At 43.6% G+C, this 288,358-nt stretch overlaps 1 protein-coding gene, 1 long non-coding RNA gene and 1 pseudogene across 3 annotated transcripts; 2 read left to right on the forward strand and 1 right to left on the reverse strand.

Annotated features, from left to right (window-relative positions):
- Positions 1-24,644: 24,644 nt before the first annotated feature.
- Positions 24,645-140,767, reverse strand: LOC141572118 (uncharacterized). Its single transcript, XR_012497282.2, has 4 exons — positions 140,282-140,767; positions 47,739-47,800; positions 26,144-26,235; positions 24,645-25,414 (listed from the first exon to the last, which is right to left on the reverse strand). It is a non-coding gene; the product is annotated as an uncharacterized LOC141572118 (long non-coding RNA).
- GYPC (glycophorin C (Gerbich blood group)) lies at positions 73,768-118,437 on the forward strand. 2 transcript variants are annotated; one of them, XM_074334953.2, is made up of 4 exons: positions 73,768-74,279; positions 115,122-115,309; positions 115,938-115,988; positions 117,687-118,437. In XM_074334953.2, exons 3-4 carry the CDS (start codon positions 115,952-115,954, stop codon positions 117,881-117,883), a joined length of 234 nt encoding a protein of 77 aa, XP_074191054.1. In that variant the 5' UTR covers positions 73,768-74,279; positions 115,122-115,309; positions 115,938-115,951; the 3' UTR covers positions 117,884-118,437. The 2 variants fall into 2 exon arrangements, with proteins under 2 accessions (XP_074191054.1, XP_019604653.2); XM_019749094.3 differs by lacking the exon at positions 115,122-115,309 and having other exon boundaries at positions 73,778-74,279.
- Positions 140,768-174,771: 34,004 nt separating the features above from the next.
- Positions 174,772-175,793, forward strand: LOC148754843 (histone-lysine N-methyltransferase SETMAR pseudogene; annotated as a pseudogene).
- Positions 175,794-288,358: the final 112,565 nt, after the last annotated feature.

Here is a 288,358-nt window from a genome sequence, read left to right on the forward strand (position 1 = left end):
GTTATGGAGAGCTGAGCAGCATGCTTGGGGGACTGTACACAATTCCATAAGGCAGGAACAAAGTGTGCCTCTGGGGCAGGAGAAGAAGCCAGGAAGTCAGCCAGGTCCAGATCACCGAAGGCTGTAAGACGTGAGGGGAGGCTTTCGAATGATATCCAGCAAGACCAGGAGCCACTGAATCACATCAACAAAGAAGTGATGTGATCAAATTTGCTTTTCAACAAGCCCGTGCAGTTCTGTGGAGGAGAGAGGAGAGGAAGCTGGTGTGAAAGCAAGCAGGCCAGGAAAACATCAGGCGAGGACTCCTAGAAAAACCAAGGGAGAAGTGGTGAGATGAGAAGGAGTCAGATAACTGTGAGAGGCATCTATAGGCCTGTGTGATCTGGGGAAAACGCTTCACTGTGCTGAGCCTCAATTCCTTTATCAGCACCATAGAAATAATACAGTCTAATTCAGAGGTATGTTTATATCAGACCCACTAACCCATAGCCATGTTTCTCTTTCTTGTATTACACGAAAGCAAAATTTCTTAAAATGAACCATATGTAGATAGGAATCTTTCAGTGCATGAAAAATAACAAGAAACAAGGTGATTAAGCATCAAGTATGTACTCTGTGATGCATGTTCAGATGTTGGAGTAAACCCACAGACAGAGATCTGGAGGTGGCAAAACAAAGTGTGAAGAGTGCTGCTTTGGGCGTCCCCAGGGCCTGGGACTGCACTCTCCCAGGCGCTACACCTTACAAAGGGTGCCACCTTTTCCAAGTTACAACCCCTCAAGCATTAGTTGCCTATTTTTAAAGGAGGACATTTTCCTTGGAATTAAATAAAGCAGAGGAGGTGGTAGATGACAGTAAGAGAGATCAAATATATGGTGATGGAAGGAGAACTGACTCTGGGTGGTGAACACACAATGGGATTTATAGATGATGTAATACAGAATTGTACAACTGAAATCTATGTAATTTTACTAACAATTGTCACCCCAATAAATAAAAAAATAAAAATTAAAAATAACGCAGAGGAACTATGACCCTTAATACCAGATAGGCCCCCGACCCATCCAACAGCAAAGTCTTCCCTCTCAGCTAGTTCCTCTACCAGCCAGACCAGCTGTGCTCCCCCCAGTCCTCGACCTAACTGAGTTCAGTTTCCTGCCAGCCCACAGAGCCATTCAAACAAGGCAATCAATCCTCCCAAGAGAATCAGGGGACACCTCACCCTCTTGTTACCACAAAGCCTGCCTCCCACAAGCCCTGTTGTTCATTCTATTCCTTAGTGAGACCCCCATGTGGCCACATACCATACGTGATATCTTCCTTTCCCAGGCTGAGAACATATGTGAATAATAAACTGCTGTAAATCTCATCTGTCCAGTCCCAGGTGTCATGTGTTCAACCATTTCATACAACTTAGAACAGAGGATCCCTCCCTTACCAATGAAGTGAATAGGAGATGAGCAGAACACAGAACACAGGGCCTCTGGCTTCCGGTTGGATACTGCAGTGGAGAAAACAGCCAGCAATCAGAGGGAGGGAGGAGAGAGATCAGGATATTTCTTTACTCACCCCCTCCCTGCATCTTATTCAGAGCACAGCACCTGCCGGGAGCCATTCTACACAGATCAGCACTCAGCCTCTGGCTCTGCTGCTCACTCCTTGTGCCCCTCCAGGCTCTGGGGTGATGTTGGCCTTCATGACAGGCCCCTGGGGCCGCAGCATCCTGTGTCAGTTCCTCTAACTCCCACACCTCTTTATAGAGTCTCCTTATGTAAAATTGTCTTCAAAATGTCAACTCTTTTCAGCCAGGCTCTGTCTTTTAAATTTGTTTGTTATTGTCATTTATATGACATTATAAGCCCTGATACAAGTTGAAGTCCCATGGGTAGCAAGTGTAGAAAAAGAAAAGCTCCATACACTGAGCCCCAAAGTGGACAGACCTTCAGAAATCAGGAATGAGAGGAGGAACCAACAAGGGAGACGGGAAGGAGAAAAGCACGTAGACAAGAGGCACTCAGGACCCTAAGGCCCCAGGTGAGAACCAGCCCTCTCCATTTTGGAAATTCCAAGATTTCCATGTGGGTGAAGCTGGTGTGTGAGAATCAGGGTGGGGTGAGGGAGAGGCAGGCAAGAACCACATCAGGGATGGCCTTATGCACAAGGAGGGAAACAAAAGACCGGAAGCTTTCTCCCATAATTTTCTATAACTTATGAAATTTCCTAAACTTCTCATCTGGTACGTTATTACAACAATGTGATCATTTGAAGTAATCATTCAGGGATTGACCCTACTCCAGTCCAAAAACGAATCATCTTTTCCAACAATTTTGTTATGCTCATGGATCTGTGGGTTTAGAATTCAATAGGGCATAGAGAGAATAAGTTGTTTTTGTACAACAATATCTGAGGTTTTAGCTTGGATCACTCAACAGATGGGGGCTTGAATCATCTGGAGGCATCTTTACTAAGATATCTGGCAGTTGATGCTGTGTGTTGGCTGGGACCTCAGCTGGGCTTGTGGGATGAAACACCTACATTAAGCAACTCCATGTGACCTCTGTTTTCTCACATCATGGTGGCCTAAGAGTAATAGCATATTTCTTATATGGAAGCTCAGTACTCCAAGCACTAATGTTCTAGCTAAGAATGCAGAAGCCTCAAATGTCATACAATATCAATTCTACCACATTCCATTGGTTACAAGTCCATCCACATTTAAGAGAAGGAGATACAGATTTCATTCCTTGATGGGGCAGTAAAAAGTTTTATACAGGTATATGGACAGAAAATTGTAGGTCCTTTAGAAAATGCAATCTACCACACTGAGGATTGCTGGAATTCTTCCAAAATTCTTTTTCTTTAATTTGATAATCCATTTATTGTCACTAGTTCATTGGGTCAGTAAGGAATCTAAGGTCTATATAAGTTAAATGTCATCCCTGAGAACTAGTGAGAAGCAGAAATACTAGACCTTGAACCTAGTTTTATCTCACTCCAGAAAACATAAGCTCCTCCATGAACCATGCTGAAAGTATTAGACCTAATAGTGAAATATTTAATAAGACCAAGTATTTGTAATCTAGAAAATTACAAAAGAAAACAATACTAACAAAGGAGATGACTTAGATTAAATGTACAAATTCCTAGAAAGACATAAACTACTCAAATTGACAAGAACAAATAAAAATTTTGAACAGATTTAGTAATAAAACAGATTAAATAAACAATTTAAAAAATTTCCACCAGGAAATTAAAAAATCAGGCCTGGAATGATTCTACCAAATATTTAATAATAAATACCATTTCTCACAAACTCTTCCAAGAAATAGACTAGGAAAGAACTCTTTCCAACTCATTTTTAGAAACTACTATCACCTTAATATAAGGCCAGAAAAGAGACATTACAAGAAAATAAACCTACAGATTAATACCTCTTGTGAATATAGACAGAAAAATTCTCAACAAACTACAGCAAACTGAATCCAGCAACATATGAGAAAGATTATATACCATAACTAAGTAGGATTTATCCCCAGGAATGTGAAGTTGGTTTAACATCTAAAAATCAATCAATATAACATACCTTATCAATAGAATAAAAGACAAAAATCACAGGCACATCTTAATACCATAGATGCAGAAAAACCACTTGACAAAATCAAACGCCCTTTTATGATAAAAATACTCAACTAACTATTAATAGAAGAGAACTTCCTCAAACTAATAAAGGGCACATATGAAAAACACATAGCTAACATTATACTTAATGGTGAAAAATTGAATTCTTTCATTTCACCCAAAGATGAACAAGGAACAAGACAAAGATATTTGCTTTTTCTACTTCCATGCAGTATTGAACTGGAGGGTCTAGTCAAGGCAATTAGTCAAATATATATGGAATCCAGATTTGAAAGGAGGAAGTAAAACTATGCTTGTAGATGACCTGATTATGTACATAGAAAATCCTAAGGAATCCAATAAAAAAAACTATTAGAACTAATAAATACAACAAGGCTACAGGGTACAATATCAACATATATAATCAATTATATTTCTATACACCAGTAATGAACAATTTGAAAATTAAATAAGGAAATAATCTATATACAACAGCCTCAAAAAAGATTTAAATATTTAGAAATAAATTTAGTTAAAAAGTGCACTATTTGTACATTTAAATCTACAAAATATTGTTGAAAGAAACCAAAGAAGACCTACATGGTTTCTTTGGAAAGGCATCCCATGTTTGTGGAAGATTTAATATTGTTAAAATGGCAATACTCTTCAAATTGATCTATACATTCAGTTACATCTCTATCAAAATACCAGCTTACTTCTTTGCAGAAATGGATAAACTAATCCTAAAATTCATATGGAAATGCAAGGGACTCAGATTAGCCAAACTAGTCTTAAACAAGAACAAATTAAGAGGTATCAAATTTCCCAATTTTAAAATTAACTGTAAAGTTATGATAATCAAAACAATGTGGTACTGACATTAGAATAGATATAGAGATAAATGGAATAAAAATTAAGAGTTGTGAGATAAACCCTCAAATTAATGTTCAACTAATTTTCAACAAGGTGCCCAGACAATCACTGGGGAAAGAGTACTCTTTTCAACAAGAGGTGCTAATACAATTGGCTATCTACAGGCAAAATGATGAACTGGAAACTTTTCTTCACACAATACTCCAAAATCAACTCAAACGGGATCACAGAATAAAACAACATCTTTATGACCTTAGGTTAGGCAAAGCCTTATTAAATTTAGCATCATAATCTCAAGTGATGAAAGATAAAATAGGTAAATTAGACTTTACAAAAATTAAAAACCTTGAGCTTTAGAGGATGCCATCAAGAAACTGAAAAGATGACATATAGAATGGTAGAAAATATTTGCAAATATTATATACAATAAAAAACTTGTATATAGACTATATAAAGAACTTTTATAACTCAATAATAGACAAAAAACCACATTTAAAAATGGACAAAGGATTTGAATGATAATTTATCCAAAAAAGAAATTCAAATGTCCAATAAGTATGTGAAAAGATGTTCAACATCATTGGCAAATACAGAAATGGAAATCAAAACCACAATGAGATACCATTTCACACCCACTAGGATGATTATAATCAAAAATAAATAATAACATACATTGGCAAGGATGTGAAAACACCATTGCTGGTGGGAATATAAAATAGCGCAGCTGCTCAGGAAATAAGTTTGACAGTTCCTTAAAAAGTTAAACAAAGAGGTATTATTTGACCCAGCAAATATAGACATTAGCCAAGAGATATGAAAACATATGTCCACACAAAAACTGGTATACAGATATTCATAGGAGCGTTATTCGCATTAACCAAAATCAAAAACAATTGATGAATGGATAAATAAAATGTTGTATATCCGTGCAGTGGAATGTGTGTTTGGCAATAAAAATGCATGAAGTAGTAACGTGTGCTACTACAAGGATAAACATTGAAAATATTTTGCTAAGTAAAAGGTCAAATATGAAAGGGGACACATTATATAATTCCAATTATAAAGGAAATGTCCATAATATGCAAATCTATAGAGACAGAATTTAGATTAGTAATTGCCTAAGGCTGGTAGGAAGGAGGAAGTTTGAGAGGAAATGCAAGTGATAGCAGCTACAAGAATTGTTTTGGGCTGATGAAAATGTTCTAACTTTGATTGTGGGTGTTTACACAACAGAGACGTTTGCACAACACTGTGACTATACTAAAAGCTGTTAAATTATATATTTTAAATGAGTCAATTGTATGGTATGTGAATTACATCTCAATAATACTCTTATATTAAAAACAACAGAAAAATCCAAAAGTGTTGACTAAATTAAATGATTTTTATTTTTGGAAATTTTGTCTGACTTTGATCTTGACTGAGAAAGCCCTTGCCCCATGAGAAGCAACTGTCCCTTCTGAGGGATGCAAATTTTGGTGATTGTGAACATTAGAAACTTAGAGAAAATAAGCCCTGTTTTAAAATTAAAATTTCATATTATTTTATTAAAATTCTCACTCGCTGCCTTTCCTTCTAGTCCTGCCTTAATCTCCTCTGGTCCTGTCTAGAAAGAGTCTGCACTATACAATTTAGCCTCCAGGTCAGAGGCTGAGGGACCCCTGATACCACTGTGTGTGAAACCCTTCTGGCACAACATGCGTCGGGGGTCTCCAGAGCTCCACATGGCAGCAGTGGGTGGAGACCCTGCTTGGGCCATGCTACTCAGAGCATGTCTTAGAACTTCTCTGGATTTCTTATTCCCTTTTTTATTACTACAAATGCTGCATCATGATCTAGCTATTAGGATGGTGCAAAAGTCATCGCGGTTTTTGCAATTGTTTCTAACCTTTTAAACTGCAATAACTTTTGCACCAACCGAATACTTCACAGGATCACTGTGATAAAACCACAGTGTGTGAAAGCAATTAGAACACTTTAAAACTGCTTTGTAATGTATACAAAGCTGAAGGTAATGGTGCCAAAGTCCTCACTTACAGGTGAAACACCAGGGCCCCAAGCTGAGTTACTGGACAACAGAGTGGCAGAGTAGGATCTGGAATCTGGGTCTTCTTTGTATCCCTCTTCCTCCAGGCAAGACTCCTGGTCATCCACAGGCTGTTCTCAGAAGATCGTATCCCTCTCCCAGAAAATTATAGGAATTGATTTCTTTGGCAATTCATTCATGTGGTTTTATAAATCAATTAGGTTTCAAAATATACTGTAAGTGTCCACATCTGCTACTTTACAATATCGATCGTATCTGTCAAAGATTTATTCTGGGTCAGAAATCTTGTTGGATGTTGGTTAACTGCAAAAGATTAAGAAAGTATCTGAAGTAGCCATTAAATTGACTGTCCAATTATCAATCAGCAGATTTTAAAAAGTACTTTTTCTATTTTTTTCATTACCCTCAGAAGAAGAAAAAAAAAGAAGTCAGGATCAAAAAAGGTAATTTATATGCAAAGTGCTTTGTGATTATCAAATTTGTAAGGATAAATATGTACTTAAAAGGAGGTCATTTGCTATCTTTCTCTCTGTGGGAAATGTATGTACTGTGCAGGCATTGCCTAAAATAAGAATTTCAGTTAAAAAAAAGAAAGTATAAATTGATGGAGTTCCTTGACCGTGAGCATTGTGTTTTTAGTGTGGGTACTTATGAGGGTCCAAAACATGTCTCGTCAATGTTGTTGAACTCCAATATGGTCTAACCAGTCTAAGTCAGGCCAAAAGAAAGTAGATCAACATTTCCATCCTTCTTCTTTGTTGGAACAATGTAAATAAACAAGTGAGCTCAATGTGCAACATACACTGTTGCCTAATTCCTCAGTGCGCACACACACACATACTCACACACACACATACTCACACACACACACACACACACACACATACACACACACACACATACACACTCCCTGAATGCACTGTGCCCTCCCTTCTTCTGCATGTGCCTTCTGCCAGAAGCACACTTATTTCATTCACTTCTTCATTGGTTTGTTCTTTATGTGTCAGGAACTATGTTAAATGTCAGACCCCAATTATACTCCCACAACTCAGTGTGTGGTTCTTTCTTTGGGAAGCCATCCCTGACCCCTCTCTTCATGGGTCCCCACCCAGCTGCAGCCACACAAGTAAAATAAGAACCAACCCCTGAATCTCCCTTAACACTACACATTTCACACTGTATTTATCGCTTTGTCTCCATCGCCACCCCCAACTGTGAGCCTCTTGAGAACTAGGGATGGAATGACTACCTTTGTACTCCATGTATGTTCCACTCTTTGACAGGGCCTGACAGAGCAGAGGCTCCATGGATATTTGCTGACTGAATAAAATTGAAGAACTGAATGAGAAAGCCTCATGCTGAGGATAATGATACACAGACCCTTCACTTAGGGAATCAGTTCTCGTTGGCAGAATGGAGTACAGACTTCCCAGGGGCCCTCTGCCAGGTTCTGTCCCAGAAGCAGGACCATCGTGTTCCCAGGTTCCCGTCCCTCCATGAGCTGCAAGCTCCTCCAGGCCAGAGGCCATGTCTTAATCCTCACGTAGCTGGGTCCACCCCAGACACTTGGGCAGGGTGAGAACCTGACTACTCAGTATGAATTCCAACCCTAAAAAGGGTCACTCTGACACTTCCCAGTGTCAGCCAATAAAGATCTGAGGCTGTGTAATAGTTTAAAAGTTTATTTTAGGTTGAAAGGATTCAAATGTAGGAGACACAGATTCAGAGGAAAACCTGAAATGTGTTCCAGGGAAGACAAAGTGAGTTGGAGTATATAAAGGCAAAAACCAAAAGCTGGAACATAGTAAACTTTTCCTACTGGCTACTTAACATGGTGTGATGGCAAGTTCAAAAGGGATTGGTCAGGTCCAGGTGATGAAACTCTGAGGAAAGTGTTGGCATGGAAACAAGGAAGGAGGGACAAATTCCAGGATCTACTTCTATGGAAAGCACAAAAGGCCAAATGTCCAAACCTCATCTGGGTGCTACTGTGCCTAAGTCTGACTTCCCCAATGACCTCCCAATCCCATTTTAGGGCCCCCCAATGTTAGTGGTCCAGTTTAGATATTTCAGTTCACACAGGAGCATATTTGAGTTGGGTTAATGGCCTGAGTCAGTTTTAGAGCCTGAGGGATTAATAATTTTTATTTTATTCTTATTACTGCTGATTCGCAAATTGTATACCTTTTACCACGTGATTTGTGGGAATAGAAGAACCTTTCCCTCTCTAGCCCCCTGAGAAGCCACAGGGGAGATAGGCCTCCAAACCACTCAGCCATAAACCTGCGCGATCCCAGAGCTCTGGTGAGCACATGAAGACCCGTCTCTAGGTCCCTGATTTCTCTATCTGGTCACTACCCTCTTCTTCCTCCTTCCCTTCTATCATGTTTTCTTCTTTGCTCACCTGACAAAGTCTCTCACCCCCTCCAGTCTCAGCCCATTTTCAACAGCCTTCCCTCTCCACTTAGCCTCCCAGCTCCCATCCTCACCTGGGTGTGAATCTGTCTGTTACAGAAGATTATCCTACAGCCAATGAGGGAGTGAGCAGCCCCAGAGACCACGCCCTCTCCACAGCCGCCTGCCTTCTATGCCTCTTCCCTGGGGCACAGTCTTCAGGTTAGTCTGTAGAAATGACCCAAATTGTAGTTATATTTTCAAAACATGCATGGGTCTGCTTTTTAACATGGCTTCAAGTCTCTAGTAAGTCCATATTTATCAGATATGGACAAAAAGACCTGAAAAACCCTTCCCCATACTACACAAATTCCACCTCTTACAATCCACCCTATGGAAAGTTTATAAAATAAAAAGTTCCTTTTGTTCAAACATGTTCATTACAGTTTCATTTGCTGTAAAGAAAAATAATATAAGCAGTGTAAGCACCTAACTATATAGCCTATTTTACGTATGAAGAGTTTGTAATAACATAAAAATCATGTACATTATAATATTATCTTTAAAAGCAGGATGCAAAATTTTCTGTTCACTACATTCAAAAGTGTGTATAAATGCACGGGAAAAAAGGAAAATATAAAAGATCCTCTCCATTGCCCCTGTCAAAAGCCTCATGTTTGCCTCTGATAAGCTGCCTCCCCTCCCCCAGGAGCAGGCCTGAGGGCTGCTGAGGTGCTGGGCAGAGTGTGGAGAAGGCCTGACCCATGTGGCGTGCCCCAGGGAGCCTGTCCTCCATGCTTCCCTGGATGATTTGGAAAACAATCTCCTTACCTTGCTGCCTGCACACATATCTGGTGTCCATGTGGCCGTGCTGACCTTGTCCAAACCCATTTTCAAAAACAGAATTTGCTCTGGGTTGGATTTAACGTGCCTGGAACTGTTGCCTCTCTTGGGGTGAGTCCATCCACTCCGAAGACATTCAGTAAGGAGCAGTCCTGTTTTCATGGAGCTCTCAGCTTGACGGGACAGAGATGCACAAACTACTCAGGTTGTGGTGTCCCCCAGTTCCAGGAACAAACACATCCATGTATGTGCAGACTGCTCAGCAGTTGGACCTACAGCGGGGTCCACAGTTTGCTTTCTTCTCTTGACAGCACGTCTTGACACTCTTTCCATCCCACCATGGAGGTGATGCTTCATGACTTTTCACAGGTGCACAAGACGCCAGTATTTGGTCATATCTATTTTATCACTCTTTAATCAATGGCTATTTGAGTTTGTCCAGTCCTTACAAACAAGGCTCTAATGTCCTTGTGTGCAACGGGCATGATTTTTTATCAATACATCATACCAGAGTGTTTTCCAGAAATAGTAAACTGACATTTCTACCAGGAAGAGCAAGTGGACCCATTTCCCCAACGTTAGCAGCACTAAGTGATGTTTTTGGCAATAGGAAACTGGTCTTTATTTGCATTTCGGTACTATCAGTAAAGTTGAACATCCTTTGATGCAACTTTTAAGACTTGGAGTTTTCTCTGTAAGTCACATATTTATCATATGTTCCCACTATTCTATTGGAGCGTAATTTTTCCATTTGTCGGAGCTTTGGGTATGTTATATAAAGCTTGCCAAATGGTGCACGGTGGGTATTTGCCACATCTGGACCATAAAGCATGCTGAAATGTGTATAACTTTGGTCCTCAAGCAACCTGGTGGGACCTGAGGCACCATCACCCCGGGCCTTGTTGCTCAGGCCACATGCAGCCCCATTCACTTACCCCAGGATGCTGAACTCACGTGATGCACTTTTATATGTGCTATGATCTGCAACCAGCTGGCAAGTGTATATTACACATAAATCTTTGGCATATGGATTGCAATTTGTGTTTACTCAGTCTGTTGTTTAGTGTTTGCCTTTGTTCATTCTATCACTTAACAGCAGCATTTTTATATAATTATTTCTATCTTATGGCTTTTAATATTCCTGTCAAATTGTTCCGTTGAATACAGTTTCCACAAGAGCAGGGATTTTTGTTTGTTTTGTTCACTGTTATATCCTTAGTGCCTAGAACAGCATCTGGCCTGTAGTAGATGTGCAATAAACATTAATTAAACTAACAAATTAATTACAAGGTAGTGTGGCACGTGCAATGTAATGGACGTATATTAATTGTGTCTGTGTGTGTTTCCTTTAAGAAGTAAAGTTTAACGTAATTAGAATGTCGAGTGGTGTGTGTCCTTCTCAGTCACTTTAATTGCAGCTTCTCTTTCTCTTTGCACCTCACATGGCAGCCTACTCAGCACTTCCTTTTTCTGTGCTAACGGCTCAGGGACAAAGCCAGGCTGCAGTGGGGCTCACCAGGGTCCCAAGAGCCAGTTCCCAGTGGTCACTCTCTCCAGGTCCCTTTGCAGCTATGAGCCTCTTCTGGACCTAGCTGTCCCTGATTGCCACAGCTAATCATCTGGGCCCTGATTTCCTCTGCTACTTCAGTATCAGGACCCCTAATGCTACAGGGAAAGTATCAGCAAGCAAGACTCAGAGAGGGGCTGGTGTGGGTAGTGGTGCAGAGCGTCAAGAGGGATGGTGAGGCAGGTGTGAGCTCCAGTCCTGCCTCTGCCCATTACTGGTGCGTGATCCTGTGCTTTACTGTAATTTCTTTAGACTCAGGGATCTGGTACGTGAAAAGGTAATAACAATACCTACCATGGCGTTGTGATAATTACAGACCGTTAAGTGTCTGAAAGATTTAAGCAATCAATAATAGTTGTTATTGCAACAACAGCATTTCCAGAGAAGCTACTTCTGCACAAAGCATGCTTTGACAAGACTACACATTTGCAAACAGCCTCCTGCCGGGTTTCCATTGCAGGTGCAAAGCTACTGATAACACCAGATGTGTTATCACAAGTTATCATTGGATTTCCTCCCCACATTTAGAGTGTGCTTTGTCAATTCCGCTTACAGGGCATTTTCAGGGTTGAGGAAGCTGTCATGTGAGGGACACTTCAGGCGGCAATTGCTGGGACTCAGCCATCAAGGACCCTGCTCCAGATTGAAGGTTGTGCCTGCCCTCAGAAGAAGCTAAATCAGAATCACAGAGTACTCAATAGAGAAAATGTGTGTGGGGACAAAGATCATTGCTGCTCATTCTTCTCCTGTTCATCGGCCTGTGTTGGTGTCCCAGCGTCATCCACAGTGCCCCTGGAAGTCCCCAGCCCACCCGTTTCAACGTACTCCCTCCCTTCACAGTATTAGTCACCCTGCAGGCCCCAGCTCTCATGCCACTTTTCCACCTTCACTATTCCATACCCCATCACTGACCTCTGCCTCCCTTATATTTTTACAACACAGTTAGTAATTTATCTCACAGCGACGCTTTGTATTCCAGATGGTTGATTAAGTAAACACATTGGTCTTGTTTTCTCTAAGACCCTAAAATGACAGCAGAAGCATAAACAGGAATAAATCTATACTAAAACATGGAACCATGAGAACGCTGCCCTGGGGGACAAAAGATATCGAACACATTTCTGGAAGATAGACAAAGAAGAATGGAAGCGTATAACATTTGCTCAGAGTGATGAGAGCTATGGCTCAGATTCTGGAGAGGAGTAAGGTCAGAGTTAGCAGGGTAGGAAGGTCAGAGTTAGCAGGGTAGGAAGGCAGAATAAGGGGGAGCAAAACCAGGGAACTAATGGGAGGCAGGCAACATTCAGCCTGACGTTGAATCTCTGGAAAAAACTAAGGTATGGACAATTGATGGAGGCTGAGGCTTCTGTTGTGGTTGCTGGAGCCAGGGATGAAGCCCACCTGATTCTAGCAATAGGGTAGGGACTGAGGTCATGGGAGGAGGTGACAAATGTCTCTCTCCATTCACCTTAAATCAAATCCTGCCAGGAACAGGCACAATGATATACAAACCATCTACCTCACCAGAAAAAAATGTACCCACCATTGCAGTTGGTTCAGGAGACAGGAGAAAACTTGAAAATTCCAATTTTTATTCTTTTTAGTTAATAAAATATTAGATTAATGTTTAAAAGAATTGGATGCTATTTTTAAAAGGAAGAGAGGAGAAGAACAAGCTGTTGGCTAAAGAAAAATATAACAATTACCAAAAATGTTTAGTTAGAATGCCTAGAAAATAACATTGAAGAAATTTTCCAGATCATGGAGTTAAAGGAGATGAGAAAAAAAAAAGAGACATCGAGTTTCAAAGCAAGTGCTCTAAGAAAGAAAGCATAAAATGGAGGTGGCAAAATTTTAAAGAAATTATAGAAGAATAACTTCCCAAAGCTAGACAGGCATAAGTCATCAAATTGAGAAGTTGCATAAGAAAAATAAATGAAAAATAATTCCTACCTGAACACATTTTTATGAAACTACAGAATACCAAGAATAATAGAAGATTAAAAAGTCTTGAGAGAAAAGGGGGAAAAGTTCCTTAAAAACACTTGAGTTTTAGTGTTTCACACTTCAGTGATATCATACTTCTCTTTAGCAAAAAGTACAATAGTACAATAGCATCAGATTCTAAGGGAAATAATTTAGATTTCAAGAGTTGATATCGAGCCAAAAACCAAATTATTGATCAAATAGGAAGGCAAAATATATTTTCAGACATAGATTCAGAAAATTTATGTCATATATTTTTTATGTCATATATTTTTACCTTTCTGGATAAATTACCAAACCTCCTCCAACAAAAAGAAGAATGAAACTCAAGATAAAGGAAAACTTGGGGTTCAATAACAAAAGTTCAATGGAAAGAGATTGTAGGATTCCAGCAGTACAACAGGTCCATGTTGAAATATGGTGTGACGGGCTCTCAGAAAAAAAATCACCAAGAAAATAGAATGTGCCCCACTCAAGAAATACATGAAGAAGCTATAAGTTCTTAGCAAAATTATGAAAGGAGTATAGGTTTCTCCTTTATGAATACATACCAACCCTATGCACTTAAAAATTTTTGAACAAACCAAATCAACTCAAGAAGAGGAGAATGGAAATGGACTAAGCAAAAAAAAAAAAAAAAAAAACAGACTTAAGCTAAAACTCTAAAGTGTCCTTTCTCTTTTTTTTTTTATCCAAAGCCAAAGAAAAGGTACAGTTGCTTCTGATGAGTTAGGACTGAGAGTGAGAAATGATGCAGCAGGATAGGAGGGGGGTTGTTCCTTTCCATTAGAAGACCTAATGCACCACTGGTTTCCTTCCTATGCCCATGTTATGCAGATTAAAGATTTGAAATTAAATTATTTTATTTTATTAAGAGTCCAGCTATTCCAATTCTGTTGCTCTGGGTGGGATTTAGGAAATTTCTTTTCAAACCCACCCCACCCCTATGCCCTGGTGATATAGTCAGCCAGTCCCAGAACTGTCATTGAATTCCCTGCACTAGTGTTGGAGCGCCTGTTGACTCAACCCCTTGCATATGGATGGATAGCTGGTATCCCTCCTCTTCCTCAGCACTGGTTTTATGGGTGCGGATCACATCCACAGAGATCTCTAAGAGAACCTAAGCTAAGCCTAAATTTCTGTTTTCTCACAGCACTTTGGACTGAACACACAAGAACACTTAATTAGTCCTCTAGCTCAAAAGGTTAGGTAGTAGTTAAAAGATTATCAAATTTTTAAATCCCACTCTGATCAACAGGGAATTAACAAAGGATGTGAGAGTAGCCCTCTAAATAATTTCCTTGGAGACTACTAATCTAGGCATATTTCTCAATTCTACTCTTACTCAGGAAAGCCAATACCCAAGGAGGCAATGGGACAGAGGAGCCACCACACATGAAGTCTTCATTTCCTCTCCCTGCCCAGAACTCCCATTCATTCTTCAAAACCTAAGATATAGGTGGCTGTTGGTGCATCCAATTCTCATTCCATTTAACACACTTTTGTGTGTAACTTAAACTACAATAAAACATATACACTGAAATATATAATAAAATTATGCATAAGAAAGTCTGCAACATGGGCAGCTGGGTTAACCTCAGGTTAAAATTCCTCTCTTATCATCTCTCAGCAACCAGGAAGGCAGCCGTTCTCTGGTGATAGTCACCTGAAGTCTGAGCTGCGTGTCTACTGACATGAGCTGTAGAAGTGAGGATGCTTCAGCACACGCACATACTCCGCGATGGCCTGAGAGTTCCGTGTGCAACAGCAAGTGAAAAGTGGCAACACTGCCCTCTACAGGCAGGAAGTGCAAGGTCACGGCATAACTAGCCTTACTGCCTCAAATAAAGTGATGGAAGAACTCAAAAATCAAGGTTTATAATCCACATGGAGCATAGAACAGAAAGATGGAACATTTTTATTTTTGTGATGCTATTTGGGAAAGGAGCAGTGAGAAATCAGAGTGTTCATATAACTGTATTATTGAACTTTATACAATATTTAAATTATGTCCTACTAACTAATGAAAAATCAGATAAACTGAGAAATTATTAGAAGTATAAGAGAGACATTTTTCAAAGCAAATATCATTAGGATGTCAACTTTGAAACTGAACATTTCTGTTACTCCTCTTCCAATTTCCAAGCTTTGAGATTGGGTTAAATGACCTGAGACCAAAAAGGGAGTTACTAAAAACAACTTAGTATTTTCAACTGATTATATTTAAATTTTAAATTTTTCACATAATATAAAACAGAAATAAATTGGATGCTGAAGCTGATGTAAAACTATCTGTCATATTAAATTTTTTTCCTAATGTTTGCAATTGTCAAGATACCCTAATTGTTCTCACTGATTAATTTTACAATACCGATTCATAAAATGAGCATATAGCTATGCTGCTTTTATTTATTTTTCTACATATTGACGTTCTGTGACAGATTTTGCCTGAAGACAAAGCTTGCTTTACTTGGCATCAGTCAGGTGAAATCCAGGCCCTGTTTCACTCCAGAAAAAGAAATCAACTTAAAGAAATTGGATGACTTTATTAACTTCTGTAAACCTCACTGTAAAAGTGGAATAGTGAGGCTTCCTTGAGTGTTGCTGTGAAAGTTATGAGCCCTGCCTCAGGGCACTGAGAGAGCAAGGCTTCCAGGGCAGCTCAGCGCTCACTCTCTGCCTGACCTCTGCCTGACTGTGGGCTCCCGCTCACCTGTCTCCATCTCCATCTCAGTCATCTCCACTGTAAGGGATCCGTGGCTGCCCTGCAGCCTCACAGCATTGTTGTGGGAATAAAAGACACAGGCCCCACAATATGCAACCCCGTTGCCTTGTTCTGAGTAGGTACGCCCAAATACTACTCTGTGTTACCCCATGTGTGGGCATCTACTTTCTCTTATTTCCTTCTCAGTATGTTCCCATGAAAAGAAATTTCAGACCTCAATTCTCACTGCTGTGTGAGCATACTTGCTGTGGGCCTCTGAAATCACCACATTTAGATTCCTTCCCCCACAGCATACGGTATATACCCACGGAAGTTTCAGTATGGAGCGACCGTCCACCTCTTGGCACCTCTTAAGCAAAAAAGAGTGACACAGAATATTATTTTCTATTATTATTATTATTATTCAACCTCAAGCGTAATGATTAATGAAATACAAATAAGCCTCACTGGTGTCCAAATAGAGGTACTTTGAGAACCAAAAGAGTAGTTTCCACTTAGGCAGAAAAGTTCTTCTGATCCTCACTGAGAAATTATAGGCTTTCCAAGACATAGTTCACAACCACAGAAAAATGGAACTCCACATTTTAAAAAACAAGTGAATAATATGTAATTTAAGGCATACTTAGCAGAAAAAAATGTCTTCCACTCACTCATTATGTAATTCACTCTTTGGCGCCAACCCCTTGACATATGATATGTGAGTGACAGATTAAAAGGAGCTGGAAATTCACATGCTTGCTTTATTCCAAAAGGAATAAAAAAATTTGCATGACCCCATTGGATAAAAAGGCATTTATTATTTTTAGAATTTCTTTGGTTGAAGGGAATTTTGCTGCCTTCGCTCAATAAACTTTAAAAAAATAGGTCAGGTCCCCAAACTCTTTTAACCCCTGCCCATTCTGGAACAAGAGTCCCAAAAAGCTTTCTGTGTTCTGTTCCCTTTCCCTGGTCATATCAGAATGATCACATAGGGTGGGAAGCAACCACACTTTCTTACCATTTTGTATAGGCATGGAGAAGTTAGGTCACGATGCTGCTGGTTAACTTATTGGGGTGAAAGAAGCCACAGCCAGGTCTCAGGACTGCACCCGCCAGAGAGAGGGCTGAGGCTCGGCTGAGCAAAGGCGGCACCCACCTTGAACATCCCATGAGAAAATGACCTTGAAGACACCAGCCAAGCAAGAGCAAATGCCCGCAATCGAGTCAGTTGCCAAACGGGCAAGAGCTGGTTAGCACAAAGAACAGTCCATGAGCTCCCTCTCCCAACACAATTCACAGTAAGCTTTGCTCACGCGCAGACCCCCACCTTAGAGTCTTAGCAGTGATGTAAAGGAATACATTTAAACTAAAAAGACATCAAGCCAAAAGAAACTAAGATTATGTTTTTATAATTGGCAAATTTAGGTTTTCCCGCTAGCAGGCCAGGTAGGAGTTCTTAGGGAAACAGGTAGGTTTTGGATAAAAAACGGACAATCGCTTTGTCCTTCTGGGCAGTGGCATGTGTGAATATGCCATCTCCCTAAATGGATATAATACAAATGTATCCATTTACATGCATACACACATGTGTATTCGCCATATAGTAATTGGCCAATAAACTGTGGACTAAAAGATCACCATTCCTACATTTAGGAAGCAGCCACTTGTACCAGAGACTGCTGCCTTTCTACACAGTCTTACCTACGGCTAGGTAAATATGACTCCCCAATTTCATAGATGTGGAGACTGAGGCTAGAAAACTGAAGTGGCTCTTGCAAGGTCACTCATCTGCTAAGTAACAAGGTTTCAACCCAAAGCTGTCTGACCCTGAAGTGTGTGTCTTTTCCCTGTGCCCTGAAGCAAAGTCACATAGTGGGAAGAAAACGGGTCAATATCCGTGATATAAAGGTGGAAGGAGGGTTCTGCTTCAGATAAGCAAAACAGGACTCCCTGGAAATGCTGGAGACAAACTTAGGGGGGAAAGGGAATGGGCTGGAGGAGGCCTGCTAGTCCCAGCATGACCAAGTATGGAGGACACATGAGGGGGTTTGCAGGCAGTGAGGCTACAGAAGGCGGAGCCTGCAAGCCTGCTCAGGAGGTTGAGCACGTAGGTAGGCGGTGGGAAGCCCAGGAGGCCCTTCTCCTCCAGGTTAGGAAAGTGTTCTGCCTGACATGATGACAGCAGGACTTGGCAGCCATCGACTTGGGAGGTAGAAGTATGTGTCTTCGCAGCTAGGTCTTCCCACAACATAACTCCCCTGCTTTGTACCTGTAACATATACACTGGCCTTGGAGGAGGGGTCTCTGTCTGTCAAAAATGACTGCTGAGAGGTTTCAGTCCAGGCCTCCCCCCAGAACAGTTCATCTTTCTTTATCCCTAACAAGCCTGTAAGAGTGGCCCATTTTACAGGCCAGTCTTAAAGCATTCAGTAGGTTTGAGATAGGAGATGGACCTCAACAGCTAACATGTCCAGATTGGAAAAGCACATCATGGCTGAATTATCAGAAGTACAATGAGTGGGGGTGACATACCCAGCCCCGAGCCCCTGCTCCCCCTCCCTTTGTTGTGTGGCCTGAAAGCAAGTACTCACTTCTTAGTGCTCAGTTCTCACTCTATATGTGAATAACAGTAACAGCTATTCCATAGTGCTGTTTCCAAGGATCAAGTGTGCTAATTCCAGAGATGTGAGCTGTTGCTAATAACTTACTCTTTCCTGTAAAACTTGATGTTCCCAGGAGATGATAATGATTCCTTCACAGGCAGGAATGAGACTTCCAGGCATTGATGGTGGGATGTGATGGGAGGTGTGGGCTTTGATGCCAGGCAGAGCTCCAGGTAAGCGTTATCTTACCTTGAGAACAATGTAGCCCTAGACAATTGCCCTAGCCTGGCTGAGCCTTAGTTCTCACATGCATAAGACAGTGATAGGAAAATACCTATGGACTCAGAACCCAAATCCACCACTTACTTCAGCCTCTGATGCCTTAGTTTCTCACCTGGAAAATGGAATAGTAAGAGCACCTATTTCGCTTTCTGGGTAGAACCTTTCAGAGAAGACAATGTGCAATTAACCACATTGCTTTTCACAGCTGATGTGACAGTGGGAACTCTGTCAACATAATGATTCCAACAATGAGGGAAAATGCTTGCTCATATATTTTGGATCTGCAGCATGAGAAGGAATAAACCTTAGTTATATTAAGCTAGTGAAATTTGAACTTGTTCGTTAGTACCGCAGAATCTATGCTATCCTAACTTCAGGCATCATAAGGGTGTGGGTGTTATTTAAAGCCATGGCCGTCTATTAAATCAGCTAGGACATTAGTGTAAGTAGGAAAGAGAAGAAAGATAAAGAAAAGGAAGGGAACAGAGGGAAGGAAAGGGAAAGGAAGGGGAGGAGAGGGGAAAAGTGAAGATATGAGGAGGAAAGAGACAGAGATCTTGGAACATCCCATACTGAGAGGTCTAGAAGAGAATAAGCTAGCAGTAAATGCTGAAAGTGAGCATATATATATATTTGAGTGTATATATATATATATATATATATATATATATAGAGAGAGAGAGAGAGAGAGAGAGAGAGAGAGAGAAGAATCTAAAGTAGCAAGATCGACTGGATGGGATTCTGTTAGAAGTTAAATAAGCTGAGTAAAAAAAAAGTTCTTTAAATTTGGGAAGTAGAATATGGAGATGATTATTGACCTTGACATTTTTGATGGGCAATTTATAGAAACTGTTTTAAAACGTGAAATGTTTCTGTCATTAGCAAGCAATTCAATTATTTTGAATCTACTCCAGAAGAATTCCCTCCAAACTTTACAGAGATTTATAGACAAGCTAGTTTATTGCTGCATTGTTTTAGATAGGAATTTTCCATTGGAGTATGGGGATAGAGCCCTACTAACATAACCTGGAGAAACAATCCGGGAGGTGATAAAGGGCAGGGCACTCCCCAGGTGATTGTCATGTGTGGCCAAGGTTGAGAACCATCAGCCTAAATGGTGACTTTTCTTGTTAACTATTCATGTTTACCTCCTTCTTTAATCCACTTTCATAGGTTTCTAGGCTTCCATCTGTTTTCCTGGTCCTTGTTTTCCCACCTGGATTCTAGCCCTCACCTGTCTCATCTTCCTGGATGTATAATCCCAGCTTCCACCCTCTGCCACCACTGCCCCTTTTGACTTGAAACTAAGTGTTCACGTTTGGCTCCAGTTGGTCCCAATGGTTCCTGGCCAAACCATAACCAGTGCCATCCAAGGCTGAGAAGATGTTTGACAGTGTCTGGTGGTCAGCCAAATTAGGCAAGAAAAAATTTAAATGCATCCAAATTGGAAAACAAGGAATAAAATTGTCTCTGTTTGCAGAGGATATTATACATAGAAAACCCTAAGGGCTACATCAAAAAAGTGTGAAAACTACTGTCATGTACCAAATAACGATGTTTTGGTCAATGACAGACCACATATATGACAGTGATCCGATAAGATTATAATGGAGCTTCAGACATGGAGCAACTTCTAATGACCTGGACTGAAGACCAACACAGAAGAATGTCCCTCTCAGCACAATGAGCATCATGGCCAAAGCAAAAATTTGTTTGCAATGTTGAGAGAAAAGCCTGGATCCAACTACAGTGTTGAGTTCACTGTTATTTCTGGGTGGTATAAATAGGTGAGGAGGCTAAGCATGCTCTTCACCTGCCTTTCACGGAGCCAGAGGAGTGGACTGGGGAGCAGGGGAGCCCAGAAGCCAGGCCCCCCACTCGTGCCCACACCTACACACATGCACAAGTGTCATGCAGGGTCTCAGCTCCCACTCCCCGCACAAGAACACAGGGTATGGTGAGGCCAAAAAGGAACACCCACAGAGCCATGGATAGGGGTGTCATACCACTATATTCTTGATGGTGGCTGGTCAAGACACAGGAAGTAGGACCCACACGATCCGCAATCTGCCATTTACGCTTGATAACCCCACTTGCTAGCCACAATCTGCGCTTGCTAGCTTAGCCTTGGCAGTTATATTAGTGGCTAATGGCTAACCGGTAACAGCTGATGGCCACCCAGCCACAGCGGACGGCCATCTGATTACAGCTGACGGCCATCTCATAACTGAGCCAGCACCTTTCCACGTGAAGCCAAGAGCCTGGAAACTGCTCTCTGGGACTCTGTCCCCACAACAAGCATGTACACTCATGTGCACAAACTCCTTTCCCTTCATTTCTCTTTATCTTTTTTCTTAGTCCCACTCCCCTCCTTCTCGCTTCTGCCTACCCTCTCTCTTTTCCCTCTCTCCCTTTTATTATTTCTCATCTCTAGCTCTCTTTCGGTTTCTGCTCTTCCTTTCTTTTCCCTTCTCTCCCTTTCTTCTCTCCCTTCCTTTCTCCCATCTCCTGATATCTACTCTCCCTCTGATGGCACTTCCTTTCAGAGCTTTCCCCCTGCCTCCCCTTTAAGCACATGGTGCATTCGAGCACACACACACACACACACACACTATCTTTTATACACTGTATTTTTACTGTACCTTTTCCTTGTTTGAATAAGTTTAGATACACAAATACCATTGTGTTGCAATAGCCTACAGTTTTCAGTACAGTAACATGCTGTACAGGCTTATAGCCTAGGAGCAAGAGGCTGTAACCTATAGTGTAGTGGGCTTTTCCATCTAGGTTTGTGTAAGTGCACTCTACAATGTTTGCACAATGATGAAATTGTCCAATGACACATTTCTCAGAATGTGTCCCAGTCGTTAAGTGACACATAACCATAACAGATAAATTCAGTACAGTTCAGGATACCAAGTCAATGTACAAAAATCAGTTGCGTGTCTACGCACCCACAATGAACTATCCAAAAAGACATTAAGACATAACCTCATTTGCAATAGCACCAAAAGAATGAAATACTTGAAATAAATTTAACCAAGGCAGTAAAAAATTTGAACATTAAAAATTATACAATATTAACGAAGGAAATTGAAGGTGATACAAATAAATAAAACATACCATATTTCATGGATTGGAAGAAATAGTATGGCTAAAATGTCCATTCTACCCAAAGCGATATACAGATTCAATGCAATCCCTATCAAGATTCCAATGACATTATTCACAGAAATGGAAAAAACATACCTAAAATGTCTAGGGAACCACAAAAGACCCCAAATAGCTAAAGCAATATTGAGGAAGAAGAGCAAAACTGGAGGCATAACACTTCCTGACTTTGGAACCCTGTCTTATGCCAAGCAACTCAAAATAATTTTAAAAATCAACTCAAAATGAATTAAAGACTTGATTATGACACCTGAAACCATAAAACTTCCAGAAGAAAACATAAGGGCAAAGCTCCTTCACATTAGTCTTGAAAATATTTTTTTTTAATTGCCACCAAATACACAGGTAATAAAAGCAAAAATAAGGAAGTGGAATTACATCAAACCAAAAAGTCTCTGCACAGCAAAGGAAATAATCAACATGAAAAGTGACAGATAGAAAGGGAGAAAATATTTGCAAACCATACATCTGATAAGGGGTTGATTCCCAAAATACATAAATAACTCACACTACTCAATACCAATAATAATAATAATGACAATAATAATAATAGTAAATATATTGGCAAAGGACCTGAATAGATATTTATCTAAAGAGATATACATGTGGCCAAAAGGTACATGAAAAGCTACTCAACATCATTAATCATCAGGGAAATGCAAATCAAAACCGCAATGAGATATCACCTCACACTTGTTGGGATAGCATTATCATAAAGTCAACAGATAAATGCTTGTGAGAATGTAGAGAAAAGGGAAGCTTTGTGCACTATAAATTGTTCCAGCCATTATGAAAAACAGTATGGAAGTTCCTCAAAAAAATAAAAATAGAACTAACCTATGGTTCAGCAATTCCACTTCTGGGTATTTATCCATAGGAAATTAAAACAGGCTCTTGAAGAGAAATCTGTACTCCCAGGTTCATTACAACATTATTCACAACAGCCCAGAGATGAAAGCAACCTGTCTATCAACAAATAAATGGATAAAGAAAACATAGTATATAAATATACAATGGAATATTATTCAACATTAAAAAAGAAAGAAATCTTGTCATTTATGACAACATAGATGAACTTGGAGGACATTATGCTAAGTGAAATAAGCCAGACAAAGAAAGACAAATATCACATGATCTATTTATATGTGGAATCTAAAATATAGCAATGTTTTAAAAAGTAAAATTCATAGTAACAAAAAGTAGAATAGCGGTGGGGGGTAATGGAAAAGGAGAAATATGGGTGAAAGGGTATAAACTTTCTGTTGTAAGATGAAAAAGTGCTGGTGACCTAAGGTAGAGCATGGTGAATATAGTTAACAATAACATAATATATACTTGAAATTTTCTGAGAGTAAATCTCAAGTATTGTTAACACACACACACACACACACACACACACACAAGGTGACTATGTGAAATGATAAATATGTTAATTAGTTTTACTGTGGTTATCATTTCACAATGTATACATATACCAAAACATCACATTGTACCCCTTAAATATATACAATTATTATCAAAATTAAATATTGAAAAATGGACAAAAAAATCAAACAGAAAATGGACAAACAATAGAAAAAATAATGTAACTTTTTAAAGGTACTTTAAATAACTAATAAAGCTAATAAAACCCTTACAAGAATTAGTCAGAAAAAAACACAAATTATAAATTACAGGAATAAAAGAATGGATATCACTACTTTTCCCAAATGATTAATTCTATTCCAATAAATCTGACATTTTTTGAAGCCACAGTTTACCTGACAAAAGAAGAAGTAATATATTTCAATTGACATATTTATTAAGACATTTGTAACATATATGCATACATATAGATATAACATATATGACATATTTATGTACAGATACATATTTATTAAAATATAGGCATGCGTATTGAGAAATTAAATCCATAATCAAAATTTCCAGGCCCAGATTATTTCATTGGTGAATTAGATCAAGCATTTATGAAAGAACTAATAGCAATTTTACACAGGTACTTTGAGAAAGCAAAGGAGGCAGGAATATATCCCAAATCTACTAGGTCAACATAAACCCACAACACCTGTCACAGATATTACACCACCAAAAACAACATTGAAAAATGATGACCAATTACATTTATATACATAAATACAAAATATTTAATAAAATAATAGCAAATAAAATCCAACAATATTAAAAGCATAACGGTATGATTAAATTGGGGTTATTCAAAGAATGTAAGATTGATTGAACATTTTAAAATCAATCAATGTCATTCTTTACATTAGCAGAATATGAGAAAAGATAATTATTTAATAAATGAAAGAAATTATTTGATAAAATTCAATAATTTTCCACGATACATACTATAATGGAAAATGGTAGAAATGGAGAAATTCCTTTCTTAATTTCTCATTAGTAGAAATGTAGAAATTAAGAAATACCCTTTCTTAATCTGATAAAGGATATCAATGCTTGGTGGTAAAACACCAAATGATGTCTCTATACATTCAGGAACAAGTAAAGACATCTGTTCTCACCATTTCTATTCAGCATTGTACTGGGGGTTCCTATCTAGTACAATATGGCAAGAAAAATAAATAAAGGGCATATTGATTGAAAAGAAAAGGTGAAACTTTATTGACAGACAAGATGGTCATGCATGTAAAGTCCAAAAGAATAAAAAAAAAAAAATTCAAAGAAGTCAATTTATAAAAGTCATAAGATAAAGGGTCAATATAAAAAAAACTAAATTGTATTTCTACCTATTAACAGCAAACAATATGTGTTGTCTTTATGCTATGTCAAATTATTTAAGCTAACTAGAGTGGCCACAGAGAGTTTTTTATGTTGTTTTGAAGGTGGAAGTGAAAGGGACTTTTACACTGAGAAATATAAGGTAGAGCAGGGACTGGTACAGTCGCACATATTGCTGTTTATCTACTAGCCCATCTCATTGGAGGGAGCTGCAGCCCTGCAATGTCTCCAGCGCTTGCCCAGTATGTTCATTATGCTTCTAGAAATCCTGGGCCAGTTGGGTGAGCAGCTGCGTGCTGAAGGACCAGCTTATCCTGCATGTCACTGGCATCATAAAGATTGAAGGTTGTCTTAGTCAGCTCAGGTTGCCGTAACAAAACACCATAGACTGAGTGGCTTAAGCAACAGAAATTTATTTCTCACAGTGCTAGAGGCTGGAAGTCCAAGATCAAGATGCTAGCATGATGGGTTCCTGGTGCAGAGTCTCTTCCTGCTTTGCAGATAGATGGCCGCCTTCTCATTGTGTCCTCACATGGCAGGGAGAAAGTGCTCTCTCTCTTACTCTTTTGATAAGGCCACCAATCCTGTTGGATTAGGACCCCATATTTATGACCTCATTTAACCTTAATTATCTTGTAGAAGCCCTGCCTCCAAATATAGTCATGTTGGAGGTTAGGGCTTCAACATACACTTGGGGGGGGGGGGGCGAGGGAGGGGCACAATTCAATCCATAGCAGAAGTGGTGAGAGACAGACACAATTCCAGACACAATTCCATTCATTTTGTTTTTACAGGTTCTGGTTTGTCTTAGGTTTCTCCCACTCAATGTATATCTTCCTTTTCTAACCACCAGCCCTCCATACCTGAAACTCTGTACCAGACACAGAGGTAATAGCTCTACAGACTGCTTAACAACCTCCCTAAATTGCATAATATTTAATAGCTATAATTAATCCCTTATTCTGCGTTACTTTCTGTATATTGATGCTGCCCCTCTGATTGAACCCTGTTACATACAAGTACTGTTGCATGATAGAAAATAAAATTTTAAAATATAACATATAAACTTGCATAAGAAACACAAAATACTTAGGAATAAATTTAGTAAAACAAGTACAGGAGCTCTACACTGAAAAACATACAACATTGGTGGGGAATATTAAAAAAGACCTAAATAAATAGAGAAGCTTCAGGCTTTTAACAAAATTGTTGTAAAAATTAGAAAAGATTAACTTTGTGCAGAGCTCAAGGCTGTGATTTGCAATCAGTAGGTGTTCAATAAACACAAACTCCCTTCCTCTTCCCATCCTTACCAGTGATTCATCCATCCATCATTCCACAAAATAAATATATAAACAAACACTGAGGTGGAGATCTTGCTTCTGTGGATTTCCTGGGACTGTCACTATGAAAAAGTGAAAGTATGGTTATTGCAAACAGCTAATTAGGAACTCCTTTAACATTCGCACTCACAATTAAAGACATTTGTTCTTTGTGAAATGTGTCCCATAAGCTGCAGTATAGCCCAGTCAAGAGGCTTTTCCTGGGCTCCCAGATAACACATTCATAAATCAGAAGAGTCTCCAAATTTTTAAAAAGTCAATTGAAGTGATTAGTTCTCTATTAAATATAGTTCATTTTCATTAGTGCCTTTCACTCTTCTCCCTCTTCTCCAAGGACAATGTTTTGAAAGGTAAGCACCCATATTTCAAAGTGTGCCCACATAGCTCCAAGGAAAACTGCATTTCAAAAACGAGAGGAAAGAGCAATATTTTAGTACCTGGGGCACTTCTCCCATTAACAAAAAGAAAAAAAGACTCAATCATGCTTCATCGCAAGCAAGCCAAAGTATCAAACAATTTTTCAAGTGCTGAGTTTGGTCTGCAGACCTCTTGGGAAGCAGGGTGGGGAAGGGAAAAGAAGAAGAGTTTGGGGTCAGAGAAGTCCCACCTAGATGGGCTGTGCATGCAGAGTCCGGCCCAGGTCCCAGGTCCCTTGTCTGTCAAACAGCCTGACAGCAACAGTGACCCCGAGGCCTGTGGCACAGATGAAATGAAACACGAGCTCCCGAGCTCCCTTCCTGCCCTCCCCTTTAGAAACACTTTCCCTGATAGACAGGGATCATTTCTGCCATTCCTGTTGGGATGAAGGGAGGCCCCTCTGTGAATGATTAATTTCAAAATACTGCCACAGGAAGTTTGCAAAGTGGAGAACAACTTCACCCCAACCCTGCTTTCCTAATATGAGTTCCTTATCCAGACTTGTGACACCTTCCAGAGACGAGCCTCCTGTAATTGTGCACTCTTTCACCTTTTACGGAAATTGTCCGCTCAACACTTCCCAGAATCCCCCTTCCCCAGGTTTCCCACCTCCTAAGCACATGTAGGTGGCTCTTTCCTCTAATCCACTTCCTGAGAAGTCCAGTGGTGAGGTACAAGGAGGCTCTGGAGGGGGATCACCCCCTCTGGCCTATGCACCTGGAGGTGAGCGCTGTCTGCTGACAGGCCCTGCAAGGGGGACAATTTCATCCCATCTGCTGGCAAATCGTCATTTGTGTTCACCAGCCACTAGTGCTTCTGTCTTATCTCCAGGGCAGACACCGCTCTTACATGGTTCTGAGGCCACATCTGAAGGACCAACTCAACCCTTTTTGCCCCACTGTTTCCAGTTCTTCACCTTCTCACTCAGGAGGAGCCAGTGCAAAGCAGACTTTTTTCTAGAACCACATTTTAAAGTGTAATCTTTAGACCTACATACTTTTTTTCTGATAAACTAATAGGAATAGTCTTCTTCACTTGGGTGAGGAAACATGTTCTATCCCCCTTTTTTTGAAACATGCGCTATCTCAGTCTGCCTTCCATCTTCACACTTTTAATAGAGATATGCACATAAAAATATTTTACATTTCCACATTTTTATAAGAACAAGAGCCATAAAAATACCTGGAAGCTAACACTTGCCCAACAATCATCAGGGAGTGATGGGAGGAATGCCCGCCCCACGCAGAGAGGCAGATATTGCTCACAAAACCTCAGTCCTGGGTCCAACAACTCAAGAGAAGATGGCACCTGGGTCTTTAATGTGAAAGTTGCAGATTGTTAAATGGACAAGTAACCCAATGTTTTAAGTAGTCTATGGTCTAACACTTGCCGGACACCTATTGCCTCAATTTGACTCGTGGGCCACCGGGGTGTGCACTCAGCTTTGGTGCACCCTTCATGTGGCTTTTCTACTCCAGAGCTCCTCCCAGTGGCCTGTAAGACAGACCAAATTCTTCCGCCTGAGTGTCACCTGTATCCACAGCCCCACTCTGACCTTATATCTGAGCTTATATCAATCAGCAACTTATATTCAGCATTTACTACTGAACAATTCACTACCATAGCCAGGCTGTCGCATGGACTTTCCTCACTAATGCCTTCCATGTTGTCTTTGCCCAAACCAGGAATATTCTCTCTCGTCTTGCCATTCTGCTTGTAGAGATCTTCCAGTTTAGTCTTTGAAGAAACTCCTGTGCCCTCCAAAACCTCCACTGCTCATGTTCATGTGCAAACTTTGGAAACCTATCTCACCCTGTCTTACATTGTTCTGTGCTGTTCTCTAACTGCTTCAGGTATGCTTCCTGTCACTTATCAGCTAGACTCTAAGTTCTCGGAGGTCAGATATTATGTGTTATTTAGAGTCATCATTGTGATTTTCATAGTGTCTTAACATGGTGAGGGTTCAGCTAACACCCATTTGAAAATTTATGTTTCCGATACTGTGACAGAATAGAGGCACTGATTACCCCTCCAAATGGGGAGGAAAAATACCACTGGAAATGCTGGACAAAATATTGAAAGTTTATATTCTAAAATGCTGACTATCTGGCACAGAACTAGGAATACTGCAAATGCCAAAGGCAAGTGAAATCTGGAACCTAAAGAGTTAGGTCAAGCACAAAAGCAGCCTTTCTCTTTAAGGACACTGAGCATCCATTCGTGACATTGCAGGACTCAGGGATCAAAATGCAAAGCCTCCAATGTTCATTGCAGCTTTATTTATGGTGGCCAAGACATGGAAACAATCTAAATGTCCTTTGATAGATAATTAAATAAAGAAGATATGGTATATATACACAATGGAATACTATTCTGCCATAAGATGAAATCATGCCATTTGCAACAACATGGATGGATCTTGAGATTATTATGCTTAGTAAAATAAGTGAGGTAGAAAAAGTCAAGAACCATATGATTTCATTGATATGTGGTATATAAAACTGAAAACAACAAAGGAACAAAACAAACAAATAAATAAAAACTCATAGACACAGACAATAGTTTAGTGGTTACCAGACAGTAAGGGGACAGGGGGGTGGTAGATGAGGGTAAAAGGGATAAAATATATGGTGATGGAAGGAGAATTAACTCTGGGTGGTGAACATACAATGTGATAAGTAGATGATGTATCACAGAACTGTACACCTGAAACCTATGTAACTTTACTAACAATTGTCACCCCAATAAACTTTAATTAAAAAAAAATGAAAGCCTGGGGTCTGCCAAGATGAGAGTCTAATTCCATGAAGCTGGAACCTGAATGTATCTGAATAATTCAGTATTTGTATACAAAACCCGAGCAACATAACTAGCATACTTAATTAAACATGCATAGCTAGTATATTAACATAACCAGTGGAGAATACAAATCTTTCTTAGGCACATATGCAATACTTACAAACATTGATTATTTTTTAGCTTAAGGGTGAACAAGAACAAAACCTACATCCCACACTCATTCCTCCTTACACATATCTACACCTACTGGACAGGAAACTGTGAAACACATCTATTAGGAATTATGGCACTGAATGAAGGGGAAAAAAATATAACCTGAGAATTGATTTTAAAACTCTGTTCTTACTCATATTACAGCATAAACTCACAATACCTGGAAGGTCTGAAAAATCACAAGCTGAAAGTTCAGTTTAAAATACCAATCCCAGATAATCCATAGAAGCAAATATTCAACACAAGCTTTACAGAATATCCACAGATGAACTGATTTTGTAGACAAGTATCAAACAAATACACAAGGAGAAGAGGCATCCTGAAGAAGTATTAGCAGTAATAACAGGAGGCAACCTATTCTCACCAACTTCATATCTAGAATTACCATCAAGAATATAAAATATGCATATTTAATAGGTCTTCGGGAAAAAAACAGGGTACTGATAAGATGAACAAATGATGAAAGATGATTAAAATGTCCAAACCATTTTGACAAAAACGTCAGGGTGCCCCAAAAAATATAACAGTTTAAATAAAGAGTCCAATGGGTGCATTTAATAGGGAAAAAATCAAAACTAAAGGACTATTTAATAAAGTGAAAACTAGATCTAAAGATATTTTCTATAATGCAGTGTAGAAACACAATGAATCAGGAAATAACAAAGGAAGGTTAGAAGACATAAAGGATAAAATGAAGACTTCAAATATTTGTCTAATCAGAGGCCCAGAAGAGTGAAATGAGATATGGGAAAAGATGATATTTAAAGAAATAATGAATGAAAAACTTTGAAACTGATAAAAGACATTGCCACCTATAAACTCAAGTGTATCTCAAGTAGGATAAAAATAAAGTCAACACTTAGAGACATCATTGTGAAACTGCACAATACCTAAGAGAAAAAGAGACTATCTTAAATATCTTCAGAGAGAAAAGACAGATAATTAATAAGGGAATGACAAATAGCAAGTGGAAGTCAGAAGATAGTGGAATAATACCTTAAATATGCTGAGAGTAAATAACTGTTTATCCAGTAAAAATATTTTTCTGAAAGGAGATAAAATAAAAAACAAAAATAAAAAAAGGAAAAACAATTAAGCTAACAAAAACTCAGCACTCTGCCCAAGACACCATCAGTTAATGGTATTATAAAGATTGTCCTATAGGCAAATGAAATCAATCAGATGGGAGGTCCTAGATGTAAAAATAAATAAAAAGAAAGAAAATGGTAAATATGAAGGTAAATCTATTCAAATATTGACTTTGCAAGACAATAATAATATTGTTTATCAAGACTTGGGTGGGATACAAAATAAATCTAGAACACTTAACCACAATAATATATCAAAAAGGAGTGAGATTGCAATTAGTTTATGTGCAGTTATTGTACTGTTCAGGAGAAGGGCAAAGATAGTAAACATCTTAAATTTTCTAAGGTAATCATTAACAGAACAAAAACACAGACTTAATCTGTTCCAAAATAGCAGAAAGGAATAGATGCAATGAGGAAATATGCTCAAACAATCAAAAATAAGGAAAAAAGAAGAGGAAAGAAAAGCACAAGAAAATATATAATACACAAAAAGTACAAATACACAGAAAGGTGATAGAAATAAATGTAAATATATTGACAATTAAATGTAAAATAACTACATTTAATAATTAGAGGACAAAGATTGTCAGACTAGACAAAACATGTGAGCAAAAGCTAGCCTTATGCTATTCAGAAAAACCATTTCTAAGTCATAAGTATTAGAAAAATAATAGTGAAAGAATGAGAAAATTATACCAGGCAAGTTCTAACCAAAACAAATTCATAGCTATATTAATAATCGACAAAATAGACAAAATGAGTCATGAAGCATTAACAGAGAATACCTATTAAACAATTCAAGGTTTAAATATCAAGGAAGATAATAACAATCATAAAGTCTGTATAAACATAAAAACATAACCTAAAATATAATAAGCAGAAATTGAAAGGACTAGAAAAAGAAAATCACCATCATCAACATCAAGTGGGAAATTTAAACACAATTTTTATAGTAAATGATAGATAAATCAGGAAAAATAAACAGTATTCACACAAAGGTTGAACAATGCAACTAGCTAATTTAAACACACATATCTAGCATATTAACACAATCAGTAAGGAATACAAATCTTTCTTATGCAAATATGTAACACAAAAATTGATCAAGAGAGCCATAATTCAAATATCAAGAAGTCCTGCAATCAATTAGATATTAATAATAATAAGATAAATTTAAAATTTGATATTCTTAGAAATTAGAATGCTCATATATTCTTACACATTACAAATCAATAGCTAAAAGATAAAGAAAAATTTTTACAATACAGTTGAAATAATTTATACATCAAATAAATCACAATTATGTTAAAAATATAGAGTGGAGCAATAATGAAATTACAGCAATAATGGAATTACAACAAAATTGTGGGATTCAGCTAAATCAATATTTAGAGGTAAATGTGTAAAATAATGTATATTAGAAAACCAAATGACAAATTTAATGAACAAAGAACCCAACTTGAGAGGTCATAACATAAATCGAAGGAAGAAAATATAAAGTAGAAAATAACCCAATAAAAATGGACAAATCCTTTGTAAGACTAGTGAGAGGATATAATCAGTATTAGAAATAATAAATGGAACTTCCAGTCAAGATGGCAGAGCAGGTAAATGCTTTACTCCACTTCTCCCATGACCACATCAAAATTAAAACTAAACTACAGAACAACCGTCATTGAGAATAATCTGAAGACTACCTGAACAGAAGTCCTATAATTAAGGATATAAAGAAGAAACCACGTTGAGACCAGTAGGAAGAGCTGAGACAAGGAATGAGCAGACTCCAAACCCACATGTAGAGGTTAAGAAACTATAGGCAAATCTTGGCTGTGGAGGTTCTCCCTGAGGAGCAAGGGGTCCCAGCCCCACACCAGGTTGCCCAGCGCAGGGTTCCAGTGCTGGAAAGAGCAATCCCCATAACTTCTGGCTATGAAAACCAGCAGGGATTATGGCTGAGTGAGACCGAGGGTAGCTACATTCCCAGGCTGTTCTCTTAAAGAATTCACACATGGACTTACTCACTGATGGACTCAATCATTCTGAGCTCCTGTGGTGGGACAGCAGCTCAAAAGGTGCCAGGGGTATATGGGCAGGAACTGAATTGTCTGGGTGTTCTGCATTTGTATACACCAATAATAAACTATCAGAAGGAGAAATTAAGAAATCAATCCCATTTACAATTGCTTCAAAAACAATAAAATACCTAGGAATAAATTTCACCAAAGAAGTAAAAGGCCTGTACTCAGAAAATTATAAGCCATTGAAGAGAGAAATCAAAGAAGATACAAATAAATGGAAACACACACCATGTTCATGGATAGGAATCATTAATATAGTTAAAATGTCCATACTGCCTAAGGCAATATATAGATTCAATGCAATTCCTATCAAACTACCAAAGACATTTTTCTCAGAAATAGAACACATAATCCTAAAATTTATATGGAATTATAAAAGACCCCAAATAGCCACGGCAATCTTGAGAAATAAGAACAAAGTGGGAGGTATCACACTACCTGACATCAAATCATATTACAAGGCTATAGTAATCAAAACAGCATGGTACTGGCATAAAAATAGACATATAGATCAATGGAACAGAATAGAGAGCCCAGGAATTAATCCATTCATATATGATCATTTAATCTATTACAATGGAAGCAAGCATTTACATTGGGGTAAAGACAGCCTATTTAATAAATGGCACTGGGAAAATTGGACTGACACATGCAAAAAAATGAAACTCGACCTCCTTACACCATACATGAGAACAAATTCAAAATGGATTAAAGACTTAAATGTAAGACCCAAAACCATAAAACTCCTAGAAGAAAATATAGGGAGTAAATTCACAGACATTACCCTGAGTAATATTTTTACTGATATATCCCCTCGGGCAAGGGAGGTAAAAGAAAGAATAAAAATATAGGATTACATCAAACTTAAAAGTCTTTTCCCAGCAAAGGAAACCATCAATAAAACAAAAAAGCATCCTACTGAATGGGAGAACATATTTGTTAATGATACATCTGATAAGGGGTTAATATCCAAAATTTATAAAACACTCATTCAGTTCAATACCAAAACAAAACAAGCAACCCAATTAAAAAATGGGAAGAGGACATAAAGAGACATTTCTCTAAAGAGGACATACAGATGGCCAATAGACATATGAATATATGCTCAACCTCACTAATCATTAGGGAAATGCAAATAAAAACCACAATGAGATACCACCTCACTCTAGACAGAATGGCTATCATCAATAAATCAACAACCAACAAGTGCTGGTGAGGTTTTGGAGAAAAGGGACCCCTGGTGCACTGTTGGTGGGATTGCAGATTGGTGCAGCAACTATGGAAATCAGTATGGAGGTATCTCAAAAAACTGAAAATGGAACTACCTTATGACCCAGCAATTCCACTCTTAGGTATCTATCAAGAGAAATCCAAGATGCTAATTAGAAAAATGTATATGCACCCCTATGTTTATTACAGCACTATTTACAATAGCCAAAACTTGGAAACAACCGAAATGCCCATTGGTGGACGATTGGATTAAGAAACTGGTACATTTATACAACGAAGTATTACTCGGCTATAAAGAAGAATGAAATCTTACCATTTGCAATGATATGGATGGACCTAGAGAACATTATGTTTAGTGAAATAAGTCAGTCGGAGAAAGACAAATACCTATGATCTCACTTATATATGAAATCTAAAGACCTGAATAAATGAGCAAAGTAAACAGAAATAGTTTCACAGATATAGAGTAAAAACTGATGGTTGCTAGAAGGGAGGGGGTGGGCATGAGAGAGAAGGGGAAGGGATTAGACAACATAAATTGGTAATTACAATATTGTCACGAGGATATGAAAGACAGTTTGGGGAATATAATCAATAATGTTCTAAAGATTTTGTAGGATGTCAGATGGGCACATGTCTTATTAGGGAGACCACTTCATGGATGGTGTAGATGCCTGACCACTGTGCTGTACCCCTGGGGCTGAAGCTGAATAGTAATGAATATCAACTATAATCAAATATATATATATATAGTCATGGGATATGGAGTACAGCATAGGGAACAGAGACAATGGAATTGTAATAGATATATACAATGTCAGAGGGGCAATAGATTGGAGGAGGGGCTTCTCACTTTGTGAGGGGTGAAATGTCTATTACATTGTTTTGTACACCTAAAACTTTAAAAAAAAAAAATCAATTCCAGGTGGTTTAAGGATTTAAATGTGTAACATAAAACTATAAACATTTTCGAATACCATATGGCAGAATATCTTCGTGACTACAGAATAAGAACGGATTTCTTAAGATTCCAAAAAGGCAAATCATAAAGAAAAAAAGTAAATGTAAACATATTAAAACTAAAAACTTCTTTTCGTCAAAGAAACTATTGTTTAAATGAATATAAGCCACAAATTGGGAAAACACATTTGCTGTGTATGTAACTGGCAAAGAATTGGGATGCAAAATACTGAAAGAACTACTAAAAATCAATAAGAAAAAGATAACTCTAAAGAAAAATGTGCAAGAGACTTGAAGGAATACCTCACAAAGAAACACCAACGACTAATGAAAGTATGAAAAGATGCTCAACTCATTTTTAATCAGGAAAATTCAAAGTCAGACCACAATTTGACACCAGTTTACACACATCAGATAAGCAGAATTCTCAAACTCTGACAAAACCAAGTTTTGGAAGGATGTTCAGAAAAATCCATGCACTGCTGTGGAGTAACAGTCTGGCATTATGCAATAAAACTGAAGCTGTGCGTGTTCGATACTGCATCCCTGCCCTAGGATTGCACGGAAACACTCGTGCACATGTGCTCCGGGGAATATCTACAAAGTATTCTCAGCAGCACTCCTTAGAACAGCGAAGCCTCAGAAATAAGCCAAACGCCCGACGACGGAAGAATGCATAAAGACTGGGGCGTTGGTACCAGGCAATGCTGTACAGCAGTGAAAATAAATGAACTACAGCCACAGCATATGGTAACTCCCCTCAGGAGAGTATGGTGAGCAATATAAGCAAATTGCAGATGAGTACATATGGTGCGATTCCATTTAAATAAAGTTTAAAATTCGCAACGCTAAGCACTATATGCTTTCGGGGCGCTGCAAGTCAGAGCCCTGCTGCCCCTGTGCTTCGTGTGTGCGCGTTGTCTCAAGCATTATGCGGTGACCCTGCTGTAGACTCGGCTGTCCTTGCTAACACCAGGAAGAAAAGCAAGCAAATGATAAGCACAAATTCGGTAGAGTGGGTACCTCTGCGGCAGGGAAGAGGATGAGATGAGGGAGAGGCACTCTCAGCTTTTAAAGACTGCGGTAATGTTTTGTTTCTTAAATTGTGAGGGGATATATTGGCATTTATTGCATTGTTATTTTATTTTTATTATACGTGTTTCATAAATATTATTTTACATCTAATATTTAATTTTGAAAAAAAGGCTTGTCTAGGTGTGGCCTTATTTGCACTCCCTGATGTTACTGTTTCAGGCCTATGCGTTTTCTCCAAGATCCCTGCTGCTTTCTCTCATCCCATCATGAATGAGCCCTCACTTCCATAGGCCATGGAAACCAGGGAACCCAGAGAGGAACTGAATCACACAGACAGTGAAACAAACACAAGTTGACCTTCATTAAATCTCTGCTGGATTATTTAATACTTGGGTGACATTGGGAAATTTACCTAACGTTTGATTCTGGCTCCTCATCTTTAAACACGCATGGTAATGTGTAACTTGCAATGCTGTGGGAAATTGAACTAGATCAGCAGAAGAAGCATAAACTAGATATAGCATTTTTGGTGGACAATTTGTAGAAACTGTTAAAACATTAAATGTGTCTGTCATTTAACCAGCAATTCAATTACTTCAAATCTATTCCTGAAAAATGCTCTCCAACTTTACAAAGATTTATAGACAAGCTAGTTCATTGCAGCATTATTTTGGATAGGGGGAGAAAATGAGAAATAGCCATCAATATGAGAATTGTTAAATAAATTATGATACATCAATACTTGGAAATACATTGCATAGTCTTTAAAATGAGTAAGGTAGATAAAGTATTGACATAGAAAAATGTCTATAGCCTAGGGTTAGGTGAAAAGTATCCTCATTCCTACTCATATGTGGAGTGTGAAACCCAGAAAAGTTAGGAGATGTCTAGTTTTCCCAGCTAGGAGAAGGTAGGGCAGGGACTGCCATCCCCATGACAGCATTCCCATTATAGAGTTATTCCTGCTCCAACACACAACCATGCTTAAGAAACCTGCTGACAGCTGATTCTCTCCTAAAGGTTTTGTTTTTTTAAGTTATTCATAGTCATAACTGCAGCAACGAAAACTTGAAATCTAAAAATGCCACTTGTAAGACACAAGTTCTGTGAGCTGAGGGCCTCTGTGTTTCAAGGGACTCGGAGGAGGAGCTGCTGTGTTGGGGGCATGTAGTTTATCCTCACTCACATGGTACTGTCTGTGGTACTATTTTTGCCTGAAAAACTGGGTCACAATGTCACATCGAGGCATCTCCAAGGTGCTCAGATGAATAATTTAGTAATTCTCAGGTTGTTTCGGCGGTACTGAACCTGTCTCTAAAGTAGAGGCTACCCTGACCCTTGCCTTTTTCTATCACAGCTCATATCACATTGTCTGTCTCTCTTTGGAGACCATCACACCCTTGAAGGCAGTTTCAAAGAATGATGAGAATTCCTGGGAAAAACAGAGGCTCATAAAGGGGCTTCCTGAACTAGGAGAGGTGGGTGAGGGCATGACAACCATCCATGCTGGGTCCCAAAGGCCAAGATGCTCTCAAAACTAAGAGGGTCACTAGGTTTTTATGTTTTGGTTTTGAGTTTTCTTTTTATTTCTTGCAGTGAAATGGCCTAACCATTTTCAAAACTAACAGTGATGTTGTTTGAAAACTTGCCCCTTGTTAACAACACCTTTCTACTGAAAGAGACCACACAAGCCCAAAGGTGTTGGCTTATGTACGTCTGGACAGCCAGGAGCACTTATGGAGTCCAGCTCCCTGGTCCGCGTGGAGGAGACTGACAGGGATTGCAAAGCAAGGCACAGACTCCCTCTCCATGCCCTCACCGCAGCTCCGGATCACAGCACGTCGAGATGTCTGAGAGAAGACCTGGCCCAGGACAGGCTCCTCAAGGTCCTAGGTTAGTCAGACTGTGGATGGGCTAATTGTTAATGGTTCAAATAAATGACAAGCTTCAGAAGAGGCGAGCTCGGTCTGCACCAGCTTGCCCTGAGACTTTCATGTGAGGACACAGGAGGTGGAGCCATGAGTTTTACTAGCCAAGAGTACACATGATCTCATGTCTGATAATTAAGGTCATGAACTTGTTGCAACAATGTTGCTAACCTTTTTTGATATCAGAGGGATTATTCATTATGAATTTGTACCAACTGGACAAACAGTTAACCAAGTTTACTATTTGAAAATGTGAAAAGGTTGTGGGAAAAAGTTAGACAAAAATGACCTGAAATTTTCACCAACAATTCATGGCTCTTGCATCACGACAATGCACCAGCTCACACAGCACTGTCTGTGAGGGAGTTTTTAGCCAGTAAACAAATAACTGTATTGGAACACCCTCCCTACTCACCTGATCTGACACCCCCCCCCCAATGACTTCTTTCTTTACCTGAAGATAAAGGAAATATTGAAAGGAAGACATTTTGATGACATTCAGGACATCAAGGGTAATACGACAACAGCTGTGATGGCCATTCCAGAAAAAGAGTTCCAAAATTGTTTTGAAAGGTGGACCAGGTACTGGTGTTGGTGCATAGCTTCCCAAGGGGAGTACTTCAAAGGTGACCATAGTGATATTCAGGAATGAGGTATATAGCCCTTTTTCTAGGGTGAGTTCGTGAACCTAATTGTCCAATCTCATATACTCCTCACAATGATTAAACAGACGGTGTTTTCATCTTAGTTTTCTAGGTGAGTGGTCTGAGACTCAAAGGTTAAGGAATTGCCCCAGACCTTTCTATTTCTGTGTCATGAGGTTAGAATTTGAGCCCATGCCTATAGGATACAAAAACCCATGGTTTCCCACAACTTGTCCTTGCACAGACATTGATGTGGTCAGAGCTAGTCGGGGCCATCATGAAATAGATCTTGTACGCAGCATTTTCTCCAAATTGCAGCTAAATTTGAGAGTTCACTGGATTGAAATCTCATTTTAGATCCATCTCCACAGAGTCAGAAAGCACAACGGGGATTAATCACACCCGGTCCCACAAGCAGGATTCATTGTCCCCTAGGAGGACGGAGGCTGCTCTTGCATCTCCTCTGTGCTGGGTGACAACAGGGGCAGCCTATATGGGCAGTTCCTCACCATGCTGCTGCCATTGGTCCAGGACAGCTCTTTGAGAATGGTACCACACTTGTTATTTCTTGAAAGGAAAAGAAAAATGTTGTTTCAAGAGCCCTGTCAGGAAATACAGGATTGGGGCAAAGCACCTAACAGAATGCCAATTGCCTTTAAATGCTGTTACACTTGCAACAGTGCCTGACATAAAACGAGCACACAAAATGCTCAGCTTCTCTATGTCAAGAGCTTTCTAGGAGCTAGGCATAATTAAATTCCCAATGACCCTTCAGGTAAGCATGGTCATCTCCAGTTCATATACAACGAGAATGGAGCTCAAACTCCCGTTCTAATGATGATGCATCCCTCTTGTGCACCTAGGGGTTTATGACCCTTAGATGTGTATTGAAGACCCAAATGTGTATAAGGGGAGGTAGTGTTCTACTCCTCAAGACACAGGCAATCAAACCAAGGAGAGGAGCAACACACTATGAAAGAAAAGCAGCAGTTCAAAACAATGAGCTGCCCATGTCACACCAGGAATGCTCTCTTGATCAGGCAACACCTCTTCCAGGAAGCCTTCCCCAATAGACACAGATAGCAACCACTCTTATGAACATTTCTGCCCCTCAACTCTATTCACATTTCTGTCTTTGCACACGGCATTGGTTTGAGAGATAATTTCCCCAACAGACTCTGAACTCACTGAGAGAGGAGAAATATGACTTGTGCTTTCTGTGTTCTCGGAAGATCCAGTGAAAAGTAGGTGCCAGAAGAAAAAGTGTTTATTGGTGTGGGATTTGGGTAGTGAGAGCAGGTTTTCTGGGTCTGGACCAGGCGGGGAGTTCCTTGCAGAGGGAGAGAAGAAGACACAGTGAAAATGGTTAAAATCTCAACTCATTGGGGTCTTGGTCTCTCCTTGTGTCTCCCACCTGTCACCTAACCTTTGTCTCTGTTTAAATGCTCACTCACAGTGGTGTGTGGATACAATTTTTGCTTAACCTTAAAAAGTGTTCCAAACTGATAGGAAAAGGGACACGAGGCTATGAGCCATGGGATCTCAGTGTGAATATTGTTTCTGTCACTAACACATTCAATGACGGTGAGGAGGCTCCAACACCTGTCAGAGTCTCAGCTTCCCCAACCATGAAATGACAGGGTTGAACTAGCTGAACTGCGACCCTCCCAATATTCAAATTCTGTTAACCTGAGAAGAACAGTATGGAGAAGCCAGCTAGCCCCTCTAAAGCCGGCAGAGGATGACATTAAGCCTGGACATCAGGGAAAACAGGCGACTTTGAATAATGACTTTACGGAGAGGGATTGGGGCGTCCTAAACCTCCCTTGCCATTCTCCAAGTTATAATTCCACCTCATTGTCACGAACACCCTAGTTTCTGCAGTAATTTCATTTAATTTTATGGCCTGACTCCTCCAGCCTTCCTCATCAGATACGCAGGTTTGACAGCACCAAGGACAACGCTGGGCAATGATTTGAGAGGTTGGGAGCAGTGTAGAAAGCAGGCAGATCAACAGTGTAGGGGAAGAGAATCGATTTACCTCTGGAGATAAGGCCCGTACCTCCTTGCAAGCAAAACCACCATGCCAGCATGGGCAAGGCCGGTGGGGTGCGGGTGGGGTGCTCAGACTGGCCAGCATAAGGATGGGATCACAGGTTGTCACTGGGCACAGAAAAAGACAGGCAGGGTCTGGTTACTAGCCCAAGAAAGCAAACATGGACCCATTCCTCCAGGGTGGGCCCAGCAACCCAAGCACAAGAGCTGGAAAGGGTAGAGCAGCGAGGTGGCAGTCACTCATCACTGTCATGTGTGGAACGAGGCAGGCACTCCTCGTCCCACCTCCTTGCGCAAGTTACTGAACCTCCCTGAGCCCTACTTTCCCGAGTGGTGAAGAGGGAACAATAACTACGCCCAGGGTTGCCGTGAGTGTGACATTTATGTGAAAGGTCAGTGGTGCACACAACACAGCATTTAAGCTCAAATCCGCTTGTCCAGACAGATCTTCTTTGGCCGCAGAATCTCAGACCCAGATTCTACAAGTTTGATCAGCTGAGGTGCGTCTTGTTGGGAGTACTGATACCTACTTGGTGTGTTCAGCTTACGTGTGAGTTTCCTCCTGGCAAAGTTGCGTATGTTGTACTTGACCTTGTATCTCCAGGGCGTAGCGAAAGGCCTGACCAGGAAGGTATCTGGGCTCATTTGAAGGAGCCTGAGGGCACCCATGGCACCCGGAAGTCATAGAAAAACTGCCTCCAGAAGGGCCTGATGCGGAAAACAGTTGTCTTAAGGGGAAAGATCCATCCCTTCTCCTAAATAATCCAGCCCCACTGAGGCTTGACGTGATTACCTGCCTACCTGCCTCGCTCCCATTGGGCAGGCTTTCTGGAGAGGAGTTAACCAGTGAGTCCAGGTTAAACCTACAGAGGGCCAACCTTAATGCGTAGGTAGGTCTGAAATAGCAATGTGGGATGAAGGACAGCGGGTCCTCACCAGGCGGAGTGGGCCCTGGCCAGGAGGCCAGGAGGCAGGACTTGTACTACTGGGCACAGAGGCTGTTGCCGTGGCTCCTTGTCCTAAACTCCACCTGGGAATGAGGCTGTGGATCCAGCATCACTGACCCCTGCCTACCAGGCCCTGTTCTAGGCACACTGCGTGTGCTAACTCATGTCATCTTCAAGACAGCTGTAAGGCAGATGCTCTCAGCAAACCCATTTTATAGACAAAGTTGCAAGGCACAGAGAAGGTAGGAACACCTGTCCACCTGCTCAGTGTAACATAGAGAAGGGATTTGGTCTTCAGACTTCTCCACCAAAGCACTCTTGAGATTTGGGGCCAGGTCATTCTTTCTTGTGGGGCTTTCCTGTGCATTATAAGATGTTTAGCAATATCCCCGGCCTCCACCTACTGGACACCAGTTAATGTTCCTTTCCCAGTTGTGACAGCCAATACTGTCTCCAGACATTGTCAAATGTCCCCTGGGAGTAGAATCACCCCTAATGGAGAACCACTGTCCTAGAAAGTAGCAACAGATGATTTCAAGTTGCAGTGTATCTCCTGCTGAGTTGGAAACTGTAATTTGAGGTGGGGCCACTAACAGGGTACAGGGAACGGGGCACTGAGCTCCATCTGGTGGGTCAGGTGGGAGAAGGGGCTGGCCTCGGGACAGGGAGGAGTCGGCTGGGGAAAGGTGGAGAGAGATGTCCCACACAAAGGGAAAAGGGTGTGACGAGGAGCTGGTAGCCTACCAGAACCATCTGAGAGCTCTGCATAGATTTGGTTGTCTGGAGGCACCCTATCTCCAAGCCCATCAGGTCAGAAGCTCCAGGGCAGGGTCTGGAATCTCTGTTTTAACAGGCGCCCCAAGTAACTTATGTGCAGCCAGTCAGCACTGAGGGTTGAAAATCGCAGGGATTTGTTATGGCTGATGCTTAGAGTGTGAGCAGAAGCTTTGAGGAGCCTCAGATGACTCTGAGTGGCTCTCAGGCTCAGGATGAAGAGGACTGGGTATGTGGGTGTGACTGTGTCTTAGTTCTGTCACCCTGGGGAACAGGCTGGGCTGCTCCTTACCTGAAACTTAGTTATACCAGGGCTTCCTCACCTAACCAGACAGCATTATCACAGCCTTTGTATGGGGGTGGGGGGGAGGAAGCATACATTTTGGAGTCAAACAAAACTGAGTTTGAATCCACTATTTACAGTTTATCACCACTAACCTTTTTGAGAGTCAATTTTCTTATCTGTAATATGAGTACAAAAATGTCTACCTCTGAGGCATTTTAAGGTTGCAATTACATATGTGAAGCATGCTGATGCAGTTGTCATCAAAGGCTTCTGCTGTCTGAATCCAGCATTAAGTAGCTGTTCAATACATAGGCCTCCCAAGTTCATGATGCTTCAAGATTCATGTGGACCTAGAAAGAGCACCTGACAGAGCCCCCAGGCAAGCTTATTAAAAACACATATGTCCAGATTAGAACCAGGCTCCTGCTGAATGGGGCTTTTCCTCCCAAATGGCTTGTAGCCTTAACATTACAACTGTGATTTGTAAATCGCACCCGGATTTGCCCATGCCTGAGTGGAATGTGATGGATGAGCCCTGATGTCCAGGGTCAGGCACCTACCAAGGCCCTGAAGCCATTTGTAGGCAAGCTGGCCGGTGTTCCCGTGCCTCTGCACCACGGCAGCTCTGATCCCCACGTGCTATTCACTTCTCAGGGTGCCCTCCATTCCATCACTCCTCAGCATGGATCTTCCACCACCGCTATTGAAAACCAGGACTGATGTCTGTGTCCAGACATTTAGCTTTCATTTTCCCTGCTTCATGGGGCCTGAATTTCCATCCGGAGCTCTGAAATCCTTCTGCGCTGGGCCCTTTGTTCCACACTCAGCAATCAGTGGCCCTACACTGGCTCACTTTTCTCTGTAATACACCTTAAATCTGCTGGTTGCACCCAAAACCCACACTTTTAAACCTGCATTTGCTTCTGAGTTCCAAAAAATCAGTGCCTTTCCCCACAAATAAAATCATAGCTATCAAGCATATTACATGTTATTTTTTAGCTGAGCCTACAATTTGTGGATGAGTCCATTGAAAAGGTGAAAGAAAATGCAGTATTTGGAGTATTTGGAGCAGCTTTCAAAATGATACCATTGAGTTTGCTTTCCAATTTAAACCCATTTGGGTGAACAAGAAGCAGAATCAAAGAGCTGATCCATTGTCTGTTCCAAATGCAGCAAATGTCTCCAAATGAAGGAGTGATGGCAGATGGAATTGATCCTGGGGGTGGAGTGGGCGGGGTGGGGGGTAGCAATACAATACCATAGAACCGTTGTTCTGAGTCAGGCACTAGTGAAGACTTCGAGCACGCATTAGTTAATGCTTACTGCAGTAGTTCTCAACCGGGGTGATATTAGACTCCAGGGAACATTTGGCAATGCCTGGAGACATTTTTGGTTGTCACAAGTAGGGGGCAGAGTGCTCTTGGCACCTAGTGAGTAAAGACCAGGCAGGGTGCTGGTAAACATCCTACACAGGACACCCTCATTAACAACACAGAATTATCCAGACCAAAATGCCAATAATGTCAAGATTGAGAAAACTTGGCTTAAAAAGTATCTTTGCTTTCCAGATGGGGAAACTGAGGCTCAGAGAGTCTAAATCACTTACCATAAATCAGTAAGCGAAGGAAGCAGGATTCAAATTGAGATATATCTGATGTCATAGATCCATAGCAAACTTTAAGTCATTGTTTTAGCCACAAGGAGTTCCCTGCACCTATCATAAAGATGTTTTTAGCACTTTATCAAGCTATGAAATTAACCATATACCTAAAGGAAAAAATAAATGAACAAATACAGATAGAGAGAACTTGAAGTTAAGAAGCACTGGTTACATAGCTCTGTTATCCAATTGTGAAGTGTCATTAACCAAATCTCACTTAACTTCACTAAATTCCACTTTCCTCATTTAAGGAAAATGCATTACACGGAGGTTATAATTACTGAGAATTACCTAATATTGCTTGTCTGCAAATCCTCCAACTAATTAATCCATGTGAAGATTTATCAGTGCAATCTAAATTTTGATTTGCATGTTAGAAATGAGATATGCCTTAATCCAAAAGAATGAAAGGTGAATGATAGCATTTCAAGAAACATGGCAAAATGGCAAAAGAAATATTGTTGAGTGGAGGGTCTCCTATCTGTCCTGGAACTGCTGCATCCATCCTGGGATCAAGTGGAAAACAGCCTGAGGGCAAAGCTGATGTGCTGCAGAAGGCAGAACCTGCAAACAGATGTGAAACCTCAAGACCTAGATCCTGATCAGTAGCCAAGTTCACTGATGCCTTGTGAGGTCTTTGCACCTGCTCTTGGGATAACACAATGTCACAAGGTGCCTTGCTCTGTGCATTCTTCTCCTTCTGATATGGAGACCACTGATAGCAAGCCAAAGGGTTTGGGCTAACTTAGATAGGCAACAGAGGGCTCTGGGATCTTGCAAGTGGTGGACTGGCACCATCACTTGTTTTAGAATAAAATTATATAAAACCTATTTGATATAAATAACACAAAACTCTCTTATGTCCATGCTGCAAAATTCTGAAAAATTGGGAGAAGCCTACCCAAAGGGCAAACTTCATTTTTAGAACTTCGTAAGGAGGAATTCAGCTGCTTTGGTCATTAATGAGTTTCACATCACTGGAAAGATTCAAAGAGAAGTTGGATGATTTCTTGCCTCCTATCCACCAGCATCTGCTCTCCCTTCCTGTGTACTAACTGAATTATAATTGGAGATACGGCCATATAGCAAGGGACCACTTTTCTCAGACCCCCTTGCTGCTGCGTGAGGGCATACGATCAAGTGATCACCAACAGAAAGAGGGTGTTTGCCATTTCATTGCAAGCAACCTCCATGTGCTCATATTTGGTCCCCTTCCTGTGAGCAGGAACCTGGAGGTACCCAGATAGCCACGAGGACAAGAATAACAGAATAAAGTGGGAAAATCTATATGATTGTTTCAACAGAAAAGCAATTGACCAAACACACCTTTCATTGCTGAGAAAAACTCAGAAAACTATAAATAGAAGGGAACTTCTAAACCTAATTAAGGAGTACTAAAAACTTAGAGCTAACACCATTGTGAAAGGCTCAATGCTTTCTACCTAACATCAGGAATAAAGCAACAATGTTAGCTTTCATCACTTCATTTAACATTTTACTGTAGACTAGTCAGTGCAATAAGGCAATAAAAAGAAATAAAAGCCATGTAATTGGAAAGGAGAAAAGTAAAAGTGCCCTTATTTACAGACAATGTGATTGCTTATGTAGAAAACCCAATTGAAACCACAAACACACACACACACACACACACACACAACTTTAATGAGTTTACACACATACTAAATAAATTTATCAACACTGCAGGATAAAAGTCATACACAAAAGTAATTTGATTTTCTACAATTAGCAATAAAACTGTCATTATTTTAGATGACATGATACTATATAGAGAGAAACTAAAGAGTCCACCAAAAAACTATTACAATTGATAAATGAATTCAGTAAAGTAGCAGCATACAAAATTAATATTCAGAAATCAGTTGCATTTTTATACACCAATAACAAACTATCAGAAAGAGAAATTAAGAAAATAGTCCCTTTACAATTGCATCAAATAAAATACTTAAGAAATAAATTTAACAGAGGAAGTAATAGACCTGTACTCAGAAAATTATAAGGCATTGAAAACAGAAATCAAAGAAGATACAAATAAATGGAAACATCTACCATGTTCATAGGTAGGAAGAGTTAATATAGTTAAAATGTCCATACTACCAAATGCAATCCTTATCAAAATACCAATGGCATTTTTCACAGAACTAGAATAACCCTAAAATTTATATGGAACCATAAAAGACCCCAAATAGCCACAGCAATTCTGAGAAAGAAGAACAAAGTATGAAGTATCACACTACAAGATATCAAATTATACTACAAGGCCATAGTAATCAAAACAGCATGGTATTAGCATAAAAACAGACACATAGCTCAATAGAACAGGATAGAAAGCCCAGAAATAAATTTATGTCTATATGATTATTTAATCTATGACAAAGGAAGCAAGAATTTGTATTGGGGTAAAGACAGTCTATTCAATAAACGGTGATGAGAAAACTGGACAGATACATGCAAAAAAAAAACAAAAAAAAACAAACAAAAAAAAAAAAACGAAACCGGACCGCTTTCTTATGCTATATACAAAAATAAACTCAAAATGAATTAAAGACTTAAATGTAAGACCCAAAACCATAAAACTCCTAGAAGAAAATATAGAAAGTAAAAACTCAGACATTACCCTTACTAATATTTTCATTGATATATCTCCTTGGGCAAAAGAAAAATTAAACAAACAAAAAAAATTAAATAAATTGGACTATATCAAACTAAAAAGTTTTTTCACAGCAAAGGAAACCATAAACAAAACAAAAAGATATCCTACTGAATGGGAGAAGATATTTGCCAATGATACATCTGATAAGGGGTTAATATCCAAAATTTATTAAAAAAAAGACTCATACAACTCAACACCAAAAAAACCCACAAACAATACAATTGAAAAATGGGCAGGGGACCTGCATAGACATTTCTCCAAAAAGGACATACAGATGGCCAATAAACCTATGGCAATAAGCGTGAAAACAAAAAGCAAATATGTCAAGTACAGTGGACAAAAAGAAAAAAAAGAGCCTGGCTTTTTAAATATCATTATGAGATTCTTACACTCTCACCTGACTGCCTGGAGACCTCTTGTTAAATAATAAACATCTATGTGAGTTAGCTGTGTATTGTTACTTTCAACTAAGAACATTTAGAGTACATATAGTCTTGAAAACACAACATACACATGCAACCATGAGAAAACAATCTCAAAGTGTATTAATTGAGGTTATTTTCTCTACTACAATTCTGCCAGTGACTTTATAAGAACAGTTTGTTGTCACCTGGAGTCATAAGGAAAAACTTTACAAGCAGGAGGAACTTGACTAAGGCTCTGAGGGAACAGATGAATTTCACAGGATGGAGAAGTCAGAAATGAAGAATGCCCTAAAAAGGGGTCCAGATGTCAAGATTTAAAGCTCAAGTGGCCAGCTGAAATCTTCTGTCTTACCTTTACTTCAGAGATAACCCAAAGTGGTTTCTCAGGATAGAAGAAATCTCCCCACTAAGTGTCTGGAAGAAAAAAAAATGCTTTCACTCAATAAAATGTTCACATAGAATGAAAATTACTCTCTTTGCATATTATCAGTTATGCTACAGTCTCTAACTAATGGGAAAACCCAACTAAAAATATCTTATTGAATAAAGAAACTTATTAGTTTATAAAACAGGAAGTCCATTGATAAGGATAAGCTTCAGGATGAATAGGCTGTCTCAGAGGTATCTATCAGGAATCAACAAAATTTTTCCATCTTTCTATTCTTTATTCTTAGTGTGCTGATTTTGTCATCAGGCTGTATCCCCCTCATGATTGCAAGATGGTTGTAGTAGTCTTGGTATTTAATTATTTTCTTTCTCTGCCTCCTTCTGAGTCTTTACAGCAGCCTCAGTCTCCCTTTCTGCACACAGGTACCCTGTGCTGCCAATTTGTCTGGTGAGATGCAATGGAATGGCATTTCCAATTTCCACATTACCAATTCTGCATTGCCTATTATCTCATGGTCCCAACACAACATTTCCTAAAAAGAAAACTCCAATTGAGACAGTTTGGATGTTGTGACCAGTAGACTTCACAGGACTGAGGAAAGAATCAGTGAACTTGAAGATATGTCAATGGGACTTCTCAAACTTATATGCAAAGATATAAAAATGAAAAAGAAAAACAAACACAATCAGAATATCCAAGAACAGTGAGACAATCACAAAAGATGTGATATATGTGTAATAGGGATACAAGAAGCAGAAGAAAGAGAGAAAGCAGCAAAAGAGATGTTTGAAGTAATACTGGCAGAGTATTTTCCAAAATTAATAACAGACAGGGAACTATATATCCAAGAAGCTCAGTAAACAAACAAACATATCTAGGCCATAATATTCCAGTGGCAGAGAACCAACACAAAAAGAAAATCTTAAAAGAAGCCAGGGTACTTGGGGGCAAAAACATTACCTTTAGAGGACCAAGAATAAGAATTACATCACATTTATCTTCAGAAACCATGCAAGCAAGAAGAGAATGGAATGAAATATTTAAACTGTTAAAAGAAAAAGAAAAAAAACTACCAACCTAGAATTCTGAATCCAGTAAAATTATCCTTCAAATATGAAGAAGAAATAAATATTCCCTCAGAAAAACAAAAACTGAGACAATATGTCACCAGTCCTGCCTTGCAAAAAAATGTTAAAAGAAGTTATTCAGAGAGAAAGAAAATTGTGTAGGTCAGAAATGTGGAACTATATATAGAAAAGAAGAATATTAAAGAAGAAATAAAGGAAGGAATAAAATATTTTGTTTTTCTTATTCTTAAATGATCTAATAGATAACTTTGTTCAAAATAATAGCTTATGAAGAAGTGAAGTGAAGGGAATGACAGCAATGTTATAAAGGAAAGGAGGGAGGAATTGGGAATACTCCATTATAAGCTACCTGTGTTACCCATGAAGCAGTATAGTATTATTTGAAAGTAGGCTTGGATTAGTTGTACTTCTAATTACAAACATTAGAGAAACCACTAAAAAAATTTAAAGAAATATAATTGGTATGGTAAAGGAAGAAAAAAATAGAATAACATCAATACTCAATTAAAACCAGGTAAGGTAGAAAAACAGTAGAAGACAAAAATAGAAACAACGAACAAGGGCAATGACTAGGAAGCACTTATAAACTGGTAGGTGGTAGATAAAATCCAAATACATCAATAGTCACTTTAAATTTCAATGGTCTGAATACACAAATTAAAAGACAGAGAATTTCAGAGAGAATTTCTAAAAAAAAAAAAACTCAACTATATGTAGTCCACAAGAAACACACTTTAAATATAAAAACATAGATTAAAAGTAAAAGGGTGGAGACAGATATACCAAGCTAACACTAATCAAAAGAATGCTACAATAGCTATATTAATTTCAGACAAAGCAGACTTATGGAAAAGTGACATGGATAAAGAGAAGAATCATATAATGATAAGAAGGTAAATTTTCTAAGAATACATAACAATCCTTAGCAGATATACACCTGATAACACAGAATCAAATATGTGAGGCAAAAACTGATAGAATGGCAAGATAAACAGAAAAGTTCACTATTATATTTCAAAACTTCAAGATCCCTCTATCATTAATTGACAGATCCAACAGGCAGAAAATCAGTAAGAACATAGTTGAACTGAACAGCATCATCCATCTACTAGATTTAATTGATGTTTATACAATATTTCATCCAACAACAGCAGTATATACATTCTTCTAAAGCTCAAATAGAACATTCTTTCACCAAGATAGATCACATTTTGGGCCATAAAACAGACCTCAACAAATTTAAAAGAAGAGAAATAATGCAATGTCTGCTCTCAGACTATAATGGAATTAAACAAGAAATAAGTAACACAATAGACAGGTGAAAATTTTCAAAATACATAGAGATTAAGAAACACCTCTCTAAATAATGCATGAATTAAAGAAATCTCCAGAGAAGTTAAACATTTTGAACTAAATGGAAATTAAAATATGCATACAACTTATCAAAATTTGTGGAAAGCAGTGCTTAGGCAGAAATTTATAGCATTGAATGCATATATTAGAAAAGAAGTACCTAAAGTCAATAATCTAATCTTCCACATTAGGAAACTAGAGAAAAATAAGAACAATATAAACCTAAAACAACAAGAAGAAAAACAAATAATAAAATTGAGGCAGAAATCAATGAAAATGAGAACAAGAAATAATAGAGCAAATCAAAGGAATAAAAGTGTTTTTCAATAAAATTAATAAACCTCTAACGAAGCTAAGAAAAAAAGAGAGGAACACACAAATTAGTAATTTCAGAAAAAAGAAGGACTATCACTACTGATTCCATAGACATTAAAAGGATAATAAAGGAATATTATACTCTTGACCACAAATGTTGAATAAAATGAACCAATTCCTTGAAAGATACAACCTATCCGTACTTAGTGCACAAAAATTATGCAATCAGAATAAGCTTATATCTATTAAAGAAATTGAATCAATACTTAAAAAAAAAAAAAAAAAAAAAAAAAAGTACCAAGCCCAAATGGTTTCACTGGTGAATTTTACCAAAGATTTAAGGAAAAAATATTACAAATTCTCTACAATATCTTCCAGAAAATAGAAGATATGCGGTCATCATTATCCTCATGCTTAAATCAGATAGAGACTTAACAAGAAAGGAAAACTTAGGCCAGTATCTTCTGTACACATAGCTTCAAAAAAAAAAAAAAAAAGAAAGAAAAGCCTCAACAAAGTATTAGCAAATCAAATTTAACAATATATAGACAAAATTATATACCCCAACCAAGTGAAATATACTATGCATGGAAGAATGGTTAAGCATTCAAAAAAATAAATTAATGTAATCCATCACATAAATAGGCTAAAGAAGGAAAATCTTATGATCATAGAACTAGAGGCAGAAAAATATTTTAAATTTTTTAAATATTCAACACCCTTTCATGATAAAAAAGAAACAAAAACCTCTTCGCATACTAAGAATAGAGGGGATTTCTTCAACCTAATAAAGAAGTCTACAAACAACCAACTCATAACATCATGCTTAATATTGAGAAACTAGCCACTTTCCCCAAAAAACTGGGAATAACATAAGGATATCCCCTCTCACCACTTCTATTAAATATTGTACTGGTAGCTAATGCAATAAGACAAGAAAAGGAAATAAAATGTATACAGATTGAGAAAGAAGAAACAAAACGGTCTTTGTTTGCAGATGACATCACAGTTTAAGTACAAAAATCTCAAAAATCAACTAAAAACTCCTGAAATTAATAAGTGAATATAGCAAGTTTGCAGGATACATTGTTGGTATTTAAGTCAATTGTTTCCCTATATGTCAACATTGAATAATTGGCATTTGAAATTAAAAACACGATGCCATTTATATTAGCCTCTAAAAATAAAATATTTAGGTATAAGTGTAAAAGAAAAGTCTATATGAAAAATACTACAAAACTCTGATGAAAGAAATCAAATAAAGTCTAAATAAATGGAGAGATATTCCATGTTCATTGCTAGAAAGACTTGATATTGTTAGGATGCTATTTCTTCCCAATTTTATCTATAAATTCAATACATACCCAATAAATATCCCAGCAGTTATTTTATAGATATTGGCACTGATTCTAAAGTTTATATGGAGAGAAAAAAGATGCAGAATAGCTGACAATACTAACTGAAGGAGAACAAAGTTGGAGAACTGACACTGCCCAACTTAAGGATTTACTATAAAGTTACAGTAAGCAAGGCAGTGTGTACTGTTGAAAAATGGACAAATAGATCAATGGAACGGAATGGGGAGCCCAGAAATAGAGCCACACAAACATAGTCAACTGGTCTTTGACAAAGGACCAAAGACAATTCAATGTAGCAAGCATAGTCTATATAACAATTGGTGCTGCAACAAATGAACGTGCATATTTTAAAAAGAAAAATCTAGATCCAGGCCTTACACCTTTCACAAATGTTAACTCAGAATGGATTACAGACCTAATTCAAAATGCAGAACCATAAGACTTCTAGAAGATAACATAGGTGAAATTCAAAGTGCCCTCGGTGTGGCGATGAGTTTTTAGATACAACACCAAAGTCATGACAGAAAACATTGTTAAGTTGTACTTTATTATTAATAAAATTGAAAACTTCTGCTCTGTGAAAGACATTGTCAAAAGAACAAAAAGATAAGACACAAACTGGGAGAAAATCTTTGCAAAACATGTCTGATAAAGGAGTTGGATCCAAAATACGAAGAACTCTTAAAACTCACCCATAACAAACAACTCGATTGTTAACAACAACAAAAAACTAGGCAAATAACCTGGACAGACCTCTGAGCAAAGAAAGTTTACATATAGCAGATATGCATATGAAAAGATGCTCAACATCATGTGTCATTCGTGAATTGTAAGTTAAAAAGACAATGAAATACTGCACACATTTTAGAATTACTAAAATAAAAAAATAAAATATATGACAATACCAAATGCTGGCAAAAATGTAGCATAAAGAAATTTTCATTCATCGCTATTGGCAATGCAAAATCGTAAAACCAATTTGGAAGACGGTATGTCAGTTTCTCACAAAACTAAACATAGTCTTACCATATAATACAGCTCTCCTCTATGTTTACAATTTGAGTTGAAAACTCATGCCCACACGGATTCTGCACACAAATGTTTATAGCAACTTTATTCATAATTGCCAAAAACTGTAAGTAACTAAGATATTCTTTAATAGGTGAATGAATAAACAAACTCTGATACATCCAGACAATGGAATATTATTGAACAATAAAAAGAAATGAGATATCAACCCATGAAAAGATATGGTGGAAACTTAAATGCATATTGCTAAGTGAAAACAGCCAACCTGAAAAGACTACATACTATTAGGTTGGTGCAAAAGTAATTGTGGTTTTGCAATTATTTTTAACCTTTAAACTGCAATTACTTTTTCACCAACCTAATATACGATTCCATGTACGTGCATATTACATTCTGGAAAAGGAAAACTACAGAGACAAAATAGATCTGTGGTTGTCAGAAGTTCAGGGGTAATAAATAGGTGGACCACGGGGGATTTTTAGGGCAGTGAAACTATTCTTTGTGGTAATGGATACATAACGTTATTCATTTGTCAAAACCTGTAAAACTCTACAACAGAAAGTCAACTTTGATGTAAACTATGAACTTGAATTAATAATGTACCAATGTTGGTTAATCAATTGGAAAATATGTACCTCACTAACGCAAAATGTTAGCAACAGGGGAAACTGCACGTGCAGGGGCAGGGGTACATAGAACTAATTTTATTATTTGCTAAATTTTTCTGTAAATCTTTAACTGCTCTTTAAAAAGTAACCTACTAATTTTTTAAAGATCACTTTTTTCATTTCACTTTATAATGTATACATTATAACGTCTAACAATTAAGTTCACGAGCCTGTTGCAACCATTTTGCTAACCTTTTTTTGATATCAGAGGGATTATTCATTATGAATTTGTACCAACTGGACAAATAGTTAACCAAGTTTACTATTTGGAAGTGCTGAAAAGGTTGAGTAAAAAATTAGACGAAAACGACCTGAACTTTTTGCCAACAATTCATGACTCTTGCATTACGACAATGCACCAGCTCACATGGCACTGTCTATGAGGGAGTTTTTAGCCAGTAAACAAATAACTGTATTGGAACACCCTCCCTACTCACCTGAGTTGGCCCCCAATTACTTCTTTCTTACCCGAAGATAAAGGAAATATTGAAAGGAAGACATTTTGATGACATTCAGGACATCAAGAGTAATACGACAGCTCTGATGGCCATTCCAGAAAAAGAGTTCGAAAATTGCTTTGAAAGGTGGACTAGGCGCTGGCATCAGTGCACAGCTTCCCAAGGGGAGTGCTTTGAAGGTGACCATAGTGATATTCAGCAATGAGGGATGTAGCACTTTTTCTAGGATGGGTTCGCGAACTTAATTGTCATACCTTATGTACAAGTAAGCTTTTTTTGTCCCTTAAAATAATGCCTTTGAAGCTTGACTCTTATTCTAGTTGAGCTGCTGTCAGACTTACACGGCGTCTTTGGACGCCTCCCAGCATTAGCACGTCTCCTTGTGAGTGTCTTTGACTTTGAAGAGCAGCTTCCAGTTTATCTGAACCAAAACTAACAAATATCATCGCTGGTTATATTTATATCTATATATCAATATAGATATAGACATATCTATACATATTTCTCTACATCTCTCTATATAGATATATAATAAAAAGAAGACCTATAAATGTGGCCTATAAATTAAATCTACAAACAATATGCCAAGTTGAGATGAGATGGAAAATCATTTCAAAAAGGGCCATGTCACTACAATATAGTTGTAGCCTCTATATCTGGATTTCCCCCTAAATAGAAATAGCTTTGTATTATTTTTCTGATTGTCATTTAAAATATATTCAGGGGGAAAGAAATCAGTTTAATCCTACTGCCAAAATAAAAAAAGGCACTTTTCAGTCTAATCACTGCTCCTTTGAAGGTGACACGTACTCTTTCTCTAGCTGCCTTTAGGATTCGCTCTGTTTTCTTACCAGTTTTCCTGTGATGTGTTTAGGCATAGGTTATTTATAGCATTTGTTTTGTTTAAGGTTTATAGCACTTACTCAAACTGTGACGATATCTTTTTTCACTGGGGGAAAATTACTGGCCATGATTTTTTCAAGTATGTCTTTTACCCCATTGAAGTCTCTTCTCCCTCTGGGACTCCAATTATAACTCTTTATCTATTTTCACCATGCCTCATATATTTCATATGCTTTTTTCTGTATTTTGCATCCTTTTTACTCTCCATGCTTCAATCTATCCATTTTCTACTGACCTGATTTCCAGCTTAATTCTGATGTAAGTTTGTCTGCTGTGAAACTCATCTATTCAGTTCTTAATAGGCTATTGTATTTTTATTTCTAGAATGTTCATACAATATTTTTTATAGTTTCCTGATAAAATTCTCCAGTTATCAGCTAATTCCTTTGATATATTGTTATAGTGTTCATTATTAAAGAGTTCATAGAGTCTAATAAATCCAATACCTGAATTTTCTGTGGGTCTGTTTGTTTCTGCAGGTCTGATTTGTCATTTTGGAAATGTTTAACTGGATTATAACTAGCATACGGTAAACTGCACAAATCTTAAATGTGCAACCCTTCTGGGTATATTGATTAATAGTTATCAACAGTATTTAAAAAGTCTTAACAAATTAGTAAGAATAGAGAGAATCCCCACAAAGGATTCTAGACAAAGGATCTAAATAGACAAAGGATCTAAACACGTGATTCACAAAGAGGACACATACATGCTATACAAGAATAGATCTGATAGATGTGCAGGCTCACAGTTAATCAAGAAAATGCAAATCAAAATAGTGATAAGATGCCATTTTTCATACAGAACAATAAAAGTTACAAATTAATACAATATATCATTGATCTAGGCTGGTGAAACTGAGACTTTCATATCGGTGAGAGCGGGAATGAAAATTGTTAATTGGCGGGTATCTCTCTCTGTGTTTCAAATTTATCTGCACTTTGACTTGACTCAGCAATTCCATTGTTAAGACTCTGTCATTCAGAAATTTTCAAAAAAGCAAACAAAGATATATTAGCTAATAATATCAACATTTGTTGACAACTCACAATTTGCCAAAACTGTTCTTAGTGCCTTATGCATATTAACTCAGATAATTTTCGAAATAACATTGAATTGATGGATATATCCCAGTCTGAATGGTAACTGAAGTAGGAAACTAAAGTTAAAAAAGGAAAATAGTGCTTGTTTTTGCCTCAAACACTAGGTAGAAGAGGCATTTTGAAAATGGCTGAATGGAGGAGACCAGGCATAGGTCAGAAAGTGTTGCCCAGGTATGTCGAGGGGCTATAACATGGAACCAGGTGGATAAAGCCACAGGCATGGGCAGTCGAGGCCCCTAAAAATTTGATCCCCATGGGAGAAGATTTGGCTACCTCCACACCATTATTTTCAATCATCACCATGTCTGTATGCTCCACTCTACCAACTGCTATGGGCTGAGGGAGGACTCTAAGACTTAGACATACTCTCTGTCAGGGTCTGGACATCTTGTGGGAACACTGTGCACTGAGCCCCAGCCTCTCAGAGAAGGAGCCCTGCCCAGACATCAGGTAGCACCTACAGTACAGCACTATGGAGAGATTTCCTGTCAAGTGTTTCTCCCCACTGCTTGTCTCTGCCCTTCTTGAGGGCAATTCTATATCCAATTGATGTGTGTATCCTGCATGCCTAGCACAGTGTCTTGCTCACAGTGGACAACTAGTGAGCAGCTACTGAATAAATGAATGATTGGCTCCATGGGTGGGTAAATGAAAAGGTGAGTGGGTGGATGGATGGGAGGGCAAGTGAATAGCTCACATCTGTAATAGTATTAACCCTTTCCTTATTAAATGTGGATAAAAGAGTTGCACTGGATTATGTCTAAATGTTACTCCCCTCCCTGCAAATATTTCTACATTCTGATGCAGCGTATTTCTACCCTTCAAGATTGCAATTTTGGAAATTTATGTCCACCCTTTAAGCTTCACCAGTGCAGGGTAAACTATAATTAAAATGGTGCTGTTCTCTTTAACTGCTTTTTCTTTTTTTCAAAGCAGAAAGATCTTTCACACTGATTGTTTCATGTTTCTGAGAAAAACACTAACAGCTTCAGGAATGAATACAGAGTATCCATCCACTGTCATATTACGTCATACCTGCAAATAAAATATATGTCATGGTTATTATTTTTTATTGTTGCCATATTCAATGAAATCCTGATGTTTCAGACTTTCATTGCCAGCAATTCTCAGCACAGTCATATACAGCTGAATCAAGGCATCGAGATGGAATAGGAAGAGCCAGTGAGGCTTCCAGCAGCGTGGCTTAGCTAAAGAAGCAGCAGCTCCCTGGGGTGAGCATTTCTCATAGTGGAGGACTGGAGGCCAAGAGGCCAAGCCAAATCATGCAAGCACATTCCAAGTCTCTGTTGGGATGAGGCTGAGGTCATGTCCACTCACATTCCATTGGCCAAAACAAATTTCAGGCTAAGCCCAGAATCCACAGGGCAGGCCTGTACACTGGTCTCCTGCTGGGGAAGGGAAGAGTAAGCATTTGTTGGATGATAATACAAGTTATCACAGGGGGTCATTCAAAAGTTAACCCCTGATGGGTAAAAAGAATAAGAAAAATGAGTCACTACTTTTTGAGTACCTCCTATGTCCCAGCTGCTTTACATATACTATTTTTAATTTTCACCACACATCTGTAAGGTGAGAGCTGTCATGCTCACATTATGTATGCGAAAGCTACAGATGAAAGAGAGACGATAACTAGTGCAATGTCACTAAGTCCACACCAAACATAGATGTCAAGCTAGTTCTAGCAGCCAATCTAATTGCCGGTGAGCGCTTTCAGTTTATTAGGGTACTCAGCCTCACTGGTCATCTTCTCTGATTTTGTACTTATTTATGTATGCGAATTAAGGCCACACTGAAATATTCCTACACAACAAACAGAGTAACGATATTTAAAAGACTCAAAATTACCAAGTGTTTGGAACTCCATACACTGCTGGTAGCAATGGAAATTGGCACTTTGGAAAACAATGTGACATCATCTAATAGAGCCAAATGCATGCTCTGTGATAACCCAGCAAGTCCATTCCTCCTGAATAGTGTGTGTGATGGCGATATCTGGTCTGACAATTAAGTGCGCGAACTTGTTGCAACGATGTTGCTAAACTTTTTTGATATCAGAGGGATTATTTATTATGAATTTCTATTAACTGGACAAACATTTGATCAAATTTACTATTTGGAAGTGCTGAAAAGGCTGAGTAAAAAAGTTACACGAAAACAACCTGAACTTTTCACCAACAATTCATGGCTCTTGCATCATGACAATGCACCAGCTCACATGGCACTGTCTATGAGGGAGTTTTTAGTCAGTGAGCAAACAGCTGTATTGAAACACCCTCCCTACTCACCTGATCTGGCCCCCAATGACTTCTTTCTTTACCCAAAGATAAAGGAAATATTGAAAGGAAGACATTTTGATGACATTCAGGACATCAAGGGTAATACGACGACAGCTCTGATGGCCATTCCAGAAAAAGAGTTCGAAAATTGCTTTGAAGGGTGGACTAGGCACTGGCATCAGTGCATAGCTTCCCAAAGGGAGTACTTCAAAGGTGACCATAGTGATATTCAGCAGTGAGGTATGTAGCACTTTTTCTAGGATGAGTTCACGAACTTAATTGTCTGAGTTTCATAGTGTCAATGTCAATGTAGACATAAACATAGATACAGATAGAGAAACAAAGAGCAATTAAAACAAAACATTTTCCACTTGAGGGGACTAAAGAGAAAGGAATGTTATTAGTGTAAGCCAGGCTTCTAAAAGAGCAAAGATATGAAGGTGACATTTAACAAAAAGTTATAGAATCCAGAGAAATTCGCTGGTAGGGCTGTGAGTTTTGCAGCACCTGTGGAAGGGTTTGGAGAGTCGGAAGGTAAGGGCGATAGACTCCCACAAGGGACTTAAGAGCTGCGTGGGTGAAAGGACTAGGAAGCTTGCATGCTGGGTGGTGACTCAAGTGAAAGGAATGTATTTTCTATGGTATATTGGAAAAAGATGGGGTAACATTTCTATTTAGAACCTCAGCTGGAATTGCCTGTGGGGTGGTGCTCAGGGCCACAGGGTACAAGGAGATCACAGAGATGGAGACGCCTCCCTGACACACACCCTTAAATCATGCTGTGGGCACAGCTGAGGCTGGGAGACTGAGCTTGTGTGTGTCTCTTTGGTACTGTCCATGTGCATTTTTTGGAAACAAAGTCAGAGACTTAAATAAATTGCTGCGAAATTTCATCTTGCTAAGTCAAGCCCATTTTCTCAGCCAGCTGAGGTCTTTTTAACGTTTTAGTTTTTGACTTGCCAACTTCAGACAATGTGTATTGACGTCCCCTATTGGTTACTCTTTATTTACCCCACGTAGTAAGGGCTTCAGCAGCACAGCATCCAGTTAGGTTAGGCCAAAGAAGGCCTCAGCATGAGACAGGTGGAGAAAGAAGTGGAGTAACCACTCCACAGCCTACCCTGCTGCCACCTTACCTCTGTGGCTCTGTGGAGCTGTGTTTCTCGAAAGCAACAGCTCTCAGGAGGTCCCCACAAAAGGCCCAGGCCCAGCTCTCAGAACATTGTCCCTACCCTGCTCTTTGAGACCTGACCACAGAGGCCATCCTAGGATGCAAGGGCCCAACCCCTCAAAACTTTCTGTACCTTCATTCCTTTTAATCATGTCACCACTGTCACCCCAGGACCCTAAATGATTCACCCTTGAAAGAAATGATGGTGTGTTAGCACTTGACATGACCACTTCCTTTCCCAGTGTTCTCCAAATGTGGGCGAGTCGTATTATATTTGGTTCTTCTCTCAGTTGATTGTCTGTGTAACTTCTAGCAAGGCACTTAGAGCAGACAACCTTGATGCCATCTACATCTCAATGCCCTCTGTGTGAAGAGAGAATATCAACATTCTTCCCCTTCCCTCCACATTTCTCCTCCTCCCACTCCCCCCGTCACCCATGGACCTGGACTTGCAAAATGTCAATGTCATCAATACCTGTAGTCAGTTCAGTGACTTTAATGGTCTATGTGTGTTTGTTTTCTATAGGCTTATTCTGAACCTCAATACCAATTAATAGTGATTGTGTGTGGTTGCTGTGGAGCTATTTCCACTGAAGGAAGAGCCCAGTGGTGTGGGAGGCTTGTATCTCCTGTTCTTAGGGTCTCCATTTCCCAAAGGAAAATGCCCCCATACACGTGGTGAAATGAATGATCTTTTCTCAAACTCCATCAGTGGCCCAAAATAAATGCCATATTTCAGTTAGCTTCATGTTCGGACCATGACTTGTTGTGTAGTTTTTTGCTTGTTTTTCTGGGGTTTTAGCCAACTTTTTTTTTTTCCCTTGTGGGGAAGCAGTGTATGCAGTCTCACCACATTTTCAGGTGTATCCAGTAGCTCAATTATCTTGTCTCCTGCAGCATATTATCCCTCCTGGAGTTCACCATCCTCCAGAACTAAAAGAAAGCCATGGAACCTCCCGGCCCTGCCCTCCAGCCACACCCACTGTCCCTGAGTCCTGGGGCTCTGCTGGCTAGGCATTCTCCCTTGTTCTGACAGATTTTATTCTCCAACAGCTTTCTTCTGTGTAAGAAGTAAACTTTTTGGGTCTTTACATTTCCAAAGACATCTTGATTCTTCTTTCACAGACAATTGATCTTTTAGCGAGGCATGATTTCAGGTTCAAAGTCAAAACTCCCTGGATTACATCACTCTCGTCTCCACATTCTGCATTTATGATGCGAGTTCTGATGCCCGTCTGACTTTCTCCTGTAGAGGGCACCTTGCCACCCTCCGCCACCCACCAGTCTCTGAAATCTTTATTATTGTTCTGAAATTACATAATATAGAGATAAACATTTTTAAAGTCATCCCTTTCAGTCTGAAGACCTGCATTCTTGATCTCTGACTGTTTCCTCCTCTTCCTCCTCTTTGTTTTTCTTTGTCTTCTGTATAACTTATATGTAACTTTTTTACCTTCTACTTTTTCTGTTTATTCTTTGAGGAATTCATACTAGTTGGACCTCCTATATCATCTCTCATTTTTTCTCTCTATTTTCTCTTGTTTTGTTCTCAGTCTAGGGGAATTTCTTAAGCTTTAACTTTGAACACTTTAATTAAATTTTCATTTCAGCCACTGCACTGTTTCAGGAATTCTTTCTTTTTATTTGCTTTTCTTTATCATAGCACACTACTCTTATTTTATAGTTTTAATATTTTCTCACATCTCTGAGCATATTAAAGTTCTGCCTCATTTCTTTGTTTAAGATCCCTTCTTAATTACTTCTGTTTCTTTCACTGAGGTTAGTTTTTCCTTTTGTTCACCTTGGTCCTTTTCTTCCATTTTCTGGTTCTTGTGCATCGCCTGGTTGTCATATATCATTGTCTATCAATGTTTAAAAATGAAAGACCAGGCTGAATATTCTAAAGGATTAGGAGGGATTTCCTCTTCTGTTGTCTGACTCCATCTGTTTCCTGATCAGCCTTTCCTCTGGGAGGAAAAACTCCAGCTGAGAGATCTATGTTTCTGGATTATGTGGTCTCTGCTTTAGGGTGCGTGGAAGAGGAGTTTCCTGACAGGCTATGGGCCCCCAATCCCAGAAAGAGGAGGGTTTTACTGACAGGCTCCTTCTGGCACTAGCACCCTCCGTTTTCTTAGAGTTTCTTAATTTTCTTAAAGGTTTCCACACGTTTTTGTCCCTAAGGACAAACTTCTGTGGCCAGCCTGACATTTTGTACCAAAGGTGGGGAAGGAGGGAGAAGTTGCCCTCATTTCACACAGCTAATTCCTTATCTTCATCGCTACTGCCAACCCCCGCCCTCCAACCTGCCTTCTCTGATCCCAGACCCCTGTGGCTCTGATAGTCTTAGTACCTACCCCCTACACACACACACACACACACACACACACACACACACACACACACACACACCAGTAGCCTCCCCTGGGCTTCCTCTGGCCTGCTGCCTCCATCTCTATGTTTCCTCCTCTCAACATACTCCACAGCCCACTCAGCTTCTCAGAATTCTTGAAATCTCAGACATTTTGAAGGACACGCTTAGAGCCTCTTCACTTTGTGAGCTTATTCCTTCCATTATCTACCCCTTTAATATAACTGTAATGGGCTATTGAAGGCAGAGAGTACAAAATATGTGAAGTCTATTGTCTTCAGCTATACACTTGAGGGAACTTATACATGAAAGAAATAGGTAAGCAGTCACCCATGTCCCTGTGGCCTTGGCATGACCATTCCCATCTGTAGGTGGACATAGTCACATCTAGTTGTGATCATGGCACACTATGTCTTTGTGTGTGTGTATTTCACATCATATTTTTACATTTTTTCCCCACAGTGCCATGAAGACTTTGCTTTATCATCTGAATGAATATGAGACTCCCAAGGGAACCTACACCATCCCCTGCATAGCACATAAGATGTAGGTGTCATTAACCCCATTTTGCACATGAGAAAATTTGAAAGCAAAGTCACAAGTGGTGAGCCAGGAGGGAGAAGCCATGTCAGCCACATTCCAAATCCTGCTTTCCTTGCTCATGAGATTGTTCTGAGGACTAAATGAGATCAAATATATGGAGCTCATAGCAAAAGTTTGCCAAATGTAATTACCATTCCAGGTCCCCCTCCTTCATCACAGAGCTACATACCCCAACTTCCTCCTTCCTCTTACAAAAAGGATAAAAGCCACAATGAAAGGTCTAAGAAAAAAGCCACCTCCTTCCCTTAGAGGGCTCAGAGCTCAGTTGGAGGCAGCTGGAGATGCAAATTTTAGTTCAGTTTCACACCAGCAACTTATTCCCAAAAGAAAAGGGCTGTAACCTAGACAAGGCCACCTGATAGTTCACTCTCTAATTGCTGAAAGACTTCCATTTCTACATTTTCTGATGGAAATGTTTCCTTGTGTCTTGGAGCGTCCAGCATGAAGAGCCCCACCACACTGAGCAGTAACACCAGGGCATCTACCAGGGACACTGGATCCGGCAGGGACACCAGGTTGCACAGGAGAGGTACCAAGGAGAATGAACTGGTAGCATTCCCCACAGTAGAGTTTTAGGGTTGGACAAACATCGTTCAAATTCTAGCTGTCACTAAGTACCTGTATGAGCATAAGCAATTACTTTACCTCTCTGTTCCTCAGTTTCCTTTTTTGTAAAATGAGGAACAGGGAAAAGGAAAACAAAACAAAACAAAGCAACACCTACCCTGTCATGTAATGCTGTGATGACAATAACCACATGTGGCAGGGACTAGCATAGCACCAGGCCTGGCACATTCCAAGTGCTCAAGAAACTGTCACTATCTGTATAATCCAACACCTGCTGTGATCCGTTTCTCTGGAAAATCACACATCTCCTAAAATATTGGAACCACCCAGGCTGACTAATATGCTGTGTTCTTTTTCTTGACTGATTCTTCTCTGCCTGAGATTCAAGCCGTCCCTTGCCCTGACATTTCTCTGCTGTCTCTCTCTTTCTCTCTCTCTCTTTCCTTCTTTCCTTTTTTGTGGTCGGAATCTTCCTCACTCTATTCCATGACAGGTTGGATTTTAGAGCTGTCAACAACACATAAGATTTTGCCTGTGGTCACTTCAAACTATTACAGACCACCTGGTGTTCCTGCTGGGTCTATATGCTATTCCTCTACCCTTAGGGATACCGTTGGTTAGGAAGCTTTCAGAGGCAGACCATTCTGGGTTCTTAAAGATCTGCCCCTGGAGGAGATGTGATCGTGAGTTAGAGGCCCAAGGCTGTAGCTCTGGCTCTCACAGTGTCATCAACCTTGGGCACCCTCCTCTGTGCCTGGCATGCTAAGAGCCAGCCAGCCTTTAACAAAATCTACAGGGAAGAGAGATCCAAGATGGTGGACTAGCTAAACACTGTGTCTGTGTCCTTCCATAAACACATTAAAATTACAACTAAACTGTATAATAACCAACCTGGAGAACCATCTAAAGTCTAGCTAAACAGAAGCCCTATGACTGAAAACATAAAGAAGAAGCTATGCCGAAACTGGTAGGAGGGGCTGAGTGGAATGGGCCCCAACCACCGTGTGGCAGCTGGGAATCAGGAGGGCTATCTTGGCCATAGAGGATTCCCCCCTCCTTGGAAGAGCAAAGATCCTCAGCCCCCCACATGAGGCTCCCCAGTCCAGAGTACCAGTGACAGGAAGAGGAGCCCCCACAACATCTGGCAGTGAAAAACAGTGGGGATTCCAACAATCCCGGTGGGATGAAAGGTTTCAGGAAACCCAGACATCCTCTTAAACACCCTGAGCACAGACTCAGTCACTCGCAGGCACTCACCTTGGACTCTGGCAGAGGGACAGTGACTCAGGAGGCATTGGAGACATAAAAGGGTACAGACTGAGGTATGTGGCTTCAGGGGAGGACTGGAGAACAGTCGCCATTTTCATTGTGTGAGCTTTTCCTCCCAAGCAGCTGGCACACAGTCGCCACATTTCCTATGTTGAGTCCATCCCTATAGGTCAAATCTGAATCTGATTGGTCTGGTGAGCAACACAGCTCTGCCCTGCTGACTCACGGGGACCCCACCCCACCCAACTCCCCCAATACCAGAGCCACTTTCTCTGTGAGCAGCCAACACTCTTTCTTGGAAAACAATCAGAGTCTGGCAGGCCCTCCACGGTCAGCAGCTGGCCTCTGTGTGCTCTGGGACTGTTGCTGAGTAGCTCCAGGCTCAGCACTGTCATCAACCAGAATTCACATTAACCTGGTGACCACAACTCTTCTCACTCTAGTGAGTCCCTGAGACCCTGCAATTTGCATACCACTCAAGGCTTTCTCAGTGGTTGAACCTCAACAGAGCCAGCATGTGGCAGCAAGCCTGGGGTGTCCTGGCTTTTTGTAGAGCTATCCCAAGCCCAGTAGTGGTGACAGCTGACTTCAGTTCACGGCAATGACTCTCCCACATGCCTCCAAGTTTAGCACAGGCAACTAACAACTGCAGAGAGCTTTGTAGCTCCTACCAGGTAGTCCCCATATAGTCACAGGCAGTGGCTGACCTGGACCAGCACCAGAGACCCTCCCAAGGCGGCCCAGAACCAACATACTTGAAGGTTGGCTTCAGACCACAGCAGAACATTGTCTAATTTGCCGCACAAGCTATATACACAAAGGATGATTTCAACAGGCACTAGAGCCCACTGGGGCAGATCTCAGTCAGTGGGGTAAGGCCGCCACACAGCATCCCATAAGCTGGCCAAACCCCACGACAAGTCAGTCTAAGGGTCAATCCCACCCACTGATGTGCCAAAAGCAATCAAGACTCAACTACAACAGAAGGGCACACACAACCCACACAAGGAACACTCCTGGAGCACCTAGAGCAGGTGACCAGGGAGATTGTGCCACTGGGCCGCTCAGGACACCTACTACATAAGGCTACCTGGGAGCCTGGGAGACATAGAAGATGTACCTACTATGTAGAAACAAACACAGAGAGGCAGTCAAAATGAGGACACAAAGAAATTTGTCCCAAATGAAAGAACAGGAGAAAAATCCAGAAAAAGAACTAAATGAAATGGAAGTAAGCAACCTACCAGATACAGAATTCAAAACAATGGTTATGAGGATGCTTAAGGAACTTAGTGAGAACTTCAACAAAGAGATAGCAAGTATAAACAGGACATAGAAACAATGAAAAATAACCAGTCAGAAGTGAAGAATACAGTAACTGAAATGAAGAATGCACTAGAAGGAATCAACAGCAGAGTAGCTAAAGCAAAGGATCAAATTAAAAATTTGGACAACAAGGTAGCAGAAAATACCCAATCAGAACAGCAAAAAGAAAAAGAGAATCAAAAAAATAAAATAAAATAAAGAGAGAGAAGGACTTAAGAGACCTCTGGGACAACATCAAGCATAAAAACATTCACATCATAGGGGTACCAGAAGGAGAAGAGAAAGAGCAAAAGATTGAGAATCTATTTGAAGAAACAATGACTGAAAACATTCCTAACGTGGCAAAGGAAATAGACATAAAAGTCCAGGAAGCTCAAAGAGTCCCAAACAGGCCCGCAGCTAGACACATTATAATTAAAATGGCAAAGGTTGAAGACAAAGAGAGAATCTTAAAAGCAGCTACAGAAAGGCAACTAGTCACTTATAAGGGACTTCCCATAAGACTGTCAGCTGATTTCTCAACAGACACTTTACAGGTCAGAAGGGATTGGCACAAAATATTCAACGTGATGAAAAACAAGGACCTACAACCAAGACTACTCTACCCAGCAACGTTATCATATAGAATTGAAGGACAGGTAGAGCTTCCCAAACAACAAAAAGCTAAAGGAAGGAGTCAATCTCAAACAAACCAGTATTACAAGGACTGTTAGAGGGACTTCTTTAAGATGGAAAATAATCAAAATTATGAATAATAAAATGGTAATAGCTACATATCTATCAACAATTACTTCCAGTGTAAGTGGATTAAATGCTCCAATCAAAAGATATAGGGTGCCTGAATGGCTAAGAAAACAAAACCCTTACATATGCTGCCAACAAAAGACTCACTTCAGATTGAAAGACACACAGACGAAAAGTAAAGGGATGGAAAAAGAGAGTTCATGAAAATAGAAACAAAAATTAAAAATCTGGGTAGCAATGCTTACACTAAACAAAATAGGCTTTAAAACAAAGGCTATAAGAAGAGACAATGAAGGACCCAGTTATTCCACTTTAGAGTATTCATCCGAACAAACCCAAATGCTACTTCAAGGGGACCTGTGCATCCATATGTTCATTGCAGCATTGTTTACAATGGCCAAGATGTGGAGGCAACCTGGGTGTCCATCAATGGATGAATGGATAAAAAAGAGGTGGTACATATATACACTGGAATATTGTTCTGCCATGGAAGGGAATGGGTTCTTGTCATCTGCAGTGGCATGGATGGACCTGAAGGGAATTGTGCTGAGTGGACCAAGTCAGACAGAGAAAGACAGATACAATGTGATTTTGCTTATGTATGGAGTCTAAGTACAAAATTAACAGACAAAACAGAAATAAACTCAGAGATACAGAGAACATTTAGAGAATTGCCAGATGGGAGGAGGACTGGAGTGAATAAAAGGGAAGGGATTAAGAAGTACAAATTAGTTGTTACAAAGTAGTCATGTAGGGTACAGCATAAGGGATATAGTCAATAATATTCTAATAACTATGTGTGGTATCAGATGGGTACTAGATTTTTTGGGGTAATAGATGGGAGGGGATTGGGCGACAGGGTGAAAAAGGTGAAGGCATTAAAAAGTACAAATTGGTAGTTACAAAATAGTCATTGGGATGTAAAGTAAAGCATAGGTAATATAGTCAATAATACAGTAATAACTACGCATAGTGCCAGGTAGGTACTAGGCTAGTCAGGGGGATCACTTCTTAAATTATATAAATGTCTAACCGCTATGCTATAACACCAGAAATTAATATAAAATAATACTGAATGTCAAAAAAAAAAAAAAAAAAAAAAAGACTGGTCGGTGAGATCTATAATAAACATAAAACACTTCTTTTACAGATTTTGTTACCAATTTAAAGCAAAACATCAGAAATGGAATTCGTACCGTGTTTCCCCAAAAATAAGACCAGGTCTTATATTAATTTTTGCTCCAAAAGACGCATTAGGGCATATTTTCAGGAGATGTCTTATTTTTTCATGTACAACAATCTACATTTATTCAAATACAGTCATGTCATCGTCTTCTGGAACATCGTCATAAGGTACTAAATGCATCCGTTTGGCTAACGATCTTAACTGGGGCTTATTTTCAGGCTAGGTCTTATTATCAGCGAAACACAGTAAATGGTAAATTCAATATATGAAATATATTGAATTCATATGTATATATATATATATATATATATATATATATATATATATATATATATATGAAACAATGTGAAAAGTAATCTCAAGTTCTAATCCACAGAGAATCAACGGGATTCCAGGTCTGGGTCCAAAAATATGTAAGAGGAACTGGATCATCTCAATTAACAAAAAAGCAAGGCAACTACTGAGGTCAATCAAAAGGACTTAAGAATCAACTACAGGAGCTTTTACTAACCATATTAACTTAAGCATAGTGGTACTCAACAAGCAATCAAATCAACCAATAAAAAACTCAGTGATTAGGTTTTGAGGTTACCAGGCAACCAAAGTATTTTGAAAACTTGAAAGGAAATAATTCAAGCATCTATCCTACTTTTCCTCTACAGGAATTGTAATTAAGTGTAGAAGATAGTAGATCAATGCCTTGTGATAAATGTGTGTGGGGAGAGGAGGTGGGGTGGGGGGACGATGGTTGATGAGAGTAAGTTTTACTTTCGAGAAGATTTTCAGCTGGTAGATAAAGTATGATAAACCTAGAATACCACCACTTTGTAAACCCTAATGAAATAATGGATCTCAATAATGATCAATAAATCATGATTAGAGGAAGCCAGTCATGAAAAGAATGTTCTGAAGCAAATATAGAAAATTGAATACTGATTAGATATTTGATATATAAAGAAATTAATGCTATTTTTTTAGATGGGATAATAGTAATGGTGATTTGTCAAAACAAAATGTCCTTAACCTTTAACAATGCATACTCAAACATTTACAAGTGAAATAATATGATGCAGAGGTTTGTTTTTAAATAATTTGAGATAGTAGAAAGAGATTAGGCAAGTGAATGAAACAAGATTAACCATTTTGGTGATAATTACTGAGGGTGGGTAATGTGTACTGAGGGGTTTATTATACAGTTCTTTCTATTTTATAAAATGTATGTTTGAAGTTTCCTGTAATAAAGATAACAAAATAAAAAAGCAAAATCTAGAGGGAAGAGGGCCCAGCCGCTCAGTCCTAGCAAGAAACATTAGGTCTGCTGCCCCTCAGCTCTCAAACAACCTCACTTTTAGATTCTCCTCAGAAAGATCTGCATGCTGCTGGGAAAGGGCAGAGGTTTCTGCCCAAGGCTTTCAGAGCCCATGCCACGGTTCTCTCCTTGCTTCCTTGGACCCCATCTTCCCCCTCCTCACCCACAGCTTGTGACTGCCTATTTCCTCTCTCTACTCCTCTTAAAATATGCATAGCCACAGTTTGGTTTTCTTAAAAGCTGCCAACTTGCCAAACAGATAAGTCAAACTATGTTTCTGTGCTAATGCACAAGAATGGGGAAAAGGCCCAAGAAGAATATATTTGCAATACACGTGAAAAGGTGTTGTTGTCTTTTGTGTATAAAGAGTTCAAATAAATCAATTAGGAAAATATTAACCACCCCTCTGAATGAGGAAAGAGCATGAACAAAATATTTACCTAAAAGAACATGCAGTTTATAAATAAGCATGTGACAGTGTATTCAGCCTCACTAGTAACCAAGAAAATGCAAACTCGAATAAATACAAGTGTTTGTCATCAACAGAATTATTACTGAATTAAAATCTAATTCTTAATTCTGGCAAGCGGCTCCGAGATGAGCACTGGTACATCTCATCACTGATTGGAGAGAATATAAATTGTTGCAGCCACAACCTGTGAATGCACTCACGCCTTAAACACACTCCTAACCTTTGATCTAGTAATTCCATTGTTGGAAGATGAGCTAAGAAAAAAATATGAAATGCAGATATGTATGTTCACATGGCTTATCACAGCACTATTTAACTAGCAAAGAGAAGGAAACAACTTAGTAATTAAAACAAATTAAAGAGCTTTTATACTTTCATATGGGAAAATGGTTGTGAAATGAAGTTTAGTAGCAAAACCTCAACACTTAAAATCATACATTTGGTTAAATCTCAGTAGTATAAAGCAAATGTCCAAAATGCACAAAACAGACTAGAAATAAACATACCTTAATTTACTAGAAATCATAACCAGTTGTTAGGGTTTGGAGTTTTTCTTCTCTCCAGCCTAATTTTTTTACACAAAGAGCATCAATTACTTTGACGAAGGTCAAGACTTTTAATTAGAAATTTTAGAGGACCCAAGTGAAATGTACCCGCATCAACCTGCAAGAACTCACAGCCAGGAGACAGAAACTGCAACAGGGACTCCAAGCCTCCTCCCCAGAAGGGGGCAGCACTGAGTGTGTTAGTTTGGGGAGAGATAAAAGGGGGTAAGGGCACCCTCCCATGGGCAGCTCCTGCCCTATATAGTGCTGGAAAGGAGGAGGAAGTTCCCCTCCCAGACTCCATCACACCCACTCACACCTTGGAGGGCTCCGCAGCTTACATCTGCAGTGACCTACAGGCAACACACAGCCTTCCAGAGCACAGTCCCAATCCTGGCTGCACTGCCTTGGACAAGTTCTGTCACTGCTCCCAACCTCAGTTTCCTCACCTTTAAAATGGGCCTTTGACAATATCCTCTCTGAGAGTATTTATGGGAATTAAATGAGATAACAGTTTTATTATTACAAGATATACAAGGTCTGAAAATGAAGTTCGCGAACTCGCCATCATGTGCTTCATTGGCAGCACTGTACAAACAGCTCGGCAAGGTTTCCTAACCTTGGTCTATTAGTGTCTCACAGATGTGTTCACGTCGACGTGTGGCGGTGTCTTGCTGAGTGGCGTTCATTATTGTTGTTGCATGTTATTGTGTGCCGTCGCGAGAATGTCTGAGCTTAAATTAGAGCAACGAACAAACATTAAATTCCTTGTTAAATTTGGCAAGAGTGTAAGTGAAATCAGAGACATGCTAGTCCCAGTTAATGGGGATAATGCCATGAATAAAACGGCAGCGTACAAATGGATTAAAAGTTTTTCTGAGGGGAGAGAACGAGTCACTGATGAAGAGATCAGAGCGGTCAGTAACAAGCAGAACTGACAAAAACACTGCAAAAATTCATCGAAATGCACGTGAAAATCATCGGCTGACTGTGAGAAGCATAGCAGACCAAGTAAACATCAATAGAGAAACAGGAAATCTTAACTGAAAATACTGGCATGAGAAAGGTGTGTGCAAAAATGGTCCTGAAGGAGCTAACGAATGAACAAATGCAAAGGAGAATCGAAGTTTGCCAAGACTTTTTGGAGAGGCAAGACGATGTTTTGGGCCATGTTTTCACTGTTGATGAAAAATGGGTGTACCAATACGACCCTGAAACAAAGCATCAAAGTGCACAATGGAAGTCAATCAATTCTCTATGACAAAAAACATTCCATCAGTCCAAATCAAGAGTCAAAACAATGTTGTTAACCTTTTTTGATACCAGAGGGATTATTCATTATGAATTTGTACTCACTGGACAAACAGTTAACCAAGTTTACTATTTGGAAGTGCTGAAAAGGCTGAATGAAAAAGTTAGATGAAATGACCTGAACTTTTCTCCAACAATTCATGGCTCTTGCATCATGACAATACACTAGCTCATAGGACACTGTCTGTGAGGAAGTTTTTAGCCAATAAACAAGTAACTGTATTGGAACACCCTCCCTACTCACCTGATCTGGCCCCCGATGACTTCCTTCTTTACCTGAAGATAAAGGAAATATTGAAAGGAAGACATTTTGATGTCATTCAGGACATCAAGGGTAATACGATGACAGCTCTAATGGCCATTCCAGAGAAAGAGTTCCAAAATTGCTTTGAAGGGTGGACTAGGTGCTGGAGTTGGAGCATAGCTTCCCAAGGGGAGTACTTCCAAGGTGATTGTAGTGATACTCAGCGATGAATTATGTAGCACTTTTTCTAGGATGAGTTCACTAACTTAATTGGCAAACCTGGTTGTTGAATTCTTTCTACTCCATTAATAAATATCCAACATGTAAACACACTAATAGTACATTTCTGTGACTTAATAACAGAATCTAATTTTTCATGTAATTATTTTACCTTCTTAAAATAGCCCTCATTTCTTTAAAATTAGACATTTCTTCCATGGTCAATCTTCTAAACTACATCAAATGTTTCCCTGCTAGCTAAATGACTACTCATTATTAAACATTATTTACCTTCCTTTCAGAATGGCCTGGGGCTCTTACTGTAAACCAGGGGTGCCCCTGTGGAGGGAGAGGACCAATATTATGATATCATTAAGTCCAATGTGCTGGGTAAGACATCGTATTATCTCATTAATTATTAGCTATCTAATGTGTTACTAACAACAATCTAATTTTGCAGATTGCTCCAATTTCATAGATGAAAAAATGGAGCCTCAGAGAAGTTAAGTAAAATGCTGAAAGCTACCCAGCTGGAACACAGTGAAGACGCAAACCCAGACGGAACTCCAACACCTTGGCTCCTTGACTGCCCTGGTACCGTCACACCCTCCTCTCATGGCCAGAGCCCAAATGCTTTGGTGTATAATAAATGCTACTTTGCTCTTATATCTGACCTTTATAGTTTGTCAAGCTTTCTACCCTGGCTGTTTAGTTAGTTCGTTAATGTGTTTTTTGGCTTGCTCTCTATAAGGAATTCTTATTATGTTGTAGTGCTTTTAACCTGTCCTAGTCCGAGAAATTAAATAAGCGAATGTCTTATGATTATGTCTAAAGGCCAGTGGGCTATAATTGAGTCTCTGAGAAGTCCTCCTATAAGTGAGGTATGACGACCTGTGGACTTGTTCTTTGGTCACCTGGAGGGTCTTTCAGCTTCCTTCCAGCTCCCAACTGCATTGCAGATAACTGAAGTTGTTTAATTTATGAACTCTGACACAACCGATACAGACCTATATGTATTACAGGCCTATGTGTATTATGTATTTGTATATGTGTTTGTACTCGTAGACGTATTTGTAATACAGACCTATATGTATTACAAAACAAAACATTAAACTCTTAGAGTAACTATTACTGGCGTCTATTAAATGGCTTTCCTGCCCACTGTTTAAAATTTTAGAGATGTTGCCTCTGTAAAACTCTGGAATGTATTCTTGTCTCCATGTTATAGACAAGGAAATCAAGACTCAAAAGTGTCCACACCTAGCCAAAGACATTCTGCAAGTAGTTTACTTGAAGTCAACATGTACTGGCCAGTATGAAAGTTTTACTGAAGACTTCCAAGCAATGTGAGGTTCTTCATCATTGAACTAAAGAGAATTATGAAACTTTTTCCTGTGTCACACAGGCAGCCCTAATAAAGAATGATGCCTGGAATGGGTCCAGCCCCTGTGGAGCCAGCAGGGCGCCTGCATCACACACCTCCAGGGGGCAGCCTCTTACTCTATTCAGTGTGGATTCTACTACCATCTGTATACACTATGTGCAGACAGCTAGCAAGGTGCCCTGGGACTGCAACAAAGCAGCCTTATTGGGAGAAAGGAAGGGGGTTGTGTGGTTCGGCAATGAACTGAGGACTGTCAGGTAAACCACAATGGAAAGCCCCACAGGGAGAATCAGTCATCAGATTTGGCAAGTAAGGGGTGTCTCCTGGGGCTGCGATTTAATACAAGGGTGAAATGGTCTCAGCTCCCTGCCTTTCTGGGGTGGGGGTTATAATGCTACATTTAACACAACATTCCTTGTGGGGGATGTGGGTAGACTCCATTTAAATAACCAGAGTGTCAAAATAAAAGTCCAGTGTTTAGTTGTCTAAGTAAAGTGAATTCTCCAGAAACTCCACTACGTCTGGAAGCCTCAGACAAAAGTGATCCAAATAAATCGCATGGCCTTTGTCCAGAAATCCTTTTTTCTAAGAATCTTTCCCAAACATTAGCCTGTGAATTTGGACAGCGCCCCTGAGGGGCCAGCAAGGGAGGAACTCTTCTCAGGCCACAAATGCCCTGGACTCTGAGAGGCCACACCACTTGAGTGGCAGAGCAGCCAGCCAAGACTCAAACGCAGGTCTGTCCCTACTTGGTGACCGTCCCAGACACTGCCTGTGCAGGCCTTCATGTCACATCTGGGAGTTTTTCAGTCTTATACACAGGGGAATTCTCAACCACAACCTCTGTATCTGGTAACTGCAGATGGATGCAGAAACATTAGTTAGAAAAATGTGATTCTTGCGCAGGAAAGTTGGAGCACGGAAGAGTTCAGATGTGGGCGGGTGTGTGTTTAAAAAAAAAAGGGTGGAACCCCCACCACCACCAGCCAAGTCTGCAGAAAAAAATACATGAAGTCTGCCTATCTGGGGCCGGAGCCCCTCCCCTAGGCCCGCGCGGAGGAGTGTGACCCAGGGGCCGTTTCCTCCCGCCGGTGAGGATCAGGAGCAGGCCCGTGTGACCCTCGCACAGATCCGCCGGCCCCTCGGCCCCTGCTGGGCCGCGCCCGGCACCGTTGGCGATGAGCAGCCCCGACGCAACGTCGCCAACCACCCACCGTGAGTACCAGGCGCGGGGAGGGATCCGCGGGGCCGGGTCCAACTCCAGGCCCCGACAGACAGGGATGCAGGGGCCGAGCCGCGGCCAAGGACACGGGGCTGTGGCCGTGTCCTGCCTCTGTGGATGAAGTGCCCGCGGGGCTCAGGCCATGATACTGGTGCTGTCCCAGGGCCCGCGGTGCCTCGGTTGGGCGGGGTTCCCTTCTGGCGGCGGGAGGCACCCTGCGCCCCCTCCGCTGACCCTGGTGCGCGGGGCTCCCCGCCCTGCGCCAGACCCTGGAGCGCAGTTTGTGCCTGGAGAGGCCTGAAGGCACCCCCGCCCTCGCGTCTGCTCGCTGTTTATTTGCGTGCTGGTCGAGAAGTATCTGTGGCAAGAACTTTCTCTTAGAATAAATAAAGGACCTACAACTCGGAGGAGAGGCAGAGCGTTAAGCAGCCCGGAAAGAACTTCACAAGCTGTTTCCAGGCCGCCTGGGCAGGGAGGACGGGGCGCATTCGGAGAAAACTCCGGGTCCACTCCACACTCCCTGTACTTGCTCTCACGTCCTGTCTGGTGTGGGACGGGAGACACCGATGGTGAAGGCAGCGCTCGCCTTCACCATTGGGGGTTTGTAATTCCTCAAGGCCTGTTTTCTTTCTTTTCGAAAGTTTTATTGCTGACAGGAAATCCCACACCCTGAGAGAGTCGTTGCAAGGATGTTCAGAAATATTGCTGCCCTCCTTCCACCACCCTTTTTCTGCCATTGGGCTTTGCAATGAAAACCTAAACTTTTACTTTAAAAAAGTAAGGAATATATATCCCTCTTTCCCCCAGCCTAGGCCAAGTCACTAGAAACCGGGAGAGAGGAGACAGGTTAAGTCTATAATGTAATCCTGTTAAGTAATTAATATGGTAATAATATGGGTATGGGAGACACCCACTGGTTTTAAAATCTAGGTGGTCGTGAGGCCTTGGGGGTGAGCATGGATGAGCACGGCGAGGTCTCTGTGTACCGTGTGCCTCTGTGTGCGCTGGGCTCAGCTGGGTCTGGGTATGCAGAGGCTGGCGTCACAGAGTGAGGACCTCCCTGCCTGCACTGAGCTCATGGGTGCCACTTACTAGCCAAGGACCTGAGGCGAGCCAGCCTCGCTTAGCTGCAGTTTCATCATCCACAAACTGGGAACAATAGGATATTCTCTCTGGTTGTGAAAATTCAGTGTGTATAAATGGTTCAGCACAGACGTGGACACATACTAAGTGCTAGATAAATGTCAGACATCTTTGTTCGTTTTCCATGAGATTGTGGATCTGTGAGCTCATGTGTGTTAATGTTTTTACATGTGTGTATCTGTGTGTGTGAGTCGACACACTAGTGAGCTCGTGTGTGGTGTGTGTATAGGGCCAGGGTTGAGGGGACAGAGCCGCTGCAGTCACTCTAATTCAGGCACTGAGGAGGGGCAGACCTGCAGCCATTCTCAGTCCAGAGAGGCTTGCTTGCCAGCCCCAGAGCCTGGCCACTGCCCCCTCCCCCAGCAGGATTCAAGTTTCAGACCTTGACCAATGACTACAAGCACCGCCCTTCCGGAACTAATGGGGATGCAGCCCTTATTTGCATACCATTCCAGATGACCCTTAGGACTTGATTTATGGCAGGATCTCTGCTGCGGGAGAACCATGGGGCCTGTTTGTGGCTGCTAACTCAGGCAGGATGTGTCAGTTTACATAGGTGTTCCTCAGAACCAGAGGGTAGAGAGGAGAGGACCTGGTTCTCCCTTGAGGCCAGGCCTGCCCTACCCTGCTGGGCTCAGCCGACTTCCATAAGCCCTAATGCCACAGTTTTTGCGAATGAGTCGTGCAGAAATCCATTGCCTTGCCCTTGGATAGAAGAGGTCAATGCTCAGTGAGGAGATGGCTAAGTTTGGGAGCTTTATATAGAATTTGCCACCTCTGACAGAGCAGATAGGATCGCATCAAGTGCCAGATGAAATTCCATCTCAGCCATTGCCCAGCCTCTTCAGATATCAGTGGAGTAGGGAATCATAGCATCTGGGCTTTCCAAGGTTGCCATGCTGCACAGTTATTTCTGGGCACTTGCAGTACGCCCTGGGAAAGAGGCCTGTGTATTGGCAGTGGGAGCACATCAGCCCATCTACCACGTGTAGGAAGAGGACCCTCACCAGCCTGGGCGGGGTGAGGAGAGGCTGGCAAATCAAGTCTGTTTGCCTCTTTGGGTGGCAGATGGCCTTCTGAAGCCCCAACCAAAACACCTTCTTAGAGACTGTGTCTAAGAAGTCACACAATGGGCCCAACAAGCACAGGCTAAAAACAAATTTTAACAATGAATGAAGAGTTAATAATCGGAAAGAGGAAGACACCTTCTGCCCATGTCAAGGGCAGTTACTTTATTGATGTATGAGAACCCTTCTAGAAATATTGTATGCATATACAATTACTTTTATTTTACAAAATGAAACTTATTCTATGTATTCTGCTTCATCTTGTTTTTTTCTTAAGAATATATCTTAAAGAGTATAACCTATCACTATATGTAGAGTAACTCCCCTTTCTCAGAGCTCCATACCTGAGATAAGACCTAACCAGAAGATAAGCCCAGGCATGATTTTTCAGGATGACATACCCTGAACATAAGCTCTAATGCATCTTTTGGAGCAAAAATTATTATGAGACCCGGTCTTATTTTCGGGACTTATTTTTGGTAGTATGGATTATGTGAATACGTGAATGAATTGGTTGTTTTCTTTAACCAATGCCTTCCTCGAATGGACATTTAGGTTGTATACAGTCTTTATTTGATTTTTTTCTAACCAGACACAGTGCTGCCTTGACAATCCTTGTACGTAGAGTTTTTACATGCATGTATTGTATACTTTTAGGATAAATCCCCCCTTTCCCCAGAATTTAACTTCTGGGACAGAGTGTGTGCATTTGAAATGTTAATAGATACTGAAAAATTGCCCACTAAAAGGTCACATGATTTCTAACACTCACCAACGAAAGTTGCCATTTTCCCACATCCTCACACTGTGCAGGGGTGAAGGGGTGTTGTTTTCATCTTGGCCACTCTGATGAGTAAAACACGTTGCAACTTTTGAGTGTGTCTCTGTTATTACAAATGAGGTTGTGCTGGTTTTCAGACCTCCAGAAGATAGTATTTCTATTTCTGGAAGAACCTCCTTCGGGCCTTTGCCGATTTCCGTCAGGTCCCTGCCCCCTATGAGGAAACATGCCCCAGAAATGAATGCCCATCCGTCCCTCATGACATGCTAGAGGCAGAGCCGGGACCAGAGTCCTGCACGTGTGGTGAAGTCAGCTCTGGGTCTGGTCCCGCCTCCGACACTTACAGGCCTTGGGGAGTACACAATGCCTCAGGGCCTCGGTTTTCTCATCTGTACGTGGGAGTAATAACAGCTAGTTCACAGGAATCACGTGATGAACAAGAGAATAAAGGTTTGGCACCATGCCCAGCAGTAGTGGTATCTGTGGCTGTTATTAACAGACTTTATCAGCCCAAACCTGGCCTGCAGGTGCTGGCAATCCCCTAGTCTCCCTTGCAGACAGCTGCTATTCTGTTTTTGATAATGTAACAACAGTGACAGCAGCAGCTCCTATGTGGCAAGCCTGTGGTGGGCCCTGAATGGGCCGTTGTTCATAGCCTGGTCTCACAAGCAGTTTCTTACCTGCTCTGCAGATGAACTGCTGGATGCTCAGGGGTGTGCCCTACCGGTAGTAAGTATGCCCAAGTAGTAAGGCCACAGCCAGGCTGCAGACTCCAGAGCCACAAAGGCCAAGCTGAGAGGGGCTTTAGGGTGCATGTGGGCCTGCTGTCCCTGTGTGCCAGGTGTCGCATTATGCGGCCCTCCCACCATGGGAGCTGTGCCTGGGAAATCACGGCTATAGCTTTGCACACAGAGGGACTGCGTGTGACACAGACCCTCAGAACCTGCCAGACAACCCCATGGCTTTTCAGCCAGGCCTGTGGTCCAGCCTTGGTCTGCCACTGCCTGCCATCACTCCCTTTTCTGTGGGCAGCCCAAACCCACGCTGGGCCAGCTGCACCCTGCCTTCCGCAGCCAGCCCCTCCTCACGTCCCACCACTGTCCAGCTTCACTTTCACGACCGCCTGCTTCACAACCCTGGACTCTCTGGATACTCCTCCCCCACTTACACACATGCACACACGTGCACTGTCTGTCTGGTTCATGCTTATCACTTTAGGCTTAGTTTATGCACTCCCACCTCCTTGCGCCCTCCCGACACTAGAAAACCACCCATTGGGGCCCTTGGAACACTTTCCAGCCCTGACAGATTCCTGGATCTGGCCCCTTCTCAGAATTCTGACCTCTCAAGGGGCTCCATGACCACCACCACCCCCATCCCCCCAGACCCCCCGCTTGGGGGCTGGCACAGAGAGATGCTCAGGGAGTAACTCAGAAATAAAGGGATGGCTGCACCGATGACCCCAAGTCCGATGCTCCCAGACCTGTATCCATTCCAAATGCCAAAAGTGCCATTAAAAATCATGTGCTCAATAGCTCTTCATCCAGAACTTGGCATAGATAGATAGATAGATAGATAGATAGATAGATAGATAGATAGATAGATAGATAGATATGGATGTCAGTAAATAATAAATTGAAATACACAGAAAGTTCAAACCAAAACAGATTCTAGGAACACAACTGATGGGCCCTGGCAGTCAGCACCTAGCTCTCCTTCCCACTCAACGTTGAGTCCTGTTTCATATTCTCCCTCCCTCCCCTTCTCTCCCTGCCTCCCTCACCACCCCCATCTTTGCCTAGGGTTTTCTTCAGATCCTTATGTAATCTGAACTTCGAAGGGACTGCTGGCTCCTGCCCTTAGTTATTATAAATTATAACTGTAATGCATTCTTCCAGAACAAATGTTAGTGTGCAAATCTTAACCTGGCAGATACTGACAAGAGCCTGTTTCCTCTTGTGCCCAGGGAGCTGCGTCCAGCCCAGCACAGGTGGCAGGTTCAGCAGGGGCCCTACAGGACTCCCCCTCACCCACCCTTGCAGCAACAGAGAGCCTGTGTGGTTATCACTACCTCACTGATGAGCGACTGGGTTTGGGTGGACAGGCCTGCCCTACATGGTGGACAGAGGGTGAGCAGGTCTTGCTGCCCCCTGCCCGGCTCTGAAGCCCTGCCCTTCCTCTGGCCGGACGTCTTCCTCACCTCTCATTAATGACTCTTGAAGATGGACAAATTGCGGGAGGCTCAATGTGGACAACTCTGAGAGGTGAAACTCCAGAGGATCCAGTCATGGGTTTGAGGGGGCTCCTCAGTATTGTGAGATTTACCTCTTGGAGCTCGACCATGTTCCCACAATACATATCAGAGAGACCAGCTTTCAGCAGGAGCTGGGGAAAGGAACCATTTGCACTTACACCAGAGCAGCTGTTCCTAACAAGTGCTGCACTCCGGGAAACTAGTTAGCCAGAGCCTAAGCTGCTGGGGTATGGTATTATCAGAGCCTAACAGACCTGGGGAAAAGAGAAACACCCAACTCCAGTTCCCTCTAGCCATCTGACCTACCTAAGGGGAGAGACAAAAACTGAGAAGCACCTGTGAAGCGCACAGTCCAGAGGCACGTGCTCACTAAAGACAGAGAGAGAACTAGCTGATCACGGGGCTGTCGAGTGCGTCCCCTGCCCCACCCTCCACCACATCACAGCAGCGCCTTTCACCCAAGGCATCATCTCTGGCTGTCAGAAAACTTTCAAGGCATACCTAAGGCAAACAGCACGCTGTGAAGAGACAGAACAAGCCTCAGCACCAGACATGGCAGGGATGTTGGGATTATGGGACAGAATTTAAAACAAGTACGATGAGTAACCCTTTGTGACACTGTTATATTCTCTCTTGTTTCTGCTTCTCTAGCAAACTCCTTCTAGAAGTTAAAGAGCCACACTTCCCTTCTCTTACTGTCAGAACATTGTGGCCAATTACTGTATGGGGCTCATAGGACACACCCCCGGACCCCTGCCAGGTGTCTGAAGGAAGCTGGAACTTTTGGGGCATTTGAGAGGGGTGAGCCCCTGGGCAAGGCTGCCCCGTGAGCTCACTGCGCCTGTCACATCCTGATGAGGCGTTTTATTTCAACTTTGAGTGTGGCCTACTGACTGGCACATGACTTGCAGAGAGCACAGCTAGGACCCCTCACACCCCTTCTCCTGCCTGCAGTGCACGTTTTTTTGTTTGTTTGTTTGTTTTTTATTATTAAATTTATTGGGGTGACAATTGTTAGTAAAATTACATAGATTTCAGGTGTACAATTCTGTATTACATCATCTATAAATCCCATTGTGTGTTCATCACCCAGAGTCAGTTCTCCTTCCATCACCATATATTTGATCCCCCTTACCTTCGTCTCCCACCCCCCAACCCCCCACCCCCCTTACCCTCTGGTAACCACTAAACTATTGTCTGTGTCTATGAGTTTCTGTTTCTCATTTATTTGTCTTGTTCTTTTGTTGTTTTTGGTTTATATACCACATATCAGTGAAATCACTTGGTTCTCTGCTTTTTCTGACTTATTTCGCTCAGCATTACACTCTCAAGATCCATCCATGTTGTCACAAGTGTTCCTATATCATCTTTTCTTACCGCTGAATAGTATTCCATTGTGTATATATACCACAACTTCTTTGTCCATTCATCTATCGAAGGACATTTTGGTTGTTTCCATGTCTTGGCCACCGTAAACAAAGCTGCAATGAACATTGGAGCACACGTGTCTTTATCTCTAAATGTTTTCAGATTTTTTGGGTAGATACCCAGGAGAGGGATTGCTGGGTCATATGGCAATTCTATTCGTAATTTTTTGAGGAACCTCCACACTGCCTTCCATAATGGCTGCACCAGTTGCAGTGCACGTTTTTATGCGGCTTTAAACTGTGCAGCTGCCTGCTGACCCCAGCGCTGCCATGTTTCCCCCTCGGACCCTGGAAAGGAGAATCTTCACATTTTATCAGTAGCTGTGGGCACATGCATTCTCAGCAGAGCCTTAAAGAGAAGGAAATTATGGTTTGCCAGATCTAAACCAGATGAAGCACCCGTGTCTGCCTTTTGTGTTGGGCCCCAGTCTGTGGCTTCTGTGTTCACTGGGCAGCAAAGTCTACTGGCTCTGAAATGGTGCTTTCTCTTGAGATGCTTGTCCAACACTCTCTTTAGGACCTTACACTCAGCCTATAGCAAGTAGAGACTTCAAGTTCAGGTTCCTCTTTCTGTATTTTTTGAGCCATTTAGCCCAGATACACTTTGCATCAATTTGCTAGTAATAAGGAGATTAGAATACAGCTTTCAAGTTCAAGGATTTGGGTTTGCATGTGGACCCGCTCTGACGTGGCTGTGGCCTTGAACACATTGCCTGGCCTCTCTGCAGCTCAGGTCATCATCCAGGGCGGGGCTGGCTCCAAGGTGGTGCAACTTCTGCCATCACACCGAGCCCCACCCGCAGAGGGCCCCACATTCATTAGGTTTAATGCTCTGCTGTTGCCATCTTAAATTTCTTAAATTTTGGACAAGGGGCCCCACATTTCCATTTTGCACTGGGCCCCACAAATTCTATAGCTAGTCATGGCTGGGTCACTGGGGATAATAATTATTTCTCCCTCAGGCTTTGCTCTCAGGGTTAAATGTATTATGATAGATAAAGTTCTTAGCAGAGTCCTGGCACATACTCATCACTGCTGCTCACTGAGTCTTGAGTGTGTCCTAAATTAGTGCCAGCTCCCTGCCGCTGCCCAGCTCCTCCTGTTCCAAGGTCTTATCTCTACCCATTTGCCGCCAAAAATAGTACCCAAGGACAGGATGGCACAGTCTGCCCAGGTCCTGGAGCCCTGTCAAGGCCCTCTGACCCAGTAGGGGAGCCATCGTGCAATAGCTGGGAAGCTGTTCCCTCCTGAGCTACAAGAGCTGCCTCCAACACACCTGCCCCTTCATGTTTCTATCAAAGAGTGTGTGCAATATGTGGAGAGCAGCCTAGGAAACACAGTTTCCTTACATAACACGCTGGGAAGGCCATCTTTGCTTCCCTAGCCTCACCTGAATGAACACCAGCCCCATAGCAAAAGGGGTTTCACTGTCTCATTCTCCATGGGGAAGACAAGGCTTTTTAAAAACACTGAATGAATGAATGAATGAATGAATGAATGAATGAATGAATGAATGAATGAATGAATGAGAAGTTCCAACCTGCAGACAAAGCCTGATCTACACAGAGAGCGCTGTGGGTCTCAGACTCACCTGCATCCCCCCTATTCCAGTGTGAGACCGCCCTGCCTCTGAGTTCCCCTTGGCCCAGCCCACTGATGTCTCCCCACCCAGTGCCCCTTATGTACCCTAACCTGTGCATTTGTGGGGCCCCCTTCCCTTCCCACCTGGCCCTCACATGCTCGACCTTTCAACGTCTTCTCTCACAGTCACGTCTTTCTTTTCCTTGGTGCTGCCATTGACCGAGTTCACTGCCGGGAACTCAGGGCTCTGTAATGCTGAGCCCTCTCTCTCCTGGAAGGGTTCCTTCCCCCTCTTCCTGGCCTGCACCCCATGCCTGAGCTCCTTTCGGGAACTTGGGCCATGCCTCCTATGACTATGCCCTGGGACTGACTTGTCATTTGTATTGCTGTCCTTAAGTTCGTCTGTTAGTGAATTAATTTCAGCTATGACTGGAAAACTGGAGTACTTCTTTTTCTTTTCTTTTTTTGTTAATTTCACAATCTCCTTTTTTTCCCTCCTTTTCTACAAATTCTCTAAATTACCCTGACCCACTCTCCTCTTGGTGATTCTGTCGCTGACTCAAAGCTTCATTTTGAATCAGTTATCTCATTTCACCCCTAGCAGCCCTGAGGGAGGTATTTTTATCTCCATTTTGCATGTGATGATACTGAAACTTGAGAGGCAACATGACTTGCTGAGAGCCACAGCTGACCCCTCATGCTCATGTCACAGACTGTGGGTTTTTCTAGGAAGGGCTCAGCCAAGCTCGACTTGCACATTGGGCACAATGCTTTTAGGGACCCACAAAAATGTTTGCTTCTTTTAAACACCAAAGGAAAAAAATGAACTTTTAAGACTAAGCATTACATTTGCCTTTACACCAATGCCACTATAAAAAGCAATTTGTAGAGGAGAAGGGACCCATGAAGGCCCCACTGTAGCCCTGTCTCAGCCCGTCCAAGGCCAAGGGCTGGTCCCTGCTGGTCCCTGCACTGCCAGCCTCCCACCCGACTGCTGTGTTCCTGGTGCTCTGACACGGCTCCCTCTGCTTGGCTGCCCTACCTCACATCCTCACCCTCCTCCCCTGGCAGGACCCTGGGCTGGGCAGCTGCAGTGGCTGCCTCTGTGCCTGCCTTCACATCTGCTCGCGGGAGATGTACAGAATCAAAAGTAAATCCTCGAGGATACCAGCACTCACTCTGCCTGTCTCTACCTCTATTTCTGTCTCTCGCACTTTCGTACTCGCTTAGCTTTTTACGCCAGGACATTAGGCTGCGCTTTACTTGAAAGTAAGTTTTCTTTGCCCCGTTTTATTACTAGCAAAGCAATTCTTAGTCCTTGCAGAATTATACAGAAAGACGAGCAGAAAGGATGTAGGAAGAGTCTCTCTAGAGCAGGGTGACTTCCTGATACTCGTGGGACAGCCAGGTGACAGCTGAAAGGTCACTCAGGGAAAGACCTGGGCAGAGAGAAAGATGGGGGCCTCAGTGTAAAGAGGGCCACGGGGGAGGCGCCCACAAGGAGCCGTGAAGAGCCTGCTGGGGTCGCACTGCTCGCTCAGGACTGGGGCAGGGCCTGTGCGGGTTTGTGCACAGATACAAAGGGGCAGGTGGTGAATAGAACTCGGAGGGCCCGCTCTGTGCTACTCCACAGCCGGGGGCTGTACATGGTACCTCGCTTAATCCTGAAGACATCACATGGATGTGATTATTGATGCCAGTTTAGAAATACGGACAGTGAGGATCAAAGCGGACATTTCCTAGGCCTCACTGTGTATCACTGGCACTGTCCAGCCTTGAGCCAGGTATGTCCCTGTACCTGAGACTCGGCAGCTGTCGTGTTGAGAAGGGCTTGCCCATGTCCCTTTGCCTGTGTGCCCAGCTCCATGCAGCCCTGAGGTCACTCCCCTCCCGCCCCCGCCTCAGAAGAAAAGGCCCTTCTTTATCCACCGCACCCCAGGCCACTTGTGCTGGCTCTGCCTTCTCTGCCAGCCCCCACTTGGTGGCCTAGCAGCTGCTAATAAAATGCTCGTGGTGGCCCACAGGGGCACAGCTGTGACTGTGTGAGTTCTGCCAGCTGTGGCCAACCCACACATAGGTCCCACTCTCCCTGGCCAGGCAGTGGGCAGCTGCCTTCAGGTTCACCGCAAGGGCACTGGGAGAGAATAATGCCCCCACACGTTCCTGGAATGCCTCCACCACAGGGCCTCCCCTGAGCTGAAAGCCTTGTCTTTTGTTGAAATATCACAAGCTGTGGGACCATCACTGTGTTGTGTGTTATACTTTACTAGGCACTTTCAAATTGGTTTCTTTCCTTCATTCAAGGGGTCTTACTCTCCCTCTTTGACAGGGAAGTAAAGTGAAGTTCAGAGAAGTACAGGACTTGTAAGAATTCACACAGCCAGGTGTAAGAGATGGAGCAAGACTGGGACGCAGGTCTGCTACCTATTGGAGTGCACTGCGTGTGTCACAGAAACTCATTCATCAGATTCTTAAGTAGGGGCAGGATGGGGGGTGATGCTGAGGTGGTGGGACTGCGTAGTCACTGAAAGGAAGGAACTGATGCTGAGCCTACTTTACCCTGTACCTTGCCCTCCCTCCCTGCCCTGCATACACACACACACACACACACACACACACACACACACACACACATGCTTCTTAGCACCTCCTTGCATTTCTCAGTGACAGGCTGGTGTCACCCCATGTTCACACAGAGCAGCGTTCTCTGGGGCGTCCAGTCCTACGGACCAGAGATAACAGGAAACACAAGGAGGAGCTGCTGCCTACGGCATCTCTGGCCTTGGGCTTTTACAACTTGCTTCTACACCATCATGTTTCAGGCACCGGTCCCATCTGTGCCGTAGTGTAGAATGTCTGCAGTGTGCCTGGCTATTGGCACTGTGTTCTGCTTCCTAAAGCCTCTCTGTCTGTGATCTTACCCGATCTCAGTGTGTTGTTCAGGCCAGACCCCTTTAACCCCACGTGGCAGACAGGGGCACACAGTTTGGGATCATTCAGTAAGGTCGTTTGGGTTATTTGGGGGTTGTGTTCAGCATCGCCTCTCCCGTGCCTTCCCTACTGAACCCACCCCAAGTTTTTAACAAAGACATCAATCTAGTAACAAGTCTGTTAGTAAAGGCAGCCTTCCCTCTGGCAGGTTATCTGTGCAGCACAATCATGTCCCAGGAGTTAAGTTCTGCGCCAGTTTCCAGATGTGACCCTTATACATGCCCCTCTTCACACCCAGCTTGTTATTACATGACCTGGGGTCCTCTATAAGTCCTAAGTCTTCAGGGATCCCTTGGGCAGCAGGTGACACAAGCCATTTCTGTCCATTTCTGGTCCTCTGGATCTCCACGACCCAGCCTGATGCACTTTAATTTTAATCCAGTGAGCACCTTCTTTGTGCCAGGCCACACAGTAGACACGGGGACACACCTCATCTTCAAAGGGTCTTCAGCCTCAAGGGGCGGCGGGGTAAAACCCAAGAACATCAGTGGGCAAAGGTAGTCAATGCAGGTAACGGTGCTGGTCCCCTCTGCAATGAAGGCCATGTATCCCTGAACCTCCGAAAGAAGTGTCTTCCCACCTGGGGTCCCCACCCCGAAAAGCATACACAAGAAACGGTCACAGCCACAAATTTCCACTGCAATTATCTTCATCATAAATGACGTTTCTACAAAATAAATTTGTAGATGAGGTCTGAAAATACGAAAGATAAAACCTTCTGTGATACAGTTGTGCTGGAAGTGAGAAGTCTGGTGACCACACCCCAAGTGCCCCTTTGGATGGTTCACTCTTAAGTCATCTCTGGACACCGAAGGCTTCATGTAACCAAGTTTGCAAACTTCTGGCGCCTTCCAGAATGGTTAGCTGATGCCCAATCACTATTTGTTTTATTGTCACTGATGGTACTCTGGGGCTTGGATCGCAGAGGATCCTTCCATACTAGACATTTCCATCACATGAAGCCATCAAATGCTCTCACTATGGTGAAATGTTTGCCTATAACCAGACCGCAGTGTACATATAGCTGTGAATCACTTTACCAATTAATTCCATAAGAAAAGTTCTTATCAAACTTAGAGAATACTCAGACTCCGTGAAGAAATTCTGAAATGTTGGAAAGGAAACTGAAAGGAAAATTCTATTGTGAAGCCAGTTTATCCACAAGTGTTTCCTAACCACCATACACACCCTGGTTCATCAATAGAAACACATAGTGTTACAGTGCACCCATCCTGTCTGCTGTCCTAGGGACTGAGAAGCAAAGTATACAAGATCCTGCCCTCAGAGCGTTATTGGGCTCATGGGGCAGCAGGATACACACTGTGACAGCAACAAAAGAAAGCATCCAGGCCTCCTAGTGAGAAATTTCTTATCCAGTGATTTCAGGTTTCACACTGAACCGCCTGTGTGTTGTTGTGACGATTCACTGAAATAGCTAAATGGATATCCAGATGTTTAAAGAATAACTTCAGGTAATATCACCTGCCAAATGGAAACTGATAACTAATATTAGCTAACATTGATAGCTAACATTAAATTATGGTAATTTCTCCTCAACCAGGTATAGTTTTATCTTGTGGAACTAAGATTTTGTGCTGAAGAAGTTATCTATGAGTGATAGGTGCTGCTTGCCAAGAATGTCCTAGCTCTGGAGAATGACCTAATTAGAGACAAGATGCAAGGGTGTAAAAATAAAAGTGCGCTGTTACATGGGTTCCCGCTATGTACTGGAATGGTCTGGCCTGTCACTTGTGCCAAGGAAACGTTATCCAGTAGCAGTCATTCACCATTACCCATCCTCCCTGCCTGTGAGGTGGGTCTGCAGGTCTTACCTTCCATCTTCAGGACACAGGACTCAGTTGTGAGCGGCAGGGCTAGGATTTGAACTCGGGTGGTCCAACCCCTTAGCCATCTGTGAACCCCTGCACACCCCCACCTTTCATACACATAGGAGATGGGAAGATTCGAAGGAAAACGTTTTCTTTCATAGGAGCATTGAGAGAAAAATTGGTTCAAATGGGCTTTTTAACTACATTTATTTATTTATGCCAGGCTTTGGTAGTTACCCCTAGGTTATTTCCTATTTAAGAATGGTGGCGCTTCTGAAAAGACCTTGTGGAGCATGCTATTTTAAAACAACTCATTTGAGTGAAGTAATGTTTGTTACTCACTAAGAAAACAAACAATGCTGGAGAAAGTCAAAATATATCTTTGAGGATGCTAGTGAAAGGCAGGTAAAACCCATGGTTTTCCTTCACAGCTCAGACACCCTGTGAGGCTGTGTTTCCCAGTCAGGGGCACTTCTGGACCATGTATTTCCTCCGCCTTGGTCTCCGCCACCCAATTCTTCACTGTCCTTGAATCCCTCTGTTTCTAGGGTGGTGCTTTTAGTAAAAGCTGCCTCTGAGGCTGTATATCCCGGAGGCACAATTATCTGAGTTCCTGGCCGTTTTCTGGCCCTCCTTGTCCCGTGGCTGTGAGAACAGAGGCTTACTGTCTGGGAGGATAAAAGGCGCACCTCTCACTGCCCGGCCTCCTGCCCCCAGGTCCTGGTGGTTCTTTGAGCTCCCATGAGTGGGGCCCGCCCTCAGGAGAAATGAGCAGAGGGTGGCGTTCTCCTCAGCCTCAGTTCATGATGTCTTTTCTGAGCCAACAGCCTTCACTCAGGGACCTTCGTCTTCTGCAGAATGCTGCCCAGATCTCCTCCAGCCTCCTTGGACCAAACCCATAGGATAGCCGGGCGGTAGCCATATGGATAGGCCATTTGTCCTGTTTGGGACCTGGCATCCTGGAGTTCGGGATTCCCTGGAGAATCCCTGTGACAGGGCCTTACCCATCAGTGTGGTCGGCCACAGAAGTCAAAGGGGCCCAGGCCACAGCCCTCAGCAGCAGAGATGGCCTCCACCCTGCACAGGGTATAAGTCAGAGGCAAGACTCACCCAGGCCACCTCACCAGCTACTGCGTTGCTTCTGCCAGCGAGGGTGACCTTGAGATAGGGATTTCACCCACGTCGGCCTCCACAACCTGGTACCTGTGTCCTCATACCTCACTGTCAGGTGTTCAAAGCACAGTGAGCCCCGGGTGCAGCCAGGCTCTGTGATCCATAGCCAATGGCCACGGCCGTGGAGAGTGTGCCTGCGTTGTAACACCTGAGCACCACGTGGGTTGGAAGTATAGGCTTCAGGTATGACAGACCTGTACTGAAAGTGCATATAGGCCACTCAGTGGCTCTGACTCCTTGGGCACCTTAAATGAGGAAGGTGTAGGTGAAGGCCAAGGCTTAGCATGGGGCAAGCACACAGCAAATATTAGCCTGAAAGGGAAGAGAGAGACTCAGTGACACAGAGACTTAAACCAGGGCCTGCAAACTAAGGCCCATGGGTCCAATTCAGCCTGTGGCCTGCTTTTATAAATAAAGTTTTACTGGAGCACAGATGCACCCATTTGTTTACATGTGTCCGTGGCTATTTTCATGCAATAACCTCCGAGTTATAACAGAGACCATATGGCGAATAAAGCCTAAACTATTTGCTATGTTGCCTTTTACCAAAAAATCTTTGCCAGACTTCTGACTGAAACCAACAAAAGAATCTCTCGTGGCTTAACTTCTGGGCCTAGAGCCCACCTGGCTCCCACTGTACCTCTCTTTGGGGACACCACAGCTGCAGGATGGACAAGCCATGGAAGAAAGAACTTAGCTGAGGTCAGGAACCAAACAGCGGCCAGTGAGGCCCACTCAGCCAGTCCTGGCTAACTGGGGCATGCGTGAAGCGCCTTGCTTTCCGTTACCTGATCTGCCCAGGCGGCCACAGGAAGGGTCCCTCTTGCAGTCTCTTCTCTTGCCTTCACATCACTCCTTATATAAATACAGTCTGCTTCCCTGCAGATAATCTGCACCTCAACAGGGCAGGTGCAGGAAGCACAGCCACACACACACCAGACAGGCTCTCCCTGGACCTGCAGCTGGAGAGCCAGCCCGCTCACCCCCGCCTTCAGAGAGCAGCGCTTCTCACCCAGGTCCCCGGCCAGGAGGTGTGCACTGTACCTCACCTACTGAGACCTCCCTCTCTTCTGAGGTTTGGAAATGGAGATTCCAGGAAGGAAGTGTGTCCACAGTTGACCAGTTATAAAATGGTGGGTTCTGAGTTCAACTGTGATCTCCCTGCATCTACACCCTGTTCTTTGCCTCTGCCACTGGCACCAGCAAGCTTGTAGCCCAGGAGTCACATTCCATGCACATATATTGAGCATCTACTGTGCGTCAGGCCGTGGCTGAGGCCCTGGGAATGTGACATGGACAAACCCGCAGCAGTCCAAAGTGGAGTTTACATTCTAGTGGGGATGGACAGAGGGACACAAGATGCATGGATAGAATGCTCCCTTGTCAGATGGTGCTAAGTGCTGTGGAAGATAGTTGAGCCAGGAAAGGAGATAGAGAAGGCCAAGGGGTGAGAGGGGGTGTCATTTAAAGAGCATGGCCAGAGAAGTCCCTACTGGGGGAGGTGATATTTGAGAAAGACCTAAATGAAACCAGGGAGCAAACACGGGGATATCTGGGAGAAGAGTGAGGAGGCAGAGCATAGCAAGTGTAAAGACCCTGAGGCGGGAGCAGGCGTGGCCTAATCAGGAATACCCAGGAGGCCAGTGTGGCTGGGAGAGAAGGGCGGGGAGTGGAAATTAGGAGGTGAAATCAGACAGGTGAGGTAACAGAGACAATGGGACGGTCTGCCAGCACCTGCTGTAGCTGCTGGAAGTCCACCATGCTCCTGAGTCCTGGGGCCTCCATACCCCCTGCTAGAACTAGGCTCATGACCCTGAGAGAAGAGCCCTTTGGTATCTTAGCTAATTCTCTAGCAAGGGGCTGAGAGCAGGGCCCTGGGACACAGTTTGTCTGTGTCTTGTGGTGGGAGCTGAGAGGGAAGGAAGAGGATGGTGGAAGATGCCTGAGGAGTGCCTGCAATGCAGGGGTAGGGGCAGGAGGGACTTCGTCAAGGGCCCAGTTTGTTCTCAGTGGTGTGAGAACTAAAAGCAGCCTTAGTTGTGTGTACACACACATGCATGCACCACCAGCTTTCACAAGCCTCTGACGTTGTTATTTGTACCATCTGGGTGAAGCTTTTCTGCAGGACAGGGCTGGGCTCTCCAGGGAATGAGTGTGAGTGCAGGACCCAGTCTCCAACACCTTCAGTCCACAGGACCCGCAAGGAGCAGCTAGGAGTGTGACTGAGGACACATAAGAAGCCCTCCGAGGGCCAGAGGGATGTGCACTGATGCTGCACTGGCATTCTGGGCCCATGTGAGGCGGGGTGCCAGCCCCGCAGAGAGCCCGGAGCAGTATCCTTCCCCACCAGGGTGCAGAGGTTGGTGCAGTGGTGTGGAGAAGAGAACATGGAAAGGGTGTGGAGAAGATTGGTCTTGGGATCCAAGCTGCCACCTGCCAGAGAAGGGATGTCCCCACACCACGCTCAGCTTCACCCAGTCTTCCCTGGCAGAAGAAAGCACAGCACAGAAATACAGGCTCCCCGCAAAATTAGAGAGGTGAAGAGACCAGCGCAGGCTCCTACAGCTCAGGTTAGACCCCAGGATGCCACCACCTCAGTCTGTCCCCCACCCACCCCTGTCAGAGGTGACAATTGACAGGACTTGCCCCGCCCTGGGGGAAGTTCAGTGAGCAGTCAGGTTCATCAGACTGAGGGTGTTGGGAGGGTGTTTTCACCTGCTCTCCAGGGATTTGCATGTCATTCTGCTGAGTGTGATGGGCAGCCTTGGGGAAGACCAGTTAGGAGACCAAAAGCGCTTAAGCATGGCATAGCCGGTCATACTGAGGCCTCCTCCCCTTAGGTAATGTGACCCCAGGGTGAGAATCCTTGCTACTTGAGTGACTGACTTCTCACCACCTCTTGATGGCGCTGCGGGAAGCTTGGCCACCTGCCCATCTGTGTGTATGTGGAGTCACTCACATTCACAGTTCTTATCTCCCTCTGTCCTCACCACAGGCTGGTGCAGGGGAGAGCAGAGGGGTGGAGAGGGCGTTGGCATTTACTGAGCTCTCTCTGTGCCACGGCGTCAGGGGGACTCCCGGGCCCCCCAGAAGGAGTGTGCTATTTTACACCTGCTGAGAAGAGAGTCTGGGCCCTCATACAGCTGGGTGTCCTCAGTGTTCCCGGGAAAGGTATGACTAATCGTCCCTAGGCCACACCAACAGTAAATGGCAGCACCAGCTCTTTAATTCAGGTGTCACCTGTAGGCAGACAGTGTCCTCTCAATGGTGCCGTGTGTTTTGTGTGCTACAGCTTGAAGGTGACAAATGGCTTCATGCTTAAGCACTGCCTGCCCCCATCCCCAACACACACACACACACACACACACACACACACACACCCACGCATGTCGAGCAGACCTGAGTGTCAGTGCCCTTAGAGAACCAGCCATTGATTTCAGCTCAAGTCTCTGTGAGCTTCAACCCCATATATGTGGGTCCCACTCCCCCAGGGGGTGCGTGGGGTGCCGTGTCCTGGGCCCTGTCTGCAGCAGCTGCATACAGATCTTTGCCTCAGGCGGGTGGCCAGTTTGTCTGTGTCTAAGTGCAAGGGCATTATTCTGCAGGGGGCCTCTTTCCCTCCCTTTCATTCACACTGGGAAATGGCTCCTTCACCTGGCTTGCCTCTGATAAGACTCCCAGCGGTAGAGAAAACAGAGCTCAGCCGCTTATCAGGCAGTTACAGGGGGGCCTGGGGCCCACACTGGGCCGGCCTGGTGCTGATAACGTGGGCCTGGGCCCAGCCACTCCCCAGCTGCTTTCTCAGACCTGTCTCCAGGGCCCACCCCTAGAAATAGAGGCAGTGAGATCCAGGGAGCTTCTTTGCTTTGTTAGACACCAAAGCAGACTTCCGGTGGCCACAGGCAATAGCACCTTATGGGGACCAACTGGGGACAAAGATTTGACAAGGAGGGTGGGTGGAGACAACAACTCTAGAGAGGCCTTCGGGATCCAAACATGGCGGTGGGAGCTGTGCCTCCCACATGTGTCAGGACTAGGTATGTGGTTTGAGCCCGCTCAAAATTTCCTGTGAGACATGTACTACTGCTCCCATCTTATGTGCAGGACACTGAGACTAGGAAAGAGAAGGTGCTGGGTGTTTTGTCTAATGTGATCAGGTTTGAATCCAGGTTTGCTGGCCTCAAAAGCTCAGCTGCCTTCCTCCCTCCTGGGAGCTTTGATTGGAAGGAGATCAAAGAGCTCACCACTGCCCCACCTGTACCCCCACACCACACATACCCCATTTGAAAACAGAAATTCTACCTTCAAAAGTTAACTTCTTTTCCTTTAAGCTTGGGTCACTGTTAAACTTCCTGTCTTTATGGTAGGACAGATTGGATTAGTAGACTGTGTTTGAGCAAGTGTCTTAGCCTCTCTGACCTTAGCTGTCAAGTCTGTAAAGCGGGCTGGCCGTCTCTGCCTCACAGAGCCGCTGTGCCCAGTGCCCCTGGGAACCACCGGACTCCACAGGTGGAGAGCCCATCACCACTGCCTGCCACTGGGACTCCATCACCAGTTCATCCCCACCCTGGGAGGCAGGGAAGGGCCACACACGGCAGTGGGGCATCAGTAGACCCTTGGGTCCTGGTCTGGATATGAATCCTGGCTCTGTCCTTGGCAAGCCATGTTATCTCTGAGTCTGAATCTTTTCCTATATAAAGAGGGGATGGAAGTGACTGCTGGCAAGGCTGTTTAGGGATTTCAACCAATGAGAGGTATGACGAACTTGTAGCTGTCCCACAAAAGCAGGTTTTGGTGAGAAGCATCATCAGTGTGATAAGATTCAGGGGAAGCCCCAGACAGAGCGACCCATAAAAAGAAGCCAGCGTGAGCCCAGTGACTTCCTGGAGGCCCTCTGCCCAATGTCTCATGCACATAGATTCATGCAGAGCCCAAGGGCCCTCTAGACAAGGCCAAGACAGCAGCCTTCCACACAGGGCAGGGCAGGCAGGGTCTCAGGGCACCGGGGCCCAGTGACTGAAACCTGCCCTGGAAGGTGCTGCCGCACAGGAGGTGGCCTGCAGGCTGGGTGCAGAGGAGTGAGGCCTGCCTTCAGAAGACCTGCGGAAGACCAAGGTGCGCCTCAGAGCAGATAGACATTATAGGGAAGGCTGGCAGCGTGGCAGGAGGAGCAGCTCCTCACTCAAATACCCAGCAGGGCTGTGCAGGTGGTCTGCCCTGGGATGGAGACTGAGCTCCAGGCCTGATTTCAACTGAAATATTGAGAAATGAGCCTCTCCCACACCTCAAGGCTGACAAACGCCAGAGAAAGGGCAGTCTGAGGGGGCGGACAGGAGGGCCAGCCGGGATGGCTGCCCAGGTCAGCTGGTGTCAGGTAGGCAGGAGGGAAGCTTCTCAAATCCCTTCCCTGGAATCAGTCAGAGCATCACTGGTCATCATTAGCGTCACAAGACTAGTGTATGTAACAGTTCTCTGAAGTGTGGGGAGATAAATGCAGGAGCTGGTTTTTACTGCCTAGCATCTGGTAGGTGCTCAAGCCAGTGGGGTTTAGCAATGCCCGTTTTCATAACTACTGGTCTGGATTTTTCCTGCTGCATTTCACTGAACTGCTGAGAGGAGCTTTCGTGCAGTAAGTTTTGATGACCACCTACTGTGTGCTGGCCAACTTGCAAAATGCTGGGACATCAGGAGGAAGATGCCACCTCCTTCCCTGCATCCTGATATGTTTGATGAGTCTGTACACAGTGACAGGAGGTCACTCCTCCTGGGAGGTCAGAACAGACATGCCCTGTGGGTGGAGCTGGACCAGTGTGGATTGGTGTGTGGACATTGACCAGGCAGGCCGGGAGTGGGCATTTCAGCAGAAGGAATGAGCCAGCACCCAGGCATGTGAAATAGAATCAGAGCCCGTGTGACCGTCAAGGGGCTCCCGTGGGACAGGCGGGATGTGGCTGTGCGAGATGATAACGTGGGATCTGGCTGCTGTGCCTGTGGCTTTGGTTCAGGCCCCGAAGAGCCCAGTGCTGTCCTCTGGGTGTGTCCCCTCCAGCAAACTCTCAGTTTATCTTGTGAGTTGACAAAAGAACTGAACAGACTGTGGAGCTGGCATGCAATTTTTGGGACATAATTATACTTTTAAAAAAAAAATGGTGCTTATCTGAAATTGAATTCTAACTAGAGTCCTGCATTTTATCTGGCTCCCCTAGGAGGATGGGACCTGGGCATGTGTGATTTTGAAAGGGTACCATGTGATTCTAATGTGCAGTCAGAGCTGAGAGTCATGAGCTAGAGGCTCCTCTGCTGCTATGAGCGAGTCCCCCCACCAAGCCCACACCGGGCCCCAGCTGCAAAGACTTCTACAGAGATGGAGCTTTCCTAGTCTTAGAAAGCCTTCCCAGGGACGCTTTTGAGATTTCCTTCTCACTCATCCTTTCTATCCATCTCACGAATGCCTCCCCCAATGGTTAAAAACCTACTTTTTTAATGTAAATTTTAAAATCTGAAACACATCTTAATTTTTAAATAATTTAAAAATTACTTTAAATAATTGTGTAATTGTGGAAGTAATTCAATATCCGGACATATTTAAATACAAAATAATAAATCATTGTTCATAACCCTCCTGTCACTCCCATCACACCGATGGCTCCTTCATCAACTTGAACTTCAAATTCTCTAACCCTGAAGACTCCCAGCCTTCCTGGAGGCCACCCGTGCCTCCATGTCCATGTCCGTTCCTCTCAGCCCTGTTGGTCTCTCTGTGTCGTGCTGACCCTTTCTTGGGAGCTCCCAAGTGCTTTTACGAACGTGGAGGAGAGAAGCCTCTCCTTTACTTCATCCCCATGTCATTTCAGAATTTCTAGAGAATCCCTCTTTCTATAATCTCTCACTGCTCCTTGGTCACAAGGAAAGACCCGGCTTCTCTAACCTGATCTTGAAGACTCTTCATTGCCCATCACTCACCAAGCAGATGAATAATAAAGCTTACTAGTGATATTGCATGTCGTAGTGTTAGTAGAAGAAGTCATAAGACAAGGAAAAGGAAGAGAGGAGAATAAACTCAAGATATGTACTGGATTTAGTCATTCACTTGTTTTTGTTGTTCTTCCTTCTAAAAATGTAGCTTTTACACTTCCCAAAACACAATTCAAAATAGTTATTTGAAAGGTGTGAAATAAAAAAAAAAAGCTGCATTTGTTTCAATATAAAATCATTCATATTAAAAAGAAAATTATTTGAAATCTGTTAGACCATCTGGCTTATCCAGAAGTCCTTAATCCCAATCATTCAAACAGACCCAACCCTACAGCTGGCAAGTGTCTTTTTTGCTAACTGTTTTCCCTGTTACTTGGTTTGCTTAAGAAGTTAGCACACCAGTCTGACAGAATAGAAAATCGTGTTTGTACTTCCCCTTCTGCCCCTAAGGCTATGAGTTAGATTTCAAACCCACTTATGAAGTGCTGAGATCACTGAGCAGATGGGCAAAGCCTCGGTTTGCACTGAGTGCATTAAGAGCAGGGGGAGCCGTTTCACCATTGCTGTGGTCACTAAACACTAACCAGTTGTCAGGCTTGAGCCATGCCACCTACAGAATCCTGAGCTGAAAAAGTCTAAATTTGTTGGCTTTCTTTGATTAGTCTCCAGGGCATTTATCACTTTCTATGAAAGAAACATTTAATTTAGATGACAGTTGATTTGTGTCATGGGATTTCAACCAATGGAAGGAAGAGTTATGTATGTGTTTATAGTTTCTTTGCTTTTGAAATATTAATGTTGGGGAAGATTCAATCACAAGACCTGAACTGGGGGGCTGAGGAGACGGAGCAGCAGCAGCCAGGGTGATGGATTGGGACATGCTATGGAGTATCTCCATGGGCCAGGACAGTAGGGGAGGCTGGGGGGGAGCGGTGGTGGGGCGGAGGGCGTGAAGAGAAACAGCTTTTCCTCCCTAAGCGCAAAGACAGCACAGGGGCTTGAACCGGGAGCAGGCAACTTCCTGGCTCTGCTGCCTGATGCAAAACTAGGTGAAGCAGTGACTTCCTGAAGCCCCTTTCCTGTCCTGATACCCAGAGGACAGAGGAGGTCTAACAACACAGAGGGAAGTACGCAGGAAGCCCAGCTGTTCCAGAAGATAAACAAATACTCCCTGTCCCGCAGTCACAGGAACTGGCCCCCTGCACCTCTGCACCAGGAATCCTGCATCCAGGGGCCGTGCGTGCGTGTGTGTGTGTGTGTGTGTTTGTGTGTGTGTGTGTGAAGGAGAGCTGCTCTCAAGTCCATGAGGATGCTCAGAAGAGTTTTTGTGTGTTGAGCACTGCCCGCTGGGAGCCATACGGGTGCAGCCTTCTGTACAGATGAGTGAGCTGAGGGTTAGAGGGTCGCAGGGAGCCAGGACTCGCACTGGAGCCTCTGGCGTCACACCCACGTGCCTGATGCCGTGCCTCTGGATGTCCCTGGGAGCACTTGAAGACGATTTCTGGAAAGAGCAGCCTGTTGATGTGCATCTGCCCTACCCGTCCCACTGCCCCAAGCAATACGCTCCCAGTGTTTAGGTCAAAATGCGCCCTCTCTTTCTTAGCACGCTTTTCAAACATGGCTCCAGGAGAAAGAAACAAATCACGATAGTATCCCTCGTAACATCAGCTAACATGTTGTGTCTACACTCATCCCACACTGTCTGAAGGCACATCTCATGCCATCCTCAGCCTCACTGGGAGATGGGCCGCCCAGCGCCCTGCCCACGAGGGGGGAAGGCAGCGTTCCTACGGTGGCCCCTCACTGGCTTGGGAGGAGGACAGAGGACACATGCTTCCTGCTCCTGTGGTGTTCCTTCCCACAGGAGGACAGAGGACACGTGCGTCCTGCTCCTGTGGTGTTCCTTCCCACAGGAGGACAGGACACGTGCGTCCTGCTCCTGTGGTGTTCCTTCCCACAGGAGGACAGAGGACACGTGCGTCCTGCTCCTGTGGTGTTCCTTCCCATAGGAATCCTTCACTGCACCTGTACCTCTTTGCTCATAAACCAGAGATCATGCTATCTCTGGGTCCATCCGGCCTCCCTTCGCTGTCCTGTGGGGAAGTGTTACTGTCTGTCTTTAGAATGCAAGCACTGAATGCTGCCATCTGGCAGGCTCTACCTGAGGCTTCGAACGGGTGTCTGAGGCAGCACAGGGCCCCTGCCACCTCCTGCTGCCCCGCCATCCTGCTGGCTTTCCCAGCACAACACAGGGCTCTGCGGATCCTCCCTGTCAAACCCGGGGAAGGAACGAGAAAAACCTTTTCCGCCTCCTGTTCACCAAATGATGAGCCTTCTGGAAATCCAATAACAAAGTGTGGTTAACTGAATCCTCATTATTTACACATGCAGCCTGATCGAGGACATTTAGTCGTGTAATTAGGTACCTAATTATGCTGAAAATGCAATTATATGATTGTTTAAGTGAATTAAGTCCTCCAGAGAGGTGGTAGGATTAACGCGCGCGATCCAGCTGGAGAGCAGGGACCACAGAGGGCATGTCAGTGTGACCCTGGCTGCACAAAGGCCGAGTGGCGTGTGCTTGAGCCACATGTGTGAGCACACGTGCACACGCATGCATGCACAGTCAGGCAAGCACGCACACACACAACACACACACAGGATGTTGGCTTTACCTCTGTGTCCCCAGGACTCTGCAAAGGCCTGCTGCATACCGGGGACTTAATGAATGACAGCCATTAATATCATTGGAAGCTCAGCGTACATCTGTGGGGTGACTTTAATGGATGAGTTGAGTCTTAGGGAGGTTATTTATTTAACATGTGAGATGCAGGTGTCTAGAATAAAATGATAAAAGAGTCAGTTGGGACATGTCAGAGGATTTTTTAATTCGACATCACTTATTCACTCACCCAGCATTGTGTCAACTGTTGAGACATAAAATTCAGTCCTTGCCCTCTAGTAGCTCAAAAATTAGTGTGCAAAGCGTTTTAAGGGTGAGTTGAACAAGTTGTTCAGCAAACTACAGCCTGCGGACTCCATCCAGCCTGGAGCCTGTTTGGGTACAGTCAGCTAGCTAAGAATGGCTTTTATATTTTTAAAGGGTTGTGAAAACAGACACACCAACAAACAAATAACAAGGAAGAATATACAACAGAGACCATGCATGGTCTGCAAAGCCTAAAATATCTGTGAGAAAGCTTGCTGCTCCTGCAGGTATATTGAAAGGAGCCCCCAGCCCTGTGCATGAGTCAGGGAAGGCTGCTTGGAGAAGATAACGTCACCTAACTCCAAGGCCGAGCAGGAGTGTGCAAAACCCAGAGTCTCTACTGCAGGGTGCAGCACCTCCGCCTCCCAGGAGCTTCCTTCCCTCCAGCCGGCCAACACACGAGAAACAACAAAAGACCAATTTAGAGGAGACCTGAAATGAGGGCTATGAGATTGCTGAGGTTCTGAAATGTCAGGCAGTGGAACTTAGACTAGATCATTAGCAGAGGAACCAACTACCATCTGCCAGATGCAGCTGGCCTGCCCCCAAACACCGAGGCAGTGGGTAGGACAGACGACAACGCCTCAGGGCCCTGTGACCTCGATGCCAGTAACTTTAGCCCTTGAATCACCAGAGAGTCTGTTCTGGGGACAGAATAACAAGGGAGAGAAGAGCACACAGACAATTCGAAGAATGCCCCAAACCTCTGACACACAGACACCACGGATGCCTGGACACCCAAGACTTCCAGTCATTCCCCCCACCCCCACCCTGGCCTCCCCTGTACAGCTCAGCTCAGCCCCACTCTCCCAGTCCCTTGGCTCCCTAAAAGCTCTGTCCACTGGGACTGTAGCCCATGCCACCCCCCTTACCTCAGCCTCTTAGAACACCTTCACCCGCTGCTGGCAGTGGAAGCCTGGCTCCCTGAGGTCACTGCTGACCCTCTCAGATGGTGGCCATTCCTCTCCGCCACTCTGGTACCATTGGGTGCCGAGTGGAGGTGGTGGCCACTTCCAACACCCTGTTACTCCATCACCCTAAAGCCACTTCCTTGTAGAAGCACACGTCATCTTCTCTTCCTGCCGTCTCAAGTATTGCCTCCATCACCATCCTGTGCTGTCAACACACACGGGCGACTTATCTCAGTTGCTCCATTTGCCACCAGCCACCAGCTCTTGCAGTCACACACTAGAGCGGGACATTACTCGTGACTTCCACAGTGTCCATTTCAACCATCCTGCTCTCTGACCACTTCTGGCATTTCTAGCTCATGCCCTGTTGATTCCACATCTCCACTCCAGCAATTCCTTAGCCCCCTGGATACTCCACATCGAGTGACCTCATCACTTCCCACTGTCCCCCACCCTACATTTCCTCACTTCCTCCCCTGTGCATCTTAGATTCCATAGTCCATCATTATAATCCCTCTTATGTCCTCAACTCCTGTCAGCAATCCCTAGATAATATATTCAAATCCTGCCACTTCTCATCTCTTCCACTGAAGTCCGTCCTCTCTCCTCTGGATTTTACCATGACCCCCACCCCACCCCACCTGGTCTCCTTCCTCTACACAGCAGTCAGTCAGTTGATGTCACACTGCTCAGAATCCTCCCATGGCTCCTGTCTACCTCAGCGGAAGAGCTGAGCTTGGACAGCGCACTCAAGGCCCTCACTATCTGGCTTCCGTGAATGCTCTGACTGTATCTTCTACACCTCACCCACACTCCCGTCACTCCACCACACAGCCTCTGGCTACTCCATGAATCCACTGGGCTGCTCCATCCTAGGACCTTTGCATTTGCTGTCCCCTCTGTCAGAAACACTCTTCCAGACACCCAGTACTTCTCTCCATTGCCTTCGTCATGACTGCAATTCCCACACGGTCCCTGGCCTCTTTCCTGCTTCACTGTTTCTTAGCACTGTCTAGCATACTACATAGCTTATTTATTTCTCCTTTTAACTGTCTGTATCTCTTCTTTAGACCATAAATTCCAGGAGGACCAGAACTCTCAGCACTTTTCTATTGTATCCCCCAGGTGGTTTGCTGTTGAATGGATAGGTATATCCTCTTAACCATTTCTCCTTCTCTCCTAATGGCCCAGGCTTAGGTAAATAAATACAGACTGCTCCTGTGTACCTGAACTCAGACAGCTGACCATGGCTGGAAACACCCCACTCACACATGCACACACCCAGGCACACTCACAGACTGGTCCCACCCCAGTGCCATGATCACAAACACAAATTCTCTGTCCAGCAAACCACTACCTGCCTCTGCTCAGTTCCTTCTCCCTCTCTCCTCTCTCCAAGCGCTGGCAGTCTGAGGAGGGCTTCCCTTCAGCTTATTTTAATGAAGAAGTAGCATTTGGGACAATAGCAAGTATGGGAATCCTTTTGAGGAGCTTTGCTGTAAAGGGGAGCAGAGGAAAGTGCCAGCGGTTGGAGGGAGACAGGGCATCAAGGGAGGTTTTACTTCTAAGTTTGGAGAATAACATGCTGCCAGGGGGGATCTGGAGGGGGACAATTTGATGACACAGGAGGGAGAGGAGACCTCAGCAGTGAGGTCTATGATTGTGTGAGAGGTGATGGAATCTAGTGAACACAGAGGTCCCCGGGGCCACAGGGCAGCTGCAGACAGTGGGAAACCTATGACTGGGCCACCCAGTGCTGTGGGGTATACAGCACGATCCCCCAGACACCGCTGTGTCTGCTGTCCTCCTGCCTTACTGTTTCTTCTCGATCTCGGATGCCCAGCCCTCCTCCTCTCCAGGCCCCACCCATCAAGACCCGGGCTCAGCTCTCACTCCTCTTCTCCATTCATGCTCCCTGGGGTCTTGTCACCACCCATGGCTGTGAAAGCCATCAAGATGCTGGAGAACCCCAGCCAGGTCTCCATGCCTCACCTCTCCCCCAGACGCTATGTCCAGTGGCCTACACTGCACCTGTCCTTCACATCTAATAGGCTCCCAAGCATGACATGTCCTGCACCCAGCAGTGACTCCCACCTGCACCAGACGTCCTCCCCCAGGCTCCCCTTCCTAGTGAATGGCAACCCCATCCTTCTTGCTCAGGCCAAAACCCTGACACTTATCTTTGCACGCTCCACATCCAATCCATCAGTAAATCCTGTTATCCCCACATTTCAGGTACACCCAGAATCTTACTGTTCCTCGTTACCTGCACCACCATGGTCCTGGTCCAGGTGCTTGCCTGGACCATGGCTGTAGTGTCTCCCATCCTTATGCAGAGTCTGTCCTCCGTGCAGCAGCCACAGTGATGCACCTCAAACATTCACCGCCCATACGGCTTCTGCTGGAGGTCCGCCCTGGCCTTCCAGCCCTCTCAGAGTAAAAGCTCACTGCTCACTGTGGCTCAAGGCCACACCTTACAGCCTGTCGTGCTCTCATGCACCTCCCAGCACTTGGCCCTTTGTTTGCTCTGTTCTGGCCCCATGGTCACAACAAGACTGCCCGACCCAGCCTTCCCCTGGCTAATGTCTTCCCAGAACCCTCCTCTTCCAGGTCCCCAGAGCCCATTCCTTCCCTTATTTTCAGCCTGTGTTAGTCCTTTCTGGCTGCTATGACAGAATACTGTAGTCTGGGCAATTTCAATGACAGACATTTATTTCTCACAGTTCCAGATGCTGGGAAGACCCAGACCAAAGCACCAGCAGATTCAGTATTGGGTGAGGGCCTCTTTCCGGTGCATAGATAGCCATCTTCTCACTATGTCCTCATGTGGTGGAGGGGTGAGTGAGTTCTCTGGAGTCTCTTTTATAAGGTCACCAATTCCATTCATGAGGACTCCACCCTCATGGCATAATCATCTCGCAGTGGTCTCCTAATTCCATCACATTGGGGACTAGGTTTCAACACGTGAACTTTGGGAGGACACAGACATTCAGTCCACACCACAGCCCAGAAAGTGCCTCTGAGAGGTCCCCTGATCACCCTCTCTGAGAAAGCATGCCTCTCCTGCCCTTCTCCTTTCTTAATGTCTTTATAGCATTTATCACCACCTGGCCTTACATCATGGAGCCACGTTTTTAACTCACTGTCGCCAGCTCATTCCTCTAAAATGGAAGCCCCTGAGGGCAGGGCTTTGCTTGTCCACTGTTAGATTTCCGTCTTTAAAACAAGCAACACGAGGCCATTGGTGAACTTTTGTTGAATGGATAATTCTGGAATGAGCTTTGGAATCAAACCCCATTCCAATCCCCCACGTAACCACTGCGTGACCTCTGGCAAGTTCCCAACCTCTCTAGGCCTCAGTTTCCTCAACTGTAAAGTAAGTCATTACAACATCCACCTCAATGATTCTTGTGAGAAATTGAAACAATGCATGCAATTATGAAGACAGCCCCAAAATGGTGGCAATTACATCATTATCCAGACCAGGAAAATGGGATTTCAGTGCAAAGAGAGAGCCTCAGGAATAGGGGTCACAAGGGAAGTGGAGGCCAGAGGGGTGACCCAGGCCTCTGGTATGAATGGGAGAGCAAACAAAGTCCACACAGATGACCCATGGGCAGGGGCCATGCTTTCATGGGATTCTGGGAAAGGTGACATTCTCTTCAGATAAAGCTTCAGAGGCAGCCAGATGTCCAGGGTCACCCCCAGGAAGAGGCTTTACAAACCTGGCCACTGTTCTATTCTAGGCTAGAGAGATGGTCCTTGGTCCCCCCGTGCCTCCCCACCCTGAACTCAGTATTGGGGAGAGCACCACTAGCTCATCTCCAGGTCGGGCATTCTATCTGGGCCTACACGTCTCACTAAGAGCACAGCCTCTCCTTACAGACGTATCTTCCTGTCACACCTGGATGTTGCCCACCATGTACGTGCTGTGACACAACAAACCTGAGAAGCTCACAGTCCTGCCAAGTGTGCCAGGGCTGTGCCTTAGAGAAGCACAGGGTGGTCATTGCCAAGGCTGCACGACACAGAAGGCTGTGTGTGTGTGTGTGTGTGTGTGTGTGTGTGTGTGTGTGTGTGTGTTCATGGACATGTGTGTGTACGTGCATGCATACGTGTGTGTCTATGCGTGCGTGACAGAGAGAGAGAGAGATGGGGAATGGGTCTTTTCTAATGTAGGAATTCAGTGAAAGACTCAAAGCTAAGGAAAATGAGCAGTAAATACCCTCACATTCAAAACACACCCTAGACACATCCTAAGTGGAGTTCATGCTGGCACAAGTGTGGTCACCCACAAGCTGTCATCTCAGGGAGCCAGACAGATGCCACCCAGGGCATCCCTGAGGGCAGTTGTGGGAGAAGACAGTGTTGCATTGTTCCTGCCTCTCCAAGTTTCTCTGGGCCTCTTTACACCTGAAGCTGAGTGAGAAGGGCCTGAGGGAGCCCCCAGAGCAATCAGGGCTGGTGCCCAAGAGACCCTGGCCCCCCATTCAAGGGGAGCTGTGCTGCATGGGAATTCCTGGGAGCAGGTGGCGTGGGTTCTCAGGCACTTGCCAGAAAACCGGGTCAGGGCAGCAGCTGCACACCCTAAACAGTTCCAATTGCTCAGGGCCAGGCCTGGAGGAGTCGGGCATGAACCATCTTCAGAGCACCCCCCTCGAGAGATCCCCATCCAGGCTGGGCAGGGAGCCGGTGAGGGATTGAGCAGCTGGAGGCCCTCCTGGGTTGGGGACAGTGCAGGGTGGGCATTCCTGTGCCAGTTCTTCCCTGAGCTATCACTGTGCCCTCAGAAGGAGCCTGTACACCAAAAGCCTTCCTGCCTAGATGAAACAGCCATGTCACAATTTCAGCAGAAAAAAAGATTCCCCCTCTCTTGGCATCCCCTTCCCACTGCAGCTCAAGAGGGGCCTGAGCTCAGAGCTGGCCAGGAGGGAAAAGTGAGGAGAGGAGAGCTGGCTGGGAGTGGGCCCTTTCCCTGCAGGGCGGGCTGAGCACAAGGGGGGAGGCTTTTTCTTCAATTTCATTTTATTGTGGTAAGAACACAACATGAGATCTGTCCTCTTGACGACTGTTTCAGTGTACAATACATTATATTTTACTATGGGTACGACGTTGTACAGCAGAACTCCAGGGCTATTTGTCTTGCTTAACAGAAACTCTGTACACTTCGATTAACAACTCTCCTTACCCCTTACCCCTGACCACCCCCGTCCCACTCTTTGATTCTATGAATTTGACTATTATAGATTCCTCCTATGAGTAGAATCATGCAACATTTGTCTTTCTATGACTAGTTTATTTCACTTAGGAGCTATAAAATATATGTGAGGTCAAAGCTTTTCTTTTGACTAGGCTTTTGTCTTCCCGAAAGAAACTGGAAAGTGATAGAATTCACCCACCAAGCAGCCCCTGCCAAGGGCAAACACACGGAACGTGTTTAACAGCATGGAGGAGAGGAGAGAAGCAGTGCCCATTGTAGGGCCTCTTCCTCTTCCTCAGCTGCCTCCCCTGCCACAGAGCCCTCCTCTCCACCCCTGCTCGTCTTGGTGCCTCCCTGATGCAGGCATGAGTGTAGGAGACCAGGACGGAAATGAAACTGTGAACGAGTAGTTGCTCTGAATATCTATGTGCTTAACGTGATGAGGGGGGGGTGTAAAATTAACTTGCTAACAAAGCCGTGCTATAATCCATTTGTATCTCACTTTCCTCCAAAACAACATGAAAAGTAGTGGTGGCCACCCCAGGCCAGTGTGTGGAGCTCTGGTAGACAGATAACGTTACTAAGACAAGGGCCAGATGGAAAGCTGGGTCCCCGGGATGTGGGGAAAAGAGCGAGACTCAAGGCTGGATTGCTACCCCCAGGGAAGCTGTGGACATGGTGTACGGCTGTGATCAGGGAGGCTGTAGTGCAGTGGCAGAGCCAGGCCAGGATGGCCAGGATGAATGTTCAAGGTCATTTCCAACTCACAGCTGTTATGAACCCAGCCACTGATAAGCACATGCTCACTACAATGTTAGCAATAGATTATCTTAACTCCTCTAACCCTACCCCACAGTCATTTTGGAAGAGAAGACATTCGCTTCCTTGAGGTGCAATCCCGACACTCCTGAGGTTACAGCGGTTGGCTTTACCAGAGAATAAGGATCTTTCCAGCCTGAGCTCTCTGACACCCACTCAGCTTAGTGCACCTCTCTGCAAGGCACACCCAGAGATCATTGCTTCAAGAGACCAAACCCAGCCACTTCTTTATAAATACGGAAATAGACACAGATTCCAAAAGTGCAGGGCAAAATCATTGATGGGAAATTCATTATACCTTGGAAAAAAAGAAAGAAGCAAGGGATATGTATATGGGGGCAGAAGAAACTTTTCTTTTGGCTGGTCTAATAATTAAATCTATATGAGACAAATTAACACGAGAAAGTAACCAAATTTAATTACAGATGTATGTATGGGAACCCTACATACATGAGAGAGTCAGCGGCACCATGTACATGAGAGGTTCAGAGACAGAAAGGGAAAATGAGGTATATGAGCATATACGTGACACTGAGCTCAGGATGAGAGAAGGCACCTTGGGATTTCAGAGGGGAGGAAGTCATTGCAATTAAGGGAAAAGCCCCTAATTTAAATGTTTCTAGGTAGTTAAGGGGGGGCAGAAGTTTCTCTTGAGCCTGCAGGGTCTCGATTGTCTTTAGCTCAGAAATAATCTGCAGAGCACAAAGGCACATCTTGGAGTGACTCGTTCTAAACCCCTACATGGATGGGGATGAAAAAATCAAAGATGGCTACAGGGATAAAGAAGGAAGAGATGAGGGAAATGAGGAAACAGGAGGCCAAGGGGAGAAACTGAGTCTGCGCATTTCCATCATAAGGATCTTGCCCCTGAGACTGAAGTCAGATGGACAACTGAGGCCCCCCCTTTAGAGAATTCTGGCCAGAGGACCCTCACCCCGTCTAGGAAGAGAGAGGGACCTTTCCAGTGTCTGTAGGAAGACACTGAAACCCAGCTGAGAAGCCAGCCGAGCAGGACACCATGATGACCTGAAGGAGCTCCAGAGAAGCAAAACTGAAGCCAGCAGCCCAGTGTTCTCTCACAGGCACCTCGGGCCTGGTCCCCGAGAGGCCAGATCCTCCCTTGATCTCCACCTGCAGAAACAAGCGCCTCAGTGAGGACTTCTAGAGTCAGGCCACAGCTACTTCCTCATCCGCAAGGGTAGCCCCGGAGACGGGCGAGAGGAGCTCTGGTCACGGAGGGCACCAACTCTTTCCCCACTGTGAACTTCATTTCTGGAATTGAAAACATCTGCTTGGAGTGTCTCTTTACCAGGTCAAGCGAAGCGTGTGGGAACACGAGATTCAGGTCATTCAGAGAATGTGGCTACAGTCCCGCTGTCCAGCGACGGCCCAGGTGACTTGTGGGGGGCAGGAGGATCATAGACACCCGATGGGGTGGGCTGTGGGGCAGGCAAGGCAGGCAGGGAGGGACCTGCACAGACTTCTAGTCTCAGGTCAGTTCTGAGAGCCGGTTCTGGAGACCCACTCCCACTCCTTGTCCTTAAAAGTGACACGTTTATTGTAGATGGTTTGGAAAGTACATAAAACTGTACCTTACAAGAAAATAATGCCACCATGACCCCTATTCCCCACCCACAGGCCACCACCCCGACATCTTAAGTGTAATTCCTTTCATTTTTCTAAGACTTCAAAATAATTAACATAATTTGTATTTACAGGGTCCTATTCCTTTCCCTGAAATCACACTGTAAGCGTTTCCTCTCATCACTAAGAATCGTCATGCGTCACTTCAATAACTGCATAATGTTTTATCATATGGGCATATCATAATTTACATAATCAATTCCCTAACGTGGAACATTTAGATTGTTCACTTTCGTTTATTTTCCATTTTAACCCGTATTGCAATACACTTTTCTAAGCGTGAATTTTTGTTTCCATTTCAGATTATTTCTCTAGGATCAATTACGAGAAATGGAGTTTTTGACACATTTGCCAAATGTATAGGAGCATTAAAGGTGCCCGTTTTTGAGAATCCCACTTTAATGGAGCCCATGCCAACACTGCCACCAATGACAATAAGTAATACCCAAATAGCAACCGTGCAGGCACCAGGTGCTCACGCATACAAGGAACCCACACACTGGCAATGCCACAAAGCCGAGGTGCTAGGGCTGCAGCACTCCCCAAGATGGTCCAGGTGGGGTGCGGAGCTTGGTCTCTCTGCCCCTCACTCCTTCTTCTCTGTCCACTCCACACCTGGCCAACAGAGAATGCACATGTGTTCTCACCTCACAGGTATTCAGGCAGGCACCCCACTCTGAGCCCGGAAGGTGGGGCTCCCTGTGTGCCCTCATTTTCTGCACATTTAGATGGAGCTGGGGCTGGAAACTGGAGTGCCCAGGGCCTTTTGTGTTCCAGCCACTTTTGGTGGAGCTCGGAGTTGGAAAGCCAAGAAAACGCTGATAGGGATACACAGCCCCACTCTTGACTCCTCAAAATATCTCCAAGTATCCATTTACTTTGCCATTTGGGTGCCCTAGATACCTTCCTTTGGAAAAGTACCTCCCTGGGGCACCATCAGAGCCCAGGGACACTTAAATACATCAGCAGTGATTGTCCTTCTTTCTGTAGACTCACTGAAATCACTCAGCATATAAATGGTCGTCCCTGAACAGCTCAGAACACATTCAGAATTTCCAAAGCACCAGGATGAGGAAATTGTGTTACTGACCCTTGTGAGTCAGAGACCCATACCAAGGTCTTTCTGCCCAATGCCATTCACGTCAGTAGAAAGAGACTGAGTTCAGTAAAGCAGAACAGAAACTTTATTCTTTGGTCAAAAAATGGAGAAGCATGAGTTCATGGTCAAATAGCATGTTCTCCTCAACCGGGAGGAGCCTTTTGCACTTACAGGCTGTTGCGTGGAACGATTGCGTTCTCTTGGGCATGCACAGCTATCCTTCTGCTGCTCTCGGCCCCTTTGTTCACATCCCTTTTGCACGTAATGCCCCGTCAGCATCTTGGTTTTTGCACTTGGCACCTTGGTCTTTGCAGTTGGAACCCTTTTCAGTTCCTGTAAGCAAGTGTAGCTCGTGACATAGTTTAGGTGTTGAGAAATGTTAGGGTCTTTTAGATGATAAGCCAGGGACACCTGCAATCCCTGATCAGTCACTGATCACAGGGCATGTGCTCCTTCAAGATCCTGTCACAGGGCCCCTTGTCCCCTCACCCAGCTCTTCCTGGGGCCAGGCAGTCAGCAGAGGTGAAAAATGCTCAGAGTTCACTATGCCAGCTTTCCAACTATATCCGCTGGCCTCTGAAGAAAGGACACTGAGCTCAGAGTTGTGGAGGCGGCAGCTGTGACTGTCACTGCTTAGTGGCATTGCTGAGGGGGTACCGGGTCCCCAGTTCTTGCAAAGGAGTGCTGGGTAACAGCACTTGAACTGAGTGATGTGGTCTATAGCCACTCTTACGGTCACAAGCTCAGTGGTTCTCTGAGGAGAGCTCCTGGACCAGCAGTATCACTAGGAATGTGTTAGAAATACACACACTCCAGCCCACTCAGACCTGCTGACTCAGAATCTGGCGTGGTGGGGACAGTGGTCCAGTGATCTGTGCTATGACAAATCCCCAGGCAATGCTGATGTACACCCAAGTTTGAGAACCAGAGCCTTAGATGTCAGCCCACAGGAACCCTATTAAATAGGGGTTTTTCTGTCTCTATTTTGCAGATGCGAAAAAGGGGACTCCAAAGTTGAGGTTATTAGCCTGAGAAATTCCACCTGACACCATAGGTGTAATCCCACCTCAAGATGGGGAAGGTGGAACACGGTTCCACTTGAGAAGACTAATCAGATTCCTGAGGGCATTGACCTCCTTATTCCATAGGGCCTTTTGTGTACTCAGTGCTGATAAACACAGCAATCTGTTTCCTCCTTTTTCGTAAGTCAGCACATTCCTGCGAATGCTGCCATGCTCCCTTTTTTTTTTTTTTTTTTTACACTCTGGCCCAAGAATGGAGACATAGCATTCTTTCCTTTTACTTAAACCCTATAGCTCAACTGAGGCAGACAGACTGGTCATTGTGTTCAAATAAAGCTGTTTAAAACAAAGAAGAAGAAAAGAAAAACCCTCTGGGACAAAAGCAGGGAGATACAGGTGTGAGAAACCCCAGAACCAGATACTATGGGTTGTGGGTCACAGCCTCCTCACCTTTCTTTCCAGGCCCTTCCAGGGAACATATCCCCAAACACATGCCTAGATGTGAAACACTCCTGAGCAAGGTTCCAACATGCACACATGGAAGAGATTCCCTCCCTGACACTGCCTACAATCTGCTTCAGATTGTTGAGTTTCTGCTCTTCCCCAGTTTCCTGATGCTGGGAATGCTCTTATCAAGAGCAGAGAGGCCACATCTCCTTGGCCTCTGGCCTCAAGGGCCTCAGTGTTCCAACCACCATGCAGGGTTCCGACATGGCAGGTGTGTTGCAGCCTGCAAGACGTCAGCACCTCCAGACATCCGTCCCGTTTCCATGCAGTAGCAGCAGGGAACACGGGAGCATGGTTGAGGAGGAGGAAAGCATGGTTAGATCATTTCACAGGGTGTCAGAGCAGCGTCATTACATTGCACAGCGTTTGGACAGCCCTAGGAATGGGGAGGTTGTTTATAAAGTGGCATGCAGGGACAGTGAGGGCAATCATGCTGACCTGGAGACCGGGAGGCACATTCTGACCAAGGTGATCAAGTTCTGACGGGCCTTGCCTGGCCAGGTACCACCTTGCCCTGTGAATTCAATCTGCGAGCCAAGTAAATGGACACATGCTTTTTGCACAGATGGGAAGGGTGGCTGTGCTGGAGGACGCAGGTAGGTTAAGCACCCCACCCCAGCATCCAACCAGCTGCTGCCTGGAGCCCAGCCCCTGACAGACAGGGACCAGGCATCATAGCAGTTAGGACCAAAAGCTCTCCTGACTACTCCCCCGTGAGCTTTCCCTCCATGTCCTTCTCTTAACACTGTGCCCAGTTCTCCTCTTGGCACTGCAGACCCCAGCTCTCAGCAGGCCCACCCGGGGACCTCGTCCTCCAGGAAGCCTTTTGTGAGAACATAAGAGAATGACCCTTTCTAAATGTACCCGCAGATGCATTTGCGTCTGTCCGCTGCACAGGAAGCTCCTTGAAGGCAGGAGCCTTGCCTTGCCTAGGGAGCACGTTGCTGGGACACAGCAGGTGCTGGAGAAAGCTCGCTGAAGGAAGGAAAGAGCAAACAGAATCATGAGCTTCCTCACTGTCGTAGAATCTGGAAGTCCTGGAGCTCAGTATGATGGTTGAGTCCCCTCTACAAAACCCCAGGCACATCTGTATTGCTCATTTTGACACTTTATCACACAGAGAGTGTTGGCAGTTTAACCTTTCATATAAATAGGTTGTGTCTCCTCAACCGAGTCATAAGCTTCCTGAGGACAGACCCCGTCCTCTCCACTCCCCTTAGAGCCTGGGTCTGGGCAGGTGTTCACTGCTCAGCCAGCACTGGCTGCCTTGCAAGAGAGGTGGATGGATGGGTAATAAGTTATTTATTTCTTTGGGGGCACTTGTATCCTCAGGCCAATTCTTTTCCAGTTGTAGCATGCCTGCTACATCTTTTCAGGTCACGATAACAACAAACCATCAAAGAAAAGTAAATGTATTTGACCTTTTTCCTACCAAAAAGAAAAGTCAGTTAATAAACTTCAAATGTCAAGTGATTTCTACTTCCCTTGCATAAGGAATTTGAGGCCAGACTCTGAAGCAGAAATGAGAAAACTCCAATGCGAGCCAAGGGGAACATTCCATGACCAAAAAGTTCCTGTCCGTCCTCCGATAGCTCTCCTCCTCCTGAACCCAAGTCAGACTCACACAAAGGCGTGAGAGCACTTGGTAAGCTGACTTTTCTAAGCAGATCTGTGGGCCTCTTAAAATAGAAGGTTCTCCGTGAGTAGCACAGAGCTTGGCCACTCATCAGGCGAGAGATGTGGCTGCCACTGCACAGCTGTCATGGACACTGTATCATAGCAGGAACTCTCCGAGGATCCCACGAAAAACCTGTGTCTACCTTCATGATCTGAAGACTAAAATAATCCTCTTTCCAGAACACTCCGGCCTCCTAGTCTGAAGTCATCTTCACTTTCAAACGCATTCACTCTCCCAGAGTCCTTTGCTCTGTGCCGGAATTCCTCCCCTTTGCTGGACCATGTGGGCGATGGGACACAGGATGTGGGCACTCTCTCCACCACCCCTGAGGCTTCTGCTAATGGAAAAGCCACTAGCGGGGAGGACTGGGAGGTGTGAAGATGGAGGCTTGCAGGAAAAGAAGAGAACTTCCCAGCACAACTTCATCTGAAAACACAAGAGAAGGGAGGGTCTTGGTGGCCACAGAGGAGGGTCCCTTTTTGTCCCTGGGGCCAGCACCTGACCACTGCTCTCTGTCAACATCTGAGAAACAGCACATCCCCGTCCCCTCCCCAGGAGCCAGCTGCTGCTACAGTCCTGCATCCTGTTAGCTGTGCCGAGCTGCCAGCTGGAGCAGAGAAGGTCGCCTACATGAAAGGCAGTCCCTCCCAGGGGCTCCCAGGGGCCGCTGCCTTTGAGGAGAGGACAGGCAGCTGGCCACCCTGTGGACGTGTAGCACCAGTGGTGATTAGGCTGCAGCCAAACTGCAGGTTGCACAGGAGAAAGTTGTTCCCAGCCCTGGCAGCAGGTGCTACTGTGCTAGGGAATTTCATGTAAAAATACAAGCTCTGCCCTTTTGTGGCTCTGAGATTTCAACAAGTTACTTGACCTCTTTGAGCATACATTTTATTCTCTGTAACTTAAAGAAAGGAGAATGCTTCCCTTATGCTGGCTTGCTGTGGGATTAAATGAGGGAGCTTAAGTGGCAGTCTCGCCCAGTACCTCCGCCTAGTAAATGCGCAGAGAACCAGCGCAGTGCTCCTCCTCCTTCCCCACCTCCAGGATACCTAGCGTCACTTCCATAGTCTAGGAACGTTCCTCCCACACCTGGAATTTCCTGAGACCTGCATGAGCGCACTGGTCTGCCTCCCCACTCCTCCCTGCACCCAAGGACGGGGGTGAGTGTAGGAGCAGGACAGCCCTTCCCTCTCTTCTCCCTCTCCGGACCCATGGCTCACAGGAAGCTTCTGTGGTCCCTGCACTTGGCCATCTGGCCTTGGCCCTGACTTTGTGGTGAGGCCTGCACTTGAGTGGTCACATTGGAGATTCAGAAGAACAGAGTTGTCGCACAACTCAGCCACTTTACTGCCAACACCCACATGAGGTTTCCAGAAATAAACCCAAGTCTAGGTGGTCAATTAATCTATGACAAAGGAGGCAAGACTATGCAATGGGATAAATTCAATCTCTTCAATAAATGGTGTTGGGAAAAGTGGACAGATACATGCAAAGAAATGAAACTGGACCACTTTCTTACACCATATACAAGAAGAAACTCAAAGTGGATTACAGACATAAGTATAAGACATGAAACCATAAAACTCCTAGAAGAAAACATAGGCAGTAAACTCTCAGACATTACCCTTAGTAATAGGTTTACTAATATATCTCCTTGGGCAAGGGAAACAAAAGAGAAAATAAACAGATGGCACTACATCAAACGAAAGTTTTTGCAAAGCAAAGAAAATCACCAACAAAATGAAAAGACAGCCTACCGATTGGGAGAAGATATTCACCAATGATACATCTGATAAGGGGTTAATATCCAAAATATATAAGGAACTCATACAACTTAACACTAATAAAAGAAACAATCCAATTAAAAAATGGGCAGAAGACCTGAATAGACATTTCTCCAAAGAGGAAATACAGATGGCCAATAGACATATGAAATGATGCTCAATGTCACTAATCATCAGAGAAATGCAAATAAAACCACAATGAGATATCACCTCACTCCTGTCAGAATGGCGATCATCGATAAATTAACAAACAACAAGTCTTGATTAGGGTGTGGAGAAAAGGGAACCCTTGTGCACTGTTGGGGTTGCAAATTTGTGCAACCACTATGGAAAACAGTTTGGAAGTTTCTCAAAAAATATAAAATAGAACTACCTTATGACCCAACAATCCCACTTCTGGGTATTTATCCAAAGAAATCAAAAAAACTAATTTAAAAAGACATATGAACCCCTGTGTTCATTGGCATATTATTTACAATAACCAAGATATGGAAGCAACCTAAGTGGTCATTGATAGACGAGTGGATGAAGAAGAGCTGATACATATGTGCAGTGGAATATTACTCAGCCATAAAAAAGAATGAAATCTTACCAGTTAGTAGAACATGGATGAACCTAGAGGGTATTATGCTAAGTGAAATAAGTCAGACAGAGAAAGAAAAACACTATATGATTTCACTTACATGCAGAATCTAAAAAGCAAAATAAATGAATAAACAAAACAGAAACAAACTCATAGATAGAGAGGACAAATTGGTTGTCACCAGATGGGAGGGGAGTTGGGGGGAAGGGTGAAAAGGTGAAAGGGATTATTAAGAAGTACTAGTTGCCAGTTTTAAAAAATAGTCACGGGGATGTAAAGTATAGTGAATATAGTCAGTAATATTGTAATAACTATACATGGTGTCAGGTGGGTACTAGACTTATCGAGGTGAGCACTTCATAAGGTAGGTATCTAATATATATCACTATGCAATATATCTGAAACTAATATAATATTATATGTCAACTGTAGTTGGAAATAAATTTTTAAAAATAAAAACAAGTAAAATGCAGATCTGATAATAAAAACAGAAATGCTTCTTCAGATAGAAAATTCCTAACAACATCCTGGGTATTTGAGCTTGTATAACCATCTGTGCCAATTTAAGTGCTATTCTTTCTTCCTGAGCTGTGAGGCGCTAAGTGATTGAGTCAAGTCCAGAAGAGCAGACTCTGAGTCCATGAATTCTTGTATGTATGCATTCATTCCAATCAGGCATTCAGCAAATATTTATTGCCTACTATGTGTTGGATGCTAAATGACGGGCTGCATTTGTCCGCCCTGGGTCGCAGAGGCCCACATCCACTTGAACGTTCCTGCCCCTCCTGCCTCAAGTCTCAGTGCAGTGAAGGCTTCAACCGCCCCGCACCTGCCTGTCCCGCCGGCTCCCCGCCCAACTCCCAGTGTGCGCCTCCTCTCTTTGCTGACTTGAGGCCTTGTTCTGCCCTCTCCCCACCTCCAGGCTGCGTGGTCGCCCCACAGCCCCTGGCCTGGCTGTCCTGAGGTCCTCCAACCTGGAGCCTCTGCTTCACTCCACTTCTGGGTTTCCCCAAAAATGAGACCTAATCGGAAAATAAGCCCTAGCATGATTTTTCAGGATGACTTCCCCTGAACATAAGCCCTAATGCATCTTTTGGAGCAAAAATTAATATAAGACCCGGTCTTATTTTCGGGGAAACACGGTACTGTCCCTTGTGGCATCAACTGTCTCTTTCTTATCAGAAAGTGGCAACTGGCAGCTGTGCTGGGGAGAATGACCTCATTGCACTATGATTAAAGTGATTTTCTGAGCAGAAATGACTGTTATGAAATAGCCCTCTCTGTTTTAATTGTGTAGTCATTGTAATGGGAACATGGGATTTCCATGTTAACATTGATATTTCCATGGTCTAATAAATCCTTGCTCTCTCTCGTGTCCCAGAGGAGAGAGGAAGTAACATGCAGCTTGAGATCCTAGCCCTCTGGCCAGACCACTGAGCTTCAGAAAAACACACTCAGTAACTTGGAGAGTGCCACGGGCGGCCCTTCCCACAGGGAAGAGGACGCACAGACCTATAGGAACCTCCAGATGGGAGCCCTCCGGGAGGGGTTTCAAGAGACAGAAAAGAGGTGAGAGCACAGGCTCAGCCCTGGCTGCCATTGGACCGTGTGACTATGGGCATGTCACTCTCTGAGCCTCAGTGTCCACACACGTCATGGGATTGCTGTGAAGACCACGTTATATAACAGATGGACGGCAACTAAAGGGAACACCTGGCCTGCACAGACACTCCACATTCGTGGACACTCCACACATGGTCTGGTTGTACCATTATCATGAGAAAAGCTGAGGTCAGAAAGGCAGGTGGTGCCAGCACTAAACGCAACAGTGCGGCCCACCTTCTTGCTTCTACAGGCGTCTGTAAAGCACCTGCCAGGTGCAGGCGCCACTTTCCACAGGGATACAGCAGGGAGTCCATCCCTCACACGCGTGCAGCCCCAAAGATGCCAGAACTGTGTCTGGCCCCCTGGTGGGTCACCTGTGCTCTCCACCTCTGTCCACAGCCAGGCAGAGCCTGGGCCCGGCTCATTGACCTGTGGCCAGAGGCCTGTCCACACAACACGCAGTTCCCTGTCCACTCTGGACCCCCCCATTCACTGAGCTGCTCACATGTGTGCAAAAGGTACAGACTCAGCTGAGATACTACTGGTCGGGCAACTTCCTCTCTCAACTTAGGCTCCTCTGTTCTGTTCATAGACACTGACCCCACGATGGACCAAAAGACACTGGATATCGCCGTCATTGCAGGTGAGCTGTCCTGGGGCCCTTCAAGCAGCCAGGAGGGTGAGAGGAAACACCAAGCAGAGAACCCTCCTTGGGAGCAGGGGCATGGCCAGGGCTTTCCCTCTCTCAAAAGTGGTTTCAAATGGAGATTGGAAGAGTCTGGCCCTGTAAAAAAATGTCCAGCACAGTGTCGTAGTTAGTGAGGGTGAGGTGAGAGCAGTGCCACTGAGGGCACCCATGTCAGGGCCCTCACAAGGCCATAGATCCACAGAAATCAGGAGCTGGAGTTAGAACCACTCTCATGGTGGAGGCGGCGCGGCCGGACGGACCAGGGCTCCCTGGACTCTCCTCTGTCTCCCCATCCCACCTCATTCCATCTCCTGGGCCCATGTCCCCATCCCCCATCCTAAAGCCTTGCTTTGAACCCTGCACTGGCCCCACTGGTCACCATTGGCACCAAACTGCTTTAGGAAGGACTAGATTTAGGAGGTGTAATCTACTGTTTCCTTCTGAGATGCCCACATCTCCTCAGCTCATTAACAGCTCAGGGATTTTACAATTAGATATCAATAAGTAGAGGCAGGCCCTCCAAGACTGCTGCTCAGTTCTGATGTTCTCCAGCTCATCGGACCACTGACCACTCCATTTTCTTACACAACATTATTAACATCATACAGACAGAAGTGCTGTCCTGAAGGCAGCAGGAAGTTTAGGAAATTGTTCCTTGAAGGTGGGACTTAGTAGGAAGAGTTTTAACCTCCCCATATTCTCCAACAGCCTCAAAACCCCCAAATAAACCTACATTCTGAGTCAAGGAAGAGGGCTTGCTCTGTAGCTTTAAAGCAAATGCCTAAACTTGTAACCCCCACTCCTGGGGGCCGCTTAGACCTGCTTAGACTCTCCAGTCATCGCCCTCACCCATCGCCCCAAGGCCATGACTGACTTGGTCCTATGGCACAAGCCCCCAAACCTCATCCTCCACCCCCACCCCGACTCCCCCTGACTTCAAACAGAAAGGAAGAGCTAAATGCTCCCACACCCCACGCCCTCACACTCGTCCTCTAGGATCCCCTCCCTCTGTAGTGTTTTTCTTGGCCAACCCCTGCTCCCCTGCAGACTCTTTGAAGACCCTACCTCCCAGGAGCACAGAGGAGCTGGGGCGGGGCAACAAGCAGTAAAACTGCCCTTCACCCCAACTGTCCCAGTGGCCCCAGCTCGGGACGCTGCCCATCACCTAGTCATTCCCCCCAGTAGTGCGCATCAGGCACCTTCCTGGTTTTAGGACAGTAAGTCCCATGCCCCAGGAAACCCATCTGTTGGGATTTTCCTGGTTTTAAAACTGAAAGTCCTGAGTCCCTTGAGCCCCTCAGTTTTAGGCGAACCCACACAATTGCATTATACAAATTATGCACATAGGTCTGATTTCCTCAGTGCATTGTGCCTTGTCCCCAGCAGGGACCAAGGCAGAGATGCTATTCCAGCCTCAGTCTGCAAAGTGCTGAATGGGGGGGAGGACAGAGAGAAGAGAGAGAGAAGGGGTAACTCAGATGGGCACAGATGAGGGGTGAGCAAACACAGGGCAGGGAGAAGAGTGGCAGGAATGAGCCAGCCGTCTGGGGTTGGTGTTTGCTGCAGGAACGTGTCTGTCCCGCTCCAACCCATGTGTGTCCTGAAGCCCTCCTGCAGTTCCAGAAAGAGCTGTGCCTCTCTTCCCACCTGCAGGCGTGATCGCCGCTGTGGCCTTCGTCCTGGTCGGCCTCCTCGTCCTCATGCTACACTACATGTTCCGGCACAAGGGCACTTACCACACCAATGAGGCCAAGGGCACGGAGTTTGCTGAGAGCGCAGATGTGGCCCTGCAGGGCGACCCATCCCTCCAGGATGCCGGTGACAGCAGCAGAAAGGAGTACTTTATCTGAGGGGCACCGGGCCTCACCTCCCTCAGCGCCTCTGACTCCACAACTTCACTCTGCCACCTGCACCACCACGCAGACTGCAGGAGCACCCACCTCGGCCCAAGATACGTACCCGGCCTGGGGACACTAGATGCCAGGCCAGAGAGCTGGGAGGAAAGGAGGAGGAATCGAGCCAGAAGAGGCCTCTCCCAGGGACCCCGGGATGCTGTGACCGCCCAGGAAGTCGGTTTTTGCTCTGCCAAAGGGAAAAAGTCTGGGTCTTCCTGGGCGGTGCAGGTTGTCATCAGTATGGTATGACAGCCTATGCTGGGTGTGAGTGGGGTGGGTGAGCCTGGGGTGGGGCGGGCAAGGAAGGGAGTTATCAGTACCTAACTGGGGACAATGGCATCAAATATCAATCCTTAACATTTGGGGGAACAGCAGGTGACGGAGCTAAAGGTACTTTTGTCTCCCATTGATCCAGCTCTGAGTGATTAGAAATAAATTTGTAATGTAACTGAGTACTTAGCATTACTATAATTGTCGGAGAATAAACGCCGCCCAGGCCTGGCTTTTCACCTGTGTGACTGTGTGTCTCTGATAGTTTACATGCATTGGGGGACCAGACAGTCTCCTCCTGGCTCCATTGCCAGTCCCCAGCCCAGACAGCACAAGGTCTCCTGGGCCCACTGAGGAAGGGAGGGACCCATGAGGAGCATTCCGTTTCCCCACACAGGCACCAGCTTCATGAAACAAATGTAAGGGTAGAATATCACTCTAGAAATAGGTTGCACCAGCCCCCAGGTCTCTGGCTGAAGCCCTGATTCTCTAATGCACGGTATTGGAAAACATGGACCTGTTAAACAAATATGAGTGAACCCTATCCTTCCTGTAAGAACAATGGTTGGAGCACAGACTGTAGAGCCCCACTTACTGGGTTTGGGCCCTGGGTTTGTCAACTTGCTTGACCTCTCTCACCTCAAGGCTCTCGCTCCTCTAGTGGACATGCCTCCATGATAGCAACTCTCAGGGTTGATGGCAGGGACAAGTGTGCCCTGTGCTCAGGGATGTCTTCTGACGTGGATAAGTGGTACATGATATATAGTGTGTATGTGCTGGTTAGCAAAAGTTCCTTATGGCATTACTTCTAAATGCTTCCTCAGCAGTAACCGTAATTTAAAACGAATAGCAGAGAAGGAAGATAAACTTATTAACCATCCTCTTTCATGAGAATCTCTCTCAGACCCCCAGCAGCTCAGCAATCACCCAGAGACCAGCAGCTCCAGGATTAAAGACCACAGCCTGGCTACCAGGAACTCCCTAGGGCTCAGATTTCTGGAAGCTGCACCATCTACATCTGGGAGTCAGCAAAAAGGTCCTCGGTCACTTTCCCTAGATAGATAATAGGATCCAAACTCAGTCGGGAATAGCCACCAACCAAAGGAGCTGGAAGTCATAGGGCTGTCATGGGAGAGAGAGACACAGAGAAGAAAAGAAGCAGGTGATGGAAGGAACCTAGCCAAAAGATGAGACCATTCCCTGGGTGACCCAAGCTCGCTGGCTCTCCACTGTCTCATCTATAAAATGAAGGGTTTGGCTCTATCCACATGTCCCAAACTCTGATCTATAGAATGTACTTGGCAAAATGGTGATAAACAGTCCAAACACAAAGGTGCTCCATATACAAACAGGTTTGGAAAGTGACATGTTAAGCCAAGTTAAAACCGTGCAAGGCTTCCCAGCCTCTTTAGTGTTCCATGTGTGCTGTGACTCAGGGTGGCGGTGGGTAGGGAGATGAATGCAGAGTGTGTGTGTCCAGAGATCCCATTTCTTCCCAGAATACCTACCACCAACTTGTGGACCAAGAGCTCCTCAGGACACACTTGGGAAGTACTAAATGACTTCTAACATCACTTCCCTTTGTGACATCCCTTCAGGTTTTTGAGAATATGCGGGTATGTAGCCTCGTCTTCAAGGATTATAAGCACAGATCACTGTCCAGAGCAGGTACCCAGAACCCACACATAGACATGCCTTGTTTTAAAAAAGGCTCCAGGGAAAGGATGAGCCTAGAGCCCCTGGGCCTCCCTGAGGGCTAGTGTCCTTGTGGGGAAGAGGAATGTTGGTCACCCCTCCCTCCCTCCCTCCCTCCCTCCCTTCCTCCCTCCTTCCCTCCCTCCATTCCTCTCTCCCTCCCTCTTTCCTCTGGTCCAGCAGCCCTCTGGACTTACTGCTCTCTGAGAACTGGCTCATGAAAGCCTGGCTCCCTGGCCCCTCACCTCATCTCCCTCACCTCCCCTGGTCCTCACCGTCCTTGCTTACCCAGTGTCCTGGAAAACTGTATGGAAGCACAGCCTGCTCCTGGCCCACTGGGTCCCCAGTCCCATTCAGAGGCAGATGCAGTGTGACTTGAAAGCTTCGGGTTGTCCAAGGTGACCAGTCCAGATACCACCCAGGATGGAGTTGGCATAGGCTAAATGCAGAGGCAAGGCTACCACACCAAGGAGTGAAGCAACTTAGCTGACGTGCCCATCCGTGCACAAGGGTGCATACACTCGTGCATGCAATACACACTGGTGTGCAAATAAATGGTGCACCTGCCCCTCAGGTCAGGGAGCATTCTCCTCATCTTTGATTCCTCCCCAACAACGCCCTGAAGTCTATGCAGCATGCCTCGCACATACGCATAACAATGCACACACCAAACCTCCAAGAACTCTGAAGGAGAAAAGAGGAAAGAGGAGAGGAAAGGAAGAGGGGGCCATAAAAGGGAAGGGGTGGGGAGAAGGGGGGCTAGAAGAAGAAGGAAGCGGAACTAGCACACTATGTGTGAAATCCCAGCCCTTTACACATGGTTCCTCCTTTTAGTCTCTCCGTGACACTCGCAGGTGGATGGTCTCATCCTCCCTTCAGACCTGTGCGAACAGATGGTCAGAAAGACTGACGGGTTTGTTGCAGGTCTAAGGGCCCAGAGACCAGCAGGCTAGAAAGAGGAGGCTCCTTCCTGCCACAGGCTGAGGTGAATCAGCGGGAGGGTATCAGGTGCACCAGGACTCAGGGCTGCTAGAATGACACAGTGCTGGGGTCTGAGCACCCAGGCCAGGTCTCTGCCAGCAGGATGGCCTGGCCAATGGTGACCTGGGCTCCTGTGTCAACATCCCCATTCCAGGTGAGAGCTGGCCTGGGACAGAGGCAGCTCAGAGTGGTGGTTCGTACCCAAGTGGAGTCCTAGACTATTGGTCCTTGGCAGGATGGTTAGCAGAATAAAGGTGACAAGAGCTTTCAGATCGATCATACCTCATTCACACCTCAAGCACTCAGGAACCAGCCACACAGTCACTCCTATCAAAGAGGAAAATTATTGGCTAGACGACATCATGTCAGAACATCATGGCAGATGACATCATGTCAGAACTGACCCTTCTTGACTGGTTTGTGTTTTTAAAAAGGGTTCAACCCCAAAACAAGAACATTTAATGATGAATTTTCAGATCCAGAGACAGATAGACCATGTACCTGTGTGTGTCTGATTATACAGCTGCAACCCACACACACATGTGTTAGGTACCCATCTAAGTGTGGGGATGACCTTGCTGAACCCTGCCTCAAGGGGTTCATGCTGGGTGGAGAAGGTAAACGTGAAAAACAGGGACCTAAAGTACTCTAGATGCTGTGGAGGAAGTAGCACAGATCAGTGTGGAACACCAAGGTCGGAGAGACAGTTCCCCCTGGGGGATGAGGTGGACCTAGGGGAGGCTTCAGAGGGCAAGGGAGGCCTGCCCATTGCACAGTAGACAAAGGCTGGGTTACGGAGTGTCTTGGGCCCCAGACTAAGAAATGGGCCTTTTCCTATGGACCATAGGGAGTCACTGGAGGAATAGGTCAGTCTCTCCCATCAGGCTATGCGATGATCAGGTTAAACAGGACACACGTGGGCACGCACTGTGGAAATGTGCAAGGGAGCTTCTAAAGGCTTGTCACTGTGGGGCCCTGCCAAAGGGAGGAGACATCCCTTGTCCTGGGGCACTTCCCTTATTCCAGCTTCCCCATCTTTTATTCTGGATTTCACATGACCCAACCCATCCTGCTTGCTGGGAAAGTGATCTCATCCTTTTACCACAGGACAGGGAGGGCAGTAGGTTGGGCTTCAAGCTAACTGTCATGTGACTATGAGAGAAGAAACGTTTCCTTAAACTTAATGGAATGAACACCTGATGTTTGTATCCTGTTTGTGTTCCTTTGGAGAAGACGCTGCTCAGTTGTTTTCCATTTTTTACCTTGAGCTATCTTATCATCATAGCAATGGGGTGACTTAGGGGACAACAGGATTTTAGCTGTCCCAGTGCCACAAATAGAACTACAGGCACTTTCACGTTTACAATTTAACATGTCCACATGTCATGCAAAGAGAATTGTTCTGGAATCAGACAGAGCTGAACAAAAATCTCCCCTCTGGCACTAACTAGTTCTGTGACCTAGAAGAGTTACTTAACTTCTCTGCTTCCGTGCTAGTCAACAAAATGAAGATAAAATATTTGAATTTTAAGATGTTTTGAATATAAAATTGAATAAGGATATAAGCTTATGAGGAACTGTGAAGGCACAGATATAAGCTTATGAGGAACTGCTTGCAAGTTAACAAGTCAGCTTGTGACACCTCTGTGGATGCCAACAGAAGACGGACTCCTTCCTCAGAGACGGGGCTTTATGGCCACAATACAGCAAGAGTACGGACATCAGCATATCTGCTTCTGGTCTCTTTGTCTCCAAATCCCAGTGAGCAATGTAAATGGTCCCAGGTGGATGTTTGCCCACACAGTGGGATGAGTTCCAGAAGAGGAGCCTCAGCTAAGAGAACCAGGGTCTCTTTTGTTGGGCTACTGCTAAGGTGCTTGCCCTCTACTCTGGAGGAAAAATCTCCATCTTCCAGGGCTGCTTGCTATACAAACATCCAAGAAGAGATTGGCCAGAACAAAGGGCAGATCGTGTCTCACTCACAAGATACAAGAAATGTAAGAGACCCATGGAGAATTGTCTCCCAACGAGGTTGGCACTGCCTAACACAGTGCCTGGTAGCGTGAGTGCTGAATAAACACTTGGTGAATACGTGTACACATAAATGAAACCCTAGCCATGCGCTAAACACCCAGGCTCAGAGCCTTTTAAAGTACCCCACTTCTCACCAGCAAATCAGAAAGCACCTTCTGCTTCTTGAAACACAGGGGAGTTTAAAGGAGAAAATTTCCCCATCCCTTTGCTAGTGCATGAGGTTTGATTGCTTTCATTGGTTTGCTACCATAGGAACAATAGGGACGCATCTTGTGGGGAGTCTTAGTTCACAGGTGAGGTCACAGTCCAGAGCCCTGGCAATGACCTTGGACAGGATTTGCCAACCTCTATTTCTGAGGCCATCCTCCGATCAAGAGGTCTCTGCCAAGGATGCATAAGATAGGCAGACCTCCCAGACTTCTAGCCAAATACTCTGGCCACCTTTTACTTTTCAAATAGCTGAAATTATTATTCTTTTTTCTCCAAGTCAAAAAGTACCTGGAGATCCCCTCCTTTGATACCCCAGAAACCCAGGGCTGATCCCTTATGTCCAAAAGTCAAAACCTGGCCACCATCCTAACCTGGCCCTGGAGGAGCATGTACAAGCTTGTCCTGAGACCCTGGGCCTTCCCCAAGCCTCCTCATGCAGATTGACTCAGAGCTTTGCTGCTGCTCTGCATCCTGGGGGCAGATCCCAGAGGGGGTCTTCAGTTGTGAGGGGACATTCCGTCATTCAGGGCATCACTCAGCCTGTGTCCCATGTCCACATGGGCCTGAGATTGCAATGTGACAGATTTAGGGCTCACCACTAGCCCTTTGACAGGACACATGCTTTCCCCTGTCATGGTTGGGTCCTCTCCAAACCTGTGCTCTGGCCCTGCCAACCAAAGCATGTGCACTGTACAAATTGAAGACAGAGTGGGAGGAGGGGCTGTCCGGCTGGTAATAAATATGTTTGTTTTTCTATTTAGCCTTGAATCTGCTGCGTATAGCTCATTTGGCTGGAAGAGGAAGAGGAGAAAGTGGAGAGAAATAAAACCACACCTAATCCACCAATAAGAGATCTTCTTCTTTTCCAGCAAAGAGAAAGAGAACCCTCACCTTAATCAATTAGAATGTTTTATCACACACACACACACACACACACACACACACACACACACACAAACACACACACTCAATGAGGAGTTTCAATAGTTTATACCAGCCTCCATTGCCTTTTCACCAATGATCTGATAAAGACACTTAAACAGAGTTTGCCAGAGAAAGAGCAACCTTGGTTTATAAAGAGGGTTTTGGCTCCCATTGTGCTCTGGGTGGTGAGCTCTTGAGTATCCACTTCTTAATTTACTATCCTCATCACAAATCAAGGAGCTTCCTTAGGTTTTGCCTATGCCCTTGCTCACAATAGAGCCCTAAGGATCTGTTGATTTCTTGGAGGGCACTTTCACTCAGCAGGCTCTGTTCTGTGCCATCAGTTGCTCCACCTTTGTAAGGATAGTTCCCTGAGGCTGCAGCTCCCTCCCTCTGCAAACCAAGGGATCACTCTTCCACAGCCCATTGGCACCATCCACCATCTCTGCTTCTGTCAGAACAGAAGAACGTTTTAAATCCAAAATGGTCGCAAGAGTCACTTCCTGGTTGTAACAGGAAACATAAATCTCTTTATGCTTCTTCTTGACCACCGGTGGACATCTCCTGTGGCCACACACAGTGGGGAACTAATTACTCTAGAGTTATTTCACACTTAAGATATATCAACCTACACTAGAACTTCCATAGCCCATTGGAATGAAAACATTTATATCCACTCTCTTTGTTCTTCCTCTGTTGAAAATACATAGAGGTCATGCTCCTCTTTTGATAGATGAGAAAGGTAAGAAATTAACAACTTATGTAGGTTGCCCAACATCAGCGTCTCACTGGCTCCATCTTTAAAATGGGAATAACAACACCCACCGGAGGGGGTTGATGTGGGTTAATCATGAAGGTAGAGCAGCTACCATGGTGGCCAGCTGGCCCTGAGTGCTCCGAGTTTTATTATTGCTGTTACTGGTATGGTTGTCTCATAGCCTGTGGGGCAAAGACAGAGAAAGAGGTAGAAACCCTGACCCAGCATTGTTTCCTCTGGGCCACACCGACACTCACTCTTTCCATCAGTGGCTCTACACATGGGGATTGCTGCCCATTAGGGGTGTTTTAGAACTTTGGGGTGCTTGAGGTTATCGATATGATGGGTCCCCCTTCTGCACTACGTGGACAGGTCTCAACCCACTTTTGAATGTGCTACTGGACACTCATATAGGAGACAGACCTGTTTATTATTTGAGCTTTACATCATTGTACATATAGACACAAAGCATATTTACCCAGTTTCACATACACTGGATTTTCAAATACAAGAATCATGTGACTCAAGGGAAGAATTGCTCTTCTTTTGGGAAAATCCTGTCACATTAGCAATGCCTTTCACGGTATTTGACTCATCTCTAACACAAAACACCTGTATAAATCTGCATTTGTGGCTGTCACAGAGACCCCATGAATAAGTACATTCCATGTATAAGTATTCTTCTGTAGCCCTTACTTCAAAATGTCAAACATTAAGAAAAAACTTCAACAAAATCATTGTCTCCTTTCTCTTCATCCACATTTATCCATTTTAAGTAGGTGCAAACATCTGATAACTTCATTATATTTTCTAAGAGTCAAGCCTGACATTTGCAAATTATAAGACACAGCATTTTATTATAGATTGCTTTCCTTTTATTTCTCCTTTTTACTATGTTATTATGGTCAGGGCTTTATTGACTTTTTTAAAAATCATGTGTACAGGTAAGTCTTCCTATCTTTGAATTTCATTTCATATAGTTAAGGGAGTGTAACAAAATATTTTCTACAAAGGGGGTATTGGGTCTGACAGTGTTGAGAAGCACTGCTCTGTATCCAAATATTCTGCTCTAAGAAAGCCCCTTTAATAAAGGAAGGTTGGGATTAGATTGTAATGGGGGATAAACTAACTTGGGGCTGAGGAAATAAATGAACTAGACACTGACTAAATATTTATCTGGTTTAGAACAGCTAAGACAGCATAAACCTGGGGTTTTAGCACAGGTAACCGATGAGACCACATTTCCATCAGCCAGATGTCAGGGTGTAAGCTCTCAAGCCAAAGAGAGATAGTTGAGCAAGATTTTTGGTTTCTCATTATGGCTGTATATCAAGCCATCTTCACAAAAGGTAAACTATTATTTTTACAAGGAAACAAGAATATTTGTCCAAATTAACATTATGTGTAGAGCAGTGTCTTAATGAACACAGTTCTTCCCTCTTAGCCATATAATTGATGCTCAAGAAATGAAATAATGACAGTAAACTCCTGTCCCAGGGGGACCGCAGCCATCTAAGCTGTGCAGGGTCTGGAACACCTGCCTGGCCTCTGGGTCTGAGCCCACCCTCTCTTACTTGTAACTCCACCCCAAACAGGACACAGATCCTTACACTGAAGAGAGGTGAGAGTTGTTTACCAGGGAGGAGGCACCCAAGAGAAGAGCTTTCCCATGCCAGGGCCCTTCTATCATCACTGACTGCTGGAAGCCGACCCTGACACCCTGGAAAGCCATCCTATCTGCAGGGGCAGGCTAGCCATTCATCTCTCAAATTCCCCTCTTCTGGGTCCCTTTGCTCAAATATTTCTCAGTTAACTATGCAGTAGGTATGTCTGGGCATCTATTCTTTTGCCATCTAGACAGGTGGTGAGCAAAGCAGACTTGGCACCTGCTCTCATGGAGCTCACAACCTGAGAGAGAGCAGACATGGAAGGGAGAAATTATCATATAAACAGTGTGTAATTAAAACAGGACATGACTACTGAGGACAGAATGGGGGGGCGGGGAGACATCAAGAAAGATTTCCATGGAAAGTGATGCCTGAGCTAAGAGTGGACAATTGGGTAGAAGTTAACTGAGAGAAATGGAAGGGGAGCCAGTGGTGGACAGTTATCCGGAGAGAGGACCAGCATGAGCAAAGTCCCTGTGGTGGGACAGCACCAGAACCAGCTGTCACATCGGCCAGCATGGAAGAATGGGAACAGAGGAGGAGGGGCAAGGTGGGTCTCAGGGCTGGAGACTTCATTTTAAGAGTGACAAAAAGCCATGCAAAGAGGAAGGCGAAGGGGAAGAGGGGGAAGGGACATTAACATTAACATTTCCCATTTTGAAGCAATCATACTGACTGCAGAAGGGAGAAAGATGGATAAAGAAAGGGCCAAAAGATGGATAAAGAAAAGGCCAAATAGAAAGCTGGAAGATCAGTCAGGAATCCATAGCCATAGTGAGCTAGCACTCAGAGCATGTGAAGTTGGAGACGTAAAGGAGCAGACAGACACAAGAGGTATTCAGAAGGGAAACCAGCCGGACTTCAGTCTGATAATAAAGGACTGAGTGTCTGATGAACTATCTCTCCAACCCAGCCCATGGGCTCCTCAAGTCCAAACTCCAGTTGATGCTGGTCCTTGTACATCCCTCACACCTGACCCGCCAGCCTCAGGATGGGTAATTCTGGTGGGGAGGGAGATGGCGACTCCTGGTGCAGTTCTAAGTGTGGGAGACGTCTTCCTCACCAGGAGCTGAACCCACCCTCTCACCTCTCGGTCATCCTGCTGTGCTCACATGTGGAGCATGACGGATGTACCCTTCTCCCCACCACACTCGCACCTCCCAACCCTAAGAGGTGGCCCAGAAAGAACTTGCTTGTCACACGTTTTCTTTCTCATCTACCTGTGAGTTGCCTGCTTTCTCTTTGAAACCCTAGAACCCTGCCCCCTTTCTTCTTTTTCCAGAATGGCATATAAGCCTCAACACCCCAATGTGTTCTGAGGTCTCATATTATTTTTTTGTTTTGATTACATACAACATTATATTAGTTTAAGTGTACAAAACAACATAGTGATTAGACATTTACACACCTCACAAAGTGATAACCCCAATAAATCTATTATCCATCCAACACTGTACATAGTTATTATAATATTATTGACTATATTTGCTATGCTGTAGTTTACATCCCCCGTGACTGTTTTTTTAAATTATAGTAGACATTCAAAATTATTTTGTATTAATTTCAGATGCACAGCATAGTGGTTAGACATTTATACAATTTATGAAGTGATCCAAAAAAAAATCCAGTACCCACCAGACACTATACACAGATTTACAACATTATTGACTGTATTCCCCACACTGGAATTTACATCCCTGTTACTATTTTGTGACTCCCAATTTGTACTTCTTAATCCCTTCACCTTTTTCACCCAGCCCCCATCCTCTCTCCCATCTGTTAAACATCAGTTTGTTTTATGTATCTACAAGTCTGTTTCTGCTTTTTTGTTTATGCTGTTCTTTAGATTCCACATATAAGTGAGATCGTATGGTATTTGTTTTTCTTTGTCTGACTTAGTTCATTTAGCATAATATCCTTAGGTCCATCCATGTTGTTGCAAATGGTAAGATTTCATTCTTTCTTATGGCCGAGTAATATTCCATTATATCTATGTACAACTGCTTTAGCCAATCATCTATTGATATACACTTAGGTTGTTTCCATGTCTTGACTATTGTAAGTAATGCTGTAGTGAACATAGGGGTGCAAATATCTATTTGAATTAGTGTATTGGATTTTTTTCAGATAAATACCCAAAAGTGGAATTGCTGGGTCTTTATAGTAGTTCTATTTTTAATTTTTTGAGGAACCTCCAAACTGTTTTCCATACTGGCTGTATCAATTTCCATTCTTCCAATAGTGCACGAGGGTCCCTTTTCTCCACAGCCTCGCCAACAATTTTTGTTTTTTTATTTATTGATGATGGTCATTCTCACAGGTGTGAGGTGATATCTCATTATGATCTTAATTTGCATTTTTCTGCTAATTAGAGATGTTGAGCATCTTTTCACATGTATATTGGCCGTCTGTATGTCCTCTTTGAAGTAATGTCTATTCAAGTCTTCTATCCATTTTTTAATTGAATTGTTTCTTTTATTAGTGTTAAGTTGTATGAGTTCCTTATATTTTTTGGATATTAACCCCTTATCAGATGTATCATTGGTGAATATCTTCTCCTATTCAGTAAGCTGACTTCATTTTGTCGATGGTTTCCTTTGTTGTGAAAAACTTTTTAGTTTGATATAGTCCCATTCGTTGATTTTTTTTTGTTTGCTTCCCTTGCCCAAGGAGATACATCAGAAAAAGTATTAACTACTAAGGGTAATGTTGGAGTCTTTACTGCCTTTACCCGTTGGTATTTTTCTTGATGCAATTGTAAATAGGATTGTTTTCTTAACTTCTCTTTTCTGATAGTTACTTATTGGTGTATAAAAATCCAACCAATTTCTGAATATTAACTTTGTATTTTGCTATTTTACTGAGTTCATTTATCAGTTCTAATAGTTTTTTGTTTTTTTTGGTGGAATCTTGATGATTCTCTACATATAGTATCATGTCACCCACAAATAATGACAGTTTCACTTCTTCCTTTCCAATTTGGATGCCTTTATTTCTTGTTCTTGACTGATTGCTGTGGCTAGGACTTCTAATACTATGTTGTATAAAAGTGGTGAAAATGTACATCCTTGTCTTGTTCCTGATCTTAAGGAGAATGGTTTTAGCTTTCCCCATTGAGTATGATGTTAGCTGTGGGTTTGTCATATATGGCCTTTATTATGTTGAGATATGTTCCCTCTACTCTCACTTTGCTGAGAATTTTTATCATAAATGTACACTGGATTTTGTCAAATGCCTTTTCCGCATCTACTATTATGATCATATGATTTTTGTCCTACATTTTGAGTATGTGGTGTATCACATCAATTGATTTGTGGGTATTGAACCGACCTTGCATACCAGGAGTAAATCCCACTTGATCATAGAGTATGATGTTTTTAATGTTTTGCTAATATTTTGTTGAGGATTTTTGCATCTCCCTGTTCATCAGGGATACTGGTTTATAATCTTCGTTTTTTGTGATGGCTTTGTCTGGTTTTGGAATCAGAGTAATGGTGGCCTCATAAATTGAGCTTGGAAGCCTTCCCTCCTCTTGAATATTTTGGAAAAGTTTGAGAATAGATATTAGTTCTTCTTTGAACAGTTGCGAAGTCAAGGACTTTTTTTTTCTTGGGAGACTTTTGATTACTGAATCAATTTCATTAGTAGTAATCTGCTAGGTCAGATTTTCTGTTTTTTTCTTGGTTCAGATTTGGAAGATTGTATGCTTCTAGAAATTTACCCATTTCTTCCAGATTGTCCAACTTGTTAACATATAATTGTTCATACTATTTTTCTTGCAATCTTTTGTATTTTTCTGGTCTCAATTTCCTCTTCTCTTTCATTTCTGATTTTATTTGGGCCTTCTCTTCTTTTTCTTGACGAGTCTGGTTAAAGGTCTATCAATATTTTTTTTATCATTTAAAAGAATCAGCTCTTTGTTTCATTGACCTCTTGTATTGTGTTTGTAGACTCTATTTCATTTATTTCCACTCTGGTCTTTATTATTTCCTTCCTTCTACTCATTTCAAGCTTTGTCTGCTGTTCTTTTTTCCAGTTCCTTTAATTGTAAAGTTAGATTGTTTATGTCAGATTTTTCTTGTATCTTGAGATAGGCCTGTATTGTTATGAACTTCCCTGTTAGGACTGCTTTCACTTTGTCCCATAGATTTTAAAGTCTATTTCGTCTGATATAAGTATTGCTACTCCACCTTCCTTTTTTTTTTTTTTTCATTTAATTGTGTTTTCATTTTCATGTATCTCAAGGTATCTTTTGAATTATCTGTTAATCTCATTGTTAACTCATTCATTGTTTAGTAGTAAGTTATTTAACCTCCATGTGATTGTGTGGTTTTTAGGGTTTTTTGTAATTGATTTCTAGTTTCATATCATTATGGTTGGAGAGGACACTTGATATGATTTCAATCTTCTTGAATTTATTGAGACTTGTTTTGTGGCCTAATATGCAGTCTGTCTTGGAAAATGTTCCATGTGCACTTGAAAAGAATGTATATTCTGCTACTTTGGGGTGGAATGCTCTGAAAATATCAATTAAATTCATCTGGTCTAGTGTATCAGTTAAGGCTGCTGTTTCCTTGATAATTTTCTGTTTGGAAGAATGGTTCATTGGTGTCAATGGTGTGTTGAATTCCCCTACTATGATTGTATTTCTGTCAATCTCTCTCTTTATGCCCATCAATATTTGCTTGACATATTTAGTTGCTCTTATATTGGATGCATAGATGCTTACTAGGGTTATATCCCTTTGTGGGATTGATCTCTTTGTCATTATGTAATATCCCTCTTTGTCGCTTATGATAGCCTTTGTTTTAAAGTGTATTTTGTTTGATATAAGTATTGTTACCCCAACTTATTTATTTGTCTCCATTTGTGTGACTATCTTTTCCATTACTTTACTTTCAATCTATGTGTGTCTTTTGAGCTGAGGTGGATCTCTTGTAGACAGCATATGTATGGGTCTTGTTTTCTTATTCGTTCAGCTAGTAGCTACTCTATGTCTTCTAATTGGTGCATTTAAAACATTTACATTTAAAGTGATTACTGATAGGTATCTAGCTATTGCCATTTTATTATTCACATTTTGGATTTTTTATTTGTTTGTTTTCCCCTTTCTTCTTCTTAAAGAAGTCTCTAACATTTCTTATAATACTGACTTGATGGTAATGAAGTCTTTTAGTTTTTTCTTGTCTGAGAATCTCTTTATCTCTTTTTCACTTTTAAACAATAGCCTTGCTGGGTAAGGTAGTCTTGATTGTAGGTCCTTGCTTTGCATCACTTTGAATATTCATGTCACTCCCTTCTGACCTGCAAAGTTTCTGTTGAGAAATCAGCTCATAGTCTTATGGGAGTTCCTTGTAAGTAACTAGCTGTCTTTCTCTTGCTGCTTTTAGAATTCTCTGTTTGTCTTTTACCCTTAGCCATTTTAATTGTGATGTGTCTTGGTGTGGGACACATTGGATTCACTTTGTTTGGGACTCTGTGCACTTCCTGGCCTTATATGTCTACTTCCTTTGCCAGGTTAGGGAAGTTTTCAGTCATTATTTCTTCAAATAAGTTCTCAATCACTTGCTCCCTCTCTTCTCCTTGTGGTACTCCTTTGATGTGAATGTTGTTATGCTTGATGTTGTCCCAGAGGTCCCTTAAACAATTTCCATTTTTTAAAAGTTCTTTTTTCTTCTCATTCTGATTGGATGTTTTCTGCTACCTTGTCTTCTAAATTACTGATCCAATTCTTTCCTTCATCTAATCTGCTGTTGATTTCTTCTGGTGTATTCTTTGTTTCAGTTATTATATTCTTTATTTCTGACTGATTCTTTTCTATGGTTTCTATGTCCTCTTTTATGCTTGTTATCTCTTTGTTGAACTTCTAAGTTCCTTAAGCATTCTTATAACCAGTATTTTAAACTCTGTCTCTGGTAAGTTGGTTGCCTCCATTTCATTTAATTCTTTTTCTAGAGTTTTCTTCTGTTCTTTCATTTGGGACATCTTTCTTTTCATTGTGGCTGCCTTTCTGTGTTCATTTCTATGTATTAAGTAGATCTCCTATGTCAGTGTTCACTGCTGGCTTCATGTAGTATGTGTTCTGTGTGGTCCAATGGCTCAGTCTCTTTGGTCACCTATGCCATGTGTTCTAGGAGTGTCTTTTGTGTGTGTTGTGTGTATTTTCCTTTTATAGTTGAGTCATAATTGTTTTTGGCACATCAGTGGGTGGGTTTGACTCTTGGGCTGATTGGCTGTGAGTATTGGATATGCCCACAACATATGCACTGCTATGTGAGGGTGACCCTTCAGAGGGGGATTCATCCCAGCAGGTTCTTGTGCCTTTTGAGACCACCCTTTGGGTGTGCTGCTTGTGGGGCTAACCAGGTAGTGCTCTGGTGTGGTCTGAAGCTGGTCTCTGAATGTGTTGTTTCTGGTGTCTCTTGGGAGGGGTCCCAGGCAGGCCAATTTTAGCCTTGCCTGTGACCTGCCCAGGGCAACCTGGTAGGAGCTATAAAGCTATATGCAGTTGGTTGCAGCCTCTTCTGGACCTGGAAGCCTGTGGGGTGACCTTGCTGTGAACTGAGGCTGGGTGCCACAGTATTGGACCTGGGGAAGCATAGCAAAAGGCTCAGCCTCCACCCCCCAGGCCTGTTGCCATCTGCCTGCTGCCCATAAGGCTCAGCTGCTAAAAGAGCCTCCTTAGGTGTGTGGTTGGGCTGGTTGTCCCACTGTTGACAGTGCCCCTGGCGATGCTGCCCAAGTTGAGCAGGGTGACGTCGCAGGGAGTCACCATGGTTGTACAAGTAGTATTCACAAAGTTCATGCAGATTCAGTTCTTGCACCAGTAGCAAGCCTGTGGACACTCCACAAACTGCCCAAAGAATACCTAGGCCAGCCACCTCTTGCCTGGGGCCCCCAGATCTCCAAGAGACACCCAAGAAAGGCTGCAGCACAAGCTGGAGCTAACTGCCTGCTGCCAAAAGTGTTCCAGGGAGCTGCACAATCCACTGCAGGCCCTCTGCTGCTAGAAAAGCCTCCCAAAGCATGCGGAGCAGGGCTTGCCACCCAGGTGCCCAGAGTGCCCCTGGGTGATGGGAGCATCCCAGGGCGTCACCACGGTGGGGCACAGGGAGATCACTAGTTCAACTCGGTCTCAGATTTGGCCATGTGGGGGAGGGCTCAACACAGAAAATATGGTGATCTCCTGTAGGCTACACATGAAACAGACTCCACACAGGAATAATGGCAGCTGTCCCTCGAGCCCTCCTTCTGAAGCCACACAGTTCAGCATTTCCCTGTATGTCTCTGGTACCTCTCAAATGGCTGCCCCTCCGCCAGAGCCCAGGGTGAGTGCTTTCAAGTGAGTGAGTCTGTGCATAAGCCCTTTAAGAGGACATGTGGGTTTCCAGCCACCTTCTGTCTCACCAGGATGAGCAGATGGAATCCTCACTTATTTTTACAGCCTCGTGTTGTTAGGGATCCTCGTCCTGGCACCAGTACTTAGAGCTGGGGAGCCCATTTTGGTCCTGGGGTCCCTTGCTCCTCTGGGGAGGAACTGAGTGGCTGAAATATTCCTCCTGATTCTCATCTGCCATAGCCAGATGTTGTGGGACTCCTCTTCCTGGCACTGGACCCCTGGACTAGGGAGGCCAGTGTGAGGCTGCGACCTCTCACTCTTCGGGGAGAACCTCCACCACCAAGGTGTCCCTCCCGATGCTCAATAACTACCTGTGTCTGAGGTTTCATATTCTTATGGAACCCCCATATGTACATATGAAATAAATTTGGACATATTCTCTTGTTAATTTATCTCATGTTAATTATATTGTTAATTTCTAAGCCTGAAGAATTTAGAAAAGTGAGAGGAAAATTTGTTTTCCCACCCTCCCCACCCATGGTAAGAAGTTGCTGCTTGCAGTGAGGGTCTGTGGTGGGCATTGTCAGTATGTGATAGGAAGGTAAGGGCGAGCTTGTCCATCAGTGGGGTGAGTGGGGTGGGAGTGTACCTGTGCCCTGAACATCTACACGACTCAGCTCTCTGACTCCAGGGCTGCTCCCAGAGCATGTGGGTGCCAGGGGCCTGCCAAATTGAGCTTATATTCCTCTATGGTCTACCCACCTCCAGGTGCAGGGAACTGTTCATCTCTGCTTAAGCTGCTTGTCTGGATTTGGGGATGGAAGAACCAGTACTTAACGCCCTTGAGATGAGTCAGCAAACCCGGTGTTGCCCCTTCCTGCAGGTGCTCATGTGGCACTTCAGAAGCTGCACTGGCTGCAAGCCCTCTCTCTGAGGGTAGGGGCAGCTTTGGTCTGGGATAACAGCCTCCAGGTTGTCTCCAACTTACCACCTACCTAGCACGGGTGAGGACACATTAGATTGGCCACTGGGGAAACTGAACTTAGCACATATCCTGGACAACCAGACTGATATCCTAGCCAAGTCAGAGTACACCTTCCTGGACCCCTCAAGCGTTTGCCAGCAGGCCAAGTTTGAGACAAAACTGAGCAACTTGTATACCCTGTGACCATAAAAGAGTAACTTAACCTCTCTGGGCACGTTTCCACTTTTACAAAAGAAGAAAAAGAAAAAGAAAAGAGAGAGAGAGAGAGAGAAAGAGAGAGAGAGAGAGAGAGAGAGAGAGAGAGAGAGAGAGAGAGAGAGAACAAGGAGGGATAAAAATATTCAGAAATGAGGAAAGAGTTATTATCAGCAATAAAAGAACAGTGTTTACCACCCTGCGCCCCCCTCCACCACCACCCCCAGCCTGGGTTGAATCTGTGTCACTACTTACTAGCTGTGTGATCTTGAGCAATTTAATTAACTTCTCTAGGCCTCAAGGGCCTGTGTCTAAAATTGAGATAATGATAGCACCTACATCAGAGGTTTATTTTGAGGATTAAATGATAATCTACCTCAAATGCCTGGCACAGTCAACATGCTTAGTAAACATTACCTGCTTATTATTTGCTACAGTGCATAGCTAGAGGTGGGTATTATAATCCTTATTGTAGGTGGTGTGGGTGTCAAAAAGCACTTTTTCTCCTACCTTCTAAATTCTTCTGGCTGAATGAATAAATTAACATGAGACAGATTACCAGGATAAAATTTTCAAATTTATTACATATGTACATATGGGGGTTCCATGTGGGTATGAGACCTCAGAACACAATGGGCCGTTGAGGCTTATACGTCATTCTGGACAAAGGAGAAGGAGGCAGGGGTCTGAGATTCCAAAAGGAAAGCAGGCAACTCATAGGGAGATGAGAAAGAGCAAACCTGTGGTAAACAAGTTCTTACAGGGCCACCCAGAAGCAATGGGACACAGAGGGGAGTCCAGCAAACAGCCTCTGCTAGATTTCTCCTGGTCCACACACTTAATCCATAAGTGATAAAGTGACTATGCTAAGGTGAACAGCTCCCTTCTTTTAAGCAGGTTTTTCTATCTGAATTCCTTTAGGCAGGTAAGGGGGAAGGTCAAAGGTTCCTTCTGTGTCTTTTTTTCTTAATAACCAGCTTAAGATCAATATCCCAAAGGGCATATTTTTGGGTGCACACTGGTTCCCTCAGTGGTGAAACTGAAGGTCAGAGGAGTTGGGTAGCAGGCTGAAGTTCACCAGCTAGACAGGGGCAGAGCCAAAGGCAGTGAGGGCCCTTCTCTGCACCACCATGGGACCAGTGGCCAGCCCGGGCATCTGGTAGTGCCACAGGTAACTCAGGTGCCAAACACATCAGCTGCTGCTCAGGCATGGCTAAGCGGCCCATGCCAGGGGACACAGCACGCCATGTTCTCACCAGCTGGGCTAGAGGAGCAGCGTCCCAGAACAGCACCTCACCCACCACCTGCCTGGTCCTCCGAAATAGACAGAGTCTCATCTTAACAACAGGAAGTGGGACCTTGACACAGCTGCAGTGCATCTCCACCCCCATCCTGAGTGTAGGGTGGGGCCAGGGCCTGGGTCCCAGGACATAAAGTGCCTTCCAGAGGACAGCTCACCTCCTCCCTCTCGTCCTCACTCTGAGTCTCCAAGAGAATATTCTATCTCATCTTCCTCATTGCCGTGAGTTTCTCTCTTAGACACAAACAATAGAAGCCACCATCTGTCCAATGTGTGCCATGTGCCAGACACTCAAGTGCTTCACATGTGTCAACTCTAAGCTCATTGCAACCCTGAAGAGAGTGTTGTTATTATCCGCATGTTACAGATGGGGAAGCTGAGGCCCAGAGAGGTTTAGTAATTTGCCCACAAACACAAAGCTAGTAAGTGACCGTGCTTGGGATTCAAAACCAGGCAACCTGACATAAAGGCTAGGGTTGGTTTTTTTTTAATAATTCCAATTTACAGAAAAATTAAAAGAATATTACAAAGAATTTCTATATACCAATTATTAACATTTTGCCCTATTTTTGCTTTATCATTCTTTCTCTCTCCCTCTCTTGGCTGTTTGAATATTATATTTGAGAGTACCTTGTTGGCATGTACCTTTATCCCTAAACATTTTAGCATGGGAATTTTAAGAATAATATTCACTTATAAACCCAAAATATGATTATCAGAATCAGGAAATTTAACATTGCTACAATGATATCTTCTACGCTACAGACCTTATTAAAATTTCACCAATTTCTCAATAATGTTCTTCTTGTTTATTATTTTCTGGTGAAGAATTTTCATGTTTTTACTCTCCTTTAGTATGAAATGACTCCTTGGTCTCTCTTTGTCTTTCATTATATCAGCACTTTTTACTAGTGCAGAGCTCTACCCCATCCCGAACCACCCTCATTTGGGTTTGTCCAAGCTTTCTTATAATTAAATTCAGGTTATACATTTTTGGCAGGAATCCCTGGAGGTGATGATATGTTCTCAGTGATGTTGATTGGCCCCATTTCTGGTGATATTAACTTTGATCATTGGTTAAACTGACATCTGCCAGTTTTCTCCACTACAAAGTTATTTTCCTTTGTAATTAGTAAGTTATTTGCGGGGAGTTGCTTTGAAAGTATGTAAAAGGCAGTTGTCATCAAACTTTCACCCATCACTTTAGCTTCCACTGATGCTCCTTACCTGCATCAGGTGTCACTGCAAAGTGGGGAAGGGTGGCTTGCCAACTCCATCACTCTTTCTACATTTATGAGTTGATTTACTACTGTAGTTGATTTTTCTCTTCTCCTCCATTTTATCACTTATTATCAGTAGGGACTCATGGATTCTTATTTTTTTTCTTGTCTGATAATCCATTACTATCATTATTTACTGTGACGCTCAAATTGTCCTAGATGTGGCCAGTAGGCTCCTGCTCGAGCTGGCTCCTGTCCCCTTGACAGGTTCCCATGATTTTTTGCACACTCTGTAATATAAGACATGCTCATCTTGTATTTTCGCTGTCCTAGCCATTGCATGCAAGCATCCCTGGTTCTTCTAAGTGGAGAACGGCATGTAGTAACCAAGGTTGAGGCACAGGTGTGCTCATTGGTACTGATGTGACATTGTTCTGATGTAGAGGCTGTGCTTCTAATCACTGTACTGACCTGTCCCTTGTCCTATGCAGCTGCCCAGGTTCCTCTCTCAGAGGGATACCTACACTACAGGCAGTCAAATCTGAGGTACCATTGGCATGGCTTGCATGGTGGGTCCTATTGCTGGCTTAGTGTTTCCTGGCCCATATCTTTCTCTGTTCCTCTTTCAACACGGGCTATTCTGTTATTTTAACCAGCCCATCCCCAAAGGCAGCCAAAGCTATGCCTCAAAGCTCCTGTTGGCCTTACTGTGGCCACACAAGAGGTCATTAAGAATCATTAGTGAAACAGATTCCCACTTCCCAGCAGGACCTACTAGGCACAGTGTGAAGGAAGAAGAAGAGAGCGTGTAAATGAATGCTCCAACTCCACGGTGGGCATAGCAGCCTTCCATCTTAAAGGTGTAGTTTAAAATCTCTCTGAAAATTAATGTTTGTCCCAGAGAGTGAAGGAAACCAAAATTCTACCACTCCAAAGTTGACTTTGGGATTTTGATTTTAAGCTGGATATTAAAAAACAAAAGACTCAGAAAGAGTCTTCCCCATTTGACCCTCCCCCCTTTCTTGCCTAAGAGATTCAGATGGAAGGGAACCTTAGCATAATTGCCTTAGTATTAGACGGGAAGACTCCAAGCCTACTGACTAGATGTCCCCATGTCCCATTGGTTTCTAAGTCACTTAGCAAAAATTTACCTGCCATGTGTATTCTGCTCTTCCTGCAAATCACCCCTTTTCACTTTCAAAATCTAAGACCCCCTTCCCTTTTTTTTCCTTCATCCAAAATGTCACATATACCCAATTTTGCAAATTCTTTGGAACTTTCATGCTAATGTGAATTCCCTGTGTGCACGTACTAAAACTTGATTTTTCTCCTGTTAATCTCTGTTAATTTGATTGTTAGTTCAGCTAGAACTTAGAAGGTGGGAGGAAAAGTATTATTATTTTTAACCTTCACAAGGGGTGTCTGTGTGTGTGTGTGTGTGTGTGTGTGTGTGTGTGTGTGTGTGTGTGATCCAGGAACCAGACACTTAGAAGACTATCTTACCTGGTGGGAAGCCCTTAATGCGGCTGAGACATGAGCTGCAAATGTCACCTGAACAAGCAGCCCAGAGCACCACCCCCGTGCTTCCCAGGGCATTACTCGAGACACGCACTGTCCAAAACAGTAGCCACTAGTGTGGTATGGCTATTTACATTTTAACTCATTGAACTTAAATTAGATTAAACATTAAATCCTCGGTTGCACTGGCTACATTTCGAGCACTGCACAGATATAAAACCTCTTTCATCACAGAACATCCAACTGGACAGTGCTGTTCTGGATTGAATAACTCAAAGGGCTGGCAGAACTGTCCAGAGAAGCATGTGATGGGCCCCGGGGGAGATCAAGCTGTATGGATAGGTTCATAATAGATTTTCCTTAAGGTGTGTGGAAGTTGTGACTATTTGAAGAAGGACATCCTCCTGTGACGGCTATGGACCTGAGGCCAAGAGAAGCAGGAGCTTTCAGGCTGTGCCTGGAAGGCAGGTAACCTGGCCAAGTGAAACCCTTCCATTGTCCTCTCTTTCAGTAAAGTGTGTCACAAACAGGAAAGCTGGCTGTTGATAGTGGGAGGGAGAGTCTGCAATACATGTCTCTTGGGGTTAGAGCCAATGTCATTTGCATATCGAAGGACAAGGGAACCTGGGGACACCACTTGACAGGTCCCTTCTTTCAGCTCTTGACTCAATGTCACTTACAGGGGCTTCCCTTGGCCACCTGGTTCAAAGGAACAGCCTCAGCCTGTCCGTCACATCTTCCACCCTCTTTCTTGCTTTGTGTTTCTTAGCACTTGTCATTCTCTGACATCGTGCAGATTTGATTAACCCGTGTTGTTTATCGTCTGTTGTTCCTATGACACGTTGGCCCATAGGGGCAGGTATTTTCATGTGTTTTGTCTACTTCTATATCCCCACCCCCTAGAGCAGAGCCTAGCACAAGGTTGCCAAGTGATAATTGTGTGCTCAGTGATTGAGGGGCCTGTACTTGGCCCACCTTTGTAAGCCTCGGGTATTCCTTCCAGAACCAGATGGGGAGAAGTGAGCGAGTGCTCTTTGAGGATAAAATATTGCACATACCCTACTCCCACAATGCTAGACTACCGCTAAGTCTGCAAATGAGCCATTGTCTCTCCCTCGTCTCCTCTACCTCCCCAAATACACACGTGCTTGTATATACACCCACAGGTGCACGCGCGCGCGCACACACACACACACACACTCATGCACACCCACGCGTACAAATGCATGTGTGCACACATACACACTTACTGACTTACCCTGTGCTGTTCTTTCTTCCCAGGATGTCCTTCTCCAGCAAACACTAGTCTTTCCAGAAAATTCTTACTCCTTCAACCCTCGACTCAGATGCTGCCACCTCTGGGACATCAGCCTGACACCCACGGGTTGACTCAGGGCTCTGAGACCTGGGACACAGTGCTTATCCTTGCAGCTGTCTGGCCATTTAGAACTTCCTGTTAACACGTCTGCCTCCCTTCCTGGCTGAGCTCGCCTTAACAGGGGTTGTTTTCTATTCATGAAGTATTTGTCTCATTCGGAATAATTTTTATGTTTCTCAGTGCCCCCCCCCACCCAATATCTTACAAAAGCTATTTGATATATGCAGTGTCTAGTTCATGTTTAATCAGGGCTTTGTGTCCGTATAAAACCTGAGTTACTGTGGTACCTACCAGATGCTCTTAGCTGTCTGACTTTATACCCTTTTCTTGACACTGGGTCCCAAAATGTCCTGTGACTACCTCTGGGCAAAGCCAAACTGCTTATTTTATACATCGTGACATAATTCTTTCTTTGTACATCCAATTAACGGTGGTAGACTCTGTAAAGGGCTCTTTTCATATTACAGCAATGTTACTTCTTCCTGACAAAAGCAATAAATATGCCTGTGTCTAATTGCTTGTCCCTGAGCTAATTATTAGGTTAAAAATAAATAAGTAACAGACAGCTTTTTTTTTACAGAATATTAAGATCTGAGATTTCACTCATTCATTCATTCATTCATTTATTCATTTATTCACTCATACAATAAATATATGTAAGCCATCTATTTATGATTATTAGCAGTAATTATATGAGTAATACAAAGACAAATTAATCATGAATCCTACAGTCAGAGAGCTTATAGTCTGGAGAGATAGAGGATGTAAACAAAATCATGTAAACACAATGAAGAATGAGATATATGATGTAAGATAGAAATAAGGTGTTTGAGAAGACACTGTTTCTAATTGAGAGGATCTGTTTGCTAAAGGGCCTTGGAAGGAAAGCCAGCAGCATGAACAAGAGTTTCATGCCAAAGGAGAGTGAGAAATGCATTTTAACTGATGGGGAATTAGAGAGATCTAAGACCATCACAAGGTCCATGGGTCCACTGCCCTTCACTTCAGCTCCCGGTGTGTGCTGCCTCCTCGGCAGCATCAGCGTCTCTGCCGTGAGACTCCTGAGGGATGTGGACACGGCCAGGAGAGAGGGTGGAGGAGAAGGTGGAGTTTCAAAACAGACCTTTCCCTCAATATTCTAATATATCTCTTCACTGAAATGATCCCAGAAATAAGCTCTCTGTCTTTTTTAAACCCTGAAATAAGATTACATTGCCCCCAAAATATGATTCCTGCAACCTTGACATAACTTTTAAAATTAATATTGTAAAAACTTCATAAGATAAATGCATTTTGTAAGTTTGAATTTGTGGACAAACACAAAATAAAATCACATGTATTTTTGTGAAATAACATTCAATATATAACCTTAAAAATAACAGTAAGTCACTAAATCTCTTTAAAAAATAAAACAAACAAATAAATAAATATGTGTGCTACATTACCAGCCCCTGATGAGGACAGATAGATAAATAAATCAGTAGACTAACAAAAGTAGTAGGAAAAACATGCACTGTTTTTTTGCTTCAGGTTAGATACGGATGGTTAAAATTAATTTGCATTGTAAATATTCTTGTTTCTGCACTAAGTTTCTGCTTCTTGCCACTGTGGAGTCTCTGCTCACTTCCAGATACTAATGCTGAAGTGAATTCTTCCACCTCTCTGTTCACTGCCTTGTCCTCTTGAATAATTCACCTCTTGATGCAGGAATTCCCAGGGGCTGAAGAGCAGAGCCCGGCCCTCAGTGGGGGAAGTGGTGGAGCCCAGAAGCACCAACTTCTTGCCTTTATTAAAATTCCTGCCCAGCACCGATCCTGTGCCCAGGGGAGGGGTGGCCCCTCCCCAACATTCTGCATGAACACAACCTGACAAGCCTCTGAGCTGGCTACTCCCCACCACACCCTGCCCCTGCCAGCCTCAGGTAGTGTGGGAAACACCTGATAAATTAGAACAATCGATGAGGAATCATGTTGACAGACAGCAAAGGCTATTAAAAACAACAAAATAATTGAATAACCATGATGGGTACACCGAGACTCCAGCATTGCTGATTGGATATGCAGAATGGAAAGAGTTTTAAGTGAAATTTGGGCATGTGCCTTTTACATCTCAGTTAAACCCATGAGAGTGCACTCCGAAGTCCGCTTCTCTCACCTGGACAGGCCAGTGAGAGAGGGGTCACGTGCATCTTTCAGACACTTTCAGCACCAGAGTGCAAAGTCACACTTCCATTGAGCAGGCGGCTGTATCAGGACACAAAGACAGTCACACACAACCCTCTCCTCCAGAAATTCACAGCCTGTTGTGGAAGACACAAGTACACTGGCAAGCACCAAACACTGGGGGGATGTGTAGGGACAGCAAATGTAAGGGAGGTCTGGGGGTCACAGTGGAATCTCAGAGTGGTGGCCCGAGGGGACAACACTAATGAGAGCACAGAGATGAGGGAAGAGGGGGAAGGGGTAGGGTGTGTACATGTCAGCGTTGTTGGATCCCAGAGTTCAAGACAGGGCGAGAAGAGAACTGAGGCTGAAAGGCATGGTGGGAGCCAGATCGTGGACAACTTTTAATGCTAGACTAAGGACCATAATTGACACCTGAGTCAAAGCAGCAATCAGAAGAGCCTGACTCACAGATACCAATGGTGTTGGTTAGTGGATCATGTGTCCCTAGAAAAGAAATACATGGGCATCCTATTAAATTCTGACTTGATCTGTGTAAGTGTAAGAACTCTAGGTCTGGGGAACAAAGCCTGACTTGAATTACCAAAACAGAAAGTCCCCACAGTCAACCAACTCTCAAGATATACCAAGTGACAGAACCAGAACCCCTTGAATAAAGGGGAGGCCGGATCCCCGTGAAGGACTCCATTCTACTACCAAAGTTTATACTGTTGATTTTTTTCTCTTCCTCCCTCAAAGAAACCTATGGCTATTTTCCAGGGTGACTGTGAACTGGGGAAAGTGAAGTGATCAGAGTTTTGAGGCATTGCTGGACACTGGCTCTGACCTGACACTAATTCCAGGAGGCCCAAAACGTCACTGTGGCTCACCAGTCAGAGTGGGGGCTTATTGGCGTCAGGTGATCAATGGAGTTTTATCTCAGGTCCATCTCACAGTGGGTCCAGTGAGTCCCCAAACCCACTCTGTGGTTATTTCCCCAGTTCCAGAACGCATAATTGGAATAGACACACTCAAAGAGTGGCAGAATCCCCACATGGGTGCTCTGACCTGAGAAGTGAGGGCTATTATGGTGAAAAATGCCACATGGAAGTCACTAGAACTATTTCTACCTAGGAAAACAGTAAACTGAAAGCAATATCACAACCCTGGAGGGATTGCAAAGATGTGTGCAGTCCACTTGAAGGATGCAGGCGTGGTGGTTTTCACCACATGCCACGTCAGCTCTCCTGTTTGGCCTGTACAGAGGACAGGTGGGTCTTGGGTGTGTCTAGCCAGTGGATTGTCACACGCTAATCAAGTGGTGACTCCAATTGTAGCCTCTGTACCAGATGCAGTTTCATTGCTTGAAATTAACACATCCTTTGGTGCCTGGTGTGCAGCTGCTCATTGACAAATGCTTTTTTTCTCCATCCCTGTTAATAAAGACCACCAGAAGCAGTTTGCTTTCAACTGACAGGGCCAGCAATACACCTGCACTGTCCTATCTCAGGAGCATATCTACTCTCCAGCCCAATGCTGGAGTTTAGTCCACAGGGACCTCGGTCACTTTTTCTTCCATGGGACATCACGCTGGTCCATTACATGGATGACATAGTGCTGACTCGACCCAGTGGTCAAGAAGTAGCAATGACTCTAGACACATTGGTAAAACATTTATGTGCCAGACAGTGAGAAATCCCACAAAAACTCAGAGTCCTTCCACTTCAGTAAAAGTCGTTGGGATCCAATGATCTAGGGTGTGGTGAGCTAGCCCTTTGAACATGTAGGGACACATTGCTGCATCTAGTAACCCTACTGCCAAAGGAGAGGCATCACACCTAGCAGGACCTCCTTGGAGGTTGGAGGCAACATACTTCCCATTCTGGTGTGTGAGTCCAGTTTGTACACTGAGTGACCCAAACTGCTAGTTTTCAGTGGAGCTCTGAGCAAAGGAGGCTCTACAATAGGTCAGGCTGACATGCAAGCTGCTTTGCCACTTGGGTCACGTGACCCAGCAGACCCAGTCGTTCCTGGCCTATCCGTGGCAGACAGGGATGCCATTTGGAGCCTTTGACAAGTGAATGATGGCACAGACCTTTAAGATTTTGGAGCAAAGCCCTGCCATCCTTTGTAGATAACTACTCTCCTTTTGAGAAACTGTTTTTGGCTTGCTACTGGGTCTTAGTGGAGATTGAATGCTTCACCATCGGCTACCAAGCTACCATGCAGCCTTAGTCACACGTCATGAACCAGACATTGTCTGACCCACCAAGCCAAAGGGTGGGTGTGAACAACAGGACCCCATTATCAAATAGAAGTGGTGTACACAAATCTGGCCCCTCAGCGGCTTCACCCTGCCCAGGCTTGATCAAGCCCAAACCTTCTCCAGCCTGTAAAAGGTAGTGTTCTTAACTCCTTCCTGAGGTCATTGGCCAAGGCCTCGGGCATCCTAATTCAGCCTAACTATAACATTCCTACACCAAAGAACCACCCTCCCTGAAACTGGATCAGGCTCACAGACACAAAAGACGTGGCACCCATCTTAGAGGCTCTGCGGGGTGGACAGCCGTGCAGAAGCAAGGGCACAGTGGACTGGGCTCATACTCAGCAAAGTACCCTTGCTCTTGTGTGAATAGTGGGACGTGTGGGCCTCTTTAAAGACAGGTTCATACAGTGAAATTGAAATGCTTCAGCTTCCGGGAGTTTGCTGTTCTGCGTGGCACTCCCCACATAGTGGATTAATGCTGTGGCCAGAGGCCCTCAACATGATATATTAATTTATTGGCAGTTAGATTTATGAACTTCAAGACAAGCTAACCAAATATAATTAAAATTAGCCAACCTGACCCTTGCTGTCCTCCAGCCTGTGAGACAGTAGAGAATTTATATTTCTCTGCAATCACAGGAGGGCTTTGGAATCAGACCAGTGTCAGGGCCGCTGTTTTGCTTTCTTCAGTCGGGGGAGAAGGCAAGAGCATATATTAGCCACATTTTAAAGCCCTTATTCAAGTTCAGAGGCACTTTCCTGGCTTGCTCCATAGATTTGATAATGTTCCGGTCTTTTAAAGATCGCTGGGGAGGCAGTGGCAAAAAAGGGGAAAGATTAATCAAAAGACAGTTGGGTTTCCAGTTGATTTGGCTTACAGAAACTGCATCACAGAACTGCCCTGCCTGGGACCTAACCACAGAAGCAAAAACTAATGAAGGCATCAGTTAAGGTCCCTGCTCCCCTCGAAAAACCTTTGCCAACAGCAACCAAAGTAGGAGTGGGGCGTAGCCTAGTGCATTGCATGCCCCAACCAGGAAACCAAGGCAACCAGCAGAAGAGAGGCGGTGCCCACCCACCCATCCTACCTGCCCCATCCCAGAGAAGACATCGGTGAGGATGCACAATCCCAAGGCTTCTCACCAACACCCTCCCATCTAGAGTGAAGCAGACTGGGCTTGTCGGGCTGGGGGTAATCCTTCCCTTACTGAGGAAAAGTGGAACTGCTTGCTGCTCCTGAGGAGAAATGGGTGAATGTGGAGATGGACACTGCCTATGGAAGTAAAGAGCCATGCCGGGAGGAAGATCTGGCACCTCACAGGAATGAAGAATTCAGTCCAGCATTAAACACCTCAGCAATCTGAGGACAGCTCTGACCCAAGTCCTCTCAGAGAGACTGTACTCTCTAGCATGCCCTCAGGCTGCAGAAACCCAAGTAAAACATGGAATACACAGAAGCTCTGAAGGGAAGGAAGTAAACAGGCCTCGAATAATGGAGGAAAGTCAGCACAGTGTTAAACAGAACAGGTTGAGGCTCTGGAACCAAGATTCCATTATACAAGCAAACAGCAGAAACAAGCATTCTTCACACACAGAAATAACCATCATAAGGAAAGGGGCACAGCACACCAGAACAGACCAAAAAAAACCCAGCCTGGAAGAAAACATAACTCAAGGAGTGACAATAAATGCCCCACGACTGCTTTCAACTAAAGAGCAACTTAAAAGGGCCCAAAATATATTATAAGAGAACTCAAGATATCAGAATGATAAAACAGAAGGAAATAGAAAAAGAGATTAGAGACATATGGGAGCAGATTAATAACAAAACAGCATTATTACAGAACTAACAATACATTGGAAACAGCAAAAAAAAAAAAAAAAAAGAACACTGAAAATAATTGCTCATCTGCAGGAAAGGCTTGAGAAGATATTTATTTAACAACACATACAGCATTTACTATGTGCCAGCACTGTTCTAAGCACTTTACTAATACCGAGTATGAATCCTCAAAACAATCTTAGGCGGTCAGGATAATTATCATCTCCATTTACCAAGGAGGAAAATAAGGCACAGAGAGATTAACTATCTTGCCCAAGGTCACACAGATAAAATGTGGCAATATGGCTCGAGAATCCTCTAAAGTAACCACTTTGCTAAGACTAATAATAACAATACAAAATCATAAAAATAATAATCATTACCTCCTGTATATGGCTCGCTCTAGGTTGAGCACTGTTTTGAGAGCTTTACATATATTAAGTCTTTTAATCCTGGAAACTGCCCTGTGAGACAGTCATGTTATCATGATTTTATAGTGAGGAAACTGAGGTTCAATGAGGTTAAGTGGCTCGATAGTGAACACAGAAGAAAAAGAGAAAAATTGAGGAAGAAATAGTGAGGGGAAGTGGACAAATCAATCAAAACATAGAACAGACAATAACTCAAAAAAATCTCTGAAATAAAAGAGGAAAATAATCTATAGATTTAAAAAGCACATGTTAGTTAAGGAAGTCTTTATATAAAGAACATAACATATCTTATTTTCTACTTAACTATTATAGTTAAAGGATAAAGAAAGAATTCGGTAGGCATCCTGACAGACAACCAATAACCTAGAAGGTAAAAAATATCAATCTGGCTTCCAATTTCTCCATAGCATCAGCAATGCCAAAAGACAGCAGAGCAACATCAACAAGTCCAGAGAGAAAAAAAGTGGAGTACCCAGCCAAGATATCTTCTAAGTGTAAAGCCAAGGTATCTTTTAAAATCACTTAGGCAATAGGGGAGATCCAAGATGGCAGAGTAGATAAACACTGTGCCTGCTTCCTTCTGTGAACACATTAAAATTACAATTAAATTATAAAACAATCAACCTGGAGAACCATCTGAAGTCTGGCTGAATGGAAGTTTTATAACTAAGTACATAAAGAAGAAGCCACATCGAGACTGGTAGGAGGGGTGGAGACACGAGATGGGCTGGCCCCAAACCTCTGTGAGGTGGTTGGGAATCAGGAGGGATCTCTCAGCCATGGAAGTTCCCCCCAGAGGAGCAAGAGACCCCAGCCCCACACCAGGCTCCCCAGCCCAGAGTACTGGTGCTGGGGAGCAGAGCCCCCACAACATCTGTCTGTGAAAAACAGTGGGGATTCTGACCATCCAGGTGGGACAGAAGGCAGCAGGAAACCCAGACGTCCTCTTAAACAGCCCATGCACAGACTCGCTCACTCGCGGGCACTCACCTTGGGCTCCAGCAGAGGGAAGGTGACTCAGAGGCTATCAGAGGTAAAGGAGGGCAGACTAAGGTGCATAGCTTCAGGGGGAGGGCTGGAGGACAGTAGCAATTTTCCCTGTGTGAGCTTCTTCTCCCATGCAGCCACAGGCGGGTGCCATCTTTCCTGTGTTGAGCCCTCCCCATCATGGACAAATAAGAATCTGATTGGTCTGGTGATCTCTGCAGATCCACCTGCCGACTCACTGGGACCCCACCCTACCCAACTCCCCCAATGCCAGAAGCACATTCTCTGAGAGCAGTCAGCCCCGTCCATATGCACTCCTTGAAAAACTATCGGAGTCTGCAGGACCCAGGCGGGCAGCAGCTGGCCTCGGTGTGCTCTGAGACTTTTGCTGAGTTCCTCCAGGCTCAGCACTGGCACCGAAGTAGAACTCACATTAACTTGGTGATAACAAGTTAACTTGGTGGTTCCCACTCTGATGATTCCCTGAGACTCTGACTCACACAATGAGCCTTTATCAGTGGCTGAATCTTAATGGTGGCAGCAGATGGCAGCAGGCCTTGGGGTGTCCTGGCTTTTTGTGGAGCTACCCGAGGCCCGATGATGGTGGCAGACGTCCTCATTTTGCAGCGTGCCCTCCCCCAAACATCTCCAACTATAGCACAGACAGAAACCAACCATGGATTGTTTTGTAGCTCCTACCAGGTAGACCACAAATAGTCAAGCAGTGGGTGACCTGAGCCTACCTGGAGCCCCTCCCATGATGCCCCAGAACCAACATACTTGGAGGTTGGCTTCAGACCACAGCAGAGCACTGCCCAATTAGCCCCACAAGCAGCACACACAAAGGGTGGTCCCAATAGGATTCAGAGTCCACTGGGTCAAATCCCACTCAGTGGGGTCAGTCCCTCCTCACAGCAGCCCATGAGCTGTGGATGTGGCCAAACCCCACAGCCAAATAGCCTGAGAGCCAATGCCACCTATGGACATGTGTGGGGACAGAGCCCCAGAAAGTAGTTTCCAGGCTCTCGGCCTCACATAGACAGGTGCTGGCTCAGGTAGTAAATGGCCAACTGTGATTGCATGGCCATCAGCTGTGGCTAGTTGGCCATCAGCTGTAACCAGTGAGCCATTGGCCACTAATATAACTGCTGTGGCTACGCTAGCAGAGAGGGGGACGAAGAAAAAGAATGGGGGCTAGCAAGAAGATGGCGGCTGGGCTGGCAAGCGTGGATGGCGGTTTGCGGACAGTGTGGATCCAGCCCCCAGTGAAAGTATAGTGCCGCCAGAGAGAATATAGTGGTATGACTCCCCTACCTATGGCTCCATGGGTGTTCCTTTTTGGCCTCACCATATCCTGCGTTCTTGTGTGGGGAGCGGGAGCAGAGACCCCACCGGACGCCCTGCACGACAACATGCCAATAGCAATCAAGGCTCAACTACAACAGGAAGGCACACACAATACACACAATGGACACTCCTGGAGCACCTAGAGCAGGTGACCAGGGAGACTGTGCTAGGGTCCAACAGGACCCCTACTACATCAGGTCAGCTGGCCAAGACTGGAAGACATAGCATATCTACCTAATACATAGGAACAAACACAGGAAGCAGCCAATGTGAGGAAACAAAAGAATATGTCCCAAATGAGAGAACAGGAGAAAACTCCAGAAAATGAACTAAATGAAATGGAGGCAAGCAACCTACCAGACAGAGTTCAAAACAATGGTTATAAGGATGCTCAAGGAACTTAGTAAGAATTTCAACAAAGAGAGAGCAAGCATTATAAAAGTACATTGAAACCATAACAAAAGAACCAGTCAGAAGTGAAGAATACAATAATTGAAATGGAAAAATGCACTAGAAGGAACCACCAGCAGACTAGATAAAGCAGAGGATTGAATCAGCAATTTGGACAACAAGGTAGCAGAAAACACCCAATCAGAATAGCAAAAATAAAAAAGAATCCAAAAAGAAAAGAAAATGAAGACAGTTTAAGAGTCCTCTGGGACAACATCAAGCATAACAACATTCACATCGCAGGGGTACCAGAAGAAGAGAGAAAGCAAAAGACTGAGAACCTATTTGAATAATGACTGAAAACTTTCCTAACCTGGCAAAAGATATAGACATACAAGTCCAGTAAGTGCAGAGAATGTCAAGCAAGATGAACCCAAAGAGGCCGACACCAAGACACATCATAATTAAAATGGCAAGGGTAACAGACAAAAAGAGAATCCTAAAAGCAGCAAGAGAAAGGCAACCAGTAACTTTTAAGATTGTCAGCTGATTTCTCAACAGAAACTTTACAGGTCAGAAGGGATTGGCAGGAAATATTCAATGTGATAGAAAGCAAGGACCTACAACCAAGACTATTCTACCCAGCAAGGCTAGCATTTAAAACTGAAGGACAGATAAAGAGCGTCCTAGGCAAGAAAACACTAAAGGACTTCATCACCACCAAATCATGTTAGAGAGACTTCTTTAAGATGGAAAAAAAAAAGAAAAACATCAAAATTATGAATAATAAAATGGCAATAGCTACACATCTATCAACAATTACTTTCCAGGTAAATGGAGTAAATGCTCCAACCAAAAGATATAGGAGAGCTGAATGGATAAGAAAACAAAATCCTTACATATGCTGCCTACAAGAGACTCATTTCAGATTGAAAGACACACACAGACAGAAAGTAAAGGGATGTAAGAAGGTATTTCATGAAAATGGAAACAAAACAAAAAAACAAAAACAAAAAAAATGCTGGGGTAGCAGTACTTATACCAGATAAAATAGACTTTAAAACAAAGGCTATAACAAGTGACAAAGAAAGACCCAGTAATCCCACTTCTGGGTATTTATCTGAAGAAACCCAAAACGCTACTTCGAGGGGACATGTGCATCCATATGTTCTTTGCAGCATTGTTTACAATGGCCAAGATGTGGAGGTAGCCTGGGTGTCCGTCAATGGATAAATGAATGAAGAGGAGGTGACACATATATACGATGGAATATTGCTCAGCCAGGGAAGGGAATGGGTTCTTGCCATCTGCTGCAGCATGGATGGACCTGGAAGGTACTGTACTGAGTGGAGTGTCAGACAGAGAAAGACAGATGCAATGTGATTTTGTTTATATATGAAATCTAAAGAACAAAACAAACAAACAAAAAACAGAAACAAATTCATACATACAGAAAACATTTTGATGGTTGCCAGATGGGAGGGGAGTTTGGGGTGTGGGTGAAAAAAAGGGAGGGGATTAAGAAGTACAAATTGGTTCTTACAAAGTAGTCATGGGGATGCAGGGTACAGAATAAGGAATACAGTCAATATTGTAATAACTATGTGTGGTATCAGATGGATACTAGATTTTTCTGGGGGTATATATGGGAGGGAGATTGGGGGGCTGGGTGAAAAAGATGAAGGGATTAAGAAGTATAAATTGGTAGTTACCAAATAATCATGGGGATGTAAAGCACAGGGAGTATAGTCGATAATATGGTAATAACTATCTATAGTGCCAGTGGATACTAGACTAGTCAGGGGGATCACTTCTTAAATTATACAAATGTTTAACACTATGTTGTAACCTGAAATTAATATAAAATAATATTGAATGTCCATTGTAATTGAAAAATTAAAAAGAGGGGAGAAGGTGAAGGGGATTAAGAGGCCCAAATTTCCAGGTATAAAACATATAAGACATGGGGTGAAATGTATACAGCATAGGGAATATAGTCAATAACACTGTGATAGCGTGGTACGGTATCAGATGGTTGCTGGACTTATCATGGTGATCACTTCTGTAGGTATATACATGTTGAATAACTACGCTGTACACCTGAATCTAATATAATATTATATGTTAGCTATAGAGGTCTGACAATTACATTCGTGAACTCATCCTAGAAAAAGTGCTACATGCCTCATTGCTGAATATCACTACAGTCACCTTCGCAGTGCTCCCCTTGGGAAGCTATGCACTGATGCCAGCACCTAGTCCACCCTTCAAAGCAATTTTGGAACTCTTTTTCTGGAATGGCCATCAGAGCTGTCGTTGTATTAACTTGATGTCCTGAATGTCATCAAAATGTCTTCCTTTCAATATTTTCTTTATCTTTGGGTAAAGAAAGAAGTCATTGGAGGCCAGATCAGGTGAGTAGGGAGGGTGTATTTGTTTACTGGCTAAAAACTCCCTCACAGACAGTGACGTGTGAGCTGGTGCATTGTCGTGATGCAAGAGCCATGAGTTGTTGGCAAAAAGTTCAGGTCATCTAACTTTTTCACACAGCCTTTTCAGCACTTCTAAATAGTCAACTTGGTTAACTGTTCATCCTTTTGGTACAAATTCATAATGAATAGTCCCTCTGAGATCAAAAAAAGGTTAGCGACATCATTGCAAAAAGTTCATGAACTTAATTGTCAGACCTCATATTTTTAATAAAGATCTTTAAAAAAAAAAAAGAAAGAAAAAATCATTTAACTAATAGGTAAACATATCCAAATGAAAAAGATTCAAAGGTTACCAAAATCATAAGTTTCTCCTTTTAAAACCATGTTTTAAAAATCTAGACAATTAAGAGAGGAATTAAAATAAAGAATTTGGAGATAGGAGAATGATTAAAAAACGGGTGGTGATCGAAGAATCTGTTTACATCTGTAATTAATAACTAAACAACTAAAGGAAATCTGCTTACAGACAGAATTAACAGAGTATGGATGTTGCGTGTCCAGATAAATTAAAAACAAACAACAACGGGAAGGTGTTAAGAGAGTATACAGGAAAAGTGTAAACAGCAATGATATTCTCATCTTTCACAGCAGGGAGCCCATCAGTACTGGATAAAATGGAGAAACATTGCTAAAATCTATTTCAACCTCTTGATGGTTTTCATCATCTCTCTCTTTTAAACTTGAAGAAATGTTACTTCTTTTGTTTCCTCTGGCAGCCATCATTGATTGTGGGGTAACAATAAATAATAATAAAACTAGCCACCATTTGCTGAGTGCTCATTCTGCATCACTCTGGCAGCACTGTGTTTGCACAGCTAGCCTCTGAGATGGATGACAGGTAGCTGAGGTGAGGCCTGAGGCTAAGGGTGGGGATGGCCTGCCTGCAGGTGCAGACCTGGGGCGGTTCATTGCTCTGAGGCCACTACTGAACTGCCAAGCATGGTGCCCTCTTTTGTCCTGACCAAACCTACTCACTGACAGCAGCAGTGAGGGCCTCCTGAGAGCCGACATCATGGAACAGGGACAACGGACATGGCATTGAGGAAAGAGTCAAGCCTGTGGAGTCAACTTTTTCTCTGAACTGGGAAGAACGCAATGCATTTAAACATTTCTACATAAAGGCGTTACCTGATGTGAGAGTGTAGGTGTATAAAACAAGGTAGAAATTCAGTCCAAGAAAACTTCTAATGGCAAACAGGTTTGTATTTAAAGAAAAGCTTCAACATTTATTTAGGGTGCAGGCTAGACTCCAAATGCCTACTACGCTCAAACAGTGCTCACTGAGCTGCTAGAGTATGGCACTGGGGGTTGGGGCCTAAGCCAAATTTACCTTCAATTTTCAGTGAGGAGCCGCAGGCAGCTGTGTGATAAGCAAGCCTTGGAAGCGGGATCTTCCGCACAGATAGAGCCAGCTGGAGCCTGAAGACTGAAATCGCATTTGAGTCAAACAGGCAACATGTAGGCCATCTAACAGTAAGAGACAGTAGGCCCTGTACTTCCACAGCCGTCCTGCGATGCTCATTCCAGTGACTGCCCACCTTTCATGGCATCATGGCACAGCGAATGCCTGCTCTGTGGAAAATTAAATGGAAACATTTCCTTTCACAACAGTTGTTACAACTGCATTACTCTCTTTCTCTGGTGGATCTGAAAAATGTCTTCCTCTTCTAAATGGGGGTGGCAGCAGTCCTGTGGTCGTGGGGGCTCCTGCCTGGAAGTGAAGCCCCCTCCCCAGGGCCCAGCAGACCCAGAGACACACAGGAGGAGGCTGCTCCCGGAGGCTCCAGTGCCTTTCCTCAGGGACAGCAGCCCACGGTAGCACTCAGGGAAAAGCAGACGTGGTGTCAGACGGGGCTCAGATCTGGTCCAGCTAATAACTTGCTGTCTCATTAGGGAGCAGCGCTTGGCGAAGCCTCAGCCTGCATTCACCTTATCCTCCTGGCAGGACCTTCAGAGTCAAATGAGGAAGCCTCACAGTGCCCCTCAGAGCCGCAGCTGACAGACGTGGGTCCTCCCTGCCTTTCCCCTTCCTCTCACCCAGACCTTTTATTCTGGAGGAGGAGGAGGATACTGAAGGCCTGACTCGTTTCTCTTGACACCCACCCCATGCTTGGCACCCCAAGACATGGGACGTGGTCACACAGCCCCCTGGACATGCTCCCCAGGTCTTCCCAGGCCAGGAAAGCCTGTCTCAGCCCCATCCTCTGCATCTTATTCCACCAAAGCTCCAAAGGTGAGGGATTTGAACAGCACAATTACTTCTGGAACAATTCTTATTCTATGTTCAGAACTCAGGTATTTCCAAAAAAATGAATTAAACAAATTTTCTTGAAAAATTCCTCAACAGCCATTTCAGAGCTGAGGTCCCTGGCCCGTCATGAGCAGGTGTCTGTCGGGGGAAGTGGTGTCTGGGCTGTGGGGGGTCGTGGCTGAATGGCCCTGCGTGGTGGGTCTACTTCCCTGAACTCAAGGACAGTGAAGTTCCCAGGGTGGGATGCTCAGGTAGGGTGACTCATGTTACTTTTTTTTAACTCCCACACAGATATTTTAAGATGTTAGCCTGTTTGACAGATGGAGAACCGAGGTCAGAGAGTAAAGGAATCGACTCAGCCCACGGTCCCTGGGAGAGTAAGTGGTAGAGGCAGGATCAGGAGGCGGGGCAGACTGTCCCCAAGCCCCTGAGCTTTGTAGGTGCCACCACCTTTCACCTGCCTGAGACACACTCTCTGGGGATCAGGTCAGGGATGGAAAAGGCATCGGGGACGGAGATGAATGTTTCATGGCCACGATCGTGAACTGCCCTCACAGCACCTACATGTCGTGGGAAGGCACGCCCCCAGTTCATATACTAGGAGGGTGAGATACAGCTCAGTTAAGTAACAAGGAGGGAGTCACTCAGGTGCCTTCCTTGCCCGCCCATCCAGGTCTGGAAGAAGGTACAAGATGAAACAGAGTGAGTTCCTGTCGCAGCAAGAGCTCTGGCCTGCTGCTCAGCTACGTGCCAAACCTGCACAGAAGAGCTGCTGCCCCCGCCTACATGTGCTCGTCCTGTCCACCCCTCAGACCACGACGGTCTGCCCCTCACCCACCCCCGCTGCTCTTACAAGGTCTTCCACAACCTACTAATGACCACATCGTACACAGCCCACAGGGCCTAGGATCTCCTCACTGCCCTGACCCATGCCCTCAGCTGCTAGGAAAATCGTTCACTGTAGTGGCTTCAGCAAGACAGAGGACGAGCCCCCTCGCATAGGCGGGCTCCCAGAGGCCGGCTCTCCAAAGCTACATGGTGTTCCACGTCCCTGGAGACACAGCCTCCTCTACCTTCCTGCTCTGTTCTCCTTAGCGTATGATTTTGTTCCTCTAGTAGCCAAATGGTCCAAGGTGGCTACAGGAGCATCCAAGTTCTAGGTGTCTACAGCAAGGAGGAAGACAGGAGAGGCAAAGGCTTTCTCAGAAACCCTCTCTAATGACATGTTTACATCTTATTGGTCACTCTACATGCTGAAAAGCTGGGGAATGTGTTTTTCATCTGGGGTTATTGGGTGGTTAACTGTTGGATACCCTCATTCTCTCCCTTGGTCTTATGGGCACCTATGTCTCCTGCTCTCATCATACCCCTCTGGCCGTCCTCCACTGTCTCCTTCAGTGCGAGGGGGTTCATGGACCTACTTCTCTTCTCTCTCCTCAGCCTTTCCTAACACATCTCATCCACGCTTGTTTCTAGCTACGTATCTTTTCTTTGATGTCCCTCCTGGAGCTTTGGGTGGTAACCTCAGTCGGTCCTTTGGTCTCTGAGTGCCTCTGACTGCTGGCCCATTCGGGATCTGCCTCTCGTGTCTTGTCTGTCTTCATGAATGCCTCCGGTTCTGGTTTTCCTCGTATCACCCTGGGGCCATCAAGTCTTCCTGGCAAACAGAGCTCATTGAATGGATGATTTTCCAGCATGGCTGTTTTTGCCCTGTGACAAGTCTGTCACCTTCTGTTGCCATCCTCTGTTTTGCCTGTTGGAAATCAGGGTCAGGAGTGGCTGGAGGCCCAGTAGTGGCAGACGGTGGGTCGGGTCCAGCACCTCAGCCAGTGTGCCCTGCACAATCATACTCACTGGCCTGGCATGGGGCCCCACCTGAGGTCAGGGACTGTGAATTGACCTGTCCTACCTGTGCCTCTTTCAGCAGTGCTTGGCTGTGCAGGAGCAGTGAGGAGAAAGCAGAGCGAAGGCAGGGCTCACCCAGGAGTGGGGCTTTACCTTGTAAAGGTGAGGGAGCTCCCGGCACAGGGAACCAAGCACTCAAGGACACACCAAGAACTCTAAGCTGGGTCAAGAGAAAAGAGAAAGGGGCTGCTGCCCCAGGGAGGGCCTGGAGGTCTCAAAGTGGCTGATGGACAGCGAGTGGGCGGAGAGCTGAGGGAGAGGCTGGGAGGAGGAGGGTTCTCAGTAATGGTGAGGTTCTGGACAGATGAGGGGTATAAACAACTGATCTGGACCCCCAGAGATGGTCCCCAGAGAGGAGGAAGTCAAGGAAGCCCAAGGCCAGCATGTGTCAGGCAGCTCACCAGCCTGAAAGGTAACACTACTGAGAAAGTGGAGAGCAGATCTGGAGGCAGGTACATGTCTCAGGAGTCAAGAAACGGCAGTTATTGGGCAACTAGAGAACCCAATGTAGGGGTAGGAGGGCAGTGGGTGGCGCAGCGGGATCTCAGGGGGCAGAGCTGCGAAAGGAGGGCACCCATGACCAGAGGATAGCAATAGGGCAAGAATACCCACCCACTCAAGAGCCCTGTGGCAGGAGGGGAGGTTTTCTCCTGAGGGGAACGGAGTGAACGAGGGTACAGAGGTGTGGGTGTGTGTAATGGGTGCTGGAAGCCACAAGACACTGGGTGGGGATGGAACAAATGGCAGGGACTGGCAGGAAAGGCTGGGGGTCGGCAGGGTCCTTGCTGCTGAGGGTCTAGGAACTTGGGCTTGGTCCTGTGGATGAGGCTCAGGCCTGGCACAGGAGAAGCACTGCATAAGGGTTTTCTAAAAGAAACAATGGGCTTTAAGCGAGGGAATGATGAAGAAATCCCCAAATTGAGGATGCCTCCCTTTGACAGGCGTGTGGAGGGGGGATGTGAAGGTGGCCAGGGAAGGCCAGTTAGGAAGCAAGAGACACAGAGGACCATGAGGATCTTACAGCCAGGAAGCAGAGAAGAGGAGGGCCGAGGTGATGATCAGGAAGCAGTCAAAGGGACTCAGTCACTGAACAGGGGTGAGAGAGATGGGGGATCAAGAAAACCCTCTGGCCTGGGCAGTCTTATAAGGAGAAGAGCCAGGCCTGTGCAGGGGCCCTGGAAGTGACAGAGAGGGCAAACGCATCTGTGTGCACAGGCCATGTCCTGCCCGCCTCACTCGCCCATGCTGACTCTGAGCACCCGCTGAGCTCAGGCCACCACCACAGGGGACCCAGCCCAGGTTTCCTTCTGATGACACAATGCTTCCAAGACAGACCCACACAACTCCTTAGTGAATAAGGGGGCACTCACTGGGACTGGAAGGCTGAGCTATTAATATCCGAGAAACCAGACAAAGGAGTTGATCAAATAGGGAAAAGGTTGACCAAACGGGGAAAAGAAGCCATTGAGTATAATTGGGCAGAGGAGACAAAGGTGAAAACAGTATTATGGATTCTGGTTCTGAATGGTGATAAAAATTGTGTAAGATCCTTGAGCCTGTCCCTGGAAACAAGACAACTGGCTAATAGCTACATAAGATTCTGTGCTAAGAGCTCGGTGGTCCAGGCAGAACCAAGAGCTCCAGATTCAGGACCACCGGATCCAAATCACAGCTCCTCTAATGCTGTGGGATCCCCTCACCTGCCTGCTAAGCATGGTGTCTACACTTGTAAGGGGTCGGTAATACCCACCTCTTGGTTGTCCCAGGACTAAAGGAGACAAGATACTGTTTGTAAAGACTTGGCATGATGTCAGCCTGCTGGGGGATGGAGTGGATGCAGTTTCCCTGACTTCAGAAGGGGCAGAAGTGGTCTCCTGGCTACAGTGTTCAGGGAAGCCCACCCAGAGGCCGCAGAACATGAGGGGCCATAGTGAGGACAAATTGCAGATGTCCAGTGAGGCAGGAGCAGAGCAGAATGAGGATGGAAAAGGGACTCCATGTGGCCAGGTGGGTGCCACGCGGGTGGGGCTTAGGTCTCACAAAGAAGATGAAGCCCAAAGAAGGGAAAGCTTGGGGAAGAGATGGTGAGCTGGGGCCAGCTCCCACCTGGATTCAACAGCTTCTCCAGCACACGGAGAACCCCTCCGCAGCTACACCCCAGCTGCATCCCAACCCTGCTTCCAGGAGACAAGTACCATGCTGCGCGGCTCCTAATCCCCAAGTCAAGTCACCCGTTTTCACTGGACCCTGTACAGAGCCAGCAGGAGTAGAAAGGGGAGCATTTCTGTCTCATGTCCCAGCGGTGGAAGAGGCCATGCACCGCCCTCCCCAGCCTTGGCCCCAGCCTGTGCCAGCCTCGGACCCCACCATGCCACAGACCTTCCCTCACCCCCACTCGGCTCTCAGCCGGCTTAGGGACCCTCAGAAGGGAGGGAGAAGAGCGAGGAGACTCACAGTCCTCACTGCTCCTAGTCCCTGTGCCCTGGCCCAGGAGAGCACTGATTGGTACAGTGACGGCCCCCCAGGACGCCGCATCCATCTCCACCCGCCCCCAGCCAAATTCTGCTCCCCGGACCCGGCCCAGGCCCTGACCCAGGGGGGCAGTGACCCTTCAGGACGCCGCGCCCACCTCCACCGCCCCCAGCTGAGTTCTGCCCGCAAGGCCCAGGAGCTTGGGCTGCTCGCTGCTTTCCGGCTGCGCGGCCTCGGGCTAATCGCGGACTTCTGGGTCCCTGGCGCTTCCGCCTTTGAGCGCGGATCGCACTGTTCCCAGGAGAGGAAGCGCGAGGGCTCTGAGCTCTGGAGCCGCTTGGGGGGAAAGTGCAGGGCGGGGACTGCGGGGGCCGTCACCGCACCCATGTCGCCCTCGGTACCGCCAGCCCCAGGGTCTGCGTGGAGGGCGGGACCAGACCAGGGGGCTCTGAATCCAGTCCCTTCCCGGCGGGTACACCAGGCTAAGCAGCCACGCGGACGCCTCGTTTCCGGCTCGCTCGTGCCGCGGGCTCCGGGGACGCTCCCGGCAGCACCCCCTCCGGTGCCTCACACCCCGCGGCGATATCCTCCCACCTGCTGCACTGAGGCCCCCACCTTCCATCCTCCTCTCGTTAGGTGACACTGGACAAACCATCCCATTCTCCGGGCCACAGTTTCGCCATTGGCGCAACATGAGGGGAAGAATAAAAACCTAGACACGCCGGGTTTTCTCTCCGGCACGCACAGGCAGCAGCGCCACCGATGCGCGTGCCGCGCGCGCCCTCTAGTGTCCGGTCCCGCCGCTGCACCGTTCTCAGGGAGAAGCCCCGCCCCTTTTGAGAACTGGGTAGTAAAAGAGGCAATAAAGAAGTGAACGGGATAAATGAACTTCAGGATGCATAAATAGTAGGAAGTGAACACTTGAATGGATGGATGGACATTAAAATGAATGCATACACAGAGTGAGTAAATGAGCAGTGAAACCGAATCAGTTAATGGCCTTGTTTGTGACTATTTTCGAACATGTCATTTAGAATAAGAAATCAGACTGTTTATCCTGTCCACAAAGCCGTGTGCATGGCATGAAATCCTGTCCAGCCTCACCCTCATCTTATCTGCCTCCATCACCCCACGTCCTTCTCAAGACTTCTGAACCCTCACAGAGCACCTCTCGTGTCCCAGGCCCAGCAAATCTGAGCTCTGAGAAGGTAAAGTTCGCCTTTTTGCCGATGAAGTATCTGCAGCTAGACTGGGATTCAAACCCGGGACTGCCCCATCCCAGAGCCTTTCTAGTACGTCTACTTCCATTTGCTCCTATCCCCACGCTGCCTACAAGAGTCCCACTAAAATGTCACTGTGGGGAGGCTGTGACTTCCAATGATGGTTCCATGAACAAGACTCCTTCTTAGCAAATGCTTCTTTATGTGCAGCTGAGAATTGTCTGCTGTGACGTCAGCTCAGAGAGCCCATGTCACCCTTGAGATCACATGGCATGTTTGCACCCACTGCACACAGTGACCCTGCAAATAGTGGCTGGCCACTACTCCATCTCCCCTCCCCGCCTGCCCCTCTCCTGCTCAGCATCCCAGGTCCCATCCTGGCTCCTCAATGCAAAGTTTCCTCCTCCTCTGCACCCGCTTTCTCCCATAATACTGACTCTTTTTCAAGGCAGTTGGCTCGGCTGGCTCACACAGAGAAAGCCATCTCCCTAAGGTGGGTGGCCACAAATCTCTTCTGCTCCTTCAGCCTCAGCTGGACTCTTTGCCTGGTTTGGAGATCAGTGGGAGCTCTGGACAGTTTATCCACAGAATTTGAGCCCTCCCCCAATCTTTCTCCTCTCTGAGATGTCTCCCCACACTCTCCAGCAGCTGTGGTTGCCCCAAGTTTGTCCCCTTGTTCTTCAAGCCAGTGAGACTCTGGGTTTTCTGTCCCCACTTTCGCATCCTGATGGCTCACCCTGCTGCCAAGCTCCAGCTGGTGCAGGGAAAGCTGGAGCCTCACCCACACCTCCCATCTCCTGAAGCCTCACCTCAGTGCCCCCCTGCTTTCGGTCACTCTCCCATACCTTCCATAGTTGTTTCAATACTGTGTCCAGAGTTTACAGTCATGAACTGTGTCAGGGCTAATTTAACAGAGCTGCTGTACCCTTCCTGTGAGAGGACTGTACCCACCTTCAGTTGTCAGTTTTCTTCTTATAATCTGGCCTTGGGTCTGAACCCCTCAACTGGTCAGCACACAGGTTACATCAAACCCCCAGGTAATTGGTTCCAAGGAACAAAGACAGGTGGCATACCTCTTTTCCCCACTCCCATCCAATGTCGAAAATAAGAACCAAGCATGTTCCCTATCACTTTAAAAGTTAATTAATGGAAACTCCGTGGTAGCACCTATACTAGCGCAAAGTGTCCCAATCTGAGAGGTCCCGAGTGTCCTCAGTCTGCACACACCTGTGCCCTGGTCCCTGACCTGTAAGGAGCTCTGGGACACCTGCTCTCCTGTGCAACTCTACTGTCCAGCATGCTGTTGCAGACCCTGAGGCTGGGAGGCAGTCAACACTTCTTTCCATGACCTCTGGTCCCTCCTGTAGCAGGAACCCCACAGTAGGGTGAAACCCCTGAGGTCCTACCTCCCAGCCTCTGGGCAGCCCAAGGCTGCTGGGCCACTGTGCTCCTGCCAGCCTTCCCTCCCTGGCAGAACGTCTTCAAGACCTTCTGGGACCCAGGATAAGATATAGGGGACAGGGGTGTTTCCCCTCTTTTTGGCCATCAAAACTCATTTATTGTGGCAGACACAGAGATGTACCACTCAGACTCCCTTCAAGAAAGGATTCGGCAACAGGGGTGGGGTGGGGTATGCTGGTTGCCCTGACACTGACTCCTTTAGGTCTGCTCAGCTTTTAAGGCAAAGTCACTCTCTTCCCTCTGCTACCCCCAGTCCACAACTGAGCATGCTAGGGGTGGGAGGACCTGGTCATTTCCCCAACACAGGACCCCAGGACATACAAGACTCCGGGACAGGCAGGGCCCTGGGACAGACAGCAGTTGCTCTGGAACCCCTCCCCTGTCCCATGGGCTAGTGGAGATATGGTCAGATCTCACCATGGGCTGGAGGCTCCCTGCTCAGTTCCACTCCGCTCTTTTCCTTCCAGGCTGCTACCCCCTAATACGTCTTTTGTTCTTCTACTCCATCCTTCCGACACACCTATCCGGGCTCTTCCCAGCTCCCTCTGTGCCCCTCCCTGCCCTGCCAGAGTCCTCTGCCTCCAGCCTTTTGCAAGCCACCAGCCTTCCTTGTGCGCTGGGATCTCCGCAGAGGGATTGAACAGCCCTCCCTGTTCTCTTCACAGCCAGTCTGTGCAACACCTGAGCGCTGAAAGGGCCCGGTGGTCACCGTTCCCAGTCAAACTAAATCGGGTCTCCGAGGCAGCTCTCTCCCGGGGCCCTGGAACGCTGCCAGACACATTCTTACGCTCTCCACAAATACTTGTTGAATGAAGGAAGGAAAAAATGTGCCAGGTGAGTCCCACAGAAGAAGGGGAGCGCTGTCCTGGGGCAGAAGCCCGGAGAACGGGAGCTGGAGGGCACACACCGGCGCCCACGCGGAGGCCTCTGGGGAAGGAGCTGACTTTAATCGTGATAAGAGGGGGCAATGGACGCTGAAGAAGTGACAGGCTTTAATTTGTAAAGGTTTCCATCCTAATTTCCTGCTTCTGCTCCACCGACAGGCTCCCCACACTTAAATCAGCTTTGTCCTTCCCGCCCAAGGAGAAACACAGAAATCCAAGAGCGAGTTGGTGATTTGTGTGGAAGGCCAGTGCGGGGGAAGATGGATGTGGGTGGTGAGAGAGGGGCTGGCTGGACGTGTGAGGAGCTGGAGTAACCCAGACGCACACCTTTCTTAGCGACAGTAACTGTCACACATTAGGGTGAAGGACCGCACTACACACGGGACTTTCCTGCACCACACCGCTCTGTGAGGATGGTCTAATTGTGTCCACTTTTAAGGTGATAAAACTGAGGCACGAGGCAGTTGAATAATTTGCATGAGGCCCTACAGCCAGAGTATACTGGAGGCAGGACTCACACAGTGGCTGAGCCACCCCCAGTGCTCAAGCTCCAGGACAGCAAAGGCACAGTTTAAGGTTTGCTAAGGCCCTGATCCCAACCCCCCTCACCTGCTGAGAGCTGCCTAACAATCCCCGCATCAGCACGTCAGCACAGTGGCCGTGAGCTCTAAGGGTACTAACTCAATTAGGTAAACTTGTATGAGCACCCACTCCGTGCCAGGCAGTGGATGTGGGGAAGCACGTGCCTGTCTTGGCCTCTGGATGCTCAGGGAGAACGTGATGGCTGGGTGTTCCAGCACGTGCTCTGCAAAAATGGGGACAAGCATTCCTGAGCACTCTGGGCAGGATTGGAGCGGAAGGCAAGGCTTTCCACAGGGAAGGTCCCTAAGAGCTGGTTCTAAAGAATCAGCTGGTTCTAAAGAACCTGGCCGTGTAGCAGAGGGCCAGGGCCCTCCCTGCAGAGGGAATCTGTGTGTGTGCAGAGCCAGAGGGCACACAGCAGTGGAGAGGAAGCAGTGAGCGACGCCTGGGGGATGAGCTCACCAGGGGAGGAAGGAACAAGTGAACACAGAAGGTCCCAAGGAGTAGCTGAAGGCAGGTGGTGTGGTCCATGGGGCGAGCATGGCTCATGGGGCCGAGGCTGTTGGGATAAGGCTCTGGTGCTCAAGCCCTGGGGAATGATGTGCTGGTGGGAGGTCTTTGCAGGGGTCTTCCCCCCACTCACTCCCTTTCCCCTGCACCCAGGAGTCCAGTGTGGGCTACAAAGTGCTGAGAATATGAATTCCACCTTGGTAGTAGCCTCTCATCACCTGACTGCACCATTATTCTCGAGTGACCCAGCATAGAGCCAAGCACATAGCAGGGTCTCTATGGATGGATGGATGGATGGATGGATGGATGGATGGATGGATGGATGATGGATGCATGAATTAATGAAAGAAAAGGTGTCAAGTCTATTCTATTGTAAGGGAAGCACTTACCTGTACAATTCACTAACTGACACACAAACATGTTCACCAGCATACACTGAGACAATCGCACACTCCTACATGCTCACAAATTCATGCACACATAAAGGAATGAGACACACACACACAGACTGCTGTACTGATTCTAGGGAAGTGGCTTAGTCACAGGGGCCAGTCTGCCCATTAGTGCAGGTCACCCATTAGTGGGCCTGAAATTGATGTAGCCAGTCATGACCAGGGTTCTTTGATAAAGGGGGGGGGGGGGGGACCCAGAAAACATAGAATGGAAACTATCTAAAGGTGTAAGAGTATGGGCTGGCTAGTGAGACTTTCAGCTTTAGTACACACCTGTCCAGCCTGGCTCACCATGGAACACAAGTTTCTGTCAAAAGTTCTCAAAGCAAATGACCAATGGTACTGCTTGTCCTCACTCTTGGATGCCACTAGAAACATTAGGAATCCAGGAGGCTCTCTGCAGTGGCTGGAGGTATTTAAGCTAGGTTTCAGCAAGAACCGTCTGAGCGTGGCTCTCCTGGCTCTGCCATGGCCTCTCGGGTGTAGAGAAGACCATTTGTCCATCCAGAAATACTGCACTCCTGTCCAACTCCAGAGGGTACTAGTCTCTGTCCTCCAAATGCTCATAGGCAAGTTTTAAAACTCCAAACACAGGGAAAACTGCAATTCAGTGTTATAAGTGCTACAGTAAACCTACAACTTACTGGGATGCAGAGGGTAGTCAAGGGTCGAAAGACAGTTTCAGTATGGATGTGACATGGACACAAGCCCTTAAAAATTCTGGAATTTGACCCTCTGGGAAAGAGGAGGAAGCAAGGGAACTGGGAGGAGAAGTGGGGTTAGTGGGGGGAGCACTCTGGGCAGGAGGAACGGCAGGGACAAATGTGTGTACTTTTAAGAGAACACAGTGCTTTCTGGGAGCAGAGGGTTAGTTGTCACCTGAACATAGGGCCCATGGAGTGTGTGGCACCATGGCTGGAAATACTGGTGGGTTGGTGCTTGGTGCACACATGCCGTGGGCCAGGGCTCGGAGCCACCATCTGTCATCTGTCCAGCTCCAAGTGATCCAAGGCAGGCACAGCCGAGAGGCACCCGCAGTCACAGAGCCCTCGGGACGGTCTCCAGCCTACAGAGCTCCCTCCTCCTCTCCACTCCCACGCTCCAGGCTCTGGATTAGAGGTCTCACCTTTGTTTTATCACATCTGTGTCAGCTAAGGAAGCATCGGACATTCCAGAGCCCTGTCAAGTCCTGCAGACCCTCCCTACCTGTACATCACTCCCACTGCCCACCTTGGGGGAATAAAAGAGGATTACCCCCACCAGCCTGGGCCCCAGGGAGTGCTCAGAGCTTCACTTCTCAGATGCCAGTGCCAATAATTCTTCATGCCTGCCTGGAATGGTGCCAACCAGCACTTTCCATGTTCCCATGGGGTGAGGTCACTGTACCCCAGAGAAATAATCCTGCATGCTACAGTACATCTCTTTATTCAGTGTAAACCAGTGGTGGAACATCTTGGCTCCCTTAGAGCAAATGGAATGTAGCCAGGCCACACGGGACACTGGGCAGTGAGGCTCTGCTGTGCCACATCCTAGCTCCTCGCACTCAAGGAGGGCGAGCTGGCCCTCCCTCATGGCCTTAGGCCAGCCGCATCTTTCACCTGCAGCCCAAATGGTTTTGCCTTAAAAAGATAGTTTCCTCCTGTAGTAGTCAGGTATTCCAGCGAAAACAAAACCAACAGAAGAAGATGATAGAAGATAGATAGGTAGATAGATAGATAGATAGATAGATAGATAGATAGATGATAGATAGATAGATAGACAGACAGACAGACAGACAGACAGACAGACAGACAGATAGATAGATAGATAGATAGATAGATAGATAGATAGATGATAGATAGATAGATGATAGATAGATGATAGATAGATAGATAGTTAGATAGATAGATAGATAGATAGATAGACAGATAGATAGATAGATGATAGATAATGAAGTCTGACAATGAAGCTTGCGAACTCATCCTAGAAAAAGTGCTACACACCTCATTGCTGAATATCACTATGGTCACCTTCAAAGTACTCCCCTTGGGAAGCTATGCATTGATGCCAGCACCTAGTCCACACTTCAAAGCAATTTTGGAACTGTTTTTCTGGAATGGCCATCAGAGCTGTTGTCGTATTACCCTTGATGTACTGAATGTCATCAAAATGTCTCACTTTCAATATTTCCTTTATCTTCAGGTAAAGAAAGAAGTCATTGGGGGCCAGATCAGGTGAGTATGGAGGGTGTTTCAATATAGTTATTTGTTTACTAGCTCCACACTCCCTCACAGACAGTGCGGTGTAAGCTGGTGCATTGTCGTGATACAAGAGCCATGAATTGTTAGCAAAAAGTTCACATCGTTTTCATCTAACTTTTTCATGCAGCCTTTTCAGCACTTCCAAATAGTCAACTTGGTTAACTGTTTGTCCAGTTGGTACAAATTCATAATGAGTAATCCCTCTGATATCAAAAAAAGGTTAGCAACATCATTGCAACAAGTTCACGAACTTAATTGTCAGACCTCGTATACAATGGTATATAAAAGAAGAATGACACCTTACCGTCTACGCCAGCATGGATGGACCTGGAGGGTATTGTGCTGAGCTGAGTAGTATGTCAGACAGGGAAAGGTAAATGCCATGTGATTTCACTTTTTGTGGACTCTAAAGAACAAAATAAATGAACAAACAAAACAGAAACAGACTCACAGATACAGAGAACATTTTGATGGTTGCCGGATAGGAGGAGGATTTAGGGGGCTGGGTGTAAAGGGGGAAGGAATTAAGAAGTACAAACTGGCAGTTACAAAACAGTCAAGGGATATAAAGTACAGCATAGAGAATATAGTGAATAATATTGTAATAACTATGCCAGGTGGGTACTAGATTTATCGGGCTGATCACTGTAAGTTATGTAAATGTCTAATCACTATGTTGTACACCTGAAACTAACATAATACTGTATGTCATCTGTAATTGAAAAATAAAAAAAATAAATTTAAAATGTATATGCATGTGGTTGTATTCATATGTGTATTTTGTGTATGTCTTGTGTGTGTTACCTGTGGGCAGCTCTTTATGCTTTTGTTGTGTGTGTGTGTGTTCTGTCTTCTGTGTATGCTTGTATCTAGGTATCTATATTTCATACTTGGAGGAGGGCACAGGAAAAAATATGTGGTACCTTCTAGGGTAATCAGGGAGAAAAACCAAACAGGCTGGGCGTTTGGGTAAAGCGTCGCTTCTGGAAGTGAAGTCATGTGACCCAGCCCAGCCCAGGTGCTGACGTGGACCAGACATCTGTGGGCTCATCAGCTCCATCACTTACAGCTGGAGGATCACACCCAGCAGAACCGCAGCGTCCTGGTCTCTGCGATGGTGCTAACAGGGGGCTCCGATGAGGACTTGCTGAAAGCGGGGTTAGGAGAGTGACCTCGATGACCTTCCTGGGAAAAGACGATGGCTGTGAGCTGGCTCTCAGGAAGGCTTCCAGGTACAGGCGGGGATTGAGCTAAACCCCGGGGAATTCACTGAAAGCAGGATATGGCCATGAGAAGACATAGCTGACAAGATCATTTCTCCATCACACCAAGTCCCATTGTTTCAACCCCAGTCAGGATGCGCCCCTTCAGAATGGCACGGGCATCCTGCAGAGCCACCAACAACCTCGCACCAGCCTGACAGAGCCATCTGCTTGCAGCAAAAGCTTGGGCCGCTCTGCCCCCCACGTGGTGGGGCGCCCCTGAGCAGGCGATTTGAGCCCTCTCTGGTGACCACACTTTGATCACAAAAACCCTGATTCCCCTTGCAGGCTGCAGGGGCAGGACTGAGGAGGCAGCAACACGTACCTCTCTCAATGAAAGGAGAAAATAAATGTCATAGTAAAAAAGAGAAGAGCCGTGTTCTCATTTGTCTGTGAAGTCTGGTGTACAGAGAGTTTTATCAGCCATGAAATTACCCCTGCACGCTCTCCTACACCAGCAGCCTGGTGAGGGCCGGGGTGGGGGCCTGCCTCAGAGCCTCTCGTGAGCCACTGGGCGACTCCCCAGTCCAGCCCTCCCTGCTGCCAGTGGGTGATTTACGACAGCCTGGTTCATGGGAGCCAATACTGTGGACCAGGCCACACACAGCCATCAGAGCAAGGACACAGAAGAGCAAGGACACAGAAGCCCCGTCCCTGTGCTCCCTTAGTCCTGGCTCAGCCAGAAGACTGGAAAACCAACTTCTGCAGAGCACACCTGAGCGAAGACACTCTCTCAGACACTCTCTCCCCTTCTGAGGATCCCGGCGTTATACAGATAAACTTTGAGTCTTTGACACTTTGAATTCAGGAAGACAGTGTGAGACTGTAGAAAATACACAGGCTTTACAGCAAAATCTGGACTCCAACCCTGGTTAACCTTCCAAATAAATGTGACCCTGAATAAGTTCCTTTACCTCTGAGCCTGGGTTTCTTCATCTCGCAAGGGGAGGTCACAACGCCAGCTCTGCGGTGGGAGAGAGGGTCACACGAGACTGGTGCAGTGGGCGAGCAGTCTGGGCACTGGGGGCCTTTAGCACGTGTTCAAGAGGCTGCCTGAGCCTGAAGAGGGCAGTGGACAGCCTGAGCCCGGGGCTGTGGTCAGGCCTGTCCCTTGCTGAAGGGACTCATGCACATGCAGGCACTCATGCACACACTCACACACTTTGGAGCCCTGACCTGTGGAGCGCATAGTTCCCAATGGCTCCATTCAGCTGAGATATTTCTCTGTGCCTGCCTCTCTCTGAGATGAATTCCGGCAGCATGCACACAGTCAACTGTCTGACCCTGGTATTTCAGCATGAAGAAGCATCAGAAATGTTTTCCTCCATTCCTGCCCTCGCCTGGCCCAAGTGTTATTCAGGTGATTGCCCCTTTAAAGGAAACAAAAAACAAGAACGTTCACTCTCATTCTCTCTCTCACCTTCCCTCCCTCCTTCCCTCTTCTGAGAATCTTCAGCCAGCGATGGGCATGGGGGGACCAGAGCGGCCTCCCCCGATCCCCGACCCGCGACAGCCCTGTCTCCACCCCCCCGCCCCCCATTCTCCCCCTTCTCTTACCCCCCACCCCACCCCCCTCCCCACCCCCACCCCCGCTGTTGTGGCCACTGAGACTGCAGCGCAGGAGCTGGCCCACCCCAAGTGTGGGGACTAGGGTGCAACACCCAGCCCTGCTAACCCCCATCCACACCTGCCCTGGATGCCTGCAGCCCGGGGCACATCCCCTGCTCTGGGACACCCCAAACTGACCTGGTTTCTACCCACCCTACACTCCTGAGTTTTCAGCCTGTCACCTTTCCCCTTTGTACTGGGAAAGGACCTTTCATGCCATTCTCTGCATTCTTCCTCCCGCTCCACCTTCTACACGTTTTATGGTCTGGATGTAACATCTCGGGGGCTGGGCTGTTACTTCTTGGAACTCGTTTTGGAGTTCCAGATGCCAGGAACTGCACAAATCCTTTCCTCAAAATGCCCAACACTTGTACAACCCAAGTGCTTTGGCAAGAAAGAGGACTGTTTTTATGAGAGTAAAACCTGTTTTATATATATATATATATATATATATATATATATATATATATATATATATATATATATATATATATATGGCATAGACCAGAAGGTAAATCGTCAAGTTTTAAATTCCAGCTCCTCCACCCAACTGTTGTGCGACCTCAGGCTAGTTGGTGACCCTCTCTGGGTCTCACTGTCCACATCTATAAAATGAGAATAATAGCAGTGCAGTAATACAGTAAGAAGCCCAAAGTATCAGCCATTAAAGAATTACTCAAAAAAATGTTAGATAGCTTTTGGTCTTTAAAAATGCAATTGACTTCTCTCTAAGTAATTTGTGGCCTCTGTTCTCTGGGCCAATGAATGCCGCCCCCAAGGGCCCATAGAGAGCACATGGGACAGCAATAGCTCCAACAAAAATATGGCAAAACAAAAACCCTTAGTGATTATCTCAAATGTTACCATGTAACACTTACCTACTTTACTGCTGCCAACAAGCCTATGGGCAACATCACCCCCTCCCTTAGTACCCAGCTGGACATGCACGACGTGGCAGCCACTGACCACAGTGACTGGGGAGCCTTGGAGTGTCACCGTTGTGAACTGAGATGTGCTATCAGTGTAACATGCATGCTGGACTCAGACGACTCGGTACAAAAACAGAAATCTATACAGAGCCCGCCAAAAAATGGATACACATTTTTAAAAAGGGAAACTGTATTAAAATTGTAATACTCAATATACACCGATAACAAAAGATGAATACAAGTCACGTTTGACTTCTACAATTACAAGAGGTGCTCAAAGTGGTTACCATCAGCATCCAGACACTTCCGATTACGGAGAACTACTGCTTGAGCAACAATGACCAAAGCGTCCACTTGTATACATTTTTTGGCACCATATATGTATGTATAATCTCATTAGTATCTTTTATATTTATTACAAGTTAAAATAATATTTTTATACATTAGGTTTAATTAAACATTATTATAATGATTTCACCTGTTCTTTCTAATTCCTTAAAGTGGCTATGAGAGGTTTTTAATTATATTTGTGGCTGACATTCTATTTCCATTGGGTACATAGAATTCCTTGGCATAGGCAGCAGGGCCTGACGCTAGTTGAGCCCACAGCTGTGTCCCTCCGCTAACGAGGGCATCTTCTGAAAGTCCAGGATCTAAGCTCAGTCCCTCTCTTTCCAGTGTGGGTCGCTGGCTGCTGGCTAAGAAAGACAACAGAACACTGTGTTCTAAGACTCTGGGGGTCCTGTCCAGCTGTGACAGGCCCATCTCACAGGCTTATAGTTCTGTCCTCTGTGTATCACTTGTTCAAGAGGGGGTAACCCAAAATAAACACCCCATCGCTCATCTAAAGGAAGCCCAGGGGATAGGGCGAGAGAGGTAACAGCTTTGAGTGAAGATTTCTGTAGAGAAAGACTTTTTGAAGTGTCATTGCATTTTTTTCTACCTTCACCTTAAGCCAAGTGAAAGGGGCTCCATGAGAACACTTGGGGTGCCTGGTGTATATCCCCCCAAAGGGAAACAGGCACCAGATTTGACTCCCATCCAACACAAATATCTAACGACCCTCACCACTGGCCAGATGGGGCCCTGCTCAGTGGACATAGGAAGTGGGTCGAGGGACATCAGTGCAGGAACTGTAGTAAGCGGTCCCCAGCCCTGGTGCTTGATGCACAGGGGACAGGCCCCAAACGGCCACCTGAACTGGACTCCTAGGCCAGGCCGAGAGCACCCCACTGCTCACCTTTCCACTTGTACATGCCAGCTCGGCAGGGGCCATAGCATGTACGGGTGCAGTGCCAATATCTCCCCTACCCACTCCCCTTCGACCCGTGTAAAGACTGATTTTTAGCTTCATATGGTCACCCTCCTTGCTGCCCTTGCAGCAAGAAGAGAGCCTGTCAGTGAGTCCCACAGTTGTGTGGAATAGTGTGTGGGACTTCCAGGAAGTCTCCTTCAAAGGAGTCAAGGCAAGTGCCATCTCTGAAACTTTCTTTGGTTGGTTCCTGGCTGAGTCTGCTGTACTTCCTCCCTGGGTCTGCGTCACATTTCCACAACATATATGTTCAAGTGACTGCAAATACTTCAATGAGGCTGTACCCAAAGCAGGTTAAGGGACAAATGGAGAGGCCTAGAGTAGAGAAACAGTGAGAGGCAGGTCACAGTGAGCCTGGCACGGCCTCCAGAGAATGTGTTTCCTCTCGGGAGCAGTGGGTACCCCTGAAGGGTTCGAGCAGGGGCACATCCATGTGGCTGTTTCTCCACAGGCCCCTCCAGAGAATGGATTCAAAGTCAAGAGGCAGGTCAGGATACAACGGCCGTGCGCTCTCGGGTACTAGTGGTGAAGATGAAGAAAAGTAGACAGAGTTGACAAATATTAAGAAAGTTCTAGAAGAGGGGTTGGTCATTGATCAGCCCTGGGTGCTAAAGGAGACGGTGGGGCCACGAGCCAGGTCCAGGCTTCTGGCTTTGTGTTCAATGGATGTGTTGACGGAGAGAGAGAACGCTGGAGAAGGACGCAAGTGGGGAAGATGATGAGCTCAGTGTTGATGAGTTAAGATCAGAATCCAAATATTTGCATGGTCAAGTACGGAGTTTAGGAGGGAGCAGTCAATAATGATAATAAATAGCACTTAGTGAGTGGTTTCGAGTTGCCAGATAGTATTCTAAGCACCTTCATATATACTATCACTACCCCTTTTTACAGATGAAGAAACTGAGGCACAGAGAGGTTGTGAACCCAAGCTATTAACCACTATGTTTATTCCCCCCTGAGAGGGACAAAGGCTAAGGCAGCAAAGGTAGAGGACTGAGAATGGCCTGTTCAACAATGAGCAGGCCACGGGGACTCGGCCAGAGCAGTTTTCGTGGAAGCATGAGGTCAGGTGCCACCTTCAATGAATGTAGGAAATGATGGGAGAAGAGAAATCCCACAGCTGTGAAACGTAGCTGAAGAAAGTGAGTCAAAAAGTTTTCTTAATATTAGTGGATTTCAGCGGATTTAAATGCTGCTGAGAAGGAACCAACACAAAGAGGTCTGGCGTCACAGGATAGAGAAGGGATGGAGTCAATGGTTTCAAATCCCCAAGGAGATAGGAAGGGTTAGAAATCAAAACAAGGCGGAGGAATTGGCCCTGAGCAATGGGTGGTCTTCACAAAGGAAGAAAGGAGGAAGGGAGGGATGGAGGGAGCGGCAGGGAGGAAGAAGAGCAGGGTAGGGGCCAAAGCAGGACCCAGGTCAATTTGTTAACTTGCTTGGGGTGCAGGGAATTCCTGTCTGATAAAGTCCTCCAAGTACTCCATCAGGGGAGATGAGGGGAGTACCACAAACAACGGGAGGTGTAGAGCTGGAGAAGGTCTTAAATGGTCACTGAGGTGACCGAAAGAGAGTTTGCTGGCCAGAGACTCACCCTTACACCTCTCACGTGGAAGACTTTGGGACTTGTGGGTTGGGGAAGTAACCACAGCCAACAAAGTCTTTTCTTTCCTGCTCTTAGTAAGGCCGGGCCCCGTGGGGGCGGGTGGCTGTGGTTCAGGGAGGTACTTCCTGACCTAGACACAAAAGGTTAAGTTTTTCATAGCTGAACACTAATAATTAGATTCTGTAACAAAATCAAATTAATTGCAATATGGCAAGAAATAAGACAATACATTGACCTCCCTCTGCCTGAGCCCTGCGTCTATCTTTCAGGGAAGAGAGGGGCTGGAACAGTGAGAAGACAAAGTGAGAACCCCCACACTGTCATCCTGGGGGGCCTCGTGTCTCAGAGCGGCCACCGCGGGTCAGTGTCCACCTCTGCAAGTTGGCAATATGAGCTCCTGCACTGCCCTGCCCATCACTGTATCTGGCACTCAGAGAAATCTCAGCAGTGCTAATTACCAGGCAAGCAGTGATATTCCATAATTAAATTAATTCAATATGGTCCATAAAACAGAACTAGCATGACCATTCATTGAGCTCCCACACAAGGTCGTGATCGCCTCATTTCATATTTATTCACTCCAAATCCCCAGCACTTGCCGGTAACAGGGGCTGTTAGTTCCCATAATTTAGGTCTTTTTTTTCCTTCCTAGAAAAATAAATTACCGAAACAAATTGAATAGAAAAAACAGCTTGAATTGCAAATTATAAAGTTGCCTAGTCCAGCAGTACACGAGGTAGTTATTCACAATATGTCACTTTAAGATAAGTTAATAAAGAAATATAGATGAGAATCCATTTTTGGTCATCATTAGCATATGCAGTACAAAAAGCTACAGGGTATTCAATTAATTCTAGAGCATAATTAGGGAACACAAGTCTTGCATATAAATCAACTTCCTTTCTTTCTTTTCTTTTCTTTTCTTTATTTTTTCTTTTTCAGTTTTTTAATTTATTTATTTATTTTTGGCCTTCCATGTACTAGGAAATGCCATTTCCAACCAGAGTTCAGAAGGAAGATGGATGGCTGCTGCCCAGCCACAGGGCTCAGAGGCCCCAAGAACTTAATGTGGGAGCTTCAACCCTGGAGGTATTTCATAAACTTCTCACACCCAGAAAATCATAATTACTGTCTCTGCAATCATTTCCCATTTTTTTCCAGCTGCCATCTGTCAAGAGGTGCTGGTCACCTAAACCTCCTGTAACTCCTACAGTCACTAATTAATCCCAGAGGACAGTACAAGCTAAGTGGAAATGCATTATTTTAAAAATATGGAAGGAAACCAGGCACCATAAGATAGTACACAGGCAGGGCAACTCCTGTGTCACTGGAAAAACAAAATGATGGGGGAAATGATTTGCAAAGAGCAAGCTCGGTGCTTAACAGTAAGTGCTGGAATTCACAGTTCGGAATGGAGAGTTTAAACTGTGGTCTGGGGACTGCTGGGTTCTGGGGACATTCCTCGGGGTTGCAGGAGGTATTTTTACTCAGAGTTCACTTCTGGATGTTTTCAGGACACCTGAACTTTTTGTTTCTCAACTCAGTTTCTTTCTCTTCTGCCCTCAAGTCACAGGTTCCTCTTCTCTCTGAGTGTATTACTATTGGGCTGGTGCAAACGTAATTGCAGTCTTTGCATTGTTGAAATTTGACATTTGATATTGGAACACATTCTTAAAGAAATGTGGTTATGTTATACATCATTTTATTGCTCATTTTTCGCTTCATGTTTTTTTGCTAATGACTTATTACTTGCTGTTTATTTTATATTTATTTTAGACTATGGAAATGATGTTAGACAAAAAGCAAATTCAAGCGATTTTCTTATTTGAGTTCAAAATGGACCGTAAAGCAACAGAGACAACTCGCAACATCAACAACACCTTTGGCCCAGGAACTGCTAACGAACCTACAGTGCAGTGGTGGTTCAAGAAGTTCTGCAAAGAAGACAAGGGCCTTGAAGATGAGGAGCGCAGTGGCCGGCCATTGGAAGTTGACTACGATCAACTGAGAGCAATCATCGAGCTGATCCTCTTAAAACTACACCAGAAGTTGCAGAAGAACTCAATGTCGACCATTCTACAGTTGTTTGGCATTTGAAGCAAATTGGAAAGGTGAAAAAGTTCGATAAGTGGGTGCCTCATGAGCTGACTGCAAATCAAAAAAATCATCATTTTGCAGTGTCATCTTCTCTCATTCTACACAACAACAGTGAACCATTTCTTGATTAGATTTTGATGTGCAATGAAAAGTGGATTGTAAATGACAACCGGTGATGACCAGCTCAGTGGTTGGACTGAGAAGAAGCTCCAAAGCACTTCCCAAAGCCAAACACGAACCAAAAAAAGTCATGGTCACTGTTTGGTGGTCTGCTGCCGGTCCCATTCACTACCGCTTTCTGAATCCTGGCAAAACCATTACATCCGAGAAGCATGCTCAGCAAATCGATGAGATGCACTGAACACGGCAATGCTGCAGCCAGCACTGGTCAACAGAGAGGGCCCAGTTCTCCACGACAACATCCGACCACACGTCACACAACCAACGCTTCAAAAGTTGAATGAATTGGGCTACGAAGTTTTGCCTCATTTGCCACATTCACTTGACCTCTTGCCAACCGACTACCATTTCTTCAAGCATTTCAACAACGTTTTGTAGGGAAAATGCTTCCACAACCAGCAGGATGCAGAAAATGCTTTGCAAGAGTTCATCGAATCCCAAAGCACAGATTTTTACACTACAGGAATAAACATATTTCTCATTGGCAAAAATGTGTTGTTTGTAATAGTTCCTATTTTAATTAATAAAGATGTGTTTGAGCCTAGTTATAATGATTTAAAATTCACGGTCTGAAACCGCAGTTACTTTTGCACCAACATAAGAGCTAAGAAGGACACCTCTACTGATCAAGCATCTCTGTTTGCCTTTAAATAATTTTTCCCAGGTCTTGAACCCATGGGAATGTTTCCAAGTCACTTGTTCCCTTTTCTTTGAGAACACAACTGTGGTTCTGAAATTCCAGTCCCAGAGTATAGGGCCCACCTGCCATTTTTGTTTTCCTGACACCACTTTCTCCTGGCCTCTGAGCACAGCTCCTTCCCACTGCCTTCCTGGCCTGCATTTCGGACCAGGGACCAGGCTGGCCAATCAGAGTGACTGCCCCGGGGCAGGGCTGACATGTGGCCAATCAGAATCTTCTGAGGATCTCTTTGGACAATTGGGTGAAGAAATCACAGATACTAAGAACTCATTAAAGTAGGACTGTGGGCTCATCTGTGCTACCTGCCTGAGAAAAGTGTACCCAGAGCAAAGTGGTGCCTCCAAGTGTGACATCTTCTGAGCCTCTGGTCCTGGCAATGCCTGAGCCATCTTGCCCTGGGTTTTCAGTTTTAAGATCCAAAACATTCCTTTTTGTTGTAAAGACAATTTGAGTGGGTTTCTGAGTTTAAACCCAGAAAAGACAGTGCGTCCACCACATTAAAATGGGCTCAGACAACTTCTTCCAGGAGAGAGTTAGGGAGAGTCACCCAGTGTGTGAGTCTGTGTGAGTCACCCAATATGGGAGTCACCCAGTATGTACCACCACCCTGGTGTGAGTCCTCCCATAGGATAGACAGGCTTTACACAGAAGTCAGCAGGTAGGTCCATAAACCATAGGCAGAGTCACAACTTTGCCCTAAGGAGCATCATTAAAGTTGCTACCACTCCTGCAGCCCCCATTCCCACCCCTCCACCTGCCACACACCTGTGGCTGGGAAGCTGGCCCCTATCCCTTGGTGGATAGTTACTGGGGCCTCTTGAAGAATCTGGTTTTGCAGAAAAGAAAAGGGTTTGGCCCTGTGAGCCATGTGTAGCCCAAGACAGTGGTCTTCTGCCCATGAGGACCCCTGATCCACCTCCTGTGGACAATGCAAACCAGCAGCCACCCACCACACCTCCCACTCAGAACCCAGCTCCTCCAGTCTCTGTGCATATTTGTCCACCCCCATTCCTCCTCTGAGGTAAGTCCTTCCTGGAAGCCCTGTAAGGGGACACGGACCCTCTCATTCATCTTTGTGTTTCCTGGGCCTTGGAGCAGGCTTTGATAAATTTAAGCATTAATTCATTGGTTCAGCAAGCCCTTCATTGATTTATTCAAGGGTCACGTACAGACCACATGCTGTGAGTATCTAAGAGACAACCCAGGAGCCCCTTCAGGTAAGAGTGTCAGGCTCAAATACAGGCTCCTGCAGGGGTCTTCACAACAGGCAACAATGCAGGACTGTCTATATATTGAGTCCAGATGTGGCTGCTCTTGGTCTGAGACTCGTGAACCCAAAATAAAACTGCCGTCCCTCCCCCACTGCACATATACTAGAGAAACAGGGATGGGACAATCAGACACCTGTTCCCATTAGGAAAGAGGGGAATGGATTCACACACACACACACACACACACACACACACACACACACTGGGATTCTGAAATCCTGCTGGGTAGACTTAAGAGGAACACGCTATCCAGGAAGGGGACTCTTCCTTAATGAGGTCCTAATTCTGTCCCTGAGGTGGGTCTTCACAAATGGGGTTCCTGGGGGCCTGGAGAGGACAAAAGCTTGTGAACCACCAACCCCTCAAGATGCTCTAAGTCCTTTTCAGGTCTAACAATCTCTCACTGCATAACTATAAATTAAATGCACCATGCTTCTTTTATTATAGACACTCTGAAATATTAAGGACATTAATAATTAAGGATAATCTTGAACTAATCACAGCTCCAGCGTCATGATCTGAGCCACTTGATCGCTTCTGACATTTCCACATCATGCAGGAATTTCCTCTCACCTGTCCTCCTGTCACCCTCAGAAGGTGGACTCTGAAAAGACATCATGAGCTTCATCACTTTTATACAGAGGGTGCCAAAAGGAAATACACATTTTAAGAAAGGAAAACTGTATTAAAATTGGAATACTCAATATATACCAATAACAAAAGATGAATACAAGTCATGTTTGACTTCTGCAACTACACGAGGTGCTCCAAGTGGTTACCATCAGCGTCCAGACACTTCTGATTACGGCAAACTACTGCTTGAGCAACGTTGACCAAAGTGTGCCCTTGCATACATTTTGTTGGCACCCCTGGTATATCTATAGGGACAATACCAGAAGCTCACAGAGTCTTTGCTCAACCATCTTCACTCTTCTAGGCTCAGATAAACAATCAATTTAAAGTGGTTGGGGTCTTTCAAATTTCCTTACAGACTTGAATAAGTATGTCATACACGCACACCAGCAGCTTAGCAACATGGCATTTAAATATTTCACTACCCAGGTAAACATATTCAATCCCTGAGTCCCAGCTTGAATTATTTATTGTGCATCTTTTTCGAAAGCCCATTTTAAATCTGGCCATTATCAACATGTTCAAAGAATGGCACCCAACCCCTAGGAAGAGCTGGAGTTCAGTCCTCGGCCCTGGTTGATCAAAGGTGACCTGCAAGCATCATAAAGTTGAAAAGAAAAATGGGGCTGCCAGTTTGATTCTCTATATGCTAACAGAGAGCTACTTCATGGGACACTGAGGCCTGGAGGGAACACAAGGTCTTATCGACCAGAACAAGCTTCCAAACTAAAAATGCAGTCCATGGGTAAAGGATGGCTCTTTGGAAAGTCACAAAAATGTTGTGGGAACAGATACATTTATCTCGACAGATGCCTGCTGTGAAATCACGGGTTCTGATGAGACACTCTGCTGATGTCCGTTCTTGGATGGGAGTTGTGATTTTGTCCAGCGAGAAACTGTATCGTGCAATTCCTAGGTAAACAGTATTGGTACCTAGGAGAATACACAAGGCTCAGAGTTGCCCAGAGGAAAACTATGCTCTTTGCATAAGTAATAACACAGGTGGAATCCAAGCACCTTTGAGTCCTTTGTTTAATTTGACTTTTCTTGAAATCCTCTCCTTTCTTCACTTCCCTGACACCCTTTTCATGCTGGATGTCGGTGGGTGTGATGCTCCTCCTGCCTTTTCAACCTGTTCTCAGTTGGTGATTAATGGGGTGAGGGTGGGTTAGCTTTCCCCCAGGAATTTGGGGGGACTTCCACAGAGCAGAGATCCACCCTCTATTTAGTTGCAGTATTCCCGGAGATTCAAGCCTGAGAAATGCAGCCTTTTGGGCAGTGGTGGACGGCGCACTGACAGTGAGGCCCATCTCCAAGCCTGGCTGGTAGAACCAAAGAGCAGTGCAAACTGTGGAGGCAGCTGAGAAGACCCGGTGCTCTGGCCCCAGCAAGGCTGTGATGCTCGCAGGAGTCCGAGCAGGGCACTCCAGTAATGACTGAGGGCACACAGCTCACACAGCCTGATTCAGTTCAATTGAGAAACATAAAATGAAAGGATAGTTTTCCTACTTAAGGGTCTAGAGCAAACGCCTGCGAGCCACGTATGTGGGTCTGGGCACTATTTGGTGTGTTTCTGGACTGTCTCTGAGGGAACAGGCCTTTGGAATCTTAGGTGTCGCAGAGACAGACGATACCTGAGGCCTGAAAGTCACCTGGAAAGTGGCCAGTCTCATGGCTTTCCAACTGTGCTCTGTAGAACTTCCTCAAGCCCCCTGCAGAAGCCGAGAGGAGCAGAAAGTCACAGCTCGCCTCCTCACACGGGGCTCCCCTCAGCTCAATCAGAGCAATTCTGCTCTTTATGTTTCACTTAATACGATTCCCTATGAGTCCATTCACCACAACACTGAGTGGTTTTAACATGTAGGGGAAACACTAGTCCTGGCTTTCCATCTCATTGAGGCCCAGACAGAAAACTTATTCCCTGCCCTGGGGAAATACAGCAGAGGCTGGACTAGAGCTCAGGACTCCTGACTCAGTCCGGGGCTCTTTCCACCTTTGTTATTTTTTTTCCATAAGGAAGATATAGGAGCATATGTTCATACAATAAGATCACATTGGCCGTTTCTGTGATTCTGTCATTATAACTCTCTTATGTCTCCAGGCTCAGTAGCAAACTCGAAAAGTCTCTGGCAAAGAGAGGTGCATTTTGGCAGATTCCCATAAATACGATATTTATGTTTAAAGAAAGATAAAGCTCTATATTTGTGACAGAGTGATCAGAAGAGACACACCTGCGCCTTCACAAATATCCAAGCCCAGGGCCCCCCAGTTTCCTATAGACTAGCAAGGGCAACCTCCCCAGTGATGATGCATAAGAGGACGAATGGTGGATCCATTGATTGGCCCTTCAACCTCCATTCCTGCCCCTCTATTTCACCAAGCCTGGGGAACTAAAAACGATTACCCCCCAGACACCCTAGCAGCTAGGGCTCCAGACAGCCCTCTCAAGTCCTACCAACCAGATTTGCTACCATAAGACTGATCTGAGCCTGGAGCCTGTGAATAGAGATGAAAAGCATGTGGCATCCATTAGGTTGGGATACTAGGTCCAGCTACTGCAGTGGCAGCTTTTTCATTCATAAATGGTATCCTGATTCAGCAATTTCTACAGCAACTGTGGCAGGTTTTCATGTGATTCTGCAGCAGTAGCCACAGCCTGCCCCATCTTGGCAGAGTGACTATGGAGGTGGGAATTTTTCCTGGGAAAGTGCCTTAGATTTTTCTCTTACAGATCTCTGAACTACTAATTCCTGTATGAAAGCCACTGCTTAAACCAAATAGGATGATTCTGTTGTCTGCAACTGAACCAATATTGAACTCTGGCATTTTTGCCAATCTTTTAAGTGAAAACGGTTGTATTCATTATAGCTTTAATTTAATCTTCTCCTAAGTGAAGTTGAAGGTCTTTTTGTATGTTTAAGTGTCATTTGTATTTCCTTTTCTGCAAACAATCTGGTGGGTTTTTTTAAAGAGGGACGACCCTGTTCATCATACTTATTCTCCAATTATTTCTTCCATTAGCTTTATGGTTTTACTTTTCACATTTAGGTCTTTACCGCAGCTGGACTCCCCTACTGCTTATGGGTTAAGGTCGGTAGCCAGCTTTTCCACTGCTATCTACTTGTTGATGTATGTGCATCTTTCTTCAAATGTTTTACATGCGTGGGTCTGTCCCTGAGCCGTCTCTAGTCTGTCCCATTGGTCCATTTGCCTGTTCTTGCACCAGTATCACGCTGGTTTTATTATGGCAATATGTCTTCGTAAATAGTCGGGGAAATTCCCCTCCTTGCTCTTGTTTCCCCAAATCATCTTAACCATTTATGAAAATTTACTCTTCTGTATACATTTAAGAATAATTCTGTTGAAGTCCCCAAAGTATCGAGATAGAATATTTGTTGAGATTATGTTGAATTGACAGAATAATGGAAAGAATATTAACTAACACCTTTATTAAGTTAACCTACTCAATCATGAGTATTCAGGTTTTTATGTCCTTTAAATTTTACATATTTCTCTGTTGATATTTTTTCTGGATTCTAAAGGGAATGCATCTAAAATTTCTGTGGTAAGTACGATGTTTGTTGTAGGTTTTTGGTTTATAAACTCTGTCAAACAAGGAAGTACCTTTCTAGTTCTACTTTGCTAAAATATTTTTCATTGTTAAATGGTTGTTGACTTAACAGAATGGCTAAATTGAAAAAGACAGAATATCAAGCTTTCACAAGGATGTGGCCAACTGCTGCTGGGAGTAGAGACGGGCACAGCCAGTGCAGCAGACACAGTCCCACTCCACCCAGACCCCTCCACCCCTGTCTGTGCTTCCCTTCCAGCTTCACTGCTTTGGCCTCCAACTGCCCATACCTACAACTCTTCTTCAGAGGACGGGCCTTATGTTACTGGGACCAATTTGCCTACATTGGCAGAGAACCAGAAATGCCCCCCTACCATGCAGCCCTTAGTCCAATGACTGATGGTTGCAGAAGTATGAAACCCCAGCGACCTAGCCTCGAGTTGGGACAACTCTGAGACTGAGGAATTTTACGTTCCCAAACTCTCTCTTGGGATCAGTGAAGCTCTCCTCATAGGACTTGGTCTTAAATCCCACTCTTGCTGGAGTTCTTCCTCTTCTCTGTGTGTTTTACCCATTTCAACTAAGACTACGTCCTTAATAAATCACGTGCACATAACTACTCATTCTAACTCCCACTTTACCTAAGACCATCCCTTTGAAAACTATTTAGCAGTATCTATAAAGCTAAATATACAAATATATGCATTCCCCACGATCACAATTTCACTCTTAGATACCTATGCACTGCAGAAATACAGACATTTGTTTACCAAAAACTATGTATGAAAATATCTATAGCAGCATTATTATTATTAATAGCTCCAAACTGAAAACAACCATCATGTTCATCAAATTACCCATTAGGTAAATAAAATGCCTTATATGCACATAATGAAACACATCGCAGCTATAAGAATGAACAAACTACAGATACACCCAATATGGATGAATCTGACAAACTCTAAGTTGAGAGGAAGAAGCCAGACACAAAAGGGTAGAACTTCAGTTATTGAAAGTGCAACCACACAAAACTAATCTATGAATCCAACTTTATTTTTCATACGCGGCTACTCAGTTGTCCCAATACCATTTATTAAATGCCATATCTTTGCTCTGCTGATCTGAAGTCAAGATAGTATCATCCTTGTCAAGGATGAGAGTCACTTACTAGAAAGGGGTGACATTTAGGATTATGGGTGCTGGTTGCATGGATGCTTTTAGTTTATGAAAATTAATTGAGCTATACACTTATAATTTGTATACCTTTCTGTAAGTATATTATTCAATACATTATAATTAGAAAATAATGAGGAGTTGAACTTTATTCAATTATTTTACATATAGTGATATAACTACATTAAGAGTTTTTTTAAAATGGTGAATCATCCTTACTCTCTTTTTTTCTCATTAAATTTTGTTTTAATGGGTCTCAAATTTCTGTGACAGATTTTTGGTCAAGATATTTCCATTTAAAAACACTGATTTTAAAAACTAATAACTTAAAAACTTCACACAAAACAAGTGGTCCACAAAACATTCTCCTTTCCTTCTGAAGGTTTTACAATGTATTGCAGTCATTAACCAGTTTTTTATTAAACTTAAATGTCCAACTGAGACAAACAGTTCTGAGACCATTCTTCCACCACTGATTAAGATGGGGGTGGCAGGTATTGGGGATAATACTCATTTAGCCTTCTGAGCTTTCTGGGCAGACTTGGTGACCTTGCCAGCTCAGCTGCCTTCTTGTCCACTGCTTTGATGACACCCACAGCAACTGTCTGTCTCATGTCACGAACAGCAAAATGGCCCAGAGGAGGGTAGTCAGAGAAGTTCTCAACACACATGGGCTCTCCAGGAACCGTATCAATGATGGCAGCATCACCAGATTTTAAAAACTTCGAGCCATCTTCCAGCTTTTTCCCTGAACAACAATAAATCTTCTTCAGCTCAGCAAATTTGTAAGCAATGTGAGCTGTGTGACAATCGATCACAAGTGCATATCTGGCCTGGATGGGTCAGGATAAGCACCTGAGCCATGAAGCCATCTGCCTCCACTGGTGGGTCATTTTTGCTGTCACCAGCCACACTGCCACAACGAACATCTTTGACAGGCACAGACTTGACATTGAAGCCCATTGTCCCCAGAAAGAGCTTCACTCAAAGCTTTACAGTGCATTTCAACAGATTTTACTTCAGTTGTAATATTGACTGGAGCAAAGGAGACCACCATGTCAGGTCTGACAACACCAGTCTCCACTCAGCCCACAGGGACAGAATCAATACGACCAATTCTGCAGATATCCTGGAGGGGCAGACACAAAGGTTTGTCAGTTGGATGAGTTGGTGGCAGGATGCAATCCAGAGCTTCAAGCAGTACAGGTTCACTGGTGTTGCCATCTTTACAGGTGACTTTCCATCCCTTGAACCAAGGCATGTTAGCACTTGGCTGCAGCATGTGTCACCATTCCAACCAGAATTTGGCACAAATGCTACTGTGTCAGGGCTGTAGCCAATTTTCTTAATGTAGGTGCTGATTTCCTTAAAGATTTCCTCATATCTCTTCTGGCTGTAGGGAGGCTCAGTGGAACCCATTGTGTTAACAGCAACAATTAATTGTTTCACGCCCAGTGTGTAAGCCAGAAAGGCATGCTCACAGGTCGACCCATTCTTGGAGAGACCTGCTTCACATTCACCAACCCCAGCAGCAACAATCAGGACAGCCCAGTCAGCCTGAGATGTACCTGTAACCATGCTTTTGATAATGTCTTTGTGTCCTGGGGCATCAGTGATGGTCACATAATACTTGCTGGTTTAGAATTTCCGTAGGAAGATAACAGTGATCCCATGCTCACATTCAGCTTTCAGTTTATCCAAGACCCAGGCAGACTAGAAGGAGCCCTTTGCCATCTCAGCAGCCTCCTTCTCAAACTTTTTGATGATTCTTTTGTCGATTCCACCACATTTGTAAATCAGATGACCAGTAGTGGTAGACTTACTGGAATCTACATGTCCAATGACAACGATGTTGATGTGTGTCTTTTCCTTTCCCATTTTGGGTTAGATTTAGCGGAGGTTTTCACTATACCTGAGTTCTGGCAGCAAACCTGTTGTGAAAAACAAAGGATCCTTACACTCTTGAGATAAACCTTTCTTTAACATGTTGAATGAATGTGTTAATGCATGCTGGATTTGATTACAATTTCTGTCTATTCTAAATAGTGAAAGATGTCTACAATTTTTTTATTCTGTTCTTACATAGTTTTGGAATAATGGTTAAACTATGAGCTGGGCAATTTGCTATCCTTTTGTACTTTCAAAAATAACTGGAGTAAGATAAGAAACATCTCTTCATTTATAGTTTAGTAGAGTTAAAATTTTTCTGGATTTGGGTCTTTAGCAGGGATGGAGTGTTTAACTATTCTTTCTATTTATTTAGTATCTATTGAAAGGTTGGAGTTTTCTATTTCTTCTTCCCTCAATTATAGCACTTTATAAATTTCAAAAAATATGTCAAGTTTTTCAGGCTGTTCAAGTTTATCACCGTAGTTTCTTCTTGGTTTTTTGTTTGTTTGTTTGGTTGGTTGGTTTTGGTTTTCTGTTTAAAACTCTTACCCACCTGGAATTTATTTGGAGTTCAAGTGATATTGCAGTTCTAGTTGTTATTTTGTTGTTTTTTTTCCACATGACTACCTAGCTTTCACCACATCATTTATTCAACAATACGTCTTTTCCTCAGGGAAACTGACTGATGTCAGAGGAAGAACTGTGAGTGGCAGCTTCATTGTTCAATGGATTAAGAAGTGCTGGGATAGACAGTGAAGATATAAGCCCCCTTGCCACTTCCTCCACTGAGAAGATAAAACAAAAAAACAAATATCCAGATAAGCATGCTCAGACAGACCCCTGCCGACTTGTCTCTGATGGAGGGGACCCACTGGGAAACTAGTCAGATAGAATCAATCACACAGCAGGCAGCTCAACCAAGGCATATATTGTGGAATCTAGGATATGAAGTTGTTAGAATAGTAGAACCCACATCCCTGTTTTCTCCCTCTGTTCTTTTCTGCAATGTCATAACAAATAAGCAGCCAATTTCCCCAAAGTCAGAAAGCCCCTGTGACTTATTTTCCAATGATGTTGGAGTGAGTCCCTAAGGCTCCAGATAGAAGGGGACTGGCCTTCCACAGTAGCAGAGAAAGAACAGGTCCCGGCTCAGGGGACTCTCTGACCAAAGCCTCAGTATGTTTCCCCTGGCTTGGGCAGAGTAGAACATACAGTGAAACCTACATAATATAAATCCAAAACATGAATGACCTCGATTGCTTTTAGAATATTCATTGTGAGGTGTAGAAGAATAGAAGGGAAAAAGTTATTCACTCTTCAAAGGACTACTCCCCCCCCCCCCCCCCCACATAAATGTCTCCATTAAGAAGCATATAGCTAGGAAACACACTCCCTCCAGTGTTCAACAGGAGGAAGGAGAAAAAACCTTCACAATGAAATGCCTATTTTCCCTTCAGTCTTATTGGGGCATTTAGGTTACATGACCACTCCTGCTGGACCAGTAATAGTCCTCAGGGAATCCCATGTACTGATTGGCTTAAACCTGGTTTGCTTAGCCAATCACAGGCAAAATCATTGCGGTTGGACCATTCTTAACCGGGTCTAAGTCCTGGGTGGTGGTTACATGGATAGACCCAGAAGGGTCACATTCCTGCACCAAACTGGGCATGTACTGGGAAGAAAGAATGAAGAATGATGAAATATACACTGGGGCAGCAACTACCAATAATGTTTGTGACAGAATTTTATTTTTTATGTTTTAATTTTTTAAATTATATATATATATATATATATATATATATATATATATATATATATATATATCAGGGGTGCCAAAAAAATGTATACCAAAATGTATACCAAAATGTATACCAAAAGTGGACACTTTGGTCAACGTTGCTCAAGCAGTACTTTGCCATAATCAGAAGTATCTGGATGCTGATGGTAACCACTTTGAGCATCTCTTGTAATTGGAGAAGTCAAACGTGACTTGTCTTCATCTTTTGTTGTCGGTATATATTATTACAATTTTAATATTTTTTTCCTTTCTTAAAATGTGTATACATTTTTTGGCTATATATATATATATATATATATATATATATATATATATATATATTATTTGCCACTTTAAGTGCACAATTCAGTGATATTAATTACATTCACAATGTTGTGCAACCATCACTACTATATATTTCCAAAACTTTTCATCATCCCAAACAGAAACTCTATAACCATTAAGCAATAACTCCACATTCTTCCCTACCTTCCACCCCAGCCCCTGGTAACCTCTAATCTACTTTCTGTCTCCATTGGCCTATTCAAGATATTTCATGTGTGCAATCACATAATGTTTATCCTTTTGTGTCTTGCTTTTTCACTTAACATAATATTTTCAAGATTCCTCTATGTCATAGAATGCATTAGAACTTCATTCCTTCTTATGGCTGAAAAATATTACATTTTATGTATACTACATTTAGCTTATCCATTCATGTGTTGTGGACACTTGGGTTTTTTCCACTTTTTGGATATTGTGAATAATACTGCAATTAACATTGGCATACAAATATCTGTTTGAGTCATGAGTCCCTGTTTTCAATTATTTGGGGATATATAACTAGGAGTAGATGTTTTGAGTCATCGAGTACCTATAATTCTATGTTTAGCTTCTTGAGAAACTGGCAAACTGTTTTCCACAGAGGCTACCACCTCTTACATTCTCACCAACAATGTATGAAAGTTCCAATTTCTCCATATCTTCACCAATACTGTTATTTTTCTTTAAAAAAAAAAAACACAGTGATCCTAGTAGATGTAAAGTGGTATCCTATTGCAATTTTGACTTGCATTCCCCTGATAACTAATGATGTTAAGCAGCTTCTCATGTGCTTATTGACCCATGTGTATATCTTCTTTGAAGAAATGTCTGTCCAAGTCCTTCACCCATTGTTTTCCAATTGTTTTTACAAACAGCTGGGATTGTTTGTCTTGTTGTTGAGTGGTTGGAATTCTTTATAAATTCTAGATAGTAAACCCTTACCAAATATATGATTTACAAATATTTTTCCCATTCTATAGTTTGTCATTTCACTTTCTTCATAATATCCTTTGGTGCACAAAAGTTTTTAATTTTAACAAAGACTAATTTATCTATATTTTTCTGTGATTCATGATTTTGATGTTATATCTAAGAATCTCTTGACAATAAAAAGGTCATGCAGATTTACTCCTATTTTCTTTTAAGGACTTTAGTCCTTAAATTTAGGTCACTGATTTATTTTTTTTAAAATATTTTATTAGGGAAGGGGAACAGGACTTTATTGGGGAACAGTGTGTATTTCCAGGACTTTTTCCAAGTCAAGTTGTTGTCCTTCAATCTTAGTTGTGGAGGGCGCAGCTCAGCTCCAGGTCCAGTTACCATTTTCTAGTTGTAGGGGGCGCAGCCCACCATCCCTTGTGGGAGTCCAACGAGCAACCTTGTGGTTGAGAGCTTGCGCTCCAACCAACTGAGCCATCCAGGAGGCAGCTCAGCTCAAGGTGCCGTGTTCAATCTTAGTGGCAGGGGGCAGAGCCCACCATCCCTTGCGGGAGTCAAGGAGTTGAACTGGCAACCTTGTGGTTGAGAGCCCAACAGCCCATGTGGGAATCGAACCGGCAGCCTTCGGAGTTAGGAGCAGGTAGCTCTAACTGCCTGAGCCACCGGGCCAGCCCCACTGATTTATTTTTATTTAATTTTTGTATAAAGTGTGGGGCAGGAGTCCAACTTAGGTTTTTTTCGTTGATAATTAAGATATCCCAAATCCATTTGTTACTGACACTATTATTTTCCTATCGGAAGGAATTAAAACTCAATTGCCCATAGATGTATGGATTTATTTCTGAACTCTCTATTCCACTTCTCCATATGTCTATCTTTATACCAGTCCTAATTGTTTTAATTACTGTAGCTTTGTAGTAAGTGTTGAAATTGGGAAGTGTGAAAATTTTAACTTTGTCAAGGAAATTTTTAGCAAGAAATTATTTTCAAACTTTGTTGGTTAAATTTATTCCTAAACATTTTATTCTTTTTTTTTTTTTAAATTAAATTTATTGGGGTGACAATTGTTAGTAAAATTACATAGATTTCAGGTGTACAATTCTGTATTACATCATCTATAAATCCCATTGTGTGTTCATCACCCAGAGTCAGTTCTCCTTCCATCACCATATATTCGATCCCCCTTACCCTCATCTCCCACCCCCCAACCCCCGCCCCCCTTACCCTCTGGCAACCACTAAACTATTGTCTGTGTCTATGAGTTTCTGTGTCTCATTTGTTTGTCTTGTTCTTTTGTTGTTTTTGGTTTATATACCACATATCAGTGAAATCAAATGGTTCTCTGCTTTTTCTGTCTGACTTGTTTTGCTCAGCATTACTCTCTCAAGATCCATCCATGTTGTCACAAATGTTCCTATATCATCTTTTCTTACAGCCGAATAGTATTCCGTTGTGTATATATACCACAACTTCTTTATCCATTCATCTATCGAAGGACATTTTGGTTGTTTCCATGTCTTGGCCACCGTAAACAAAGCTGCAATGAACATTGGAGCACACGTGTCTTTATCTCTAAATGTTTTCAGATTTTTTGGGTAGATACCCAGAAGAGGGATTGCTGGGTCATATGGCAATTCTATTCGTAATTCTTTGAGAAACCTCCACACTGCCTTCCATAACGGCTGTACCAGTCTGCATTCCCACCAACAGTGTATGAGGGTTCCTTTTTCTCCACAGCCTCTCCAACATTTGTTGCTATTTGTCTTGTTGATGATAGCCATTCTGACTGGGGTGAGGTGATATCTCATTGTGGTTTTGATTTGCATTTCTCTGATGATTAGTGATGTTGAGCATTTTTTCATATGTCTATTTGCCATTTGTATGTCCTCTTTGGAGAAATGTCTCTTCAGGTCCTCTGCCCATTTTTCAATTGGGTTGTTTGTTTTTTTGTTGTTGAGTTGCATGAGTTCCTTGTATATTCTGGATACTAGCCCCTTATCGGAGGCACTGTTTGCAAAAATCTTCTCCCATTCAGTTGGTGGCCTCTTTATTTTGTCAATGGTTTCTTTTGCTGTGCAGAAGCTTTTAAGTTTCATATAGTCCCATTTGTTTATTTTAGCTTTTACTTCCATTGCCTTTGGAGTCAAGTTCATAAAATGCTCTTTGAACCCAAGGTCCATAAGTTTAGTACCTATGTTTTCTTCTATGCAGTTTATTGTGTCAGGTCTTATGCTTAAGTCTTTGATCCATTTTGAATTAACTTTGGTACATGGTGACAAATAGCAGTCCAGTTTCATTCTTTTGCACGTGGCTATCCAATTCTCCCAGCACCATTTATTGAAGAGGCTGTCTTTGCTCCATTGTATGTTTTTAGCTTCTTTGTCAAAAATTATCTGTCCATATTTGTGTGGTTTTATTTCTGGGTTCTCAATTCTATTCCATTGGTCTATGTGTCTGTTTTTCTGACAATACCATGCTGTTTTGATTATTGTAGCCCTGTAGTACAAGCCAAAGTCAGGAAGTGTGATACCTCCATTATTGTTCTTTTTCCTTAAGATTGCTTTGGCTATTCGGGGTCTTTTGTGGTTCCAAACAAATCTGATGATTTTTTGTTCTATTTCTTTAAAATATGCCATTGGGATTTTGATGGGGATTGCATTGAATCTGTATATTGCTTTGGGTAATATGGCCATTTTAACTATGTTGATTCTTCCAATCCATGAGCACGGAATATGTTTCCATATCTTTGTGTCTTCTTCAATTTCTTTCAAAACTGTCTTATAGTTTTCAGCATATAGGTCTTTCACATCCTTGGTTAAGTTTATTCCTAGGTATTTTATTCTTTTTGCTGCAATTGCAAAAGTTATTGTTTTTTGTATTTCTTTTTCTGAGATTTCATTGTTAGTATATAGGAAGGCAATGGACTTTTGTGCGTTGATTTTGTAGCCGGCAACTTTACTGTATTCGTTGATTGTTTCTAATAGCTTTTTGGTGGAGTCTTTAGGGTTTTCTATATATAGCATCATGTCATCTGCAAAGAGTGATAATTTAACTTCTTCATTCCCAATTTGGATGCCTTTTATTTCTTTCTCTTGCCTGATTGCTCTGGCAAGGACTTCCAACACTATGTTGAAAAGCAGAGGTGATAGGGGACATCCCTGTCGTGTTCCTGAACGTAGAGCAAAGGGCTTCAGTTTTTCTCCATTAATTATGAGATTAGCAGAGGGTTTGTCATATATGGCCTTTATTATGTTAAGGTATTTTCCTTCTATACCCATTTTATTAAGTGTTTTAATCATAAATGGATGTTGTATCTTGTCAAATGCTTTTTCTGCATCAATTGATATAATCATATGATTTTTGTCCTTTATTTTGTTTATGTGATGTATCACATTGATGGATTTGCGTATGTTGAACCATCCTTGTGCCCCGGGGATGAACCCCACTTGGTCGTGATGAATAATCTTTTTAATGCATTGTTGTATTCGATTTGCTAGAATTTTATTTAGGATTTTTGCATCGGGATTCATTAGAGATATTGGTCTGTAGTTTTCTTTTTGTGTGTGATCCTTACCAGGTTTTGGTATCAGGGTAATGTTGGCCTCATAGAATGAGTTAGGGAGTACTGTCTCTTCTTCAATTTTTTGGAAGAGTTTGTGCAGAATTGGTATTAGATCCTCTTTGAAGGTTTGGTAGAATTCACTAGTGAAGCCATCTGGTCCCGGACTTTTGCTTTTGGGAAGGTTTTGGATGACTGATTCAATTTCGTTACTGGTGATCGGTCTGTTTAGATTTTCCAGTTCTTCATGGTTCAGCCTTGGAAGGCTATATGTTTCTAAGAACTTGTCCATTTCTTCTAGGTTGTTGAATTTGGTGGCATATAGTCCTTCATAGTATTCTTGGATGATCCTTTGTATTTCTGTGGTGTCCGTGATAACTTCCCCTTTTACGTTTCTGATTTTGTTAATCAGTGTCTTCTCTCTTTTTATCTTAGTAAGTCTAGCCAAGGGTTTGTCAATTTTGTTAATCTTTTCAAAGAACCAGCTCTTTGTCATATTAATTTTTTCTATTGTCTTTTTGTTCTCTATTTCATTTAGTTCGGCTCTGATTTTTGTTATTTCCTTTCTTCTGCTGACCTTGGGTTTTACTTGTTCTTCTTTTTCTAGTTCTTTAAGGTGTAACATGAGGTTATTTATTTGGGAGTTTTCTTGTTTCTTGAGATAGGCCTGTAGTGAGATAAATTTCCCTCTTAAAACTGCTTTCGCTGCATCCCAAAAATTTTGGTAGGATGTATTTTCATTGTCATTTGTTTCTATGTATCTTTTGATCTCTCCTCTAATTTCTTCTTTGACCCAGTCCTTTTTTAAAAGTATGTTATTTAATCTCCATGTATTTGTGTTTTTTCCCGCTTTCTTTTTACAGTTGATATCCAATTTCAAAGCCTTGTGATCAGAGAATATGCTTGGTATGATTTCAATCTTCTTAAATTTGTTGAGACTGATTTTATGTCCCAATATATGGTCTATCCTTGAGAATGTTCCATGTACACTAGAAAAGAATGTATAGTCTGATGTTGTAGGATGAAGTGCTCTATAAATGTCAATTATGTCCATTTCATCTAATGTGTCATTTAGGGCTACTATTTCGTTATTTATTTTCTGTTTGGATGATCTATCCATAGCTGTCAATGATGTATTTAAGTCCCCTAGTATAATTGTGTTTTGGTCAATTTCTCCCTTTAGTTCTGTTAGTAGTTGCTTGGTGTATTTCGGTGCTCCCTGATTGGGGGCATAAATATTGATGACTGTTATGTCTTCTTGTTGTACAGTCCCCTTCACCATTATGAAATGTCCATCTTTGTCTCTTGTTATCTTTTTCACCTTGAAGTCTGTTTCATCTGATATCATTATGGCTACACCTGATTTTCTCTGGGTACCATTTGCTTGGAGTGTCAATTTCCACCCTTTCACTTTGAGTCTGAGCTTGTCCTTGTAGCTGAGATGTGTCTCTTGGAGACAGCATATGGTTGGGTTTAGTTTTTTGATCCAATCTGCTACTCTGTGCCTTTTTATTGGTGAGTTCAGTCCATTTACATTTAGGGTGATTATTGATATGTGAGGATTTCCTGTCATTCTATCCTTAGTTTTCTGGTAAGGTTGTGTCTCCATTGTTTCTTTGCCTTTTTGTTGTTGTCTATTATTTCTGTGTGGTGGTATTCTATGATGTTTCCCTCTGTTTCTTTTTTTATTTCAGTATATACTTCAATTCTGGATTTATTTTGAGTGGTTACCCTTAAGTTTATGTAAAAGAAAGTTTGATATTTAGAGTATTCCATTTTCTTCAGCACGCTTACTTTCTCCATTGCCATATTCCGGTTCAGGCCTTTACTCTCCCCCTTTTTGAGTTGTGGTTGCCACAAATTGTCCCTGTTGATGGTGGTCGAATAGCCTCCTTTAGTATTTCTTGTAGTGCAGGTCGTGTATTAGAAAATTCCCTCAGCTTCTGTATGTCTGGAAAGGTCTTTATTCCTCCTTCATATCTAAAGGATATCTTTGCTGGATATATTATTCTTGGCTCATGGTTTCTCTCTTTCAATAGTTTGAATATTTGGTTCCACTCCCTCCTGGCTTGTAGAGTTTCTGCTGAAAAATCTGATGATAATCTAATGGGCTTTCCTTTGTAAGTTACCGTCTTCTTTTCCCTGGCTGCCTTGAGGATTCTTTCTTTGTCGTTGATTTTAGACAGCTTCAATACAATGTGCCTTGGAGAAGGTCTGTTGGGATTGAGGTAACTAGGTGTTCTGTTTGCTTCTTGGATTCGAGGGTCCAGTTTTGTCCACAAATTTGGGAAGTTCTCATCGACAATTTGTTTGAATATATTCTCTGTTCCCTTCTCTCTTTCTTCTCCTTCTGGTATGCCCATTATTCTTATATTGCTCTTTCTGATGGAGTCAGAAAGTTCTTGTAGAGTTCTTTCATTTCTTTTAAGTCTCAAGTCTCTTTCTTCTTCAATTTGTGTCATTTCCAGGTTTCTATCTTCGATGTCACTGATTCTTTGCTCCATCTGGTCAACTCTATTACCTAAGCTGGTTATTTCATTCTTAATTTCTTCTATTGAGTTCTTAATCTCCAGAAATTCTATTTGGTTCTTTTTTAAGATTTCAATCTCTTTCGTAAAATGCTCATGCTGCTCTTTGATTGAGTTTCTGAGTTCCTTTAACTGCCTATCTGTGTTTTCTTGTATCTCGTTGAGTTTTTTCAGAACTGCAATCTTGAATTCTCTGTCATTTAAGTCACATATTTCTGTATCTTTAAGTGCCTTCTCTGGAGATTTTTCACTTTCTTTCTGAGCTATCTTGTTGCCTTGGTTATTCATGGTGATTGCTGGTTTACTATTTCTCTTCCTAGACATCTACAGGAGTGACTTCTGCAACAGGTTGATAGAAAGCGGTCTTTCTTTTGTTTGCCAGTACTTGTTGGTAGAATGTTTTATTATTTCTCCAACTGCAACTTATTTTTCTTCTCCCACACAGTAATGCTATGTTTTCTCTGCACTATTCCAACTTCTCACGCAAAGGGGGGATTCCCTGGGAGATGGGCTTCTCCTCTGTTAATAGTTCGTCTAGGTCACAGGGCGCAGTGTCCCGGTGGGTATGCGGAGAGCTTTTGATGTTCGAAAGCTCTTCCAGCTGCTGATTCAGAGCCCGTATATTTCAGCAGTTCTGTTTACTCCTGCAGGGATCCGCCCAGATAGGTGGGGTCAGGGGCGGGGTGAGTTGTGAAAGGTGGCCCAGAGCAATGGCGGCGACCACCACCACAGCCGGTCCTACTTCCACAGGTCTCTCCCCTTTGCTGGAACTAGTTGGGCTGTGAATTTGTGTTTGCGGTCCACAGATCTCAAAACAGCAAATTTTCTGTTGTTTTGATCTGACACTGCTACTGTTTCGCTTCTAGCACCGGGCAGGTGGGGGCGGGGCGAGCTCTGGGAGGGGAGGGAGGGGGCGGCTAGTCTCAGTGCCTAAGGCTCCGTTCTCTGCTCGGCAGTGCGGGCTTAAACCACCGTTTTCAGCCTTTTTCCCTCAGTCTTTTCTCCGAGGTCTCAGCCGTGAGCGTTGGGTTCAGCCGTGGTATATGCTGTCCCCTCAGCCCTGTGGGCCATAAGCGGAGCCCTAGCAGTCCGAGTTCTTCCCTCTCCCGCAGCTGCGGTAGTTCCGGGAAGCAGCGAGCTCGGCGCACTGAGCTAGGTCTGCGTCCTGCGCCCGCGCGGCTCCGTCTCCGCGCGCTTCTCCCTTTCCTCCTCCTCCCTCTACTCGCGTGAATCTCCCACCTGTAGGTGATTTCAGTCGGTAGTGGGCCTCTTCATGTTGCCTGTCTGCTGTGCAGGGAGTCCTTTGTGGAGTTTTTGTTGTTCGATTCTTTGTAAATTCCGGGGGAGCTTTACAGAGGCTCACCTCACGCCGCCATTTTTCCGGAAGTCCACATTTTATTCTTTTAGATACTAATTTATATGGAATTGCCTTAATTTCCTTTTTGAATTATTCATCGCTACTGTACAAAAACACAACTGATTTTGTGTTAATCTTGTATCTGAAACTTTGTTGAATTCATTTATTAGCTCTAGTAGTTTTCTTGTGGACTCTTTGGGGTTTTCTGGATGTAGAATCTAGTCATTTATGCATTGAGATAGTTTTACTTTTCCCTTCCCAATTTTGAGGCTTTTAATTTCCTTTTCTTGTCTATTGCTCTGGCTAGAACTTCAGTACAATGTTTTATAGCAGTGATAAAAGTGGACATCCTTGTCTTGTTCTTATGAAAAAAGATTTGGTCTTTCACCATTGAGTATGATGTTAGCTGTAGATTTTTGATAAATACCATTTATCATGTTAAGCAAGCTCCCTTTTATTCCTAGTTTTCTGAGTATTTTCATAGTGAAATGATGTTGAAGTTATCAAGTTGCCTTTTCTGTATCAATAGTGATGGTCATGTTTTGGGGTTTCTTCTTCTTCTTCTTCTTCTTCTTCTTCTTCTTCTTCTTCTTCATGCTATCAATATGATGTATCACACTGATTGATTTTCTTATGTTGGAGCACCCTTTCATTCCTAGGAGCAGTATCATTTGGTCATGGTGTATAATCCTTTTAAAATGCTATTGAGTTCACTTTACTAGTATTTTGTTGACATTTTTAATCTATGTTCATAGGGTATCTTTGTCTGTAATTTTCTTTTCTTATGATGTCTTTGCCTAGTATCAGAGTAATGCTGTTCTCATAAAATTGCTTAGGAAGTGGTTCTTCCTCTTTTTTGTTTTGGAAGAGCTTAGAAAGGATTCAAGTTAATTTCTTTTAAATGTTTGGTAGAACTCACAAATAAAGACATTTGGTCCTAGAATTCCTTTGTTGGGAGGCTTTTTTATTACTGATTCAATCTTTTTTATAACTCTGTACAGATTTTCTATTTTTTCTTGAGTCAGTTTTGGCAATTTGTATATTTCTAGGAAATTGTCCATTTCAGCTAGATTATCTAATTTGTTTGCATATCGCTGTACATAATACTCTTTTATAATCTTTTTTTATTTCTGTAAGGACAGTAGTAATGATCTCACTTTCATTTATGCTTTTAGTTATTTCTGTTCTCTCTCTGTCTCTCTCTCTGTCTCTCTATCTCTGTCTCTCTGTCTCTGTCTATCTCTGTCTCTCTGTCTCTGTCTCTCTCTGTCTCTGTCTCTCTCTGTCTCTGTCTCTCTGTGTGTCTCTCTCTCTCTCTCTCTCTCTCTCTCTCTCTCTATATATATATATATATATATATATATATATATTCAGCATAGCTAAAATTTAGTCAATTCTATTGATCTTTTCAAAGAATCAATTTTGGGGTGCATTGATACTCTCTATTATTTTTCTATTCTCTATTTTATTTATTTCTGCTTGAATCCTGATTATTTCTTTCCTTCTTCTATCTTTGGGTTTAATTTGTTCTTATTCTAGCTCCTCAAGATATAAAGTTAGGCTCTTGATTTGAGATGTTTGTTTTCCTTAACATAGGCATTTACAGCTATAAATTTCCCTCTGAGAACTACCTTCACTGAATCCCACAAGTTTTTGTATGTTTGGTTTTACTTTTCGTTCATATCTAACTATTTTCTAATTCCTCCTGTGATTTAGTCTTTGATCTGTTGGTTGTTTAAGAGTTGTTTGATTGTTGTTTAATTTCCACATATATGTGAATTTTCCAGTTTTCTTTCTCTTATTGATTTCTAACTTTATGCTATTGTGATATCAGAAGATACTTTGTATGATTTCAAAGTTTTTGAATTTATTGCGACTTTTATTGTGAGAATCTCACAATACAAATGATCTCTCCTGGAGAATGTTCCATGTGCACTCAAGAAGAGTGTATATTCTGCTGTTTCAGGCTGAAGTGTTCTGTATATATGAGGTGTGTTCAAAAATACAGTGAATGTTTACATAAAAATAAATTTATTACAGTAAAAGACACATTGCCATTAATCTCCCTCAAAATGCTCCGCTGCTTCAAACACTCTTATCCCATTGTTCTTGCCACTTTCTGAAGCAGTTCTGGAAGTCCTCTTTCATGAGTGTCTTTAGTTGTCCTAATCATGGCTGCCTCGATGTCCTGAATTGATTCAAAACCTTTTCTTTCCATGGTCATTTTGATTTTGGGGAAGAGCCAGAAATCTCATGGTGCCAAATCTGGTGAGTAAGGTGAATGAAGACACACTGTAATGTTTTTATTTGACAGAAATTGCTGTACTAGAAGCTCTGTGTGACATGGAGCATTGTCATGATAGAGGATGAAGTAAAGATACTCATGAAAAAAGACTTCCAGAACTGCTCCAGAAAGTGGCAAGAATGATAGGATAAGTGTGTTCGAAGTAAGGGAGAGTATTTTTGAGGGGGATTAATAGCAATGTGTCTTTTACTGTAATACATTTTTTTAAATTGAAACATTCACCATATTCTTTATCACACCTCATATCTGTAGATCTGATTGGTTTATTATGCTGTTTATGCCCTGTATTTTCTCAGTAATCTTTCATCTAGATGTTTTATTCATTTGTGAAAGTGGTGTGTTAAAGTCTGTGGCAATGATTGTAGAACTATCTCTTTCTCATTTGACTCTGTCATTGTTTACTTCACATACCTACTTTCGGCTTTGTTGTTTGGTTCACATATGTGTGTAACTATTATACCTTCTTGGTGAATTTAACTTTTAATCAGTATTTAATGTCATCCTTTGTCCCTTCTAACTGTTTCTGACTTAAACTTTATTTTCTCTGACATTAATGGAGCCATTTCAACTCCCTTTTTGGTTATTATTTGCATGGGATAACTTTTTCTATTATACTACTTTCAACCTTTTTGAGTCTTTAGAACTAAAGTGAATCTTTTTTAGAAAGCACAAAATTTTAGTTTTTTAAAATTCTGCTAGTCTTTGCCTTTTGACTGAAGAGTTTAATCCATTTACACTTAAAGTTATTACAGATAAGGAAGTATTTATTTCTGTCATTTTTTATTTGTTTTCTGTATGTCTTATATCATTTTTGTCCCTCATTTTCTTCATTACTGCCTTCTTTTGTGTTTAGTGGATTATTTGTGTGTGTGTGTGTGTGTGTGTGTGTGTGTGTGTGAGTGAGTGTGTGTGTGTGTGTGTGTGTGTGACTTGTATTGATTCCCTTTTCATTTCCTATTCAGTATATTTTAAAGATATTTTCTTTGTGGCTTATATGGGGATTGCATTAACAACCTAAATTTATAACAATCTAGTTGAATTGATATCAACTTAACTTTAATAGCATACAAAAACTCTGCTTCTATGTAGCTCCACACTCCCTTTATGTTGTTGTTCGTATTATAGATTATGCATTGTGTGCCCAATAGCATATGGACAATAAAGTGGTCCTATGGAACTAACCTCACAGGCTGGTCTGATTATAACTTCCTCAATGGGTAGGTCATGAGGGGTAGTCATACCCCAGGCATATAACTTTTTTAGTAAAATGTTTATCTTTGCCTTAAGCAAGCTATGTCCATTGTTTCTGTGCATCTAGGTTAACATACCTTTGAAATAACCTGTAACCAACCTCAAGAGAGAACATAATCTTGTTAACTATCTTGTAATTAAATCCCTTCCTTGTTTTCTCTCACTTCCATGTAAGTTTCCTTATGTTCCCTCCTTAATTTCAATTGCATTAAAAAAAAAAAAAAGCCCTGCTATTCTCCAGAGCATTTGAGATCTTGCTTCCTGGAAATTGCCATCAGTTTTGGCTTAAATAAAATCTTATAAAATTTCTCTACAGGTTTGGATGTTTCTTATGTTGACAAATGTAGGTTTATAATTATTTTTTGTGCATTTGTCTTTTAAATCATGTACCAAAAAAATGGATTTACAAACCAAAAATACAGCAATACTGGCTTTTATATTTGCCTGTGTATTTACCTTTACTGGATATATCTATTTCTTCATACAGCTTCCAGTGACAGTCTAGTGTCCTTTTAGTTCAATCTGAAGGAATCCTCTTGAGATTTCTTGTAAGGCAGGTCTAGTGATAACAAACTCTTTTAGTTTTTGTTAATCTGGAAATGTCTTAATTTCCTTCTCCTTGTTCAAGGACAGTTTTGCTGGATATAGAAATAATTCTCAATTAACACGTTTATTTTTCTTTCAGCACTTTAAATATGTCATCCCACTCTCTTTGGCTGTCATGTTTTTTGTTTGCTGATTTGTTTGTTTTAGAAATTGGCTGTTAATCTTATAGAGAATCCCTCGTACGTAATGAGTCACTTCTCTCTCATTGCTTTCAAGACTGTCTCTTTCTCTTTGATTTTAAACAGTTTGATTATGAACTCTCAGTTTGGGTCTTTTTCATTTTACCTTATTTGGAATTTGTTGAGCTTGTTAAATGTTTAGATTTATGTCTTTCATAAAAGGTGGGAAGTTTTTAACTATTGTTTCTTCAAATGTTCTTTCTGTTCCTTTCTCTTTGTCTTCTCATTCTGGGACTTTCATAATACATATATTGATCTCCTTAATGGTGTCCCACATATCCCGTAAACTGTACTCATGTTTGTTCATTTTTTTCTTTTTGCTCCTCAGATTGATAATTTCAATTGTCATATCTTCAAGTTCACTGATATTTTTTTCTACATGCTGAAACCTGTTGTTGAATCCTTTAATTTATTTATCTTTTCAATTATTGTATTTTTCACATCCAGAATTTTTGTTTGGTTTCTATTATAAAAACAATCCCTATCTCTATATTGATATTCTTATTTTTCCATACTTTATTTTTTTATTTCCTTTAGTTCTTTGTCCATGTTTTTCCTTTGCTCTTTGAGCATATTTAAGGCAGTTGTCTTAAAGTCTTTGTCTAGTAAGTCCTACGTCTAGTCTTCATCAGGGATAGTTTCATTCTACTTATTTTATTCCTTTGATGGGCCATTTATTTCTGTTTCTTTGTATACCTTGTGATTTTTTTGTTGTTGATAACTGGACATTTGAATATTATAATATGGTAACTCTGGAAATGAGATTCTCTCTCTACCTTAGAGTTTGCTGTTTTTTCTTCATGTTGAAGACTATAATAGTCTGTCTAGTGACTTTTCCAAACAACTTTTTTCATAGACTGCATTCTTTGTTGTGTGTGCTCACTGTTCTTAGTTCGTGGTAACAAGATTTTCTTGACAGCAAGGAGCATTTTTAAGTTGATTTTTCTTGATTTAAAATTTACTTGACTGCTGCAAGCTTTATACTCTTTTTCCAGAGTTTTGAGAATGTTGGTTATGACAATTTTTGCTTGTTTTTCAATATTTATGTGTAGAACAAGAGCTTGGGGCTACCTACTCCACCTTTTTCTAATGTCCAAGTCAACAGAATTCTCTTGAAGTTTAACTGTAGTGTGACTTTTGAATAGAGTCCTAGTACAACAAAGAACAAGCAAGTACTCAAGAACCAGTACATTTTAAAAACTCATATTGAAGGCAATAGGAGCAGTGGGAATTGTTTAATTGTCTTTGTACAAGACATCTTCCTAATCAAGTGACTCAATCTTTGCTTCTGAAAATGTGGAGGGAAGTAAGGATGTGTAGAAGAGCCTGGGAACTTCTGGCACATAGGAAATTTCCAATGATGATTGTTTTTAATATGTTCTAGTATCACCATTTATTATCACCATTGTTATCACCTCACTCCTGAAGCTGTCACTGACTCAACCACCCCATTTCTCTGCTGCAAAAATAAGATCAGGTAATACAAAGAAAGAGTAGTTAAGACCCAGGTTTAGAAGCACACAGAACTGCAGACAAATTCTAGTATGTCACTTACTAACTCTATGATCCTGATTAAGGCATCAAGCTCTCAGTTTTCTCATCAAAAAAGTGGAAATAATTATACACAATGCCTTGTTGGGCTGTTGTGAGGATTAAATGAGTAACACTTAGTCCCTCACGTTTCATAAGCCTTCCATAAAAGTTAGTGTTGTTATTGCCCTTTCCAGGGCCCTGGGCTCAATCTTCAAACTTGATAACAGTCTATCTTCTCACACTTTCAGGTTCAGGTGGCACTGTTTCCTGCTTCTACCTATTTCTAGTCTCTCCAAGCAGATATTAGTCCTAACAAATACTGACCTGGGGCCTCATTCCTGGTGTATATTTCTAAGTCCAGTTCTCTGAAACCCCTCAATAGACCTCAACTCTATCCATCCAATGGACCAGACATCCATCTCCCCAACAGGTCCTTCTCATAGCTTCCCTTCCTCAATATCTCACTCTCAGTTTCTTCTCTTCTATGCTGTGGAGTACTCAATCAGTCATTGATTACCATTTGTCAGTACTTCTCCCTCATGTTATCCAAGAGGCATAGTTGGGGATGGAGTTGGGCATAGTTGGAGGAGCAGAATAGAATTTTAAAAGAGTAATCCATTTTTCCCTTCGGTATGCCACTTGGTCCTATCAATCCTTCCAACTTCCCTCCTGGATCATGCAGGCCCTTTTTGGATTTTGAGCTTCCAAAGTCTATAGGACCTGAAAGTGAGAGAAATGGTTCAGGACATGTACAATCAATTTAGGAGCATCCAGGAGGACACAAATTGGGGTTTTCCATCACTTACCCCTCAAACTAGGGAAGAATTTCCTACTGTGGGAGGAAGGTGGAGAGCTGACATTTTGAAAGTCCCTAAGAAAGGACCCCTGATCCCTCCAGGGTAGAAAATAATAGAACCCTCAGCTAGGGTTGAGATAATCAAGAGCCGAGCAGACAATCTGTTCCCTTTCCTAGGCATAACTCCAAGATAAAGTCAAGACCTCAGAAAGGAAAGGTCAGGTGTTGTGTTCAAGGTAGCAGAGCAGGCCTGAAATAATTCTGGAGACCACAAGAGATGACTCAGCAGTGGCCTGAGTGGAGAGAGGACCAGATAGAACCAGAGGCATCTCAGTAAGGGTTGTCAAGATAACATTGAGATCTTTAACTCCCAAGCTTATAACCCACAAAAGTAGGTCCAAACCTAAGGAAAATGCAGGAAGACCAATTTGACTGAAATCACATATGTTCATTCTCAGCAAAATGGAGACAGAAAATAAAAATTAAGTTATGGGAAGAATGTGGCATTTCTTTCTTTCCTCAGGTTGAGCAACATAATCATCTATAGAAAAGCCTGTGCTAATGACTCTTTTTTCACATTAGAAACAGCTATAGTGCTAGCTGACAGAGAGGGAGCAGCTTCCAAAGCCAGAAATGCTATGTGAGCGGTCACTCTGACAGGAGCTCCCCTACTCTCACTCTGATCCTGCTACAGATTACCTGCAGAGCCTCCATTGGCCAAATCCAACTGGAAGCACAGGGCAAGAGGGACTAGATAATGCAGTCCATACAGATCAGCTTCCTGTACTGAAAGCATGGTGGAGAAGGGTGGAGAATGCAAAGGGAAGAAATCCAGAATACCATGTGATAATAGTCTCATTGGAATAAACAACTGGAAAGATTTCTTTCTCGATCTGGCTTCCTTCCAGGGACAGGAGGAGGAGCTAAGCATAGGAGGAGGACGGAGCTGAAGGCCATTTTGGTCAATGAAATTGACACCCGCAAGATCATTTGTAGAATCCCTTGTTCAAGAAGGGGAGATAAAAACTAGAGCTAAGAAATGGACCTGAACTTTAGAAAATGTATGGTGATCACACCAGAGGAGTGAGGTAGGTAACAGGGACAGGTGACAAAATGAAGCAAGGAGTCAGAGGGCTAGCAAGAAGAGAACTCCAAAAAGTCTAGGTTCCCTATCGGGTTAACCTTTTCTGTGAGGATAAGTTTGAATAAGAGCCAAACATGTCCAGCTCTTTTGTTTGCCACAGCAGCTCTACCCATGTGAAAGAACTAGAGAATTGCCTGTGGAAACTGCCTTTAGGGACTTCTCAGGATCCAGCCATGAGTGCGGATCAGATCCAAGCCAGAGAGCTGCTGAGAGCACTGTTGAGTTGAGTTGAGTTGCAATTAACTACTTGGCATGATATTATGCAATTTAATTAAATGTTTGTTTATTTCTAATTTACAATTTTATTGTTGGAGCCAATTGTTTTCATATCTCCAATATTTTCTTAGGCCGTTGAAAAGCTCAGACAAAGATAATGAAGGAAAGTCCCTGGGCAACCACTGTGTAGGTGGCCTGTGGCAACCTGTCCAGATGGAAGTTAGAGGGTGGAGGGCTCCACGAGGGAAGATGCCAAGAACTAACAGAATACCTAATTGCCAGGCCAGATTGAGAGAGACTTTCAAGTAGCTCACAGGTATGGGAAGAATTAATCACAGGTAGAGAGAAAACTAATACTTTTTAAGTCAATAATTAACTCCTAGGAAAGTTAAATATTGCACAAAAATGAAACAGAATACCAATACCATCAGCTATGAATGACATTTATATAAAAAGTATAATGTGAACATTGAATATTGATTTAACCAAAAATTATTATTTAATTTTATTGAGATGGTTGGAGACGGGAGGTAGATGCAGGCCTGATGTTTGAGTATTAGAAGCTTATCTTCCATAGTGGGAAATAAATAGATACTAGACAACATTAAATGAAGAAATGCTGGATTAAGCATATTACTTAAAAATATGGAGACTAACATCAGAAGAAACTCAAGAGCTCAGTCTGCCAAGCCCAGGCTAACATCTAACTTGTGAATAACAAGAAGAAAAGAGATCGATCTCCATACTTGAGTCACGAAACCTGGCCATTTGGGGGAAGACACAAGGCAGCAAGACCTGGACACTGCAGGTTTTCTTTCAGTAACTTCCTCCTTGACCAGTTTCCCAGAATAGTCATTGCAATTGCTTTTCTTTATGACAGACTTATCTTTACATTGGCTATTTACAATGTTAAAGGGAAGATCTCAGTGGAAATCAGAGTGGGATGTGCCTTTCTCATGTCTCTATCTCTGCACCACCTTTGTGAGAGTTAAGGAGACAGTCACTCAGGAACCCTGACTGACAGAACACTGCCACCTTCAGTTCAGGTTTCCAATGTCTCCACAGTAGGTGCTGAGGTTGCCCCCAGATTCCCCTCAGAGCCTAGGTGCTGGAGTGTTTTCTCTCCGGGGGGCTGGGGCCCATAGCTGAGATCCTCTTTCAGTATTGCTAAAGGGGGCTGTCTCACCTGAGGCTACCCTCTTCCCAGAGAAAGCCCACATCGCATCCAGTGGCTTGAGATACAAAGGCCCGTCTCCCTTTTCTAATTTGGGGCATCTCTGAAGGGCCATCCCAGCCTCACAGCACCTGTGGGATCAGCTGAGGCCTCTATTGGGACTAAATTCAGTTGAACATGTCCCTCTGTCCAGCCGTGCTCTTCTCTACATGTGTTGTTCCTGAGATCACTTTGTAATAACCACCTATGGCAGATCTCCATCTCAAAGGCTGTTTTCAAGGAACTCAACCTATGGAGGTACCTTCAAGGTCACCTCCATTGCAACTGCCATAAAGGGAAAAGGGCATGAAGGAGCACTGCAGGAGGTCAGGGATGCCCCATCCTAGAAGTGACACACATCACTGCCCTTGCTTAGAACCCAATCACATGGTGTCATCTACGGAGGTGGAGATTCCAGCAGTGTCTCCTGGAATCTGGAGAGCATTTAACGGTCTCTGCCACTTGCACCTCCCTCTCTTACACACACACACACACACACACACACACACACACACACACACACACGTATACCAGGAGAAAACACATCTGCAGCATTTGAAAAATTAAAATTTTTGGAGCAAGAGACACACTTTGTGGTGCCGAGACCTTTGGAATCTTCTATTAAGAAAAACCTTTCCTACTATGGACCATTGTATTCAGTCTGTTCAATTAAATCACTGATGTTTCTCTACCTTCAGAAAAAAATTATTCTTCAAAAGCAAAACCAATTCTGTAGACTCTAGAAAAGGACTAATAGAGAGTTGCCTCTCAGCCATCGATTTTAATGCTTCATAGAGACACGGGGAGTTATTTCTTCCCAGAGGTGGCAGAGCCCGTCACTGGGCATGTAAAGGAAGAAGGTCTTTACCAACAGCCCCCTGATCCCTCAGGGAGCAGAGTCAGCCCAGGAGAGGGATGCAGGCTGGCCACATGGACCTGGTCACCAGCTGCAGGAAAGGGAACCAGCTAAAAGCTGACAACACGGCAAGTCGATCTTCATGGAATTGAGAACACAGTAAGTTTTATTGCATCATAAGAGAATTATTTTGTTTTATAACTAGTATTTCCTAAAACACAAGAGAGCTGGAAATCTTTCATGCAGGAGATCTGACAATTAAGTTTGCAAACTTGTTGCAACGATGTTGCTAAACTTTTTAGATATCAAAGGGATTATTCATTATGAATTTGTACCAACTAGACACACAGTTAATCAAGTTTGCTACTTGGAAGTGCTGAAAAGGCTGTGTAAAAAATACGAAAACGACCTGAACTTTTCACCAACAATTCATGGTTCTTGCATCACGACAGTGCACCAGCTCACACCGCACTGTCTGTGAGGGAGTTTTTAGCCAGTACACAAATAACTGTATTGGAACACCCTCCCTACTCACCTGATCTGGCCCCCAATGACTTATTTCTTTACCCAAAGATAAAGGAAATATTGAAAGGAAGACATTTTGATGACATTCAGGACATCAAGGGTAATACGACGACAGCTCTGATGGCCATTCCAGAAAAAGAGTTCCAAAATTGCTTTGAAGTGTGGACCAGGCGCTGGCATCGGTACATAGCTTCCCAAGGGGAGTATTTCAAAGGTGACCTTAGTGATATTCGGCAATGAGGTATGTAGCACTTTTTCTAGGATGAGTTTGTGAACTTAATTGTTTCATCTCATAGGTGCTCTAGGCTCCAGGGAGTGCCTACCTCCTGGGGGAAGATGCTATTGTCCTCTTTAAGGACCCAGAGCATCTGGGGATAACTGGAGAGTGAGTTATCCTCTAGGCTGATGTGGGAGAAAGGAGCCCATGGCTCCAATCTTTAGTCAAGCCTCAAGTGCCAAAGAGAGAGGACACCTGGCATCCTTCAGGTGCATTCCTATCCATTTCTCACTTGATCCTCCAACAGCGCTGTCATGCGGGCACAGGAGCTGGGCTGCCTCAGTTTCCCCAGAGAGGCTACACAAAGAGGGTTATGTAGAAGCAGAGCTGGCTGCCTTCCTCAGGGCCCATGTTCTGCTCAAGGTGGAAGCCATCCACCAGCTTGGCAGAGCAGCAAGTCATTGGAGAAGTCGAGCTTTCACTTGGCAGGTAAAGTGCTCACAGCTCTGAGCAGCCCTACTGGCCATGCCAGAGTCACCAAGTGTGGCCGGGGCTCTGCCATGGCTTGGTGCCACCTGTCCCTTTGGCCTCTTTCTGTCATGTTCCTTTGCTCCTAACTAATCTCAGAGTGCTCTGATGGGGGAAAGATGCATTTACATCAAAGAAAACACAACACAGAGAAAAACAAATGTCTGATCCAGTGAGGTTGCCTTTGGGAAAAACTGACCTCTACCCAACTCTAGCAAAACCTATGCCTAAATTCTCAGCAGTAGGTAAAAACGAACTCCACTTTACAGAAGAGGAAACTGAGGCTCGGAGTGGGGAAGTGTCTTGTCCAAGGTCACATCACATAGCAGCGAATAAGCACAGAGCCAGGTTTCATGCAGGTCAACTCATTTCTCCTTACCAACTGCCCTCAGCAGGCTCCATACCAACTGCAGTAAATGATAGCATTATCCCCAAAACTGCATAGTATGAAAATAAATCTCGAGATTAAACTTTGTGACTTAGGGGAGGGGTGGTTCAGGAAATAATGATTTTACTCCCCTAATAATGGTTAGTCCAGGGTTTTTGTTTTTGTTTTGTTTTTTGTTTTTGAGCAGGTGTTCTTTCTTATATAAATTTGAAGGGGGTGGCATGATGCTATCAGTGTGACTTAGAAAATGATCCTTAAATCTATGGAGCACCTACCATGTGCTAGTTACTAGAATGTGCATTGACCTACATTATCTTAGTAATCACAAGAACACTATGAAGTGAACATATGCCTTTATTATATGGAAAGCTGAGGTTCTGAGCATTTAATGCACTTGCCCAAGATCCAACCACTCAGACCAATGTCCTGTCCGTGGCATAGCCACACCCGGTTCACTACAGCACACGGGGCACACAGCAGCCACATTGTGAGTGCTGTCCCACGGCTGTAGGGGACCTTGGTTTCCTTGCAGAACCCCAGTACAAACCAGCCCTGGCAGATTCCTTCACTCACCTCCTCAGTCTGAATGAGCAGCTCCTGCCTCGTACTGCTGCACCCACCAGACCCTCTGCATGATCACCAAATCCAGAAAGTCTTCCACTGGATTGAAAGCCCCATGAGGCAGGCACTGTATATGCTTCAGGTACAAATGCAGCCCACAACTAACCCAGGGCCTGCCCATAGGAGGCGCTCAGTGTGCATTTGATAAATGGAGGGAAGAGCAGAGTGTGGACAGAGACCCACTCATCCCTTCTGTCTAGACTTTGAGACATCGGGCTTTCCTTGAAGGGGTAGACTAGTTCATCAAATCTTAGTTTCATAAGTTCTCTCCTGCAATTTATGGAAGAAGCCACCTAGAAACTTGATTTTGAAAGCATTGTTTGCCCATTGAAAGTGAGTTCATAGGAACTTCTTACCCAAGAAGTTTGGCAGGCGGAGCTGTCAACGAACCTGGGAAAGGTCATGACCAGCTGGTGAAGGGTCAGCCAAGTGATTGTCAATGGGACCCCAAGAGTGTCAGGTTAACATGTCAGTTCTGTCAACAACATGTTGTGTGATCTTGGTCAAGGCCCCAATACTGACTAGGAGGTTTTTGGTGACAAATCACGGAAAACTCAGATCAGCCTACTAAAGAAAGTTTATGGTTTAGGTATCTGAAGCAGTCATTTGGGCAGGTTGGGCAGGACTATAGCTACTCTTCTGTGATTATCTGGCCCCTTTGGGTCCACTTTACCCCCATGGTCCCTGTGCTTGTGGGAGCAAAGGTGCTGTGCTGTGGCAGTCCCAGGCCTCACCTTTGCCTACCACACAGCCCATAGGGAGACACAGAACATTCGTCCAACAATTCATAGTGACAAATTGGGAAATTCACTCTGATTCGACTCGGGTCACATGCTCATGCCTGAACCAATCAGAGTGGCCACTGAGATGGAATGTGCTGATCAACTTTGCGTAGGCCATGAGTTTGCCCATGACCTTAGGAAAGGGCCTATTTCCATGGAAACACATGGCTTTCTAAAGAAAATCTGCTGCTCTTGGGAAGGGAGAAAGGGAAAGATACTGGAGAAGATACCCAAAGGAGTCCAGAGTCTGCAACAGTCCTGGGTCTCTCTAAGCCTATTATTTCCATTGTCAAAAGTGCATAGCATATAATAATAACTGTTCAACATATCACCTGGGGCTCATGCAGGTCCAGATGAGATAATGAATAAATATACTTTGTGAAGAATAAAGCTCTGCATCAAAGGCTCATTCTCTTTTTCAAGTTATAGACTCTTTTGAGATGCTGACAAATCTATGAAATATTCATTCCAGAAAAAAGGAAAAGAACAAATACATACACTTTTAAATGTGATTTCAGAAGCCCATTTGTGGGCCCCACCCATGGACGCTGAGTTAAGCTTTCCTTTCCCACAGAGTTACCATTTTCTGGGTGCTTACCGTGTCCCAGGCCTGGGCCAGGGTGCGTTATAAATGCAATGTCATTTAATCTCGATGACAGCCCTGCGAAGATGGTATTATTACACCCACTGTACAGATAAAGAAACCAAAGCTCAGCGAGGTTAGGTGACTTGAGTAAGGTCACATGGCTGATGCATCATGGAGCCACGACCAGAAACAGGTCTCCTGATTCCAAGTTCAGCGCATTTTTATTTCACTTACCTGGAATGCCTTCACTCTCTGCTTCCTTCATACAAACCCCACCTGTCCGTGGAGGTGCAGCTCAGGGTTCCCTTTCCTCAGAAGCCTAATTCTGTGTCATCTTACATAAATTATCTTTACATGGCTGTCTCCCACGTCACCAGATGAGCAGAAAGGCCCCCACAGGAAAAGCCTTGGCTGAGCTCATCTTCACCCAGCCCTCCTCACAGACAGATCTGTTGGATCGTTGGTGGATCCGGGTTTGGGTGAGCTTCTGCCTGTCTGGGAAAGACCAACCAAAGATTCTTCTTCCTTTTAGCTTCACCATTGTCAGCAGGGCACAGGATCTGCAGTTCCCAGACCTACGTAGGAGCACAGCACCCACATCACCCAACACCCAAAGCCGGAGGGCAGAGCCTGCAGCATGGGTCTAGGCAGTCACGTTGGCATCGGGTGCTGACCTCTCACCTCTTCCCCTGCGGCCTCACAGGGATGTGTGCTGTGTGTGGAGACTCACAGTGAGTCCCTGTCGTCGCAGTGACCATGTCTATCCCCCCCCCAAGAGGTTTCCTTTGAGAGGAATTGGAAATGACTCTTCATGGTCACTCAGGTGTGTTCAATGTCAGCCACCATTATTGAGCACCTGCCCTGAGTCAGACTCAAGCATGCTCTCACTGAGCTCTTACAACAACCTGCACACAGAAGATGATGGCTTCTGTCTGAAGGTGAGGACACAGAGCGTTGCCCATGGCCGTGGTCAGGCCCCAGAGCCTGTGCTGACCGTTATACCTCCTGCTCCATTTACTGTCCTTATGGGCATCCCTCTGTAACCCATAGCTTTTGCCTTCGTGAATCTCTACTGGCATCATTACCGATGGCTTCAGGCAGAGATCAGGGACCACACGCACACCACAGGTCCAGAGGTGCCTCCGGCCAGCCCAGCACAGGCACACACCGCGGCCTAACAGCCTTGCTCCTGGTGAATATGAGTGGTACTCTCTCCTCTCTAATGTCCTGCTGCACATACTGCACAGGCTCCCACCACACAGCCCACCCCAGCCTCCTGGCCGGATGTTTGTTCTTGTCTTTTATCAGCCAATCATCGATAGCCTGGTAGTGCTGATGAGCCCTTGGCTTGCAAACTCCTTGGGGACAAGGACTGTGCCATCGCCCCCTCCTCCCGCAGCACCTATTTGGCCATACAGAGCACTAACACGTTGCTATTGTGAGGCTCAAAGGAGAAAGTGACTGTGCAAGCACGTCCCTGGACAGGCACCTCCTCTCTGGTGGCATCCTCTTCTTCTGGCCTGCGGTCACCCACACAGGAGGCGGACGGCGCTTCCTGGGCAGGTCTGGCAGTCTCCTCGTGCCTTTCCTGCATGCTGGATGCCAGGGAACTGCAGCAGCTCTTCCCACAGGCGAAGAGGAATCCGGGCACCCTGCAGCCCTTTTAATCATCCCTGAAGGCCTGAAGCTGATGAGCCCTGGGGAAGCGCAGTGGGCCTGCTCAGTTATCACGGCCAGAGCCAGCTCAGCAGGCCCCGGCTCCCCGCAGCCCGCAGCCCCTGAGGAGGCATGGCTGAATTTGTTAATAAGGACAGACTCTCAGGCCCAGCAGGAGCCATGCTGGCAGAGATCAAAACTCTAGAGTATATTGTACAAAGTGTCGTTTTCCCTGGAAACCGAATTAGCATCTTATTTTTTTTCTTACTACTATAAAGTCTTTACCTCCCCTCCCTCAGCTCTCCTTTCCCACCCAAACCAAGCAAGCACTCTTCCTGATTAACAGCTGGCTTCTTAGGTGTTATCCTGAAAAGAATTGTTATTTTCGAGTTCATAAATATGCCAATCAAAAAGCACATGGAAGCTAACTTGAGGGAGCTCTTACTAGCCAAAGATGGGCCAATTAAAGCATCAAAAAAGACAAATTCTCTAATGAATTAAAACACGTTAAACATAAAATCCATGAGTTTAACACATCCATAACTGAATGTGGGGGTTTATAAGAACTCTCTGTCCTATTTTCACATTTCTGTAAGTCTAAGACTATTATAAAATTACAAGTTTATTTTAAAAATAAGACATGAAAGAACCACACTGCATGGTTCGATTTACATGAAATGTCCACAATGGGCAAATCACAGACAAAAAGCAGATCTGTGGTTGCCTGGGGCTCGCAGAAAGGGGGAATGGGACCGACTGCTTAATGACCATGGGGTTTAGGAAAATGAAAAAGCTCTGGAACTAACAGTGGTGATGTTTTCACAACATTGCGAATATAGTAAATGTCACTGATTTGTACACTTCAAAATGGTTAAAGTTGTAAATTTTATCTTATGCATGTTTACCATAATAAAAAAGGAAAAAAGTTTGAATGCATACATGTATAGCAAAAGGTAAAGCTATGTGTGAGAATGATAATAGTTATTTAGTGTCAAGATGGTAGATATTCCTGGGAAGGAATACAGAAAAATGAGGTGAAGCCTTCATACCTAAGCTATATGTATTCATTCATCCACTCACTCATTCACACATGAAGGTCTGCTATGTGCCTGTCACTATTCTAGGGATGGGATACATCTGTGAAAAGAAAACAGACAAAACTAACCTTCTGTTGTATCAACAAAATTATGACATGTGTCCCTGAACCAAGATGGCTATCTATTACCAAATGTGTGTCTTAGTGGCTGCTAACTCTGTTTTCTGCTTCCATTGAAGGCACTGTGATAAGTGACCTTATAAGATTGTCTTATTTAATCATCACCAACTTCATTAAGTAAATTTTAATCCCTCTCCGTAAGTGGGTCACAAAGGCTCTCAGGGGGTGTGCAACTTGCCCAACATCACCCAGCTAACAAGTGGTGAAGCTTGAATTTGAACTGAGAGAATCTGATGTGTAACTTCCCTGGATATTGCAGGAAAGACAGTGTTGACAGCAGCTCCCTAACTTGTTCCTCTCCTTGGGAACGTGAAAGGCACTGCTCACTTCATCCAGACTTTCCTGTACACACTTTGATAGGATTTCCCAGCAAAGATGCAGGAAGTCCATGCATAAAAAGGTTTGGGGCAGGGTGCGTTTGGTCTGTCTAGGTTGCTTATTACGAATCAACCTGGGATTATGGATGTATGGGATACAGTTGGCTGAAGAGTGAGATATAGTCATATAGGCTCTCAACCTAAGTGAATAATGAAGTACAAACACTAAGAAGCCCCATATCTAAGTGGCTTTCTTTGCACTAACTGATATTGCATGCATCATTAGAGCTCATTTGTTACTCTAAAACATGTCCCAGTTCAGAAAAAAAGACTTGTTCTGAAGCTGCACTTGACAGCTCAGATCCCTGGAAGAGCCCATGATGTAACGGTGTGTCTGCGCCTGTTCTTTCCTTGTACCCTCCCCCTAACAATCAGTAAATGTTGGTGTCAACTAAGATATTGTAAAAATCTGAGTTTATAATGATGTTTACAAAACAAACAAACAAACAAAAAACACCTGATTCGTCCATGTAGGCAGTTGCTAGAGAATAAACTCATTTTTCTAAAAATGGATAAAGGACAAGAATTAAGCCTTTTTCTGCCCCTCCTGCACAAACTGTGGTTTAGAGTAACTAATAGTTCAACAGGGAAATCTCTCTTTATTAAAGAACTCCATCTAGTAAATGCGAAAGGATTGAGAGAATTTGAAAAGCACCCTTTTGCAACTCCTAATGAAATAATGGGCCTACATAATGATTATGCATGAGTGCTGAAATATTAGGCGAAGAGTTGACAAGGGGCATTATAAAAAATGATTCAGGCTGATAACAGTTTCCACCCATCAGAAAAGGCAGAGCCACAGGACATGTGCCAGGTGACATGGCACCATAGGAAGTTGACATGGTGCCATATGAAGTACCCAGCATCAAACACCACCTGATAAAGAGAGCAAGCCTGAGCCCCGGATAAGCCGCTAGATCCGACTGCAAGTTTACAAAGAAGATGAGAGTGGGAATAACATCTCAAAGAACACCAGCTGAAGCAATGAACCCAATCCTGAGTACAGAGATCCTACAAGTCATATCACTGGATTTCTTAAACAAAAAAGGGGGCGGGGCAGGGGAGACTAAAGGAGACATAAGAGATAAATCAACAAACTGCAACAGATGGACCTTGTTGGGATTCTGATTCAGACTAGTCAGAGATAAAGAAGACATGTTTGAGTCGATCAGGAAAATCTGAACACACTGATATTAAAGAATAAATATTTATTTTGACAGGTTCCTTTTGGTATTATAGCTATGCTTAAAATATAGGCTATGAATACCATAGAAGCAGTTATTACTAAAATAATATGACATATAGAATTTGTATTAAAAAGAAAGAATGGATAAAATGAGATTTATCACATGTAATGAGTACATGAGGATAACTATTCTCCCTATTCTTGGTATGTTTGAAATTTTCTATAATAAAAGATTAAAGTCATTTTTAAAATGCAGAAATAGTGAGCCAAGGACAAACAAAAATGCTAGTTAATCATTGTCCTGTGCCTCTGAGGAGTGGCTGTTGCCTCTGCTGAGAACTCACTCATACAGCCTGAGCCGCCACAATTGCCTCCAACCTCTAAGGACCCAGTGGTCAGGTGGGCTGGTCACCTCAGGGTGGCCCTCATTTGACAGGACATGGTGGGCTTCCCTTGTATTTCCCATGTGACCGTTACCTCATCAGGGTACTTGAAGTGATGAACTGGATCCAATGAACAGAATGAGGGTTTGGGTAGCTTGTAATGAATCAAAGAATGGACTGACGTGGAATGGGGTGGAAGAGATTAAAAGTTTCAGGTGGATTGTGAGGAATGGTCGGGATGGGATGTGTTGATCTGGGCTAGATGGAAAAAAACATAAGTGGAAAAGGATGATTTGGATGTGATGAAATGATAATTTAGGTTTTGCTTATGAAAGTGGCAAAAAGATGGAATGGCAATAATAAAAATTTCAAAAGACTCAAATACTTACAGAAGTGATTGACTCAAAAGAGATTATTAAGAAATGACTGGAAATATCAGAGGACCAAAAACTCACTAAACATCTGTTGCACTGATTTGATTGAAATAAAATCATCCATAGTTTTTTACAGTTGATTCTAAACTATCAATTATAGCTTCCTAATAACCATAATGAAAACTTCATTTGTACACTCTCCCCATTCCTCATTAACTGAAAACAGATTTCTGAGCTGTGAATTCACACGAGAAAGCAGGTGTGATTACTTGATTCTTCACTCTTAATAAAAAAAACCTCCCTCTCACAGGTGCAAGAATAAGAGTGGCATCTGTCATGAGCCAAGGGCACGCAGGAGAAGCAAGCCCCTGAGAGGGATGTGAGTGTCTAATATATCTTTCAGGGTTGTGATAGAGATCCAAAGACAGCCACAAATTTTTTGACGCTCCTTCTGTGGAGAGATGCAGTGTTTATTTGCTCCCTTGAACTAGATGAGTTCTGGGTCTGCTTTCTTCAATAGATGTGTTAGAAGTGATGTGGTGCCAGTTTCCAGGCCTAGGATTTGAGATTGGCAACCTCAACATCTAGTGTTTTAGAACACTCACCATTGAAGTCCTGAGTTGTCATATAAGAAGCCTTGCTACCTAAATAGGAGGGCCACCTAGACAGACCTTGAAACTGCACAGAGAGGAGTGGGGAGAGGAAGAATGAGCCCAGCTGAGCTCAGCCTATCCCCCACCCTATACCCTACACCTCACTAGGGCACCAGGCATGTGACTAAAGCCTTCTTATAGAACCTCAAGCTACCAGTTGAATATCACCAGTCATTACCACATGGAGCAGAAGAATCTCCCTGCCAAGTCCTGTCCAAATTCCTGACCCTCAGATCATGATCATAATAAAATGAGTGCTATTTTAAGCCACTAAATTGGGGCAGTTTCTATGGCCACATTAGATCGTTGGAACAAATGATGTTCTCTAATCACATGACTTAGAGGTGACAATTCTCACTCTCATTCATGGTCCATGAGCAATGGAGCTGTGGGCAGAGAGCCAGCCTAGCTTCCTACCCTGCTCCACCTTATGACCAGGTGGCTGGACCAGGGGAGTGAGAGTCAGGGTCAGGAAACAGGGCAAGGGTAACGAGCCCATCTGAGTACTGAACGATAGTCCTGAACCCCATGTGAGAAACCAGCAAGATCTCTGTCATTGGCCTATTTGCCAAGAGACTGAAAGACAACAGAAAACCCTAAAGAAAGGAAAGGACACTGGGCTTGGAGACTGAGCCTGCTGGTGGCTTTGAGCTACTGCCTGATTCTCTGAGCAGGTGCTCTCTCTCCTTCCCTCTAGCAACAGTGGCTGCCATCGCTGAGCTCCTCCTGCACAGGAAACCCGCACGACCACTAGCAGAGCCACTCACCCTCACTGCCCCAGATGCAGGAGTTCTTACCTCCACTTATACAGCTCAAGGGCCGTGGGCCTCCTGCTTTGGAGCAGCACAGCAAAGGGGATGAAACTCACGGGCACTGGATTTGAAAGTCTGCTCTTCCACTTACTACACCTTCCAGAACCTTGGTTTGCTCATTGGTAAGCCAGGGACAAAAAGACTGACCCTTTAGGCCTGACATGAGCTGGACATGTCACATGGCACCTAAAACACCAGGCACAACGTGGGCTCTCAATTTACGAGGTCTGACAATTAAGTTTGCAAACTTGTTGCAAAGATGTTGCTAACCTTTTTTGATATCAGAGAGATTATTCATTATAAATTTGTACCAACTGGACGAACAGTTAGCCAAGTTTATTATTTGGAAATGCTCAAAAGGCTGCGTGAAAAAGACGAAAAAGACCTGAACTTTTAGCCAACAATTCATGGCTCTTGCATCACGACAATGCACCAGCTCACACAACACTGTCTGTGAGGGAGTTTTCAGCCAGTAAACAAATAACTGTATTGGAACACCCTCCCTACTCACCTGATCTGGCTCCCAATGACTTCTTTCTTTACCAAAAGATAAAGGAAATATTGAGGGAAGACATTTTGATGACATTCAGGACATCAAGGGAATACAATGACAGCTCTAATGGCCATTCCAGAAAAAGAGTTCCAAAATTGTTTTGAAGGGTGGACTAGGTGCTGGCATCTGTGCATAGCTTCCCAAGGGGAGTACTTCAAAGGTGACTGTAGTGATATTCAGCAGTGAGGTATGTAGCACTTTTTCTAGGATGAGTTCGCAAACCTCATTGTCAGACCTCATACGTTGGTCCCTTCCTTAAACTCTAAGACAAAATCCCTCAACACTTCTAGGCTGTCTTTTATAATACAGGAATAAGAAAAATGTTCTATGTCTTGCTTTTTTTGTTTGTTTGTTGTAATCCAGGAAACACTAAGAGTGTCAGTAAAACTCAGATTGCTTTAAGAAATCCTGATCCCCTGACCCGTCAGCTTGGCAGAGCCGATGTGCCCAGCTCAGGCTGCATGGTTTGTGGGAGTGAAGAGCCAGCAGAGCTCCTGACTCAAAGCGAGCAGTTTTGTATGCCTGGCTCTGCTTATTAATTCCGAGACTAAGACAGCTCCCTGCACTTCTCTGGGCCTCAGTTTCCCCACTTGTAAAGCCTTGCTTACTTGGGCCTTTCTTGCAAAATTGCTGTGAGGATTAAATGAAATAAAATGCAAGGATGAAGCAGGTGATGTTTAAACAATGGGCATCATCATTATCACCATCATCATCACATCTTCTGCAAAGACACATGAGGCTTTGGAATTGCAAAGAGCAATGTCTGAGATCTCTATGGATGAAAATTAAATGAGAGCCGGCAGCTCCCATTCGCCTCTTGGTCACCGTGCAGGGCTGATTCAGTGGGGGTAAATGAGGGGATGGATGTACTTCTGTGCTCACTGGAGATGCCCAGCTCTGGCACACAGGCTCTCGGAAGCAGCAGTGCCAGCCCCTCTCGTGTCTGTCTAATGGATGAACTGGGAAAGGACCACAGCAATGAGACTGAACACCCAAGAGGGCTCCTGGTGGAGAGGGTGCTGCAATCGACCCATCATCCAGGCCCTGTAACTAATGGCCTCTACCCCAAGTCATATCTAAGCCAGCTTCTGACTTTCTCCCTAAGGACAAAATTGTTGGGTGGAAAGAAGCCTGATGGAGGTGGTCCTAGGAACTAGCCTGTTCAGTGAGGCCCGGGAGATGGTGGCAGCACCTTAGAGAGAGGGACTGAAACAAGTCAGGGCTGGGCAGAATTATAAAAGAGAGGTCCCAGTGCAACTCCCAGTCTGGGTATAATCAATAGAGGGAACTGTCTTCTGTTATTTATAACCCTGTCTGCATTCTGCAGAAAGATGGTTGCTTCATGGATGGGCCCTGATGAGTTGAGGGTGGAGGAAGCCAGGGTGCTGGTGGTTCTGAGTGACAGAGGTAAGACCTGTAAGCTGGATGGGACAGAGAAGAGCAGGGGGGAGGAGACTGAGGCCATATTCTCAGGGCAACATGCCAGAGATTAGAGATGGACTGGGACAGTCAAAAGTGTGTCGAGGAACAGAAATGGCCAGTAAGGATGTTCAGGTAACTCACTGAGGGCTGTGATGAAAGCTCTTCCTGCATCCTCTATGCCAATTTTCCACGAAGTCTGATTTGCTCTGAAATGCTATGGTGGCAGTGGATCCTTCTGTGGAACTCAGAGAGGGGCAGCTTTTCTTATCTGACCATAACTGTGCCAAGTTAGGGGAGACCTGGAGAGAATAAGACCCAAGAAAATCACAGAAATCCTAGGAAGTCCTCCCAGGTCATGGGGTTGAGGGATTGAGGCAATCCTATTTGATCTCAAAGTGGAAAGACCCAGCTGACATCTGAGTTAAACAAGCCATAGTACCGTTCCCTGTAGAGAAATATGGGAGATAGAAAATTGGGCGTTGGTCTCAAATAGACATGTATTCACATCCTGAGATGGTCTCTTGTGGGAATGAGAGTAGCCAAAATCATACTAGAATATGACTGCCAAACACCTGGCCAATGGGCCAATGGCCCCCTGTCAGTGATGATGCCACCTCTCACCTGAGGGACATGCCACTGCCCAGACTCCCAGGCCCTGCAAGGAGAAAGAGCCCTGGGACTTTGTAGGAGCTGTGGGTGGGACACACACACACACTCCTCATCCTTATGACATCATGTGAGGTAGCATTATTATCCCCACTTTACAGTGGGGAAACAGAGGTTGAGAGACACTAAATAATTCACTGGAACCAGTATTGGAACACAGGCCTGCATGATTCCAGAGCTCCTATTATTGTTATTATATTTTCTTCTTTGAGAGGCCTAGCAGCCATTAGTACAATTACCACCACCATCATAATCATCACCAACAACAATAACAGCAACAGCAATATCACCACCATCATTACCATCAACACGCTCATGATCATCAACAGAAATACCACCATCACTACCACCATCATCACAACCATCACCACCACCACAGCCAACATCACTAATACCATTGCCACTATCACTACCACCACAACGACCAACAGCAAATGTCACCACCACTAGCACCATCACCACCAACACCACCATAACCATCTCTACCACCACAACCACCAACAGCAACACCACCACCACCATTACCAACACTGCCACCATGACTACCATGATCACTAATGAAAACATCCTCACTATTACCTCCACCATCACCAGCAAAACAAAAGCAACACACATACCACCAACCCTAATGCCACCACCACCTGCACCAACGCCAGAAGCACTGCTACCCTCTTTCCACCACTACCAACAATAACACAAACACCAGCATTAATATCTTTATGAGCATCAAAAAGACCAAGATTTGCCTCAAATAGCAGCACCACTTTGAAGGAAAGGGTAAGGGATCCTAAGAGAAAATGAAAAGGTAGGAGAAGAATGAGTTATTAAGACAGAAAGAGGAGAATGATAATAAAACCCCTTGAATCCACTGATGCCTCAGTGTCAGGAGTGTTCAGTTATTCCAAAGACAAGCAGAGGTCAGGCTGAGGAATACAATTCTCTCTGAGCAGGAGAGGCCCTGAGTAGTCTTGGAGCTGTGTGTAGGAAGTCCTGAACTTACTATCTCCTCTACCCACTTCCACCAAATGGCCCTCTTCTTGCTCTCCTAGTCCCCGTCTCTGTCTGCCCTCCTAGGTCTGAAATGACCCACCCTGGGTCTGGCTTAGCCCAGTCGGTTTGAAATCAGGTTGGTTGGGCCCACGCCTGTCTTTTGCCATACACTGAGCCCCAGGTGGGGTCTCGGAGCTCCAGGTCCTAGCCACACGACTCTACCATGAACCTAGGGAAACCCAGCCCTGATTCAACACTGTGCCAGACGATCACAAGTGAGACAACTGAAGTGAAGCCCCACACACAGAGCTGAGAAACAAACACCTGAGGACAGACTAGAAAGTGAGTTCCAGGGGACAGCATGCACCTCCCTTACCAGCTGAAGACAATCCACTGAACTAATATGATACACAAGGGGGAGGTTGACCAAGAAATTAAAGATGGCCTTGGAGAGAAACGGGACCAGTTTCTTGTTACCCCTTCACTGGCTTCCCCAGGTACTAGCTGTGAGCTCTGGCAAGCCGCTGACGCCCAAGGAGCCTCCTTCAGCTGCTTCATCTGTAAGATGGAGGGAACACCCACCTCACAGGCTATGAAGCTATGAATGTCTAAAATCCACCTTGCACATAGTAGATTCCGCACCAGGGGACATGGTGCAATGAATGAATGAGTGAATAAATGCATGACTTGGGACAGGCTTTCCCCCCAACTCAAGTGGGCTGCTTTCTCAGACATTTGACCCTGGGAATTCCCGAGGTGCCATCACTGACAGCAGTCAGGCAATTGGTACTTGGCCCCCTGGGGCCTGCCTGCAGAATCACCTGGACAGTCTGGAGTCCAAATTTATGTCCCTAACCACTCAGAGGATTCTCCTGCAATCCAGAGCTTCTGTTCACTTCAGCCAGATGCCGCCTTAAATTTATGCGGCCTAACTTCATAGGGGCCCAGGTTAGCCAGGACCATTGCAGGTGGGGGCAGAAGGAGAGGATGTTTTGGAAATGGAGTGTGAAATAAGGTAAAGATAAGTTTAATGGGGCTAGAATCAAGTCAGCAACGTACCTTATTAATAGCTCTTTTATTCCTTGTCATGCTGCTCCTAAATGCCTCCTGACTGGGGCCTCTGCTTTCCTGCCTGCAACCCAGCACCTCCCACCCTGAAGTGGGGAACCTACTGACAGATTGACATTAATTCTGGGGCCTTTTCATGGGCACTTCTCCTTTGATCTAGGGACCTCTTGTTCACCAGGAGAGGTGAGGACAGTGAGCTCCTAACCAGGGCATCACCACAATGGGTAACACAAAATCCCCACTGAGCATGCAGGACCTTGTTCTGTGGGGGAAAAGGGAAACTCAAAAAGCAAACCTTATCCTGCCAAACCACCAACCCTGGAGGTGAGCTGTTAGTCAGGTGTTACAGAGTCACCAGGATCCTGACAGAGTCTGTGAAATAGAGAGTGCAAGGAGGAGATGCCTGGTTTCCCTCCAGGAGAGGAGCCTGGAGTGCCAGGCACACAACACGTCTTCCCATCAGCTTGTGAGGTCCAACCTGCTGGCCAGAGCCAGCATTGCTAGGAGACTACACCGCCACATCCCCATATGCAGCAAACGCTTATTGAATACCTATGTTCGGGTCCCTGTTGGATTCAGACCCGCCCCTGCCCAGGGGGTGTTCACTGCGATCCAGCCCGACCCCCCAGCCCACTCCTTGTTTACGACACAGAGGGCTCTGTTCTGCAGTCAGGACTTGGCAACCCGGCGGAGTCTACACACTGGGAAATTTGATAAGTGGGGGAGCCGGCTAGTGTGGCCACTGTAGCTATTCTCACTAAATAGAGCTAAACAGAGGCTGCAGGGTGAGGATCACACTGGGTATTGCTCGCTCCAGGCTCTGTCTGCAGACAGCCGCCTGGGGTGACCGCTCCTGCTGGCTCTGGGCTACACAGAGAGATCATGAGTTTGTAAAAGCAGATGACAAGTACCATGAGATACCCAGGTGCAAGAGCCTGGGTCTGGACAGAAGGTATGCTAGAGACAGTGGCAGATGGGCAGGGGAAAATCGAAAGTTTAATAGAGAGCACAGAGCTACAGAGACCTCTAGTGGCCAGAGCTCCAGGTGGCCCAGCTCCACCACTGAGCTGCCTGAGTAGCTCAGGCGCTGTCTCCCTCCCCTGCCCTGTGGCACTTGCCTGGGCTTGCTCAGGATGGGGCAGCAGGATCCTGGAACTTGCAGCGTGTCAGTGAGACTTGGGCTAACCTTGAAGGAGGAGAGCAGCTGCAAACCTGGGGGCCAGCCAGTTGCCTCAGGCACTCAGGACTTTGTGACCTTCTAATGCCCACCATTAGCTTATAGGTAAAAAAAGAGTTGTGAGGCCCTATTACAGAATGGTGAGGCTAAAAGGCTCCTGAAAGATCCCAGGGCCAGGAATGCTGTTCTAACAACCTCACACCATAGGAATAATAATACTACTGAGCAGTTACACATCACTTCTCATGTCGCATGTCTTACATACCTTACCCCATGAGGTAGGTTCTATTATTGAGCCCACATTACAGATGGGGGAAACTGAGGCACGGAGATATTAAATAACTCATGCAGTATCGCACAGCTATGAAGTGGCAGAGCTGGGATTACAACCCAGGGGGAATGGCTCAGAGTCCACTCTCAAGTCTGGGCCTCCCATTCTTCACACTTTGGCTGACAACTGGCCATCCGTAGGCATCACAGGTACTGCCTGGGGAGCAGAGTTGAGATGGGTCAGCTGTGAAGGGTGGGGTGTAGGGACACCCAAGAGAAATGTCTTTGGGTGTCCTGCCTGCCTGGTGGGTATGACTGGCCCCTTAAGAGTTCAAAAACTATGTGGACACCTCTCTACTGGGGGCACAATGGCTATTGCTGTGCTGGAGCATCCATGCCTCATGGCCCACAGCCCTGCTGGTGACCTCCCAGGTGCCAAAGGGCTCCCCAGGGCTCTCTGGGCAACAGCCACAAATGCATTCCTGCTAAAATAGAAGACAGACTTAAAATTGCTGTCAGCAGACCCATGTTCTTACCCTGGTTTGACCCCTTATTAGCTATGTCACAAAACAGCAACTGTCATGGATTGAATCCCTGCCATGTGAGGGCTGTACTGTGGGCTCTACACACATCCATTCTCTTTTATCTTCACAGAAGATGAAACCTGTGACTCAGCCTCACCTCGTACAAGGTCTAGAAGCATAGCTAACACGCCTAAGCTCACGGACCCCGTGCAGGAGAAGCTAGGACTAAAAACAACGCCAGCATGACTCCAAAGCCTGTGCCCTTTCAGCTCCACAAAGCTATATTCTTGCTGTCATAATCACTATTGTAGTTTGCTTAGCAATTCGAACCTTCCAGAATATTCTCACATTCATATCCCACTTGGCTCTGCCACTGGCTAAGGTACTTGCCCTCTCTGAATCACAGTTCTCTCAAGAGTTAAGACAATGAGATCCAACGTCAACATCCCTTCATCTATTATTTTATTATCATTGCAACAATCAGAGAAGGAGGGAAGCCAGCAATTGATTCTCTGTTTTATAAATGAAGAACCTGAAATGTGGAGAGCTCATTCTTTCGATCAACCAACATGTTGTGGTGACCTATAAGGACTAGACCATAGCAGTAAAAATAATACCAACAACAGCAATGATAATAGCTGCAGTTTGAATTACTGAACCATTACCATATGCCAACCACTGCACTGGGTACATTACATATTTAATCCTCACATCAGCTCTGTAAGGTATTGTTACTACCCCCAATTTATAGATAAGGAAACTGAAGTCAGGACTCAAACCAGATTCCTCATCACTATCTCATGGTGTCTGGTTCAGTTATGTTTTGACCCACCTTGTGTTCATTCATTTATTCGTTCATCCCACACCTGTCTGAGAGCCTGCCATCTGCCAGGCATAGCACTCAGCCTCAGAACACAGTGGAAACAAAGAGACAAGGTCTGGCCCCAAAGCAGCTTACAGACCAGGTGTCGTGCACGAGGTGTAGTCCCTAAGATCCTGCAGTCCCCAGGTCAGGGGCTAGGCTGGGAATGGGTGGAGATCCAAGTTCACCTGCACCTGGCTTTCTCCAGGTCTCCAGCAGGCTGTTCTGTTTAGCAAGGCTCACTAAAAGAGCCGCCTGACCTTCTCACATGAACTTCTTGTTTCCTTTACTGTGTCTTTTTTTTTCTCATTCACAACCAGCCTTATTTTAATCTATGCCTAAAGACAGAGGAAAAATGGTACACTTTTAATGAAGAAGAAGAAGATGAGGGTAAAGAATGTGCACAGTAGCTTACTAAATTTCAGGCTGGCATTTAAACCTACTCATGTGATTCAAGCTCATTTACTTCTCTTGAAGTTGGGTGACAAGAACATATATTTCCTTAGAAATGTAGCACACTAAAGCCACTGTAAGTAAGGGCCTGAAAAATCACACTCTTATCTATGTGATGATTTATGAGAGTCCCCATTTTCTCCAGTTGACTAAATCCAAGACTCTAGACAGGGCCAGCCCTGTTGACATTCCAATCTCTTAACTATATGGTGTAAATTCCAAAATTCATGTCCCTGAAATCCAGCCCTGTGAATCCACCTGCCCTCTGGGCTTCCTAACTGGTTGAGTTTCAGCATCCTGCTCAACATGACGACAGTGGAAGCCTTATTTCTTTCCCCACAAACCTCTTACTCCTGCTGGATGTGCATTCTTGGTACTGACACCCACTGAGTCCCCACACAGAGGCTCAGGACTCGTCTGAGACGTCTTGTTCTCACACACCCTTATCCTCAGCCCATCAGTCGTCTGATCCTTAAATTATATTTGCTCAGATTCCTTCAAATGCATTCTTTCTGTCCAACTGGGACCAGAATCCCTCCACGGTCCTCCTCACCAGACACCTAATATGTTGGCACCCTGATCTCAGCCTCCAGAACTGCGAGAAATGAATTGCTGTTGTTTAAGCCAGCCAGTCTGTCATATCTTATTATCGCAGCCCAAGCTGACTAAGACACACCTGTTCAACCTTCACAACTTAGTGTAGACATCATCTCTCAGTGTAGACATCATCTCTTCCACGACTCCCATCCAAGATTGGTTAGGCACTTCTGAATCGCAACTACAAGGCTTGTACCATAGGAGTCATCACACTGTAATGTTAGTATCTGTCTACTTGGCTCTCCGCCATCTGAACTGAGAATTTCCTGAGACAAGGAGTCATTTCTTTCTTTTTTGTGTCTTTAAAGCCTACCACTGTGATTGATCAGTAATAGAGCTCAATGAATACTTGTCAGATAGAGCACTAGAAGGATGAATGAGGGAATGCACGAATGGATTGCTCTGCCTAACCGCTCCAATCTCCTCCCATCTGTTCCAGAGATCTCCCCTAGCTCGCAATAGGAATAGACTTGAGTCCCCTCTCATCTTGGTTTGCTCCTGATCATTTCGTGATTTGGAAAGCCCCATAGTTCTAAAAATGGTGTAGCGTTTTTCAGACTTTTATCAATTAACCTAAGAAATACATTTTAAATCATAGTCCAAAACACATACAAACACACACACACACACACACACACACACACACACACACACGACAAAACAAACAAAAGTATCACAAAACAATACTTACCCTTACAGCATGCAATGCATCTAGTATTTTCTATTGTTTTTTATTGCATTCTATTGTATCTTATTCAACATCACCTTTTTAAATGCTGGTCACAGTCCGCTAAACTGATTTTATTGCCCACTAATTATAAACCACAATTTGTAAAACATTGCTGAAAAGTAAAGACCTAAAGATGTTGACCTCAAACTTCTTTGAAGTAAAGGTTGCAATCATCCATTCAAGCATTGGTAACATTTCAAATAAACTTATAAAATGTGTGAATTTTAGCAGCAACACTTATTAATGAGTTTCAAGGAACAAATTAGTTGCAGAATGTACCATAAATAATTAAATACATTTTTTCACTCGATAAAGTAGTGAGATATAAGCTAATTACAATTCAGAGGACAGCTACCAAAAATTATTATTGTGGGCATCAATCTCTTATACTGTTCCTTCACAAAGATTTTATTTTCTATTCTTTGCACGATCATTCCCTCTCATCCTTTAGGTCTTAGGTTAAATATCAATTCATAAAAGACTTGCCTAATCGCATTATTCCTGTTCCCAATTCCCTATTCTTAGGTCCCTGTAGAATAATACCGTGGATACTAATAATCCAAATCACTGCACACTCTTTGACTAAGGAAGAAAATTTAATTCAGATACTCTATAGCGTGTCATCACAATGTCCAGTATGCAGTCAAAATCACTAAACCTATGAGGAAACAGGAAAAAGTAAGCCATAATCAAGAAAAACAAGGCAATAGAAAAATATCCCAAAATGACTCAGATGATGGATTTAGCAGACAGACTTTCACACAGCTAATAGAGGATGCTTAAGAACACAAAGATATGCCACAGCAATCCCTTATGTCTGAGAATCAGATAGTCATGTGCCTGGCAGGTTTGCAAAACCCAAATCCTCCACCCTTAAGCTAATGTCAGAAAAGCTAAAGGCAGGAAACAGGAAAGATCTGGTGACGAGGCTGGCTGAGCCCCAGAAGAAGCCCGAGAACTGGGATAAGCCTGACTTCCAGGTCCCTGGACCCACCTGCAGCCTCCTCTCACCGCCCACCTCCCCTCCCGATGACCCACTGTAGAGAGGCAGCCAGTGGAGTGAGCCTAGGATTCAGAAGCAGGTCCCCACAGCCCTGTGTTTCAGAGGAAAAGGCCAACAACCAGCAGTAGTTTGGACACTGAGGGGCTGGACACAGTATCACAATGTGTCCCCAAGAGACAACAGCATTAAGTCTGAGTCCGAGTTCAAGGACCACGGCAACAAGGTTTTCTGTATTGGTTTCGAGGCACTGAGATGGCAGAATTGTAACAGACTGGCAGCCAATGAAAGTCGTATAAGGGTGTCGTACTGCTAAAGAAACTCCAGTTCCCACAAATAGGAGCCTGTGATTACTCAAGCCTTAGAGCAAACCTGAGGTCCCCAGACATGCCAGTGCAGCACTCACAGCGAAGTCCTCCCCAAAGCCCCTGCCCGGGGTTGAATAGTGGCCCCCCAAAAGATATACCCATGTCCCAATTCCTGGAACCTGTGAATTATACCTTATTTAGAAAAAAAAAAGGCCTCTACTTAATTGAAGACCTTGAGATGAAGAGAGCATCCTGAATTACCTGGGTAGACCTTAAATCCAATGACAAGTGACCTTATAAGAGACAGAGAAGGGAGACAGACGAAGAGATGGATGCAGAGAAGGCCAGGTGAAGACTGATGCAGAGGCTGAAGGGACGTGGCCACACGCCAAGGAAGCCACCAGGAGCTGGAAGCGGCAATGACGTCTTCTCCCCTCAAACTCCAGAGGGGTGAGGCCTTCCCCACACCTTGGTTTTGGACTGCTGAGCTCCAGAACTAAGAATAGATTTCTATTGTTTTAAGCCACCCAGTTTGTGGTAACTATTACAGCAGCCCTAGGAAACTAGTGTGTCCTCCTGCACATATGGACAAGGAAGGTTCTCCTGAAGAGCAGGGTAAAGCAGCTGACTGGCCACCGAAGGCACTCACTCCATGGCCAGGGTCAGGAGGCCTGGCTGGAGCCATTCTGCTGCTCTCGCAGTATTCCCCTTGGGACAAGAGGGTCCCCTCCCTGGAGAGAGACTTACACGCCACTTGGTGAGGCCAGCCCTGTCCCTCACCATCACCACGCAGAGTTTGCACAGAGCCTTTAAATCAGGGCCACAGGCACTGGAGGCCTGTGATTACGCACAGATTTTTGAGTAAATCATTTATTAAAACAATTTTTAAGTGCAGAGAATATTCCAGAAATATACGCACCTGATCTTTGCAGACCCTGTCTTGGTTTCATTGTGAGTGCACTTACTATGGCATCTGAGTTAATTTTTCAGCCATAGAAAGAGCTCTGGAGAGAAAGCTAGGAGAGCAGGGATCCAGTGCTCACTGTGCAACTGCTGACAATGCCCTTGCCCTCTCTGGGCCTCAGTCTTACTAGGTGAGAAACAAAGGGTGTGGATTAGATGTGCTCCATATGCTGGCTCGGCTGCATTCTGCAGTGGTGTCTCTGAGTGATCTATTCACATCTATGAGCTCCAGCTCCACTTTTTCACAAAAGTGGAAATGACAACACGCGTTCCAAAGGGATGAAGGGAGAACCTAATGACACAGAAAAAATGGAAGAGCTTGGTCAACCCAGGAGCTCTAATCAGAAGCCATCATTGTTGCTAGGAAAGGAGACAGGAGGGGACAGCTTGGGGGCTTGTTCCTCTCAGTGGTTGAAAGTGCAATAGAGAGAGGACATGTGAGAAACCATCTTTGTTCTTGCAAGTCTACACGGAAGTACTGGAGGCTGCAGCAAGCCTGTGGGCAGGTTTCAGGAAGCACATCTGGGCGGGCTGTGTGGAAGCACCAGCTCCAACGGCTCTGGGCGTGCATCAAAGTCACTTGAAGGGCTTTTAAAACTGCAGGTTCCTGAGCCCCACCCCTAGGGTCTCTGATCCAGTAGGTCTCGGGTGCATTTTTAACAGGTTGCCAGGACATGACAAGGGTGTTGTCCAGGAATTACACTTCAAGAATCACTGCCTAGGATTCTTTTAGTCATTCAACCAGCAGCTATTAGGCCCCTGTTAAGTGCCAGTTCTGTGAAGGTAGAGGAATCAGAGTCAGAGCACCTGTTCTGAGACCCAAGTTCTGCCATTAATCCACTGTGTGGCTTCTGGATTCATTTCCTCACTTGTAAAATAGGTACATTTTAGGCTTTTATGAAAAAAATATCTGAAGAGATGAAGCACAATGTAAGGATTATCACCAAATTTGGGTGATCTTTTTACTGCTTTTCCCTCAATGGAGCCTCCAGGACTGACATTTAAGGGGACACATGAGGAAGACTGAGAATGAACATCTCGCTGCACTTCTCGATTTCAGAGATTTCATGTCCAAGTCCCATCATGCCAGGCACTTTGTTTCATCCCACTGCATCCTCCAACAATTCTGTGAGACCTGGCTGTGGTCCCATTTAACAGATAGGGAAACGGTGGCTTGGAAAGTTTACTTCTCTTGTTTCCTAGGGAGGAAATAACAAGATTGGGCTGCCACCAAGCCTGTCAGGCTCCAAACATCAAGTGCCTTCAGTTTTGCCATGCTCCATTTCATCTGTAAAATGTGGACAGAGTTGTCATCAAGGTTTAATAAAATGGAATATAAATCTCTGAGGCTTTGTGGGATTCCCTGCTAGAGCTTGTGACCCCACCTCCCTCTCTCCAACACTTTCTGGGCACCACAGATGATCCCAGGAGATATTGGTGCCACCATGTGGTTCCAGAGCAGAGGCTGACAGAAGGACCTTCTGCTCAACAGAAGATGACCCTGGGGCCTTGGTGCCCAAGCCCAGGGAGCACTGCAGTGTGGCAGGTGCCCAGTGGGCAGCAAGCATGAGGGTATCCTCCAGGCATTCACAGAAGACTGATTCCTGGATGGGGTGACTGGGGCTGGACCCTGACAGAGAAGTAGCAATTGAAAAGTGCAAGAGAGGAGAGTGATGGAAATGGCGGCAGTGACGTGGGCTTCTTGAGTTCTCCTCCGGAATTTACCACAAATTGAACACCTATAACCCATCAAAGGATTCTCTACTCATTACACGGAACAGCTAAGAGACTCGCAGGAGGATTATCTGAAGGTGGGCAAACTGGGCGAGCAGGGGAAGAGGGAAGGGAGAGGTGTGGAGACCGGCCCGCATCAGTGGCTGCAGAGACGTGGAGCCCCAGGATGCAGACCAGAGATCACAACAGCCAGGATCTGGGCTCCCTCCCTGCTCCCCACAGTTCTGCCGAGAGATCAGCATAGAGGACGGTAATGCCCAGCATTCGAGGCAGAAACCTCAGCTGAGATCTGCGGCTGGGCTTCCTCCGTCAGACAGAGAGCAGAGAAAACTCCATACCCAGACCCCAACCCCCACTCTCTTACAGCAATCCTACCCCCATCCTTCCAGAGTCGCAAGCTGGTCCCTGAATGAAGGAGTAGTGTCAGATTACAGAGGAGCTGTAGCCCTCAAGAACTGGAAAAAGCTGGTTTGCAACTGTGACCTACAGAAAAGGCTGGGCAGGGGACAAAGACACCTCTCTTCCTAGTCCCCACCTTTGCTGGGTGGCTCCCAGCAGGGCAATTACAGCTGTGGAGACACATGTAGGAATCAGTAGTAGGTGGCAGAGGCAGCTCTAGGCTTTCAGAAGCTCAGAAATCTCACGCCTTCCACACCCCCAATGGAAGAAGTGCCGTAAGACCCAGGAGACTTGTGCCAGGGAGAAGCCCACCTCCTGATGGCTGGCTGTGCTGCTCTCAGCCTGTGTATGTACAAGCAAGAGCAGAAACTGCACTGACTTTATAAAAACTACCAACCACACCCCACAGGCCCACTCATCTAGAACTGCATTACCAGGATCACTCTGGGCACCAGGTGTCTGGCTCTGCCTCCACAAGACTCAGAGGAGTTTCTGTACAGCAGAGGACAACCTGGAGATAGGTTGGTGGACTTAAGCCAAGACTGGCACTGCTTTTTTGTTTTTTTTTAATATTATTATCATTTTTAGTTATATATATATTTTTTTTTTTTTCTTTTTTCTCCCTTCTCTCTCTCTCTTCTTTCTTTTTTCTTTTCCTTGCTCTAATTTTCCTCCTTCTTTCCACTTTTTGTATTGATTTTTTTTGGGGGGAGAGGTTGCTATTTTTTGTTTTGTTTCTTTTGTTCTTTGTATTTTTGTTTCTGTTGAGTGTTGGTTGTCAGTTGTTTTTACATGTGAGTGTATTTGTTTTTGTTGTTGTTGTTTTGTTGTTGTTGTTGTGCTTGTTGATTTGTTTTGTTCTAAAATCATTCTGCACCAGGGCCCAGTCCAAGAGGTACAAGAATCAACACACCCAGAGGCCAACTCCAGACCAAACCAGAATATTACCGGGTTTGACCTACAAGTGACACACCCAGAGGGAATTCTCTGCAGGCACAAGAGCCCATAGAGGCCAAACCACATTTAAGTGGTCAACCCTCACGCAGCAGAACACCCTGAGGTGGGCAGAGCCAAGTCTCACAACTAGTCAGCCGGGGAGTCAATCCCACCTACTGACAAGCCAAAAGCAATTAAAGATCAACTTTAACAGGAGAATACACACAACACAAAGTCACCTCTGGAAGACACACACAGGAGAATAGGAAGACTGTGCAATTCAAATATAAAGGACACATACTACATAAGTCCACCCTGCCAAGACTGAGAGACCTAGGGGATCTACCTAATACATCGAAGCAAACACAGAGAGTCAGCCAGAATGGGGAAACAAAGAAACATGTCCCAAATAAAAGAACAGAAGAAACCTCCAGAATTGGAACCTATCAGAAATGGAGATTAGAACACTGATGATAAGAATGTTTAAGGAACTTAGTGAGAACATAAAAAAGGATAGAGAAATCATAAAAAAAAAACAAACAGTTAGAACTAAAGAATATAATAATTGAAACAAAGAACACACTTGAAGGAATTACCAGCAGGTTAGATGAAGCAGAGGATCAAATCAGTGATTTAGAAGACAAGATAGCAAAGATCACTCAAACAGAATAACCAAAAAAAAAAGAATAAAAAACAATGAAAACAGTTTAAGAGACCTGTGGGATAACATCAAGCTCAACAACATGTGCATCAAAGGAATACCAGAAGGTGAAGAGAGAGAGCAAGGGATCGAGAATATATTTGAAATAATAATGGCTGAAAACTTCCCTAACCTGGTGAAGGAAACCGACATACAAGGCCAGGAAGTGCAGAGAGTTCCAATCAAGATGAACCCAAACAGACTCACACCAAGACATATTATAGTTAAAATGGCAAAAGTTAAAAACAAAGAGAGAATACTAAGAGCAGCAAGAGACAGAAAGCAAGAGTTACTTACAAGGGTGCTTCCATAAGACTATCAGCTGACATTTCTACAGAAACTTTGCAGGCCAGAAGGGAGTGGCAGGTGGTATTCGAAGTGAGGAAAAACAAAGGCCTACAACCTAGATTGCTTTATCCAGCAAGGCTATCATTTAAAATTGAAGGAGAGATAAAGAGCTTCCCAGAAAAGAAGAAGCTAAAGGAATTGATTACCACCAAGCCAGCATTGCAGGAAATGTTAAAAGAGCTTCTTTAAGCAGAAGAGAGATGAAAACAATCTAACTAATGAAGACCAGAAATACAAATAACAAAATGGCAATAACTATGCACCTATCAATAATCACTTTAAACGTAAATGAATTAAATGCTTCAATCAAAAGGCTGAGTGAATAAGAAAACAAGACCCTTGCATATGCTGTAAAGAAGAGACTCACCTCAGATCAAAAGACACACACAGGGTGAAAGTAAAGGGAAGGAATAAGACATTTCATGCAAATGGAAATGAGAAAAAAGCTGGAGTAACAATACATATATCTGACAAAATAGACTTTAAAATGAAAAATATATTAAAAGACAAAGAAGACCACTATATAATAATAAACAGATTGATCTGACAAGAGGACATAACTCTAGTAAACATCTATGCACCCAATAAAGGAGCAACTAAATATATAAAATAGATATTGACTGACATAAAGACAGAGATCAAAAGTAACACTATCATAGTAGGGGACTTCAACACACCACTGACAACAAGAGACAGATCCTCCAGACAGAAAATCAATATGGAAACAGTAGCTTTAAATAACACATTAGACAAGTTGGATTTAATCAATATTTTTAGAGCATTTAACCCCAAAGCTGCAGTATATACATTTTTCTCAAGCCCACATAGAATATTTTCCAAGACAGACCACATGTTAGGACACAAAACAAGTCTCAATAAATTTAAGAAATTGAAACCATATCAAGCGTCTTCTCTGACCGTAGTGCTATGAAATTAGAAATCAAGGAGACATCATCAAAATGGAGGCGTGAGGTAAGCCTCTGTAAATCTCCCCTGGATTTTACAACTAATCGAACAACTATAACTCCACAAAGGACTCCCTGCACAGCAGACAGGCAACACGAAGAGGCCCACTACTGAATTCACCTAAACGTGGGCGAATTGCACGAGATGGGGCGAGGAGGGAAGGGAGAAGTGCTAAGACAGGAGAGCACCGGCGCAGGATGCAGACCTAGCTCAGTGTTCCGAGCTGGCTGCATCCCAGAACTTCTGCAGCTGCGGGAGAGGGAAGAATTTGGACTGCTTGGGATCCGTTTATGGCCCACAGGACTGATGGGGCAGCATATAACATGGCTAACCCAACACTCACGGCAGAGACCTCGGAGCAAAGAGTGAGGGAAGAAGGCTGAAAACGGTTGTTTAAGCCCTCACTTCTGAGCACAGAACAGAAGCCTTAGACACTGAGACGAGCTGCCACCTCCCTACCCTCACAAAGCTTGCCCTGCCCCCATCTGCCAGGTGCTAGAAGGGGAACAGTAGCAGTGTCAGATCAAAAGAACAGAATGTTTGCTGTTCTGAGAACTGTGGACCGCAGACACAGATTCGCAGTCCAACTAGTTCAGGCAAAGGGGAGGGAGCTGTGGAAACAGGGCCGACTGTGGTGGTGGTCGCTGCCAATGCTCTGGGCAACCTCTCACAACTCACCCCACCCCTGGCCCCACCTATCTGGGTGGATCCCTGCAGGAGTAAACAGAACTGCTGAAACTTACAGGTCTGAATCTGGCGTAGGAAGAGCTTTGGAACATCGAAAGCTCTCCACATACCCACACGGACACTGCACTCTGTGACCCAGGTGAACTATTAACAGAGGAGTAGCCCATCTCCCAGGGAATCCCCCCATTGTGTGAGAAGCTGGAATAGTGCAGAGAAAACATAGCACTACCGTGTGAGAGAAGAAAAAGAAGGCTGCAGTCGGAAAGAAAATAAAACATTCTCCGAACAAGTACTGGAAAACAAATGAAAGACCTCTTCCTATCAACCTCTTGCAGAAGCCACTCCTGTAGATGTCTACGAAGAGAAATAATAAATCAGTAATTGCCATGAATAACCAAGGCAACAAGACAGCTCAGAAAGAAAGTGAAAAGTCTCCAGAAAAGGAACTGAAAGATATGGAAATATGTGACTTAAATGACAGAGAATTCAAGATTGCAGTTCTGAAAAAACTCAACGAGAGTCAAGAAAACACAGAAAGGCAGTTTAATGAACTCAGAAACACAATCAAAGAACAACATGAGCATTTTATGAAAGAGATTGAAATTTTAAAAATAACCAAATAGAATTTCTGGAGATTAAGAACTCAATAGAAGAAATTAAGAATGAAATAACCAGCTTAGGTAGTAGAGATGACCAGATGGAGGAAAGAATCAGTGACATCGAAGATAGAAAACTGGAAATTACACGGATGGAATAAGAAAGAGACTTGAGATTTAAAAGAAATGAAAACACTCTACAAGAACTTTCTGACTCCATCAGAAAGAGCAATATAAGAATAATGGGCATACCAGAAAGCGAAGAAAGAGAGAAGGGAACAGAGAATATATTCAAACAGATCGTCGGTGAGAACTTCCCAAACTTGTGGAAAGAACTGGATCCTCGAATCCAAGAAGCAAATAGAACACCTAATTACCTCAATCCCAACAATCCTTCTCCAAGGTACATTGTATTGAAGCTGTCTAAAATCAACGACAAAGAAAGAATCCTCAAGGCAGCCAGGCAAAAGAAGACGGTAACCTACAAAGGAAAGCCCATTAGACTATCATCAGATTTTTCAGCAGAAACTCTACAAGCCAGGAGGAAGTTTCAATATTCAATATTCAATTTCAGTAGTTTCAATACTCAAACTATTGAAAGAGAGAAATCATGAGCAAAGAATAATGTATCCAGCAAAGATATCCTTTAGATATGAAGGAGGAATGAATACCTTTCCAGACATACAGAAGCTGAGGGAATTTTCTAATGCATACCTGCACTACAAAAAATACTAAAGGAGGCTATTCGACCACCATCAACAGGGAAAATTTGTGGCAACCAAAACATAAAAAGGAGGAGAATAAAGGCCTGAACGAGAATACGGGAATGGAGAAAGTAAGTGTGCTGAAGAAAATGGAATACTCTAAATATCAAACTTTCTTTTACATAAACTTAAGGGTAACCACTCAAAATAAATCCAGAACTGAAATATATACTGTAATAAAAGAAGAAACAGAGGAAAACATCGTAGAATACCACCACACAGAAATAATAGACAACAACAAAAAGGCAAAGAAACAATGGAGACACAGCCTTACCAGAAAATTAAAGATAGAATGACAGGAAATCCTCACATATCTATAATCACCCTAAATGTAAATGGACTGAACTCACCAATAAAAAGGCACAGAGTAGCAGATTGGATCAAAAAACTAAACCCAACCATATACTGTCTCCAAGAGACACCTCTCAGCTATAAGGACAAGCATAGACTCAAAGTGAAAGGGTAGAAATTGACACTCCAAGCAAATGGTTTCCAGAGAAAATCAGGTATAGCCATACTGATATCAGATGAAAGAGACTTCAGGGTGAAAAAGGTAACAAGAGACAAAGATGGACATTTCATAATGTTAAAGGGGACTATACAACAAGAAGACATAACAGTCATCAATATTTATGCCCCCAATCAGGGAGCACCAAAATATACCAAGCAACTGCTAAAAGAACTAAGGGGAGAAATTGACCAAAACACAATTATACTAGGGGACCTAAATACATCATTGACAGCTATGGCTAGATCATCCAAATAGACAATAAATAATGAAATAGCAGCCCCCTAAATGACACATTAGATAAAATGGGCATAATTGACATATATAGAGCACTTCATCCTAAAACATCAGACTATACATTTTTTTCTAGTGTACATGGAACATTCTCAAGGATAGACCATATATTGGGATATAAAATCAGCCTCAGCAAATTTAAGAAGATTGAAATCATACCAAGCATATTCTCTGATCACAAGGTTTTGAAATTAGATATCAACTGCAAAAAGAACACAGGAAAAAACACAAATACATGGAGATTAAACAACATACTTTTAAAGAACGACTGGGTCAAAGAAGAAATTAGAGGAGAGATCAAAGACACATAGAAAGAAATAAGAATGAAAATACATCCTACCAAAATTTTTGGGATGCAACGAAAGCAGTTTTAAGAGGGAAATTTATATCATTACAGGCCTATCTCAAGGAACAAGAAAAATCCCAAATAAATAACCTCATGTTACACCTCAAACTACAAAAAGAAGAACAAATGAAACACAAGGTCAGCAGAAGAAAGGAAATAACAAAAATCAGAGCCGAACTAAATGAAATAGAGAACAAAAAGACAATAGAAAAAACTCATGTAAAAAACAGCTGGTTCTTTGAAAAGATTAACAAAATTGACAAACCCTTGCTAGACTCACTAAGATAAACAGAGAGAAGACACTAATTAACAAAATCAGAAATTTAAAAAGGGAAGTTATCACGGACACCACAGAAATACAAAGGATCATCCAAGGATACTATGAAGGACTATATGCCAGCAAATTCAATAACCTAGAAGAAATGGACAAGTTCTTAGAAACATATAGCCTTCCAAGGCTGAACCATGAAGAACTGGAAAATCTAAACAGACCGATTACCAGTAATGAAATTGAATCAGTCATCCAAAACCTTCCCAAAAGCAAAAGTCCAGGACCAGATGGCTTCACTAGTGAATTCTACCAAACCTTCAAAGAGGATCTAATACCAATCCTGCTCAAATTCTTCCAAAAAATTGAAGAAGAGACAGTACTCCCTAACTCATTTTATGAGGCCAACATTACCCTGATACCAAAACCTGGTAAAGACAGCACAAAAAAAGAAAACTACGGACCACTATCTCTGATGAATACAGATGCAAAAATCCTAAACAAAATTCTAGCAAATCGAATACAACAATGCATTAAAAAGATTATTCATCACGACCGAGTGGGGTTCATCCCCGGGGCACAAGGATAGTTCAACATCCTCAAATCCATCAATGTGATACATCACATAAACAAAATAAAGGACAAAAATCATATGATTATATCAATTGATGCAGAAAAAGCAAGCATTTGACAAGATACAACATCCATTTATGATTAAAACACTTAATAAAATAGGTATAGAAGGAAATTACCTTAACATAATAAAGGCCATATATGACAAGCCCTCTGCTAATCTCATAATTAATGGTGAAAAACTGAAGCCCTTTGCTCTACGTTCAGGAACACGACAGGGCTGTCCCCTATCACCTCTGCTTTTCAACATAGTGTTGGAAGTCCTTGCCAGAGCAATCAGGCAAGAGAAAGAAATAAAAGGCATCCAAATTGGGAATGAAGAAGTTAAATTATCACTCTTTGCAGATGACACAATGCTATATATAGAAAACCCTAAAGACTCCACCAAAAAGCTATTAGAAATAATCAACGAATACAGTAAAGTTGCTGGCTACAAAATCAACGTACAAAAGTCCATTGCCTTCCTATATACTAACAATGAAATCTCAGAAAAAGAAATGCAAAAAACAATTCCTTTTGCAACTGCAGCAAAAAGAATAAAATACCTAGGAATAAACTTAACCAAGGACGTGAAAGACCTATATGCTGAAAACTATAAGACATTTTTGAAAGAAATTGAAGATGACACAAAGAAATGGAAAGACATTCCATGCTCATGGATTGGAAGAATCAACGTAGTTAAAATGGCCATATTACCCAAAGCAATATACAGATTCAATGCAATCCCCATCAAAATCCCAATGGCATATTTTAAAGAAATAGAACAAAAAATCATCAGATTTGTTTGGAACCACAAAAGACCCCGAATAGCCAAAGCAATCTTAAGAAAAAAGAACAATAATGGAGGTATCACACTTCCTGACTTTGGCTTGTACTACAGGGCTACAATAATCAAAACGGCATGGTATTGGCAGAAAAACAGACACATAAACCAATGAGATAGAACTGAAAACCCAGAAATAAAACCACATAAATATGGACAGATAATTTTTGACAAAGAAGCTAAAAACATACAATGGACGAAAGACAGCCTCTTCAATAAATGGTGCTGGGAGAATTGGATAGTCACGTGCAAAAGAATGAAACTGGACTGCTATCTGTCACCATGTACCAAAATTAATTCAACATGGATCAAAGCCTTAAGCATAAGACCTGACACAATAAACTGCATAGAAGAAAACATAGGGACTAAACTTATGGACCTTGGGTTCAAAGAGCATTTTATGAATTTGACTCCAAAGGCAACGGAAGTAAAAGCTAAAATAAATGAATGGGACTATATGAAACTTAAAAGCTTCTGCACAGCAAAAGAAACCATCGACAAAACAAAGAGGCAACCAACTGAATGGGAGAAGATTTTTGCAAACAGTGCCTCCGATAAGGGGCTAATATCCAAAATATACAAGGAACTTATGCAACTCATCAACAAAAAAAACAAACAACCCAATTGAAAACTGGGCAGAGGACCTGAAGAGACATTTCTCCAAAGGGGACATACAAATGGCAAATAGACATATGAAAATATGCTCAACATCACTAATCATCAGAGAAATGCAAATCAAAACCATAATGAGATATCACCTCACCCCAGTCAGAATCGCTATCATCAACAAGACAAATAGTAACAAGTATTGGAGAAGCTGTGGAAAAAAGGAACTCTCATACAATGTTGGTGGGAATGCAGTCTGGTGCAGCCCTTATGGAAGGCAGTATGGAGATTCCTCAAAAAAATTACGAATAGAATTACCATATGACCCAGCAATCCTTCTCCTGGGTATATACAAAAAAAATCTGAAAACATTTGTACATAAAGACACATGTGCTCCAATGTTCATTGCAGCTTTGTTTTCGGTGGCCAAGACATGGAAACAACCAAAATGTCCTTCGATTGATGAATGGATAAAGAAGTTGTGGTATATATACACCATGGAATACTATTCGGTGGTAAGAAAAGATGATATAGGAACATTTGTGGCAACATGGATGGATCTTGAGAGAGTAATGCTAAATGAAATATGTCAGACAGAAAAAGCAGAGAACCATATGATTTCACTGATATGTGGTATATAAACCAAAAACAACAAAAGAACAAGACAAACAAATGAGAAACCAAAACTCATAGACACAGACAATAGTTTAGTGGTTACCAGAAGGTAAGGGGGTGGGGGTGGGAGATGAGGGTAAGGGGAATCAAATATATGGTGATGAAAGGAGAACTGACTCTGGGTGGTGAACACACAATGGGATTTATAGATGATGTAATACAGAATTGTACACCTGAAATCTATGTAATTTTACTAACAATTGTCACCCTAATAAATTTTTTAAAAAAAAGAAATCAATTACAAGAAAAAAACTGGAAAACACAAATACATGGAGGCTGAATAACATGTTGCTGAATAATGGGTCAACAATGAGATCTAGGAAAAAATTAAAAGATACCTTGAGAAACGAAAATAAAATAAAACAACACAAAACCTATGAGATGCAGTGAAAGCAGTCCTAAGAGGGAAATTCATAGCAATGCAAGCCTACCTTTAAAAAAAAAATCTCAAATCAACAATTTACTCTTACGCTTAAGGGAACTGGAAAAAGAACAGCAAAATAAGCCCAAAGGGAAGACAAGGAAGGAAATAATAAAGATCAAACCAAAAAAAAAAAAAACAATACAAAAGATCAATGAAACAAAGAGCTGGTTTTTTGAGAAGATAAACAAAATCAACAAACCTTTAGCCAGACTCATTAAAAAAAAAAGAGAGGGGACCCAAATTAATAAAATCAGAAATTAAAGAGAAGTGACAACAGACACCACAGAAATACAAAAAAAATTGGGAAAATACTATGAGCAACTATAAACCAACAAATTAGACAATCTGGAAGAAATGGATAATTTTCTAGAAGCATACAACCTTCTAAGGCTAACTCAAAAAGAAATGGAAAATCTGAATAGACTGATTACTATCAGTGAAATATAATCAAATCAACAAACTCCCAACAAACAAATGCCCTGGACCAGATGGCTTTACAGGTGAATTTTACCAAATATTCAAAAAAAATTATCACCTATTCTCCTCAAACTAGTCCAAAAAATCCAGAAGGAGGGAAAACTCCCAAACGCTTTTTACAAGGACAATATCACCCTGATCCCAAAATCAGACAAAGACATTACAAAAAAAGAAAACTACAGGCTGATATCCCTAATGAACATCTGTTGCCACGCAGCAGCCTACCCGTCTGTCTCCTCATACCTGCCGCTGAAGAAAGAAGAGTCTGTGAGACGGATCCTTTCAGGGACTTTGCTTCACCTTTGTGCTTGCTCCTTATGTCTCCCTGTTTGGCCCCAGAAAGATGGCTGGTCTGCCAATGACGGGTACGTCTCCCCACGAGGGGGCAACCTAAGCCAGGTGGAGCCGCGTGGGGGCCAACAGGAGAATCCATGGGGTTCATAGAGGTGGGCACAGTCCCCCCATTTTCCCCCAGTTAAGGAGAGCCTCTGCCTCTGGCTGCATTCCTTCCCACAACCTGCAAGGGAAGAGATTCAATGGTGTGCTCTCCATTTATTCATATGCATAAAGGTTTTGTCCCTTGGGGAAGTACATACATCCTAAGACTTACAGTTCTGATGCCTGCAGGCAAGGGTGATTGGCTTGAATTAGTTTCCTATTATAATGTATGGGATTCACAGATCTTGAGATTGACAAGCTTTATCCTCCCCTAACTGATAAAAGCTAATGCGTAGGCCTGATTCAGGGCTCAGTCCTTGAGGCTGGAGTCTCTTGGCACCACTTGCACACTATTCTTGGCTACTGTCTTTCTTAACCCTGCGCCGCCCTCCTCGTTCCCCACAACCCTCGTCAGGTGGGACGTGACAAACATCGATGCAAAAATCCTCAACAAAATATTAGCAAATAGAATTCAGCAATACATTAAGATCATACACTATGATCAAGTGGGATTCATTTCTGGCATGTGAAGTTGGTTCAAAATCCACAAATCAATCATTGTGATACACCACATTAACAAAACGAAAAATAAAAATCATATGGTCATATCAATAGATGCAGAAAAAGCATTTGACAAAATCCAGCAGCCATTTGTGGTAAAAACTCTTAAGAAAGCGAGAATAGAGGGAACATATCTCAACATAATAAAGGCCATGTATGATAAACCCGCAGCTAACATCATACTCAATGGAGAAAAGCTAAAATCGTTCCCCTTAAGATCAGGAAGAAGACAAGGTTGCCCACTATCTCCACTTCTATTCAACAAAGTTCGAAGTTCTAGCCACAGCAGTCAGACAAGAAAAAGAAAGAAAAGGCATCCAAATTGGTAAGGAAGAAGTAAAGTTGTCATTATATCCAGATGACATGAAATTATATATAGAGAACCCCAAAGACTCCACCAAAAAAAAAAAAAAAACCTATTAGTACTGATAAATGAATTTAATAAAGTAGCAGGATATAAAATTAACATTCAAAAATCAGTTGCATTTGTATACACCAATAATAAACTATCAGAAGGAGAAATTAAGAAAACAGTCCCATTTATAATTGCTTCAAAAACTATAAAATACTTAGGAAAAAAATTAACCAAAAAAGTAAAAGACCTGTACTCAGAAAATTATAAGACACTGAAGAAAGAAATTGAAAAAGATACAAATAAATGGAAACACATACCATGCTCATGGATAGGAAGAATTAATATAGTTAAAAATGTCCATACTGCCTAAGGCAATATACAGATTCAATGCAATTCCTGTCAAACTACCAAGGACATTTTTCACAGAAATATAACGTATAATCCTAAAATTTATATGGAACCATAAAAGACCCCAAATAGCCATGGTAATCTTGAGAAATAAGAACAAAGGGGAAGGTATCACGATACCTGACATCAAATCATACTATAAGGCTATAGTAATCAAAACAACATCGTACTAGCATAAAAACAGACACACAGATCAATGGAACAGAATAGAGAAACCAGAAATAAATCCATGCCTATACGGTCATTTAATCTATGACAATGGAAGCAAGAATTTACATTGGGGTAAAGACAGTCTATTCAATAAATACTGCTGAGAAACTTGGACAGACACATGCAAAAAAATAAAGCTGGACCACTTCCTTACACCATATACAAGAATAAATTCAAAATGGATTAAAGACTTAAATGTAAGCTCTGAAACCATAAAACTCCTAGAAGAAAATATAGGAAGTAAATTTGCAAACATTACCCTTAGTAATATTTTTATTGATATATCCCCTCGGGCAAGGGAAGTAAGAGAAAAAATAAACATATGGGATTACATCAAATTAAAAGCTTTTTCACAGCAAAGGAAACCATCAATAAAACAAAAAGGGATCCTACTGAATGGGAAAAGATATTTGTTAATGATACATCTGATAAGGGGTTAATATCCAAAATTTATAAAACACTCACTCAACTCAACTCCAAAAAAACAAACAACCCAATTAAAAAATGGGCAGAGGACATGAAGAGACATTTTTTCTAAAGAGGACATACAGATGGCAAACAGACAAATGAAAAAATGCTCAACCTCACTAATCATTAGAGAAATGCAAATAAAAACCACAATGAGATAGCACCTCACTCCGGACAGAATGGCTGTCATCAATAAATCAACAAACAACAAGTGCTAGTAAGTGTATGAAGAAAAGGGATTCCTCGTGCACTGCTGGTGGGATTGCAGATTGGTGCAGCCAGTAAGGAAATCAGTATGGAGGTACCTCAGAAAACCAGAAATGGAACTACCTTACGACCCAGCAATTACACTCTTAGGTATCTATTCAGAGAAATCCAAAACACTAATTCGAAAAAAATGTATGCACCCCTATGTTTACTGCAGCACTAGTCACAATAGCCAAGACATGGAAACAACCGAAATGCCCATTGGTAGATGACTGGAGCCATGAGTGGCCGATGACAGAGCCAGAAGCGTGGAAAAGTCGTGAACCTGCTCAGGAGGAGGAACCTGGGATGGAAGAAAGGCAGGATGCGAAAAGTCATAATTTGGGCAGCGAGGCTGAGGGCAGCTAACATCACAACTGTCAAGCTGAGACTTCATTACCGTCACTTCCTGAGTTCCCTTGGTGCTGTTTGTTTTTTATTACCAGAGCACGAAGTAGCACAGTAGAGACCCCTCTGGCAGAGAAAGCCCCTGGGGTCAGACAGAGCAGCCCCCACCCTGCAGCAGTCTGCCCCCAGGCTGAGACCTTGTGATTGGTGATAGGGGATCAGGAATCCTCTCTCTGTTGCACTCCAGGCTTCTAAAGATCCTCCAAAAGTGAGAAATCCTGTGTAGTATAAACAGGCTTCAGGAAACAGAAGCAACATGACACAGCAGGACAGAGGTAGGTACCTCAGGCCGGATGGCCCAGTTGCACCCAATTGTGTCGCTCTCCAGCCAGGTCTCTTTTGAGGAAGCAGACAATACAGTGTTGCCAAAGGAGGGTGAGGCCATGTGTTTGACAGGGCTGTGCTCCGTCAGTCTGGCCTGGCTGGGGTTCTTTCCCCACCCCACCCCCTTGCCTCATGAGCCCAGAAGATGGATCTCAGACTGAGCCACCTCTGGGACTCCCAAGCCCTCCTGAGTACCAGCTGTGGTCCCCGTCCTGCTGTAGTGGACAGAGAGATGGAGGAAGAGAAAGTGTCTTCTGTCAGCGACAAGAAAGCGATGAACCTTCTTCCCAGTTCTCAGCCTCATGCCATCTGTCTCAGTCAGCTCAGGCTGCTATAACGAAAATACCACAGACTGAGTGGCTTACACAACAGACATTTATTTCTTGCAGTTCTGGAAGCTGGAAGTCCAAGGTCAAGGTACCAGTGGATACAGGGTCTGGTGAGAGCCCTCTTCCTAGTTTACAGATGGCTGCCTTCTCACTGCGTCCTCACGTGGTAGAGAGAGCCAGCAAGCACTGGTCTCTTTTAACAACAGCACTAATACCATAGTGGCCTCAGGGAAACCCAGTTACCTCACTAAGACTCCCACCTACAAATAACCGTCACATTGGGGGTCAGTGTTCCACATATGAATTTGGAGGACTGGGGAGGCACACTTTCAGTCCATAACACCATCTTTGACAAACTCTGTTCCAAAAGTAAGTGAGCATGACTTCTGGAACCACCTGCAGCTCTTAGGAGCTACCAAATGAAAGGTGAAAAGAGAACTTCCAGCTCAAAGGAAATGTCCAATTTTATGCTGGTGCCCTGGGGCCCTAGGGACGGACCAGGCAGGGTTGGAGGGGTTACAGAGTCTGTCCTAGTTGCCACCAGGCTTTGCAAACCACTCCCTCTTGGTCTCCCTCTGGATTAGACAATGTCGACATAAAAAATGTCCAAACCTGTAGAGAATTTTAATGAGTTTTAGCTCAACTGACAACAATTGCCAACATATTAAGAAAATGCTCAACAGATTAAGAAAATGCTCAACAGATTAAGAAAATGCTCCAGAGAATGGCAGCATTGCCATTTTATACATTATTTTATTTTATACATTATTTTACACATTAGAATCAAAGGAAGAGATGTAAGAAGGGTTATATGAAATCCATTTGTAGTAAGGTAAGGGGAGTGGGAGAAAGCAAAGTAGGAAATCTCTGGGATTGGATAAAGAGTAAAATGGAGAGACACATACTTCTTTTACATTTGTGAGTACATGGTAGTTAATAATTAGCATTTACAGAACATAGAGACGGCCCTGGGAACAAGGTAACAGTGAGGGGTTCTATGGTCCCGTGATCTGGTGTGGTGGGCTGTGCCCTGACGGGCTGGAAAAATGAATTACTCTGACATTCCAAGGGTATGTTATCTTGGATGCAAAATGACAATAAACAGGCTCACTTATCGTAAAGATTGACTTTTGTCAAAAAAGCTACAGGCCATGGATGCACCTACCCAACATGACCCCTTTTAGTTAGGAATTTTTATGTTCAGACCATCCTATGTGGTTAATTTCAGTCTCTGAGTTTGTAGAGCCGGCTATGCTGGCTTCCCCTGAGCTTGTCAGGTTTAGTATGTGGCCCCTTTTTTGTCCAAAAGATGAAATATGGTTCCTTCCCTCAAAGCAAGCTACACTCTAGTTGGAAGGATAGAAGTCCAGCTCACTTGCCCAGCAATAGGAGAACCAGTCAGAGTAGCAACTCTTGGGGACTCAGAGGCCCATGTGGTCCCATTGGAGAACCAGAGGTTGGAAACCCCAAGTAACTGGATGGGGATTTTAATTTAATCACTGCCCTTGAAGACTATCAGACTCCTAACACAGCGTGGATCACCCTCACGCCCTCTCCTCCAGCTCTCACATCAAATCTCCTCCTTCCCCTCCCCTCCTCAGCTCCCACATCTCCTCTTCCTCCTTGTTTCTGGCACTTTGTTTTCACATTAATTAGACTTGCCCTTGTCCTTGAGTCCATAGTTTAGTCATCTTCTCCCCATTGTCATGATTCTGCATCACTGAAGCCAAAATATCTTATGGGGAAAAGAGACCTCTCCCCACAGAGCACAGGAGGGAGCGGCTGAGCAGATGATGCTAAAGACCAGATTCTAAATTGCCGGGATGAGTGGGAAAGAGCTGTGAGCCCGGGACCTCTTGCCACCTTCAAGTTCATCAATTTTGCCCCAGCACAGTTAGAGTTGTGGTTATGCAGCTTGATTTCAAGGGCTCCAGACTTAAGACTTAATGAGGAAGCAGGTCTGGAGTGGCCTTGGAAGATAAGAAGGATGGGCTTACAGAGAGAGAGAGAGAGAGAGAGAGAGAGAGAGACTGAAAGTATTCCAGAAGCGGGATGGTAAAAGAGTACACAGCTGTACCCGGGATGGTGGGTGGTGATAGCCCACTTATACACCCAGTGACAGGCAGACTCCAGGCAAAGGCTGTGTTTTGTGCAGTGATCAGTTCTTTGCTGAGGCAGTAGAGATCACAGCTAGCTCCCTGGGAAGCTGCTGCTGGGGTCTCCCAGAATGTGGAGCTGACAGGACTACTGGGTGGGGCAGGGTCAGCGTCAGTCCCTCCTGGGAGAATCAGCGGATGGCACAGAGACACCCTGAGGCCGCCTGCACTGGGGCTTCTTCCTGGTGGTTCTCAGAGCTAGTCGTCTGCTCAGCATCAATCCTTCAGATGGAGTCCCTCCTGTGTATCTGGGCCGAGGCCTTGCAGCTCTCCCTGTGCGAGGAGCCCAGGCTCAAGGAAAGCGAAGAGGCAGGTCCCTGCCTGCACGTGGGCCTCTGAGGAAGGACCCCCACTGGGTCTCCAGGCACACCCTCCTGCATTTGTCACAGGTGCTGATGAGAACATCACCTCTCCACCAGACAGTGCCACACCCACACCTGCTCCGGCTGGAACCTCAGCCCTCTCCTCCAGGGACAAACCCTCGGTCCTTGTTTATAAGTTATTGATGTTTTGCTGGACAAGTGTTATGACCACTTTCAAATATACGTCATAAACCTTGCTCTAACTACTTATTTGAAGCTTGCTATCCTATGACCACAGGCCTATAATTATTATGTGTTTAACATGGGGGCTGTGGTGATCCCTGGGGCTAGGTGGTGACCACGCCCTCCTGTTTCCCACAGTACAGCTCTCAAGCATCAGTCTTAATTGCAAATGGGTCTTTAGTTAGACCATTCTCCAGATGCCTCTCAGAACCCTTCTGGCCCCCATGTCCATCCTCTAAGACAGGAACCCTCCTGCTGGCGGCTCACTGTTTGACTGCAGGGCCGCTTCACGCTTCCCTGGCACTTCATTCATTCATCCACCCAGACCTGCTCAACCCATCAGGTCCTTAGGCCTTAAATCAACCAGCCCCTCCAGCCTTGAGCCCTTAAACTAGCAGGTGAGCCCCCATGCTATGAAGAAGCACCCCGGAAGAAGATCCCGCTGCCCGCTCCCATCCAGCCCCAATCCTGACATGTCCGGAACCTGTTCACGACCTCCATATTTGCCTTCTGTCTAAAAGTCTTATTCTCTCAAGCTCTACTCCCTGGATTCAACTCCAGACCACAGCCTGGTACTTGAGGTGCATCACCTGGCCCTGCCCCTTGGAAAGAGACATCACGCAGCTTTCTGTCAACGTTTATCCCTCTGGCTGCATCTCCCTGTGGATAGCCCAGGTGCCCAGCACAGACAGCTCTTCCATGAGCTGATGTCCCCATCACATCAGACACTGTGCCTTTGCTTGCAACAGCCCCTATCACCCACTCACCACCTCCACCCCCAGCTTGGAAGCCCCTTCTCAAGCCTCCATCAGCCCTCCTCTTCCTCATTAATCATCCCAGGAATTACTTGGAAAACAGATGGCAGGAGACAGATGAGTGCCTTGGCAGCATTCCCACATGAACCGCCTCACACACATCACACCGATTCACTCTGGTAAGAGAAACTGAATTGGGCAAACGCAGTCATGCCTGGGGTAAAGTGATCACAACACAAAGTGTCCCCATACTCTGGGATAGTAGCAGTGGGTGGCCTTTACTGAGCATGACTCCTATGCCAGAACAGTGCAACATGCTTCAGACACAACATCTCATTCCATGCTTACCACCATCCTTTCAGGTCATTTCCTAGGAACTGCATAGAAAACGAAAGTGTACAGCAAGTGAGCGGCTGGCTGGCATCACGGAGCCAGAGCTCATTTCCAACCCAGCTCTGCCCAAGTCAAGCCTGGGCTCTTAATCATAGCAGAGGTTCTCAACCATAAGAACTTCCTTAAGGGTAGATTCATTATTCCTTTTCTTCAACAACTATTTGTTCAGCACCTACTATGTGCAGGTCACTGTGCCAGGCATTAGACATGAGTGTGGAACAAGTCAGTCTCCCTACCCCCGTGTTCTCAGGAGTGCTTAATCCAGAGGAACTTACATGGCTAGGGATAAATCATCAACAAATCAGCAAATAGGTGATACAACCTCCAGAGTCATGAGGACTATGAAGAAAATAAAACAGGATGGACACAGAATGAATGATGGGAGGAGGGAGGGACTCTTTAAGAGGGATGGTAAGTGAAGTCCTGTCCAAACAAGGCTACTTCAGCCGGACATACAAATATTTCTGGGGGAAGATATTTCAGTTGTAGGAACCCCTAGAGCAAAACTCCAAAACGGGAAGGCTTAGCATGTTGGGGAAGCAGAAAGGAAGCCAGCAGGTCGATGTGAGAGGATAAGATGATGGAGAGAAGTAGGCAGGGCCAGATGAGAAAGGTCTGGCAGGGCTGGTAATGGTACATTTTAGCAGTGGAGTAAGCAGGACACTGATTCCAACTGCTGTAAGTTTTAAAAGACCCCTGTGATAGTTGTGTAATGCATAAATGAGGCTGGGCATGGAGATAAGTAAGAGGGACCTTGGAAGGGCAGTTGCAGAGGATCTGGTATCTGGTTTTCAAGAAGAGCCACAGACTGGTTGTTGAGTTAGACATGGGGGGCAAGGAGAGAGAAATAGAGGAAAACAAAGGGTAACCCCCAGATTGAAAAATGGTGTGGGTGGTGATAGAGTTAATGAGATGGGGGAAATAGAAAAGCAGCAAAGGGTGGGGGGAGCGTTAAATCACATTTTGAGCATGGTTAAGTTTGGAGTGCCAATCCAAGAAATGAATGGAGAGAAAATATAGGTCCACGTAGCATTTTTGCAATTCTGAAATGCACAAAGCTCAGAAAACCAAAGGGTGCTCCGTAATTCATTTACCAGTGAATTCTGACATGACACGAAATGAGGCAATTTACAGATTTTCTATCCCACTTAGGATGAACCTTCACATGCTTCACTGCAGAAATATCAATGTTTGATTGCAATCGATGCTGCTGGAGGTATTACCTGTCTACAGTTTAAAATTCTGGATTCTAAAACACACCTGGCACAGAGTTTCAGATAAGGAGTTGTAAGCCTGAGTGTAATTGGAAATATAAGTTTAGAGCTCAAAGGAGCAACCAGGGGCTTGGGGCTGAAGATACAAACTGGAGGACCATCAGTACACAGGTGGTATTTGGACTTTTGAGAGCAGACTTCACCTTGGGGGAGACCGTAATAGAGAAAAGGCAGAGGATGTGAGCCGTAGGATGTGTTCACATTTAGAGGTCACGCAGAAGAGGTACAAACTTCTGTCCCAACTCGACAGAAGTGGACAGTGAGGCTCACGGAAGGAAAGTTATTTGCAGGAGGCTGCATGGCTGGGAAGCAACAACCACTCATGAGTAGGTTCCAAGTTCTGGGCCCTGCCCCTGGATTGCGAGATGTTGAGGGGTTGGCACTGACCGTGGCGCTGAAACCCAGCAGAGTTAACTGTCCCCTCTGGGCTGACCCTGCTGTGTCTGAGCACATCAGCTCTAGGTCCTAAATTCTGAAATGACCCAGACCCTGCACAGCCCTGGGTATTACAGCCCCTGCTGCCAAGCAGTGTGCATTTCCTCCCTCCTTTTGGACATCATGCATCACAGAGTTGTAATTAGCTACTTATGACTTATTGCTCTTACCAGTTGTGGCTGTGAGCTACTTGAGCGCTTGTTACCAGAAATCTGATCAGTTATAGGAATAAATGGAACCTCTAGGTTGCAGGCTCTTACTCAGCCTGTCTCGTGCCAATATTTAGTAACTCACAAATTCTTAGCTACACCTGAGTGCCCCGCTCCATGGCTGAGAAGAGATCTGCTCCTAGCTTTAGGGGCCACATTATGCCTTCCAGAGTCCAAGGATCCTTCTGAGCCCTCTTAAGTTCTCCTGCCTCAGAACCCCTCTCAGGGATGCCCCAGGATATATTAAGCAGAGTCAATCCTGAGGTTTGGGATCAGGGAATCCCAGGAAGAGCCTTAAGGCAGACCCCATTGAGGTCTTTCTGAAGGACCCTCTCTCATATCCCTGGAAAAGACAGTATCCCATCAAGGCTGAGACCATAACAGACTCCAAACTCCGATATAGAAATTTATAAGTTATGGATTTTTGGACAGTATCCTGTGAATCCCCTTGTAAAACCCCTATTCTATCAGTTTTAAAACGCAATGGAGAATACTACCCTGTTTCCCTGAAAATAACACCTAGCCGGATAATAGTCTTTTGGACTAAGACGTAGATGGACTAATGCATCTTTTGGAGCAAAAATTAATATAAGACCTGGTATTATATTATATTATATTATATTATATTATATTATATTATATTATATTATATTATATTATATTACATTATATTATATTCCGGGTCTTAGATTAATTTTTGCTCCAAAAGACGCATTAGAGTTGATTGTCCGGCTAGGTCTTATTTTCAGGGAAACATGGTATCTAGTCCAGGACTTGGGAATTATTAATGAGGCCGTTGTATGTATTCACCCGCTGGTCCCAAACCCATATTCAATTCTAACTCAGGCATCAGCTGGTTTTTTGCCTTGGATCTCAAAGATGCATTCCCTACCCCAGACTCTCAACACATGTTCACTTTTTGAATGGACAGACCCTGGCTCTGCACTGTCCCAACAGCTTACGTGGACTGTATTGCCCCAGGGACTTAGAGACCACCCCCATCTTTTTGGCAACACTTTGGCTAAAGAACTTGGACGGGGGGGGGGGGGGGGTCTCTTTCCCAAATGGGACTATCCTCCAATATGTGCATACTATACTTATTGGCAGTCCCACTAAGGAACTTCAGATGCCAATACCATCGTATTTCTTAGCTTCCTGGATCTAGAGGATGTAGTCTCCAAGAAAAAGGCAGGAATTTCTTCACAGCAGGTAGAATACTTTGGATACATTTTAACTCCCAGACACCAGGTTCTAACTGCCATGAGAAAGGAGGCCCTTTCCCAGCTTGGCGCTCCTCAGACAAAAAGACAACTTAGAACCTCCCTAGGTATGGCAGGATTCTGTAGGACATGGATCCCCGGTTTCGGTGTCATGGTCAAACCTCTATATGAGGCCCTAGCTGGGTCAGACACTGAACCATTAGACTGGACTTAAAAAAACAAAATGCCTGTGAAGGTATCAAGAGGTCTTTAATGTCTGCCCCAGCCCTAAGCATACCTGACCTCAACACACCTTTCATCCTCTTCACTGGGGAGAAGCAGGGAACAACACTGGGAATACTGATGCAGCCACTGGAACAAGATCTCCGGCCAGTCACTTACTTTTCCTAACAGCTGGATTCTGTAGTCAAAGGATGGCTAGAATGCTTAAGGGCAGTGGCTGCCATGGCCATCCTAGTGGAGAAAGCCACCAACTTAACCCTGGGAATGCCGTAGACGTTAGGACTCCCCACCAGGTACAAGGAGTCCTAGAGACTAAAGGTCAGCATTGGCTCACGGGAGGACACCTTGCCAAATGCAAGGCAGTCCTATTGGACTCTCCAGAAATCACCATTAAGACACACCGAACTCTTAGCCCGGCTGCCCTGATGCCTGCTGGGCCTCGGACCAACTTGACACATTCCTGCATTGAGACTATAGAACAGGTCTACTCTACCCGGCCTGATCTAAGGGATCATTTAGACCACGCAGATGAGAAACGGTGTACAGATGGCAGTACCTGCACAACGGTGCTTGCAGGGCAGGATATGCTGTCATGAGCCTCACGTGCGCTGTAGATCAGGTCCTTTACCTCCTAATACTTCGGCTCAGAAGGCAGAACTTACCGTCCTCACCAGAACCCTGAAACTGGGTAAAGGAAAAAGGGTTAATATTTACACTGACGCAAAGTATACATTTTTAATCCCCCATGCTCACATGGCAATCTGGAAAGAATGAGGACTCTTAATTACCAAAAACTCCCCCATTAAACACCAACATAAAATCTTGTGTCTACTTCAGGCTGTCCCACTGCCGAGGGCACTTAAAAGGAGATTCAATGCAAATTATAGGTAATAGGCTGGCTGATCAGGCAGCCAAAAGAGCAGCACTCCGAGAGCTTCCAGGACAATTCAGCCTGTATCCTGGAGGAGAGGCGCCCCACCCCACCGCCACGCCTTCTTACTCTCCCTCAGAGAGAGCCTTATCATAAGAGCTTTCAAAACCAGCAGAGGGATGGTGGGTAATTTCTGGTGAGAAGATTCTGTTACCTGCCACTGCCAATGGGCCATATTTAAATCCCTACATGACTCTGCTCACCTGGGGTGGGTGCCATGCTCTCTCTCACTTATTGCCTCTTCACTGGGGTCAGGTGCCCCACAGTCATTAAAAAGGTAACAAAGGCTTGTACACTCTGTACTGTAAACAACTCATCGGAAGGCTTAAGGCCACTCCCACTATTAAAACCGGTCCAGCACAGAGGTATCTACCCTGCGGAAGATCGGCAGCTTGACTTCCCCCGATGCTTCCGTGCCAGGGATATCAGACCTACTTGTTTTCATAGAAATCTTCACCCACTGGATAGAAGCATTTCCTACTAAGACTGAAAAGGCTATGGAGGTTTCTAAGGCCTTGATAAAGGAAATAATCCCAAGATTTGGGCTCCCCAGTTACCTCCAGAGTGATAATGGACCTTCCTTTGTCAGTCAGAGCCTGACGTCTGTCCTAGAGATAACGTGTAAATTCCATTCTTCCTGGAAACGTCAATCTTCAGGAAAAGTAAAACAAGCCAACCAGACTTTAGCAAGGACTCTGGGAAAGCCTTGTCGGGGGACCTCCGAGCCCTGGCTCTGGTTCCTGCCCATGGCTTTACTTCGCTGTCACACTGCTCCCCAGGAGCCCTGTGAAATGCTGGAAGGCCTGTTCTTACATCTCACCTGCTTGTAGACTCTGGCCTCAATTCTGTTATTTCCTATATCATTAATTTGGGCGAGTTTCCACAGGCACTCAGCGGATTGGCATCTTCCCCAGGCCAAACCCTCTGCACATTACAGCCCCGTAGAACCAGGGGACCGAGCATTATTAAATACCTGAAAAGAGAGGTCTCCTATGGACCATTTAACTCCTAAATGGAAGGGACACCATACAGGTCTCCTGAGCACTTCAACCACTGTCCAGCCACAAGGAGCCACTAGGTGGGTCCATCTTTCTTGGATCACACCTGTTTCATTTAAGTCCCCACAGGACTCACCCAGAAAGGAAGGCTGTCACTCCTATTCCTGTGAGCCAACTGAAGACCTTAAGCTCCTCTTCAAATGGATAAGCAAGTGGGTCTCTCAAGACTGATGCAGTACAAGCAGTTTCATCTCTAGATGGCCATCCACCAAGGAGTCCAACCCCCCCATCCTGAGGATGACAAACCCTGCCAGCAGCTTCTTGACCAGGCTACGCAGTCTTTTTCCTCCCTCACGGCCACCCCTTCCCCCACTGCCTATACCCTCCATAGTCCCCTCCCCACTCCCCCCCACCCCCGCTATAATAGAAAAGCAAGAAACTGGTGCCGTGGACAGGGACGAAGAACAGCCCCTGTTCAGCAGGAAGCAGTTTCAGAAGATGGATCTTTGTCCCAAATCCCTTGTAAGATTACAAGGGCCCAGATTTCTTGAGGGGGGAACGTTATCATATGCAGAAAGAACAAGGCCTTGGGGAGAGGTGGGGAGGAAGGGAAGGAGGAAGTGCGGGCAAACAAAGGAGGGAGTAGATGAGATCATTCTTAAGAAAAAGCACAGCAATCAGACTGGCCAGAACTAGATTTCAGTTGCCCAGAGCAGATCCAAGACACCATCTTGCCCCCCAGGTGAAATTTAGCTAATTATAATGAATTCTAATATTTTTAGCATTGCAGTTAGGGAAAATCTCCACCCCCTGTGCTGCCATGACAGTTCCCACCAGGGCCAAATAAGGACAAAAATCCCTCCTCCCGATGGGAAGGAATAGTCAGAAGGACCTGCCTAGGAATGCCTATAACACCACCTATAAGTCTTGGCTATTTCGCGCCCTCATTTCAGAAGTAATAAATTCCTAAGCCTCTTTATGCTTCAGGGCAGTTGCTCTTCTCCAGGCCTGCCCACTCTCCTTTCTTGAACGTGTACTATTCTTCAGTAATAAATTCAGGGCTTGCTTGGCTTACTCAGCACGTGCTTGAATTCTTTCCTGTGGTGACACCAAGGACCTGTTTTTCAGCAACCGGCCAACCCTTGTATCCTGATCATTTCTTCATTTCTTCACGCCAGGCACATATTGGGAACTCAGTAAGTAAATGTGCGCTGAAGTGTCCTGAAATCCCTCAGGCATTAAAATAAATGGAGGGATTCCCTGGGCCGTATCAGAGAAGTCTGAGGCATAACCAGGAACAGCCACACATGATGCTGACCCCGCTGAGCCTTTCCTCCCCAAGTGCTATATAAATGAGCCTAAGATGGCTTCTGTATCTTGGCTCATATATTGTTTATGTCTTCACAGCAGGCTGAAACTTGGTTTTTCAAAAGCCCACCAGAGCCAAACTCCAATTTTTATACATCCAATTGTTTTAAATGTTGTCCAAATAAGCAGATCTCTAGCCATTTAGAGCCTGCCTGTTTTGCACACTCCACAAACCTGCATTTAACGTCTAGCCACAGATAAGGTAAACCCCAGAGCTGCAAAGGCTCTAAGCCCCTGCTGCCCTTTGGAGCTCCCTGATCTACCAGACTGGTGAACAATATTACGTAGACACATAAGCTCCGTTTCCCACCTCCCCTACCCCATGAGTTCCCTGGCCCTCTTCCTCTTCTGGGCAGTGGCCATCACACCATGGCCTCTGGGTGATCTCAGGCTGCGAGACTTCCTGGAATGCAAATCTGTCAAAGCTTAGTCCAAATCAAGCTTGCTTGTGCTACTGCCAACTTGTGGTCCTTTCTTTTCCCTTGATCAGCCCTGAAATCCCTCCAACCCCCTGCAGGAAGGCTGCCAGATCCGCCAAGCTCTTTCCCTTCACCGAAGGGGTCAACCAGGAACTCTGCTGGGACCAGAGACTAACCTGCAGCAGGGAGAAGCTTTCCCATCTGAAGAAAAGTGAATACCTACTATATACCAAGCTCTGACCTCAAGGAGCACCAAACCAGATTTTAGACTGACATTTAAACAAATTATTTTAATGTGTGATGTTTGGATCCTAATGGGTGAAAGTGTCAGAGAACACGATGTCTGAACAGAGTTTTGGAGTAGAAATAAGCATGTGACAGGCATACATGAGAGGGAAAGGCAGTCCAGTGTTTGCCCAGGGACAGACTGGCAGGTGTGGGAAGCTCTGAGTGGTTTGGATCGGCTAGAGTAGGACACAGCATGGGAGCATGTGGAGGTGAGCGTGCCAAGCACCCAAGTCATCGAGAGGGCCACCAGCCAGGTTAGGAACTGGAGCTTCTGAAGGTTTTTGGCAAGGGGAAATGATTGATTAGATGTCTGGGGAATGGTGTGATTGGTCAACACTTCAGAAGGCTTGCTCTGCGACTTCATTTGCATAGTAATATCATGTCTCCAAGGCTTGGGGCCTCTGTGATTTACCCAGGCCCTGGAGAGGGACAAGTCAGATTTCTGCATCTCTAGGACACTCTGCATTGCCCACACCCTGACTCCTGCTCAGCACATGACCAGTTTATGGGGTGGCTAAAAATAGTCCTGCCTTGGACACTCTCACCGCTGCTGAGAGGAGGGGCCAGGCCAGAGTAGATGAGCTGGGGGAGCCACAGGTCCCAGCTGTGCAAGCATGACCCAATTTTTAAGGCAGGTAATTTCCATGAAAGGTGGCTTCCTAGTGTTCAGGGACCGATACTTGACCTACTTCTCCCTAACCATTCCCACAAAATAGGGATATTTCAGTAGGGAGAGTTTCTCTCCTCTCATGATCTTATTTTTAAAAAATGGCTACACACCAGCCACTGGTCTGTCTCCTAAGGTCCTTGGCCTTTGGGCCACTCCTGTCCCCTGTCCTGGCTGAATACAAAGCCAGGTCACTCAACCAGTCATGAGTCACTTTTGTGGGCTGGCCCTGTTACAGTTAACAGCCACCTCACCCCAGTCTGTGTAAGGAGATGACCAGAGAGAGAGAAGAAGGAAGTAGAGTATCATTGTAGTAATCAAGATAAACACATATCATGGAGGGACAATGAGCCCACAGCTACTGCCCACCTCCCCAGCTAAGCTCCAAGAGAACGCCTCGCAAACGAGGGGCACCCCTAGAGGGAGAGCCTGGCACCTACAGCCTGGCTAGAGGCTCAGCGAGACAGAAGTTTCAGGGCTCCTCTTGAATTAGCTCTCAAAAAACAGGGTCATAGAGAAGTAGTTCTGGGAGAACTTGATGAGTGCCCCAGGGTTTGGGGGTTGAGTGTGAACATAGAAAACAATGCTGACTTCTCAATTGAATATTTCTGAAGGCAAAATACTTACTGAAGCTTATGATGATGGCAGGACTAAAGGGATCTGAAAAGGACATGTTGGGAGCACACACCACCCCAGGTCTCTGTGCTCCTTGGAACCCAGAGAAGTGGACCCTGGCAGCTCCCAGACTTCATGGGGGGATCTTAGGGATTAAGGGAGGAGGAAACAAGAGCTGTGAAGAACCCCAGGTGGCTACTTGCCGAGACAAGGGAAGCCCCACCCAGAAACGGGTTTCAGATGTGGACCTGGCAGGATTAAGGGAAGCATGTTGTCCTCTCTTAGAAAGTCCCTGAGATGAAGAGGGCTGGACAAAACAGATACCCCCCTAGGAAATCCTATACACCATGGACACAAAGCCCCACATGGCTGTGGAGTTCACAATCAGAAGATGAAAGCAGGGCAGCCTGGGAGAAGTTCCCACCAACAGGAGGCCTATCCTGGGAGAGGACTCTGGCTATCCCTCCTGTTGCAACACAGGAGACCCATGGATTCCTCATGTTTCACTGTGGCTGGCAAGTGACACACTCTCTGGCCCTTTGTTTTTGGGTGTCTTTTCAAGAATGTTTAGCTAGGGTACAGCCTTGAAAGATAAAGATGGCAAACCCCCAAAGCAAAAGGCGGGCATGCTTACTGTCCAGTAAAATAAAGAGAGTGTCGCACTCTGAAGCAGAAGGTAGGCTCACTTACTGCCTGTTATAAGATATTGGGGTTCCCTAAGCTCAGGATTTCTCTCCTATAATGCAATACAGTGTATACACAGGTATCATCTGGTCCTCTTCATGTTGTCTTATGAGAACTGGGGCTCAGGAAACAGGCTATTGCCACTGTTATGAATAATAAACTGTCCATTATCTCTGACCCAGAAGTTTCATGTCATCTACAGGCCTCCACTAAACTGTTAGTTTGTGATTGGGACAAAATCTCAAACTCTCCACAATTCTTGATACTATCCCCTTTCATGCAACCCCAAAGGTGCTAAAGTGGACAGGAGCCACCCCAGAATCACACATCCCCTGTGCAGAGATGGAGGGAGAGGAGAAGTAAATGAGCAGAGCTCCTCATGCCCCAGTCTCCAGGAACTATGGGAAGATGGGGGTTGGGGAACCAAAATCAGACTCAGACTGGAGCTTTAAACTGCTCTCGCTGATCGTAAATCATTGAAATGACCAGAAATCTAAAAATCCCACTGGAGATAATATCATTAAGTGTTAGAAAAGGAGAGTCTGAGAGTGCATGTCTGAAAGCAGTGATGGAAAATGGCAAGGGAACAAATCTTACCGTATGAATACCCTGGTGAGTTGAAATATTGCATCGACAGCCTGGTCGGCAGGACCCAGACCAAATCTTTCACTTCTGACGAAGCCTTGAAAATCCACTAGGCCTCAATGAGCCCTTCTGACAGCCATGTTCTGGAAGAGCCCCTGCTATTCGCCCTCACCTATTGTCTTTGCCTTGCCCCTCTTCCTCTACCAGTGAAACCTCTCCGTCTGTCCTATTTCTTCAGGAAGCGCCCTGTGCGATGATGGAGCCCTGCACCCTTCTTCACAGGCTGAGGTCCACCTCCCTCTGTCCCTCTGGGTGAGGCAACAAGTTCGTCACTCAGAGCAGGGCAGGGGAGACCATCAGATCAGGGTCCCTCTCAGTGAACGAGCAGTCACCCCACCTTATTACGTGGACACGTCTGCCTCCTGCAGCCTGTACTGCTCACCTTCACCTCACCTAAGCAGCCCACACACAACCAGCTTCCCCATCCCCAGAGTGAAAACCAGCAGGAAACCAACTGCTGTTTCTCCTCTCTCCCCTCTGCTCCACCATGGTCTCAGGCAAGGCCCCAGGGAGGTCACTGGGCTTTACACTCCTAAATGTACCACCACATTCTTGAATGACAGCAGCTAACACTTGAGGAAATACTACCCCTTACCAACCATTCTTCTTAAAGGCATTATACTTACACCTTTATCTGCAAAAAACTCTGAGGGACAAATTATCATTAGCACCATTTTAAAAATTAGAAAACACAGACACTGACAAGTGAAATGATTAACCAAGGTGCACAGCTTGGAAGTGCCAGAGCAAACTGAGGTATCTGAGACCTTAACCACAGCACCACACTATTCTCTGGGATGACCGGAGTGCTCAGCTATGGCTGGGTCCGTGGATGTACTTTCGATTTTGACAACTTTTTCTAAGAGCCTAGTGTTTCCATGAAGTTGAAACACAAGTCTCTGCAGATACACACTCTCATTTCTTGCCCATTGAACAGGACATCAGGGTCCCCATCATGTGTCATCTGGCCAGAGAGCAGCTCTAACACTCCAAGACAAATCTCCAGGCACCTGTCCTCTGCCCATTTCTGTGTTGCAGACTCCATCGGTGCCCCACTCACATCTCTGCATCTTGCCTCTTCAGGACTTCCTAGCAATCCCAGCTGCGAGCATTTGCATCATTTTGTCTATGGGATTTCGCTGGCTGCCAGAGCACAGGGGTGCTGGGGAATTAGTGCCCCCTAGAGGGCAGCCCTCAACCAAAGACAGGAGTTAATGTCTGCGTACCCAGCTTCCTTGGCCCTGGGGTGAGGCAATTCCCAGGTGTGCGTTCTGCACTGGCTCCCAAAGTTCCCCAGTGGGAACAACTCCAAGTGCCCACAGTGCTAATTTGCTTGATAACCAAGGCTTCCTTCCTTCCCGATCTTGCCTCCCCTTCCTACAGTGTTGCTTGGGTTCACCTCTCAAAGAAACAAATCTTCATCTAGGCTCTGCTTCTGCAGAACCAAAGACGATCCACACCTCCTGCTCCACCACAGACAGAAGATAAGGGGTGCTGCTCAGCTACCCTCTTTAAATCGCTTCCTCCCCCTTCTTCTAGAGTCGTGGAGAGTTTCCTCTACCAGCCACACTCGTCCTCTCTCCTGCCCCACATCCTTTGTTGGACAAATGAGGAAACTGAAGTGCAGCAAGAGGTAACGCCCACCTGAGGTCAGAACCAGGCACCACGTGTCAGCCAGAGCTGTCCCCACCGCACCACAATCTGCCCCCTCCCCCACCACCACCACATAGAAAGAAAGATCATTTGGGGTTTCTGGGACCCAAATATATTTTTCTTTCAGTGGACAAGCACCTATCCACCAGCATATCTTAATTCCTGAATAAAATGTGAAATGCTTCTTGCTCCTGCTCTCCCTGCCTGCTTCATCTTCTCAGGCTCAAGATGGTGTATTAGGGGTCTCCAGGTGCCCCTCCCTGAGGAAGCACCTTGCCATAAAACGCCCAGGGCTAGAGTAGTGTCTGTCCTTCCTGCCCACAATGTCAACCCATAATTATGCCTAGCTGCCATTTATGGGCACCAATCAAGACTTAGGTAGGAATTTTTTCCCCCTTCTATCACCCTTGGCACCTTATAAATCTCTTATCTAATTTGTTTTCCAGCTTGAATTTCACTTTATTGTTTTCAGCCCATTTTCATTACCTCTGAGATTTCACTGAATTCTTCCCTTTATTCTCACTGGTGTTTATGCTCCCTCCCAATTTAATATTCTCTCTCAATTTAATTAGCATGCTATTTCCAATCCTTAGAAAGGCTGACAGTGAGAGCTTATGTGAAAGCCGATTGTTCTCACCTCTCCCTGCCCCCAACACATGCACACACCAGATGCATTACACTGCATCACTGCCTGTCTCACATGCATTCACTCCAGACTGCTCTGGGCAGCGTGAGGCTATGGGACAGTGGTGCCCAGCTGGGTGATTTTGCTCTCCAGGGAACATTCGGCAGGGTCTGCAGACAGATTTGGTTGTCACAACTGGGAGGTGCTACTAGCATCTAATGAGTAGAGGCCAAAGGTGTTGCTCAACATCCCACAATGCACAGGGTAGCCTCTGCAACAAAGAATTATCTGGCCCCTGTACTAATGAATCTGAGGATACAAGAAAGAACAGAGAATGAACTGAAAAGCTATTGACCTCAAGGGAGAAGTGAGGCCAAGTAGCAGCAAGGTCAGGCTTGCATTTTAGAAAGGATGAGATGAGAGGGTGAAGCCAGGCCAGGAGAATAGTTCTGCAGGTGAAGTAAGAGGCACAAAACCTTCAGGTGGACAAAGGGGAATGAGAGGAAAGAGGGATGGGCTGGAGGGTGGTTCCGAGGTAACCTGAGTCTGGTGGGCTACGGGGAGAAGTACAGGGAATGAGGTGTGAGATCACATCTTCACCTAGGGATCCTGGCACAAGATTCTGAGCCACCTGGCAAATAACATTCATTCCAGGTGGGCACTCTGGGACAGCTGAAGCCAGTTCTCCTCCTGCCTCCCTCCTCTCCCCCAGGCAGAACTCTTCACAGGGCAGGGGGCCTAGGCTGAGCTCCCAGACAGGAGCCTCAGCACCAGCTGGCCTCCCTCCAGCACAAAGCACAGCCAGCAGGGACTGGCCACGCCTCCCATGGTAGGCTTTCCTCCACTACTACTGACGTGTTCCCTGATATTTTCATTTACTGTATTTCAAAAGATACCTCCAGCTTCGTCAGTCATCAGGAAATCACTTGATCATATTAAACACATAGATTTTTGTCAGCAAGACGCTGGAGCCCACCCAATGCAATAACCCTATATGAGGTGTCTGAGATCTGAGAAAGCTATAAAGAGCCCCAGGAAGAGTGGGCCCAGTCGACCTTGCACTACCCTGGGGATGGCTGCATGCCTGGCAGTCTTTTCCCCCAGAATGTGATGCCAGAAGAAGGCCATCCCCCTGCTAAGAGCATACAGGCTGGGTCAGTGCTATGGAAATGCATAAATGGGTCCCTGTGGCATTCAGATGGTGCTCTACCTGTGGGGGGGGGGGGGGGGAATCTGTGCATCAGACTGCTGTTGCCCTGAACTCAGATGGAACCTTCCATTATTCCAGCGGGTACAGCCCTGCTCCCTGCTGAGGTCTCAAGACGCAGCGCTATGGATCCCCTGGTGACAGGGAGGTCAGGGATGCAGACAGGCACACTCCAATGGTCACTTTGGTCTCCAGACAACAAAACAGCCTAAGAGCTTCAGGTTCTGCGGACATGAGCCCCACAGGTTCCATAAGATAACATTGGGCTGCCCAGGTTGGGCACTGTCCTCCAACAGGCAAGGCTGCTCTCCAACTGGTGTCCTGGGGCAGCTCTGTTCAGGTCACACCAGCCACACACTCTCCCAGTCTTTGTCCTTCCTGCTCTCACACACAGATCTCTGTACACTAGGGGTCTGATTCCATTCAGAGTGGAGGTGGGGTGGGTAATGGAGATAGGAAAGGTGTGGATGGAGACAGAGATGGGGACAGGGATAGACAGGGAGGAATATGAAGGTGAGACTGAGACAGTGGGGGAAGATCTGCCCACTAAATTCATTTGTCAGAACTAGAGCTGGGACTATAGTGAGGCAAGTGAGGCACTTGCTTCATGTGCAAAATTTAGGGGCCCCAAATAACTTAATAATCAAGATAAGTAATATTTTAATGCAATATTTTTAAAAATCTAAATCAATGCAAAAAAAGTTCATGATAAACAGATATCAACATTTTAAATGAAGATGGGACCCATATTCTTAATGTTCTCTTTTGCCTCCGGCTCTATTATAATATGGCCATCAAACATGGCTGAACAGAGTGCTGCTATTGAATGGCCCAGAGCCAAAGAGAAGTGAGGGGAGCTTGGGCCCCAGGGATGACATGTGTTCTCTGTGGAAATAGTCTGAAAGGAACAGGGGAAGGTGGGAATGCCAGCGTTCTAATGGGGAGCTCAGACAGCCTCAGGGGGATGAGGCCAGAGTACGCCCAGACACACACATCCCCAGCTTTTGCTCATAGAAGGGAATCTTCTTCAGGACATGAGACAATACCTCCACATGGATCAGTGAGCGTAATCCTCATAACAACTCCAGGCCTTGGGTGCTTACAATGTGAGAAAATCAAGATTCTGAGAGTGAAGTAACATTCCAAGGGTCACAAAGCTGGCAAGGAAAGGGCCAGAACTAAATACAGACTCCTGCTTTCAGCCTCTACACCACAGTTCCCCCTCATGTATGGCCACAGTCCTACCCTCCATGGGACTACTCCATGGTCAGGCTCCACACCTGCACACTACCTCACACCATCTGTACCTGGGCCACTGGCTGCTGGATTCCTTGTCATCTGCCTCCCAGAGCTGGACTTGATGGATAATCAACATTGATTAGGATAGAGAGCAGCCACAAGAGGGACCTGTAAAGCAAGTGTCTTCCCATTTGACCAAGGGGCCAATGTCAGAAAGAGAACTACTGAGTCTTAGTAGCTAAAGGGGCACCAAGGGCTCCCAAAACTCTCAAGCTGGACACAGCTGTCTTTAGTACTGGAGTGTTTCTAGCCTGTCACTATTACCCAATAAATGTTTGTTGAGGAGATCTAACATGGAGGAGTAGATAAATTCCATGCTTGCCTAATCCCATTAACACACCAAAATTACAACTAAATTATAGAACAATTAACCTGGAAAATTATCAGAAGTCTAGCTGAACAGAAGTATTATAATTATTGATAGAAATAAGAAGCTACTTCAGGACTGGTAGGAGGGGCTGAGACAAAAAACGGGCGGGTTTCACACCCACACGTAGCAGTTGAAAATTGGGAGAGATATCTCAGACACAGAAGTTCCCCATGAAGGAGAGAGAGACCCCACCCCACCACACCAGAGTACTGATGACAGGAAGAGGAGCCCCCAAAACTTCTGGCTGTGAAAAACAGTGGGGATTCCGACCATCTGGGTGGGATGGAAGGCTATGGGAAACCCAGACATCCTTTTAAAGGGTCCTCACAGGCACTCACCCTGGGCTCCAGTGGAAGGACGGTGACCCTGGAGGTGTCTGAGACATATGAAGAGAAACTGAGTTGTGTAACTCCAGGGGCAAGAACTGGAGAGACAGTCCCCATTTTCCCTGTGTGGGGCTGTGTTCCTGTGCAGCCAGTAGGTGGGAGCCATCTTTCCTGTGTTGAGCTCACCCCTCACAGTCCAAATGGCCTGGTGAGCTCTGTTGCTTCACCCTGCTGACTCACTGGGATCCTGCCTCACCCACTTGCATCATGCAGGAGGCTTTATCAGTGTCCTGGTTTTTTGAGGGGCTACCTCAGACCCAGAACTGGTGATAGCCCTCGTTGGTTCCAAGTGTGGCCTCTCCCATGTGCCTCCAGGCACAGCACAGGCAGCGACGAACCATGGATCACTGTGTAGCTCCTACCAGGTACTCCCTGGCCAGTCACAGGCAGTGGCTGACCTGGGTCTGCACCAGAACCCCTCCCAAGAGGCCCCAGAATGAACATACTTGGAAGTTGGCTTCAGGCTACAGTAGAGCCCCACCCAATCAGCCCCACAAGTGGCCCACACAAAGAGCAGTCTCAACAAGCAACACAGTCCACTGGGGTGAATCCCACTCCATGGGGTAAGCCTCCCACAAAGCAGCCCATAAGCTTTAGACATGGCCAAACTCCAAAGCCAGTCAGCCTGAGGGTTAATACCACCCACTGACATGCCAACAGCAATCAAGGCTCAACTATAAAATGAGGGCACACACAACCCACACAAGAGACATTCCTGGAGCACCCAGAACAGGTGACCAGGGAGATTGTGCCACTGGGCCCCAGAGGACACCTACTACATAAGGCCACCCAGCAAGACTGGAAGACATAGAAGATCTACCTAATATATAGAAACAAACACAGAGAGGCAGTCAAAATGAGGAAACAAATACATCCCAAATGAAAGAACAGGAGAAAACTATAGAGAAAGGACAAAACAAAATGCTACTTTGAGGGAATGTCGGCATCCATATGTTCACTGCAGCATTGTTTACAATGGCCAAGATGTGGAAGCAGCCTGAGTGTTCATCGATAGAAGAATGGATAAAGAAGAAGTGGTACATATATGTTCATATAATGGAGTATTGTTCAGCCAGGAAAGGGAAAAGGTTCTTGCCATTTGTAGTGGCATGGATGGACCTGGAGGGTATTGTGCTGAGTGGAGTGTCAGAAAGAGAAAGACAGAAGCAATGTGATTCCACATATATGTAGAATATAAAGAACAAAATAAACAAAGAAAATAGAAACAAATTCATAGGTACGGAAAATATTCTGATGGTTGACCGATGGGAGGAGGGTTGGGGTGATGGGTAAAAAAGGCGAAGGGATTAAGAAGTCCAAATTGGTTGTTACAAAGCAGTCATGGGGATATAAGGTGTAGCATAAGAAAATACAGACAATAATACTGCAATAACTATGTATGGTGTCAGATGGGTACAAGATTTATCAGAGTGATAGATAGGAGGAGGGTTGGGGGGCAGGGTGAAAAGTATAAAGGCATTAAGAAATACAAATTGGTAGTTACAAAATAGTTATGGGGATGTAAAGTAAAGCATAGGGAATATAGTCCATGATATGGTACTAACTACATATAGTGCCAGGTGGACTAGTCAGGAGAATCACTTCTTAAATTATGTAAATGTCTGACCATTTGCTGTACACCTATAATTAATATAAAATAATATTGAAAGTCAACTGTAACTGAAAATTTAAAAGGAGGGGCAGAAAGGTGAAGGGCAACAAGTGGTCCAAATTTCCAGGTATAAAACAAATTATAAAACAAATAAGTCATGGGGATGTAATGTACAGCATAGGGAATATAGTCAATAATATTGTAATAGCGTGGTACGGTGTCAGACAGTTGCTGGATTTATGGTGATCATTTCTTTAGGTATATAAATGTTGAATAACTGTGGTGTACCCCTGAAACTAATATAATATTGTATGTTAGCTATATTTTAATAAAATCTTTTTTAAAAATATTTGTTGAACCTTCAATGAATTATTGCAGTGTTTCCCCACCTCGATACTGCTGACAGTCTGGGCCAGATAATTCTACCCTGTGCATTGTAGGATGTGTAGTAACACCCTTGGCCTCTACTCATTAGATGCTAGTAGCACCTCCCAGTTGTGACAACCAAATCTGTCTGCAGACCCTGCCAAATGTTCCCTGGAGAGCAAAATCACCCAGCTGGGCACCACTGTGCTAATGTATCCAAGAACGTGAGAAAGAACAGAGGATGAACTGAACTACCGCGGCCCCAGTGTGGCGCTGAGTGACCCAGATAAGAGTCAGCTAGTAGGCAGAAGGCCCTGGAACATCTTTGTTATGAGGCTGAGATGAAGGCACTGTGACTGCTTTTCCCCACTCATCAAATGGCCTATCCATAGCAAATTTGCAAAGTGTGACACTTTCAGCAGCAACAAATGACCCATCAGGGATCCAGCCCAGGGCTGTGAGCTCTGTCACTGTTCCAAGCAGTTGCCTGACTTACACCCAGGCCAGAAACAATTCACTACTTCTCCTTAAAAGAGCAATTTCCCCTCTGAGTGATGGATAGCCTGCCGCTCACCAGCCACAAACCAACTCCATTTCTCACCCTTCACGCACCTGCACCACTCCGGGATTTACGGTAAATTAATCAACAATCGAGAGCAGGTTGTGGAAGGGCAGGGGTGGGGGGAACACATATCCAAATCAAAGAGACAAGGCCGATCAGATATGCCCTCCACACGACAAAGCCCCGGTGACTGCTCATGTACACCATCATCCAGTCAGCCAGGGGAGAAGCCTCAGGAGGCAAAAAAATATCTGCAGTTAAAGGAAATGGGGAGGGGACCACCTTGAGTCACACTGCTGCCTCCTAGCTTCCTTCATAGAGCATTGGTAACCTAGAAATAAAAGGCCAAAGTGAGAGGCAACGAGCATTTATTTCACATCAAAAAATAAAAAAGAGTAACCATTCGGAAAGCACTGATTCAGGCAGAAGCCCGAATAGTATCCCGATTACGAGACAAAGGCAAGGGGTATTTATGAGAAAGGGAAGGGGAGCAATTACATCAGTAGAACCAAGGCATTTCTACCTGTGCAGATAAGCTAACATAGTGATGTTAATTCTAAAAAATGTTTTAATTTTCAGACTGGTAGTCATTAGACCATTAGTCATAATATCTGCTTTCTTGTTATATTTGCAAACAGTTATCTGGAGCACAATGTTACTTTACCACTACTCCAAGTGTTATTTTGCCCAGTTTTATCATTCCAAAAGCTCGAGGGCTAAGACATGCAAAGCAGTTCCTCTGGGATGGCAGCTCCGGCTCCATTTTATAGTGGCTCTATTTAAATGATATTTTTACAACACACAGGGCTTCATAGCCTAGACGAGCTTGGACTATGTGTCAGGCAGTGACCACAAGTTATTTATTCTTCACAACAACCCTGCAAGGGGAGTTTTAGTATTCCAACTTTATAGATGAGGAAACTGAGGCTCAAAAGTTGATGTTACTTGCTTACATTACACAACTACTAAAAAGTGTAGACAGGTTTCAAACTCAAGTCTGTCTTATAGCCAAGGTCGATCTCTTCTCAATACACCAGCCTGCCTTTTGAGTGTCATCATTTACCAAACCGCTTCCCATCTACCACAGAAATGCCTTTGGAGAAGCAACAATAAAATCCCTTCCTCATAATTAAAAAGGAGTAGTTTTAATGCCCTCAGCTTAGCTGCCAGGCCAATAGCAAAGTTAGGCAGGAACCAGCACCGTAATTTGGAAGAAGTAACAACAGAGGAAGGATGCAAGGGAGTCAATCCCTGGTTCTACTCAGCAAAACAAAATAAAATGCTCTTTTTTTTTTTTTTTTTTTTTTTTTTTACAAGAAAGAGGCATGAAAGGAGGCAAGACTCCAGGGGGTATCTTGGCTGCCTTGGGGCTGACATTGGGGGGTGCTTCTTATGGGGCAGATCATGGTCTCAGCCATAATGTCATTACTGCCTGGTGAGCTGAGAGCTCTGGTCGGCCGCCTTGAGGCTGCTCTCCACCTTTTCACATCAATTACCCCAGATGCGGCTGCCCACTGTACTAGTCTTGCTACATGTCTTTTTTGGCTCCTTAGAGTTTCCTTACTGGAGCAAGTAAAGCCTCCACAGTCTCTCTCATCTCAATCCCTACCATGTGGATGTCCGGAGAAAAGGATTGTAGGTGAGGGGAAGAGTAGCCACTCCTCAGCATGTCTGAGAAACAAAGGGTACACTGTGGCTGCAGAAGGGAACAAGAAGGAGAGTAGTGGCAAATGAAATCAAAAGAGGTAATACAGGGCGAGACTGTAGGGTTTTGTTTTTCACTCTAATGAAATAGAGTTGTTTCATAGTTTGAGCAGAAGAATCATATAGTCTGGTTTATATTTTAAAAGATCATTCTGGCTACTAGGTAAAGAGTGAACTACAGAGGGACAAAGGTGGAAGCAGAGTTGGAGGCTTGAAGTGAAAGCTGATGGTAGATTCAACTGGTGGTGCAAGTGAATGCTGGATTTTATTTAGAAGGTAGGGCCAGTAGAGTTTTCTAAAAGATTTGATATGAGTGTAACAGAATGAATTGAGTCAATGATGATTCCAAAAATTTTGACCTGAGCAACTGGAAAAAGTTGCCATTTCCTGAAGGGGAAGGATGTGAGTTGAGCAGGTCATTTGGAGTGTTAGGGATAGTCAGAGATTGGAGTTCAGTTTTAGACATGTCAAACTTCAGATGTCGATTAAACATCCAACAAGGGATATGCAGTCATTGCTTACACAAAAATAGACGTCAAGAGACAAGTCCAAGCTGAGTTAAAATTTGAGAGCTGTCAGCATGTGTATAGTATTTAAATTCATGAGACTGAACACAATCACCACGGAAGAAAATATAAATAGAGCAGAGAAGGGGACCAAACACTGAGCCCTAAGACCCTCTCATATTAAGAGTTCTGGGGGAGACCGGATGGCTCTGTTGGTTAGAGCCCAAGCTCTGAACAACAGGGTTGTCGGTTCGATTCCCACATGGGCCAGTGAGCTGCGCCCTCCACACTTAGATTGAAGACAATGAGCTGCCACTGAGCTGCCAGAGGGGTGGCCATTTTGCTCAGTTGGTTAGAGCGCAAGCTCTTAACAACAAAGATTGCAAGTTCAATTCCCGCATGGCATGGTGGACTGTGCCCTCCGCAACTAAGATTGAAAACAGCAACTGGACTTGGAGCTGAGCTGCGCCCTCCACAACTAGATTGAAGGATAATGACTTGGAGCTGATGAGCCCTGGAGAAACATACTGTTCCCCAATATTCCCCAATTAAAAAAAAAAAAAAAAAAAGAGTTCTGGAGAGGAGGGAAAACAGCACAAGACCAAGATAATCCAACAGTAATTTAAATGCTGTTAACATATATACATACATGCATGAGCACACACATGTGCATACATACACACATGCACACATCTATGCACACATGTGTAAACACATGCATACACATACATAAAATTTTTAATTAAATTTATTGAGCTGACATTGGTTAATAAAATTATATAGGTTTAAAGTGTAGAATTCTATAATACATCATCAATATATTGCATTGTATGTTGATCACCCAAAGTCAAATCTTCTTCCATCACCATATATTTGATCCCCTTTACCCTTTTCTACCTCCCCCTTTCTCTCTTTCTTTCTGGTAACCACTATACTGTTGTCTGTGTCTATAAGTTATTGTTTGTTCCTTTGTCTTGTTCATTTGTTGCTTTCAGTTTGATATCCCATGTATGAGTGAAATCATATGGTTCTTGACTTTTTCTATCTGATTTATTTCACTTAGCATGATATTCTCATGATCCATCCATATTATCACAAATGGCAGTATTTCCTCTTTTCTTATGGCTGAGTAATATTCTTATGGCTGAGCCATAATATTGTATATATGCACCACATCTTTTTATCCAATCATCTATTGAAGGACACTTCAGTTGTTTCAATGTCTTGGCCACCATGAATAGTGCTGCAATGAACATAGGAATATATATATACACATCTTTATGGATAAGTGTTTTCAGATTTTTGGAGTAGACACCCAGAAGAGGATTTGCTGTGTCATATGGTAATTCTTCTCTTAATTTTTTAATAAACTTTCTTACTGCTTTTCATAGTGGCTGCACCAATTTACATTCCCACCAGCATTGACACATAAAGTTTGACAATCACTACAGAAAGACAACATAATCCAGAGTCTCTGCAAAATATCATTCACAATATCCATCATGTAAAAAAATACTAGATATTCAAAGAAGGAGAAAATGAACCCATAACCAAGCGGAAACAAATCAATATTGTAGACCCACAGATCACCAAAATTTTGGAATTAGAAGACAATGATATTTCTGAAAAACTATTTTAAGTCCATTAAAGAAATGAGAGAGAAAAAAATGACTGAATGGGTGAAGTGATAAAGAATTTTAGGAAAGAGATTTAAACCATAAAAAAATGAACCAAATTGGAATTCTAGAAATGAAAAACACAGTTTCTAAGTGAAAAAATGTATTAGACTCAACACAAAGAAAAAGGATTCATGGATTCAAGATACATTAACAGAAATTATGCAAACTAAAACACACAAAGTAAATAATTTTTTAAAAAGAGTGGTGGATACATATGGGACAATATCAAATGGCCTAACATAGTATTCCCAGAAAGAAAGAAAAAAGAGTAATGGGGCAGAAGAAATATTGAAGAGAAAATGGCCAAAATTTTCCTTAAAAATGATGAAAGACCTAAACCAGATATCCAAGAATTCTGGTGGGTGTGTAAGCCAAAACTTAAAAGGCTGAGATTGTCAAACTGGATTTTTTTTTTTCATTCTATGCTATTTATGAAAGACAAAGTTTAAATCTAATGATCATTACAGGTTGAAAGTAAAAGGTTGGGGAAATAGATACTTTGCAAACATAATGACAAGAAAGGCGGTATGACTGTAATGATAACAGACAAAGTAGACTTCCAGACATTGCTAGAGATACAGAGGAACATTTCACAATGTTAAAAGGATTAATTCTCCAAGAGGACATAACAATCCTAATATGTATCCACCTAATAATACAGCTTCAAAATACATGAAGCAAAAAATAACAGATTAAACAGAAGTAGACAAACTCACAACTACACTTGGAGATCTTCATACTTCCCTCTCAGTGATTGATAGAATAAGCCAATTTTAAAAATTAGTGCAACATAAATGAATGGAACAGCACAATTAACCAATGTGATCAAATTGGCATCCACAGAACACTACACCCAGGTAGTTAAGAATGCACATTCCTTTGAAGAGCACATGGAACATGCACCAAAATGGACCATGTGCTGTACATAAGTCTGTTACAGAGTATGTTCTTACATACTGTGGAATTAAATTAGAAATAAGTAAATTAAGTAAATTAATTAAGGATTATTTTAAAAATTAAATAGTAAATCTCCCAAACCTCTTGATATTAAGTAATAGACTTCTACATAACCCATGGATCAAAAGAAAACTCAAAAGGAAATTATAAAATATATTATCTAAATGATAATAAAAGCACAACGTTTCAAAATATATGAAAAGCAGCTAAAACAATGCTGAGAGGGAATTTTATCATTTTAATTTCACATATTAGAAAACAAGAAAGTTTTAAGTCAGCTTCCATCTCAGGAGTTAACAAAAGAAAAGCATTTTATATTCAAAGTAAATAGAAAAATAAAGGAAAAACAAAGAAATAATGAAGATGAGAGGGTGAAAAAAAATTGATGGAATAGAAAACACTGGATATGAAGAAAACCAGCAAGGCAAAAATTGGTTCTTTGAAAATATTAGTAAAATAACAAGAAGATTCAAGAAAACAAAAGAAAATAAAATATCAAGAATGAAATGAAATCAGGAATATCCTAGATGTTAAAAGGATAATAATAGAATATTGTGACCAACCTTATGTCAACAAATTCAATAACTTAGATGATGGAAAAGTTCCTTGCAAAAATACAACTTTTCAAAACTGTCACAAAAAGAAATAGAAAAATGTAAATAGCCTTCTCACTATTTTTTAAACAAAAACTGTCACTTAAAATCGGTCCACTTTAAAAACAAGCAAAAAACCCACCAAAAGCAAACAAATGAGACTGCAGACCCAAATGGCTTCATTAGTAAATTCTACCAAACATTTCAGAAAGAAATAATACCAGTCTTACACAAGCTCTATCAAAGAACTGAGGAGGAAACATGCCCTACTCATTTTATGGGACTAGTATAACCCTAATACAAAAACCTGACAATAATATCACAAGAAAAAAAATTATAGACAATACCTCTCATAAATAGAAACACAAAAATTCATAAGAAAATATTAGCAAATTGAATCCAGAAATATATGAAAAAAATATAATATATTGTGATCTAATGGGATATATCATAGGAATGCAAGGTTGGTCCGCATTCAAAAATCAATCAATATAATTCAACGCATTAGCAGAATAAAGGAGCAAAACCGTGTAGTATTCGCAATAGATTCAGTAAAAGTGTTTGATAAAAGTTGACAGCTGTTCATAATAAAAACTCTCAGCAAATGGAGAATTTCTTCAACCTGAAAAGGATTATCTATTAGAAAAACACAGAGCTAACATCACATATATGATGAAATTTAAACTTTTAAGCCTGGGAACAAGGCAAAGATACCGGTCTCCTCATTTCTATATACTTTGTATGAGAGGTTTAGTAGTCCATTAAACCAAGAAAATATAAGGATTTGAAAGGAAGAAGGAAGGCTATCTTTTATTTGCAGACAACATAGTTATACAAAGATCCAAAGAAATCTACAAACTACTTGAATAATTACTGGTCTTAACAATTTGCAGGATTATATAATCAATATTGTTTCTAAACACTCACAACAAATTAATGGAAAATAAAATTTAGGGGTGATTATCAAGTCCAATAACATTGAAAAAAATCAAATAGGTGGAAATAAATTTAACAAAAAATGTGCAAGTCTCCTACATTAAAAGAGTATTTGCATTTATAAAATAAATTAAGAAGAATTAAATAAATGGAAAAACATCTTGTTCATGAATTAGATGACTACTGTACAGATGCCAGTTCTCCTCAATTGATCTATAGATTCACTGAAATCCCGGTCAAAATTCCAGCAGGATTTATAATAGAAACTGATAACTTGATTTTAAAATATATGTATATGGAAATACTAGTCTAAGTTCTACATAGACTAGCCAGAGTAATCTAGAAAGAGAACAAAATTTGAGGCCTTATGGTACCAGATTCCAAGACTTGATCTCAAACTACAATTACAAAGACAGTGTGGTATTAGCTTAAGTATAGAAAACAAAGGAACGGAGGGGTGGGGGAGAGTTCAGAGACAGATCACAACTAAATAACTGGAAAAAATTAACTCTGGCTTTTCCTTCACATCATTCACAGAATTTATTCAAGATGGATCATAGACTAAAAGATAAAACTAAAAATATTCTAGAAGGAAAAATAGAAAAACATTTTCATATTAGTCAGGTCACAAGAGCATGAAGCATAAAAGAAAAAAACTGATAAGTTAGATTCCATCAAAATCTTCTACTCATCAAAATATACTATTACAAAAAAAAAAAAGACAAGCCACAAACTGAAAGATAATGAATTGGGCTACACATATCATACTAAGAAACTTATCTCCAAACTATATAAAGAACTCTTAGGAACCAATAAGAAAAAGACAGACAACCAATTATTATAAATGAGAAAAACAAGACATTCAGATAGCACATGAAAAGGTGATCAACACCATCTTCAGGGAAATGCAATGATGCCACCACTCACCTCCTGAAACGGCTAACATTAAAAAGATGGACAAATCCAAGTGCGATGAGGATGTGGAATAACTGAAACTCTTGTACAGTAATGGTAGGAGGATAAATGGCACAAGATACTTTGGTAAACTGATTGGCAGTTTCTTTCTAGGTTAAACATACACCTACTTACACCTAAGAATTTAACCCAGAGAAATTAAAATGTAGCCCCACAAGAAAACTTCCATAAATGTGTTTGTGGCAACTTTATTGATAATAGCTCAGAACTGAAAATAAAAGTGTCCATAACAGAATAAATAAACTAAGTTAATACATTTAAATAAGGAAATTTCCAGAAAAACTAAAAGAATGAACCACTGATACATAGATGAATCAATTCTCAAAAATATCATTTAAACAAAAGAAACTAAACACATCTATAAATAAGACTTTCAAGAGCAGGCTCAGCTAACTTATTGAATCTGAATCAATTCTCAAAAATATCATTTAAACAACTAACTAACTTATTGAATCTGAATCAATTCTCAAAAATATCATTTAAACAAAAGAAACTAAACACATCTATAAATAAGACTTTCAAGAGCAGGCTCAGCTAACTTATAGTAAAAGAAATGAAAACTGGTTAATTTGGCTGAAAAGGGTTAAAGAGAACTTTCAGGGGTGATGAAAACAGTCTACATCTGATTTGGGTAGTGGTTCGTGGGAGTACACATTTGTCAAAACCATTGAACTGGACACTGAAAGTCTGTTTATTTTACTCTGTATGAAATCTGCCTCAATTTAAAAATTAATAACAAATTTTGGATATTAACCCTCTATCAGATGTATCATTGTCAAATGTCTTTTCCCATTCAGTGGGATGCCTTTTTGTTTTATTGATGGTTTCCTTTGTTGTGAAAAAACTTTTTAGTTTGATGTAATCTCATGTTTATTTTTTCTTTCATTTCCCTTGCCCGAGGGGATATACCAGTAAAAATATTACTAAGGGTAAGGTCTGCAAATTTACTTCCTATATTTTCTTCCAGGAGTTTTATGGTTTTGGATCTCACATTTAAGTCTTTAATCCATTTTGAATTTATTCTTGTATGTGGTGTAAGGAGGTGGTCCAGCTTCATTTTTTTTGCATTTATCTGTCCAGTTTTCCCAGCACCATTTATTGAATAGACTGTCTTTACCCCAATGTAAATTCTTGCTTCCATTGTCGTAGATTGAACAATCACATAGGCATAGATTTATTTCTGGTCTCTCTATTCTGTTCCATTGATCTATGTATCTCTTTTTATGCCAGTACCATGCTGTTTTGATTACTATAGACTTGTAATACAATTCGATGTCAGGTAGTGTGACACCTCCCACTTTGTTCTTGTTTCTCAAGATTGTTGTGGCTGTTCGGAGTCTTTTATGAAGCTGAAGCTGAATAATACTGAATGTCAACTATAATTTAATATATATATAGTCACAGGATGTGGAGAACAGCATAGAGAATGGAGTCAATGGAATTGTAACAGCTATGTTCGATGTCAGAGGGGTAGGAGGTTGGGAAAGGGGGGTTATCACTTTGTGAGGGGTGTAAATGTCTAACTATTACAGTTTTGTACCTGAAACTAAAAAAAAAAGATACTCCCTTTAATTAATAAATAAATAAATAACAAAAAAATTTTAAAGAGAGAGAATGACAGGGAAAAACAATAAAATACAGGAGGGAAAGGATATAGAAATCTTTCAGAGTTTTACTAAAAGTGGAGCAGAGAAATGGGACAGCAGCTGGTGATGCCAGTGAGAGGAAGATCATTACATTTGTTTCTTTGCACCTTTGTTTTCTTTTTAATATATTTTTATTAATTTTTGTTAAATTTATTGAGTGACATTAGTTAGTAAAATCATATAGGTTTCAAATGTACATTTCTATAATAATACATCATCTATATATTACACTGTGTGTTCACCACCCAGAGTCAGTTCTCCCATAACCATATGTTTGACCCCTTTTTACGTCTTCTACCGCCTCCTTCTCCCCTTACCCTCTGGTAGCCACTAAACATTTGTCTGTCCATGAGTTTGTGTTTCCTCATTTGTTTATTCTTGTTCATTTGTTGCTTTCAGTTTTATATCCTACATATGACTGAAGTCATATAATTCTTGACTTTTTCCATCTGACTTATTTTGCTTAGCATGATAATCTCAAGGTCCATCTACTTTGTAATATAAACTGAAGTCAGGGAGTGTGATATCTCCAGCCTGGTCTTCTTTTAGAATTGCTTTGGATATTTGGGGTCCTTTGTGATTCCATACAAATCTGATAATTTTTTGTTCCATCCATGTTGTCACAAATGGCAATCCTTCATCTTTTCTTATGGCCGACTAAATATTCTATTGTATGTACCACATCTTTTTATCCAATCATCTATCAAAGAACAATTGGTTGTTTCCATGTCTTGGCCACCTTCTTATTGTATTATCCACTTTATCATTATGAAATGTCCATCTTTGTCTCTTGTTATCTTTTTCATCCTGGGGTCTGTTTCATCAGACAGAAGTATGGATATGTCTGCTTTTCTCTGGATGCCATTTGCTTGGAATATTGTTTGCCACCCTTTCACTTTGAGTCTATATTTGTACTTGTAGCTGAGATGTGTCTCTTGGAGGAAGCATATGGTTTAGTTTTGGGTTTTGATCCAATCTATTACTGTGTGTCTTTTTATTGGTGAGTTCAGTCCATTTACATGTAGGGTAATTATTGATATATGAGGATTTCCTTATCATTCTATCTTTTGTTTTCTGGTAGCTCAGTGTCTCCATTGTTTCTTTGCCTTTGTGTTTCTATCTGTTATTTTAGTTTGGTGGTATTCTGTGATTTTCCCTCTGTTTCCTTTTTTTTATGTTATATGTATCAGTTCTGGATTTTCTTTTTTTTTTTTTTTTTTGAGTGGTTAACATTAAGTTTATGTAAAAGAAAGTGTTATATATACAGTAGTCCTTTTTCTTCAGCATGCATCTTATCTCCAGTTCCCTTTGTTGTCACAAGTTATTCCTATTTATGCTGTGAGTTGATTTCTGAATTGCAGTAGCAAATTGTCTTCTTCTCTTTTTCTTGTTTTATGTTTTTATCTACTTTACCTTTATATTTATGTGTATAGTGCCCTATTCTATGTAGGGGTTGCCATTTCCAGCTTGTCTGTCAATAATCTTACTCACAGTTTTGTATTCTTTTGTCTTTTGTTTCAGGTAGAATAACCTCTTTCAGTATTTCCTGTAATACAAGCCTTGTGATGGAAAATTCCTGCAGCTGCTATATATCTGCAAAGGTCTTTATTCTTCCTTCATATCTAAAGGATAATAACTTTGCTGGATATATTATTCTTGGCTCATAATTTCTCTTTTTCAATAGTTTGAATATTTGATTCCACGCCCTCCTGGCTTGTAGAATTTCTGCTGAAAAATCTGATGATAACCTAATGGGCTTTCCATTGTAGGTTACTGTCTTCTTTTCCCTGGTTGTCTTGAGAATTCTTTCTTTGACATCAATTTTTAACAGCTTCAATATAATGTGCCTTGGAGAAGGCCCTTCTGGATTGAGGTAATTAGTTGTTCTGTTTGCTTCCTGGATTTAAGGATCCAGCTCTTTTCATAGGTTTGGGAAGTTCTCATCAACAATTTGTTTGAATATATTCCCTGCTCTCTTTCTTCTCCTTCTGGTATACTCATTATTCTTATATTGCTCTTTCTGACGGAGTCAGATAGTTCTTGTAGAGTTCTTTCATTTCTTTTAACTCTCAAGTCTCTCTCTTCTTCCGTCTGCATCACTTCTAAATTTCTATCTTTGATATCACTAATTCTTTTCTCTATCTGGTCAGCTCTAATTCCTAAGCTCACTATTTTATTTTTCAGCTCTTTGAGTTCTTCAACTCCCGAATTTCTATCAGGTTCTTTTTAAGTTTTTCAGTTTCTTTGGTAAAAATATGCATCTTGTTCACTGATTTTATTTCTGAGTTCCTTACACTGCCTATCTGAGATTTCTTGCATCTCGTTGAGTTTTTTCAGAACTGCAATCCTGAATTCTCTGTCATTTAAGTCACATATTTCCATCTTGTTAAGATTATTACTGGAGATTTTTCATTTTCTTTCTGAGCTGCCTTGTTACCTTGGTTATTCATGATAATTAATGGATTATTTCTCTTCCTGGGCCTCTACAAGAGTGAATTCTGCAGCAGGTTGATATAAAGAGGTCTTCCGTTTGCTTTCAAGTAGGTAGCATTAGAGCTTTTTATTTTCTCTTTTCCTATCCAGACTTCTTGTATGATGGGAGATTTCCTGGAGAGGTGGGCATCTCCTTTGTGACCAGGTCACCTCGGTCTCAATGCACCACCCCATGGAAGGATGTGGTAGGTGATGGTGTTCTGAGCTCCTGAAATCCCAGTGCTTGCCCTGCAGCCAGATGCAGAGCTGTGGGCCTCAGCAACTCTGGGTACCCCCACTGGGATCATCCAAGAAAGGTGGAAGCAGGGTGGATTGAGAGAAGCAGCTGGTGTGTTTGTGGCTTTTTTCTCCTCTGAGTAATGGCAACTGCCAGAACGCAGCTGCCTAGCTCCTATAGCTCCTCCCTTGTCACTGGAATTAGCCACAGTGTGCATCTGCTGCTCATGAACTGTCCCTCCAGTTCTCAGGGCTGTAGTTATTCTGCTCTTTAATTTGACAGTGCTACCATTTTTTCTGGGCCCTGCTGCTAACACTGTGGGTGAGGCGGTGGTGTCCAAGCTCCATGGCTTTGTTTTCTGCCTGACAGTGAGAGTTAGACCACAGTTGCTGCACTTCTGTATTTGCTCTTTGCCCTGAGTTCTCTGCCCCATCACTGGGACCAGCTATAATATATATATATATATATATATATATATATATATATATATATATATATATATATATATACACATATATATATATATATACATATATACATATATATATATATATATATATATATATATATATATGTAGATCCCTCTGGAAGGATTGATGGAGCCACAGAGAGTGCACCTGTGGTCTCAATCCTCTCCTCTCCCGGGACAAAAGTGAACTCTGGGCTGCATCCTATGGCCCCTGTCTCTGCACTTTTCCCTCCTCTCCCCCATGTTCACCCTGATTCACCCACCTTCAGATGTTTCAAAGAGCAGATCTCTCAGACGTATTTGTGTGTTTCGTAGGAAATCCTTTTCTGTATTATAGGTGTTCAATTTGCTGTAATTTCAAGGTGAGATCTAAGAGCACCCCTCATGCTACCATGGTTCTGACATCACTCTGTTTGTTTTTTAAGACAAAAGAAATGACAGCACCATTGAATGCTTATAGGAATGATCCAGAAGAGGAACAAGTATTACTGGAGTGATTTCCTTGAGTAGGCAGAGGAGGTGAAATCTAGACCACAAGTGTTGGAGTTGAATATAAGAGCCAAGAGGGATCATGTATGGTTGGGGCCGAGGGCAGAGAATGTGGGGACCGATGACAGCATGTGGGGATCTGCAGATGTTCTCTTCTCATTCTCTTTTCTCAGGGAAGTAGGAAACAAAGTTCTCAGCTGAGATTGAAGACTAGGGAGGAGCTGGTGGACATTGGCAAGGAAAGGGTATGAAACAGTCATACAGGATAAAAGAGAAGGACCAGTCCACAGCAGGAGTCAGGCCAAGCCCTGACCACCGCCTGTGCTTATATGGCCTGGCTAAGAATGGTTTTTATATTTTTTTAGTGGTTGGGGCGGGGGGGGGTAAATCAAAAGAAAAGTAATATTTTGTAGCATGTGACAAATAAATGAAATTGAAATTTCCGTTTACGCACATCAAGTCTCACTGGAACACAGCCATGCCTGTTCTCTCAGGTACTGTCTAAGGCTGCTTTCTCATGACAATGGTGGAATTGAGTGATTGTGACAGAGACCACATGGCCCACAGAGCCTAATTTATTTACCATGGGGAGCTTTACAGCAAAAATTTGCCTACTAATAGAATTGCTGGGAAGAACTGAGCATCCACTTGAGGACTGTGATCCTGAGCTTAAAATGAGACACACCAGCATAGTTGTCTATTTTTCTTTATCTGTAATGTGACAATAACCAGGCCCCTAATTAGGTCACAGTTTGGTTGTTGCTGAGTTTAAGAAGATCACATAGGTATGTAGAGTGTGTAGCACAAAGTGAGTACTTATTCAATATGAAAACCCCAGCCACTTACCATCATTCCTCCTTCCGGGTCTAAAATGCATGGGTTATGTGAAGTGCAAAGGTCACAGTGGGATTCAAGGCAGACAGGTCGGCTTCCTGAACCACAGCTCCTGAAAAAGCCCCTCCTCTATAAACTGGGCTTTTTGTATCTACACCCCCAAGAGCAATTTTCCATGGTTCCTTAGGTAACTGATTGGCTTTCTAGTATACCCACTCCAACTCAAACCTGTTCTGACCAAACCTGTGTTTCTAATCTGTGCTGGGAGGCCAACACCTGTGGGATCCAGAGGGAATCTTCAGGACCAACTAAGAGCATTTTGGAGGCGCTCCCTCTACCCTGCCCCCACCCAACCCCACCGCAGGCATTCTTTCACCAATGCAGCTTCATGACACAAACATAAGAAAGAGTTCAGGGAGGTTGTTAGTGTAACTGTAATTGCCCATGAGAATTGTCACTGCCTTCTTAAGACATTTTAGCAATTTTAATCCAATGGCAAAAAAAAAAAAAAAAATCATTATTTTCTTTAATTTAATTAATTTAGTAAACTCTTCAGATTCGTTGCATTCAATCCTATATCTATGATCTTTTATTACAAACATGGAATTCAACTTCATCTCTTCTAAGTCATAAAATCTTGTCGAAATGGAAATAAAATGCAATTTGGACAAGATTTAACAAAGGCACAATCTTGGCTCCCCAGCAGTCTGAAATTAATGGCCTCTCTCTCCCTCCCTCTTTGGTGAGAATACTTTAGTTCCATACTGACTGAGGAGAAAAAGAAGATTCCTTTGTTATGAATGACCAGTGCCCCCTCAGTCATTCCAGGTGGAGCACGACCCAGGAGGGTCACTGAAGGGAGAGGTGTGCCTATCCACAAAGGCTGCCAGTTAAGGCTGGCTGGCTCCCCATGGAGATTGTTGTTGTTGCTGTTGTTGTTGTTCCTGTTCTTGTTGTTGTTGTTAATAAAAGGAAGGGAAGGCACTGTTCTAGTTAAGGAAAAGGGTAAAACCAATTTTGGGTTGGCACCAGCACCGACGTGGGGTGTAAGGGGTACATCCCCAGGGCTGCCCCACACCCATTCCTGTTTGCACTCCCTCCACACACCATGCACCTTCCCTACACCCACTGAGCATCTACTTAATATGGGCCTTGGACACACAACAATTCTGGCATGTAAATATGGTTATCTCCTTTATTCAAATGAGAAAACTGAAGACTGAAAAAATATTTAGCCACCTGTTCACACTTTCACAACTAGCAAAGGACAGAGCAGGGCTGGATTTATGCCGTAACAAGATTGACGATGATGATGATAAGCAGGAAAGGTCATGTCAAGCAAGCATGTGCTCCATCCCAGGCCCAGCTAAGTGCTGTCCAGGCAAAATCTCATTCAGTTTTCAGCTACTTCAATGATAGGATGGCGATCAGCCCTAACATACACATTGCGGCACAGACTTGGACAGTGGCTGACCTGTCTAACCCAAGGTCGGTGGGCTTCCTGCACCCACAGTCCATACTGCACCCCATTACCATCTGTACCTGCCCCCTGAAGATGTCCCCAAGACGAATGTGCAAAATGGACCCTCTCCTCTTGGAATATACAAATAAGGTTGATTTTTTTTTTTTTTTTTTTTTTTTTTTTTACAAATACCACAGACTAGGTGGTAACAAAATTATTTTCTGACAGTATACATCCAAGATCAAAATGTCCGGAGGGTTGGTTTCTTCTGAGGGCCTTTCTCATTGGCTTATAGATGTCTATCTTCTCTCTCTCTCTCTCTCTCTCTCTCTCTCTCTCTCTCTCTCTGTGTGTGTCCCCTAATCTCTCCTTCTGATAAGGATGCCAGTCATTTGGATGAGGGGCCACTCTACACAGCTCATTCAACAGTAATAACCTCTTTTAAAACACTGTCTCCAAATACAGTCACAGTATGAAGTACTAGAGGTTAGGACTTCAACATATGAACTTCGGGAAAACACAATTCGGTCCATAACAATACACCATCTTGGTCTCATTTCCTTCAGAATTCTTTTTTTTCTTTTCTTTTTAATTTTATTTTATTAAATTCATTGGGGTGACAATTGTTAGTAAAATTACATAGATTTCAGGTGCACAATTCTGTATTACATCATCTATAAATCCCATTGTGTGTTCATCACCCAGAGTCAGTTCTCCTTCCATCACCATATATTCGATCCCCATTACCCTCATATCCCACCCCCCACCCCCCACCCCCCTTACCCTCTGGCAACCACCAAACCATTGTCTGTGTCTATGAGTTTCTGTTTCTCATTTGTTTGTCTTGTTCTTTTGTTGTTTTTGGTTTATATACCACATATCAGTGAAATCACATGGTTCTCTGCTTTTTCTGTCTGACTTATTTCGCTCAGCATTACACTCTCAAGATGCATCCATGGTGTCACAAATATTCCTATATCATCTTTTCTTACTGCCGAATAGTATTCCATTGTGTATATATACCACAACTTCTTTCTCCATTCATCTATCGAAGGACATTTTGGTTGTTTCCATGTCTTGGCCACTGTAAACAAAGCTGCAATGAACATTGGAGCACACGTGTCTTATCTCTAAATGTTTTCAGATTTTTTGGGTAGATACCCAGAAGAGGGATTGCTGGGTCATATGGCAATTCTATTCGTAATTCTTTGAGGAACCTCCACACTGCCTTCCATAACGGCTGCACCAGTCTGCATTCCCACCAACAGTGGATGAGGGTTCCTTTTTCTCCACAGCCTCTCCAACATTTGTTACTATTTGTCTTGTTGATGATAGCCATTCTGACTGGGGTGAGGTGATATCTCATTGTGGTTTTGATTTGCATTTCTCTGATGATTAGTGATGTTGAGCATTTTTTCATATGTCTATTTGCCATTTGTATGTCCTCTTTGGAGAAATGTGTCTTCAAGTCCTCTGCCCATTTTTCAATTGGGTTGTTTGTTTTTTTGTTGTTGAGTTGCATGAGTTCCTTGTATATTCTGGATACTAGCCCCTTATCGGAGGCACTGTTTGCAAAAATCTTCTCCCATTCAGTTGGTGGCCTCTTTATTTTGTCGATGGTTTCTTTTGCTGTGCAGAAGCTTTTAAGTTTCATATAGTCCCATTCGTTTATTTTAGCTTTTACTTCCATTGCCTTTGGAGTCAAGTTCATAAAATGCTCTTTGAACCCAAGGTCCATAAGTTTAGTACCTATGTTTTCTTCTATGCAGTTTATTGTGTCAGGTCTTATGCTTAAGTCTTTGATCCATTTTGAATTAACTTTGGTACATGGTGACAGATAACAGTCCAGTTTCATTCTTTTGCACGTGGCTATCCAATTCTCCCAGCACCATTTATTGAAGAGGCTGTCTTTGCTCCATTGTATGTTTTTAGCTTCTCTGTCAAAAATTATCTGTCCATATTTATGTGGTTTTATTTCTGGGTTCTCAATTCTATTCCATTGGTCTATGTGTCTGTTTTTCTGACAATACCATGCTGTTTTGATTATTGTAGCCCTGTAGTACAAGCCAAAGTCAGGAAGTGTGATACCTCCATTATTGTTCTTTTTCCTTAAGATTGCTTTGGCTATTCGGGGTCTTTTTTGGTTCCAAACAAATCTGATGATTTTTTGTTCTATTTCTTTAAAATATGCCATTGGGATTTTGATGGGGATTGCATTGAATCTGTATATTGCTTTGGGTAATATGGCCATTTTAACTATGTTGATTCTTCCAATCCATGAGCACGGAATGTCTTTCCATTTCTTTGTGTCTTCTTCAATTTCTTTCAAAAATGTCTTATAGTTTTCAGCATATAGGTCTTTCACATCCTTGGTTAAGTTTATTCCTAGGTATTTTATTCTTTTTGCTGCAATTGCAGAAGGAATTGTTTTTTGTATTTCTTTTTCTGAGATTTCATTGTTAGTATATAGGAAGGCAATGGACTTTTGTGTGTTGATTTTGTAGCCGGCAACTTTACTATATTCGTTGATTGTTTCTAATAGCTTTTTAGTGGAGTCTTTAGGGTTTTCTATATATAGCATCATGTCATCTGCAAAGAGTGATAATTTAACTTCTTCATTCCCAATTTGGATGCTTTTTATTTCTTTCTCTTGCCTGATTGCTCTGGCAAGGACTTCCAACACTATGTTGAAAAGCAGAGGTGATAGGGGACATCCCTGTCGTGTTCCTGAACGTAGAGCAAAGGGCTTCAGTTTTTCTCCATTAATTATGAGATTAGCAGAGGGCTTGTCATATATGGCCTTTATTATGTTAAGGTATTTTCCTTCTATACCCATTTTATTAAGTGTTTTAATCATAAATGGATGTTGTATCTTGTCAAATGCTTTTTCTGCATCAATTGATATAATCATATGATTTTTGTCCTTTATTTTGTTTATGTGATGTATCACATTGATGGATTTGCGTATGTTGAACCATCCTTGTGCCCCGGGGTGAACCCCACTTGGTCGTGATGAATAATCTTTTTAATGCATTGTTGTATTCGATTTGCTAGACTTTTATTTAGGATTTCTGCATCGGTATTCATCAGAGATATTGGTCTGTAGTTTTCTTGTTTTGTGCTGTCCTTACCAGGTTTAGGTATCAGGGTAATGTTGGCGTCATAAAATGAGTTAGGGAGTACTGTCTCTTCTTCAATTTTTTGGAAGAGTTTGTGCAGCATTGGTATTAGATCCTCTTTGAAGGTTTGGTAGAATTCACTAGTGAAGCCATCTGGTCCCGGACTTTTGCTTTTGGGAAGGTTTGGATGACTGATTCAATTTCGTTACTGGTGATCGGTCTGTTTAGATTTTCCAGTTCTTCATGGTTCAGCCTAGGGAGGCTATATGTTTCTAAGAACTTGTCCATTTCTTCTAGGTTATTGAATTTGGTGGCATATAGTCCTTCATAGTATTCTTGGATGATCCTTTGTATTTCTGTGGTGTCCATGATAACTTCCCCTTTTACGTTTCTGATTTTGTTAATCAGTGTCTTCTCTCTTTTTATCTTAGTAAGTCTAGCCAAGGGTTTGTCAATTTTGTTAATCTTTTCAAAGAACCAGCTCTTTGTCACATTAATTTTTTCTATTGTCTTTTTGTTCTCTATTTCATTTAGTTCTGCTCTAATTTTTGTTATTTCCTTTCTTCTACTGACCTTGGGTTTCACTTGTTCTTCTTTTTCTAGTTCTTTAAGGTGTAACATGAGGTTATTTATTTGGGAGTTTTCTTGTTTCTTGAGATAGGCCTGTAATGAGATAAATTTCCCTCTTAAAACTGCTTTCGCTGCATCCCAAAAATTTTGGTAGGATGTATTTTCATTGTCATTTGTTTCTATGTATCTTTTGATCTCTCCTCTAATTTCTTCTTTGACCCAGTCCTTCTTTAAAAGTATGTTGTTTAGTCTCCATGTATTTGTGTTTTTTCCCGCTTTCTTTTTACAGTTGATATCCAATTTCAAAGCCTTGTGATCAGAGAATATGCATGGTATGATTTCAATCTTCTTAAATTTGTTGAGACTGATTTTATGTCCCAATATATGGTCTATCCTTGAGAATGTTCCATGTACACTAGAAAAGAATGTATAGTCTGATGTTTTAGGATGAAGTGCTCTATAAATGTCAATTATGTCCATTTCATCTAATGTGTCATTTAGGGCTACTATTTCGTTATTTATTTTCTGTTTGGATGATCTATCCATAGCTGTCAATGATGTATTTAAGTCCCCTAGTATAATTGTGTTTTGGTCAATTTCTCCCTTTAGTTCTGTTAGTAGTTGCTTGGTGTATTTTGGTGCTCCCTGATTGGGGGCATAAATATTGATGACTGTTATGTCTTCTTGTTGTACAGTCCCCTTCACCATTATGAAATGTCCATCTTTGTCTCTTGTTATCTTTTTCACCTTGAAGTCTGTTTCATCTGATATCATTATGGCTACACCTGATTTTCTCTGGGTACCATTTGCTTGGAGTGTCAATTTCCACCCTTTCACTTTGAGTCTATGCTTGTCCTTGTAGCTGAGATGTGTCTTTTGGAGACAGCATATGGTTGGGTTTAGTTTTTTGATCCAATCTGCTACTCTGTGCCTTTTTATTGGTGAGTTCAGTCCATTTACATTTAGGGTGATTATTGATATGTGAGGATTTCCTGTCATTCTATCTTTAGTTTTCTGGTAAGGCTGTGTCTCCATTGTTTCTTTGCCTTTTTGTTGTTGTCTATTATTTCTGTGTGGTGGTATTCTATGATGTTTCCCTCTGTTTCTTCTTTTATTTCAGTATATATTTCAGTTCTGGATTTATTTTGAGTGGTAACCCTTAAGTTTATGTAAAAGAAAGTTTGATATTTAGAGTATTCCATTTTCTTCAGCACGCTTACTTTCTCCATTCCCATATTCCGGTTCAGGTCTTTACTCTCCCTCTTTTTGAGTTTTGGTTGCCACAAATTGTCCCTGTTGATGGTGGTCGAATAGCCTCCTTTAGTATTTCTTGTAGTGCAGGTCGTGTATTAGAAAATTCCCTCAGCTTCTGTATGTCTGGAAAGGTCTTTATTCCTCCTTCATATTTAAAGGATATCTTTGCTGGATATATTATTCTTGGCTCATGATTTCTCTCTTTCAATAGTTTGAATATTTGGTTCAACTCCCTCCTGGCTTGTAGAGTTTCTGTTGAAAAATCTGATGATAATCTAATGGGCTTTCCTTTGTAAGTTACCGTCTTCTTTTCCCTGGCTGCCTTGAGGATTCTTTCTTTGTCATTGATTTTAGACAGCTTCAATACAATGTGCCTTGGATAAGGCCTGTTGGGATTGAGGTAACTAGGTGTTCTATTTGCTTCTTGGATTCGAGGGTCCAGTTCTGTCCACAAATTTGGGAAGTTCTCATCGACAATTTGTTTGAATATATTCTCTGTTCCCTTCTCTCTTTCTTCTCCTTCTGGTATGCCCATTATTCTTATATTGCTCTTTCTGATGGAGTCAGAAAGTTCTTGTAGAGTTCTTCCATTTCTTTTAAGTCTCAAATCTCTTTCTTCTTCCATCTGTGTCATTTCCAGGTTTCTATCTTCGATGTCAGTGATTCTTTCCTCCATCTGGTCAACTCTACTACCTAAGCTGGTTATTTCATTCTTAATTTCTTCTATTGAGTTCTTAATCTCCAGAAATTCTATTTGGTTCTTTTTTAAAATTTCAATCTCTTTCGTAAAATGCTCATGCTGTTCTTTAATTGAGTTTCTGAGTTCCTTTAACTGCGTATCTGTGTTTTCTTGTATCTCGTTGAGTTTTTTCAGAACTGCAATCTTGAATTCTCTGTCATTTAAGTCACATATTTCTGTATCTTTAAGTGCCTTCTCTGGAGATTTTTCACTTTCTTTCTGAGCTATCTTGTTGCCTTGGTTATTCATGGCGATTACTGGTTTACTATTTCTCTTCCTAGACATCTACAGGAGTGACTTCTGCAACAGGTTGATAGGAAGAGGTCTTTCTTTTGTTTTCCAGTACTTGTTGGTAGAATGTTTTATTATTTCTCCAACTGCAATTTATTTTTCTTCTCCCACACGGTAGTGCTATGTTTTCTCTGCACTATTCCTGCTTCTCACACAATGGGGGGATTCCCTGGGAGACGGGCTTCTCCTCTGTTAATAGTTCGTCTAGGTCACAGGGCGCAGTGTCCCGGTGGGTATGCGGAGAGCTTTTGATGTTCCAAAGCTCTTCCAGCTCCTGATTCAGAGCCCGTATGTTTCAGCAGTTCTGTTTACTCCTGCAGGGATCTGCCCAGATAGGTGGGGCCAGGGGCGGGGTGAGCTGTGAGAGGTGGCCCAGAGCAATGGTGGCGACCACCACCACAGCCGGTCCTGCTTCCACAGCTCCCTCCCCTTTGCCAGAACTAGATGGGCTGTGAATTTGTGTTTGCGGTCCACAGTTCTCAAAACAGCAAATTTTCTGTTGTTTTGATCTGACACTGCTACTGTTTCGCTTCTAGCACCGGGCAGGTGGGGGCAGGGCGAGCTCTGGGAGGGGAGGAGGGGGCGGCTAGTCTCAGTGCCTAAGGCTCCATTCTCTGCTCGGCAGTGCGGGCTTAAACCACTGTTTTCAGCCTTTTTCCCTCAGTCTTTTCTCCGAGGTCTCTGCCGTGAGTGTTGGGTTCAGCCGTGGTATATGCTGCCCCCTCAGCCCTGTGGAGCCCTGGCGGAGCCCTAGCAGTCCGAGTTCTTCCCTCTCCCGCAGCTGCGGTAGTTCCGGGAAGCAGCGAGCTCGGCGCACTGAGCTAGGTCTGCGTCCTGCGCCCGCGCGGCTCCGTCTCCACGCACTTCTCCCTTTCCTCCTCCCTCCACTCGCGCGAATCTCCCACCTGTAGGTGATTTCAGTCGGTAGTGGGCCTCTTCGTCTTGCCTGTCTGCTGTGCAGGGAGTCCTTTGTGGAGTTTTTGTTGTTCGATTCTTTGTAAATTCCAGGGGAGCTTTACAGAGGCTCACCTCACGCCGCCATTTTTCCGGAAATCCTTCCGATATTTTTCAAATTGACATTTTATTAAATCCAGGTGCCTCAGAATATATCTAAACTTCTAGCCAATTCTTCAAGATAGAAAATCAACAAGGGAACAGTGGCTTTAAGTAACACAGTGGACTAGGCAGATTTAATTGATAGTTTTAGAGAATTTCACCCCAAAACAGCAGAATATACATTCTTTTCAAACGAACATGAAACGAGTTCCAAGACAGACCGCACATTAGGCCACAAAACAAGTCTCAATACATTTAAGAAGATTGAAATTATATCAAGTGTCTTTTTTGACTGAAATAAAATGAAAGTAGGATTCAATTACCAAAAAGAAAATTTAAAAATCTGGAAAACCCACAAACACTGGGAAACTAAATGACATGCTACTATACAATGAATTGGTCAACAATGATATCAAGGAAAAAATCAAAAGATACCTTCAGACAAATAAAAATGTAAACACAACCCAAAATCTACAGGACACAGTGAAAGCAGTCCTAAAAGGGAAATTTGTAGCAATGCAGGCCTACCTCAAGGAACAAGAAAAATCTCAAATAGGCAATCTACCCTTACACTTAAATGAACTGAAAAAAGAATAGCAAACAAAGCACAAAGTGAGCACAAGGAAGGAAATAATAAAGATCAGAGCAGAAGTAACTGAAATAGAGACCAAAAAAAAAGAAAAAGAAAAATACAAAAGATCACTGAAAAAAGATCACTGAAACCAAGAGATGGTTCTTTGAAAAGATAAACAAAATTGACAAACCTTTAACCAGAGCCATCAAGGAAAGAAAGAGAGGGGTGGCTGATTAGCTCAGTTGGTTGAGCACAATGCTTGTAACACCAAGTTTGCCAGTTCAATCCCCGCATGAGCCAGTGTCGGCAGCGCCCTCCACAACTGGATTGAAACAACTACTTGACTTGGAACTGATGGACCCTGGAAAAACACACCTAAAATAAATAAAAGTTTAAAAAAGAGAAAAAAAGAGAGAGAACCCAAATAAATATATTCAGTAATGAAAGAGAAGTGACAATAGATACCAAAAATAATACAAAATATTTTAAGAAAATACTATGAACAACTATATGCCAAAAAGTTGGACAAAATGGATAAATTCCTAGAAGCATACACTCTTCCAATGTTGAATCAAGAAGAAACAGAAAATTTGAACTGACCAATTACTACAAATGAAATCGAATCACCAATCAACAAGCTCCCAACAAACAAAAGTCCTTGACCAGATGGTTTAACAGGTGAATTTTATCATTCAAAAAGTATTAACACCTATTCTTCTCAAACCATTCAAAAAAATTCAAGAGGTGGGAAGGCTCCCAAGCTTATTTTAGGAGGACACCATTACCCTGACTCCAAAAGCAGAAAAAAAAATTACCAAAAGAGGGAAACTATTGGCCAATATCCCTGATGAACATAGATGCAAAAATCCTCAACAAATTATTGGCAAACCAAATTCAGCAATACATTTAAAAGATCATACACCATGATCAAGTGGGATTCATTCTTGATATGCAAGTTTCGTTCAAAACCCACAAATCAATTA

Source organism: Rhinolophus sinicus, chromosome 17 (assembly GCF_057876585.1).
Source record: "Rhinolophus sinicus isolate RSI-liver-muscle chromosome 17, RSI-T2T, whole genome shotgun sequence".
Lineage (NCBI taxonomy): Eukaryota > Metazoa > Chordata > Mammalia > Chiroptera > Rhinolophidae > Rhinolophus > Rhinolophus sinicus.

Coding starts and splice junctions, on each gene's coding strand:
- GYPC (XM_019749094.3), top strand. CDS start 74,243: ATGAGCAGCCCCGACGCAACGTCGCCAACCACCCACC. Junction 74,280..115,937: donor AACGTCGCCAACCACCCACC/GTGAGTACCAGG, acceptor TTCTGTTCATAG/ACACTGACCCCACGATGGAC. Junction 115,989..117,686: donor GGATATCGCCGTCATTGCAG/GTGAGCTGTCCT, acceptor TCCCACCTGCAG/GCGTGATCGCCGCTGTGGCC.